Raw genomic sequence first — 262,871 nt, 5'->3', positions numbered from 1 at the left:
TTTTAGCACCTCTTAAGTACCAAGCACTATATTAGGTGCGGGGGATCACTATGTTAAGTGCACATAGTCATAGAGTCCTAGGGTAAGACTGCAATTAATTAAACATATAAATGAATATGGAGATGAGTACAGTGAAGAAAGATGGTTAAAAGACAGGAAGTGATCCTCGAGTCAAGCGCTGAGGATGGACTTAACTAGGCAAGGAGAGGGACAGTCTGAGCAAAGATCTTGTGGCAGGAGGGAGCTTGGAGCAGTCCAGGAATTAGGGACCAAGGCTTCGAGTACAGAGAACAAGGGGAAGGAGTATACAGTGGCCACAGCCAGCAGGGTCTTTTAGATCAGTAGGAAGCTATTGAAAGTAAGCAGGGGAGGGACATGATCTGCATTTTAAAAAATTATTCAGGAAACACCTATTTGAGCCCCCGAGATGTGCTAGGCACCGAGCAGGCACGTTAGTCTGCACAATATGCTTGTGCTTGCCCGAAATGGATTGTTAGGCGGTTGTAGTTCCACTTTGGACCTGAAGGAGAACATTGAAGGTGTGAAGTTCTTTGAATGGGCAGAATGTCCAGTAGTATGTCTTGAAGTTCACTTTGTCTGAAAGGAAAGATGGCCTTGGGTAGTAATTCCTCATTGAAGGCTGCTTGGCCAGTTGGCCAAGGACATGGAAAGAGCAAGACTGAAGAAGTAGTGATAAGGAAGACTTGGGAAGGGATATTCTGGACCTTACAGAATAAATCTTAAGAATGATATGGATGACATGAATGTCTCTGTGGATGAAATTCAGCCTCCTTTCCCAGGCTCAGTGCTTGCTCAGTGGAGTTGTGAATAAAATGGCCACGATAACAGCATTGGAGTTACGCTCGGGATCACCAAGCTGTTGCTGAGTGTTCAGGCTGCCAGCAGCGTGACCAGTCTGGAGTTGGTGATACACCCCATGCTCCAGGAGGATCAGCCAACCGCTTAGAGGCAAGTTGATCCCATTGGTCCTTCCAGATCATGGAGGGATTAGTTATTTGTCCTCTGAAGCACACTTGCTGTAGATTGAGATTTGCTCTCGCTGCTCGCTGTGCTTCTGTTGGCACCACCCTCCGGGGACTTACAGAATCCTTCCTACCCTGTCATTGTGTCTGACGCCACATTGCTTCTGACCAAGAAACTCACTCTGCAATGAAAGAAGCCATACCGTGGGCTAATGCCCATGGAATACATGGGTCTAATTGTATATTCTATCACCACGAAGCACCTGGTCTTATTGAAGCCTTGGTTATGGTGCCTTCTGGGAGATAATAACCCTTTTTGATGCTGCCCTATGGGATACAGTATATGCTTTGACCTAGTGTCCAATATTTGGCAGTCTTTATTCCTATCCCTATATTGCTGTGTAACCACCCCAAAACCTAGTGATTTAAAACAACAACATATACTTTGCTTACAGATCTGTAATGTGATTTGTGCGGGGCTCAATGGGGACAGCTTATCTCTGTTCCACTTTTCACTTGATTCAGTAGGGATAGCTAAAAATTGGGGGGCTGGAATCATCTAATGGCCCTCTCTCTCCTTCACCTGTCTGGTGACTGATGCTGAATCTGTACCAGGACACCTACCCATGGCCTTTCCACAATGCTGTTTGGTTCCTTACAACCTAGGAGCAAGCATCCCAGAAAAGAGAGATTCGGGTGGAAACTGTAATTAATGCCTTTTCTAAACTAAGAATGGAAGTCCGGAATTGCTACTTCCTTAGATATAAGGCTGGTTATATCTAAGGAGACTCCTTTTATGGGAGAAGTGTCCAAGAATTTGGGAATATGTTTTTAAAACTGCCACAGTTCCATAAGCAAAAATTGATGGATTCAGGAACAAAGAAATATGCCTAATGACCCCCACTTAAAAAATATTTAATGGCTTTTCTTTGAGATTCTGGGCTTTGCTGCTTTGTCATCAAAGAAAGGAATTCTTCAAAGGCTTAACAGTAGTTCCATTGATTTGAAGCTGAGACTGCCGTCTAACCGTGTGGCATGTCTTGTGTCACTGGGTAGTCAAGAGAAGGAGAAGAAGGGCAAGGTTACGGCATTGGAGGGAGTAAGTAACCCTGGTGCGCAGAATGGGTTTACTGGCGCACATAGACAGGTAGGTCCGTCACACACCACATACCTTAGAAATGAAGGTATGGGTTGGAGGCTCAGGGAACACGGACGGTCTAGAAAAGAAAGTCATAGTGGAGGGGAAGTCCTCAGGATCAGGGAGGAAATGAGAGCTGACATCTTCATTTGTATTTCCTTTATTGATGCATCATGTTTACTTTTATGTTTTAACTCGTTTTCGTTCTTTACCCCTTTCTCACTATTGTTTACAGGGTGTGCTATTGTTGGTAAATTTCATTATTTAGTCCGTAAGTTGCAGAGGAATGGGCATAAACGTGAGGTGCTAGACTCAGAAGTGGCTGGATGGATATGGTAACTGATGGAACATGGGACTGACTCCCTTGGAGGGTGGCAGAGTTGAGTACATCTTTGATTGTACGAAGGGTAGTCGCAATGTTTCAGTGACAACTGTTTTTGACCTATAAGCATTGAAAGCTGTGGTTATATTGGTGTTGGGCAGCCAAAGGGATGACTTTACATTTGACATTTCTGTGGTTTTATTTTCTGCTGGCCACCATTTGAGTTCTTTTTTCTGTGTCTGAGGAATTCCCCGCTGTGTGTCTTGGTGGTGGTGAGCGCTGCTTACAGAAAGTGAGAAAGACAGTTACCCACTTTCTTTTCTTAAACTTCTTACAGCAAGAATGTGTGCATGTGACCTTGATTAATTAAATTACATCTTGAGTGTTTCTGAGAAACTCTGAACCAGGACCATTCAGCTACACTGCTTCCAAATTCCCAATCTACAGGACCTGTGTGAGACAATAAATGTACCGTTTGAAGTGTCCTGGTGGTGAGGTGATTCATTATGCTGCAATAGACAGCTGAGACATCCTCCCTTCTCCAGGAGGAGGGATGTCAGAGTCCCTTCACAACTCTACAGAGATGTTCTCACCATCAGCCTCATCAATCTCCATGTAATTCTTTGTCTTCTTCTGTGTTAACTGCCAGGAGGCTTCTCCTCGCAGAATTCCTTCATCAACCCCTTGGCATCTCCTGCATAGGAAGATTGGCATCTCTGTTCAAAATGTAAGAAGGCTTGACACCTATTGTATTGTTCTCGGATTTTGAGACCTTTACTTAACGGCCTAGACGACATGCAAACTTTGACATCCTGAAAAGAGATCCACAACATATGAAGTGAAAATGCAGTAAATTAAAAGTAAATAAGAGTTCATAGAAGGTGTCTGCTTCCAAATAAACCACATTTGTCCTTATTAAATTCTGCCCTGGAGATTGGTCAGTTTCCTTATTTGTAAAGTAGAATAACAACACTATTTCATGTGGTTCTTCTCCAGGTGAATGAAATAATCTTAGAACAGTTCTTGGTATGCAGGAAATCTTCAGTATATTTTCGGTACTATTTTTAACCATCTTGGTCAGGAAACATGGCCAAAGTGCTGTAATTTCCTGGGATAGGTTGTCTTCTTAGTTTCATGTAATATAGGCTCTGCCACTTTTTAAAGTTTTCAGATGAGCTTGAAATTTCATTTTTGATCTTGCCTTCTCTCTTTTTCTCCACAGCCTGGAAGAAGATGTATGACCAGGCCTTTTTACAGATTGTCCTCACGCTCAAATACATATTTTCTGGCTCCATGATCAATCCCTTTACTGAACAAAGTGAAGGTAACCAGGTATGTCCTTGCAGACTTGCCATCACCAGGGGCATGGGGGAGACACGGATGTTTTAGCTTGTTTGTTTTGATTGTTTAGAGTAATGGATATGTTTTAAAAATTTGTTTAAAAACACAAAATCCTGTAGAGGCTTGGTTTGCGACTGCTACTGTCTGCTAGTGATTAATGCATCAGTTTGGATACTTTAAAGATCAGTTTTAAAAAGAGTAGAATTTTAAGCCTCATGTTGGTAATGTAGAAGTGCTAAATAAACTTTCGTGCAAGCTGGCCATGCCATCTATCAGATTCATGGAGAAATTGAGAAGCTGCCTCATTTCCTTATAACTCTACTGATTCTCTGCTAAGAAGGGTGTTATGACATATAATAGACTACAAGATTATAATTAAATAAGTATGCATAAGTAAAACAGTATTTATAAGTAAACATAGAGACACAGAATGCTCAAGATGTTTGTCAAAAGTTGTGTGCTATTTTGTCTTATCAACAAATCCTCAGGTTTAAATACAGTCTTAGAAGGTATGGTACTAAGTGACTCATCATTCAACAGTGCGTCTATTTTTTAACACACTGGGAAAAATAGCCTTTAGTTCTTTTTATCTCTTTCTGTCTGTATTTTTACGTGCCAGTATTAGAAATGTAAACGGTCTCTTTTCCATTCCAAAAATGTTTCCACCTTTGTCTATCTTATCCACTGGAGGGCAGTAGAGAACCATTTAGTCCATCACTGATTTTGGACCTTTCTGGCTGTAACCTGACAAATCAGACCTTAAAATGCTTATTTCCTGCTGATAAAATGTCATAATCAAAGACCTTTTCAGGAAACCTATTTGCCATATAAATCTATAATAGATTGTGAAAACAAAATAAAATAAAGCAGAATCTATACATTTATGAACATTTACTAAGTGGGGAAAAAGGATTAAAAGGAAAAAACATTACAAATGTAATGTTTTTGGTGGGACTTTTATATAGGAGCTGAACTGGCTGATGCTTCCTAAGTTCTTGGCCAATAAAGTGCAGTAGGTGTGAATCTTACTCCACAAACTCTGATACATAAAGATATCATATTAGATTATCAAAAGTAAATTAATGATTTGAGCTCCCAGCCAGCCAAAATGATGGAAGTCAACCTCAGTCGTTACGAAGGCCCCCCTGAGCCCCCTAGTCCACTGTAAGGTTACTCACAGATCCCAGGGGTCATACACCGAGGCACCAACAATCCTCAGGGCACACAGTTTGGGGCTGAGATGCCCAGTGTCCTTTGAAAGTGAACAGGCTTCTGGTCTTTCTGTTAGGACTGGGCTTTTTTTTCTATTACAGCTGGAAATCCCAGTATCCAGGGTCCCACCTCCCTAAGATCACCTGCCATCACTGGCTAGGTTCTGTCACCCACCTGCATGCTTTCAACAGTAGTCACAGTCCTTCACTTCTTGCAGAACTCCTGCTGTCACTGACTTCTCTGCCCTACAAAGAGAATTTGCCCCCCCCCCCAACACCCTTTCCCACCTGGATTCATAGCTCAACTTTCTCTAATCAGTGAGCTTGGGCATTCACTAAAAGCAAGACCAGTGGTAGTCTTTTTTTTTTTTTTTTTAAGGCATTTAATTCTTTTTTTAAAGATTTTGCTTATTTATTTTTAGAGATAGGGGATGGGAGGGAGAAAGAAAGGGAGAGAAACATTGATGTGTGAGAGATACATCAGTGGGTTGCCTCTCTCATGCCCCTAACTGGGGACCTGGCCCGTGCAACCCAGGCATGTGCCCTGGGAATTGAACCGGGGACCCTTCAGTTTGCAGGCTGGCAATCTATCCACTGAGCCACGCTAGCCAGGGTAGGGTTGGTCTTTAAAGAGCTTCTACTTAAGGCCCAGCAATACAAACCACTCCTGAGATCAGTGAGCACTATGGACTGGCGCTCATCAGCACAAGGTGGGCAAGGAAGGGAAAGTGCAGCAAAACCAAAATACACTCTAATGTCTCCACCAATTATCCTCCACAGAAGCTGGCGCTGAAGACAATTCTTTTCCTAATAATCTCTCTGCGAAAACCACAGGCATTCTTCATGCCTCTAAGCACCTTCAAAGTGCGTTCAAAATTAGGGTTGTGAGTCTGGAAATCTTCCTTTGCTAATTTGTTGTACTTGAATGCCTGCAGAAGCCTTTGAATGGCAAATGCTGTGGGAGGGGCAGTTTCCATGGTGACTTGTCAATGCACCCTCTTTCTTGTACTCACTCCAGTTAGATCTTCATTGCTGAGCTGCTGTGAATGAGAAGGTAACAACCCAATTGCATCTGGAGGGCAAGAGGAGCTGTGAGGGATGCAGCCTTTCTCAGCGCAGCCACATGTTGAACCCACTGAGTTGTACTATGCTCGCCACGCACCATTTCTTCGTGTTTGCCCTAGCCCCACGGGGGGAAAATGTATTCTCAACACACGCGACAAAGGGCCAATTTCCTCACTATGGGAGGAGAGCTTGTAAATGAATGTGAAAAATACCAAAACACAATAAAAAAAATTGGGCAAAGAACATAAATAGGCAGCTTATAGAAAAAAAATTAATATGCTTGATCTCATTCATAATGAAAGAAATACTTATTTAAATACGATTCCACTTTTTTAAAGTTTGATCATGTGCAGTGCCGAGAGAACCCATGATTTTATGCCCTTAGTGGGAGGGTAAGTTGGCATAATCTTTTTGGAGAGTGAAAACACAAGTAGAACAATATTTATTGAAGCATTGTTGAAGCAAATGATTGGGACAAATTAGTTACTGATACTTCCAGACACAGGTCAATGAGAGACAAAAATGAAGTTGGGTTTTCCTCATATCCAAAGAATTGTATGCTGAAACTGCTAAATACTGTTAAAGAATAATTCTGAAAAAAGGAAAAAGAAGTAAAATCACAACTCTCTTGCAGGTGTGAAATGAACACAAGTAAAAGGTTTTTTGTTTGGCTTGTAATGATGGAAGTAGGCAGATGTCTTAGCTGATTCAAAGGAGAAGTCGAAGCAGCACAAATTCACGTGGAGCAAAGGAACGTGGAAGTGAGTGTGCAAACTGAGCGTGCAAACTGAGCGTGCAAATGGGGGCCAAGCTGGTGTTTCCACTGGGCGGGTGAGGTGGTCTCTCCACCTGACAGAACTGATCTGCATGTGAATTCATAGGAATTATTCTGCACCATTACCGGTTATGGGTGATCTGTCGAGTTATAAAATAGCTCTCACAGAAAAAGGATGCGTGAGGATGCATAAGGATGCAGGGTCGGCTACAGTGCAGAGTTGTGCGTGGACCGAAACAGTTCTCTGTACAAGACCTACATGGTGAGTGCGAGGAGCCCGACAGACTGTAGAATCCGGGGGTCCCAATGACACATAAAAAAGGTCATTCAAGTGAGTGTACATATGTAGATACATATGTTCACAGCACACCGACTGTCCCTTGATGGGGACAGAAGAAATGGGTAATTGTTGCTGGCACTGGGGAGCGGGATCTGAAATGAAAGAGAAACCTACTTTTCATTGTCTGCCTTTGTACACGGCTCGATTTTTTCTTTACTTTTGCCATGAGCATGTATCATTTGTTCAAGAAAAAGGGAATCTGTCGTAAACCTTAGTGTGACAAATAATAAAGTAATGAAATGTATAAATCAAGCGTTGCAGAAAATACAAGGAGAAATAGGTGGAAATGTAGCAGTCATGGCAGGGAGAGCCCCTAACCAAACCTCCTCCTGGTTTTGACAGTTGAGCAGACAAAAAGTAAGGCTGTGAAAAGCAGTTTCCAGCACGATTTGCATATCAAGAGCAGTTTGCGAGCTTCTTTCCAAAAGCGTTTTCATTTCAAACATATGCAAAGTAGACTAGTCTGATGACCTCACATGACCCATTGTCCACCTTCAACAGTTAACAATTCACCACCAACTAATTCCCCACCCCATCCCCTTTTTGATGTTGAAGCAAATCCCGGAAATCATATTATTTAATCTGTATTTCCTCCAATGAGTATCTCTAAAATATAAGGACTGTCTTTGACTCACCTATGCCCCCTTGTTTACCTGTGGCAAGGCCAGACACAGACCCTGTAAGTTCCCGTTCTTGGCCTCATAAATAATCAGCTGAACTGCTTGTTTCTACTGAGCAATCAGGACACGATGGTGGTTAACCTCGTTAACCTTCTGCCAGGACCCTGAGGTTGGGCCTTCCCCCACCCCCAAACCTGAGCCAGCACACAACTACCTAACTTCTTAACAACCTCTCCTAAGAAAAGGTTGGCCTCAGGACTAAACATTCTCTGATCTGCTGTCCTATCAGGTCACCCTTGTTCTTCCTAGTCTCGTTTACTCCTCTCCATAAACAACAATTCTTTTAGCCTAACCCCGGGAACGTATGGTCAGGGCTTCTCCCTCCTGCAGGAATCCTCCTGTGCTTAGTGGCATTGGTGGAATGGTCCCTTTCACCCTCCCCCCTTTGCAATAATCTTTTCAAATCAAGTCTCTCCTTACTAAATCTGGATTTTAAAAAGGTTGACAATTCCAAGACATTTTTATATTATTTTCTTTAGTTTTTTATAATATGAAATGGGATTTGAGAACCATTGCTTAGAGGATGTGAACAACACAATTGCTAGGATAATCTAATACAGTTGGTCTGTGTTCCTCCAGAAGGCAGGTTCTGAGGCGAATCGTGGTGCAGATGGTTGATTTAGGAGGTAATCTCAGGATGCACACGAAAAAGAGCAGGGAGGGCAATACAGGAAGGAAGAAAACCCCATCCAGGATGCATGAATTAGTAGGTTTCCCCTGCAGATAACTGAGGCTCAGTTCCTCTGGGGAGTCTCTGAGGAACAGGTACAATGCTCCTTCGATTTGATCTCTCAAGGAGCAGCAAAGCTGGAAACTACTTCCTCCTGTCCCTCGCTGGTGGAGAATTGTTTCCGAGGGTTTTAAGCCTGAAATCCTGCAGGGCAGCTTCAGGTAGGGAAGCAGGGATGTGTGTGTTCGTGAGATGTGTAGGTTCCCCCGCAGCTGCAGGTAAACTCGGAGAGGGCTGAGGAGGGAGAGAGCCGGGATCCAGCACACGTGCTGCTGCTGAACTTGATACCTACAGAGAGTATTGTTTTTAAAAAAATTCTTGCTAGTGCCAATTGAACACCAAAAGTTGACCACAAAGAATCCTGCATAAATTCCCCCAAACAGAAATTTTAACTAAGATTTGCTGAATACTTACTGTGTGCTAAAGGTTTATATATATTATCTTAATTTAATTCTTAGGGCAATCATCTGAGGTAGGTATTACTATATCTCAATTTCACAAATGAAGAAACTGAGTCTGAGGTTAAATATTCTGCCCAAGGTCAAACAACCAGGAAAAAAAAAAGCTTGGATTTAAATCCCAGCCCCCTGACTCAAGAATACGAGCTGTTAACCACTATGGGGTATGCTTCCCAACAGATTTTGATCATAACGTGGGAGAACTACGAGTTAATAATAACAATGGTGTAAATGATCCAACAGTACCACACTTTTGGGGATTTAAAAAATTTCTCGCTGGGTGGAACCAAGATGGCGGCGTAGGTAGACACACTGCGCCTCCTCGTACAACCAGAACTGACAGAGAATCGAACAGCAAGGGGGACCAACACCAAGGAAATAGAAAATAAACATTCATCCAGACCGATAAACCGGACGAACGGCCGGCAGCGAAGCAGACGGTGCAACCCAGGGCTCCAGCTCGGGGAAATAAAGCCTCAAACCTCTGATTGAAAGCGCCCCTGGGGGTTGGGGCGGCAGCAGGAGAGACTCCCAGCCTCACAGGAGAGGTTGTTGGAGAGACCCACAGGGGCCTAGAGTGTGCACGGGCCCACTTACTCGGGAACCAGCACCAGAGGGGCCCAGTTTGATTGTGGGTAGCGGAGTGAAAGACTGAAATCCGGAGGAGAGTGAGGCGGGCGCCATTGCTCCCACTCGGCCCCTCCCCCACGTACAGCGTCACAGTGCAGCGATCAGCATTACCCCGCCCCGGTGAACACCTAAGGCTCCGCCCCTTAAAGTAACAGAAGCGCCAAGACAAACAAACAAAAAAAGGCCCAAATGACAGAACACTTCAAAGCTCCAGAAAAAATACAACTAAGCGACGAAGAGATAGCCAACCTATCGGATGCACAGTTCAAAGCACTGGTTATCAATATGCTCACAGACTTGGTTGAATCTGTTCGAAAAACAGATGAAAAAATGAAGCCTATGCTAAGAGAAACAAAGGAAAATGTACAGGGAACCAATAGTGATGAGAAGGAAACTGGGACTCAAATCAATGGTGTGGACCAGAAGGAAGAAACAAACATCCAACCAGAAAAGAATGAAGAAACAAGAACTTGGAAAAATGAGGAGAGGCTTAGGAAACTCCAGGACACCTTGAAACATTCCAACATCCGAATTATAGGGGTGCCAGAAGGAGAAGAGGAAGAACAAAAAATTGAAAACTTATTTGAACAAATAAGGGAGAACTTCCCCGATCTGGCAAAGGAAATAGACTTCCGGGAAGTCCAGGAAGCACAGAGAGTCCCAAAGAAGCTGGACCCAAGGAGGAACACACCAAGGCACATCATAATTACCTTACCCAAGATTAAACGCAAGGACTTACATCCAAGATTACTGTATCCAGCAAAGCTATCATTTAGAATGAAAGGGCAGATAAAGTGCTTCTCAGATAAGGTCAAGTTAAAGAAGCTCATCATCACCAAGCCCTTATTATATGAAATGTTAAAGGGAGTTACCTAAGAAAAAGAAAATCAAAAATAGGAACAGTAAAAATGACAGCAAACTCACAGTTATTAACGACCACACATAAAACAAAAACGAGAGCAAACTAGGCAAACAACTAGAACATGAGGGTTGTCAATAAGGGAGTGGGAGGGGGAGAGGGGGATAAAGGTACAGAGAATAAGTAGCATCGATGATAGGTGGAAAATAGACAGGGGAAGGGTAAAAATAGTGTAGGAAATGTAGAAGCCAAAGAACTTATAAGTATGACCCATGGACGTGAACTATGGGGGGGGAATGTGGGAGGGAGGGGGGTGGGCAGGATGGAGTGGAGTGGGGGGGGAATGGGACAACTGTAATAGCATAATCAATAAATATATTAAAAAAAAATAAAAAATTTCTCTACCAAGAAAATGAAAACAATAAGAAAAACCTTATATGGCAACATTTATGAGTTATGATTAAGACTATTATGAAAAGGAATGTCATTATAAATAAGACAGAGTGATATTATATGAATTAAAAATCTTCCCTGGCTGGTGTGGCTCAAATAGATTGAGTGCCAGCCTGTAAACCGAAAGGTCACTGGTTCGATTCCCAGTCAGGGCACATGCCTAGGTTGCAGGCCAGGTCCCCATTTGGGGGCGTGCAAGGGGCAACTGATGGATGCATCTCTCACACATTGATGTATCTCTCACAAATAGATGTTTCTCTCCCTCCTTTCCCCTCTCTCTAAAGATAAATAAATAAAATCTTTAAAAAAATCTTACTCAAAGAAGGGTGGGAAAACAACAAATTAACCTCGGGCAATGGAAATAAGGAATTTATACCAATGCCAGCAGAGAGGATTTCCAAGTCAGATCCAGGTGGACTAACCAGAACTAAATAAGTCGTCCTATGTGGACAACCAAAAACCAGACAAAACATATGAGACAAGACACTCAAGTCATAGGCAACAAAGGACAGTGATCCCTGATGGGAAATGAGGGATGTGAGCCCTGCTTTTGAGAGAGTTTCCAAGCCATGGTACAGGAAGGGGAACCCAGTCAGAGACTGGTAGCCTCCTTGAGTTGAAGAGAAGGAGTTGAAGAGTCTGGAAGAAAAGAAGCTAGAGTTCTGAAGATGGCCTAGCAAAGAGGTGAGACCTGCACACAGAGAGAAACCCAGACACCTGTAGAGGGTTCTCCTTAAGTATTTAGCACGATACTGATGGTCAGTGAATGTATTTGAGGAAACAAACTGAAGTCAGGGAAAGTATCCAAAAAGGTGAGAGGTAACAATACCCAGTGATCACACAGAACCAGGAATGGTGCCTGTTCCCACCAGCCACACTGGGAAACCTGGAGGGTCACAGGGCACTGAGCACAACACACAGAGGAGTCTTGCCATGGTCATGGGAGATAATTAACCCTAAATGAGCACTGGCAAAGTCCCACCTAGTAAATCTCAAAAGCAAGACCCAAAAGGTTCAAACTCTTTCCAAGTAACTTAACAGTGTCGCAGAACAAAGCTCAGGAATATTTATAGGAAGACAAATATCCACACCTAACAAAGTAAATTTTACAATGTGTGCCATCTAACAAAAAAGTGCCAGACAATGCAAAGAAGTAGGAAGATCTCCCTAATGAGGAGACAGATTATTCGGTTGAAGCCTCCTAGGATTGACACAGATATTAGAATTAGCAGGCAAGAATATTAAAACAATTATTATAACTCTAAACATATGTTCAAAAACTTAGAGACATGGAAGATTAAAACCAAAGATTTAAATAAAGCTTTCAGAAATGAAAATTAAAATGTACGTGGACTGTAGGACAACTCAAATAGCCTAATATAAGTATAGTTGGCATTCCCAAAGGAGAGGAGAGCAAGGGAAAGATAGAAAAAAATTTAAATGAATAATGGCTGAAAGTTTCCCAAATTTGATGGAAAAATATAAACCTGTATATCTAAGAAGCTTCACATATACTCAAGCACACACACACCAAATTGAAGAATAATGACACTAAGGTTTATCATAATCAAATTGCTTGAAACAAATGATAAAGAGAAAATCTTAAAAATAGCCAGAGAAAAAAAGGTATGCTACACAGAGGAAAAAGGGTAAGGATGCAAAGGGTTGAAAACAATGCAAGTGAGAAGATAATGGAGCAGTATCTTTAAAGTACTAAAAAGAAAAAAAAAAACCATCAACCTAAAATTTTATACCCAATAAAAATATCTGTCAAAAATGAATGTGTAATAAAGATGTTTTCAGACTTGTAAAAGCTGAAAGAATTAATCAGTACTACATCACACACAATAAATATTAAAGGATGTCCCTAATTGTAAAGGAAAATGACCAGTTGGAAATTTGGGTCTACAGGAAGTGATAAAGACCACTAGAAATGGAATCTTTTAATGCTTAGCTTGTGTACACATCTCTGAACTGACATGGGTGCTCAGGCAATGTCTTATACTTGCAACTTCCCCAGGAGGATTGCCCTTGAAAAATTGAAGCTGTCTTACCCAGAGGTACCTCGGAATTATGCTGCTTTTACTACCCTGGAAACCTGCAGCCAATGACTGACTAAGATAGGGCTACAAAAGCCTTTCCTCTTGGCTCAGGGTGGGAAAAATTCTGTTACAATTTACCTTCCGGAGTTTCCCATTGGATCAGGACAAAGCCAGATTTCACTTGAAGCCACATTCTTGCATAGCTCATTTCCCTTCCCTACTCTGTTTCTCTCACTCCCTGATCAGATTCTCCTAAGAAAGCTCTAAAAATAAATCATATGTCTATGAACCTCTGTCTCAGGCTCTAATTCTGGGAATCCTGACCTAGCAGAGGCACAGAGTATAAAGATATTTATACCTAATATAAATACTGACCAAAAGCCATCCCTATCAGTAGAGCCACACAGTAATCGGGTGAACAATAATCTAGATGACCATCCTGTGGAGGTAAGCTGGGTGTCCTTTTTTTAAGCCCCTCTGTTGCTCACTGAATGGGTTCATGTATAAAGTGGCCGTGACATCAGCAGTGCAGGCCAGGCGTGGACACAAGACTATGGACTTTTTTCACATGAAGATTGATCTGGCTGTTGCCACTGTTGAGTGCACAATATGCCCACAGTGAAGGCCAATGCTTAGCCCCTCATATGGCGTCAAGGGAAAGCTCAGACACCTGGTAGTAAGTCAGTTGTATTGGAGCCCCTCCATCATTCAGTGGACAATAGTTTGTCCTCATTGATTTTTTTCTGAGTGTAGATTATTTTTCTCTGTCCATTAGCTTCTGCCAGCACCATTATCCACGGATTTATGGCATTCCTATTCACCATCAAGTAATCCCACACAACGTTGCTTCCAAACATGGAAGCAATTTTACCATAAATAAACGCAGCAAGAGATCCACCTATTCTTACCATGTGTCCCAAAATTCAGAAGCAGCTCATCTGATAAAATGTTGGAATGGTCTGCTGAAGACTCAGTTACAGCACCAGGTGGGAGAAAATACCTTGCCAAGTTGGAGTATTGTCTTATAGGATGTGATTTGAACCAAAAATCAATAGACATTGCCTTTTCTCACATGGCAAGAGCACACAGATTGAGAACCAAGGAGTGAAAGTAGGAGGGGCTTCTCACAACTGATAACCCACTTGCAAGAGTTTGGCTTCTCATCTTTGTAGCCTTGGCTCCTCTTCTCTAGAAGTCTTAGTTTCCAAGAGTGGATGGCTTCCATCAGGACACACAACAATGGCTCCATTGAACTGGAGGCATTTCTACACAATGGAGACAGACAACACTCTGTCTGGAACGGGGATTCACCGAGACACCGCTGAATGCTTGCATGTTCAAAGGGAAAGGTCTGTGTGGGGGGATGGGTCATAACAACCCCAAAAGGAAGGATTATTAAGGGTTGAAACCCATTAAAAATGAAGGTTGGGATTGCCTCACTGGGCAAAGAACTTTAACCAGCCAAGCTTCTGATCGGAGGCAAGGGTTATGTGACATGGGGAGTAGTGGAAGAAGGATGTGTGAAATGTCAACCATGGCCTTGTGATCAGATAGGAAGTTGAGAACTTCTAATGTTTTTAATTAGTGATGCCCCCCCCCCCCACAGGTAAGTTTTTTTTTTAATTACCATTACCATTTTTTTTTTCGAAAAGAGTTTTGGTGGTGCTTAACTTTATAATTTAATTCAATGACAACCATGCTATGAGGAGACATAGCCAGACCCAATGGTGCTTTGTATCCCTTGGAGGTCCTAGACCTGATGTGGATAACATGATAGATGGGATTTGCTTCCCCTTGTTGAGGATGGGAGGGTGAGAGCATCCTTATTTGTAGGACGTATCGTCTGCCTAATGTTTCTGGTGTGTTTGTTCAGTTTATTGGGAGTGATGCTATCAGCTAGGAATGCCCGAGGCACTCCCCCCTGCCCTATTACTCTTAGCAAGCTTCCACACACATTTCCCCCAACAATACCACCATTGTGGCATATCTGAGCGCCACACATTGTGGGGGGGGAAGGACCTAGGGCTCTGCCTTTGTTATGGTCTGAGGGTAGGGTGTGTAGGGTTTCGTGCGTTCGCTCTTTATTGGCTATTTTAAAGCATAAGAGCAGGAAATAGGGGATGGGAAGGGAGAAGCAGGTTCGTTCATTCAGTCAGTCAGTTATCTAGGTTACCCAGGGTTTTCTGAAAGAGGGGCCTTCGTAGGTGGGGAGGGCCTAATTCCTTTTCTGTTTGTTTTCCTAGCGGGTGTGTCATGTAGCTAGAAATATGCTCACGGATGTCTTTTGAAATGGATGCCTTGGCAATCAAAAGCTTAGTGTCGGGCACTCACACTACAGTTCTGTGTTAGGTAGAAGCACGAAGTGACTTTATGAGAGTTAGGTATGGGCTGGAGGATGAGAACCAACACTGAGTAGAAAAAGGTGTGGACTGTGCTGACCCTGTACTTTATGCCTCACCTGTCCCTTCTGTGATTGCCTGGGGCTTGGCCCCTGCAGGATGCATTTTCCAGACTCTCCTGTCCACTGAGCTCTGGCTGGTTCAGCCAATGGGAGGCACTACTGGGAGGCTGGAGAAAAAGAAAGGAATAAGCCAGGGAACTACTTCCTCCTCGCTTCCTCTCTGCTGGATCTCTGGCAGGGGCTGTTTCCTCCATAGTTTAGCTATGGTACATACGAAGTTTTGTGTATGTGACTTTGTATGTGTGCTAAGCCTTTGAAATGTGTCTTTGAACTGCTACATTTGCTGTATCTGCCAAGAAAAAAATTGGAAGACACCATTAATGATGCAGTCTATTAAAGGTGGTTTTCTCTAAGTGGTGGCATTATTGATGACTTTTTGTTGCCTGGTTTTTTTTAAAAAGAGAAATATATGCTCCTGTCACCTCCATTAATGCTCTTTGATGTATAGTGCAAACTGTCACCTGGTACTTATTTTCATGTGTCCCTAATTGCAGCTAATCAAGCATTTACCTTTGCATTTACAAGCTCTTCCTGCAGATGTGTTTTTAGCCATCCTTAGTAAAGAAACATAATTGCAGTAGAAGCCATAGAAATAAACATAAGCAAAAGTAAGAGATGAGGATCATCATTTATTACCTAAGCATACTTCTTTTTTTTCTAGCCACATAGAGATCAGGAAGAGAAAGCAGCATCTTAAATAGAATTTATGAAGCAGGGAAGCTGTTGGCAGGGAGGCCAAATGAAAACATCATGGCATTTGCATGTAAAGAAACTGTACCAGTACACTAATTTTATTTAATAGTGTACTATTTAATTTGTAAATCCAAAAAACCAAATCAGATGTTTTCATTTCCAAAATGTTTTTATTTCTGTTTTAAAGATAAAAGGGTTACCTTGTCTAGATCAGTCCGGCCTGCCTTTGCCAGAGTGTTATTGGTGGCACACACAGTAATTTTCAGACTTAATTGTGATCGTGGTGACCATCTAGTGCAGCCGTCTTACTTAACAGGGAATTGAGACCAAGTGCCGTGTCAGATGAGTAAGTGGCGGACCTAGCACCACAAACCATCTTCTTGACTCTACCTTCTTTGCTTCCTATAAATATTAGTGGTTCTCAAATGAACAGTGGTTTTTCTTCAAACCACATGTATTACTCCTCAGCAGTCCTACCCTGTGATTCTTTTATGCTCCCCTCCCCCACCGAGAGTCTTCCACTTCTTAAATAAAAATTTAAAATCTCAAATGTACTCTGATGGTGGTCTCCAAATCATAAGACTAAGTAAGCGGCTGTCTCTTATGAACTAATCAATTCCATTTTGCAGATTCTATTCTTTTTGCCCAGAAAAAATAGATGTATAAGATATGGAAATGCGGTGCCTTCTGCATGTCAGTCCTGAACAAACTAGATCACACCTGTATGCTAGGATCTAAAGATAACTTGAAACGCCTGTGCTTAAGAAGCCTTGTTTTTGTTTGCTCCTCTTCATTCCTCTGGTCACTTCCCAAAGATGTGCGGTAGGCCCAGCATGTCCCCAGGCACTGTGACGGCTCCCAGGCACACAGGTCCTCACCCACAGGGAGTTGGTTGTCGGTGCAGAGGTTTTCAAAGTTGAGGTCAAGCAGAAAAAATACTGAAACTCCTACTTGTATTATATTTTTCTATTTTCAGTTTTTATCTTTAACAAAATTATACATGATTGGAGGCAAAGAGTCAAATGGCCCTACAGGGCTTCCTGGGAAAACACCAGCTCCCACTTCTCCATTCCCCCCTTCCCAGAGGCCACCACTTCCACTTCTTCACTTCCGTATCTCTAAATGACATGCTTATATTTCCGTATCTTCTTTTTCAGAGTTAGTTATTGTCTATTGACTTCCTACCTCAGGAAATGAGGACTTAGATGTCTTTTGCCAACCTCTCCATAACAACCTGGTCCTGTCCCCAGCGTGGTCACCCTCAAGAGAGCACGACATCTTGTTAACTATCCTGTAATCCAGTCCCCACCGTGCTTTCTCTTACCTTCTTGTAAGCTTCCTTTCATTCTCGCCTAAATTCCAAACATAGGCAAGAAACGGCAAAACTGTCGTTCTCTGTAGCATTTTTCAGATCTTGCTTTCCAGCCATGTTGTCAGTTTGGCTCAAATAAATTTTTATAAAAATTCTCTACAGGTTTGGACCTTCTTATGTCGATAGATACCCTGTGACTTAACTCACTTCTGACTCTATCTACCTGGAGATAACGTCAGATCCCACAGGTTAAAGGCTCAGTCCCACAAAACAACAATCACAAGTCCAAGTTGTCACCCTTGCTTCCAACAAGCTATAAATTGAAGTTTCCTTCAGCACCCTCCTTGGGTTTGATAAATTTACCAGAGCAGCCCACAGAACTCAGGAAAACAGTTCACTTACTGGTTTCTTATAAAGGATACAACTCAGGAACAGCCAGGTGGAAGAGATGTATAGGACAAGGTGTGGGGGAAGGGGTGTGGAGTTTCCATGCCCTCTCCAGGTACACTGCCTTCCTCGCACCTCCAGGTTGGTGACAACCTGGAAGCTCTCTGAACCCTGTCCTTTTAAAAAAAAAAAAAAGTTTTTTTTTTTTTTTTATTTTTAGAAAAGGGAAAAGGAAGGAGAAAGAGAGGGAGGGAAACATCAATGTGTGGTTGCCTCTCATGTGCCCCCTGCTGGGGACCTGACCCGAAATCCAGGCATGTGCCCTGACTGGAAATTGGACCGACAGCCCTTTGGTTCGCAGGCCAGCACTCATTCCACCGAGCCACACCAGCCAGGGCTGAAACCTGTCCTTTTGAGTGTTTATGGAGGCTTCATTATGTAGGCATGATTGATGAAATCTTTGGCCATTAGTGATGGCCTGTGCCCCAGCCTCTCTCCCCTATCTGGAGGTCAGAGGGTGGGGCTGAAAGTTCCAGCTCTCTAATCACAAGGTTGTTGGTCCCTGGCAACCAGCCCCCATCCGGAGGCTATAGGGGCTTTCCAAAAATCACCCCATTGGCATAAACTCAGGTGTGATTAAAAGAGGCTTGTTGTGGATGAAAGACCTATCCAAGTCAGAAACTGCAGTGCCCCCTAAGTTGGTTATAAGGTAAACAACAGTAAAATTGGAAGTGAAGCTTGACTTCAGTAGATGGCAGTAGTCACAAAGCAGATCTTCGTGGGTTCCTCCCCCCCCCCCCAGTGCTTTAGGTTTAGGTGTAGCACAGAGCCTTAGGGTTTACACACACAGGGTCTGGAGCCCACAGCCTGGAGGGGCCTTAGTCCCTCAGCCAGCATCACACAGGTTGCAGCGGACCGCCTTTAGCAGGGGTGGACCATTCAGACTTCTCCGGGTAGAGTCCTTTCACTCAGAAACTGCAATGCCAACTCCTGTTTTTGAGTGCAAGGGAACCTCGTTATCAGAGTATTTACTCTAGGAACACCCTAAAATAAAGGTCACCCCAGCACGAAACGCTCAGGAACGAACAAATCCTTATAGAGCTGGTCCCCACTGCACACCTCCCTGGGGCTTAACACTGGCATCCGTCTTCCTCCAGCAGTAACATCGGATCTCTTCACTGTGATTGCTATGCCAGCTGGTTGCCAAGGGAAATCGCCAATCTTTAAAAGATGCAGGATTTTACTATGATAATAAAAGGGATGGTGGAGGGCTGATTCAATAATTGCTAGAAAGTCTCCAAGCAATGAAGGTCTGGCGGAGTTTGTTTGGTTACAACTGAGAAAGAGAAAATCAACAAAGATGATGAAATGCTGGAGGCTTCAGAAAGGGATGATCAGAAATTCCAAAAGTTAGGAGAGGTTCCTGGGGAAAAGTGTAAAGCCTTTGACTATTTTGCAAAATTTTCTTTCTTTAAAACCTTGCTGTGGAGGTCAGATGAAAAGTGATATGTCATGTTTTGCTATGCTACAAATTTTTTTTTCCAGAATAAAGCATGCCCAAAACAGGTCTTGATTCACTTTTTTGTTTTAAGTATCAGTCTATAGCAGCAGTTATAATCAAAAGGTAATTAAATATAAAATAAATTTACTATCATAATTTTTAGTTCTTTTAAAGATAAAGTCCCAATTCACACTCCCCCCTAACTCCCACTCTTTACTGTAAAATCTTGCTTCCCATTTAAGTGGATTCACTTAAAGTGACCTTTTTCCAGGACCCATTATCCTTAAAAAGCTTTTTTCTGAAGCATTCCTTAATTCTACCCTATAAGATTTTATAGGACCTCACTAGGGGTGAAAGCATGTAAAAGGTGCTGAGTTTTTGGTTAGTGGAGATTGCAAACCCGGCTCTAGATCAGTGGCCCAGCTCCTTCCCACAAGAGGGTGAGGTTTCCTTAAGACAGCTGCCTCTGCCGGTCCCAGACTTGAGTCATGGACATGCTGGGCTGGCTCACAGAAGCTGCTCGCTGGGCTTCATGAGAAATTCAGCTGCTAAGGTAACTGGCTGTTCTTCCTTCCTTTAACACTGCAGCCACATTTCTTAAAGTGAATCAATTTATAAAGTGAATCAATTCTTCTTTTAAAAATATATATTTTATCAATTATACTACTACAGTTGTCCCATTTTCCTCCCTTTATTCCCCTCTGCCCTGCGTACCCCCTCCCACCCACATACGCCCTCTCACCTGCATTTCCCCCTTTCAGTTCATGTTCATGGGTTATATATATAAGTTCTTTGGCTTCTACATTTCCTATTGTAGTATGTACATTTCTACATACTATTCTTAACCTCCCCCTGTCTATTTTCTACCTACCATTTATGCTACTTATTCTCTGTACCTTTTCCCCCATTCTCCTCCTTCCCCTCCCTGCTAATAACCCTCCATGTGATCTCCATTTCTGTGATTCTGTTCCTGTTCTAGTTGTTTACCTAGTTTCTTTTTCCTTTCTTTCTTTCTTTCTTTTTTTTTTTTTTTTTAGATTTGGTTGTTAATAACTGAGTTTGTTGTCATTTTACTGTTCATATTTTTGATCTTTTTCTTAGATAAGTCCCTTTAATATTTCATATAACAAGGGCTTGATGATGATGAACTCCTTTAACTTGACCTTATCTGGGAAGCACTTTATCTGCCCTTCTGTTCTAAATTATAGCTTTGCTGGATATTGTAATCTTGCATGTAGGCCCTTGCCTTTCATGACTTCGAATATTTCTTTCTAGTCCCTTCTTGCCTGCAAGATTTCTCTTGAGAAATCAGCTGACAGTCTTATGGGAACTCCTTTGTAAGTAACTGTCTCCTTTTCTCTTGCTGCTTTTAAGATTCTCTCCTTATCTTTAATCGTGGGTAATGTAATTATGATGTGCCTTGGTGTATTCTCCTTGGGTCCAACTTCTTTGGGACTCTCTGAGCTTCCTGGACTTCCTGGAAGTCTATTTCCTTTGCCAGATTGGGGAAGTTCTCCTTCATTGTTTTTTCAAATAAGTTTTCAATTTCTTGCTCTTCCTCTTCTCCTTCTGGCACCTATGATTCAGATGTTGGAACTTTTAAAGATGTCCTGGAGGTTCCTAAGCCTCTCCTCATTTTTTTTATTTCTTGTTTTTTCATTCTGTTCTGATTGAATGTTTCTTCTTCCTTCTGCTCCAACTGTTGATTTGAGTCCTGTTTTCCTTCCCATCACTGTTGGTTCCCTGTATATTTTTCTTTATTTCACTTTGCATAGCTTTCACTTCCTCTTCTCTTTTGTGACCATACTCAACCAATTCTGTGAGCATCCTGATTACCAGTGTTTTGAACTGTGCATCTGATAGGTTGGCTATTTCCTTGTTGCTTAGTTGTTGTATTTTTTCCAGAGCTTTGATCTATTCTTTCATTGGGGCCATTTTTTCACTCTCAGTGCACCTGTTATGTAGTAAGGAGTGGAGCCTTAGGTGTTCGCCAGGGTGGGGCAACCCACAGTTGCTGTGTTGTGACACTATATGTGGGGGAGGGGTCTGAGAGGGAACAGTGCCGCCTGCTCTGCTCTCTGATGGTTTTCAGTCATTTCCCCTGCTACCCACAAGCAAACTGGGCCCTTCCTGGGTGGGTGGGCTTGTGTACATTGTAGGACCCTGTGGGTCTCTCCAACAAACCCTCCTGTGAGGCTGGGAGTTTCTCCTGCTGCCACCTCCACCCCTACAGGTGTTTTCAGTCAGAGGTTTTGAGGCTTTATTTCCCTGCGCTGGAACCCTGGGTTGTGCGGTCCATCTTGCTCCCCAGTTGTTCCTCCCGGTTTATCTGCACACAAATGTGGGACTTCCCAGTCCGCCAGCCGCAGCCTTGCTGCACATCCTCTCTGCTCGGCTGCCCATCTCTGCTCCTACTACCGGTTGGGATGAATGTTTCTTCTTTAACTCCTTGGTCACCAGACTTCCATACAGTTCAATTTTCTGTCAGTTCTGGTTTTGTTTTGTTTTTTAAATTTGTTGTTGTCCTTCTTTTGGTTGTGCAAGGAGGCACAATGTGTTTACCTATATCTCCATCTTGGCCAGAAGTTCGAATCAATTCTTAAGAAGTGGGGAAGTTCATAGTAATCACAGTGAAACTCCGCCTTTTATGGGAGGAGGTTGTTGAAGCAAAGAATCCCTCCTTTTTGGGAACAAGGTTAGGACAACCCTTTTCTCTTCATCCCTAATTTATACATATTTAATATATTTATTTTGTAAATTGGGTGGCAAGGGTGGAAGCAGGAGATCAGTTAGGAGGCATTGCAGTAACAGGCAGGAATTGGTAGTCATGTACACCTAGGTGGAAGCAAAGGAAGTGTTAAGATTGATTGTCTTTAGAAGTAGACCCAATGTTTCCCTTGGTGCATTTGATATGTGATATGAAAAAAAGAGGAATAGGTTTGTTGGCTACAGAAAGGGTTGAGTTTCCATCAATGGACATGAGGAAGACTCTCGTTAAGCATGAGAAAATCTGAGTTTAGCTTTGGATGTGTTAAGTTCAAGATGTCTACTCTACATCCCAGGGGATATATCAAATAGGCCATTGAAAATACGAGTTTAGAGATTAGGTGAGAGTTATAGGCTAGAAGTAGAAATTGAATGTCCTCAGCAGATAGACGGTTGTTGGTAGATGAGATCATGAGAGGTGATAGAGAAGAGCCCCAGGACGGAGTCCAGGGGCCCTGACCTGTTAAGGTCTTGGGGAGAATAGGAGGACACAAAAGTGAAGACTGAGAAATAGCTGCAAGAGAGGTGGGAAGGGAACCAGAAGAGCGTGGTGTACGTATATGAAAAAGAAGGTGCATATAAAAGGAGACAATGATCAGCTGTGTCCTAGGCTGCTAAATGATCAAAGATGTGGACTGGGAAGTGGTCATTGGGTTTGGCAACATGGGCCTCACTGGTGACCTTAATGTGAGAAGTTTTGTTACAGGGATGGAGGCAAAAGCCTGATTGGAATACATTTCAGAGAGAACGGGAGGAAAGGAATTGGAGGAAGCATGAATAGACAGTCCTTTTGCTGCAAAGGTAAGTAGAGAATTGGGGCAGAAACTGGAAGGGGAAGTGGAGTCAAAAGAAAGTTTTGTTTTGTTTTTTCAGCATGAGGAAATGACAGCATGTTTGTAACCTGGTAAATAGAAATGATTCATTAAAGTGGGAAGCATTTTTGACGCAGAAGAAAGGAGAGAGAAATGATACAGCTGCATCTCTAAAGCTACAAGAGGGGATGAGACATGTGCAAGTGCAGGGGCTGGCTCTAGACAGGACCGTGGAGGTCCATCCAAAGTAATAGGAGGTGACTGGTTAGCTTCTGTGGCATAAAACACCATCCCAAAACTTAGTGGCTGAGCGGGTCAGCAAGATGGTTGGTTCTTGTCTGGGAAGGCCTGACTGATCTCTCCTGGGCTTGCTGTGGTCAACTGGTAGATTGGCAGGAAGGTGGATGATCGCAGATTATCTGTTTGGCACTCACGTGTCTTTTGTATGCCTGGCAATTGCCTGGCTGTCAAGCGGGGTGCCTCATGTGTTTTCCACATGACCTCTTATCTGCTTAGAGGCTGGCTTGAGCTTGCTCATGTCGTGGTTTCAGATATCCATGCTTAGCAAGAAAAGGCAAGCCCGAATGTGCAAATATTTCTCAGGCCTCCTTTTGCATCACATTTTCTAATGTCTTACTGGCCAAAGCAAGGTATAAGGCCAAGCCCAGATTCAGGAATTAGAGAAATAGATTCTATCTCCTAATGGAGAAAGCTGCATAATTGCATTGCAGTGGGACGTGGGTTCAGGGAGGGGAAGAATTTGTGGCCATCTTTGCAACTTGCTATAGGAGAGAAGGCAGTGAATACGAACAGAGATGCCAACAGGTGGGTAGATGCAATCGTGAGATTCTGGGGAAATTCTCTTATGAGTACTTTAATTTTCTTGAAGGTAAGGTCTCATGTTGAAAGCCCTGACTTACTCATTTACACTGAACAATAAAAATGCCAAGAGAGCTGGGTCTTTATGGCAGCTTCTTAGAGCCCACCTTTAGGAAAAATGTTTCCTGAAAGCCGCCTAACCATGAAGCCTGAGATTCCTACAAAGGGGGCTCATTGGAAAACTGATGGGTGATGTCATGGAGCTTGACAGCAAGATGCACCCATCCTTGAAAAGGACAGTCTTTCCAAGCTGATTAAAATATCCTGTCTGCTAGGCATCCCTTGCTCTGGGTAATGCCACACGGACACTGCTGCACGTGGCCCTTTGACGGTGTTTTCTCTGTGTTTCTACTGCATGTGTTACCAGCAAGGTTGCAGTGGACTCCTGTTCTTCCTGCTGCGCTGCTGGGGGCCACTCTGACTTTTCAAACATATCTCTACCTTTACCTGTTGAATTTTACTAGTTTAACTACCAGTGTTCTAAAAGAGGTATTTACACTTGGGTTTTTCTTTCTTTGAATGTATGGATTTTTTTCAGGCCTTTGTTTCTTCTGGATTTACAGTACTTCCCTATAATTTAATGAAATCTTATTTAGTGACTAGAAGCTTCTATTGCCCTGGTTTTATGATCAATGCATGATTTGTTTCTTTTAGTAAAATTAATTCCTTTCCTCTTTGTTACAAAAGTATTTAATTGGACACTAATACTTTTAGAGGGAGGGAAAGGAGCCAAGGTCAGCTTTATGGACTGATTGATTGTCTCTCTACCTCCAAATTAGTATATTGAAGCCCCAACCACTGCCAATATGATGCTATTCAGAGGTGGGGCCTTTGGGAGGTAATTTGGTTTAGGTGAGGTCATGGGGGTGGGGCTTTATAAGGGGATTAGTGCCTTTATAAAAAAAGACCAGAGATCTTTCCCTCCCCACTCCTACCACCAACCCCCCTTTAGCTAGAAGGTGGCTGTCTACAAACTAGGAAGTGGGCTGTCATAAGACACTGAATCTGCCAGGGCTTTGATCCTGGATTTCCCAGCCATAAGAAATAAATTGTTGTTTAAACCACCCATTCTATGGCATTAGTTATAGCAGGCTGAACTGGTTAAAACAGTCAGCATAACTTTGAGACACCTAAATGTTGCATGACCTGGCTGGGAATAGGCGAGACACAGTTTTGGCTCAGTGTCTCTAAGAGGCACTTGAGATGCACTTTTGGGAGGGCTCGTTTTGCTGATTTTGGTAGCCTTGGTCCTGGATTCTTCAATGAGTAAGACTCCTAGGAGTGCCCCAGGTCTGGGATCTGTTGCCCCTCACAAAGCCCTTCAGAAGGGTTTTTTCTGTTCTCATGGCCACCCCAGAAAAGTAGATCCCCAAGCACTTGAGAGTCACCATCACCCCCAACAAACGCTGTCACAGGTGATGTGAGGCAGAGAAGTGCCTGGGAAGATGAATTTTTCTTTCCTTTTCTCACTGCAGCCCTTTTCTCAGGGTGGATAGGACATGTGCATCATTAACCACTGGTCCTGAGAATCAGTCAACTCTACCTGTCCTTGCAAATGAAGAAAAAGCACTGAAGTAGAGTCAGGCCCCACACAGGCTGTGTGATGCTTAGCAAGTCACTCAACCTACCTGTGCATCCCTTTCCTAATCTCTGAAATGGTGACTGTGCCGCTCTGGTGGGGTTGCTGTAAGGATTAAAAGGGATTAAAGGTGTGAAAGAATTTTCACATGACACACTGACTTCAAGGATATTTTTACTCTTTAAAATGAATCAGGTAGAAGGTAAAGGGACTCCCCTTTTTCTTGAGGCATGAGTCATTCATGTAATATGCATGAGCGGGAGAAGGGTGTAATGGGAAGCTTACTGTCAAGAGGGGAAGATAGATCAGGCAGAGAGATGCAGGTTGTCTGTAAAGACAGGTAGCAGAAGGCAGCAGTTATATTTAGTAAAACTGTAAGCCTAGGGGAGAGCAGTGTGTTATCTGTCAGTGTTTTGAGGCATAACAGCTCAGAGCACTCTTGAGGAGGATTGAGCGTTGAGCTGCATGGGTGACTTGGCCACAGCCAGCCCTGAATAGATTGAAATCTGGGTCTTTACTCTGTGATTTAACCATGATGGATCAATTTATCAGGCATCAGTGAAAAGCTTTACTGATAAAGGATGTGTCGGACTCTCTTCCTGTACTAGAGGATCTTGGGGAGAACAGAATTGTGAGACAACTGGAAATTATTTGCAGTCTAAACCACAGACTGCAAATTCAGCTGCTTACCAGGACCCAGCAGGTGATGTAGCCAAGGAAGCCTGCCAGTTGTAAGAAAAGCCACAGCATAGAAGCAATATAAATGGCATTGACCTTAATGTGAGCATGAGTGTAGGGAGTAAAGATGGAGGCAAGCAGTGTGTGTCCTGTCAAAAGGGGCAGCCTCAACCCAGCTTCCAAGTTGCCTGGTGAGAATGCGTTCCCACATCTTTTGGTGTGGTCAAAAGAACTAAGAAATCCAAATGTTAATATGAAATTTCACAATTTCTGTAAGTTCTCAATTAATTTTTTAAAATTGCAAAAGATGGGCCTGCGGTTTTCTTTCTGTGATCTTTGCAAACACGTGGTGGTGAGTGGAAAGCTGTGGAAGCTCAGAGAAGAAAAGAGAGAGGTTGGGGGTGAGTCTGCATCCTGGGCCTGAAGGATGGGCCCTTGGACTGGCCGGAGGGCAGCCACCCCCCCCACCCCACCCCCGCCCTGCCCCACCACGGTCAGAGGACAGGATGCAGAGGCTCTTCCCCCCTGCACACTTCTATAGCCCAAGGACTGTCTCTGGCTCAGTCAGCTTCCCCCTCTTGACAGATGTTTCCCTTAGGGGACCAGTGGTGGGCTATGGGGAGGAGAGTCTTTCCTTTGTTCAAGTTTTACAGTGTGGAATTCTAAAAGTAATTCAAGGCAAAATTTTCTAACATTTGGAGAGTGTAAAAATAAAAATAAGAGTTTCCCTCCCTTCCCCCTACTCTCCTCCATTTCCATTTCTTTTTTTTTTTTAAATATTTTATTTATTTTTAGACAGAGGGGAAGGGAGGGAGGAAGAGGGGGAGAGAAACATCAATGTTTGGTTGCCTTTCGCATGCCCCATACCTGAGAACCTGGCCCAAAACCCAGGCATGTGCCCCAACTGGGAATTGAACCAGTGACCGTTTGGTTTGTAGGCCAGCGCTCAAACCCTGAGCCATACCAGCCAGGCCATTTCCATTTCTAAGAGGTAATTTCTGATAACATTTTTCTGTGTTATTTCAGAATTTTCTAAGCATATAAAACCATATACGTCATATTTTCCTTCCCCCTGCTCAGCCCCCCCAACCCCCCTGCCACCCCGAAGATAGGGGAAGGACGTGATTGGCCATCAAGCAGAGAGCAGAGACCCACGTTTGCTGCTTTATATCTGCAGTGTCTCCTGCTTAGAAGGCCTTTCTCTTCCTCCTCGTCTTGTGCCAATGCCTCTCATGCCTCGAAAGGCCACACGGTGTAGTGACAAAGAACACAGACCCTGAGTCAGACTCTCTGGCTCCACATCCCGGATCGATCTATTGCCAGCTCTAATTCTAGCTCAGTTACTCAACCTTCTCATGCCATGGCTTTCTCATCTGTCCAAGGGGATTACAAGTAGGATCTGTCCCCAAAAGTTGTTATGGGGAATGAATGCATTCAAGTATATGAAGGGCTTAGGCAGCATTTGGCATAAAGTAAGTGGTATATGTGTTTACCATTATTATTGTTCTCAAAGGTCTAGCCCTTGTTTTCTTTCTGCTAGGAAATTTGCTCAATTATGCCTAATCGCACCACCTAACACTGGGGTACTGCAGACTTGTGGGGGGCAGGCGCCACACCTCTCACTTTTTCATGTCTCTGCAGAGGCCTTGCATGAAGAGAGCCAGGGCAGGAATGCAGGTGCCAGGCCTCCATGTCTGTGGCCTGCTCTGCCCCCTGTGGCAGAGGTCAGTGAGATACAGCAGGGAGCCCGGGACCCAGCTGCTCTTCCCCTCTCGTGCCTCGGGTGAGAGGGAAATCGAGTGCTTCTCTTGCTCTGAAATATTCTTTATATCTCCAGAAGGTGCCTTGCCAAAATTTAGAGCTGTTTTAGAAACTCCACCAGCATCAGAACCCTAAGGGCAGCAATGCTCGGCACTTCTGTCCCCAGAGAGCCTCTGAGCTCATTTCAGTAAAACTTTAATGCCTGGAAGTCAATTAGAGTGGAGAATTCTCCTGTAATCAAAAGAGGCAATGCTTTTATTGGAAAGGTGCAAACTAGGGGGGAAGGATGACAGTGGTATGAGGCGCTGTAAAGCTAATGGCTTGGGCTGGGAAGATTATTTCGACAGAGTCAGGCCATATCTACCGGGCATCAAGGCAAGGGGAGGGGCTGAGGAGTGGGCAGGGTGGGGGAAACAGGCTGTAGGTGGCCTTAATGATCATCCTTAGAGCGAGCTGAAGAGTTCTCAGACAGAGGAGGTTTACCCCTTGACTTTCCTGGACTGCCCGTCAGATGCGTGAAGTGAGGATTACTTCCTATCTCTCATTTTATGGGGGAGGAACTGAAGTTCAGAGAGGTTAATATGGTTCTGGAGTTGAAACCCTAGCTTGTCTACTTCTTTTCAGAAAGCAGACCCGGCTGGAGTGAGGAATGTGAATGTGAACCAAGGGGAAGGCTCTGTTCCTTTAAGCGCGTCATTTAAAATTGGCACCTTCTCATGGCCTGTTAATTCTGAAAAGCTGTTAGAGGAAGTCATGTGAAATTTATTACTTAAACAGATGCAGAGGTTGTATGTGTCTGTTCCAGTTGCTGCTGCATAACAAATCACCCCAAAACTGTCCTCTAACAACCATTTTACCATATTCATAGGTTCTGCAGGTCAGGAATTCAGGCAGGGCAATGAAAAGTATGGCTTTTCTCATCCATGATGTATGGAGCCTCAGCTAGGAAGGACATATATGCAGCAAGGTCACTTAAAAGTTGGGGATTGGCATCTTCTAAGGGTGCACCTGGCTAGATGTCCAGATTGCACATCACATGGCTAAATAGTTGATGTTGCCTGTCAGCTGGGAGCTCAGCTGGGGCTGTTGACCGAAGCACCACATGTGGCCTTTCTGGCACAGCAGTCTCAGGGTATTTGGTGATCTTATGTGTATAAGGAGGCTGACTTTCCCCAGAGTGAGCTTCCCAAGAGAACCAGGCAGACCTTTTTTGACCTAGCATCATTTCCAACTCCCTCTATTGGTTGAAGCAGTCACAGGCCTGTCTAGATTCAAGGGAAGGGACACAGAGCCCCACCTCTCAATAGTGCCAAAGAATATGTAGCCATTGTTTTGAAACACCACTGTATTGTCTCATTCCTAATATTTTAGGAAGTGTAGTTGGGGTCAGCAGGTGCTAGAATCCTGCCCTGGATTCTTTGCCACTAACTAACTGTGTGACCTTGAAGGAGCCATCTAACTCATCCAAATTTCTGTTTTCTCCTTTATAAAATTATTTATTACAAGATAAATAAACCTTTAGGTACATTTTGTCACTTATAAAATATCTTTAATGTAGCTGTCCTATTAAACTCTAAAGAGGTTTATTATAAGGGATTAGAATAGTCCCAAGCTGTTGGCAGAACTCTTGCTGGACAGAAGCTTGGGGACAGCGGAGGGAGAAATGGCGATAGAGCATTGAGAACGATGGTGGGGAGTCGGAGTAGGGTGGACAGAGGTGGGGGGGTGACACCCTGAGGCAGGGAGAGACTGGAAGGTGATCCCAGAGGGCAGTGTGAGCTGCAGGGATGCCACTGCTGCCCACGACAGGAAGAGTACTGTAAGAAGGAATGAAGTAGTCCAGGAACTTGATGATGGAGATGATAGGATACGTACCTGGCTGGGGAGATGGGAAGATGAAATTGGCTAGGCTCAGAATGTGAGAAAGAGAAAACAAGCAGAGGAAGGAAGAGCATTTCTTCCTTCAGTGTCCTGTATGGCTCAGCCCAGGGCTGCATGCATTTTAATGATGGGCAGCAAGGCTGTGGACTTGGAAATAACAGGCCAGCAGGGCTGGCTTCCTATGTGCTTGCAGCTGGGGCATGGTCCTTTGTTAAGAGAACTCCTTTTCAAGGGTAGGCCTGGGGCAAGAGGGCACCTTGGCTTTGCACTTTTAAGGTAAGACTCAGTAAATCTGATCAATTAGCCTTCACTGAAGTGTCAGTGCCCAGACTGAGTTTGATAGTTTTGAAAGGTGGACCATCTTGGGGGTGAAGTTACAGGCCTTCAGATTACATGGACAGATATCTGCTTCCTTCGTGTGAAGCCAACTCTTGGGAGGCAACTTTTGGGTCTCAGAGTGTCTTGGGAAGATCACAACCTTCCTCAATATTTGACCCACATTCCTTGGGGAGCCTCTGAGAGGGTTCAGGCACTGGGAGAGACCCTGTCACTGGAAGAAGCCATAATATGGACTTAAGACATACCTGTGCTGTTAGCCAACCCTGCAAGGTGACAGTGACTCCTGTATAGACAGGACAGGTGTGTGTTTGGAGCGGGGGGGCGGTGGCAGAGAGAGAGATGGGGGAAGGGAGGGAGAGAGAAGAGAAGGAGAGGAGAAGGGAAGAGAGGAGAGGACAAAACAGAAGAGGAGGGAGGAAGGATGGATGAATACCTGTGATGCTAATTTTCTCATCCTCCCGGGAACGCACCCCGCCTCTCTTTTACCATGCATTAGTCACTATGTTCTAATGGGTAGTTTCACATTAAAATTGTTTTGTATGGTGGGGCTGGGAGGGTAGAGCCTCATGTTTCTCAGTTGGATGTGTCTCCTTTCTGTTGGCCCTGCTGTATTTGTGGAGGTGTGGAAGGATGCCTCCTTGACCACCAGGCAGGCAGTGGTCCCGTAGCTGGAAAATGCCACATGGCTCTGTTGATCCCAGCTTCAAGGGACTCAGTGCAAACCTGGAGCGAGAGGCTGAACCACAGTGCAACTATCACAGGGTTGCTAGGACTCCAGTGAGTTTTTCCCCAGAATTGCACGGATTTGGTATTTATATCAATTACTCCTTGTCCTATGTTTGCTCCTCTCCAAACGCTTTAATCCCTGACTCAGGGCCATTGAGTCCGACTGCTTGCCCTTTCCCCAACCCTATGTCCAATCAACACTTGGAGGAGAGTGAGACAAAGGGAGGAGAGATGCTTGCATTTTAACACTGACTAGTAGCCTTGGCTGATTTCCTTTACATCTTCAGCTTGGGTTTCCCCTTCCTTCTGTTGATCACTTCCCCATTCATTAACTCTGGTGGGCTCTTCCATATGTTCAGAACCCCACGAAGAAATCTATGGTAATTTTGACAAATATGGCAGAAGCGGGATCTGTTCAGCTCAGCTCCTCCTTCAACGGGGAACACCCAGCCGAAGTTCATTCCACATTTCTGGAATCACTCCCTTTGACCTGTTTGTATGTCTTATAATCTGACCATTGTGCTTCAACCCAGCCTATTCTCCCCTTCCTTTCTGCTAGCTGTGCCCTCTGACAACCTGCTGGCTCTGTCTGCACTGTCTTCCAGCACCTGTGTGGACAGTGTGGGGGCCAGCCCCCAAGATGGCCCCTAGTGATCCTTGCCTCCTGGTATCATGTCCCTGTGTGGTTCCCTCTCACACTGAATAGAGCTGGCCAGTGCAACCAACGGGATGCTGTGGGAATAACGGAGTGTGACTTCTGAGGTGAGGTAGTAGGGGACATTGTGGCTTTTGCTTTACCCTGGAATCACCTGTCTGGAGTCAGGCATCTGCCATGTTGTGAGGGTACACAAGTCAGCTGTGGAACGGTGCAGGTGGTGAGGGATGGAAGTTTCCCACCAGCAAACAGCCAGAACAGCCTGCCAGCCAGTGAGGGGGGCGCTTGGGAAGGGGATCCTCCAGCCCCAGCCAACATGTTGACCTCAGCCTTGGGAGAGACTGTGAGCCAGAAACACCCAGTGAGTCACTCCTGAATTCCTGACCCACAGAAACTGTGTGGTAATAATAGTTCACTGTTATTTTAAGCTACTAACGTTTGTGATCATTTCTTACATAGCTGTAGATGTCTCAGACAGACTTTTAAGTGACAAGTCTCTTTTGCCTAAAGTTTTCCCCATCGCAGAAACTGGCAACCCCATTTACTCCATGGTTCAGTCCAAAACCCAGGACTCGACCTTGATTCTTGTCTTTCTCTCACACCCCACTTCAGCAAATCCTTTAAGGCAGCTTTTCCTTAAAACTCACAAATCTGTTGGCTCTTCTCCGTCTCCACTGCAACCAAGCCACTGTCACCTCTTGCCTGGACTCCTGACATAGTGTCTTCACTGGTATTTCTATTCCTACACATGTCTCCCACATCATTTCTCATGAAAGATATTTTTTAAAACCCAGGCTATGTTACTGCTCTGTCCAAGCCTTCCAGGGGTTCACGCCACATCTTAAAGCCCCAAATCCTCATGTAGCCTGGAGGTGCCCCACACTCCAGCTGCTGCCCAGCACTCTTTCTTTTCTCCTGCCATGCTCAGCTCTGGCCACGCTGGCTTCCTCACCGCTCCTCCTCGACTGTGCTCCCACCCCAAGGTCTTTGCATTTCCTGTGACCTTCCAGGAATGCTCCGCCTCAGACCTTTGCCCGCCTTGTTGCCACCCTTTGTTGAATGCTCAGCACAAATCACACTTTCTCAGAAAGGCCTTCCTTGACACCTCAGTATGAACACCTCCATTTCACCATCTACTTCCTTGCCTTTACCACTGACATAACATATTGGAGCTAGGGTACTTAGGTTGCAATGAATGGAAACCAACTCTTTCTGCAATTATGGGAAAACAGGGGGAGCTCATGTGATTGAAGGCAATGTTGAAGGGCAGGAAGAGGTAGCTGGTATCCAGCTGACCCAGTGGAGGGGCCTCAGTTGAAGAATGAGTAAACCCAACTTGGGGGTATGCAGTCCAAGAGGGGTCTTAGTGAAGAGGACTGCTGGCCATAAAGCAAGACTCTGGGGTTTCTCCCATGGCCTGGCCGTTGAGCTGTTGAGGAGAGGAGCAGTGGGGGAGGGGGCTTGGAGAAGGAGGGCTGCCATAGAAACCTTCCCAAAGCAGTTGGACTAAAAAGAATTAGAACTGTGATGAGCAGCACTTTATTTTACCCGTTCTCCTGGGAATAAGTCTATGAACTAATCATTATCTTCACCGGAGGCCCATTTAGAAAAAGAACATTTGAGAAAGGGCACAGAACTGAAGGTGTTTGTAATGAGTAAGTTTATCTCTGAGTAATCGGGTTCTAACTTCCTGGTGGGTGAAACCCAACACAAGCAAGATTAAGTAGAAAGGGGTTTTGTTTTTTTAGATAGAGATAAGTCAATCTCTCGTGAAACCACAGGACTGTCACAACGGCCAAAAGACTAGAACCAGAAACTTCCGCGTCCTTAGCAACCTAGAGGGATTATTACTCTGCTTCTCATACCCTCCCCAAGAGGCAGGGGCTATTCTTAACCAGTAGATGAGGAAACAGAGGTACAGGGAGGTTAAGTAACCTTGCCTAGAGTCACATTCTATCTTGCTTCTAGGTTAGGGAGGTCCTCATTTGTTCTGGCACAGTCCGAGCGGGTTTCAGAATTTCCTTGTTCATTCCTTTGCTACTTTCTTTCCCCATTCAAATGAGACTCGAGCTCCTGGCCCAGGGGAGGGCAGGCTGCAGAAGGCCCAGCACTCACTGAACCTCCATTTCACAGGGCACAGTGGCACCCTTCCTCAGGGCCCAGTGTCCTGCACCATCTGCCCGAGGCCTGAATAGTGAAGAACGGCTGGATGGCTCTGGGCAGGGGGACAGGGAGCAAAGAATACCAACTCTGGTGTGGAGGAGGAATTGCCACGCCATCTAATCCAGGAGCTGAAAACCCACGTGCTGCGAGAACCACTCAGGTCCCATAGACAAAATAAGCAGTTCAACAGGAGTGGGAGGGCTGTAGTTAAAGGTCCCGTCTAAAACAGTCCTGCTGCTTCTCAGTTCTGGCTTACTCTGCCATGTCGGACTCATGCCCAACACTGTCAGATTCTGGCTTCTCTTGAACATCCTTCGCTCACCTCCTGCCTGAGATTATTGTGACAGTTAAAGTAGCCCACGTAAAGTGCTGGCAACATGTGTCTGGCATATGGTGGGAGCCCCCAGTATGTGTTGGTTGCTATTATTATTACAACACTTCGCAGATGTGGAAGCCAAGGCCCAGAGTGGGCTCTGCCAAGAGCACAGTGAGTGGTAGATGTCACGTGACAGCCAGGCTCCTGATGCTGGGCAGTGTTTTTGCTTCTTGGTTTCCCTCTCCTGCCCCCACCCCTCTCCAGGGCCATCAACCATTTTCACGGTATAGCAGGACGCATTTTAGGTGTCTTTCAGGCAGTATTTCTGCTGATACCCTACTTTCAGAGAAACCTCCTTAATAAAGGAAACCTTTTTCAAAGTTTGTTCCAGTAGAAGAATCCACAGGGTTCTTTCAACTCTCTTTAGGTTAATAAAGGAGTAGCAGCTTTAAAGGAGCTCCCTGCCTTGCTTTATTCGCTCTGTGGGACTGTGTTACATAAACTCAGACTTTTCCATTTGTCAGGGGCTCACCTACTATTTACCCAGGGCCCATTAAACCATTAAGGAAAAAGGTGCCTTTGTAGGCCAGGACGATTTGTGCACTTTGTTGGGAGCACAGCTAATTTCCTCTTGCTCTGTGAAAAATGCCCTTTACACTCATTAAACGTTCCAGGAATTCTGCATCCCGAGCTTCCAGGTGTTGTTCCAACAGAGTAGGCAGCAGGGCTCCTGCTTCCTCCTGAGCAATTGGCCTGTTGCTCGTCTCAGCTCCAAACAGGGCCTGGTGTCGGCCTCAGCCTGTAGTTTTGTCTTACCCTCGTTCCCGTGGTTCTGAGTTAATGCTCTCTCACTCTGCACTCCCTGTCAGGTTCATCCCACTCCCTGGAAGGTCTGACGCTCAGTGGGGCCACTCCCTGGCCCTTGTGTTTTTTGAACTGGAGTTCTCCCTGTAGACTGCCCCGTTGCTGGCCTCATCCTTTACCTCGCTCAGCAAGGTCACTATGGCGCTTGACCTCAAAAGTCTGCCGTCACTCAGATGGCCCACTGCCCTTTCCGGAGACCGTGGATGAAGCGCACAAAAAGGAGTTGAAGATGGATCCCTAAAGACACCGTCCCCCATAGGGCTAGCCCGGCAGGCACTAGCTTCCCTTGGTTTTCAGGTCCTCTGAGCTGACAGAGCTCTCATTTGTATCAGTGATAACTCTAAGTCATTTTCCAGGTCTGTTTTTTCTGAACTACTTCTTGGAAATGTAGTTAAGGTGCAAGGGGAGACAGTCACACTCTTTGAATCTGTCTATCAGGTTGGGAGTGACATTCCTGGATAATAAGAATTTGCAACTCCAGCCCTGGCCAGGTAGCTCAGTTGGTTAGAGTGTTGTCCCAATACTCCAAGTTTGCAGGCTCGATCCCTGGTCGGGGTACATACAAGAAGCAACCAATGAATGCATAAATAGGTGGAACAACAAATAGATGTTTCTCTCACCCTTCCTCTCCTCTAAAATCGATAAATGAAAAAAATTATTTTAATTAAAAAAAATAAAGAATTTCCAACTCCAGAGACAGCTTGTCATCATGTGGTTGATCAGATTAGAGGTTTTACAGATAAGGAATCTATGGAGGAAAATAAACTGTAACCTCGGAAACGGTAACATACTAATGGCAGATATCTACTTAGCAAGTTAGTTTAACGTGCTTACGCTAGTTTAAAGTTAATCAACACTTTAATCCTACTGAACTAGACCATACAAGGATTTGGGAATGCTTTATCTCCTTGTTATCCAGTATTTTATTTCTAGCCTACTTTTTCACCTCTCAAATTAGGCATTATTGTTATTGTTACTGTTGCTGATTTTAAAGTCAATGTTTGCTTAGCTTTACTCACACATTAACATATTTTTACTCATCATCCTTTCATGTGTCTCAGACTTTCCATCTAGGAACATTTTTCTTCAGCTTGAGGTTATTACTTTTAGAATTTTCTTTAGTGAGAATCTTTGGTGATAAACTCTTCTTAGGTTTTGTCTGAAATTGTCTATATTCCACTGGTTTTTTTAAAAGATAGTTTTGTCAACATAGAATTTTAGACTGACTTTTTTCCCCCTCTCAATACATTGGATACTTTACTCTCTTCCTCTCCGGATTCCTTTATTGCTGTTGAGGTGCCAGCCATCAATTACATCGTCATTCATTGGTACATGATCTGCCTTTTTGCCATGGCAACTTTCAGAATCTATTTGCTTTTGAGGCTCTGAAATTTTTATAATTAAAAAATTTATTTTTATCTTTCTTTGGATTTACAGAGCTTCTTAGACTTGAAGATAGATGTTTTCCTAACAATTCTGGGAATTTCTGCATTATTATAATATATTTTGAATATTGTCTTTCCTTTTTTTCTTTATTATTTCTTTTTGGAACTTCAGTTTAGACTTATCTTAGACATTAATTTATCCCACAAGTCTCTTAACCCCTCTCAGTTATTTTGTGTCATTTTGTGTTTCTGTGCTGCACTCTGGTCTAATTTCATTGTATTTATTATCCAGCTAAAAAATCTGCTCTTCATATGTGTTTAATCTCATGTATTATGTTTCTAGTGGCAGTTGCTAAATATTTTAACTTCCGGATATTCTATTTGTTTCATTTAAAAATTTGCTAAAATCGTTCTTTGCAGTCTCTCATTCCTCATATTTTTAAGCTTTTCTCTTAGCTTTTAAACTTTCTGTCTGATAATTCCAGTACCTGAGATCTTTATGTTGTCTATTGCTTCGGTTTCTCACTCACAGTGACTTATTTCCTTGTATGTTTTGTGATTTTGATTATAAACTGCTAAGTTTTACTAAAGCCTCATTGCTTGGCCCTGGATCAGAGTGGAATTCCTCTGGAAAGAATTTGTGTTTGCTTCTGCCACCCTCCTTGTAGAGGCAGATTTTATTTCTTATTTATCTTACATCATGGGGTAAGGCCTTTGATGCCCCAGCTTTGCACAGTAGACCGCTCTTAAACATCCCACTTTATTTATTTTTAATAGTTAACCTTTAAAAAAAAGATTTTATTTCCTTTTCAGAGGGAGAGGAAGGGAGAGAGAAAGAGAGGGAGAGAAACATCCATGTGCAAGTGAAACGTTGATTGGTTGCCTCTCACCAGCCGGGGACCTGGCCTGCAACCCAGGCATGTGCCTGGGCTGGGAATCGAACCGGTGACCTTTTAGTTCACCGGCCAGCACTCAACCCTCTGAGCCACACCATCCAGGCCTAAACATGCCACTTTAAATGGACCCCAGGCTTTCTGTCTTGCCCCACACCCCATGAAGCCATCCAATGGAACATAAGGTCTCCAAGACTTGGCCTTTAGGTGAAAGCTGCTTCTAACACTCTTTTTCACCCAAGGGTTTCTGGTTTCTTTATCTGTAGGATCCTCAGAGATTTTTAAATGTTTTAATTTTTTATCTTTTAATACAGTATTGTTTCAACTGTAAGAATTACTCAAGATATCTAACTTCCTATACTGATAGAAATGTCACTCCGGGGTCTTCTTTAAGCTATTATATATATATGTAAGGCGAGACTGCGAGCCTCTAATTAGCGGAGTTGTGAAAAAGTTTTTTCTCTTGAGATTGCATTTATTTACACAAAAGCTTCACTGAAAGGAGTGTAGCAATTAAAAGCTATTTCTTGTGACAAAACTGAAGGTTGGGAATTGTCCTTAATCATAAAATTAAATATTAATTTAAATGCATGTTTAGGAAGGGGGACATGGTCTTCAAACTTAGACCTGTGTTATATCTTATAACCCTCCTTTACTATTTCTGTAGTTATGCACATGTCTTTTGATGATGTTTGTTAAACTATCTTGTAGTTAGACAGGTGGACTTCGATGTTTAATGTTTTCTATAATCATGTGACTATAACTCCGCAAGCCTTGCTAATTAATTGTCATATAAACATTACTTGCAAAATCCTGGTCTGTAGCTGTTCTATGTGTCTCTAAATTTCTTTTCTTGTTGATGGTGCCATCAGGCTCTTTTTTGCCTGCCTCTTCTTCCTTTAGCCACAAGATTATTAATAAAATCCCAGACTCTAACAGATTTTGTATTAAATTAAGTGTTAGAAATATTTTTTTGATGTAGCCCATAATGATTTCAGTATGCTTGTATCTGTTCTCCCAACTGAGTGAAGGCAGAAGCTCTTCTCTTTCTCATTTTGGTGTCTCCTTTGGTTCCTTCCCCCAGTAAGTGTTTTATAATTTAGGAGGAACTCAGGGTAAGTGCAGTGAATAAATGGAAACATAGGAAAAAAATCAGTCAAAAACCACATCTTTGAGGAGAGAGCAAATCTGGCGTTGAGGCCATCCGGCTTTCTTTAGGGTGAGAAATACTGAGTGGGGCCCGGCAGCGGCAGAGCTGGTGCTCAGAGCCCCGGAGACCATTACAGGGCCTTCTGCCACTCTGCCCACATTCCAGTTCTCTCTGCCTTAGGCCACCTGGCTGCCAACAGCTCCAGCCCCTGGGGGACCAGAGTATGGGTCAGTGGGACCCAGCCACCCCAGGAGGCTGGGGAGTGAGGTTGGCCCAGTGCTTGTCATCCCTACGTGATGGCTTTGTGGTCCTAGAGAAGCTACCAGCCTGCAATTGCTCCCACCCCCATTCCAGCAGGCCCGCATCTTGTTCCCTCCAATTAACTGTGCATAACAACAAGGAGTGAAACCAAGTGAATTAAGTAATAATTTATCATATTCAGTTCACCATTAACAGCCTTCTAGTGTTTCCTTTGCCCTTTTAAATGAGACTTTGTTCTGATGCTCAGCTCTTTTGTTACTCTGCAAGCTTTTAGTGAGTGCTTTCTCTCCCTCCCCTACCCCTCCTCCTGCTTTCCTTCAGCTTTGAAACACGAGTGTCTTTCTGGAAGCAGCTGAGCCATCTCCCATCTAGCATCTTTCATCCCATTTAATAGGGACCTTGAATGTTAATTTATGAGCATCAACTCCAGGCTGGGTGATGAGAGACACAAGGGAAGAGGATTCAGTCTTTGCCCTGGACCAGCTTTTAATCTAACTGAGGCAATGAGGCTCATCCAATATGAAATGGTCAGAGGAGGGAGGGGGGGCAGTGTTTGTCAGGACCTCCAAAGTAAGACCTTTCTTTGAGAAAAGCCCCCTGAAGGAGGGGGCTTGAACTGAGTCCTGAATGTTGGTATGAACTTGGGGAGGAAGTAGATGAGAGGACAGCCCATGCTGGGGTCTGGCCGGAGCTCGGTGTGAGCCTCCATCTTCATCTTCATCTTCACAGGATGCCGAAATCACAGCCCTTGGACCACCGTGGCAGTAGGCGAGGTGAGGTCAGGGAAGTGAGCCTTAACCAGGCCAGTGACAGTTAGGGGACCCTTTGCCTACCTGCTTGCTGGCTGGTCTCCTTTCTGGGATCACCTGGCCTGTGAGCCTCCCTTTCTCAGCCCCTTGGCTTTTGGACTTTTTCCTTAAAAGGAATCAGGCAGTGGCCCCCATGAAGTTTCAGGTTTCCTGGGTCTATTCACTTTCATGTCGCTGTTCTCCTGGGCTGTGTGTGTGTAAGTGTGACTGTATGTGTGAGTGCGAATGTACACCTGGGCTCTCAGGGACTGGCATCAGACACTTGCGTTTTGCATTTGGGGCAGGGGAGGTAATAACAGAACTGGGGCCGCAGGGGCTATAGCTCTGGGTAACTGAGGCTGTGATACCTTGGGCCCCCCACGGATCGCAGCTCTACCTCTACCAAGGCCTGGTGTGCCCCCTGATGGTGGGGGATGGGCCCGGGGATGGGCCCGGGGATGGGGAGGTGAGGAAGCCTGGGCCTTCAGAGAGGCTGAGGAAGCACCCACATAGGTCCCTTCTCTTGAGCAAAGTCCCTGGGCTCTGGGGGCACATCAAAGGTCCCATGTCAGGGCATGCCCTCAGCCCACTGCTCTGATTCATTCTCAGAAGGAAATGCCATGCTGGGTGCTGCGGGGGAGAGGTCACTGGCTTCCAAGGAGCCAAGGTGCTGGCAGACAAGACTGGCCAGGGCACGTGTAATCTCAAAAACTGAGCCAAGGAGGGAGAGCTTGTGGGGGGACCTAGGTGGCCCATACACGCATGCTCACTTCAGGGTGCCTCTTGACTAAAATGCCTTGAAAATGAGGCTTCAACAACAAAAACATTAACTAAGATTTCTGGTGTCCATTTTAATTTATAAATAAATTAAATTACAAATTGACAATAAAAATAAGACAGTATTACCTTTAATTCCAAATTATGGCAATCCAATGAGGTGGAGACACACTTATTTACTGAAATTTCTTTTGAGGAAAGCATATTATGTGTTTGAAAGAAATACTCAGATGAGCTGCTTGAGAAGGAGGGTAAGTCCCTAGGGCACGCACGTGAAAAAACAGAGGGGCATCTTTGAAACTGTTATGTTCAAGGTGTTGAAAGAAATTTTGCTTATTCCTGAGAAGCAAGATGGTAGGAAATTGAGGCAAATAGAAAACTGGGGGTCCAGTGGGGTTGGGGAAGGCCAAGAGAGATCCATCCCTGAGGGCAGGAGAGTGGGTACAGGTGGCAACAGAGGGACAGCTAACGCCTATGCTACAGATAAAAGGACACGTTCTTTTAATGGTGACAGGTGGCCACAGGGTCAAGGATGCCTGGGGGTTTGGCTGTGCTGTAGCCAGGGGAGGTTTTGTGCTCAGGATTTGAGAGAGAGAACTGAGTTCATCAAGTGCAGGTTCTGGCACGAAGCAGTTAACCTGAGGCCGTGTAGTGTAGTGAGGAGGAACGTCCTCCAGTTGTCCTGTGATACCTAGTCATTCTATTTCTGAATTTGGATCTCAGTTAGCAGACATGTCTCTAGAATCTTCTGTGCACATTGTGAATTCATTTCCAGAAGCATTTACATTTGCTCCCAAAATACCAACACTCACTTTCTACCTAGTAAGTAAAAAGCAGAGGAAAAAAGCTGAAATGGTCAAACAACTGGTCACTCATCTTCAGGGGACGCTAAACCACAGCTCCTGGACCACCTTCAGTGACTAGGGGATGACCATGAGGAGGGCAGAGGCAGAGGACAGGGAGGGGAGTTGAGAAAGGCAGCTTCACAGTCAGGTCAGATGTGTTTCTTCCTGTTGGAACTCCTTTCCTCTGTGTGTTCTCAAGTGGCAGCACAGACAGATACCTGATGTCACAACAGGCCACTGAGGTTTTGTTCAAAGCCTCAAGCTGTTTCTCTTTTACAAGATTGGTGGTGCTGCCCCTTTAAGGCTTTTCCTTGCCTTTTCCTTCCCTTCCTCCCCAATGAGGGCAAACTGAGAAGAATGAAGCCAGGGTAAATTGAGAAAATAGTTGAAGCCTATTAAGTGTGGCTACAAGTTTATTGTGATTCCTAAGTTAATTATATCCTTTTTGACTTCCAGCCAGTCCCTCCACTGAGCTTCCATATAGACTTGGCCACCTATCCCAGCCTCGTGCTGGCTGCATGCCTCTCTGCCTGCCTTGTTCCTTTCCACCATCCCTCCCCCCACCCTCCTGCACAGAGGAGTCAGTAACCCACCGTAGCTACTACTTGTTGAAACTTAAGTGTAGTGGGGCTGTGGTGGGTGTAAAGAATTTGGGGTGTGTATGTATTTGTACCCCCGAGTAGGGTAGGGACATGGTCGCTAGTGGCGGACCATATATGTAAATGCTAACCACCACCACATACACTTATTTTAGCTTGTACTTTACGAAGTGTTGTCCTTGACTGTTTGAATCTCATGACTGTTTTGAACAGTAGGTGTTATCAGTGCCATTTATGGGTTAAGAAGCTGAGGTTCAGAGAACAAGGTAGAATTCAAGGCTTCTAAGTCCTCTGTGTGTGTGTGTAAATGTTTTCCTTCTATATTGTGTTGGTTCCCAAATAATAGTAAACTTGTGCCTTTGTGTAATGTTTAAAAGTATACAGAGGGAAGTTCATGCCTATTGCCTCATTTATTTTAAAAATAATGTGATAGTGCTGTCCTCATTCAGGAGTGCTTTAGGAATTGTTCCTCCCGGTCCATCCCCAGGTTGGTAGCGGGAACTGCCTCACCTCCATTGATTGGTTCAGCTCCTTCCCCAGGAATTTCGTGTCTGAGAATGGAAGGGATCAGCACGTGAACACGGTGGTGGAGAGTGGCCATTTTCTTTCAGGTCAGTGAGGACCAGAGGAAGCTAGTACACAGCATAACAGGGGAGAAAAGGGCTGGGGAATGGCAACAGCAACAACAGACAAGGAGAGACGGGAGTTTTTGAGGTTCCTGACCCTATTCAGTTTTTGGTTCTAGTCCGTGAGGATCTTCAGCCTCTCTTTCTTTAGATTCTGTACCACACCCTGTTTCCTGCCAGTAAAGTCTCTCTTTTTTTGCGAATACTGTATGCTAGGGTTAGGATTTTGATTACTTGCAGCCAAAACAACCCTCGATAATACACAGCAGAAAGTAGAAGCAGAGTGAACTAAATGTTGAATAATATATAGGTTCAAGGAAGGAACTGTGGATGTTAGAGGATGGAGCAGCTTGCACTGTTGTGTTGCAGGAGAACTCATGAGCTGTGCATTGAAGGCTTTGCTCAGTATGTACATGTACGTGCCGCCCTTTGGTAGAACCCTTTGGAGGGAATAGAGGATACACGGGAACCAACTTTTAGGAAGTTCCCGAGTATAGCAGATGCTTTCGGTAACCCTGCCACGTTCCCTCAGCCTATCTCTGATTTCAGCTAAAGTTGTAGTGGGCAGTTCCTTCAAGCTAATAGGGTCTAACCTTGCTTGTCTTGGCTTTTCTGTCTCAGTGCTCTCTCCAAAGCCCTGGCAACTCTCTCAGCCAGTGAGCAAGCAGAGTCCAGAAATTTGGAGATTGAAGGGAAGTTAACCCCTAACTGAGATTTGGAGGATCTGCTTCTGAGATGACTTGTGGATGATAAATTGGTCCTGGCTATTCCAAGAAGTCTCATTTCCTTTCCACATGAAATCTCCATATGACTAGTTGACTATTTTCACAGCATGGTGGCTATCTTCTTCTAGGGTGGCAATTCAAAAGAGTAAGGAAGAAGCCACCTTCCCTGTTATGACTGAGCCTCAGAAGTTACAGATGGTCACTTCTGCAATGTCATGTTGGTTACACCTGTTCAGTTTGGGATGAGACTACATAAGAACCTGAATACCAGAGATAAGGGTCATTGGGCCATCTTGGAGGCTGGGTACCATAATGTTCCTGTGGACAACCCTCAGCTGACAGGGAACGTAAGCCAGAGGATAAATGCCCAGCCTCCTCAATTCTCAAATGCATTCTATGTGGTTTCTTAGAGGCTCCCCAAGGAGGCTGAGTCCAAGTTGGCCATAATAGTAATCATCTTAAGTGCATGCCCTTTCTTGGCTTCTCCTCCTCCTTAGACTTCCATTCCTTTCTCACTCCCAAGCTTTCTTGGGAGTTTCTCACTTGGGAGTGAGTGATTGTCCAATGCTTCTAGAGAAACCCAGATGAAAACACAAAGGTAATATCTAAAATAATTTTGAAATGGTGTGGAGCTGATCATAAAAGTATATGACACAGTGTTCTATTAGAATATTGGTAATTACTTGGGAGCGAGCTAACATGTGGAGGGATGGCATGGCCGGGAAAAGCTTTATGGAAGCAGCAGGAATCAAGGTATTGAGAGACTGGGAAACACAGTGAGAAGATAAGCAAGAGGAGGGCAGCTTTAGCAATGCTCAGAGTGGGCACAGGTCCTGGGCAGGGCAGGGCACAGATAAGAGCTAGATGAGGCTGGGGCAGGGGTGGTCAGTGTGTGGGACAGTCCGCCCGGAAGGGGCTGGAGCAGACTGTCCATTGGGGAGACCACTGTGACAGTGTGGGTAGGAGATGAGAAGGACTTGTTCTAGGTGAGGCTGGCTGGAAATAAAAGATGAGAGCGAAGAACAAGGTCTCGCAAAGGAGGACCTGCTAGGACTCCCTTCCCGGAACCAGACATAGAGGACTGAGGAGCAGGGCTGGCCTTCAGAAAGGACTGTGAGGAGGTTAGCTGTTCTTTTATTCATTCGCAAATAATTATTAAGCACCTATTAAATGATATGTACTGTTATAACGGGGCCACAGCAGCAAACAAGACCCTGAAACCGTGTCCTCACTGAGCATGTTTCCTGTAAGGATCTGCCAAGGAATCTCCCTTACAACTTTGAAGGCAAGTGATTCTTAGGAAGTGGATTCTGTACTTCCTCAGAGCTGTGGCCCTAAAATCAGTCACAGCCAGTTCTGCCACAAAATGTTCTGTTCACTTTGGCTCACAACTGCTGTGACATGCATCGCACCCTCCCCATTACCCAATAACATCTGTTTATTTACACATACGTCTTGTCAATGGGGTATTAGCCGTGGTGCCCATTAGGGAAACAGAGGACTTGATAGTTACACATAAGTAATTAAAAGCTTCAAACAGTGCCAATGTCCATGCCTGTTACTCAATACAAGTTCAAGTTCAAATTCCTTAGTAGTTTTCAAGTAGTATGTAATGCCACACAAAGCATCCCTTCATCATAGCCTCCTCTTCCATGCCCCTCTCCTTGTCCATATTCCATCCTCATGGGGCCACTTGACATTCTCTATACACACCCTGTTCTTCTAGGCCTGTGTGTTCTTGTTCATGCTTTTCCTGGAAAGCCCATCTTTACGTGCTCTGCATATTGAGTTCTTACTCATCCTCTGAACCTTAGCTCGAATCCCATCTCTTCTTGGAAGTCTTCCCAGAGTGAGCAGCTCCCTGTCTTGTGCTGTGAAGGCCTCTGGTCGATTCTTGCTTGCAGCCTTTCGATAGTCTCTTTCATGTTATAGAGTTCTTTGTGTACCTTTGTCACACAATGGGCTGCATGCCTCAAGGGCTCTGGCCTTGGTTCGGTATTTCCAGGTGCTCTGCAATAATGGAGGTTCAATGTCATCTTTGCTAAATAAACGGCTGGGAGGTGTGGCTTCTGTAAAGATGATGCACCTTGCTTGGCCACTGATGTTGAAGCTGGTCAGTGTATCAGGTGGCAGGACTGAGACCGGCAGGGCTTGCCACCTGTTAGCAACTGAGGGAGGTGACAATGCTGTACGACTCCAGGGATGCAAATGTGGGGGCACCCTGACCAGGCTCGTTAGTATTCTCTTATCTTGAGGACTCTGCACAGGCGCTCTGCTCCGTCTGTCAAACGCCAAGTCTGAGGGAAGTCCTGAATGTGAACCCCATACTGCTTGGGTGGCCTGTGCTTGTGCATTGCTCTTTGTCACTTAAGTCCTTACATTCGGAATCATTTGCATTTGCCTCGAAGATGGAAGTAGAAAAGTTCTCTGAAACTTCAGAGTGAGAAGTCTGAATATGACTTAATAGCTTAGGGAAAATAATATTTGCAAAGAGTTTATATTAAAAAGGCTAGGGCCTTTTAAGATAATGGAGCTAGAGGTCTCTTTTACCTCTTCAAACACACATGTTTTTTATCCATGTAAAAAATACTTATTAACTCTGAGTGCTTCTCCTGTTCTTTGGTCTCCTCTTATTCTGAGAATCACCCTGAAATCAGACAAGGGCTTAGAATTTCTGATCACTGGTTTAAAAAGTCAGGTCGTGTGTACACTGTGCCAGGCCTGATACTAACCCCATGTCTGATTTCAGTTTCTCTCTGTGGGAGAAAAACAACTAGGTCTTTCGCTTCTTAAAAAATAACAGGTACTGCCCTGACCGCTGTGGCTCAGTTGGATGAACATCCTCCTGCCCCAAAACAAAAGGTTGCCAGTTCAATTCCCAGTCAGGGCACATGCCTGGGTTTCGGCCTATCCCCTGCCAATGCTTCTCTCCCTCTTTCTTCCTCCCTCCCCCTCTCTCTAAAAATGAATAAATAAAATCTTTTAAAAAATTAACAGATACTTTATCTAGTGTTTGCAAAGTGTTTTTACAGGTATTGTCACATTTGCTTCTTAGGACTAAGGATGTTTGAAAGAATTATCCCATTTTATAGGGAGAAATTAAGGTTCAGTGAAATTGAGTCACCCATTCATTATCATTGCAACTTCTAATAGTGGAGCTGTGACTTCTGCCAGTTTTTTTGACTAGTATTTAGTGTCCCTTCTGGCAGTACTGAAATCTGCCTGTAATTCCAATCCAACTCTCCTTTAAACACCTACTTCCTACCTTCTTCCTTTTTGTAAACACCCACTTGTATCCTTTATCACAGTTGGCTGTCAGCTTGCCTCTGGAAGGTGACTGAAAATAGCTTATGGTGTGACATCTCCCAGAGAGCTTCAAATCCCCCAAGAATTAACAAAACAGAAGCTTATGTGGGGGAGTTCATGTGGAGATGCTTTGGTGGCTCAGGTGTTTTCTTGATGTTCCTTATGACAACCACATAAACAAGCATGTATTTTCCTTGGTCTCAAGCCCCAATGTTGATAGCACAGGAGAAAAGGAAGGAGGAAGAGCTGAGTGGGTGGCTTGTGAACAATTTCGCACTACGGGCCTCAGGAAGTCCTGTGGGGTGAGACCATGGAGTCCCTTTGTTAGGTGGCCTGCAGGCTAGGCTGAACTCAGAAGCACAGCGTGGCTTTCATACACTTTTCTGTATTCTCCTACCACTTGGATGAGGCCAAAGGCGGGGGAGGAAACCAACCTGTTTCTTTATTAATGATGCTTTCTGCAGAGTTAGATTAAGCACTGATTAAAGGCAGATGCTTCCAAAGTATAAATGTAAGTACCATCTCAGTCACTTCTCCGGTTACAGGGTTTCCTACAGGATTCTTTAAAATCACTTTGGCTCTCTTCCCATTTGCCTTCCTCCATGCTCTCCACCCAGCTTCTGAGCCGCGCCTCCCAGAAGGGCTCCGACTGCCAAGAGCAGGCGCTCAGGCTCCGAGAGAGAGACTTGCTCCGAGGACAGAGCCTTAAGAGTAACCACTGGGGCTGCTGTCTGGAGCCATGTTACCAGAAGGCAGGTAAGTCTGGGCTGGGGGCAGCCCTGTTCTTCTGTTCTTTCAAGTCTCAGCTTGCCACTATGGAGCTTCCTCTGTTTTTGTTCATCGGGATGGAGAATAGACCTTCATAACCATTTCCTGTTCCAATCAGAGACGGAGACCAGGTACAAGATGTGTGGCTCAGTGATAGCATCCATCAGGTGGTGGTCCTTCTTTCAAGTGCTCTGAGAGGGGCACAGGGACAGGAGGTGGCCGTCTGGCGTGATAGGGGCTCGCCACGCTGGACTTTGTGTTAGGGATTGGACTTTTTGCGTAAAGATATGCTTAAGTCTTGTTTCCATCTGAGCCTAGGGTGCAGATCCTCCAAATAGTTTCTAAATTCTCTGTAGCCAGTTAACTTAATCAGGAAAATGAATGTATACTTTCTTTTCTGCAGAGCTAGCAAACTAATCTTGGGATTAGTTTTAGACTGAGCTCAATCGTGCTAAAGTCTGTGTTCATTTGCTTTCTGATTTTCTTATGGGATCTAAGCAAGGGGAAGGGGATATTATTTTTTGTAACCTACTGTAATGAACATGGTCACTAACGTTAAGAACTTGCTGTTCAGACCACCCCCCAAAACAGACAAGCAGCCATTGTATAGGGCACATGTACCTTTGGGTTGTCTGACTTGGTTGGGATAGAGGGTGTTGTGGTGGGGCCAGTGGAATGCCTATGGGAATGACATAGGCATTTGTGATTGGGAAGGTGGCAGTGAGGCTAATGTCCTGGGAAGCATGTCACCTACAGTGAGGGTGCTATAGACCCAGGCCAGCTGGAAGCTATGTGTCTTTCTTCTCCTCCTTCCCTTCTCCCACCTGCTTGGGATGTCTTAGCTTTGAGTATGAAGAGCTAAGCAGGCAGATGGATTGCAGGATGGTGTTAACTTGGGTTTGAGGTTCTCCAACACTTAGGTATGTGATCGTAGGTAAGTATCTCAATTTTTCTAAACCCTAATGTTTTCTTCTGTACACTGTGGATGATATAATAATGCCCACTTTGTAGATTTCCTGGGAAATTATGAGAGATAATACATTTAAGGCATTAAACAGAGTGCTTAGCCCATAGCATATAGCTCTTATTAACCTGAGGGTGGACTTTTGGCATTTCTAGTTGTGTGGACCAGGCTCATGTTGAAATGTTCTGGGCGTGCCGTTGCAAACCTTTGGTGGTTTCTCCAGTGACTTCACTTACTAGTCTGGGGACTAACTAGTCAGGTTATCCAGTTTGGCTCCTTCCCAACAGAGAAACCTAGAGAGAAACACTAGTCCAGAAGGTATAAGGTTAAACCTTTGTCTCTTAAGAGAAGGTCACAAATAATTCACCTTAATTCCAGATGAACATTTCCTTTTAGAAATTCCCCAAAGATAATCTTTACCTCATGAGATTGTCCTGAGGATTAAATTGTACCTGGAACAGGGTTGACGCCATTAAATGATACCTATCATAGTAAGAATGTTTGTGATAAAGCCTTAATTGAAAAGTTCATGAGGTAAAAATTGCATATGTATTATAATGATAGCTACATAAATTATGCACAATAAGACGACAGAAAAGATATATACCAAAATGTCAAAACTTGTGCATGTTGCATGGCTTTGGTTTGTGGGTAATCATTTCCTTGTCTTGTTTTCTAAATTTTATTTAATGGGTGATTCTATTAGCCAGAGCCCTGGCAGGAAACAGATGGTACATCAAACTGGGTGTTTCAAGGATGTTTTATTATAGGGGCATCTTACAAAGGTACGGGCAGAACTCAGTAACAGAAACAAGTGGGGGTGCAATTCCCGAGTGTGGGGAGAGTGGGTGCCCTTCTGCCCCACATCTGAAGGGGCAGCAGTAAGGAGGTGCTACAGAACTGGAGAGAGAGCGGCATGGATAGGCCAGGTGACAGCCACTGTGGCCCATGGCTGCCGTCAGTGAGAGAGTTGGGGAGGAGAACCCTGACATCAATCTCCACCATTCTCTGGTCTCTTGCTGGTGCCTTGTATTGGCCAAACCTGACCAGAAGCCAGAGTTCAAGGAGCCCCAGAGAGAGTTCTATCTGTGGACCAACTTCATGGGCACTGAGCAGGGTGCAGAAGGATGAGGAGAGGTCTGGAGGGCAAACTGCAAATGTCCAGCACAGTGAGGTTATGTAACATTTGTAATTGTGGGAAAAGTCATAAATAAGAAGCAAAGGCCCTTTGCTACCCTCAGTGTTTTCACACATGCACACTCCTCCTTCTGTCCTCCTGGCTCAATGACTTTTGATTCTTCATAACCATGACCTCCTCTGGGCTCCCGCAGTACTGAAAGCTTCCCCCTGGTGCAGCCAAACGCATCCTGTGGTTTCATCCTCCATCCTTGACTTACCTGACTCCCCACACCCCTGTAAGACCCTCGAGGGCTGGGGATGGTGTTTTATATCACTTTGCAACTGCAATACCCAGCACATGAGTGAGCTCAGATCTAAATACCTTTATAAAGCTTATAGCCTTGAAGTAAGGCCTGGAGCTACCTAATCTTAACTGAAGGTGAATTTCTGAGGAATTCTGAGTCTCTGCTTAGGGAGGTGAGGCCTTGGTCCTCTTTCTTCGGTGCTGTTTTCTGTCCATTCAGGGAGAGTGGGCCTGTGAGCCGGCTGGGCCAGTCCTCAGAGGAGCATGAGTAGAGTCCTCTCCGCTGGGCGGCGCCCACCTCCTTTGCAAGCCCAGTCCAGCCCATCACGGAGATCTTGCAGAGCCTCCTCCTGGGCCTTCCAGTCCCTGTGACTTGCCATGTCAGATCGCAATTCACGTGTTGCTGACCTCCAGTTTTAGGATGGCAAGTTGAGGTTATGCTTGCTTCCTTTGTGACTCCAGGAGATTTAGAGCCTGTCACTGTACCTGATATTTTTAATCAGATGGTGTTTTGAGCCCTTGAAGCATGTCTATATTGCTTCTGCAATCCTCTGAAAGTAATACATGCATGCCCTGAGTCAAATAGCTCAGGAGGAAGGTATGTTGGAAAGGATATAACACAAAAAATGAAATGTCTCCACTTTTATCTAGATGCTATTTCAGTTTTTCAGTCTTCTAGTCATTGTCTTGCTTACTCTAAATAATTCTCTTAAACTTCTATTTCTTTCTTTTTTTTTTTTTTTCTTTTTTGACCTGGCCCGCAACCCAGGTGTGTGCCCTGACTGGGAATCAAACCTGTGACCCTTTTGTTCACAGTCCGGCTCTCAATCCACTGAGCCACACCAGCCAGGGCAAAACTTCTCTTTCTTGATTTATCAAGTTTAAGCACGAGTAATTGAACTGTCCCTATGTGAGATGAGGAATTTAGCTTACTGACAGTAATTCTGCTGTTCTCATGATTTGCCAATTTTTTGCTGCTTACATTTTTAATTTGGTTCCCACTTGATTCCCTGCACAGTTTTGAGGAATAGACTTACACTTGTATTCCTTGGTCCATAGACCTTCCTTAGAATGTCTCAATTCTCCCAGTGTTTAGGATGAGGAAGTTGGTACCTCTGACCTTCCCTTTATCTTTTCTTTCCAAATCCAGCTTGCAATAAAATTTTATAGCATTTATCACTTTTGAATTCCATTCTATAATTATAATTAATTCTGCTTTATCTATAAGGATGATCATTAAAATTAAAACTAACATATAACTTTTATGATCTAATGATTTTGTAACTACTAGACTCTAAAACCAAGTACAATATTTGGACCCATAGAGAAGGAGATGAACTCTGATGTCACTGACCATCCGTTGCATGAAGAATGTTCTTGGTGTCAAGGTCAAGTGGATTCTTTTTTCCTAGCTTTATATTGTGCCAGCTGCTCAAACCTTTTAGTTGGCTTCATGTAAAACACGACTTTCTGAAGAATGATATGTTTTGATAGAATTTCTAATTACCTTTTTTTAAAAAAAAATTTTGTATTGTTGTTCAATTACAATTGTCCCCATTTTCCCCCCATTACTCTCTCCTGCCCTATCTACCCACCACCTCCCATATTCAGTCCTCCCCTGCTTTGTCTTTGCCCATGGGTCCTTTATATATGTTCCTTGACTTAACCCTTCCCCTTCTTCCTTTTTTACCTAATAAGAAACCAGTTTCTTAAGCATATTCTTTGTTACAGATGGTTTTACTTTATTCATGAAGGATTTCTGTGAGAGCTCTCTGATCTCTGGTTGTAGACAAATCAATTGCTTTTTAAGCCAATTGAAATGCAGTCATCCTGAATTGTATTTTTTTATTGCACTTGGGTTAGGTATACTATGTCTTAGATTCCATGCATATTTCATTTTTTCATTGTTTGGGAGCACATACTCAAATAATGTTTTTGTAAAGAGTCACTAGTGTCTGAAACATTTGCCTTCATACTTGATTATTAGTAAGGCTTGGAAAATAATTGCACTTAGCCAATTTAGCTCTTCAATTTTCCATGCAATGCAATATATTTTCTGTACAGAAATTTTCCAAAATTCAGTATTTTTGGTATGAATTTCACAGTGAAGATTTGAATAATTCCAAACTTTACCAATTATTGTGTGTGCCATATTGATTTTTATTAACTTATTAATTTAATTAATTTTGCATGTGCATCCTTTATTTCCATAGTTCAATTTTCATGAGTCTACTTTTATCAAAAATATTTGATTCTTCTATCAGCCCTGGCTGGTGTCGCTTAGTGGATTGGGTGCTGGACTACAAACCGAAGGGTTGCTGGTTTGATTCCCAGTCAGGGCACAAGCCTGGGTTGTGGGCCAGGTCCCCAATAGGGGGCGTGTGAGAGACAACCACACATTGGTGTTTCTCTCCTTTTCTTTCTCCTTCCTTTCCCCTCTCTTTAAAAATAAATAAATAAAATATTTTAAAAAATATTCGATTCTTCTATCATTTTTTTCAGTTATTAGGAAAATTATACTGCATATGATTTTATTTTGTCAGATTTATTTGAGTTGATATTTTTTATAAAGCCCTCTATTTCCTGGGTCAGTTTTTGCAGTATTCAATGTTACTTTTTTTAAATTAAAATTTTTTTTTGCCTTTTACATATTTTTTAAACTTATTTTATTGTTGTTCAATTACAGTTGTCTGCATTTTCTTCCCCCCAATCCAAACCCACCTCCCTCCCTTGCTTCCACCCTCCCCCTTGGTTTTATCCATGTGTCCTTTATAGTAGTTCCTGAAAACCCTTCTCTCCACTGTCCCCTTCCCCCTCCCCTCTAGCTATTGTTAGATTGTTCTTAACTTCCATGACTCTGGTTATATTTTGTTTGCTTTTTTCTTTTGTTGATTATGTTCCAGTTAAAGGTGAGATCATATGGTATTTGCCCTTCACCACCTGGTTTATTTCACTTAGCATAATGCTCTCCAGTTCCATCCAGGCTGTCACAAAGGGTATGAGCTCCTTCTTTCTCTCTGCTGCATAGAATTCCATTGTGTAAATGTACCATAGTTTTGACCTACTCATTTACTGATGGGCACTTAGGTTGCTTCCAGCACTTGGCTATTGTAAATTGTGCTGCCATGAATATTGGGGTGCATAGGTTCTTTTGAATTGGTGTTTCAGGACTCTTAGGGTATAATCCCAGGAGTGGAATTGATGGGTCAAAGGCAGTTCCATTTTTAGTGTTGTGAGGAAATCCCATACTGTTTTGCACAGTGGCTGCACCACTCTGCATTCCCACCAACAGTGTACGAGGGTTCCCTTTTCTCTGCATCCTCTCAGTGTTACTTTTAAGATGTGGTTCTTTAGTTATTTCATCATGTATGACAAACTTCTCAGGGGATATCAGTTTTATTTTGTGTTATTTATTTCTGTCAAGTCTCTTTCCCTCAAGAACCCAGGAAAAATATCCGTAGGATCAGAATAGCTGGGCCAGCGTGTCCAGTTTTTTCTTGAGCAGTCTCCTTATGGGGCAGCAGCCCTCCACTTGATTCCTTGCTGTAACTTAGCATAAGGTCCAGTTTTTGCATCCAGGCTCTTTCTCAGCTCATTCATTTTTTAAAGTTATTCCATTTTTTAAAATTATTTTATTGTTGTTCAATTACAGTTGTCTACATTTTCTCCCCACCCCTCTACCCCACATTTTAATAGGATCAACTAACATCCATATGCCTTTGACTGCAAAATAGTTCATCCCTATCTTGAATCCCTATCTTTCATGAGCTCTGCAGCCAAATACAGTAGAGTCTCACTATGTGCCAACTTAATTTATACAAATTCAGTATGTATGTTTATGAGAAAGGAATGGAATGGAAGGAAAGAAGAATGGAGGGGACAGGAGGGGACAGAGACTGATTAAGTAGTATGGCCAATTCCATCATGCAGACAAATCTGTAATGATGAGTAGGACAGAATGCAGTAAGTCTACGGTTCACCTGTTTCATTTCAGTTGACATATGGCTCACACACTGTGAACATCACATTGCCCTTAGTGTGTTTAAAGATACTATGTTGCTTTTATTATGTCCCTTAAACACAATCCAGTTCCTTTGGGGATTAACTGAAGAAAGAGTGATTGGTTCTGGCAGTGGAAGAAAAGCTGAATGTATTGAATTTGTTGGCCAATGAGTTTGGATGCCTTTTCAATAGGATGCCTTCCTGAGGGATTGTCAAGAGAAGTTTTGACAGTTTTTTTTTCTTATGTGCTATTTTCAGAGACTGACATCTATAAGCTGTGATTTCTCTGTATTCAAGTATCTCCTGGTTCTCTTCACTTCCAGGTCCCACAGGCAGCTTCAGTTTCATGTATTTTAAATTGAGTTTATTCCCCCAATGCTTCTTCCTTCTCGATCATTTGCTATCTGAGTGAGTAGTACCACTCTTTGACCCAGCCGCCCAAGCCAAAAACCTTAGTTCCTTACAGTCCTCAAATCCTTCCCTTCCCATTGATCACTTGTCAAGGCTATTTCTTAACTGTCAAGTCCATCCACTCCATTAGGTCATCCTCAGTCTCTGTGATTTGCGTAATAGTTTCCAGGCTGATTTCTCTGATTCTAGCCTCCCTACTCCTTCAGCCCCCTGTCCCAAGCCCTATTCATTCTCACCAGTTAGAGGGATATGAAAAAACACAACTTGGTAGTGTTGCTTCTCTGTATCAACAAACAACAACAATAACAACCCACTGTTTAGCAATTCCCCATCACCCTCAGGGTGAAGTCCATGGTCTTTACTAAGATTTTAGGGCCCTGCATGCTCTTGCAATGCTGACTAGAGCCTTTTCTAGCCATTCCACTCCATAAACTCCTTTCCTGGCAAACAGAACTTGTTGATGGACATCATATTCTTTTTCACCCAGGGATCCCTGTGCATGCCACATGCTCCTCCTGCAACACTCTAATGTCTCCTTTTTTCTTGTCTAAGTCTTATATCTCCTTCAGTTCTCAACTGAGACATTAAAGCTTTGGAAGCCATCCCTAATTCCCCGAATTAGATGCCTATCCTATGCAGATGTAGCACCCTCTACTTCTCGCTGTAGTAGCATTTGTCTTACTCTGCTGTAACTTCCTGTCCTTTATCTGTCTTCTCCATCACACCAGGGTGGCATAACTGTAGGACCAAGAGGAGGGACTGTAGGTTTTTTCATCAATGGTGGCTAGCACTATGCCTAGCATAGACATTGAGCACATGGTTGTTGAATGAACAAACCCGTGCTATGTTGAATTCCCCTTCAGAATTCCCTGCAGTGCTTTTTTCCCATCTGGAGTGGTTTGAGAATCAATCCGAGGTTGGCATTCAGCAAATAAGAAAGGAGAGGATGTCTTTCATAGGGAATTAAGGCATTCAGGTTGAACACTATTGCTTTTTCTCAGAGTCTAGTTTTAAGCCTGGGGCTGATGAGAAAGTCCTTGTAGAAGAGGCCAGGACAGCTGTCATCCCATGACAGAGTGATCCTATTAGCTTGGGCAAATCCTTATTGGTTTCTTGGGGTCTCACTTTTACCTGGTCTGGGTCTCAGAAGTAGAGAGCTGGCATAGGATTACAGGTGTTAGTATAAATGTGCATGCCCATGGTGCATTTCATCACATTTTAAGAACTTTGCTGACCAGATGTGAGAAAACACCCATGCACTTAGTTGTGGTTTTACAACCCATAGCTATGGGTCACTTGATTCCCTGTTCCTTCCTCTCCTATTCACACTATGGCCATTGTCTACCTCCTGCAGGCCTCACTTCAGTAGCTGTGCTGATTGGTTCTTATTGTCTTGCTCTATGCTTGGGTGTGAATTTTAGAGACCAGGCTTCTTCTGCCTCTTGTTCTGAATTCAACTTCCCACCCATCCCTAGATCCTCCAGTAATGATGCCCTGCTTTGATCTTGCCTGTCTCCAAAGTTCCCACTATACTGACTGTGATGGTTACTTCTTCTGACCTGTCCCACAGTCAGTAAGCTCCCAGGCCCCCTCACCTCAGTCTCAAGTCTTATAGACCCCATGACATTGTCCTTGGAGAGTGGAATGCAAGGGCAGGTTGTGTGGTCTCTACCTCCCAGAGCTCTCTAAGGATCTGCTACTTGTCTCTGTCCCGAGGGTGAAGATGGATGACTGGTGTTACCCAGTGATCTTCCCAGATGCACGGAACTTCCGCCCCTTCACTCTCAAATCTCTGGCTGAAATCGAGAAGCGGATTGCCATCCAAAAGGAGAAAAAGAAGCTCAAAGACCGGACAGCGGCAGAACCCCAACCTCGACCGCAGCTTGACCTAAAGGCATCCAGGAAGTTACCCAAGCTCTACGGTGACATTCCTCGTGAGCTGATAGCGAAGCCCCTGGAAGACTTGGACCCATTCTACAGAAATCATAAGGTAGTTCCCTGGGGAGGCTGGGGTGTTTTAACTGTGCAGTTGTAACTGGTGTTACGAGGATCTTCAAATGCTGATCTTGGGGTTTGCAGGTGGCAGGCTGTACTTCTCCTTTGCTATTACCCTTTGTCATTGCCTTCATATTCTGCGAACTCCATTCAGTTCTCATTTTCTCTCTGTAATGCATGTCTTGGAGAACAACATGAAGACTAGGAGCAGCAGAAAGATTAAGACAAGAACAGAGACCAAAAAATGGTGTCAGAAGAGGACTGCCTTAGCAGTCAGAAAAGTTGGGTGTAGGCCATTTCAATGGCTGACTTTATGACTTTGGGTAAATAACTTCACTGATCCTAATTTTTCTCATCTGCAAAATGGGAATAGTGCCTGTTTCCCCTGCCCCGCAGCGTAGACATGCTGTGGAAGCACTTTGTGAGCTGTAAAACATTGTTCCCGTGTGAAGGATTAATAGCGCTGTCCAGGATTGTCCAGTTTAGCAACAAGGGTTTACCCTGAAGGCTTTTTAGAGTTTACCACTACAAAAGCTTTGGGCAGTAGGCTTTGTAGGCTATTATTAGTCTTATGAAGGTCAAAACCCTGGAGCAGTGATTTTCAACCTTGGCACACTGGTGCGCTGCAGGAGGCACACTGGTGCACCTGCGAGAATCTTTAAAACATTCAATGCCTGGCTATTTAGTCAGGGGTCTAATCTCTTTTCCTTTACATGGCCAAATAAAAAAAATGACAATAGACAATACAACAATAGCCATTTGTTGTGAATGAATCAAAATTATACCTATTTTTTGTCAGATCAGAAAAAAAATATAATACATTTTTTTGGTGTGCCAAAAAATTTTGGTAATTAGTTTATGTGTGCCGTGAGGTGAAAAAGGTTGAAAATCATTGCCCTAGACCAACACTTGACAAATAATCAGAGCTCAATAACTGAAGACTAAGAATATGGTAAACAAGTGGACACATGCGAATTACATGTAAGCCCCATGCCAGTATGTGATAGGCTTGCTGTTTCATCTGCCTGGATGTAGTTCTTGGAGGAAAATTCTAGTAAAAGCTTGTTAAAGGGGCCTGAGTGAGGAAATGTGAACTCTGTGCTCCTCTGATGGCTGTTTGAAAGCCCAGGGGGACAGTGAGGACAGTTCTCTGCAGACCGTCCCTTTCAGGAAAGGCTCAGAAGACCTTGCCATTACCATCTCATTGTGTGATCCAGCTGAGAATGGAAAGCCCACCTCACCGGACTGAGGCCAGGGAGGAAGGAGGCTGGGGAGTTCAGGGGAAGTCCTAGAAAACATTGGATGCTGAGAACATCCTTTGCTAGCAACCATGAGAAATTCATCTCTCTAGAGAAAAATGGCCTGGTTTGTATGTCCTTGAATTGGGATAGATATAGGGTTACCAAGCAAAATAGGGACCATGTATATAGAAGAAAGTAGAGTATGAAAGGGAAAGATAAGAAAAGGGAAGAGAAATGAAGGAGCATAAACACTCCAATATTTCTCCTTCTCCTCATGCCGCAGATTCCGGGGCCATTTGGAGGCAGAGTTTTGAATGTGAATTAACTGCTGGAGGCCTCCTTCTGCCTCAAGGCTGGATAGGAGACCCATGAGGCAGCCAGCAGCTTGGTATGTTGCAGACAGTCCTGGAGGACGGGCTCTGTTCTCATCTGGATGGATATTCTAGAACTATCTCTTCTCAGCCTGGGTCCTCCCTTCAAATCAGAAGACACAATACTTGTTTAGAGCTCTGCACATCTGTGACCTCACATAACCAGTACTCTCAACAGTCATATGAAGTATGTGTTATAGTTAACATTCTACCTTACAGATGAGGAAACCATAGACTAGATGGGGAAGTGGCTTATGCCAGTCAAACAGACAGTAAGGGGTGGAGCTGGGACTCAAATCCAAGGGCAGGGAACTTTACTACGTAGTCACAGGCCACTTCCTCTCTTTAGGAGCTTTCATTCTGGAGACTTATAGGGAAAGGGGTGGAGATCTGTCAGCAAGCAGGCAGAAGGAGCTGATACCTATCATTATAATCATTAAAACCCTGGCAAATGTAGTTACATACACCATTAGTTGAAATATTTAAAGTAGTCAGAGGAGGCATTAATAAAATATCAAACTTAAAGGGCACAGGAACGGGGCCACGTCACGCCACCTATTAATCTGGGGTGACCCACCTCAAGGATAGGTTTGCTTTCTGCCCCCAAATTACGTCTTGGGCTTCTGAGCTCATTCATAGGTTTTAAAGAACCCTGTAGCCCATTTCATTTTGTAACAGAATCTCTTCTAGTCCACACATTTCCTGCAGCCAGATGGTCAGCAGACAAGTAAGTTGCCCCAGCTAAGTGGAGGAAGGTTGATGGTTAGCGGTAGCTGAAGTTCTGGTACTTGAGCTAAGGCAGCACCCTGCTGTCTTGGGCCTTGGTGACAAGGCCTGTCTTTCCTGTCTGAGAACATGCTGGATTACCTGTCATATAGTACTTTTTGCAAGTCTGAAAGGGACAGTGACACAGGGAGACACAAATGACGCTTGTTCTGTGAAGGCTTTTGTAACCAACAGGCTTAAGGACACATAAAAGAACAGATAGATTACAGTGAAATAGAAAGAGGGAGGTCTGGGTGTGGATGTTGAGTGCAAGGTGTTGTGTGGGGGGGCGGGGGATGCAGCTTTGTTCCCAGAGCCTGGAAAAATGTGCTAGGAGGATATGAGTTCAGTTTTGGTGTAATTCAGTGGGGCCCAACTGGGCATCGTGAAGGGGACAATGCACCATTTGGCAGGTCTGTCCTGGGTTTGGCATCCCTGGACCTACCTGCTAAAGGCCAGCAGAGCCTCCGGTCATTGTGACAACCAAAAACGCCCACATGCCTTTCCAGCTGCCTTCTGTGGAGCTTCCCCTGCCAGGTAAGAACCCCAGGCACATTTGCCTCTATGTCCATGTGGGACTTGGGGAGCGACTCTGAGAACCTGGCCAGCTTTTTTATTGAAGTCCCTCGAGGTGATAATTGATTGGCAGAGTGTCTCACATTGAACTGCTCAAGCCCAATATGGACTCTCTAGGTCCCTGACTATTTGAAGATTCATTACAAAGTTTTCATTAGTAATCAAAATAATCTGCTGAATGTGAGTGTTCCATTCCCCTTCCATTTCTTCCACTTCTTTTCTAATTCTTGTCTCTGTAGATAACATCTTAGAGAGTACAACACGAAGAGCTTTGTTTGCCTCAGTTGCTGCTCTTCACACCTGTTTTCTTTATTTGCAGGGCCATGTGCTCCATCTCTGCGGTCTCCAGAGTATTCCACTAGGTTAATGGGCCACAGCCCAGCATGTATCTCAGGGCTCTGAGTGAGACCCAGGCCACCTGGGGACCCCTGTTGGCTTCCAGAGTCACAGTGTTGGCTGTCACCTCGGGCATCAGAGTGACAGCTCTCCAATCAGAAGCTGTAGTCAAAGCCAATCGTGTAGTAAAGTCCACGATTCCACTGAATTTTCTCTAAATGAACTCATGATAAATATTGTTTTCTCACTGCACGTAATTCCTGTTCTGTTTGGTCTTTTGCAGACATTTATGGTGTTGAACAAAAAGAGAACAATCTACCGCTTCAGTGCCAAGCGAGCCTTGTTCATTTTTGGGCCTTTCAATTCAGTCCGAAGTTTAGCCATTAGAATGTCAGTCCATTCATATCCTTTTATTGCATCTTTTACTAAGTCCAGGTCCTGTGAAAAGTGCATGTGCCCCAGGGTGTTCATACATTTGTTGAGTGGAAGCAACTCATTCTTTCAACCAATAGTGGCCAAGGGCCTACTGCTGCATGACAGGACTGTGCTCGTGCTGGTGTGAACAAGGTGTGGTCCCCCCCTGGGATCCTTGGCCTCAGAGGGAGCTGGGTCAGAGGCAGGCCGATTTCTGTAGTGAGATGGGCGGTTTGGAAGCGGTAGTGTGGAGAGGCACTGCTGTGCTTTGGAGGCATCAAGGATGGCTTCCTGGAGAAAGGAGCATCTCAGATGAGACCTACAGGTTCTAAACCGTCCACGTGTGTACCCTATTTAGCTGATAAATGTGTTATGTTGGACCTACACAATGTTTAGAACTTTTTAGAAGCACTCTCTAATGTTAAAAGTCCAGGTTACCAGCTTCTCTTGAAAAATGGAGCCTCTGTCAAAGCTAGGCCTGCACTCCTCCTACCTGGCAAAGTCGGTATAGTGAGAAAGTACAGCCTCTTTTAGAGGGGACGTGCAAGCTCCGTATCACCACATGTTCACCCCTCGCTGTGACCCAACATCAGCTCGTCTCACCCACTTATGTGACTGGCCAGGCTCTTAAGACTTTGAGTTTGCAACCCCAGTCTTAGGGATAGAGACAGGTAGGAATCACTGAGCATTTCTCATGTGCGCAGGGCTGGAGGAGACACCGGGCAGTTTTAGTCTGGGGAAGGTTGTAAAAGACATGGATTGGTAGACAGAATGAAGTTTTGAAGAGAAAAAGAAGGAATAATTGTTTAGGTTGGGTACCCTAGAAGCAGAGCCTGGAAAGGGGATTTTTATTTCAGTAATTTAATAGAGGAGTGCTCTCTGGAGAAAGGGAAAGGGAGGCAGGATGATGCAAAAGGAGGAGGTAAGCAGGACTGAGTCGCAGCTGAGTTCCTGTCAAGCTGAGCCCACAGGGAGTTCTGGGGCACGAATTATCGCAGAAATGCACAGCCTGGAGGCAGGGGACCAGCTTTTTGTGAGTCTCACTTGGTCAGACTTGTGGAAGGGGGTTGTAGCCCTCCAGGTGAGGAGGCCACCATTCCACCTGAGGGAGGGGCAGCTGCGGGATGTTCTCAGCCAACACTCACAGTTAGAGGACAGGTGCACCTATGCAGAAGGGGACCTGGAGGGTCACCCGTGGCCTCTACTATAATAGCTTATGACACATGCCACCCTGCAGTGTACTGGCCTTAATAGACGTTGGTCACATTGTTCAGCATGTTCATCATCTGCACTGTCATCGTCAACTGCGTGTTCATGGCCACTAGTGGGAAGAAAAACAGTACTATGGATGACAATTATACTTCTGCTACTTATGCTGAGTAAGTGTCTGTCCTGTTTTTAAACAAGCACACCTAAAAAACGTTATACCTTTATGTACATATGTATGTATGGGGAAAGAGAGAGTGTTAGTTTAGATGTATAGAGAAAGCAAAAGTCACCCATAATTTCAGTTCCCCAACACAATGCTGGCAGATTCAATTTATACATATATATATATATATAATTTTTAAAGGCCTTTCAAAATTACACTGGTAATTAGCAGCACACATACAAATTTTATGTCTAGGTTTTAAGTGGTTTTCTTTGTGTTTACATAGTTTTATAGGAATCTTTCTTGATGGCTATATAATATTTTATCAGGTGAATAAACAGTAACTTACTTAACCATTTCTAACATTTTGCCACTATGAATAGCATTGCAATAGGCATCTTTTTGCATAAAGCTACTTTTCAAAAATTATTATTTTCTTAGGATGGAGTCTTAGAAATGTATTTATTAGGCCAAAAGGCACATTTTAATGCTTTAAAAATATATATTGACAAAATATTTTCCAAAAAGTTTGTAACAATTTAATCTGCTATCAGCAGTATATTCTGACAACCAGTTGTGCTATATTCTTGCCATCGTTACATTTTTTCTTCATTAGTTTATGGGGTTAAAAATACTTGCGTTTCCTTAATTCCCAGACAGGCTGGATTTTTTTTGTTGTTTTAGCTTGTGAATTGTGTATTTCCATTTGCCCATGTATCATTTATGTTTTTTTCCTGGTCAGTTTAATTTAGTTCTTTTTATAATTAAAATATTAACTTCTTATCCTCCTTAATTGGCTATTCAGACATACACATTAATTTTTTTAACTTAGAAAGTTCTGTTTCAATTAATATTCTTTTATATGTTGTCCTAGCTTTTCTGATTTAACATATTTACTGCTTTAGTCTTTCAGGAATATATTGAATAATAAATTCAATACATACTGAGTCCATTCATTCTTATCTCACATTCAGCCGTGTGATAGAAACTACCACAGTCAATGTACAGAGCCTTCCAACCGCCCCCCAGAGCTTCCTCCTGCCTCTTCACAGCCAGTCTCCTACCCAGCACTCTCAACGCCAGGCACATACTGATTTGCTTTCTGTCACTCTAGACTAGTTGTGCCTTTCCTAGCATTTCTTGTAAGTGGAATCATATAGTTTGTATGATACCATACTTTTGTGTCTGAATGATTTGTTTTGTAGGTATGTCTTCACTGGGATTTATATATTTGAAGCTTTGATTAAAATATTGGCAAGAGGTTTTATTCTGGATGAGTTTTCTTTTCTTCGAGATCCATGGAACTGGCTGGACTCCATTGTCATTGCAACAGCGTAAGAATGTTCAGATTTCTATACAAGAGATGTAGGGTGGGAAAGAAGCCCCTTGGTTCACATCAGGGCTCTGTGTGAATCCATGTGTGTGGCTAAGTGTGGTCTAGTAATGCCCTGAGCTCTGGGTGCAGTTTTGGTTGGCCCTGGACAGCACCACGCAGGCAATCAGCCAGAGGCCTCCATGCACAAATTTATTTCAAGGCCAATCCTCATGCTCTCATTCCTTCAGCCATTTATTCACCAAACACTGGCCTCTAATGGGCCAGGTTCTGTGTAAGGGGTTGTGATAATGAAAAAACAAACAAACACACCTCATTCTTGCCCTCTTGAAGCTCACAGTCCAGATGGAAAGAGAAATAATTAGTGACCATTACAATCTGGTATGGTAAGTGTTAGGATAGGGGCTATGCATGTATCAGTTTGTCAGGGCAGGTAGGAGGAACCAAGAAGTCTAAAAAATCTTTAGCTACTACGAGGTCACAAACAGTTTCTCTCATGTTGTCTTCTAGAATTGTTATAGTTTTGGCTCTTATGTGGAAGTCCCTGGTCCATTTTGAGTTCATTATTGTGTATCTTGTATATGACATGAGATGAGAATTGAAGTTCTTAAAGGAAAGGACATCAATTTGGCATCTGAATGATGAGACAGAGTTAGCAAAATAAAAAGCAGGAAGAGCAATGGTCTATTGCCAGCAAAGTAATAATAAACCTAACATTAATTAATTTGTCAAGCTAGCCATTAGTTTAAGCACTTGCATATATTGTCCTATTTAATATTCACAAAAGCCCTTTGAAGTAGGTGCTACTCATTTCAAAGTTTTACACTTGACGTTCAACAGTAGGGTGCTATTGGTTATTGAAAGGTGGTATAGTGCAGTGGTGAATAGTGCGTGCCCAGGAGACAAACCGCCTGTGTTTATTCTGGGCTTGGCTATACAGTGGGACCTTAGGGAAGTACACTGGGGCCAGTCAATAAATGTTTCAATTAATTTATTTTAATTTTTTTCAAGATTTTATTTATTTATTTTTAGAGAGAGGGGAAGGGAAGGAGAAAGGGAGGAAAGAAACATCAATGTATAGTTGTCTCTCATGCACCCCCAACTGGTGATGTGGCCTGCAACCCAGGCTTGTGCTCTGACTGGGAATCGAACCTATGACCCTTTGGTTTGCCGGCACTCAATCCACTGAGCCTCACCAGCCAGGGCTGTTTCAATTAATTTATATTACTCATGGATGAAGCTACAACTATTATTCAAGGAGTCCCCACATTTGTCCAAATATGAAGATTAGCTGAGAACAACCTCCTGTGCAATCTATGGTCCATAGCAATAGAGAATGATATTATGGGACCCTGAGATGAAGGTGGGCTTGGGAAGGTGAGGCCCCAGATTTCACCTTTGTAGACACAGGGCCTGGGCTGTGCTTACTAGTGCCTCATGGAGGTGTGCAGTGCAGCCACAGGACTGAGCAAGCCCAGGCTTCTCCTGTGCCTTGTCTCATAGGTTTCTGACAAATACCATGGGCTCCAACAGCAGAAGCGGTCTGTCATCCCTGCGTACTTTCCGAGTGTTGAGAGCTTTGAAAGCAATTTCAGTAATTTCAGGTAAGTCATTCTGACTTTCAACATTGGCTATTAGGCTCTTAGTGTGAGAGAACATTCTTTTATTTATTTAAATTATTTTATTGTTGTTCAAGTACAGTTGTCTGCTTTTACCCCCACCATTCTCCCCCCCCAGCATTCTTTTATATTTAAAATTTCTCCAAATGTCATATAAACCAAAAACAAATAAAGTCTGCTTTTACTTTTTATTTGATTGTTCAACAAATATGTATTATGCAGGCAATATTCTAGCTGCTTGGGGTAATATATTGGTGAGCAAACAGACAAAGATCCCCACCCACAGGAGTTTATATTCTAGGTGGTGGGGTGGGCATACAGACTCTAAACAATAACTATAATAAATAAGTACATTATCTAGCATGTTAGAAAGTGATATGTGCCATGAAAATCAAAAAGGAAAAGTAAGCAGTGTGCGGGCTACCAGCAGTCACAGGGATTATGGGAAACACGTTGCAGTTTTCAATAGAGTGGTCAAGATGGGTGTTGCTGAGGAGGTGAGATGTGAGCAGATATAAAGGCAGTGACAGTTGCAAAGGCAGATCGATGGTAAGGAGTGTTCTGAGGATAGGAATCAGTCCAAAGACTGGGGAAGAGATGAGGTACAAATGAGGCTAGAGCAGACAGAGTGAGAAGCCAGGTGCTGAAGGTGGGTCCACATAGGTAAAGGGAGGCCTATGAGCACTGGGAGGACTAGGGCTTTGCTGTGAGAGAAATGGGAGCCATGTGAGGACTTTGAGCAGAGGAATCGTATGACCTGACTTGGGAGTGAAGGTAGAAGCAAGAAGCCCAGATGTGAGACGTGGTGGTTGCCATGGAAATGTGCCTCTCAGATCTGCTGCTGCAGGAACCACAGTTGACTAATGGTCCCAGCTGCCACCTGTCTGGATTCACCACTGCATTCACGTTCATGCCAAGACCATGCTATCCCTGCATATCAGAGACACTGTTCCTGAAGGATATGGAACTCCCCTATTGGGGGGCTTTGGCTTAGGGACTTCATAGAAACCTGGCTGAGACTGCCACACCAGCACTAGTCGGGAGCTCATCCTGTCCAGTCCTGTTTCCTTCCTGCTCTCCTTTCCCAGGTGTCAGCCCTGTGTCACAGTCTGAGGCTCTCCCTGCCAACTCTACTTCTTCCCCCTTATTCTTCACAGGCAATTCACCCAACCAGTCCTTTGCAATCTGGTCCCATAGTATCCACTTTTCAGAGAACCCAAACTAACACAAAGGGCCACTGCCATAACCCAGGCAAGAGATGGTGGTGCTCCCAGATCAGGCAGTGGTAGAAGAGTTGGTGGACAGTGGCCACATTCTGTGTACATTTGAAGGTAGAAACAATCACATTTCCCGATAGGTTGGTTGTGGCGTGAGCAAAAGAAAAGAGCCAAGGATAGGTCAAGATTTTTGGTCTGAGTGACTGGAAAGATGTCGTTGTCATTGGCTGAGATAGGGAAGGTCTTAGAGGTCAGATTAGGAGTTTGTTTTGGACCTGTTCTGTTTGAGATAGCTGTGAAACGTCCAAATGGAAGTTTTGAGTGGGCAATTGTATATGAGTTGGGAGTTCCAGGGAACAGTCTGAAACAATGAGCCTATAGATGATATTGGGAGTCATGCAATCTGATGAGGTCATCAAGAGAACAAGCATAGATGGAGAAGAGAAGATGACGAAAGTCTGCCAACCGGGGCATGCAACCTTGACAGGGAGGGGAGAAGAGGAGAAACCTGGCAAGGAGATGAACAGGAGCCACAGTAAAGAGGAGGGAAAGCAAAGGTGGTCTCCTGGAAGCCAGGGAACAAAGGCACTCTGTGAATCAGGATGAAGCCGAGGATGGGCGGTGAATCCACATCCTAGTTCATCCAAAATGAAGTGTCATGGCACACTCTTTCCTTTCCTTCATGCTTTCTCTTTCCTTTACAAAACAAAATCTTTATGAAAAGTTCCCTCTCTGGACTCCTTTCCCACCTCTCTTCTTCCCTTACCTTCTAGTCTCTTCTATTACAGGCTTAGCTCTGATACCAAAACTACAGGTAATTTGGGCCCTTTCAAACAGAGCAGTGGGTTATTTTTGTAAACTCCAGACAAGCACCTACACAGTGATAAAGAAACTGGCAGTCAGAGGGCACTTACATAGAATTTGCCTCTCCCCCTCCTTCTCTTCCTCTTTTGCCAGGTGGACCTGGTTTTCCAGGTAGATTTAGGGGGTTCTGCATGACCTGAATCCCTCATACTTTTGCATACACACAGACAGATGCTTTAGCATCTTCTTCATCTTGAACACAGTCTCCCGTTTGACTCATGAGATCCCTGGGTGCTTTTTGGAAGTAAGGGTGTAAGGTACAGTCTTTTATGGGACTGTGTAAAAACTGTTCAGGAATCACAACCATCTTCTTTCATTCAAATTTTGCATTAGAGAAGACTCAAGCCTCAAATGGATTAAACCTGGGCTTGGATGAGGTTGTGGTGATTTCTTGTTTGGCTGCAACTGGGGACATAGTGAATATCCCAGCTTGGCCTCAAGGCTCCTCCCCCGATGGCATCACACTATGTGGGAAGGTCATCCACTGAGGGCTGCCGCCACCTTGTGTTCTCAAGTCCACCACTCGTGGCTTACACCGATCAGTTGCAACTTTGTCAGTGTGGTCCCGCACGTTACCGCTCACCCCTGGGGGTTCATCTCTCACTGGGAGGAGAGCAGAGTCTGTGGCTCAGCAGCGTGCTGCGGCTGGCTTGTTCTAGCTCCTCAGCAGACCGTGCACATCTTTTCCCAACTCTGCATCCAGGGACATCATGCTGGTGGCTTGAAACCAGCTGGGGGAGGGGGAGTATGTGCAGGCAGGTGACGAATCTATGCTACAGAATTCAGCAGACAAGGAACCCTGTAAATGCTCTAAATGAAGAGTTTCCTGAACCTTCACCATCCCCCTCCCCAGGGAGCTGAATTTAAATATTTGCATATATAAGACTATGTTCTTTTTTTTTTTTTGTAACTTTGGCAGCCTAACAGTATGCCATGGACACAGTAGGTATTTAGTAAATATTTCTTGAATGAATGGAAAAAAATCCTATTATAACTGGTGATCTGAGTTTTTCCTAGGACATCCTCATTATCTGAGTCCAGACAAAGCTCCTCCTTCCAGCTTCCTGCCCCACGATTTAGCTACATCTCATGACACTTCATGCACCTTGTAGTAGGTAGTGGCTACAAAATGTTAAATATAACTGTGGCTCCTTTTCTAGGGTGGCTTCACTCTGGCCTTAATGATACATGTGGCCCCCCCACCCCCAGCCGTGGAGGTGCCTGCAAAGCTGTCACAAGTTACTCCTGTATCTGTGTGGCATGTTTCTGCTCCAAGTCTTCTCATTTGCTCTTCAGAGGTACCTTGTGCCAGATACAGGGCAGGTAGAGGAGGCCAAGTCCTAGACACGTGGAACGCTTTGATGACATACGACTTCTAAGGCACAGAGTTGTAACTAGAACTCATGGCATCGGACTCCTAGGCCAGGCCAGTTTCCAATTCCAGCCTGTAATCAGACAGCTTCCAAGGCCGTGGCTGCCCCTTGCTTGTGTCTGGTGTGTGTGTGTGTGTGTGTGTGTGTGAGAGAGAGAGAGAGAGAGAGAGAGAGAGAGAGAGAGAGAGAGAGAGAGAGAGGGAGAGGGCTCCTCTCCACACCTGTCCTCCTCCTCAGGTCTCAAGGTCATTGTGGGGGCCTTGCTACGCTCTGTGAAGAAGCTTGTTGATGTGTTGGTCCTGACTCTCTTTTGCCTCAGCATCTTTGCCCTGGTAGGTCAGCAGCTCTTCATGGGAAATCTGAACCACAAATGTGTCAGCAAGAACTGTAGTAACATCACTGACCCTGAAGGTAAATACCCCACCTTTTATTCCTTAGTTTGTGCAATGTTAACTTTGTTTTATCCCCACTAATACTATCTACTTGTGTGCATTACAGTCTCTTAGGAGCAAGGGATGACCTCTTCCATCCAGGGTTCTCATGGGGGCAGATGCATGTCTTAGAGAAATTGCCTCATTTGGGTTTCTACGGAAAGAGAAAAGCCCAAAGTCACACCCACAAGAACAGTGTCAGCTCCCATCTTTTCCCACAAACAATGGCAGCTCACATCCTTTCTTTTTTATCTGAATTTGTGATTGTTTTCTTCTCAGATCAGTGCTTTGAAAAGGAAGGTTCTGAGTTCAAATTGTGTGGCCACTGGTCGGGAGGGTAAGAAGCTTCTATTCTCCATTTTCCTCTCAAGCAAAGCAACTCTCGACCTTTCAAAGTGGTGTGGCAAAGTTTTCATCTAGTGATTTATGGAAGTCAGTGATAGTAGTTTTCAAACGGTACTGATTATTTCATGTCTAAGCAAGTTTAGATGTACATTATTAAATTAAAAATTATCTCTGTTTAGAGCAGCTTTCTCCCCCCAAGTTATGTTGAATTTGTAACTTATCAGAAACCTGCTGAACATGGAGTAATACTTTGACTCTTATGGAGTGGATATTCAAGACTTTCAAAGGTCAGAGAGGATGTTATGATTGAGAGCCCCAGGAAAGTCTTGTTTCCTGTTCAGTGGCACCACCCTGATGCAAGACTACCTGTGCACGCTGCTTCTGTTTGCTGATCTGTTGACCGCCACTGCCTCTAAGTACATACATAGTTGTATGTGGGTTCATACTCATACACCCCAGCAGCTGGTAGCTCTCTGGCCCTTCTTTCTTCTAGGACATCAGTGGTGAAATTTATTGAGTGTATGTCAAATTAAGATAATAGGCTAAGTGCTTTGCTGAAGTAGACCATGTTCATTCCTCCATAACAAATAGGTATCGAGGGCTGCAGTTGTGCCGAGCTCTGTGTTAGGCCCAAGGAACACACGCGTGAACAAGGGAGTTCTGTCCTCTTGAGATGACGCCTTGCAGTGAAGAGGGATGTAGAGTAAACCCTTGAAAGTGTGAGGAGTATTATAAGGTACTGAGATCCTGAGAGAGATAACAGGGGATGTAACCCTGTTTGTGAAAGCAGGGAAGGCTTTTCTGATGCTACTTGTGGTGACCACAGGCTCAGATTAGGTCAAATCACAAGATGTAATGGGTTTTAATGAAATACAAGGTTTACTGAGCTCACTAGAGACCACTCCACAAATACTGTGCTCACACAGGGCTTCTGGGTGTGCATCAGTGGGCCTTGGAAGAACCAGGGCCAGGGGCGAAAGGGAAGCTGGGCTATAGGGAATGTTATTCTTTCTCTGTTCCTTTGTTTCCCATGTCTAGGAATTGTTCCCCCGAATATGAATGCAAGAACACCAAAACGAATCCTGACTATAACTATACAAATTTTGACAACTTTGGCTGGTCTTTACTTGCCATGTTCCGGCTTATGACCCAAGATTCCTGGGAGAAGCTTTATCGACAGGTTATTTTTTTACTCTCTTTCTCTCTCTTTCCCCTCTTTTTCTCCCTCCCCCCTCACTCTTTCAATATGTCTATCATTTATTTATAACTTACCATCTATTCTTCACCGCTGTCATCTATTCCTCATCCTTAACAGTGGTAATATTCGATTATGCTTTAGAAATTGTATTAGAAGCATCAAAAAAAATATGAACATGTTATATGGAAGAATAGTTCATAAACACCTCTCTTCCTAGAAATTCGACGTCTTTCCAGATTCCTGCCTGCCTGAGGTTCCACCACTAGCACTTCAGTTTTCATGAAGCATTGCTATCACTCTGGTGTTTTTAATTTAAAAATGCAAATACTCCAGAGAAAATTATAGGAAATTCACCGAGACTTTCACGGGAACATATAGATGGTATCTCCTCCCTGAGAGATAGGGTATCAGGAGTCTCTGGGTGACTGGGGGTGCTGTAGATGATGCTGTGGGTAGCTGAGCCAACCACTGCTGGGGAGGACCAATTGGCACCATACAATTTCTGCTTGAAATGATGGTCACCCCTGGTGACCCCTGGTGACAGAAGGCTTCCGATGCCAGTGTGTATGCTCTATCCCTTGCAGACCTTGCGTACCTCGGGGCTCTTCTCAGTCTTCTTCTTTGTGGTGATCATCTTCCTGGGCTCTTTCTACCTCATTAACTTAACCCTGGCTGTTGTCACCATGGCTTATGAGGAACAGAACAGGAATGTAGCTGCTGAGACGGAGGCCAAGGAGAAGATGTTCCAGGAAGCCCAGCAGCTGTTAAAAGAGGAAAAGGAGGTAGGGGCTTCTGGGGTTGGAGAGTGGGCTTTGCTTAGGGGTACTCCAGAAGCCATGGGATCTGAGCTCATAGGGGTACTCCAGAAGCCGTGCTGTATTAGGCCTGGTCATGGCTCCCTACTACTGGTGCTTTTCTGAGAATTTAAACCCCTTGCAGACTGGTTCTGCTGCTATTGTTCACTGAGATGTCTAGGCACAGGGCTATTGGGAACAGGGAACCCTGTTTCGTTGCTCTTTGACCTTCTGAACCTTGAGCCTTCTAGGACAGATTCCAAATTGGCTATGTGGTCAATCATGGTGGCTCAAGACAACAGCCCTGATTATCTCTCCCTTCTTGAAATTCTTGTCAAATATATAGGCCATTCTCATTGTTTTCCTGGTATCTTTACATTTCCCCAGTTCAGTTCTAAGATTTTCAGGGCAGGGATCAGGTTTTATACTGCTTCTCACCTTCCACAGAGTCTTGTTGAGGGAAATCTATTGTATGCACTTAATAACTGCATCACAGGCACAAACATTTATTGAGTGCCCAGTGCATACTGAACACAGTGTGAAGGGTTGGTGACACAGAGCTGTGAAAGAGTTCACCCTGCCTTTGAGGGCTGCAGTTTCCGTGGGCAAACAGGACATGTTCCCAGATATATAATGACAGCGACAGCATATTCTAATTAGGTGATGAGCAGTCTACATGGTATAGTGCTACCGGAAAAGCAGAGAGAAAGCTCAGTAAGGTCGAGGTGATTTGCAGTGTTTCATACGGGGTATAATCTGTTCATTAATTACTTTTGTTCATTTTCTAAGGCTCTGGTTGCCATGGGAATTGACAGAAGTTCACTTAATTCCCTTGAAGCATCATCTTTTTCTCCAAAGAAGAGAAAGCTATTTGGTAGTAAGAGAAGGAAGTCCTTCTTTTTCAGAGAGTCTGGGAAAGAACAGGTTCCAGGATCAGATTCTGACCATGATTCCCAAAAACAGGTAAGTATTGGCCCAGGAATTAATGATAGGTCAAGTCGTCTACCTAGTTGAAAGGATTCATTCATTCATTTATTCATTTATCCACTCATTCATTTGCACATCCTTTCTTTCACCCATGTGTCTATTCAATTACCCATTTATTTACAAACTTCTATTTAAAGTGTTGGCAGTGTTTACTATCTGCTTGGCCCTGGGGTAGGTACTGGGCGTGCATGAGATGTACAAGAGAAACAACTAATGATGAAGACACAGTTAAAAAGAGGCAGTTGCTATTCAGTGTGATGACTGCCATGATGATTGCTCTGGGAGAGCAGCGTTCCCTCTCAAGCAAACCCTGAGACATTGGACTGCAAGTAGATTACTTAGAAAGCGATGCCAGGAAGCACTGAGAGGGGAGGAGAGAAGTGATACCTGGAAGAGAGGGTCGTCATTTGAAGTGTACTATCAAGCCAGTTGCCATTAAAGATACTTGGAGTGGGGGTTCTAGAATATTTGTATGCCAACTTTGGTCCATTGTTGGTTCAAGACTGCTGGCATCAGGAGAGAATAACTTTCCTGTACTTCTGACTTGCTGTGCAGTAGGGCAGAGGGGATTGGGGTCACCAGAGCAAGCCCTCAGGTAAGGCCCAAGGACATATGGGTGGGACCAGCAACAGCATCTTCTTCAGATAACCAACCCGGACTTGGTGGGAGCTGAGGGGAGGGCAGTAGATCAGAAAAGAGTTCCAGAGGAAGCAGTGGCAAAAGGAGGAATTGAACACTACAGGAAGAGTGGACAGCACATGCAAAGGCCAAGGCCTGGAAGCAAAGGAGAACAGGAGCACACGACCCTGCAGAAAACTTGCAAGTGTGTTTATGTGTGTTTGATGAGGTTGGAGGGGTGGGTTACAACAGGCTGTAGTGGTGAGATGGGAGCCCTTCACAAAAGACCCTCAAACCAAGCTAAGGAGTTTACTTTCTTACACCGTGATCAAGGGGTTAAGCAAAAGAGTTATATGACCAGATTTACAGATTTGCATTGAAGAGAGGGGGTTGGAGGAAGGCAAGACTAGAGTCAACCAATGAAGAAGTTGTTGCAGTAATCCAAGTAAGAGGTGACAGTGGCTTAAACTATGGTTAGAGTGGGGAGAATGGAGAGAGGTTAACACATTACAGTAATTTCAGAAGATAAAATTTGGCAGTTGACCAATTGACTAGATATAGAGGGTAGGGATGATGGCCAGTTTATGGCTTTGGTTGACTTGATGGAGGGTAATTGACTGAAACAGGAAAGGAACTTGTTCTGGGGATGTTGAGGATGGCAAGTTCAGTTTTGGACTGTCAATTTTGAGGTGCTTATGGGGCATCCAAGTAGAGATATTGAATAGTCAATTGGATATGCAAAAATGAAGTTACAGGGGGATGTGCAATAGAAAAAATAGCTATTCTTATCATTAAGGTGGGCAATGTTTAAACATGTTTTAATTGAGAAACAAAGGCAGAAACGGGGAAAACGTTGAAGATACAGGCCAGGGAATAAGGGCTAGAGCCAATCCTGAGGTAGGAGGGAGATGAAGTGGGCAGCAGGTACGTGTGCATGCCTGAGGGTGGGGTGAGGGAAGGGGGTTGAGGGGCCTTTGCAGAAGTAGGTGGATGGACCATGTCCACTCCTGGGAGCAGTTTTCTGATGGAGCAGCAGGGTTGGGAGACTTCTTTGCTGTCAGACCACAGCATATTGAAGATATCGCAAATACTTATTTATATTTTGAAGTTTCTCATTGTTCCACAAAGAGAAGAACCCAGACACCTAATATAAAGTGTCTTTCCCTTTTAATTAGAACAGGAAATAGCTATAGCAAGATTATAGGTTGCCTTTAGAATAGCTTATCACAGAGGAGTCATTCCCTCTGGGGCTCTGGTTGGTCAGAACTTTTGGGAAATAAGTCATTATGGACACTCAAGTTTCCTGGATAGCTGAAAGTTTATGTCCTTTAATCGCCAGAGAATTCAGAATTGTAGGTAGGGTAGAGTCAATAAGCTCTTGGGCACAGCCTGAGAGAGTGCTTGAGGTTTAGTACATAAATTTTGTGATATTTATTTTGACTGCTTTTTTTCCCGTTACTAACTGTTTCAACATCTATTTAGGGAGCTGTTCCAGGCACTTTACTCTTTTGCCCCAATTCATCTTTTAAAATTCATCTCCCTCTTGCTAACATTGCTTCCAAATTAGACTTTTGATTGCTTTCATACCCTGAACATTTGTTTTTGTAAAATTTCATTTGCTTTTGTTGACAATGAATAAATCACAGAGAAAGAAAAATTTCTGTAGGTAGGCCTCTAGAAATGTACATATATAAGAAACATGAGTGGTCAAACCATCTTTCTCTCATTTATTAAATATGAAATGGGAAAACTGAACATTTGCCATGCCGTGATGTTGAAATGAGTCACCCTCTATAAAATGTTGAACATCTTTGCTGTGTGTGGCACTGAAACTCAGTAGTTGTGAAGCTTTGAGGAGGGGCAGCTTCTTCCCCAGAAGGTCCACCATGTCCTCTATTGCAGCCACACCTCCTAGAGCAAACCAAACGACTGTCCCAGAACCTGTCCGTGGACCTCTCTGAAGAGCATGGAGACCCCTTTCAAAGGCAGAGGGCGCTAAGTGCTGTCAGCATCCTTACCATCACCATGCAGAGTAAGTTCTGCCGCCCACCCCAAGGGAGAGCCTTACTTCAATGCTGTCCTTCCATTCTCCCTCTCTTCAGCCCCTGCAGAAGCCCTCTGCCACCCGCTGGACTTCTTGCAAAGAGCAATTTCCCATACCTTTTTGGAGCATGTGAGCAAAGTGGTTTGGAAGAAGTGGGTCTTCCACATAGGCCCACCCTGAGCACTTGGGTAGTGTGGGGACTGGTTAGATAGGACCAAGAGCACAGATGGAACCTACTGATTAGGCCAGGCAGTCATAGGAGGTCTCAGTGACAATGTCAGGCAGCCAAAGAAGAGGAGACATAGAAGCTTCCAGTAGGTGGCAGTTGCCTTTGAAGTTGGAGTTAGGAATCTGGCATGGACAGTAGGCCTGTGTAGACAGGCTGGGTCTATCTGACGGACCTGGTTAACAGAAGGTAACAGGGACCCAAATACAGTGTTGGTGTTCAAGGGAAGGACTCAAGTCCCTGCAAGGAGAGTGTCAAATGGGTTGCTTAGCACTTTTGTGTCTATTTCATCACCTCCTTTGGCCTGCCTGAGTCCCTGAAATGGTGCCAGGGAGCTCAGAGGTGCTTTCTGACCTGAACGCAACCAGCTGGTAGAGTGCCATTTGTCTCAGTGCATATAGATGCTCCTGTCTGAATGTCTCTCCTGCCCCTGAGCCCTGATAGCTTCTTGTGCCTCTGTTACAGCTGTCAGCATGGTCTGCCTTGAGTGAACGTAACATGGGCTTGTGTCTGTGTCTCTTCTCATGGGTTCATAGCATAAGTATAAAGACTTGTATACAAGTACTTGACTGTATCACATAGAAGTTGCATGGGGAAAACTTTTCTGGCTGTATAGTCAGTGCCCTTCTTAACTGATCATGTTGTGACACAAGAGACCCTAGGAAAGAGGGAAGAAGGAATGCCCTGAGGCAGAGCGCAGCCAGACTGGTCCAGGGATAATTTCTCAACTGCTCTTTCATTCTCCTTCTCCAGAACAAGAAAAATCCCAGGAGCCTTGCCTCCCATGCGGGGAAAACCTGGCATCCAAATACCTCATATGGGACTGTAGCCCCCAGTGGCTGCGCTTTAAGAACGCCCTGAGAACCGTGATGACCGACCCTTTCACTGAGCTGGCCATCACCGTCTGCATCATAGTCAACACCGTCTTCTTGTCCTTGGAGCATCACAAGATGACCAAGGGTTTTTCTTCTATGTTGAAAACAGGAAATTTGGTAACCTTGGGCTTTTTTTAAAATGTAAAAGATATTTCAAACTTTGAATTCTCTTTGAAAGTCTAAACATTTTCTAAGTGGCCCAACCTATCCTAAGTCTTTGGTCCCCTTAAATGGAGTAGTGGAAAAAGATGACTTTTACGATTTTGTGTTTACCCAGTTCAGTAATTTCTCAGGCACCCTGTGTTGGCCCCTCTATTATATTAAAACATCTTTTTAGTCATCTAGTAATGACTAAAGAGTCATCCAGTGGTAAGCCAGAAGCAAGTAACATCTTAAAATGTCAACTGTTTGAGATAATTAAGAAAACATTACCCATGGTCCCTAGGGATACTGACGGCAAAATTTGTCACAAAATAATGTGATGTGACTGCCATTACTAGGTATTATTCCCCTGGAAAGATGAGTCACGGCCAGGCAGCTCGTGGGAGGTGGGGCGGGGTTGTTACTTTCCAGGAAGGGGGTGTCTGGAGCTGGTAGGGTAGAGTAGGAGCAGGGTTCCAGACTTGGGCCTGCTTCAGTGTTTCTCATTGGATGGATCTAGTCTCAGTTAGTTGGGAAAACTAAGATAAGAGAACAAATTTTTCATAGTTCCTGAAGAAGACATTTTTCTTCCCCAAAGGCAAATTAGTCTCCCAAACATCAGAATAACAAATAATTACCCACTGAATGTTCTACCCTAATTAGTTAATGAGTTAATGGACTAAAAATCTTACCAGAATGTCTAGTCCTTTCTTCTTAAAGCTTTGTTCTATTTTACCAGTTAAAAAAGCAATGAATACTTTTTAAAAAAAATTTAAAAATAAGGGAAAATACAAAGAAAGGAAATACAAAGAAACTCATTTCCTATGGTCCTACTAGCAAAGATAATCATTTTTAGCATTGTTGAATATTTCCAGGCAGGACGGATGGATGCATGCAGGCAGGCATGCATGTATGTATTTCTTAATTTATTTTTTTACACTGATGAGAATCTGCTTTACCTATTGAATCAGGAGTTGGTTCACGGAGCTACTTTATGCATCAAATTTAGGATGGTGTAGAACTGGAGATGGGTAGCTCCCACTCTCAGTCCCACATCCCTCCCAGGAGGACAGGGCCACAGGGAGACTAAATTACAAGACCAGGATGGTTCTCCTTACAGACAGTCCGTGTCTAAGTTCCTTTCCCCATACTGCCTTTGGGAAGAGGTGCCCTCTGGGGTGTGCATGGATCAGAATAGATTCCATGCTGCATGATACACCTAACACACACCGTACCTTCTGATAGCTGAGGTCTTCAGGGCTCTAGTGCATTCAGCTGTCTCCTGCTCAGATATTCCAAAAAATGGGATGATGGTGGTGTTTCACTTGGAAGCAGAATGCTCTACCTTCACAGCCATGCTTCCTGCCTTAACAGAGTCAGCAGACCCATCTTTCAGCACCTCCTGGTGGTTAGAGTTTTTGGATAAGTTCCAGATAATACCCAGAGAACCCAGAGTCACACCCCTGGACAGGGCTTTGAATTTGCAAAGTGGTCTGTCCATCACTTCATCAGCTCATCCAACTGTGGGATATGACAAAAGCCCTCCTCTCAGATTTCCCATTGATGAGGCATCCTAGCTGTAGAGATGAAACTGCATTTTGCAGTCAGAAGCTGGCTAATTAAGTGACTTTCTTCTTCACCCTCTCCAAAGGCAGAAGGAAACACAGGGACATTGTTGATATCCCTGAGGACACAGGCAGCAGCTGCATCCAACTCCTGGAAATCAATGAGACACATGTAGAGCTGAGTACCTAGCCTGTGCTTCCATTCCATGTGCACACTCTCCAGACACACAAAACAAGGGAAGCAGCAGCTCCATCTGTCATGCCCTTTTGGTGCTGATGGAGGGAAGCCTGGGAGCCTCGAGTTCCAAAGAACATATTCAAGTTTCTCTCCTCTGATGGGTGGATGAGGATTGAGCTGGCTTATGGAGTTCTCTGGGAATGGACTTGGAAATGGACTCTCTAGGCTTCACGGTTGCTTGGATCAGGGGAGTGTATTGAGCTCCTATGAGGCTATGAACAGCAATGGAATTGGGTCTCAAAACCAAGTCCCAAAGGCATCAGGGAGACTGTAGGGTTAGACACCTAAAGCCTGAAGGAGACAAGAGGAAGAAAATGTGTCAGAAGGGGACAGGGATCAGTCTGGTAAACTAGAACAGGTGACACTGCCTGCCTTTAGGCACTGGGTGTGGTATTGGTCAAGGGTAGGCAGCAATTTTTATTTTATTTTTAAAATTATTTTATTGTTGTTCAATTACAGTTGTCCGCATTTTCTCCTCCCCCACCCCCCCCACCCAAGCCAAACCCACCTCCCTCCCCTGCTTCCACCCTCCCCCTTGGTTTTGTCCTTGTGTCCTTTATAGTAGTTCCTGAAAACCCTTCTCCCCACTGTCCCCTCCCCGCTCCCCTCTGGCTATTATTAGATTGTTCTTAACTTCAATGTCTCTGGTTATATTTTGTTTGCTTTTTTCTTCTGTTGATTATGTTCCAGTTAAAGGTGAGATCGTATAGTATTTGTCCCTCACCGTCTGGCTTATTTCACTTAGCATAATGCTCTCCAGTTCCATCCATGCTGTCATAAAGGGTATGAGCTCCTTCTTTCTCTCTGCTGCATAGAATTCTATTGTGTAAATGTACCATAGTTTTTGGATCCACTCATTTGCTGATGGGCACTTAGTTTGCTTCCAGTACTTGGCTATTGTAAATTGTGCTGCTATGAACATTGGGGTACATAGGTTCTTTTGAATTGGTGTTTCGGGACTCTTAAGCTATAATCCCAGCAGTGGAATTGCTGGGTCAAAAGAAAGTTCCATTTTTAGTTTTGTGAGGAAATCCCATACTGTTTTCCACAGTGGCTGTACCAGTCTGCATTCCCACCAACAATGTACTAGGGTTCCCTTTTCTCTGCATCCTCTCCAACACTTGTTTGTTGATTTGTTTATGTTGGCCATTCTGACCGGTGTGAGGTGGTATCTCATTGTAGTTTTAATTTGCATCTCTCTGATGGCTAGTGATGCTGAGCATCTTTTCATATGTCTCTGGGCCCTCTGTATGTCCTCCTTGGAGAAGTGTCTGTTCAAGGCCTTTGCCCATTTTTTAATTGGGTTGTTTGGCTTCCTGGAGTGGAGTCGTGTGAGTTCTTTATATAATTTGGAGATCAGACTCTTGTCTGAGATATCATTGGCAAATATGTTTTCCCATACAGTTGGTTCTCTTTTCATTTTAATGCTGTTTTCTTTAGCCCTGCAGAAGCTTTTTATTTTGATGAGGTCCCATTTATTTATTCTTTCCTTTATGTCCCTTGCTTTAGGGGACGTGTCTGTGAGAATGTTGCTGCGTGGAATGTCTGAGATTTTCCTGCCAACGTTTTCCTCTAGGACTTTTATGGTGTTACAACTTATATTTAAATCTTTTATCTATCTTGAATTTATTTTTGTGTATGGTGTAAGTTGGTGATCGAGTTTCATTTTTTTTGTATGTAGCTGTCCAGATCTCCCAACACCATTTGTTGAAGAGGCTATTTTTGCTCCATTTTATGCTCCTGCCCCCTTTTCAAATATTAATTGACTGTAGAGACTTGGGTTTATTTCTGGGCTCTCTGTTCTATTCCATTGGTCTATGTGCCTGTTTTTATGCCAGTACCAGGCTGTTTTGATTACAGTGGCCTTGTAATAGAGTTTGATATCAGGTATTGTGATCCCTCCTGCTTTGTTCTTCTTTCTCAAAATTACTGCAGCTATTTGGTGTTGTTTATGGTTCCATATACATTTCTTAAATGTTTGTTCTATAGCTGTGAAATATGTCATGGGTACTCTAATAGGGATTGCATTGAATGTATAAATCGCTTTGGGTAGTATGGCCATTTTGATGATGTTGATTTTCCAATCCATGAGCATGGTACATGCTTCCATTTGTTTGTGTCTTCCTTAATTTCTTTCTTCAGTGTTGTGTAGTTTTCTGAGTACAGGTCTTTTACCTCCTTGGTTAGGTTTATTCCTAGGTACTTTATTTTTCTTGTTGCTATATCAAATGGGATTTTTTTCCTGATTTCTGTTTCTGATGTTTCATTGTTGGTGTACAAGAATGCCTTTGATTTCTGAGTATTGACTTTGTATCCAGCTGTTTTGCCAAATTCATTTACTAGGTCAAATAGTTTTTTGGTGGAGTCTCTAGGATTTTCTATGTATACTATCATGTCATCTACAATGACAGTTTTGTTTTGTCCTTTCCAATTTGGATGCCTTTTATTTCTTTTTCTTGTCTGATTGCTGTGGCTAGGACATCCAGTACTATGTTGAACAGGAGTGGTGAGAGCGGGCATCCTTGTCTTGTTCCTGACCTTAGTTGGAAAGCTCTAAGTTTTTGTCCATTGAGTATGATGCTGTCTGTAGGTCTCTCATATGTGACCTTTATTATGTTGAGGAATGCCCCCTCTATTCCCACGTTGCTGAGTGTTTTTATCAGAAATGGGTGCTGTACCTTATCAAATGCTTTTTCCACATCTATTGATGTGATCATGAGATTTTTGTCTTTGCTTTTGTTTATGTGGTGTGTTATGTTTATCGATTTGCGAATATTGTACCATCCTTGCATCCCTGGGATGAATCCCACTTGATCATGGTGTATGATCTTTTTAATGTATTGCCGGATGCGGTTTGCCAATATTTTGTTGAGGATTTTAGCATCTATGTTCATCAGCGATATTGGCCTGAAGTTTTCTTTCTTTGTTATGTCTTTATCTGGTTTTGGGATTAGGATGATGTTGGCCTCATAAAAAGAATTTGGGAGTCTTCCATCTTCTTGAATTTTTTGAAATAATCTGTGGAGGATGGGGGTTAGCTCTCCCTTAAATGCTTTGTAGAATTCTTCTGTGAAACCATCTGGTCCAGAGCTTTTGTGTATCAGAAGCTTTTTGATTACTGTTTCAATTTCATCAGGTGTTATTGGTCTGTTCAGGCTTTCTGCTTCTACTTCATTGAGTTTTAGAAGATTATATTTTTCTAGAAATTTGTCCACTTCATCTAGGTTTTCAAATTTCTTGGCATATAGTTCTGCATAGTAATTTATTACAATCCTTTATATTTCTGTGGTATCAGTTGTAATCTCTCCTGTTTCATTTTTGATTGTATTTATTTTGGGTCCTCTCTCTTTGTTTCTTGATGCACCTGCTTAAAGGCTTGTCGATTTTGTTTATCTTTTCAAAGAACCAGCTCCTGAATTCATTGATCCTTAGAATTGTGCTTTTAGTCTCTATGTCATTTAATTCTGCTCTGATCTTGGTTATTTCCTTCCTTGTACTTGCTCTGGGTTTTCTTTGTTGTTGTTCCTCGAGTTCTTGTAGGCATAGGTTTAGGTTGTTTATTCTTTTTAGGTAGGCCTGTATTGCTATGAACTTCCCTCTCAGGACTGCCTTTGCTGTGTCCCATAGGTTTTGAATTGTTGTGAGTTCATTTTCATTTGTTTCCAGAAACCTTTTGATTTCTTCCCTAATCTTATTCTTGACCCACTCATTGTTTAATAGCATGCTATTCAATGTCCATGATTTTGAGTGTTTGAGGTTTTTTCCCTTGAGGTTTGTTTCTAGTTTCAGTCCCTTGTGGTTGGAGAAAATGCTTGGTATGATTTCAATTTTCTTGAACTTGTTGAGGCTTGTTTTGTGTCCTATCATGTGGTCTATCTTTGAAAATGTTCCATGTGCATTTGAAAAGAATGTGTATTTTACTTTTTGGGGTGAAGGGCTCTATATATTTCAGTGAAGTCCATTTCATCTAGAGCATTGTTCAATGCCACAATATCTTTGTTGATATTTTGTTTGGAAGATCTATCCATTTTTGACAGTGGGGTGTGAAAGTCCCCTACTATAATTGTGTTGCTGTCAATATCTTTCTTGAAGTCCTCCTACATTTTCCTTATGTATTTGGGTGCTCCTATGTTGGGTGCATATATATTTACTATGTTTATGTCTTCTTGATGGATTCTTCCCTTGGGAATTATGAAGTGACCTTCTGGGTCTCTTTTTATGGCTCTTTTTTTGAAGTCTATTTAGTCTGATGTGAGTATTGCTACCCTGGCTTTTTTTTCTGTCCATTTGCTTGGAATATTTGTTTCCATCCCTTCGCTTTCAGTCTGTGTAGGTGTTTTGTTCTGAGGTGGGTCTCCTGTAGGCAGCTTATGTGTAGGTCATGTTTTCTTATCCTGTGTCTTTTGTGTCTTTTGTGCTATTCTGTGTCTTTTGATTGGGTTATTTAATCCATTTATGTTTAAGGTTATTATTGATAAGTATTCATTGCCATTTTTTTTGTTCCTGTGTTCCTCTCTCTTTCACTGTTTTTCTTCCTGTTCTCAAAGCAAGCCCTTTAGCATCTCCTGCAGAGCTGGTTTAGAGGAGGTATATTCTTTGAGGCTTCTTTTGTCTGGGAAGCTCCTTATTTGGCCTTCCATTTTAATTGAGAGCCTCGCTGGATAAAGTAGTCTTGGTTGCAGGCTTCTGGTTTTCATTACTTGGAGTATTTCTTGCCATTCCCTTCTGGCTTGGAGCGTTTCCTTTGAGAAGTCAGCTGCTAGTCTTATCAGGGCTCCCTTGTATGTTACTTCCTGTTTTTCCCTTGGCAGCAATTTTTAAAGGGAAATGATCGATATAAGCTTTGAATTTTATTGGCCACTCATGATTTCTTTTTATTTGACTATCCTTTATCCATTTTAACTTATGTCATTTTATTTTAGGAATTTTAAAAAATAAGTCATAAGTAATTGAATTATTTATAAAAACAGATCATCTGTTACTTTTAGTAGGGAGATTTAGTCATTAACGAGTTGTTTTTCTTTTTCCAGAATTGTAGAGGAGAGTCTTTTAACTGACAACATTTTTAAAGGCTTTTACCCTTATTTATTGTATATTACCTTATAATTTTTATACTGTTGTTTTTCTCATCTTTATTGTGTATGTGTGTGATGAAATGTGCTGTTTGCTATGAGGAGATGCTTTGATTTATCTTCTTCAGAGCTATAGAAGATAGATTTGGTTTTGAATTTAGCTACATTTTACAAGTTTCTTAAGTCTGCATTTACCTAATTATCAAAAACAAGACAAAGATTGTTTTTACCCATCAAAAAGACATAATTTAGCACTTTTGGTAACATCCACCTCTCCTTTTAATTCTTTGATATTTTTTTCTGGAGTGAAGAGCCCTGTATTCTGAGTGAGGTTTTAGGATTATATTCCGATTTACCAATCCTCCTTTCAACCATAATCAATCTAAGGTTTATCCTCTAAGTGAGTGCCTCAAGGACACTTTTCTGCCCCTAGTGATGTTTTCCAGTTCTCTACTCTAGGCCCTTTTTTAATTTTTTTCTGATTAAGGTGTTAAGATTGAGCGGTTAGGTGAACCTCTACTGGATTCTGGTTTATGGAGGATATTTATCTTTAATTTTTTAAAACTGTTGTGTAGTTCCCCCTTTTGGAGTTTTTATTGGTATTTTAAAGAATTCAGAAGAATTGATTGACGTTTTCTATCATTCTTCCATCTACCAAGAAGCTAGCTTTGCCTATTTTCAACAGAATGAGAAATACATCCTGAGATGTCTGTGAGCTTGGTAACTTTGGACTGTACATGGTGGAAGGGGGTGAGGTTCCTGCTAGAGCAGTTAAATGTTTATTTTTCAGGAATACATATTATTTCTTTGTAGCTTCTGTAATTCCCTGGGACTATTCTTAAAAGTGTATGCAAGAATAGGAAGCTTCCTTTTCCCACTTTTCTGTGTCTCACTGTAGGTTTTCACTGGCATTTTTATGGCAGAAATGTGCCTAAAAATCATCGCGCTCGATCCCTACCACTACTTTCGCCGAGGCTGGAACATTTTCGACAGCATCATTGCTCTTCTGAGTCTTGTAGATGTGGTAAAGACTCAACAGAAGTTTTTCCAAATCATAAGAGTGGTAAGGCTCTTGCTTTCTTCTTTTGCTGAATAACTTAGCAGTCAAGATTGAAAATAGTCTTCAGTGAGTTCAGTGACTAGTTTGGATTAAACTTGAACTCATCTTGCCTTAATTGGAGAACCCCAAATGCACTCCTCCTCCCACTGGGGTCTTTCACACCCTTTGGAGTCCCAGGGGGTCTTCTCTCAGCTATACCCTAGTCCCCCCTCCACCCTACCAAAATGATGCTTTAGACAACTAGATGCAAAATTGTGTTTTACAGTGTCAGACTCTGCTCTTTGCTCTGTGTGTGACCCTCCCCACTGAGCTCTGAGCCATGCACCCTCCCTTCAGGGCTCATCAAGGGGCTTTGGACTGCAGAGCCCAGGAGGTGGATGGGTGCTGCTGGCAGGTGCTTTCTTACAAGTCCCTCCTTACGCTGCCAGTGCCACATTCCACGTGCCATAACCATGGGAGGCATTCTGGCAACCTTGCAGAGTACCTGGTGTTAGCTGACATAAGGGAAGCTCAGAAAGGAGGAAAGCAGTATCTTCAAGGAGGTTTGCAGTCCAGGGATGATACAAGATGGGTCCAGAAATGACCATAAGGCAAAGTAGAGTGTGACCAAGCCCATGGGAGGTATGGACAGAAAGTTCTAGAGAAACACATCTGAGAAGGAAATAGGGAAACCACAAAAGGTGGCCTTTTGTCCTCTTTCAAAGGTTAATTTGGCATCGATAGGATTTCTAAGCCTATAGAGTAAGTCGAAGTTACCTAAGTAATTGTACATTTTATACTTGGGATATGTTAGAAGAACATACCACTCAAAGTCAGGCATTATTAGGCTGCTCAGCTAAAGTTTTATGGTGCTCAGGTGAGCAAAATTATATTCATTTTTACTATAGTTTAGGCTTATTTCAGCCATGTGCTTAGGCAAGGAACTCTGGCATTGTCTGTTTACAAGACCAGAACCACAGTTTCTCCTAGCTCCACTCTGAGTGGACTGTGGTCGTCTTTCTCCTGGGACATAAGACTTACTTACCTGCAGTATTTCTACCCCCAAAGAGTTGGTACTTAGCAGGATTGTACTTTGGACTTAAACCAAAGTATGAAGTACTTTTACATTGAAAGTGAATATAAGAAATAACCTATGAAACAAATTACTGTGTTTTCTCTAAAGTTATTGTCTCCTAAAATATCTGTAAGGTTTCATGGAGAAAATTTCACTTTGGAAAAAAGTGTGTATTTTAAAAAAAAAATTTTATTGTTATTCAATTACAGTGGTATGCCTTTTAATGTTTTGAGTAGCTAATTGCCTTTTCTCTCCCGGGTATAGAACATCAGATGACACTCCTCCCTGTCATGAAGTTCAGGCGAGATTTGTGATCTCACCTACAAAGTGCAGGAGTTAGCACACTTCTTCTGTAGAAAGCCAGTTGGTAAATATTTTCAGCCTTGCAGTCATGTGGTCTAAACCCATTGAGCTCTGTCACCCTAACACAAATATAGCCATGGACATTTGAGAGTGAATGGGTGTGGCTGAATGCCAATGACACTTTACAAACATGGAAATTTGAACTTCATACAGTTTTTATGTGTAATAAAATATCCTTCTCTTGATTATTTCCCAACAATTTAAAAATGTAAAAATGTTCTTACCTCTCAGATCATGCAAAAATAGGCAATGGGATGGATTTGGCCCTCAGACCTGAGCTTTTGACCTCTGACACATATTTTATATAACAAACATTTATGTTCAACTCCATCATTATAACCTCAAAGTCTTTATCATTTTAAAATAATTAGCACAAAATAATTTCATTTTTAAAACAAAAAGTAGGTGCCGGTGGGTAGTAAGTAGATAGGGATATGGAGTTGGTGACAACTTTTAGTATGGATATGGCTTTGATTGGGAGTATGCCATTTGTTTTGTGGCTGAACAGATAGAATTTGTTCTTAACTGGCTTTTCTTCCGTTTTTGTTCATTGTCTGTTTCTACAGCTGAGGGTTTTCAAGTTAGCCAAATCTTGGCCAACTTTAAATACGCTGATCAAGATAATAGGCCACTCCGTCGGAGCCCTTGGAAACCTGACTATGGTCCTGGCCATCGTGGTCTTTATTTTCTCAGTGGTTGGCATGCAACTGTTTGGCTCTAAATTTGGTTCTGAGAAAAGCAACATAAAATCCTGTGACCCTGACACCTCGTGTTCACGACGCTGGCACATGGGGGATTTCTTCCACTCCTTTCTGGTGGTATTCCGCATCCTCTGTGGGGAATGGATCGAGAACATGTGGGAGTGCATGCAGGAAGCTAACATGTACATGTGCATGGCTGTCTTCCTGTTGATCACGGTGATAGGAAAACTCGTGGTAAGTGTCTTAGGCTTTTGTTTCTAAATACAGGAACTACACAAATGCGTTAGCTTCTTTGGCAACATTTAACTAGTGAAATTTTCATTCCAAATATAGTATTATGATGTTACATAATATTAATAATTTGTGTTTGAATTGGGTTTGAGGAAAGTATGATAAGCATACAACCAAACCTCCTTGTCACATGGTGCTTGTGTTGACTGCTGCCCCAAAAGTATTCTGCTCCAGGTGATTAGTCTAAGATAATCATATTCTCTTTGCCAGTGATTGGCCGAGGTAGGGGTTTGTGACTTAACCTGGTCAATAAGATGTAAAGGAATGTTCACTGAGGAAGGTTTCTTATTCTGAAGAAGAAGGAGAAGGAGAAGAAAGGGACAAGGGAAAAAATGGTCCTTTCACCTCCTCTGGACTGTTTTATGACCATGACTCCGGGTAGAACTGCGAACATTATGCAACTGTATGAAGAACCAGCGTAAGACAAAGCCAGCTCTGAGGAAGGCAGAGTGAAAAGGTGGAACACACCTATCTTCATGTCATAACTAGTTCCCTGCTTTATTCTCAGACTTCTGCTTATATTACTTTTCCTTATCATGTAAGCTACCTTGAGTTTGTTACTTGAAGCTGGGAACATAGACATTTGTGGAGAGCCTAATTATGTGTCCACCAGTGAGGGTGTGAAGAGACAGGAGACACACAAGGATACCTGAGCACAAAGTTCTTCAGAACCGAGTTGGGGCTATGGTGCCAGCAAAATTAGGTATCTGCAATGGTTGTTTCATCCTAAGACTCTAATGAGAGGTGTAGAGAGACAGTAAGTGATAGAAAAGTTCAGAAGAGCAGAATACCACTAGTGGGAGTGGGAAACGATCATTAAGAAAGGATTTGGGTAAGATATTATACTTGAGAATGGCACTTAAGAGGCAAGGAGGACTTAGCAGATAGAGGAAAGCTTGAGCAGAGATCTGGAGTTGGGAATTCCCATGGTGAAGCTGAAGAAGATTGACTATAGACCCATTCACACCCACAAGACTCTTCTCCCTGAAGGCTATATATTTTTGAGCTGCTGAGAGCCACAAACAAAGGAGTTTGAGGAGGTAAAGATGAATTAGGGGTGTGACCTTTAACTGGAACATAATCAACAGAAGAAAAAAGCAAACAAAATATAACCAGAGACACTGAAGTTAAGAACAATCTAACAATAGCCAGAGGGGAGGGGGAAGGGGACAGTGGGGAGAAGGGTTTCCAGGAACTACTATAAAGGACACATGGACAAACCCAAGGGGGAGGGTGGAAGCAGGGGAGGGAGGTGGGTTTGGCTGGTCTGGGGAGAAAATGGAGACAACTGTAATTGAACAACAATAAAATAATTTTAAAATTGAAAAAAAAAAAGAATTAGGGGTATGAAAATGTAAGCAAAAGTCCTAAGTAGGGAACCGTGGAGATGATCTGAATTTAAAGTGATATATGCTTCAACAGAAGAGTTATAGATTTGATCCAAACCCCTCTGGCTCAGTGCCAGTACCTCATTGCATTTTGGGCAATGGGACCTATTGAGCCTGCACAAAGTACACCATCTCTCAAATTCTGCAAGTAGGAGAGGACCCACAGCAGTCTTAGATATCAGACCCCCATCCCTGTGGGCAATTCCAACAAAAGTCCAAGTTCATGATTCTGGCTGATTCACAAGGAATATACACACTTGATTATGCCACATGGTCAATACACTTTGTCAGTGCCACATGGTCACACCGTTTGGCTTTACCCTGGCTGGAGTCTGCAGTATGTGTTGTTTTTATGTAGACAAGCTAAATTTGGCTGTTTGTACTCGTTAACATCAGTTTTTCTTTTGTCTTATCTTACTATCTCTATTACTCCTCAATCTCCTCTCTTACTTATTTTATAGATGAAATTTCTTGGGAGACAGAAGGACATAGGGCTCTCATTTGACTTGGGAAAAATTTCTTCTGGAAACCTATTGCATCCTTTCCTTGGTTAAATTTTCCATTCTCCTTGTGCTCCCATCCCAACCCCTCCCCAGGTACTCAACCTCTTTATTGCCTTGCTGCTCAATTCCTTCAGCAATGAGGAGAGAAATGGAAACTTGGAAGGAGAGTCCAGGAAAACCAAAGTCCAGTTAGCTCTGGATCGTTTCCACTGGGCTTTTTGTTTTATGATACGTACTCTGGACCAATTTTGTCGCAAGCGGTGCAGGAGGCAAAACTTACCAAAGCAAAAAGAGGTGACAGAAGGCTCTTCTGCAGGGAACAAAGACATCATTCCCCTGGTCACAGAGGTGAAAAAAGGCCCAGAGACCTGGGAGGAGTTCAGTGTACTAACTTCTGCACCAAAGCCCTTGAATGTTGAGCATGCTCAGACTCGGTTGGCACCACTTGCAGAGGAAGAAGATGACGATGAATTTCTTGAGGCAGATAATGCACAGCCTGTCACACAACCTGAGGCTGGAAAAGAGGTAGGAAGGCTCGCATGTGGACTTAATGGTTGTACAGAGCTGGAGTTGCCATGGGACACTGGTTGCACTAGGCAGGGACAGTGACAGCACAATATGTGGCGGCTGCCCCTCAACACCATGCGCACACCCTAGGGCTTATTCGAATCATGGTCCTGCACAAGTGGCATAGGTGGGAGGGCTCAGAGGAGTCCAGAGGGGAGCGAGATCATAGAGGGCTGGGGAAACCTGGGAATCAAGTGCCTCTGGTTACACCCTAAAAGAATTTGGATTGGATGAAAGGCAAGGAAAGAGAATGTGGAAAGTGAAGTGGATGGCATAGAAAAAAAGGCCAGCAGTAGGAACACAGTCACTCTCTGCAGGGATCAGTGGTGGGGTTCATGGGTTAGCAGTGGTGGGAGATGAGGGCTGTCAGTTCCTATCACACATGCTGGACTTTGTTGTTGCCCCACAGGTAGGCCTCAGGTGTTCTCTTCTGGGTTTTTCCCCCTCCATGTTTTTTCTCTTTCCCTTTCAGTTTTGGAGGTTTCTTTGGAGATATCCTCAAGCTCAGAGATCCCTTCCTCAACTGTGTCCAGTGTACTAATAAGCCCGTGAATGACATTCCTCCCTTCTGTTAGTGTTTTTCACTCTAGCATTTCTGTTTTTTCTTTCTTTCTTAGAATTTCCATCTCTCTGATTAAATTGCCTATGGGTTCTTGCATGCTGTCTACTTTATCCGTTAGAGCCTTTAGCATTTTAATCATGTTGTTTTAAATTCCTGGTCTGATTAATTCAAACATCTTTGCCATATTGAGTCTGGTTCAGATGCCTGCTTTGTCTCTTCACACTATATTTTTTGCCTTTTAGAATGCCTTGTAATTTTTCCTTCATAGCTGGACATGATGTGCTGCTGGGTAGATGGAACTGCTGTAAATAGGTCTTTAGTTATGAGTTAGCAAGGTGCGGGTGAGCAGAAGAGTTTTATTGGAGAGGGGAAGAGAAAGGGAAAAACTCACAAATATGTGGAAATTAAATGAAAAATTCTTAAATAACCCACAAGTCAAAGAAGAAATCACGAAACTTTAAAATACTTAAAGATAAATGGAAATGAAAATATGCCAAAATTTGTTGGATGCAGTTGGATTCTCTCCCTCCTCTTCTCCCTCTCCTTCCATCACGATTAGGTCTCAGTCTTCAGTGAGCCTGTGCCTCTGGACTCCGAACTTCATGGTGCTTCTCAGTCCCCCTCCCCTTAGGTGGGGCAGAATGGCTAGAGTGAGCTGGAGTTGGGTATTGCCCTCCTTCCACATAGAAATCTAGAACTGGCTGGAATTGGGTATTTCCCTTCCCCCAGGTCAGTAAGGACCTGATAAAACCCCAGCAGGTGAGGCTCTGGTTACCTAGTTTCTCTTGAGGGCAGGTCTTGTTAGTAAGAACAGGATATTGTCATATATTTCAAAACCATTTCTACCCTCCCCCTGCCAAAAGCATGAGGGGATTTTTCTCCAGTATTGACTGGGAGAACCTGGCAGAGCTCCAAGAGGTAAAACTCCTACACAAATGGGTCTCCCTGAAGCCTTCCCCACACTTAACCTCCAGCAATTTGTCCATTGTAGTTCAGGTTTCTCCACCCTGGCACTGGTTCCTGTGGAGGGTTTTGCTCCTGGTTTTCTGCTCTGGTAAGTTGTGATTCTCTATATTTGCCTGTCTATCTCTTCACTTTGCGGGGGAGCACTTGCCTTGGACTTCACTTCTATCATGGATCTAAAAAGAGCTGTTTATTTTCCAGCTTTGTCCAGTTTTTTGCTTGTTAGGATGGAGTGGAAACCTCCAGGTGTCTGACCTGTCAGACTAGAAACTGGAAGTCTCTGCGGGAAGTTTCGCATTTATAAATTCAATCTCTTTGCTTGCTATAGGGCTATTCAGATTTTCTGTTTCTTCTGGGGTCTGTTGTGGTAGAGTTTTTGTATTTCTAGAAATCTGTCTGTTTCACTGAAGTTATCTCATTTGTTGATACACAGTTATTCATAGTATTGCCTTATAATCCTTTTGATTTCTGTAAGGTTGATAGTAATATCCCATCTTTATTCCTAATTTTAGTAATTTGAATCTTGTCACATTTTTCTTTTGGTCATTCTTGTTAATGTTTTGTCAATTTTGTTGACCTTTTAAAATAATCAACTTTTGGTTTTGTTGATTTTTAACAAAAAATTCATTTTATTTTATTCATTTTTACTCAACTACCTATTCTTTATTTCTGCTTGCTTTTAGGTTAGTTTCCCCTTTCTTTTTCAGCATCTTAAGGCAGAAGTTTAGGTTATTGATTTAAGATGTTTTCTTTTTTTAAAAAATTATAGGTGTTTATAAATTTTACCTCTAAACACTGCTTTAGCTGCACCCAACAAATTTGGGCATATTTTTATTTCCATTTATCTTAAAGTCTTTTAAAATATTTTTTCATTTTTTTCTTGGATTTGTTGGTTATTTAGGAACTTTTTTGTTTAATTTCCATATATTTGTGAATTCTTCAAATGTCTTTATTATTAATTTCTAATTTTCATTATAATCAGAGAACATACTCTGTATAATTTCAGTCCCTTTAAATCTATTGGGGCTTGTTCCGTGGCCTAGCATACTGTCTGGCCTGAAAGTGTTTCATGTGCGCTTGAGAAGAACGTGTATTTTGCTCTCTGGGTTTGAGGGTTCTATAGATGTCTTGTAGGTGCAACCGATTTATGCTGTTGCTCAGGTCTTTTATTTTGTTGTTGTTATACTCATTTTTGAACATGGATTATTGAGGTCTCCGACTATTTTTGTTGAATTATCTCTCTCCCCCTTCAGTCTGTCAGTCTTTGCTTCATATATTTTGTGGCTCTTATGTTAGATGTGTATATCTTTATAAATGTTGTATCTTCCTGATATATTGATGCTTTTATCAATATAAGATATCCCTCCTGATCTCTAGGAATATTTTTTTGTTTTAAAGTCATTTTGTCTAATACTAATGTAGTCACTTTAGCTTTCTTATGGTTTCTGCTTACACAATATGTTATTTCATCCATTTACTTTCAAACTATGTGTATTTAAAATGTGTCTTCTGTAGACAGTACATAACTGAGTCTTGTTTTTTTTTTTTTTTTTTTTTTTTTTTTTTTTATCCAGTCCAGCAGTTTCTGCCTTTTGGTTAGATTGTTTAACTCATTCACATTTATTATTATTATTATTATTATTATTATTATTATTATTATTGATCTAGCTTATTTACTTCTAATATTTTACTTTCTGTTTTTTATATTTCTCATGTTTTTATGTGTCTCATGCTGGCCTGTCGTTTAGTATGCTGTCTTTAATGAAGGCAACATATTTTTTAATTGCTTACCATCAAAATCTCCATTGTTTTCAGGAGTATCCTTAGGCTTGAACTTCCTTGCACTGTATTTAAAATAAAGTCAGTTCTTTTATAGAGAGCTTCAGAGCTCTTGTTTTTTGGGTTGCCTTCCACCCTGGGCAAACAAAGTCTTTTGGCCACTACTCCAGGTACTCACAGGGGTAGTAGCCTCCCATCTTCTCAGCTTCCCTTTCTGCTTGGAACCTCTCCCCTCCAAGCTAGCTGTAGTGAGCGTGGTCAGGGCCTCAGTGTTCTCAGACTGTTGAACCTGGAATAGAGCCTCTGTCCGATGAGTAGGGGCTGGATTGAAAAAAGGAGCCCAATATCTCGACTCCATTCACCAGGGATTTAGCCTCTTCAACTCAGTGTTAGAGTGGATAAGAACAGCTGGTGACCTGCACCTCCTGGTGAAATACATATCCCTTGATTTGGAACTGAGAGTAGAGGGAGCCCTGTCTTCTCGGTCACATCTGTCTAGGTGGAGACTCCATCAAACTGAGTGGGCAAGGGGCTTGGGAGGGAGAGTGCAGGACGTGGCTCCAGTGCCGTGGGTTCCTGTTGTTACTACTGGATTTTGTTACTTTTCTTAAATAAACGTTTCTTCATTTGCTGGTGCCCTTAGGACAGTTTCCAGAGATTTTAAATGATTTTTTAAAAAATATTTTTCACCACTTATGCTTATTTTCTTGGGGAGCAAGTCTACAGAGCTCCTTACACTGACGTCCAAGAAGTAAAACTCTTAGTATCTTTTTATTAAATCCTAAACTTATAAATTTTACAGATACTTTCAGATTATTATATAACTTTCATTTATTTCTTGAGTAAATTCACCTCCCAGTAGTTAATTGGGGGGGAGGGGCACAGCTACTACTTATTTTATGTTTGTCTCATCATATATTTTGGAGTATTAGTTTGAAAACTCATCTTTGGTGGAAAGATCTGTCACTCTCTTTGCAGTCTAGGTTCTTTGATGCCTTCAAGGAACGCTTCTTAGTCATCCATTTCAGAATCAAGTCTCGTATCACCAATTTGAGATTATTATCAAATAGTGATACTAAGCATATTGCAGATCCAGTCACTGAACCAGTGGGTACCTTTGCTCAGGTTTTATTTCTGAGGCTGTTTTCCTCTCCCTCCCTAGGTGCACAGCTTTGTATAATCATAATTCCACGTATCGGCCACAGCTTATGTTGGCTTTCTCTCTTAAGGGCAAGAACCTCAACCCAACCCACAGTTTCAAGCTTCAGACATAGCTGTGGTTCCCCTCCTCACACGGAGCACCTTTAGCCACCATTACCTACTATATACTTTCAATTGTTACTACTTTATATTTCTGTTCTGTGTCTGGTCCATAGACATATTTACCTGTTATTATGTGCATGTTTATGTATGCATCTGTGTGTGTTATTGTGTGTGTTAAGAAGGGAGACGTGTTCTTACATCATGGCTTTATACTGTCAGGACCACACGGACCCTCACGTAGATTTTGGGATGAAACCCTCACCTAAGGTGTGACCTCACGCATCCATTTTTGGATATCCCTGCAAATCATCAGACAAAATTTATTTTTATTTGTTCATATTTAAATTTATTTTTATGTAGTGATACATTTTCATATTTTTGTTATGCCTTTTATTTTTCTATTTTGTTAAGCCAACGCCTTGTACACCAAAGGATAAAAAATTATTTTCCAAATTTTTCTTCTGACATTTCTACTCATCTATTTTTATATCAAATTATGAACTTTATTTTTACTATATTCTGGTATTTTATTAATTTTTCATAGGTAGCTAATTATACCAGTACCATTTTTTAAACAATTTATTTTTTAGCTACTGAATTGAAAGGACACAATATATATTACCTCTGAAATTTTTTGGTGAATTTTGTACCAGAACCATATTATTTTGCTTACATGACTTCTGAATAAATTTTGTTACCTGTTTTCCATAGTAGTTTCTCCAGATTTGTTTTATGTTGAGTTTTCCAAGAGCAGTTTCAAAAACTAGGAAGAAAAAGAGTATTAATATCAAAAATTTTTTGACAGACAGAAAACCAAAGAGAATTCAAACTTGTTTCCTCTCAAGTGAGGTTTCCAGGAGGAATATTAATTCTCACCTGCACTTCTTTGTGTCAGGTCTATGCGCTCCATCAGGAGGCCAAGTCCACCGGCCCAAGAGTTCAAAGTGTGGAAATTGAGGTGTTTTCTGAAGATGCTGCTTATCTGTCAGCACAGATGCCACGAAAGGTAATTTTCCCAGGGTGTTTCCAGGAGGAACATGTGGCATGATCGTCCATGTACCTTTTCCAAGACAGGCACTATGGAAAATATCCAGATCAGTGCAGAGAAAACTCCTGGAGTTACATCTTAAGTAAAGGTCTATACCAAAGTTTCCCAACCTCTCCACAGTAACATTTGGGGCAGGGTAATTCTTTGTTGTGATGGGTTGTTCTGCGTATTTCAGGATGTTTAGCAGCATCCTTGGCCTCTACCACTAGATTCCAGTAGCATCCCCCAGTTTGTGAAATTCATAAATGTCTTTAGACATTGCCAAAATATCTCCAGGAGGGAAAAATCATGGAGAACCATTGTCGACTTATTATTCCAGAAGTTGAAATAATTGAATATTGAATACTATAGTCTCAGTAAAGGAGCCTTCTTCTAGTCACCTGGTTTCCCTATTTGGGGTTAGGGAGCTGATGAGGGCTATGATTTGAAGGGAGGAAAAGGTCAAGATACTATGTCTTTATACTCTTTCACTTTCCTCCACCAAGGGAGAGCAATTAGAGAATTTTCTCCTGAAGTCAGGGCTTGGCAGAGCATTTCCAAGGACCCAACAAAAGGGATACTTTCTTGTTACCCCTTATACCTAGAAGCCTCTGCCTAGTTAGTCTCATACCTAAAAAGTCACACTTTTTTGAGGTATGAGGTACTAACGCAGCGAGAGGGTGTTGATGAATGGCTCTCCCTTTCCTTTGTTCCGATGTGCAGAAGTCCGACTCTGTCAGTGTGCTCTCAGAGTGTAGCACCGTTGATCTGCAGGGTCCCTTTAGGTGGGCACCTAAAAGCGCTCCCCACAAGGAACCAGACAGATGTTTTCCCAAAGGTAAGTGGCTGTATTCCTGCGTCCACTTCAAAGAGTATTTGGATAGGATTCTGTTATCTTTGAAGCTCTGTGGTTTTGATATGTACCTTCTTTCTACTTCTACTGGAGACAAAATTGAAGAGAGGTCACTCATAGATTTTGGGGTCATTTATTAGGTCCAGACAAAGGGGATTTCAGGATATTCTTGATTTGGGTAGGCTCAGCTTTCAGAGACCAAAAACCAGGGTAGAAACTCAAGTAAACTGACACGGATCCTGGCCAGCAGGATCCTGTGTTGTGGCTGCAATAGACAAATACACACGGACTATTGAGTCCTGTGGGGGAAAAGGGATGGTGCAGCCACTCTCCCAAGGGGAGAGGGCCCCAACCCCTGCCTTGACAGGCTTTTACTGCTTTTCTGGGCACGTTACATTGAGGATGGTCCTCATTTACTAGGCACAGGTTCTCTTTAGGTGGTTACGGAAAACAAAGGAGAGGGTGTTGCTAATTACATAAAAGAGGAAGGATATTTGCAAATGTAAAGGGAAAAGTGGTTAAACTGGTTACACTCATCCTTGGAAGGTTTAGCATAGATTTTAGGAAGTTACTTTAAAGATATGCAGTAAACCTTTGCTGCCTCAATTCAGGGTGATGGAGTTTTAGCAAGAGCAAGTCTCATAGCAGTCTAGGTACAATGCAGGCCTGATTCCCCATGGGAGAACCTATCCGTGGGTATGGGTCCTACCTCCCCGAACCTCGGTCCCCACTGGCTTTTCCGAGTTGGGGCTAGGCCACATTTCCCACACTTGGAACGGTTCCCCATAGTAAACTTCCCTAGAAAGCCCACTGAGCCAATATGCCTGCCGCTTTGTATAGTCCCTAGTACATCAATTGTCAGGATATGTTAATACTTGAATAATTGACCAATAGAACTGTACTATAAATTTATGGCTGACTAGAACCCCTGCCAGGCCTTCAACTCATCCCTCAAAATTCTTCTCTGGAAGCAGGATAGCATTGTGGTTAAGATCTTTGTCTCTGGAGCCAGACTTCCTGAGCTCAAATTCTGTCCTCTCCACTTACTAGCTTGTGACTTTAATTTCAGTAGTCTCTCTATGCCTCATTTATAAAATGGGTGTAATAATAGTACCTGCTGCAAAGTGTTGTTGTGGATAAGAAATGAATGAATGGAAATCACTTAGAAGAGTGTCTGGCGCATAATAAGCCATCAGTAAATACAGCACTTCCTGATTCCTTGAGGGATGTAGTGGTGCCTTCTGATATGCCTTCATTATTTCCTGTACTCACTGAGGCGAGTTTATTTGTGTCTGTTTCCCCCATGAGGTTCTTAAAAACAAAAGCAGTAACTTAATCAGTATTATATCTCTAGTGTGAGAATAGAACCTGGCCCAGATTATGGGCTCAACAAATGTTGCTAAGTACATAAGTAAGTAACTTAACAAATGAATAACTGAATCTAAAAATTTAAAAATTCTCCATAAGTTTGAGACTAGACCAGGTTCAGAAAGAACATGAAGAATGAGTTTTAAACTCATTCCAGGTTGTTTGACAATACTGCAGCTGCCCATGGGGTCAGAGGTCAGGCTAGGGATAGATTACTATCCTCTTGACTTACATTTAGACTTGAGGTGTGCACAGGATGTCAGCAGTGGAGATGAAGGCAAAAGTGGGGGGAGGAGGGTCCTAGGAGAAGGGAGAAGTAGGATAAGAGAAACAGACTTTTGGGAAACTTAATTTATTGATGTTCTGAAAGATGGAAGGAGGTAAGGGGCAGACTGAGACCTCACAGTGATTTAGGAAGATGATGAGAAAAGGAGTGGAATACTGTAATCACCATGAAGTAAGCATCCACAGAACTTAGGAGGAGAGTTGGTGAAAAGGGCGATGTGATTCATGCGGAAGGCTTGTGTGTGCTGGGACCAAATGCTCAGCTATTTGTAAGTATCTTGACAATTGATTAAATTCTTCCATGGGTGGTTGACAAAGTCTGTGTCCATCCCTACCTCGTTCCCTTCAGTCCTTGGGACACTGTTTACTATTGCTAAACACAACACTGCATGACAACCAACCACAAAATCTCAGTAGCATACAATAGTAAATACGAATCATTATCTTCAAATCATTAGGCCGGTTTTCTCTACTGATCTTGGCTGGCTTTATTCATGTGAGTGATACAGACTGGGAGTCAGCTGATCTGGCATGGGTTTAACTGTGCAGCTCGGCTCAGTGTAACATGTTTTTCCACCTCCTGGAACCAGCGAGCTAGTCTGAATACACCTTTATAGAAGCTGCAGGAGAGCAAGTGGAAACATGCAAGGCCTCTTGGGGTTTTGGTTCCAAAGGGGCTCACTCTGCTCTATTGGCCATGTCAAGTCATATTGCTGGGCCCAGATCCAAAGGTTTGGAAAAAGACCCCACCTCTTTAGTGGGAGAAATTGCAAAATCCCGTGTCAAGGGGCATGTTTACACGGCGGGTGAAGAGTTGGGCTATTAATGTAACTTACTACAGACACTAAGACTGTGCTACTGCTCCCTCCTCACAGGCCTGAGTTGCTGCTTCCTGTGCTGTGCTGTGAACAAGAGAAAGTCCCTTGGGACCATTTGGTGGAACCTACGGAAAACCTGCTACCAGATTGTGAAACACAGCTGGTTTGAGAGCTTTATTATCTTCGTGATTCTGCTGAGCAGTGGAGCATTGGTAAATTATCATGTCTTGTGGGGACACTGGGAAGCAAGGCAGCTGCGGGAGCTGCATTGTGACTTCACCCCTGAAGGGGCTGTGAACATAGGGAGAATAGGCAGGAGTGGGATCTTTACTTTGGAGTCATGCTTCCAGGGGAAAGCCCCGAGCCAAAGGTGCTTTACCTGGGAAGGATGCTGGGTAGGGAAGGGTGACCCAAACCAGCATCCTAAAATGCCTCCTGAAGCTGGCCTTTGACCCCAGGTCTGTCTATTAGTCTTGGAGGATTTCTAGACATATTCGCAGTGTCCTACCTGTTTCTTCCTTTAGATAGCAGTGTTCCTACCCTCTCTTCTCCTGAAGACCATACAGCCACTTTCTAAAAGGTAAAATGTTAGGAGAAGGCTGCAGGGACCAGATCAGGATGTAATAAATTGTCTTGGTGTTTTCCATCACTTAATCCCTTAAGAGGAGAGACAGAAAGATGCTGCTTTATGACAGATCCTTCCAAATCAAGGTGTGGTATGCCCCATTGAGGTTTGGAAAGAACTAAATCCATCAGCCTCCATGGCCACTTAGTCATAAACTCCTTCCTGCTCTCTCTCCTCAACTTTTGGTCCGTCCTGCCTCCTCTTCACCTGCCCCTTTGCTCTTATTCTCTCTCCCTCTCTCCCTTCCTCCCTTCCCTCCCTCCCCTTCTATCTTGTGTCTCCCCTTAAAGTGACCGTAATATAGAACTAAATTTTCTTACTGTTTGTTATGTCAGGTGAATGGAGCCCTGGGTTCCTCCTTTCTGGTTTAGAGTCAGAACATTTCTTAGTAATCTGCTAGCAAATAGAAGGGGACTAGGAAATATCTCACTTCTTTACCCCTGACTTTCTGGTTAGTGCTTTACACCTATGCCATCTCTGGGTAAAAGGAGATGAGCACATACTGGGGCCCTTGAGAGCCTATGACCAACAGACATCCTCATTTATATACTTACCATGATGTCAATTGTTCCTCACACCAAAAAGCAACTCTCTCTAAAACTGTCCAAGAGAACGTCCATGATTAATTTTTATTGCTAATCCTTGGCCTTTGGTTCCCTGTTGTCTTTTGGTGATTACAGTTTCACTGGCTGTCTACTCTTATTTGAGTGGTAGGGGTTTTTCATTTACTCTACAAGTGGTACTTGGCATCTAGCAAGCCCTGTGCTAGTTAGTGGGAAAGCAGTGGTGGTGTCCAAAGGCCACAGACATATACCCTGTGGCCCCATCTGAGAAAACTTAGAGAAGTAGCAGAGGGCACAGAATCCTCCTAGTTCTCATCTGCCTTCAGCTGAGGCAAGTGTAGGCTGGGCAGAGGGAGACTGAACACACAATGCAGAGAGTTCCAGAGGAGGGACCCAGGCCCTGTTTCACTACGCACATTTGTAGAGAAATAGAGAAAAGAAACATCTCATTGACTGCCATTGCCTATGGTGTATGGCCCAGCAGCCTTAGTTGTCATGTGGAAGCTTGTCAAAAATGCAGTCTTGAGCCCACACACTAGATCAGAACCTTGATGATTTGGTGCTCATTAGAGTTTGAGAAGCCCTGGTCTGGGAAACTGTGTAATAATGAGAGCTTCCTGGATTAGTACATGGCCCCATTATAATGTGGGAGCCTCCAAAGAGCAGTTGCTAATATCAGCTTGCTCTTCCATTGAGCTAACTCAGACCTGCTGAGCCAGCTTGTTGCTAAGTTTCCAAAATGAGAGAGAAAATGAGCTTCTAGTGCCATTCAGGTTTGTTTCTCTTCCAGAGGCAAACACATGGACAAGTCCCTTACTTCTAGGAACTTGGAGTCTAGTAGGAAGGGACAGATGGAGTCCAGGCAACTATACACCAGGACCATAGTGATACACTCAGAGAAGCAGTAGGGGACATGGGTCCATGTGAGGTGGTAGCTAACCCAGTCTTGGTGGAAGGAGGAGAGTTTCCTATAGAAAAGACAGCTAATCTGAGATCTAAGGGCTGACAAGGAGCCAGCAGGGCAGAGACAGAAGCAGAGATGGAAGGCCTTCTCTAGCCAAGCCCACTTGGGGACTGGAAGTGACACTTACTCTTTTGCATTGTTTTCCCCCAGGCCCATGGCACGGTTGGTTTACCTCAGTCCCCAACAGCAGGGCCGATTTCTCTCTTGCCTTCGGTGTCTTGGCAGGTTTAGTTCAAGGCCCTTCTCTCCTTTCTCTCATCCTCAGTAATACTGTAAAGGCCAAAAGAACAGTGTATATCCTGGTTCTGTAGACCCTGAAGAATCACACATATATTTTGGGTGAAGGAAAAGTTTGTATGCAGCGTGAAAAAGGGTCTCTCTAAAAGCTGGGATGTCTCATTTTCATAGTCATGCTTAATGAATGTTTACTGTTCAAAGCAGTTTACACTGGGAATTCTAGCCCATAGCTTCTCAAACTTCTCCATGTCATGGTGCAGGTACAACATGGTCACATGTGTAAGGAACACTGGGGCAAAGAGGTAAGGCTGTTTGTGGTAGGACATGATGGGCCTCAGGGTGGGCCGTATCCAGAATGTGGGCTGAGGTGTTTAAATGTGACGTTATAATCAACATACGGCCACTGAATAGAGCCACTAAGGTAACTAGGGGGATAAAAGATGGTGTGTATGCCACTGGGTGGTTCTAGAAAAGTTGGCAGGATATTGCTGGCAAGAGCTGAAAGGATTAGGAACACCAGGAGGTGGCGGGGTGGCTGGTTAGGGAGGTGTTCTTATGCTCCAGGGGCCAGTGACGAGAGCCTGGGGACATAGTGGCACCAGGAGTCTAGAAGTAAGATTTTTCTTCTTCCAGTTTTATGAAGGAATTGATTCCACTGGAAAATTCAGCCTAATACCTGTTGAGCAAAACTTTATTATCAAGAGAGATACTAATTTATTCAAATAAGGATGGAAAAGAAAAAAAAAATAAAGTCAGCAAGGAGACCTATGCAAATATTCGCCTATGGCTATAACAGACCTATGGCTATGTCTTATCATTTCAGATATTCGAAGATATTAACCTTCCTAATCTACCCAAAATCGAAACATTACTTAATTGTACTGACAATATTTTCACGTACATTTTTATCCTGGAGATGGGTCTGAAATGGGTGGCCTTTGGCTTTGGGAAGTATTTCACTAGTGCCTGGTGCTGCCTCGATTTCATCATTGTGATTGTAAGTTAACCACCTGTGCCCACGCAGGCAGGGGTGGGGGTTGCGGGTGGGGGAGGGTATCCGATGGGAGCTGCTTTTTCTGTGTGCCTCTCCAAAATAGTTTTCTTCTCAGTACATGTAAATCACTGTCACTTACCTATCAGCAGTCCTGCCTTTCCTGGGTCCCACTCCTCATATCCTGTGCTTCATATGTGTGTCACCCCAACCCTTCCCACGATGGCACTTGCCCACTTCTCTCCGTGATCACTGCTGACGTCTGATGTGGATCCAGACTAACTTTGAGTAGCCTTGATTTTCCCTTTCCTTTCAGCTTTCCATTTCTTTTCAGGACTTCCTTTTCAAAGCAGGTCAGCATCCAACAGATGGGGCTGGCCTCGACTTTGAATACCAAGCAGCATAAGAGGATTGTTCACATATGTTCTTTCACTTAATCTGCACAACAGTGTTCTGAGTTAGGCAGAGTTATACATCACTTACCACATTACAGACAAGGAGCCCTGAAGCTCACTCTACCATCACCTTGTTTCAGGTGAAACTGGAACTCACACCTTGGTCTATAGGACGCTAAGGCTGATAATAGTAGTAGATCACACTTTTTGAGTGCTTTCTCTGTGCCAGGTACTCTGCCATATGCTTCATCTGCAGTCTGTCTTTTAGTTATCACAGCCACTCAGTGTAGCAGGGGTACTATTGTTTTTCCCATATACATAGGAAGAAATTGCGTTATAGAGAGGCTAAGAAATATGTTCAAGATTGCCTGGGTAGAAGCGGTGAAGGTGAGACTCAAACCTAGTAAGTCTCACTCCTAAGCCCTTGATGATTTTAATATCTGTATCCCTTTGACCATGATTGAATTAGTTAGACTTTTGTCCATGGCACTTAAAGAAGTAGAGCCCCGGCCTCGACAGTGCGGCTCAGTTGTTTGGGCATCATCCCGCAAAGCAAAAGGTCGCAGGTTCGATCCCTGGTCAGGGCACATGCCTAGGTTGTGGGTTCAATCCCCGGTTGGGGCATGTCTGAGAGGTAACCAATTGATGTTTCTCTCTCACATCAATATTTTCTCTCTCTTTCTTTCTCTCTGTTCCTCTCTCTCTAAATCCACTAAACATATCCTTGGGTGAGGATTTTAAGCATTATCAAAGAGGTAGATATGATAACTGCGTAAGTATAAGCCATACAGTCAGCACACCCCACTGGAGAACCACAATTTTGTTGGTGGACACAAGTAGGTCATGTAGTTCAGCCACTAGTGTCACAGGACCTCTGACGGGAACGTCCACATGTCTGTCATGTAGCTCTCTGCCAGCGTCCAGAGTACACAGCACTCTGCATGCATTATTTCGTCAGATGGTAGTGAAGAGTCCATAAGACAGTGGGCAGGTTATTTGTATCTCCGTTCCAGGGACCTGGGCTTTGCTGGCCTAAACTCAGAAGATGGCTTGGCTGCTAGCTTGGCTGCGCTCTTTCTGTATAACCTTAAGCAAAGTGCCGAAAGTTTTGACATCAGTTTTCATGTGGTAAAAATGAGTGTGGGCTCTAAATCGCCCCAATTTGGCCAGATGCAAAATGGGAAACCAGTCTAATGATAACCATTTAAAATATCAAAGCAGTAATCCAATATCACAGTATCAAAAATAGGGCACCAGGCTCAGAAGGTTTTACAGACAAGTCTTAGCAAGGAGCAGTGCTGTAGACGGAATGTTTGTGTCTACATTCCTCCCGCACCATTCATATGTGGAAATCTAATCCCCATTGTGTTGGTATTTGGAGCCCTCATGAATGGCGTTAGGGATTTTATAAAAGAGACCCTATAGCATGTCCTCACCCTTCTACTGTGTGAAGACACAACAAGAGGACACCTGCCTAGGGACCAGGCAGTTGGCCCTCAACCAGACACTGACTCTGCCAGTGCTCCAATCTTGGATTTTCCAGCCTCTAGACTGTGAGAAATCCATGTCTGTTATTTATAAGCCCCCCAGTCTAAGTAAGGCATTCTGTTAGAGCAGCCTGAACCAAGGTACACAGGTAAACCCAACCTTACTCAAATTGTTACAAAACATAGAAAAAGAAGGGTGGCTTGGAAACTTCTTTAATGATAACAAGTGAATGGGATAGAAAATGAGTAGAATAAGAAAGGGAATAATCTTATAATTATATATCTTTATAAATCCCAGAGAAAGCACTCAGTAAGTGTGGCCCACCATTGCTATCATTAGCTGTAGCAGCATCGCACAGACCAAGGTGTGACTCCCAATTCCTCCTGAAACAAGTTGCTAACCCTCTGAGACTCAGGTCTCCTTGTCTGTAATGTGGTAGGTGACATATAATGCTGCTTAATTCAGAACACTGTTGTGCAAATTAAATGAGAGAATGTGAGTGAATAATCCTTTTATGTTGCTTGTGAGTCAGGATAATATAAAATGATCTTTATACTTTTTGGAGAAGAAAAATGAGAAATACACACACACACACACACACACACACACACACACACACAATTAGGTAGACCAGAGGTTCCAGGTGAAAAGGTGTCCCTCTAGGTCCCACGTGAAAATGTATATGTGTGTGTGTGTGTGTGTGTATTCAACTATATCAAAATGAAACATTTTTGTTTTTCTATTTAACAATACTATAATTATCATTAAAGACAGGCCAGAGCCTGGAGACAGTATTTGCCATATATATAACAGGTAATTACTACCCACGGTGTATAGGAACTCCCCACAGTTCAATAAGAACAACAATAACAAGGCAGCCCAGCATAAGAATGGGAGAAGCGCGCACACAGGCAATGTACAGAATTGGAACTTTTGGAACTTGAATCACTAATAAATGTATGAAGAAATACACACTAGTTATGTCATCAGTAAGCACATAAGCACGTAGTAAAATGAGAGACTTCTTTTTATTGGTCAGATTGACAAAGATTTTCAAATTGGATAATAGCTAATACTGAGAAGGTTATAAGAAAATGGAATCTAATCACTGCTAACAATTTCATTGGTTGCAGTCATCTTGGGGGGAAGTTTTGCTGTTTTGTAATTAAATTACAAGTGAGCCCAATTTGAAGTCGAGAAATACTACTTCTAGTTATACAACTAAGGAGAACTCTTGTGTGTGTACCCAGGGGAAATGCACACATTTGCCCATTTTGCACGGAAATAACCTATTCACTAAGGAGGAATGGATTCATAAAATCTTCCACAAAATTTGAAAGGACTAATCTTTAAGAATACATATCAACATGATTAATTTCAACAACATAGTGCAGAGGGATAAATGCAAGTTAGGTAGAAAAAAAATAAGATAAAACTAGAAGCCGACTTCCCACCCTGAAGAATGCTGTAGAATGGTAAAGAGCATGCTGCTCTGCGTGCGTGTCTCACCGATGCCTCCCAGTTGGGTAGAGCAGAGGTTCCGGGCGAAAAGGTGTCCCCTGGGAGCACTGCTTCCCTGGCAGTGGTAACTGTCCTTTGGCAAAGCCAAAGAGCTGTTGAGTTTTGCCACCCTTTCTCTCTGCCTAGGAACAAGGTGCAGTATTTGTGGAAAAGCTGCTTAAATAACTCCCCCAACAGGCAATGCTATTACAAACAAAAGAACAAACAACAAGCCCACTTAATTTAAAAAAAAAAAAAAAAAACCAAAACCCATAAAATCGATGGTGATTTTCTAACAATTGATTACAGATTTTAAAATCTGGCTACTCTGTCACATTCACTCACTTAATGTCTCTCAATTTGCAAATATTTTACCACTACAATGAGATTGGTAGGATTAGTGGGGTGTGTTTTTAGATAATAGTGAACTTTGACATCAGCTTGTCAGGAGTATGGTAATCCACTTCCTGATCCCTGAGCAACTCCCCTTCCAAGTGCAGCCTCGGAGGCTCTGCATAATCAACAGGGACGGCTGCGGATCTGTCAAGAGTTGTCTTCAACTTGAACTCAGCATATTTATTAAGTTGTAATTTAGGGTATTCACAGAACTTTCCTATCCTTAGTCTTGAACCATTGGGAGAGAAAATTGGATTTAATTTCCTAAAGAGGAGCTATTTGAGTGAGGGGATATATTACCAAACAAGTAATTTATTATTTCTTTGTAATTTAATTTTGGTATTATTTCAAACTTACAGAAAAGCTGTAAGAAATAGTGTAAAAAATCCCTTATACTCTTTCCCCAGATTCACCAATGGTTAACATTTCACCCCATCTGCTTTGTCATTTTTTTTTTCCTGAACTTTGAGATCAAGTTGGAGGCATCATACCATTTTACCCTCGGTATTTTAGTGTTTCTTTCTATGAACAAAGATATTGTCCCACATAGTCTCAGTGCAGTTATGAAAGTGAGGACGTCTAACTTTCATAACATGATCCAATGCTAAAACCCTCATGCATTTGCAAATTTTGCCAGTTGTTACAACAAAGTCCTTTATAGTTAATTCTCTCTACCCACCCATCTCCATCTCCCCTAACCAACACCCCCCCCCATCCATTCTCCAGGGCAGGACCCTACAGGACATGTCATCGACATGTCTCTTTGGTTTCCTGCAATTCACAGCAATTTCTCAGCTTTCTTTGTCTCTCATTAAACAAGTAATGTAAATGCATGGTTCTCACCTGCATGGACTGTGACTTTGCCAGAGGAGGAGAAAAAGAGCCTCTTCCAGCAGATTCTGGGTCCAGATAATACACCTCACCTCTCAGCCCCACATTCATTTCGCTGGGCACCCAGTCAGGTACACTCCCTGGGGCTTCTCTTCCCACCAGGTGTCTGTGACCAGTCTCATCAACTTAAAGCAATTGAAACCCTTCCGGATTCTGCGAGCACTGAGGCCCCTGCGCGCACTGTCCCAGTTTGAAGGAATGAAGGTATGTTCTTCAGGTGGATGGGAGCAACATTCTTCAGCTGGCAGGGAGAGGTGGAGCTTTCCTCCCTGGGCTGGGTGGGCTTCCCTTAAATTGCCAAGCTTTTCCTGGATTCCTTCCTAGCCAGCCCACTGCTTAGAATTCAAGAAATGGAGAAAAGCGTAAGATAAAGTCTCCATCCTAAAAGAGCTTCTATGACAGCAACCTGGGCTATGGCTTCCCTTTGATCCTAATGCAGGTGTCCCATGGGTCTTCAACACCATCATCAGAAGACACTTCTCAAGTGATCCTCAGTGGGAACAGAGAGGACCTGTGGAGCTGAGAGCAGGGCTTGTCCTGGGTGGGGGGGGGGGCGGAAAGAAGGAGCTCTAAGAGACACAGCCCCACACATCAGGCCTCTCTGGGACAATCAAGAGCTTGATGAGTCTCTCACAACTGTTATGTTCTCCATCTGTTTTGTTTCCTGAAGGTGGTGGTTAACGCTCTCATAGGTGCCATACCTGCCATTCTGAATGTTTTGCTTGTCTGCCTCATTTTCTGGCTCATATTTTGTATCCTGGGAGTGAACTTGCTTTCTGGGAAATTTGAACGATGCTTTAATAAAACAGATAACATGTCCCTATTAATAAGTCAGAAGGATATAATTTATGTAAACCAAAGTCAATGTAAAAGTAGACATCTCACCTGGACCAACCTGAAAGTCAACTTTGACAATGTGGGAATGGCTTACCTCGCCCTGCTGCAAGTGGTAAGTGCTGTCAGCATGTTTTTCACTCTTAGAAGAATCATAAATTATTTCTCAACTAAGGAAAGCACAGTGACTCCCTTGAGATAATGGAATCAAATCCCAAATCTTCATGCGGAAGACAGTGCCCTCTGGACTTGCCTTCCTCTAAGCATCTCCAACTTTATTGTCTACTGAGCCTCAGCCTTCAAGTGATGCCCCCATAAGGGTCTGCCCATCTTACCCTGCCGTGTATGATGCCTAGTTCTTCAGAGCTCCAATCAGAGAGGAGAGGAGCCTCAGAGGCCAAACCGCACCATTAGTAACAGTACCCCGTTGAAGTCAGCCCCAGGTCAAACCCCAGTTGCCAGGTCTGGCACAGAGAATGCAGACAGAAGTGGCATCAGGAAAGAGCCTCCAGTAGGCTCTTTCCAGCAGTTGGTTCACAGTTTCTCTGGCAATTTTTAACGCAGAGATTTCTTTTTGTTTTTAAACTTTTTATTTTGTGCAATTTCAAAAGAAAAATAATTCAAGACACTCATCCTTAAATTCCCTTCTACTGTTCTTTTATCTGGGCATTCTGTCCTGGAAGGGCAGGACATCATCTTACATACCTCTTCCTACTGGCCTGACTTGCTCTTGCACCTGCCTGCTGGTGCCAAGTCTATAATCGTGTTCATGTTCATCTACTTTTTGTTGCAGGCAACATTTAAGGGCTGGACAGATATTATGCACGCAGCTGTCGATGTGGGAAAGGTGAGCTTGTGTTCCGCCATGCTCTAGAGTGCTAGGGTCAAATCAAGGATGTTTTGACTACATCCTAGCATAGTGCGAAGTCCAGTCCCCTTTCTCCATAGTGGCCAAGGAGAAACCACTCACATAGAAGAGGGAGCCAGAGACAACAACAGAACCAAAGGATGCCTTGACTTTTTTCTCTCACCTTTTCTCCACATGGGTGGGTAGACAGAAGCCATTTTTCAAAGGGCACTTGCCCTTGACCATGGGAAAACCTTAGAATTGGCTTCAGGCTTCCCGGAAACTAAATGGGTTTCTGGCAATTATCAACTGTTGAATTCTAGTTAAATAAAAAGTGATTGTGGATTCCCAAAGTTAGAAGAATACTCAGTGATGTAGTTTATTGCCATTTCCCAATGGGAAGATTGAGTAATAGACAGGAAGAGTGTTACCCAAAGCCATGCTGTGAGCAAATCGTTGAATCAGGAGTGGAATCAGCATTGTTTACTTTTTCCTGTCATCACACTTGTATGTGTTGCTCTGTTGGAGAGTCCTCAGAGTTGATGTCCTGCACATGGTAGGTATTTGATACATGTGAGCTGGTGGTAGCGGGAACGCTGCTACGAATAGTGTTATAGGAGTAGTAGAGGCAATTTATAACGAAGGAAATATTTTAAAATACTAATGCACTCATTTTTAAAATCTGAATATATGACCTTCACCCTGTTTTACCTTGAGCATCCCTCTGCCTTGAAGCGGAGCTGGGGGATGGGGGGGAAATCTTAGGCCCGATGCAGGATAGAAGAGGCTTGTGGTTTGCATATGTGGGTGGGAGTGTGTGGAGGGGGCACCTGTCCTGATGCTGGTCTTGGCACATTGTAGCTGGTGTATGCTGGCTTCTAGTATAATGGCCCTTGTCTGTGTAGTCACAGAGCATACTGCTGGTCTCAAATATTGAAGTTGTAAGTGGTTAAACCATGGACATTTCTCCTCCCTCAACTTCTTCTGGACTCAGACACTGACCCACTGCCATATTCTACACGTGGTCTTCTGGCCCAGCGATCTACTCCATTCCTTGCTATGAAGCCTACCATGGCAAGCCAATGGCTATCAACCCCGTGTCCAAAGCACAGGAGAATTGAAAAAAGATTGAGAGAAATAAAAAAGATTCTTTATGCTGGGGGAGCTTGGTTATAGTCCATTTGTGTCCATTCTGGAGCTTGATCATTCATTTATCCATTCATTCATTCATTCACATAAGGAATGCTACCTGTCACAAGGTATGCTAGGCACCAGGAATTCAAGAGTGACAGACACAAGCATAAAGTAAATACAGTGTGGGCCCTGTATGAAGGATGTAATTGTTCAACGAGAGCTGGTAGTCAGTCACCTCTTCATAAGGTAACTGTGCCCCTCCCCAGGCTTCCTCCCTTTGTATGGTACCCCGGGCTAGGGGAAACTGAGGGGCCCCCTGCAGGCGTCATGGCAGCTTGGAGGCTGAGGGTTAGTACTGCTGCTGAGAAAGACCTGGTCTCCTAGATAAGGCAGCTAATATGGCTTATACTTCTGTCCAGTAATTGTTTTCTTCTCTCATTTAAAAAATTCCTAGGAAGGCGAACAGCCAGGGTTCGAGAAGAACATACTCATGTACCTATACTTTGTAGTCTTTATCATCTTTGGCTCATTCTTCACTCTGAATCTCTTTATTGGCATTATAATTGATAACTTCAACCAACAGCAGAAAAAGATAAGTATCGGGGTTGTCCTGATTCGGTGTGTTACTCTCTCCTCCAAAGCCCTTGAGTGAAACATAATTCTGGTCTAGATTGTTGTGCAAAGTAGCCTTTATCATCAGCATGGGAACAAAGAGGGAGCCACCTGGAGAAGATTCTTTTTTCTATTTATTACTTTTTTATTGTTTATTCTATTACAGTTGTTTTATTTTTTTCCCTTTTGCCCCCTTCCACCCAGGCCACCGCTCTCACCTACAGTTAATCCCCTCTCTGTTGTCCATGTCCATGAGTCATTCATACATGTTCTTTGACTAGTCCCTCCCGCCTTCCCTCCTGCCCTCCTACTTGAAGATGTAGCTTAAAAGGGACTAAAAATAGCTGTGTTTTACTAAACCATTGTTTTTTCTCTCCATTCTACCCTTCAACTCGTAGGATATTGTTGAACCCTAGTAAAAAAGCAATTACCAGGATTAGTATTTATGACATTACAGTCATATTTTAACAAACTTTCAAGTGTAACTGTTATCCAGGATAAAAAGAATAAATTTTCCTCTTCAGTAAACTTGTGTCCTGGCTCCCAACACTCAACTCTCAGCAGATTTATTGAAATAACTTAGAAAGAAGATAGTTCGGGAAGACACAGATATTTTTGGGGGTGATTTTCCCCCATGTATTGTAATAAACAGATTTATCCCCTGATTTTGTCATTCATAGGTCATGTAGAAAATAAAGGAATATAAAAAGAAAATTTAAATCACCCATAAGGTGACCACCAAATGATAACTATTTTGGATTAAGGCTCATCATTTTGGCACAAACCCTTCTAGTTACTTAAATATGTAGTCCTTTTACACAGTTGAGATTGCACAATATTTTTAATTTTATAGCTTCTCCTCCTTCCCATCAGTTATGAGCCTGTGTCATGAAATCATCTTTGTTGTAAGAATTTTCAGGGCTGAAGTACATCCCATATTATGGATAGATCATAATTTATCCTAATCATTCTCCCTCCCCCCCCTTTTTTTTTGGATGTTTAGGTCATTTCTAGATTTCTTGTTCTTCTAAAACTACTACAAACATGCTTGAACTTCTCTCTGTGTATCTCTGATTATGTCCTTAAGGTGTTAAAGATGTCGTCAAACAACCTTTCAGAAATAGTGCGGGGCAACCTTTTTGTAAGATATGAAAATGCCTCTTTGTTCTTTTTTCATCATTCTGATTTTTATAATTTTTTCTAGCTTATGGGTAACAGTGTTATCTCATTATTTTATATTCATTTATTTGGTCATTTGTGAGGTTATCCAGGGTTTCACAGGAAGGTGGCCATAGGTATTTCTCTCCAAAGAATTATGTTTTAGCCCTTATCTCTTTTTAAAATTGAGATTGTCATCTTTTCTTATGTTTTTATATAGTAAGTCCAGTTTGTGACTTGCTTCTTGTATTTTTGTAGTGACGTTTTTAACTTACAGACCTTTAGCATTTTCATGGAGTCAAACTCCCAGTCTTGACCTTTTTGACTCTCATGCATTTATGAATTCTAAAACCAGGTAAGTAAGTATTCACCTTTGGTTTTCCAATTTTTTATAGTTTTGTTTTTTTTTTTAGTTTTCTGTTGAACTCTTTTAACCCATCTGAATGTATCTTGAAACTGACGAACCCTCCTAGTATCTACAGGGCGAACCACTCGCTGTCCTTCCGCGACTACATCACTGCCATTACAGTCACGCCCCGTTACACCTTGGCTTCAGAACTTGTCAAACCCCGTACTCATCGCATTTTGACAAGAAAAAAGGTTTCAGCCCTTGGTGCTTGCTTGAGATGGGACTCACTGCACTTGCTAGAACTTGTATGAGTCACGCCGCCACCCTGCCAGAGAAAACACTAGGTGTCGGTTTTGGCACTCATCACGAGTTCCGAAAGGAAATAATGACAAGTAACGAGGTACCAGTGTACGCAGGAGTGTGCCGTGTGCAGTCACCTCTGTAATATGCAGCTTGATTGCAATCAATACCTGCAATTCGGATGTCTGGCCTTGGGATTTGAGATGTCAGCTGACATTTAAAATCACTGTTTTGATCAGTCCATAGCAATTTTGTTTTGTCTTACTTTTTACTACAGAAAATTTTAAACATGCAAAAGAGTATATACTAAAACGAACCCAAAATACCCATCACCCATCACAACATTTATTGATTTAAGAACATCCTTATGCTATCTATGACTTCACCCAATCCTGCCACCAGATTTTTAAAAATAGAACAAATCAAACAATCTAACAACAGCCAGAGGGGAGAGGGGAAGGGACAGTGGGGAGAAGGGTTTTCAGGAACTACTATAAAGGACATATGGACAAAACCAAGGGGGAGGGTGGGAGCAGGGGAGGGAGGGAGGTTTGGCTGGGGTGGGGTAGAAGGGTGTGGAGAAATGCAGACAACTGTAATTGAATGACAATAAAATAATTTTAGAAAAATAAATAAAAATAAAAATAGAACAAATCACAGACATCATATCATTGTGTCTACCAGGCATCCTGAAACAACCTAGTTAACTTCCAGGGCTCTATTTTTTTTTTTTTCAATTTTTTTTTTGTTTACTGTGGCACAATACACTTAACACCAAATTTACCACCTTAGTGTCCAGCCCAGGGGTATTCAGTACATTCACGATGTGCAGCCAGCACCACCATCCGTCTCTGTAGCTCTTTTCGCCTTGTAAGACTGCAGCGCTACATGCACTAAACAATAACTCCCGTTCTCCCTCCCCCCACTCCTTGGCAACCACCCTTCTACTGTCTGTCGCTATGAATTTGACTACTCTAAGTGTCTCATCTAAGTGGAATCATACAGTATTTGTCTTTTGTGACTGGCTTATTTCATTTGGCATAATGTCCTCCAGTTCATTTTCTTTGATTGTCTTATTTGTTCATTTGTTGCTTTCTGTTGTATATTCACATATGGTTCTTGACTTTTTCCATCTGACTCATTTCTCTTAGAATGATATTCTCAAGATCCATCCATCTTGTCACAAATGGCTGTATTTCATCTTTTTGTATGGCTGGGTAGTAATCCATTATATATGTGTGTAATATCTTTATCCGATCATCCACTGAAAGAGTATACACTGGTGCAGCCACTATGGAAACAGTATGGAGGCTCCTCACAACTTTCAGAACAGAGCTACCATATGACCCAGCAGTCCCTCTTCTGAGTATCTATCAGATAATTTGAAAATGTTTATTCCTAGAGAGGTGTGCACCCCTATGTTCACTGCAGCACTATTCACAGTGGCCAAGACATGGGAACAACCTCGGTGTCCTTCAACGATGCGCTAAATTTTTATGAAGTCCAGTTTGTCTATTTTTTCTTCTGCCTTTGGTGTCATACCCAAGAAATTATTGCCAAATCCAATGTCATGAAGCTTTTATCTTGTTTTTTTTTTCTTAGAGTTTTGTTGCTTTTGATTTTATATTTATGTCTTTGATCCATTTTGATATATGGAGTTAGGTAAGGATTTGCCTTTATTCTTTTACATGTGAGTATCCAGTTTTCCCAGCACTAGATTTCCCAGTCTTTGAAAAGACTGTCCTAGGCTGTATGTTTTGGCCCATACTGGTGGTGTAAATTCAAACCCCACACCCTCATCCAGGCAGGCCTGGATTCACAAATCATCAGGAAAGACTGTGTTTTTACCCATAGAACAGACTGAGATGGTTTCCTAGTTGTCTTTCGTTGCCACCAAATTCTGTTTTCTTCACCTTTTCGTAGGCAGCACTTGGAGAGTCCCAGATTCATGCAGGGACCTTGGCATAAGCACCCTGCCTTTTCTTCCCAAGACCATTTGTAGTTATTAAAGCCCAAGATTCTAGTTCTTACAAAGATTAGCAAATGCTCTTGTACAGACTGTGGCTTTAGAATTAATTTACTGCTCTGTCTTCCTGATCTCTCTTGATGTTCAGACCCCGCGAGATGTTCCTTACTGTTGTGCAAGTTCAGCTAGACACTTTAAAGGAATTCCGTTCTGTTCTCTCCAGGATTTCTAGATATTGTGCTTCCCCCCAAATTCCAGTAATGAAAATCCTAGTTCATTTTTCTATTCTTTCTTGCTCAGTAGTGAAAACATTTAAAGCTATTTTTTTGAGAATGGCTCTGGACAGATTCTGTGAAATTTTAGTAGTGACCTACATGCTCATTTACTTAAAAGAATTTTAATTGGGACTTCGTGGGATTTTTTCTTTACATTTTTAAATAGTTTTGTTGCATTGTGGTTTGATTTATGCAACCTGAAATATATCCAGTTTTGTAAAGATTCTGTAGGTGTTTGCAAAGAATTTGTAATCTTTGTTTATATTCTAAAAGTGAAGTATAACGGATAGCAGTAAACTTGCTCCCTTATTCCTCAACTTAAATCCTGTTCTCTTTCAGCCCTCCCCTAGGGCCCAGCCTCTTTTGCCTGCCATTGGAATTTTAGGAATTATTGGTAGAAGTACAATATAACTTTAAATCTATTTCTGGCAATTCAGAACTTGTTTTAAAAAAATCTGTTAATAATTGGCTTTCCTCTTCTTCATATACTTAGGTGGCCAAGACATTTTTTTGACAGATGAACAGAAGAAATACTACAATGCAATGAAAAAACTAGGATCCAAAAAACCTCAAAAGCCTATTCCAAGGCCTCTGGTGAGAACAACTGACTTTAAGTATATAGATCCATTACGTGGTTATGAGGAACTCAGATGTCTACACTACTGCTCTTCTTTAATTTTTAAAATTTACAGACATTATCTAAGAACTCAATGAAGACCCAGGTGTACTGATCTATGGCTCAAGTCCTTAGGAAAATTAGACTCTCGTATTCAATAGTAAGAGTCTGAGCAAAACTTTAATGTGCTTTTCAGTGAGCACACAGTAGGTGCTTAGTATATACTCATTGCAATGACAGGAACTTGGCAGACTGTTTTCATCCTGACCAGTTTAAAATGTATTTATATTATCATTTGTCAACGTTTTCTGCTGCGAAGATGAGGTCATGCATACTCACCTCCACTTCATACGTGTTTATGATAAACTTACTTAAAAAAAAAGACTTTATTTATTTATTTTTAAAAGTAGGAGAAGGTCGAGGGAGAAAGAAAGGGAGAGAAACATCAATGTGTGGTTGCCTCTTGTGCACCCCCTACTGGGGACCTGGCCCGCAACCCAGGCATGTGCCCTGACTGGGAAGTGAACTGGAGACTCTTTGGTTTGTAGGCCGGCACTCAATCCACTAAGCTGACCAGCCAGGGCTGATAAACTTCCTATGTCGGGCACTGGCACACTTTTTCTGTAAAAGGCCAGGCAGTAAGTATTGCAGGCCACACGGTCTCCACTGCTGCTACCGCTCCACTCGGCCTTGCAGCACAGAGCAGCCACGCACGGTAGAGAACGAACGTGCACGGCTGTGCGCCAGTGCAGCCCGATGGAAAGACCCGAGAGTTTAGATTTCATACACTTTCCGTATGTCAAAGCTTTATTCTTCTTTTGGGTTTTTTCCCAAACATTTGAAAATGTAAAACCCATTCTGAGCCCCCGGGCTCTACAAAAATGGGTGGTAGGCCAGATTTGGCCTCCGGGCTGTAGTTTGCTGACCCTGCTTTCTGTGAACCCTGCTTTCCCAGGTGTGAGAGGGCTGTTCTGTGCTTACAGCCTAATTGGAGAGCTGGGGTTCCAGAGCATTAGATTATAAAGTAATAAAATAAGCACTGTTGGTAGCTCTGACAAGTGAGTTGGAAAACTTTCTAGGTGGCAGGGTTGGGGCGGGGGTGTCCCTGATGGCTGAAAAGCCTGGGAAAGCAGTGTGGAAGGGGGGCTTGAAAACTGAAGCATGTGGAGGATTTTGAAATTTTCATTTGAACTAAGACCCGAAATTACCAAAAGCGTGTTAAATGTACTGCTATTCCCAGCACTCAGAATAGAGCCTGGCATCTCTGTTTGTTGGCTGAATGAGAGAATGTTTTAGGGCATTTGCAGAGTCCATCCCATGAGGACGAAGTGTTTGTGTTACACTAAAAAGGTCTGTAAATCTCAGGGGCAAGTGTCTAGGGTTTGTACAGTAAAGGATTTTGACTACGGAGTTAATGATAAAATTATATTTGGGGATGTTTAATCTGTCAATAGTGGGTGGCACTTCAATTTATTTAAGTCAAATCTAGTTTGTAAGTACCAATCACTTTTTAGGACTAATTTCACTTTGAAATTCTTATCCGAACTTATACCAACACAAAAGACAAAGAGAATTTTTATTTGCATGTGTATGCTCTGCCGCCACTAACTCAACACCAGTTGATCCCAGATTTGGAATTAACTCAGACTCATAGGACACAATATGTCTCCCCACATTTAGCAGTTTATTTCATGAAGGATGTGAACCCAGCAGTGCATCACACAGCCAAACAGAAGTTTCAGTGGCACGGATGCAGCTTCTAGGCCTCTCCACTGCACTGGGCATGTGAGGCTGCAAAAGATGAACTCAGAGTGGATGTGGACTACTTTACAGGGGGAAAGCAGCCACCCTCCATTCTTTAACTGTCTTTTATAGTATGTTTGTCATGTGGCTCATCTGGGAGTAGGTGCCAGGCCACAGCCCTCCCTGCATAGCTGTAGGTCACCAGTCAAGGCTTCACAGTGAGTGATTCCCAAGGACAGCCAAGGACAATCTCACCAATGAGCACTGCATATTTATCTTAATTTCTGCATCCCGGAGAGCAGGGTTGCGTGAGATAAATCTAGTACATCCCAGATGTCCCTGAACTGGATCTAAGACTTAGCATCAGCTGTTAGCCCTTTGCTCTCAACTTTACCTTGCCACACAATCGTTTTTAATCTCGAAAATCTAAATATTGTCTTCTGACCTTTGGAACATATGAATAGCAACTGCATAGGGGTGGGGGGTGAACACGACTGTTTGCACCTGGGTCGTGATGGATTTCATTTCCAGCAGTAGAGCAAGGGAATCATTTCTGGTTCTTCCAGAAGCAACCTCCACATGGTGGCTTTGCTATGGAGTTTGAAAGCCATACAAAGAATGATTTTTGACTCTCTACCACTTCAGGTAACTTTAAATCTACTCCATTGATCCAAATATTAGGGTTCAACTGTAAGGCCAATGCCTTCCCTCACTCATGTTTATTCTCACTCCTCATTCTGCATCCCTGGGGAGCACCCTTAAAAGTATTATTTCTCCAGCTCCTATCTGACTTCCTGGATGCATTCTCACATAGGAAGTGCACTTGACTTTCAAGTTTCTTCTCCAGACTCCTTGATAAAAAGCTTTAGGGTTCCCGGTGCAAAGTTTGAAAGACACCAACTTAAACGTAGTATCCCTCCAATGCCATCCCTACCCTCCTCCTCCTTATTGTCTTCACCCTTCCTGCTAATATCATTCCCTCTCTTGGTTTTAATTCAATCAACATTAATACCCATAAACTTCGCATCTGCATCCCACCACTCTACCTGAGCTCCAAACCCCTACCTCTACTAGCTCGTGGCCCTCGGATGCCCACTGGGGCTTCAAACTCAACGTGCTCAAAACATACCACCCCCTTCCAGAATTCCTTATCCTCTGTTCTGTGGCTGGTTAAACGGCTCCAGCAACCAGAAAGGATAGTTTCAGCTATCCTTCAAACTTTCTCAGGCTCCATTAGGTCTTCAACCAAAATGCTTCTATCTTTCTCCACTGTTACCACCACACACCAGCAGCATCTTTTGCCTGGATTACCATAACAGATGCCCGGGGTTCTAAAGATGAATTCTTAGGTGTCTATGAGATCTCTAGATAGAGTGTCTGTATACTTTGATTAAATGATTATAATATAATAAATATAATATAATATATATAATATAAACAATATATTGTGAAACAACCAAGGCATAGCCAAAAATGACATATCAGTGTCTTGAGTTTGTGTTTAAGAACAATTTTTCCACTAAGTAAAAAACAAAGTGGTGCTTCATAGTAGTTGGATTAAAGAAAATAGTGGAATAATTAGTCATTCCACTGCACATGGCAGATTAGGGTGCAGGCTTGAGTTTATACAGAGCAGTTAGCACGAGCTCATTTTGTGAGCGTGTGGCTTTCTGTGTACAAACCAATATGCAAGTTCACCATCAGTAATAACATGAAATCATCAGCTTTTCTCTTTCCTTTTTTAGTAATCATTGGATCAGAATCCCATTTATCTAGCCTTATGTCCAAGTAAGCAAGAATTAGAAAATTGTTTTAGTTTAAGGTTTGATTATTCTGAACTGACAAATGGAGACTTGGAGATGATAATTCCATTTTGTCCAACATAATTATGTGAGTAGGTATTCTCTGCATTAATATCATTGAAGTTCATAACACAGAAACAGATAAAACATAGAGACCAAAGTTTATCTTTTTATTGTTAAATCCAACACGAGCTGTTTTATTTTAGCAAAACATCATCCATCACATCAGTTATATTGTTACTATGAATTTCTTATCTGAACTTTTTGTTTTAAAATAAAATTAAAGCTATAAGCCTACCACTTAAAAAACAGTTATTTAATTAAATTTAAATGAAAATAGGTGTACAAGAATTTTTTGCCCTTTATAAAGAGCCTGTGCATTTTTTCAAAAACACTGCTTTCATTGTAGGGGAATAAATTCTGTTTTATGTGTGCTTTTTTTTTAAATGTGATTTCATCCTTAAAACTCAAAGTGATTTGTGATTCCCTTTCTTTTTTTTCTCTCAGAACAAATGCCAGGGTCTCGTGTTTGACCTGGTCACAAGCCAGGTCTTCGACGTCATCATCATCATCCTCATTCTCCTCAACATGGTTAGCATGATGGCTGAAACGTACGAGCAGCCTGACGCGGAGAAATTGACTAAGCAGCCTGACAGGAAGAAAGTCATCCTCGAGTATCTCAACCTAGCCTTCGTGGCCATCTTTACCATTGAGTGTCTCATCAAAATCTTTGCTTTGAGGCAATACTACTTCTCCAACGGCTGGAATTTATTCGATTGCGTGATCGTGGTTCTTTCTGTTGTGAGTAAGTAAAACGATGAGCCAGAGGGGTTTTAATCTGAGAGCCAGAAGTAAACTTGTAAATCTTATTATCCACAAAGCAATAAATTAGGCTTAATGTGGTTTCTGAAAACATAGGTGTGCTCATGCCGTTCTTTCCTGGGAAGTTGCTAGGAGACACAGAGTAATTTCCATCCCTTTACTGTCTACACAATCGAAGTGGAGAGTTGAATAATAGTATGGGTCATTTATTCAATGGAGATAGACAAAATTACGGTGACTTAAAAATTTCTATGGGGATACCTGATCTCTCCAGGTAATTGATTTGAAGTTCTGCCTTTCCTATGCAACTGTAAGCCCTGATGAACATTTTATAATTTTAAGGATTTGACATTTAGTTTCCATGTTTTTCGTTAGTTCAAAATCCATGTGGATGTCAGATCACAATTATTATGCCCTTGTGACATTGTCAGGCCTTCCCTCACCCCCCATATGAGACCTCTATAACCCATCCTGGATTGGGGTTCCAGAAGGCCGAGCAGTACTTTCTCTACTCCGTATCCCGTGCTAACTTAAACCAGGGTGCGAACTGTGCTTGTCTCAGCTGCTTGGACCCCACTCCCCAGCCAGCCCCGCTCTACCGTCAGTGTAGAATTTCCCTAACCATGGGCAGGATTAACTATCAGGCTTGTGAAAGAAGAACGGAGGGGGCGGGGAAAGAGGGTTATTGCCATATTCTTTATTCTTCATGGCTAAACCATTGTGTGTACTGTTTTTTTGAAGTCTTCTTTTAACTAAACCAATAATTTGACTTTTTATAATTGTGTAAAACTGCCCAGGGGCCCCTCTAGTAGTTCAAAAAGCAGTGAAGAGGCTTTCTTCAGGTGGAAGCTTTGTGCTAGTTCAGAAAGGATGCCTTAAACAGATATGTTGGATCAAAATATTTTGGTTCCTATCACTACAGCAGCAATGAAGTTTTTCAGGGAGCATGAAGATGGCACAGTTCAGAGGCTGTTCTGGTTTCTAGGCCAGGAAGTTTATGTAGATAAAGTTTACGTAGATCCTTCCATGTGCTTCCAGTTAAACAGACCTTTACTCTTTATCAGTCAATTCAAATTCTGGTGAAACTGACAGGAGCAACTGAGCTAGAGAATGGGGGCAGCCCTCTGAGAGCTTATAGAGGCTCCTCCAGTGTGCAGAGAGCAGCTCATTCATTCCACTGTTCATTGCACTCCATCTAGGCAGTGCCAGGCATTGTACAGTCGGGGGAGCTATCTCTGACTTCTGTCCTTTGAACACATGTTAGGCAGTCGCAGTCACACTGCATAGCACTGGATAGCATTTTGCTCCAGTGGCTGAGCGAATATGCACATTGAGCCAAATCCTGCTCACCGATGTGTTCGGCATTTTACATGCCTTTGCCAGCAGGTCTGCCGTTCGACACTTAGCGCCTGCACTTTCCCAAGCTCTTTCCTAAGCTTTTAGAGAAATATAAAATGAGTGAGTCAAAGTGACTCTCTGTCTAGGAGTTAACAATCCAGTTGAGGTATTAAGACATACTCGACTTAAAAATTTTTTTTAATTTTTATTTATTGATTTTAGAAAGAGAGGAAGGAGGAGAGAGAAAAGACAGACAGACAGACAGAGATTTTTTATTTCACTCATTTATGCCTTCATTTGTTGCTCCCTGTATGTGCCCTGCAAACCTGCAGCCTCGGTGTATCGGGACGGTGCTCTGACTACCTGTGCTACCTGTCCAGTGCTAGACTTACTCACTTAGAAAGTCAGGAAAAGATAGGAAAGTCCATTGAACACCGAATTACATGGTACACAGACGAGCTGAGCTCAGCGATGGGAGAGATTACTGTGGACTTGATTACTCAAAGAACTATTCGTGGAGGAGGTTGGCCTTAAAGAATGACGTCCTCCAGTTGTTGCTGAATTGGGACTTAATCAATTCCACATGTCACCAGGGTTGGCTGCCCAATTAACATGTGAATTAAACTTCTTTGGCACAATTGGGCAGTCACTGAAGTGTGCCGTCAGTTAATTCTCTTTAGTCGTTAGGTGATGGCAGATAGTGTTGGCTGCCCGTCACTCTTAAAGACCTTAGAGCAGCGGTCCCCAACCTTTTTGGCACCCAGGACAGGTTTTGTGAAAGACAGTTTTTCCATGGACTGGGGTTGGGGGTGGAGACAGGGTAAGCAGCTTAGGCTGTAATTCGAGCCAGTCCAGGGATGGGGAGGAGGGAGTTTGGGGACCCCTGCCTTAGAGGACTGCCAGAGCAAGGCCATGTCTACCCAAGGCAAGCTTGTTACAACCTTTCTATATTATTAATATTTGGGCCAAAATGTGATTTGTTTTAAATCTTTGTTTCACTTGCCTGCAGAGTGGGCAATGAGAGAACAGGGTGACAGTTTAGGCCAGATATTAGGCAGTTTGCAGAAACCTCTGTTTGAGATGCCATTTCTGGGGTGTCTACAACAACAGAGAAAGTATCTCCAGTTTAGTTCCCTTAAACTTTTTGACTTTGCACTTCAGGAGTCCTTGGAATTAACATGTTAGCAAATATGAGAGATCCATGGAAGCCGTAGCCCAGACACGAGCATCCTAACACCACCATCTTCCTCCAGCCTTGGCCTCACCCGAGGCAGGCTGTGTTCAAATTCCTGTATACAAATGAGAACCTGTCCCTTTGAGGAACTTTAAGGTTAGGGGTTCCACAATTTCCACTGACAGCTCAGGCTCAAGCCAACCTTCGTTTTAAGAAATTTCCCTTTGCACTCTAATCTAAGATGCTCCATCTGTAGTTCATCTGTTTTATCTTCCATACCTTCAATAAATGTGGAACACTCGTATATTGTTACCCCATGCATGACTTTAAATGCCCAGCATAGGTAATGTGCTTCAAGTGCATGAGGTAACTCACAAAATAGCCTTTCACAAGCTGCGTTTTCTTTTTCTTTCCTTGGGTCTTTACTATTTTAGATACCTTATCCCATCTAAAACTGTATGGCCCTTGGAAATTATTTCCCAAGTTAATGCACAAATAGGTATTTGCCCTTACATGGGTAAAGAAAATTCTTAATTTTGTGCATAAAGTAAAAGGTATTGATAAAAGTTGGTCCCACTAAGATTCTGAGGCTAGAGAGCCAGCCTGGGTCTGAGCCCGGTGTGCCTGCTGGAAATTCATTGTCTCTTCTCCTGCTCCTAAGGTGCAATGATTTCTGCCATAGAACACCAGAAGAACATTCCTTTCCCTCCGACACTCTTCCGAATCGTTCGCTTGGCTCGGATCGGCAGAATCCTGAGGCTTGTTCGGGCAGCACGAGGAATCAGGACTCTTCTTTTTGCTTTGATGATGTCCCTTCCCTCTTTGTTCAACATCGGTCTTCTACTCTTTCTGGTTATGTTTATTTATGCCATTTTCGGTATGAACTTATTTTGCAAAGTAAAGCCAAGCGCTGGAATTGATGACATATTCAACTTTGAGACTTTTGTAGGCAGCCTGCTCTGTCTCTTCCAGATAACCACCTCTGCAGGCTGGGATGCCCTCCTCCACCCCATGCTGCAATCGGAAGATTCGTGTAAGTCTGACAAAAAGAACTGTTACCTCTCTACCATAGCCATAACCTACTTTGTCAGCTACATCATCATCTCCTTTCTCATTGTGGTCAACATGTATATTGCTGTGATTTTAGAAAACTTCAATATAGCCACCGAAGAAAGTGAGGACCCTTTGGGTGAAGATGACTTTGAAATGTTCTATGAAGTCTGGGAAAAGTTCGACCCGGGAGCAACACAGTTTATCGAATATTCTGTCCTTTCGGACTTTGCCGATGCCCTTCCCGAGCCTTTGCGGGTGGCAAAGCCGAATAAGTGTCAATTTCTAGTAATGGACTTGCCCATGGTGAGCGGGGATCGCCTTCACTGTCTGGATATTCTCTTCGCTTTCACCACTAGGGTGCTCGGTGACTCCAACGGGCTGGACAGCATGAAAGCAATGATGGAGGAGAAGTTCATGGAAGCCAACCCCTTCAAGAAGTTATACGAACCCATAGTCACCACCACCAAAAGGAAGGAAGAGGAGCGGTGCGCTGCTGTTATTCAAAAGGCCTTTCGGAAGTACATGGTGAAGGCAAGCAAGTGCTCCTCGGCCGGCAGGCCTCGCGCACCACTCCAGACCCTCCGCACAGGGGACTTGTCGGGCTGCGGGGTGGCTGAGGGCAAGGTCCACTATGACTGAGTCCCTCACTGTCACCCGCACCTCACAGCCTCGCCTCCAGCCTCTGAGCTCCAGGGACACACAGCACGGTGTGTGAACGAACAGTGGACTCACTGAATTAGCCATTCCGTTTGGGTTGGTTTTTTTTTCTGGCTAAAAGAAGTGATGTTTCGAGGTTCACTTCAAATGGTTTTTACAGTGCCATATGACAAGGCTGCCTGGCTGTGCCCACTGGTACTGGTTTAATAAGAAAGCAGATGCTAGGAAGGGCTGTAGAGGAACACTAACGTTAGGGTTGGAACAGTTCAAATTATTTCAAAACAGAATAAGAACCAAAAAAACACTTTAAAATTTTAAATTGTTTTTCCATATGTTTTGAGGTACATTATCCAGTACCTTGGTTTAGTGTTCCCCCCCGCCAGTGTGTGGGTTATCACACACAGCTCTTTTGCGTGCTAAGTAAAAACTCAAACCCTGCCAGTAAATAAATAGCTCATTGCAGATATTTTTGCCAACATTAAGTATTTGGGATTTATTTCAAACCTGAAAGCATGATCTTGACTTGGCAGTTACCACCCTATCTTTCACCAGCTACAATCTCTGTTACGTATATTTGGATAAATAAATAAATAAGGAAATAAATTAAAAAATGAGGCTTTGATTTTGCATTTTGTTCAGATAGTACACCAAGAAGCCTCTTGCTCCGAGGTTGGGTACAGAGTGGGTTAAGTGTGGTGCTTTGCTTGGAATTAAAGGTGGAAGCAGGGGTGCACTGATCAGTGTTTACAGGTGGCTCTTCAGAAACGAGAGAGAGAGAGAGAGAGAGAGAGAGAGAGAGAGAGAGAGAGAGCGAGCGCCGGGATTTGTAGCATTTACTGGTCGATGTCGTGAATCTTCCATCACGGCTGATTTCAAGCTACCAACATGATGTTTCTGAACACGGAGTTGGGAAGAAAGGTTCGCCATCAGGTTTTGTGGGCTGGCTCGAGCTAGCTCCAGCCCACCACTGGCCAGAACCAATAAGAAAGTCTCACCTGGCTCTGGTTAAAAATCTGTGGTGGGCACCTTCAATGGAGAGAGCACCCTCTTAGCAGTGCCTGCAGCCAGGGCGGGGGCACCGCAGGACATAGTGTGACCGGGGCATCTCAGCCATTTGATGAGAGGTATGCTTAGTTCTGGCTGGATGTCTGCGTGAAACGCAGCCCAGAGAGCAACCCAGGCCTGTGAAGAAGGCCTGGCCCCAGCGGTAGCCTAGGACCTCCCTAAGAACTGGACATGCGCAGAGGCCAAACAAGACATTAGGCTGGCATCCCCCAAAGAGACTGGACTGGGGGCAAAGAACCCATGTTGTGATCATCTAAGTGTGGAAACCGCTGCAGAAAAAGCCCCAGAATCCTGTGCCTCAGACAGACTGGGGGAGCTGATGTTTCTATCAGAAGCCTGGAGTCCAAGGGCTGAGCCTCTGACTGCTCCTGACCATCCAGCGGAGGGAAGGCCAGTGCCGGACACGGCGGCGCCCTGAGGAGCGATTATTTTCAGTGTGTACAAGATCTAACCATGACTCAACGTGTTCATTGTCCAGGGCCTGAGTTTCCGGAGGTTTATAGGCAGCTTTGTGCTCCGGAGCATTGGCAAAAGTAATAATATCATTATCTAATCATCGTCAACATCTAATTTTTACTTAGTGGTTGCTGTGTTCAGGCACCAGCTGAGCATTTGCAGTGAATAATCCCATCTGTACCTCTCAGCTTCCCAGTGAATGCACCGTCACTCGCCTGGTGGAGCCCCAGCCTTTGTGCCATGCTGGGGAGGTGGGGGAGTGGATGTCCCAGGGGCAGTAAATCTTTGAGACACAGCCATAGGGGCTCCTGCACAGGGCTGCAAGGGCATGTACCAGTTCTCATGTCATGGCCAGTTCTGCTTGAGCTATGTCTTCCATAAAAGATACCCCTTATGATGACCTCTGGATGTTTTATAGATCCCTACCAAGTTTTCTGAAAAAGATGGCTGGCTATCGTTCCAGTAGGGATACCTCCTGAGTGAAGGTAGGGGAGGGTCTGGGAGGATATGGTTTTGCCCTTTCCAGATTACAGTTTAGGGGCTTAGATGTGACCTGTTATGTGCCGAAGCTTTGGCCCTTCCCACAGACACCTGTCCCCCGCCCCCCGGCCCTCGGGGATCCCCCTTTCCCGGGGCTGGCTGGACTCCTGGAGCCAGCTACTGGGGAGAGCACAGGGTCTGTTTGGCTTTTGCAAGAGGCTGAGCCACACTTCGTCCACTAGATGGCAGCAAATGCCTGACATGTTTTTTTTCTGATGGCTACACAGCCTTTGTGTGGGAGCCTGGCCTTCAAAGCCAGAGGGATAAGGAGAGCCAAGGCAGGAAGCGATGAGTTATCCAAACCCTGGATGGGTGCTATAAAGCTCATACTTCCCAGAGACTGCTGTCACTGTGTGAGGACCCAGGACACCCCAGAGAGGCAAAGCAGCTGGTCTGAGCTCTGTCCTGCTGGGGCCGTGCCCAAACAGCCTCACGGCACCTGTGGTCAGCCCCCTTCTCCTCTGAGTCTTCTCCTCTCCGGGCAAATCAGCCCCTGCTCAGTTCAATCAGCAGATATGCCCTGGGGGCCAGTGTGGTACTGCCATGTGAAAACTGGCCTTTAACCTCAGGAGCACATACACTACTGCGAGAATCAGACAAGCGTTCGTGGGACGAAAATACCAAGGACAGACCTCTGCTCTGAGAGTGTGAATGGAGGCAGGCTCCCAGGACGCCTTCACCAGAGAGAGGGGACATCCGAGAGGAGCATGGCAGATGTGCAGGCTGTGATGGGGAGGTGGTTCGGGAGGGTGTCTGAAGTGGAGGAGACAGCTCAGGCAGCACCATGGAGTGAAAGGAGTGTAGAAAGGGAAGGACGTATGAGCTACCCAGGTGACTGGGTGTGGAGTATAGACAGCAGACCGGCAGCAGCTGCGTCTTAGCCAGGGACTGCTTTTTGGAGAGCCTGAAAAGCCAGATGAGGAATTATAACCCATTTAGGTAATAGGGAGCCATGGGTAGTGTTTGGGCAGTGGAGGAAAAATAACCAGATAGAGTATGCAGGGTAGAATCAAGGAGAAAGAGACCAGACCCCTGGTCCTGGTGGGGAAGGGGCGCTGAGTGAGGAAGGAGGCAGGAGCAATGCTCTGTGACTAGGGTGCTTGTGCCCTATGACAGGCCCTGGGGGAGGAGTCTAGGGGGACCTTAGGATGTCTGGTCAGGGTGACAAGATAGAGGGCAAGACAGTTACCAAGTTCATGAGAATAAGGACAGGGCTTCTTCCTTTCCCTTTTCTCTCTTCCTTCCTTCCCTCCCTCCCTCCCTCCCTTCCTTCCTTCCTGTTTATTTTCATGGCTAAGGGAAAACATAATTTAAAACTTAATTCAGTTTTGAACACTTTGAGGCTTTAATGTATCAGGTCCACATGACAATGTCCAACCAGGCCTGGAACTTGAGGACAAGGCATGGACAGGAGTCCTCAGCACGGGGGTGACACTTGAACCCCCAGCAGCAGATGAAATCATGAGGGAGCAGGCATAGCCAGATCTAGAAGGGGGCAGAGGACTCGCCCTGGGGATGCACTCTGGGAGAATAAAGACAAGGAGTGAGGCAGTTCAGGGCAGGGTCTGGGGACACCGATGATGGAAAACACCGCACCGTGGGTTATGGGCACGGAGCAGGTTTCACGAGAAATTCACAGCCACCGTGGTGAGATTCACGGTCCCACCACTTCGTCCTCGCACCAAGAAGCGTGCCAGGAGCCAGGCGTGGTTGTGTTCCGACTCCCCACTCCTCTGCCCTTTGACTGAGCCAGCATGGGGGCTTGTCGTACAAACAAGCCGGGCTCAGGAGGCAGCCGTTCAGTTTCTGTTCCGGGAGCTGTCTTGGAATGTCAGCTACCAGCGCCCAGTGAACTTGAAAGCCTCTACAGCTTCCCTTGCTCAGGGAGGGGGAGCCGCTGGTCCCAGATAGCTTGTTGCCTGGCAACCCCAATAGAACCTCCAGGGTCATTCAGTGGGCAATCCCGTCTCTCTCGCTGCACAAGGAGTAATCAAAGAGGCGGTGAGAAAACAAGTGCTCGCATTTATTGAGCACTTACTCTGGGCTCGGTGGCCACTTCACCGGTATTATCTCCTTTCATCTTTACAACAGCTCTGTTAAAGATAAATTATGTTTAATCTTCATTATTCTGATGAGAAAACTGAGGCATGTAGCGGGAACAGGCTTGTCCCAGGCCACATAGCCAATAAATGGTCCCGACAAGACTGGAACTCCAGTCACCTAGCTCCAGAGCTCCAGCTCAAAAGCACTGCACCACGCTGCCCACAGGCTAAAAGGGACAGCGAGATTGAAGTTGAAGGGAGGGTACAAGTTTTCCCGGTAATCTCTGCAAAGCTTCACCATCCATTTCTTCTCCTTGAATGCATGTCTTCAGAGTTCTCACCGTGTGGAGACATCCTCTGCTGGAGGAGATGCTGTGCCCTGCCTCCAAATTTAACATCCTCCGGGCTGTCAACGTACTCAATTCCCTAATATTTTGATGTCGTTTCTATCCTTTTATCATCCTTCCCTCCTTCTCCAGGCAAACTGGTTCATCTTTCTCCTCCAGCACCTGGTGCGCAGAGGGCTGGAGGGGTTACCCCTCCTTTCGGACCACATCCATCTACTGATGTAGACTTCAAGTGTGCGAGTGTGACAGGAGCGATGCCAAGGGGTATCATGGGGGTGCTGATTTAGTTTTCCTTAATCTCCATCAGTCCCCCAACCCAGGCCACCCTGAACGGGCACACACTGTAACCAAAACCTTACGTCTGCTGCGCCCCTTGCAGCCCCAGGTCCCCTTCCTCCTGGGCATCCTCTGGGCTCTTTCTATATTTTAAAACCACTTCTGGAGCCAAATCACACTGATGGCTCCTACTCTGCTTTTGTCCAACTTTATTGAGGTATAAATGACAAATACAAATTTTATTTGCCATCTGTTTATTTTTACTTTTGTTGCCTTTGCTTTTGGTGTCATTGCCAAGGCCGATGTCAAAGCTTTCCCCCGATGTTTTCTTTTCAGAGTTTTATGGTTTCCAGTCTTATGTTCAAGTCCGTAATCTATCTTGAGTCACTTGTTTGTATATGGTGTGCAGTAAGGTTCTAACATCATTCTTTTGCATGTGGACATTCCATTTTCCCCCAAACAATTTATTGACGTGACTACATTCTCTCCATTGTGTATTCTTGGCGCCCTTGTCAGAGCAACTGACTGAAAATGTATGGGTTTATTTCTGGACTCTAGATTCTCTTCTATTGGTCTATGTGGCTGTTTTTATGTCAGTACCATACTGTTTTAATTACTATAAATTTGTAATATAATTTGAAATTGGGAAGTGTTATGCCTCCAACTTGTTCTTCTTTCTCAAGATTGCTTTGGCTATTTGGAGTCTCTTGTGGTTTCATACAAATTTTAAATGACTCTAATCTAATTCTTTATGTTTCTGTGAAAACAATGCCGTTGGAATTTTGATAGGGATTTCATTGAATCTGTAGATTGCTTTGGGTAGTGTGGACATTTTCATGATATTAATTCTTCCAATCTGAAAACACAGGATATTTGTTTATCTAGTTGTGTTTTCTTCTATTTATTTCATCAATGTCTAATACTTTTTCAGTATTCATTTCTTTCATCTCCTTGGTTAGATTTATTCTTAAGTATTTCTTAATATTATAAATGGAATTTTCTTAATTTCCTTTCTGGGGAGTTTGTCATTAGTGGATGGGAACACAACAGATTTTAGTATGTTAACTTTGTATCTTGCAACTTTGCTGAATTCATTTGTTAGTTCTAACAGTTTCTTGGTGATGTATTTAGGATTTTCTATGTGTAAGATCATGTCATCTGCAAAGAGAGGCAATTTAACTTCTTCCTTTCTGATTTTGATGACATTTATTTATTTATTTACTTATTAGAATTTTTAAAATTATATTTTATCATTATGCTATTACAGTTGTCCTGATTTTTCTTCTTTTGCCACCTTCCACGCAGCAACCCCCACTCCCTCAGGCAATCCCCTGACCATTGTTTATGTCCATGGGTCACGCATATAGGTTCTTTGGCTCCTCCATTTCCTATGCTGTACTTTACATCCCCATGGCCATTCTGTATCTAACTATTTGTACTTCTTAATCTCCTCACCTCTTCACCCCTTCCCCCCATACCCCCTCCCATCTGGCAATCTTCTGGTAACTAAGTTCTTTTCTCTTGCTTTTGAGATTCTCTCTTTATCTTTAACCTTTGGCCTTTTAAAAATGTGTTTTTGAGTGGGCCTCTTTGCATCCATCATAATTGGGACTCTCCTTCACCACATTAGGGAAGTTTTCTTTCACTATTTTTTCAGATAGATTTCCAATTTCTTGCTCTGTCTCTTCTCCTTCTGGCACTCCTATGAGGTGAATGAATGTTGGACCTTTTAAAGTTATCCCAGAGGCTGTTTATATTATCCTCATTTTTTTGGATTATTTTTTTCTTCTTGTTCTGTGTGGTTGTTTTTTGCTTCCTTATGTTCCAAATCATTGACTTGATTCTTGGCTTCATCCATTCTACTGTTGTTTCCCTGTAAATTGTTCTTTATTTCAATTAGTGTATTCATTTCTGACTGGTTCTTTTTTATGCTGCCAAGGTCCTCACTAAGTTCTTTGAGCATCCTTATAAACAGTATTTTGAACTATACATCTTATAGATTGCTTATCTCCACTTTGTTTAGCTCTTTTTCTGAAGTTTTGATCTGTTTTTTTCATTTGGGCCATGTTTCTTTGTCTCCTCATTTTGGCAGCCCCCCTGTGTTTGTTTCTATGTATTAGGTAGAGCTGCTTTGACTCTGTGTATTGGTAGTGTGGCCTAATGTAGTAGGTGTCCTGTAGGGTCCAGTGGCACAACTTCCCATATCACCCAAGCTGGGTACTTGAGATGAGCCCTTTGCATGGGCTGAGTACATCCCCCTCTTGTAGTGGAGCCTTGGTTGCTGTTGGCAGGTCAATGGGAGGGATTTACCCAGGCCAGTCAGCAGCAAGGACTGGCTGTGACCACTGATCACCAACCTCCACCCTCCATGGAGGATCAGCTGTGCAGGGCAGTGGTCTGCAGCTGTCCACTGGGTACATTGGCACTGGGGTTTCCCCAAGTGGTGCAGGCCAAGGTCAGCCCCCACCTGTGTTTTGCCCAGGGCATGCTGCCTGACCTACGATGCAATCTGAGATGGCTGCTACTTGTGCTACTTGGAGATTCCCAGGTGAAGCCAAGTTGTGACTCTAATATGGCTGCTTCCAGGGCTCACTGAAGCCAGCTGTTGCTTGTTTGATAGGATTTAACAGCCAAGACCAGCCATTCTTATGAAAAAGTAGCTTGGGTGAGCTCCAAAATTGAGTGGGGTAGAGCCTCTGTGGATCTCCAACGTGGGTCACACAGTGTTAGCCAGGTTGATGGAGTCTCAGATATAGAACCAGCTTACTGGCTCTATGGGGGGAGGACTCAGCAAAGGGGCAATGGCCTCTGCTCGTTCCGTGCCAGACACTCCAGTCTCTCCCTGTATACCACTGGTGCCCTTCAGGCTGCCACCCCAGTGCTGGAGCTCAAAGGGAGCAAGTCTGAGTAGGTGAGTCCATGGGTGGTGTTAGGGTGGCCAGTGATGCGGTCTGTGAAAGAATTCACAAAGAGAAGAAAACATAGAGAATAAAATTTTTGTTCACTTTCCAGGAAAGGAGAGGGGCATGGTGTGGAGAGATACACCAGCTGACTTTTATTTATTTTTCTTGCCTAATTGCTCTGGATAGAACTTCCAATACTGAATAGAAGTGCTGAGAGTGGGAAACCTTGACTTGTTTCTGATCTTAGAGGAAATGCTTTCAGCTTTTTACCATTGAGTATGATGTTAACTGTAGGCTTGTCATATAAGGCCTCTATGTTCTTGAGGTACATTCCTTCTATACCTGATTTTTGAGAGTTTTTATCATGACAGGGTGTTGAATTTTTCAAATGTTTTTCTGCAGCTGTTGAAATGATTATAGGATTTTTATCCTTCATTTTGTTAATGAGCTATATGAAATTTATTGATTTACATATGTTGAACCATTCTTGCATCCCAAAGGTAAGTCCCACTTGATCATTGTGTATGATCCTTTTAGTGTGCTGTTGAATTTGGTTTGCTAATACTTTGTTTAAGATATTTGCATCAAAGATATTTGCCTGTAATTTTATTTTCTTGAAGTGTCCTTGTCTGGTTTTGGTATCAGAGTAGTGCTGACTTTGTAGAAGGAATTTAGAAGTGTTCCCACCTCTTCAGATTTTTGGAAGAGTTTGAGAAGGATTGACATTAATTCTTTGTTAAATGTTTGATACAATTCACCAGATCCTGGGCTTTCATTTGTTGGAAAGTTTTTGATTGCTGGTCCAATCTCCCTATTATTTAATAGTCTGATCAGATTTTCTATTTCTTTATGATTTGGTCTCCTTTGTAGGTTGCATATTTCTAGGAATTTATCCATTTCTCTTAAGCTCTCCAATTTGTTGATGTGTAATTGTTCACAGTAGTCAGTCTCTTAGGTCGATTTGTATTTCTGTGATATATCTTATGGTGTCTCCTCTTTCATTTCATTGAGGTCCTCTCCCTTTTTTCTTAGTTAATCCAGGTAACAGTTTGTCAATTTTGTTTATCTTTTCACAAACCAACTCTTAATTTTGGTGATTTTTTCTATTACCTTTTTAGTGCTTTTTCTTTATTTTTCTGCTCTAGTCTTTATTTCCTTCCTTTTGCTAACTGTGGGCTTAGTTATTCTTTTTCCAGTTCTTTGAGGTGTAATATTAGGTTGTTTACTTGAAATCTTTTTTTATTAATGGAGGCATTTATTTCTTCAATCCTTTCTATAGGAACTACTTTTGCAGCATCTCATAAATTTTGGTAGGTTGTGCCTCCATTTTTTACTGTCTCAAGTTAAATTTCTATTTCCATTTTGATTTCTTACTTGATCCACTGATTGTTTGGGAGTGTATTGTTTAACTTCCAGACATATCATGAGCTTTCTAATTTTTCTCCTTTTACTGAGTTCCAGTTTCCAGCCATTATGGTTTGAAAGATATTTGAAATGATTTCAATCTTCTTAAATTTGTTAAGTTTATCACTATATAGTGGCCTTCTTTGTCTCTTGTAATCAATTTTGATGAAAGTCTATTTTATTGGTATAAGTATAACCACACCTGTTCTATTTTGGTTACTATTTGCATAGAATACCTTTTTACATCCCTTTACTTTCAGCCAGTGTGTGATCTTAAAGTGAGTCTCTTATAGGCAGCATATTTTTGGATGTTGTCTGAATCCATTCATCCACTCTATGTCTTTCGATTAGAGAATTTAATGAACTAATGCAATTACACTTAAAGTAATTGTTGACAGGTAAAGATTTGCCACTGCCACTTTGTTGATTGGCTTTTGACGGTTCTGTAGTTCCTTTCCTCAGTTCTCTCTCTCTCTTGCTTTCTTCCTTTGTGGTTTACTTCCGGTTGTGCTATGCTTTAATTCCTTTTCTTACATATTTTCTGTATCTACTAGAGGGGTTTTTCTGGTGCTTCCTCTGAGGCTTACATAACACATTTTATACTTGTAACAGTCTATTTTAAACTGGTAGCAACTTACTTTCAATCACATAAAAAAACCTCTACAATTTCATTTTTCCTCCCTCTACATTTTATGACATTGATGTCACACTTTATGTCTTTTTATATTGTGCATCCATTAACAAATTTTTGTAGCTATAGTTATTTTTAACAACGCTGACTTTTAACTTTTATACTAGAGATAAAAGTTTTTTACACACCACCGTTACAGCGTTAGAGTATTCTGAGTTTGACTATATATTTACCAGTGAGTTTTAGACTTTCATATTTTCATGTTGGATCTTAGCACCCTTTCATTTCACCCTGAAGAACTAGCTTACTTTAGCATTTCTTATAGGCAGCTCTAGTGGTAATAAACTCCTTTAGCTTTTGTTTATTTGGGAATGTCTTGATCTCTCTCATGTCTACAGACCAGTTTGCTGGGCATAGTATTCCTGGGCTTCAAAATTAAAACATTTCCTCTTAAAAGACACTATTAAGAAAAGGAAAAGGAGGCCACAGCCTGGGAGAAAATATTTTCAAAACATGTATCAGAAAAAGGACCTTTATCTAGAATATACAAAGGGTTCTTCCAGCTCAATAACAAGAAGGAAAACAATCTAATAAAAAGTTTGAAATAGTAAAAGGTTTGAATAGATGGAAAGAACAAGTACATGACAAGATGCTCAGCATCACTAGTCATTAGGCAAATGCAAATGAAAGCCTTAATGAGATACCACTACATGCCTATTAGTATGCCATACCATCCCCTCTCCCCCCCCCAAAAAAAATGGGGAAAAAGAGAAAAGAAAAAGACTAACCACACCAAGTTTGGGTGAGAATGTGGAGCAACTGGAACAGTCAGATACTGCTAGTTTGAGTGTAAAATGGCGCAGCTAATTTGGAAAATAGTTTCGTTATTTTTTATGAAGTTAAACACATATCTATAACACAACCCAATCATTCCACTCCTGGGCATTTAACAAATAGAAATGAAAGCATGTGCCCAGACAAAGTCTTTCCACCAATATGAAGAGCAGCTTTATTTTTAATAGCCAAAACTGCAAACAAAAATATCTAGTAACAGGTGAATAAGTAAATTGTGCTTCTCCATCCAACGCTATGCCACTCTGTACAAAGGAATGGACTCCTGATATGTGCCGTGACATAAATTATTCTTCAAAAAATTCTGCTAAGTGAAAGGGACGAAATAAAAACAAGCGCCTACCGCATGATTCCATTTACATAAACCGCTGTAAAGTGTACACTAAACTATAGTGACAGGAAGGAAATCAGTGGTAACCTGGGGTTAAAGAAGAGAATAAAGGGACATGAGAAAACTCTGGGGGATGATGAATATGTTCACTGTTTTGATTGCGCTGGTAGTTTTTTTTTTTTACACGTGAATAATACATATCAAAAAATTTCAAATTGAGTACTTTAAATATGTGCATCTCATGGTATGTCAGTTAGCCTTCAATACACGTATTTTTTTAAAAAGCCCAGTTCTGGAGTTTTTCTTAAATGCAAGTGTCAAGACTCTGGATCGCTTACTATAGCATGGAAGTCTGAAGGGAGAGGCTGCTGCTCTTCCAGGAATGGCAACTAAGCCAAGGTGCCTGCCCACCTTCCTGGGGAGACACCTCACACAAAGGGGATACCCCAAGGTGTGGCTGCCTCGATGTTTGGAAAGAAGCCCTTGGAATGAGAATTGGAATAAATCTTTGAGCTTTGACATCCTCCCTCTTTAAAGGATGACAAAGCTCAAAAATTTCCAGACATCCTCTTGCCTAGCCCCTCATGCAGAAAAGAAACCAGACGCCCAGAGATTGGCAGTGGTGGAAACAAGCTCTGCGGATGAGGGTAGGACAGGCTTAGGGACTACACAGCGAGTGACCATGGTCAGCGGAGGGGAGGGGTGCTGTGAGAAAAGACTGACTTCTCCGCCCTGCCTTTCCTACCCCTGCAGGAGTCACTCATTGCACAGGCAGGGCTGCTTGAGGGCAGTCACAGTGGGGGGTGGGTAGGGGGGGTAGTGGCCTTAGCCCCTGTGCCCCCAACCTCCCAGAATTAGTGAGACCCAGCTGGCCGCCGAACACTGTGTATCCCGGCCTGTGTTCCTTCCTGGTGCCTCGCTTCTGTTCTCCCTCCCAGGGGAGGGCTCCATCCTGCAGCTTGGAGGATGGGCTTTCTGCACCCCAGACGCTGCCCCAAGAGGCAGTAAATGCCAGGCACTTTCCTTCTCCCTACAGACCTTGTGAGCTCATTCTGGTAAAAGTTTAATGCCTAAAAGTCAATTACACTTAAGGATGCTCTGATGAGCCCCACAACGGCCTTTTCTCAGGGTCGTTCGGGCCTGCAGCTGCTTCCCGCTCCCTCTGCACGAGGCTGAGAAAACCTCCCTGCCCTTCCTCACAGCGTGGCAGGGGCCGGATCCCTGCATTGCCACCGAAGCACTCTGGGACCTTGAGAAAGGCCCATCCCCTCTGTGGGCCTGACTTTGACCTTCATCACAAGGAAGGGCTGCCTCCAACGACACTGTGGGCTTGTTTATCCTTACAGCCTCTCACCTCTGGGGGAGCAGAGCAGGAATACATCAGGTTGGAGGGAGGTCTGTAGGGAATGGTCAGGAGCAGAAATGGCAAAAAAAAAAAACCCCAAAACAAAAAAACCTAACCCCAACAAAACAGAGTTGTTGTAAAAGGGGGAGAAATTTCAGGTGGTTTTTAGTTCACTGAGCAGGTAAACACATTGTAATGGACATGCAAAGAGTTATACAAGACACATTCCAGGTTACAGGGACCAGGCCGCCTTTCCTGTAGGGCATCCATCTCCACCCACAATCCTGCCCGGGTCACAGTTGGCTTCAGGCATGGGCTAGGGGCTGGGGCAGGCCCCAGGGAGGGAGAGAACGAAGAGTTTTCCCAGGCGGGCTGGTGATGAACAGCTTACTTCCCGTCCATCTCTTCACTGCTTCCCCCTCAGGCTCTGCCAGCACTCGGGCTGGTTTTTGCACATTTACGGTGGTTCCTGCCCTCACATCCTCTTCTCTCCAGTTCCCTCCACTGCAATGTCCTCCCCTTCTTGTCACCCCCCCCCCCCCAAAGCAGCTCTGGAAGCTTCTCTGCTTACCTTCACTCCGAGATGAGGTAGAGGATTCCCGCCCTCCCTCAGTCCCCATGTATCCGATCCCCACACAGGGGCCTGCTTGGACACAGCGTGGAGGCGGCTCCGTCTAGGAACATGGGCTTTGTCTGCTGTCCCACGATCTGCACCCTGCCCGCATCCTGCCACTGGGGCCCACACACCGTGACACCATGGGTAAAATGCTGCTGGCCCTGAGAGATTCACTCCAAATCCAAAAGAAGGGGGCTCTTTTGACCCAGGGGAGCCCTTCCCCATGGGACACAGGAGCCCGTTTCTGTCCCTGGTGGGGGCTGCTTCAGAAATGTGGAGCAGTGTGTGAACCCGGGGGCCTGTCTTTCTAGGCACCACTCCCTCACTGAACTCTCCTTGGGCTAGCCTTCTCTGCTCTGGTTCAAATCATTTCCTTTGCTGTCTATTCTGACTAGCGTTGGTATTCAAAATATTTAACCTGGTAAATCTTGGGCACCTACCAAACAGAACGGATGCCACTGAGGACTGGAAAGGGTCCTTGGAAGTGGCCAAAGGGGATGTAGTAGGGGGGGATTAGAGGTATGGTCAGCCTGACCCTTTAGTTGTTGGATCACAGGACATATTGGGGGTGGGGGTCACAGGGGAGGAGCCCGGGGCAGCTTGGGCAGCCAGAGAACATTAGCAGGTACTGGTGAGAACCCATTGACCCATACCCTCACCGCAGATCCCTTCTCTTCTTTGACTGGTGTCCGGAGAGCCAGAGCCTTCCAGGCTGCCTCAGTTGGACCCACTTGCTGCCTGACCTCCAGCTGGGTTTATCAATGGGAGGCACCAGCCAGAGATTGAAGGGAAGGAAGAAGCAGCAGTCAGGGTACTATGCCTGCTTCTTGCTGGCCCAGGGCTGATGCCCCAGCCGCTATCATGCACGCCTTTGCTGGAGATCCAGCTCTCCTTGGGCTCCAGGAACACAAGCTTCTCCCGGCCCCTTCTGGTCTAGAGATGGGAATGCGCCTGCCATTGCGGGTCTCTGAGTGCCTCCAGAATAGCCTCAGTCATCTTTGCTTTCTGGTATTCATTCCCTTGAGCTGTCCCCTCCTATATTGTACCAGGTTTGTTTTGTAGGACCGATAGCATGCAGCAGACGTGACGGTGTGTCACTATTGGGATTGGGTTATTGAAGACTGCAGCTTCTGCCTTGAGTTCCTTCTGCCTTGCTTTCTCCTGGTCACTCACTCTGGGGGGAGGCAGGCTGCTGGGTCGTGAGCAGCCCTGTGGAGAGGTCCACCGGGTGGGTGAAACGTCAGAGGCTGTAATAAGGAGCAAGCCTGGCCAGCAATCCCCGGAATGAGTTGGGAGGTAGCTCTGCAGTCCCAGGCAAGTCTTGAAAGGACTGCAGCCACTCGCTTGGGGGCAACCTCGTGAAAGACAATTCCCAGCCCTGCAGCGAAGCCACCCCCAGATTCTTATCCCTCAGAAACTATGTGAAACTAAATGTCGGTTGGCTGTAACCTGTCACTTAGCAGTAGATAACAGTCATGTCATTGTCATTCGCATTTCCCGAACCATCTGAGGTGGATTCTGCTCTCTGACTAACAGGGAGGGGTGCAAGGCAGCATCCGCTTAGCAAGTGGCATGAAGAAAGTTTAATATCGTACCAGTGCTGTGCTGGCTGTGGTGATACTGGCATGTTCCCTCTGAGTCTTTTCTGACCTGTCCATCAGCTGAAGGTCTGGGGTCTGGGGTAGGTCTGCTGTTCTGAGTGAGGGCCTTGGGCAGGACAAGCCTAGGGGTTGAGGGGGAAATAGGAGAAGGGGGAGGAGAGAGGGGGAGAGGAGAAGAGAAGTGAGGGGGGGGGTTGCCCGATGGGGAGCTAATTGGCAAAACAGAAGATTCAGGCCCAAGTTAGCCTACCAGAAACCAGGAGAGGTGTCTTCCGGGTCTCCACCTGCCCACCAAATGGGATCAAGGTGAGAGGCAGCGAGCATGCAGTACCCAGGGGAGCCCCTGGACCCATAGTTTTACGCGGTTAATTGAGCATGATTTCTAGGCGAGTTTTCCTTGAGGCGCCAAATCCTGCTGGTGCCCGGCTCCCAGCCTCGGCGGGCAATTCCGTCTCCGTGGGCCAGCATGCCAGCAGTCCCTGGGCCCCACAGAGAGCCCCAGCCTAGAGGGGACAGCTCTACTCCGAGGGCAGGACACTTTCCTCCCCGCAGTGGGCCAGCAGCCTCACATTACTGCACAGGGGGCCTCTTTGTACAGCCCGGTGACCTCGGGGTACCCTCTGTGAGTCATTTCCTGTTATTCTGCTCAGAGAAATCCTGCCATTCTTTAGAGCAAGATGTGACATTTTTGCAGGACTACTTTCTGAGGCCTTTTGGCCAAGGAAAAAAAGCAGGGATCCTTTCTTTTATATTTACAAAGCCGTTAATTGGACTTTTTATAAAATTAGACTTCATTATAAGCTCAGTTGGAGTGGGAGTGCAGCCTTATTTAATTCAAAACACCAGTTTTAAAGGATTCTTTTTAATAACCAAGTGTTCAGTGGCAAGAAGACTGGTAACGTAGGCTCTGCCCGCTTGCTGCTGAAAGCCAGTGGAGTTAACTCCATAGTGTGCGATGGTCCAGAGCCACGCCCTGAGCACCAGCCCCCGCCCCGCCCCTGCAACTCCTGCTTCTGTCTCCAGGCGCCCATCCGCCATTGGGGAGAAGCATCAGGGAGGAATCCTCCCAGTCTGACCTCCACTCCAGACCTAGCCCAGGAATCTACCAGACCAACCATGGGGCTCACCACTCTCCCTGACACTGGGTTGCCAGCCACTGAGCTTTCGAAGGGAGTTTATCTCCACCCCACCCAACCCATGGAGCTGCAGGAAATCATGCTCCCAACTGTCCATCACTGGACCCTGGGACCAGTTGCTTAAGTCATTTGATCCCTCTCAATTCAGGGCACACGGAGCTTGTAGCGCAGGTTTCTCAAACTTGAATGTACAGGCACACTACTCAGAGAGGTTGCTAAACTGCAGGCTCTTACTGGGTCACTCTGGGTGAGTCCCGAGATTCTGCATTTCTGAGAGGGTCTGGTGCTCACCCCTCCTCTAACAGGCGGGAAGGCTGAGCCCAGAGGGGGAGAATGATTTTTTCAAGATACTCAATCAGGCTGCAGGAAGTGTCTCAGGTGAGCTCATGGGTCTCCTGTCACCTGGCCTCACTTATGCAGGGCCCACAGCTCTTTAGGCAAGTGCTTCTGAAACTTGAACATGCATCTGAATCACCTGGGACCTTGCAGATGGGTCAGTAGGGCTGCAGTGGGGCTGAGAACTTTCATGTCTAGCTAGCTTTTCATCCCAGGTGATGCCCATGCTGTTGGCTCTTGGAGGCATTTTAGTAGTGAGCCCTGGACACGTACCCAACGCACCATAGTTTACGAGGTGCTGTCACACGCATTAGCTCCCCTGAGACTCACAGCAGCCACAGGGCAGAGACGAGCCAAAGGTATTTATTCTCTGATTTTATAGGTGCTTCCCTACCTGAGGCCAGCCCAGAGATGTATTGAGGATGCTGATTCAAAGAGTTGAGGGCAAGGCTAGACTCACCTCCAGATTTCTGATGGTTGCCTTGGCTGGTGTGGCTCAGAGAATTGAGTGCTGGCCTGAGAACCGAAGGGTCGCAGGTTCAATTCCTACCCCGTTAGGGAACATGCCTGGGTTGCAGTCTAGGCCCCCAGTAGGGGCCGCACAAGAGGCAACCACACATTGATGTTTCTCTCCCTCTCCCCCTCGCTTCTCCTCTAAAAATAAATAAATTTTTTTAAAAAAAGATTTCTGATGGTCAAGCCACTTACAGCTTATTCTCTATGAAAATGCCGCTCTGACCTGTCCTTGGCTACTGGACCAAAGTCAGGCCAAGGCAAAGTTGGGGGCAGAGGTGGTGAGAGGCTCACCCATATCCACTCTCTTCCTTCTTTAATATAAGAAATTTGATTTTATTAGAAGCATCAAAGTGCCCACTTAAAAAGAAAATACAGTTTCAATCCACTCTTGAAGCAAAGAGACGACTTGTGGTTAAGTTCTGGCCAGTGAGCTAAAAGTCGACATCGCTGGATGAGGCTTCTAGAAAAGCTCTCTAAAGGAGGGGACCAAATCGGCTGATAAATGTGTTTTTATCTGTTACCACTTCCTTCTTCCTGCCTGGAATACAGATGTAATGCTGGTCCTCCAACAGCCATGTTGTGACAACGAGACATGCTCAAGAATGGAAGCCAGTCTCTAAGGAGGGCAGAGTGGAAAGATGGAAAGAGTGCGAGATCACAGACTTGCTGCACTAGCTCTGAACCTCCTGCTTCTGCACGTCACATCATGTTAGCAAAGAAGAGATCCGCCTGCTCTTCAAGCCACTCTTCAGCGAGCCTGTTTCAAGCCATTGTGGGGAATTTCCAGCTGATACAATGGTTCTGTCACCAGCCTCAAAGGGCGATACAATGTATTCCATTGCCAGAATCATCCAGAGTACTTGTGAAAAATGCAGATTCTTGGAATTCACTCAAGATTTACCAAAAGAAAAGAAGAAGAAAGAAGTAGGGGTCTGGACTACTGAGGGAGATCTGAGATGGTTTGCCCTGTTCCAGTCTTCTGACCAGTGAGAGGGGCCGTGGGCCAGGACACACCCCTCTTTGCACCCACAGCAATTTCTTAGCAGACATAGCTCCCACCCATCTGCCAGCTGTCCTTCAGGTCAGCTCTGGCACTGCCATTTTTACGAGCCACAGGCACAGACAGGTTGTTCTAGAATTACATGTGCCACGTGCATGAGCCTTCACATCCCCAGCCGTGAGCTTGTTGAGGGAGAGGCCATCCGAGGGCCCTCCGCTGGAATGCCAGCTCCATGCACAACTCCTGGTACAGAGAGACACCGTCCCAGTGGGTGCACAGCCCCAGCCTCGCTGTCCAGCATCTGCCTTCATCCTTCACCCCAGGGTTGGTTCAGGGGTCAGGAGGGTACCATTTCTGGCCAGAGAGAGCGGGCATCTGATGGCCCACCTCTACAGCCTCTCCCTCAAGACAACAGATGCCTAACCAGTCCCCCACCTAGTTCCAATCTTCTGCTAATTATCAAAACAATATTGTCTCATTGTAGAAAACCTGGGAAGCACAGGAAATAAACTGCATTATTAAAAGTATATTTTCAAAAACCTCCTCTTCCAATTTCAACTTCATTCATTCATTCATTCAATTCTTCAGCAAGTACTTGAGCTAACAGTTCTCTCCTAAAATAAGCATGAGAGAGGGAGAAAATAAAGGTCCCAGAGCAATTCTCACTCCGAGTGGAACTACACGTTGATTTCAATTAAATATATATTGTATTGAAATGCTCCTCGGGCTCGTCTTTCATCTTGGATTGAAATGTCCATTAACAGCCATTCCGTATTTCCTTTGTCCATTTAGACGAAATTGTATTCTGAGCGCCTGATTCTCCTGGGCCTGGCGCAGCTCTTAGCAAACACCCTGCCCTCACTCAGCCATCTCTGAGCTTTTCCTTCAGCCCAGGCCTAACAGGTTTGAGATCCCAAATGCTTTCTCTTCTTATAAAAATCCCCTTGCCTGATTTCTACTGAATCCATATCAGGTCATGTATTTTCCTTCAACCAGCACTCTGAAAAATGGAAGGTGTTGCTGAGCGTGGCACCTTCAGATCTCACTGCCAATGCTGAATTAGGCATCTTTTCTTCAACCTGTTTTTTTCTCTTACTTTGAAATTATGAAAACGGGTATCAGTTATGACTCTAAAACAATTGTCATTTAAATGAAGGAAATCTATCTGAAAGAGAATGCGAGCAATAGTGCATGTCTTCTGCCAGCCCCACCCCCATCCGATCCTTTTGAAATGAGGAGCTTGAAGGAGAGAATAAAATCCTATCTTCTTTAGTATTCAAATGCATGTGACTCTAAGTTCTGTTCTCCGTAAGCGTGTCTTTCTTTCCTCGGGCCACCTGCTCACGCAAATTTCAAGAATCCCAATGATATTCACTGTGCATGGTCCATCCATGGCCTGGTAAGCCGGAACATCATGGGGAAAAGTCTTGGTATGAATCCATTTCCTGCCAGATGATTCTTGGTCCCCTAAGCAGAATGCCCATCTCTCATTCCAGTGAAACTTCCTGTATCAGGAGTTTGGGGTGAAAGGTGGTTCATGAATCTCACGCCTACAGAGCTCCAGGCCTCCCCAACGAATACCCTGTTGCAGCTTCCCACCGAGCAGTGGGCAATCCGGGTCCTGAAAGGTCTCAGGTACATCCCCTTAGCAGCTAGGTCTCATCCCCTCAGGTCCTGGCTAAGCTCTTGGATTTAGTCTTGGCTCTAGCACTTATTAGCTCTAATGGGATCACCTCTCTGATCTCCAGGTTGATTATCTGTAAAGGTGGCACAGAAAGCAGAGGAAGAGTGGTGGCCATTCTCAGTCGCGGCTCCTGGGGCTGCAGGGACCCCTTCTGCCCTGCCTGAGTCAGCAGTGCCCATTGCTAAGACTGGGACTCTGCAGGGGAAGCTGATCTCAAGGCCTCCGCGGGCTGAGATGCAGGGTGGGAGGGGCCCGAAGAGGCCATGACCCCGTGTTCCTCCCAGCACAGTGGGGCCCTGCAGCACCCGTGTTCCCTGCACATATCAAGAACCATTGGATTCAGAGTCCCAGGGTGGGGCCCAGGAATCTGAGTTAACAAGTTCACCAGGGGATTCTAAGGCACGCTGCTCTAAACCATTGGATCTCAACTTCTCCCAACCCCCACCCCAGCCATTTTTGCACCAAGGAACTCTAAGGCCCAGACACAACACCACTCTTCTCCACGGCTCCAGTTTCCCTCTCAAGACTCTGCATCAGTAGCTCCCCTTGCCGTTGGCTTCCAGAACACCAGCCCCAACATAACCTCTGGCTCTGAGTGATTTCCCTCTTTCCCACTGCCCACTTTCCGGGCTTTCTCTTAATCCCCTGATGTCATGGTTGTGCAGAAAGACTAGTGTAATTCAAGTCCAGCCCCACGATGGCTCTGTGATCCAGGCATGTGACTCAATGCATTTGAGACTCACTCAATGGGTCATCTCCCATTTCACAGAGGACTAGAGGGACCAAGGGAGATGACCGCATCTGTCCCTCAGGCTGCTGAGGGAGTGAGACAAGGCCCTGGCACATGCTGGCAGGCCCTGTGCTCAGCGAATGGAGGTGAGCACCTTGCTAAGGCATCAGCCGTCAGGAGGTGGAGGGGGAGAAACAGAGTCCAGCCCCTGACGGTACTTCCAGGGGGAGAGAAGGGGATGGTGGCACTGGAGGAAGATTTGCGAAGCGAATTACCCTTCGGGTCCTAGAGCTCAGCTCCCCATCTCTCCCCCACCTTCACTGAGCGGATTTCTGCTTATAAACCAGATGGGTACATCTCTCCAGATGGATGGTGGTGTCTTTTATGTGTCACTGCTCCAGCCCTGAGGCCCCGAAGACAGTCCCAGGCCCCAGACTTGGATGATTAAGTAGGCAGTAGGCAGGTTGGGGAGGAGGGTGCTGCCAGCCTTGTCCCCAGTTACACGGGGCTCCTGGCGGTAGAGACGCCCTGTTTACAGACCCACACTTCCATGACAGTTCCACGTTCATCCCCCAGCTCTTCCTGCAACACGGGCCTCTGGCACAGCTCTGAAAGCTGCGATGAGAAAGGAGGCCATTCTGCCCAGAGAAAACTTCCCCGGAGTGGATCAATCCTTCCTGTTTCTTGCTCCAAGTCCCACTGCTGCTGGGCTGTGCTGCACTGTAATTGTCCATTTGAGGTCTGTCCTCCTCACCCCTCCTTCAGGGTTAAGGACTGTGCCTCAGTGATCTTGGTATTCCTAGGCCCTGACACAGAGGGCATGCCCCATTCGTGGCCCAAGTTCTTAAAGCTACCTTTGGTTTGGGGGTGAGGGGATGGTAGACTAGGACACCTGAAACAGTCTTTTTTCCAAAGGCTCTGAGCCCAAGAGGAGCCGCCTACATTGCAGGGCAGGTTGGATCTGGGGATCTGACCACAGGCAGCGTGTGCCCACAGCCGTCCCCATGGGAACCGTGGCAGGCAGAGCTTCAGCTCAGAATGAGCAGCCTACCTCAGACCGGAACCCAGCGGGGGCTGACGTGGGCACAGGGCTGGTTCGGGTCACACACAGCCTCCGCCTCAGGGGCCCAAGAGGGTCTGCAGCTGCAGGGGCCGACTGGGTGGGCAGGTTACCATGGAAACTGAGCTCCTTGCCTTCCCTGGTGCTCAGTGTTCTGACAGGGAGGTCAGACTCCGCAGGGCACCCTTGCCCCTGGGGCCCTCCTTGCCCTCTCAGCTTGCATCCGGGCCACCTGATGGGCACAGAAATGGATGACAGGCTCAGAGGGGCAGGGAAAGCAGAGGGACCAAGGAATTGGCAATGATTCTCTTCCTTCTGCCTCATTTGCCATGGTTTCTGGGGGGTACTTCTGGTGTCAAGAGCCTTGGAGGAAGAGACCTGGGGTTCTCATCCTTGTCCTCATATGTCATAGCTGGTGTCACTGGTGAAGACTCTCAACGTCGCTAAACCTCACCGTTTCCCCACATAGAAAATACGGACCCTGTACATTATCCACCAGACAGGTTTTGGGTGTCATCATTCAAAGGGAAAGTGAAAGCTATAAAGCCCATATACTTATAAGGAATTGTTACTCTAGCAAACTGAAGGCATCATCTGTATTCCAAAGAATTCCATAAATCCAGGCACGACAACCCACTGATGGATTAAAAGGAACAATTGCTTTTTTCCTTCAATAAGTCTTAGCTCAGTACCTTTCTATCTGGACAGGCATGATGTCCGGGGCTGGAGACCCGAGAAGAAGTCACAGACCCTGCCCTAGAGAGACTGCGGCCTCAGAAAAGGGCTCTTTGTTGACCTCCTGGGTTCTCTAGTAGGTCCCACTTTTCTCGAGGAGCACGACCACAACTTCTTAGAGAGATGAACACAAGACGTGCATCTACCAACCACAGAAGGAAGGTCGTAACTTACTGGGGAAGAACTTGAATGGGTGTTTTCCCTCGTGACAGGAAGCTTCCTGGGATGAAGCATGAAGAGGAGGTTGAGTCAAAGGGGGTGAAAATTGGTCTGTGTCATAAAATTTGGAGCAAAAGAAATCTTTGGGAAATATGTTGCTTCGTGGGAAAAACTGTTTCCCTGTGCTATACTAACTGTGTCCCGCGCACCCAATTCCAACATGTGTGCAGGCTGGGGAGAGGGCGAGCCCTCATATCCAATCAGCAGTTCTCTGACACTTGCTGATTCTGTAAGCCAAGGGCTCAGACCCACAAGATTGTCCTCTATTTCAGATGCCACTCGCAAGCCCAGGTCGTGACCCATGCTGACCAACTGGCTATAAATGAGAGGTTTGATTAATTTGCTACAGTGGCTCACAGAACTCGGGGAACCCATTTACTCTCTGGATTATGGGTTTATTAGAGAAGGACATAACCCAGGAATAGTCAAATGGAAGAGATGTGGAAGGCAGGGTGTGGGGAAATGGTGCTGAGCTCCCTCCAGGCCCTCTCCAAGCACACCATCTCCCCAAATCTCCACACGTTCAGCTACCTGGAAGCCCCCCAAGCTGGTCCTTTTGGCGTTTTATGGAGGTTTTATTACATCAGCATGGTTGATTAAATCATTGGCCATCAGGAATTGATCCAAATTCCAGCACCACTGCCCCCCACCCTGCCCCAACACCCCAACTCCCCAGAGGTGGCAGGGGTGGAGGTAACAGGAAGTTCCAACCCTCTAATCACATGGCTGGTTCTCTTGGCAACCAGCCTCCACCCTCAGGTGTGGTCCAAAAGCCGCCTCATTCGCATAACAAGAGACACTTTTATTTTGTTCGTCACAAGAAATGTCAAGGGTTTTAGGAGCTCTGTGCCAGGTACAAGGACAAGGAACATTAGTTCGTTCTTTAACTGCTAATTTCCTACCTCCCTTCTAGAATGTAAGCTCCAGGAGAACAGAACTTTATCTTTTTTTTCTGTAACCTCAGCGCTCAGCAGAGACACCTAGCAGGTTCGTAGTAAACATGAGTTAAATGAATATATGGTAGAGAAGATAAGACATCCAACTAATGACTTGGACAGCTGCTTTATATCCTCCGTATCACAAGCTCTTCATTCCCTTTACTTTTCCTACCGTGAATGGTTGCACAGCAAAATCCTGCCATGGTGCCTTAAGGGAGACCCCGGAAGTCCTGTCCTGTAGAAAGTGCGCTACGTTACCATGTGGCTGGTGAAGTGATGTGGGGGGGTAGGGGCAGGTGGGGGGTGGTGAGCAGCTGTCAGGGATGAGAGCAGACCGCTGATGGCTGGCTGTCCAAATCTGCATTACTCTGGGATCTGTCATCACAAGACACAGGCTCATGATCATTCTCAGAATTATTTGTTCGGTATCTGTCTCTCCGACTAGCATGTGGGCGCTTGGCACACAGATGGGGTTCAATAAATACAGGGCGGGGCAAAGCAGATTTACAATTGTGAGTATGCAAAACACAGTTTATTCTTGTGTTATTATTTATTAATTATCGTATTATTTTCCACTCGAGGAACTGTAAACCCACTTTTGCCCCACCCTGTATGTGTGGAGTGAACGACAAAATTAATTCATATGGGGCTATAACACAAGTATCTACCACAGTTTGGAGGATCAGGGAAAGTATTCTCAAGGGAGTGATGTTTAGTCCGAAGAAAGGAAGGGTGACTGGAAATTTAGTGAAAGGGCAGAGAGGGAACGGCGCATAAGAGAACAAGAAAGAACAACGCCTTCAAGGTCTGCACGTGGGAGGATAAGGTGGCATCTGAAGGTAGCGCAGCAGCGTCAGCGTCACCGGGTCTCAGAAATGGGGCAGGGGGGGGGGGCGGGGGGGCGGGGGGGGGGCGGGGGGGCAGTCCCCACTCAGCCGAGACTTCGTAGAGAGCTCACCAGCTGCTCCTGGGATCAGGGCCTTCGCTGTAACAGCAATGGGCGGCCGGTCAGCATAGGTGACTTCTGATCAGATACATGTCTGTCATAGGAGCCCTGTAGTCGCTGTGTGCAGACTGTACTGGAAGAAGCGCTGCGCTCCGTCCCCACCCCCCCCCACCTCACCCCCATGGAGCTTTCCTGAGGCCCACACCCTCTCTTCTGCACTCTGCCTGGGAGCAGGTGTGCTGGCCCGCCTATGCTCAGCGGCCCTTCCGAAGTGGTGGTCCCTACAGAGAGAGGCCAGCACATCCTAAGAACCGAGTACTGACCTGAAGAAGCGGCTTTTTGTTTGATTTGGGAGGTTTTGAACAAATAAGTCATCCTGCAATAAAGCATCCAGCCAGCTTTCTGCACGATAAACTCCGCCTCCTGCCAGCCCAGAGTGAACCAGAGGGCCAGGCCACCGAGGTGTGGGGACTGGTCTCGACCGACCAACCATCTGCATCACTCCCCGTGCCCCCCATCCCCCACCCCCAGGCCCCCCTGGCCACAAGGACAGGTTGTTTTCTCCTGCTCTTTTCTTCAATCACATCTGAGGTTTTAGCACTTTTTTTTAGTAATTTCGTTTCATAAGACCCGGCCTATTACTGAGTATGGAAAGTACTCTGATGTGCTTTCAATTAAATTTTTCCAAAAGTCAAAAGATAAAAAATTTAAGTTTTGGTTGCGAAGGGGAAGAAAACCATTTGAACAAACATGAGGACCCAGATACCCAGAAGGCCCCCTGAGAATGGGTCAATGGGAGGAGCTGCCTGTCCGGCTGTCCAAGGCAGCCTTGCACCAGGCGGGGGCCAGTCTGCTAGGGACGCGGGAGGCATCGTTATCTATCTAAGTGCAGCTTCTTTGCTTCCTCAGGTTTCAGCATTTCCCATGAGGCCATTTAAAATCACATTTGTTGCCTTACCATCTAATCACACATAAGCTTCTCCCCTGCAACCCCCTCCCTGCCTCCATCCAGGGAGTGCACTTTCTGGAGCTCCCGCAGCCAGGGTGGGACTCCTGACAGGAAATGGGAATGGCACCCCTGGGAGCAGGAACCCTAGCGGGCCCATGACTGTGAACAGCAGCGACGTTCCCATCCCATCAGCCAGGCCGCACCACCTTCCCTGAGGAGGACAAGCAAGTGTAAGTCTTTGCAAAGAATAGGGTGTCTCAGACCAGCTTCCCCTACCACAGCCACTCACTAGCTCTCAGCAGAACAGACGTCAGACGGAGTTTCTTCTTCCTGCCATGCTTGAGTATTAAGCTGACCATATGTTCCAGGAGCTCATGGTTTCGGGTGGAGGAGAGCTGGGATAGAAGAGAGCGTCTCTCACCGAGAAGACAAGCAAGGCTGAGCGGCAAAGGTTTGGCTGTGGGACTTGGGGGCCAGTCTCTGGCTAGTGGTAGAAAGATCTATGCTGGGGGTTATATGGGGAGAATTACCAGTTTTATCTATAAGCCAAAAAGGAAGCGTGTTTTATAGGCTGTTGGGATACATGACCTTCCCCAAACACCCATAGTTCTTAGAAAACAATTCCTTAGTCTATCCATATAGAAGACTCCACTGTTTCCCTTCCTCTGAAGGATAAGGGGTGGGGGCAGAAATTATAGCTAAATCCAAATACTATCAATTTCTACTTGCCATATCAATGTCAAATGACCCTCCTCAAAGATTCTCATTGATATGGAGAGATGTTCTATTAGCAGGTGTGATTTCAGAAGTTTTACCAAAGATGCGGTAACAGAGGCCAAATATCCCAGGAGTATTGATGAAAATGTTCGAGCTAAATCAAAAGGGACATAGAAAGCAAAGAGTCCATGGTCTTTGGGCCAGAGGTGATGCACTCCTTCAGAGAGAAGTTTTGCTTCACACCCAAGGCAACAAGTACCCTTGTTGGAGAAGTGTGGCGAGATCGAAAGCAGCGGTTTCCACTCTTGCTCACACATCAGAATAAACTGGAGAACTTTTTATACATACAGATTCCTGGACCTCACACTAGGCCCACTGAATCTGGGTGTCTAGGAGTGACAACCAGGAACCTGTATTTTTTTTTCAACGCTCTCCAGAAAACTCAGATGGGCTACAAGGTCGGGGAATCCCTGTTTTAAAATTGTGGTGAAGAAAGACAACCCCGGGTGGTCAGGGGCGGTGTCCAGCTGCAGTGGAGCGAGCATGCATGTCCGGAGGTGACAACAGGCAGGACCAAAGCCACCTGTGCCTTGTTTACGGCCCCAAATCCGCAATCCAGAAGAACGACTCGGAAATGTCTGTGATTCTGGCTCTGTTTGGCCTTTTTCTCCCCCACAGTTCAAGTGCATTTAGTGTAAGTTTGATTCTTGGTCACAATTTCCTTTTTAAGATTGGCTGATTTGATTGGTGCCGGAAAAAGAGAGAAATGCCTGCTATGATTTAAAAATGTAGTTTGAGCCAGCTTTACTGGACTTGCAAAATGAAGCAGGTGGAAGCAACCACATGTATGTATTTTGAATAACAGAAGCCGAAAGGTTGGGCTTTCTACCACATGGTGTGGGAAAAAGGTGGAAGTGACACAGGAAAATGAATTGCTTTTAGTCTGATGGAAAAATTTCTCTTGAAATGGCATAGAGTTGGCTTGAAATGCTAGTAAGATTGTGCAGTGGTCTTAAAAAGTCATTTACTGGTTCCCTGTTCTTCCACTTAGCACTCAGGTAATGGTGGGAGTAATGAAAATAATAATAACATTTAAAGCGACATCGGCATTTTTCACGGGCACATGAAAGGGCACACGTCTGCGAGAATGGTTTTGAGAAAATCACCTTCAGAAGGGAATGGAAGAGGAAGCTGAGAATGGTCTGTAATGGTGAATGGTAGCTAAAGAGTCTTCCACAGTGGTCGGTGGCCCTGGGCAGGGGCACAGTCATGCATTCCGTGGTGTCAGAGCCCAATCAGGTCAAGAAGACTTGTGAGATCTCATGAGACCTCAGCTTCCTTCCTGAGCAGCAGGCCCACGCTTCTCATTCGCTCCCCCTCTCAGCCCGTGGACGACTGGTCCCAGGGTCCCACATCCACACCAACACCGTGCACTCGGAGCCCATGCCTTCCTTCTGAGCCCTCGGGGGCTGCCGTGCCCTTTCCCATATATTCCTCATCCACGGGATTGCCCTTTTTGCAGACTGACTTCCTGCCCAGGTCCCACCTGTCCTCCAAAGCCCTGGCTAGACCTCATTGTCCCACAAGGCCTACTGCCCTCTCTCCCTCCCCCTGTTCTGCCTCACCTCTCCATTCATGTGTATTTGTGCAGCACGTGTCTCCTGTCAGAGTAGGGCCTCTATTTGTCTCCCCACCAGAGTGTGTTCATGTCTCCTTGGTTTTTATACTCCCATCAAAATATTACTAGTACGTGCTTCCTGAATAAACATTATGGCTTGGTGTCCTGGGTCCTATGGGAAGAAGATGTAAATGTGACAGCACCCTCTCTCAGCCCCCTCGTCTTCAAGCAAACGTGTTCTCTCCCTTGGCTGCTGCCATCAGTTCTGAGAGGCTTAGAACCTTTGTCCTACGGAGGCTGTCACTCTGGTCCACCTTGCTCATTAGACCCCACAGGCTCTCTTCTCACCTCACTGGTCATCATCGTGCTTTTCCCTGGCTCTCCAAAGAGCTCTGGAGCTATATTTCAGGATCTTGTTCAGAAGAGCAGGAAGTGACCACAGCCAGGTGTAGAGGACAGGGGCCAAGACTGCCCCTTGTAGACTGTGCTCCTGTGCCCCTGTGGAGGGGCCTGTAGACCGGCCCAGATCTTGGTGAGCATCCAGCTGTGCTATTTACTAGCATGTTAAGCAATTCTCCCCCTCCCTATAATACCTGTTTCACAAGGTGACTGTGAAGTTTAAACAGGAGGATGTAAAGGGCTCAGCACAATGTGTTAGCTCCTGTTCCTATTATTATTTAGTCCGATGCCCTTATTTTATAGATGAAGAGACTGAGACCTGCAGTTTTAGTTTCAGTGACTTATTCAAGGTCACATAGTTGGCTGCTGGCAAAAGGTCCCCTGCCCACAATTTGAGTCATTCCCCCAGTACCACATGACACTGACTGGCTACAACATGACCGGAGGGGACGGGGTCCCTGTTGGAGATGTTTTGTTGACACTCTGTAGAGAGGGACCCAAAGCAAATGCATCAGCAGGTGTGAGCTTGACATTGCATTAAACATAGTCCTAGGGCAGAAGAGAAGGAGTGAATCATGATATGATGATGATGATGATGATTTTGAAATGCTCCTGGAGTTGGCCAGCAGGACAATTCAGGGATGTGTTAGGGAGAGGAGAGTTGAGGAAGGCCTTTAGCAGTGGGTGGGGTAGATAGATGGAGAAGAGAGGGAGGCCACTTCGCACTGGGCACAGTGATACAGGCAAAGGTTTAGAGACACCTAGAAAAAGCTGCCTCTGATGACAGAAGTCAGAACAGTGGTGACCCCCATGGGGGTTGGGGAGGAAGTTAGCCACTGGGAAGGGACCTGGGGGAAAATCCTGAGGTGCAGGGAATGTTTAATATTTTGGTCTTCATGGTAGTTACACAGGTATTTGCATATGTTAAAAATATCAAAGTATAAATTTATGCAAATACCTGTGTATTGTATACATTTTGTGTGTATGTATTATCCCTCTATTTTCAAGAAATCACCAGTCATCCCATTCCCCAAGAATAATCAGTGCTAATATTTTCATTCCTCACCTTCTGGGCAGAAGAGATAAGAATAATGCCTTAGGTCTCCGATAAACTACAACCTAGATGAGCCAGCCTCAAGGTTCAGTGTCTTAGCTGTAGAGATGGGCTAATAGTAGAGACAGTGCAGAACATCCTAGTTAGCCCACTGGTTCGGTGCTCATTCTGCTAAGTCTATTCCAGTCTTAGTTTTGTGGGCAATCAGTATGAGGGCAGGAGAAAGGGAATCCTGGGGAAACTGAAAGCATTGGTGCTGGAGGAGGGAAAGCACTGGAACACCTGGGCTGTTGCCCCAGCTGTCTGCCTCTTCTACCTGGAGGCCTTGGGCAAGACCCATGATCCACCTGGATCTCAGATTCTTCACCTGTGGACTGGAGATAGCTGTGCTTCAGGGAAGACTGTATGGTCTGATGTGGAATCAGACTGCATAGCACTTCTGGGTTAACAACTTAATCATCATGTTCCCTTAGGGAATGATACTAACAGCAAAATTAATATAATGCTTCCTATGCACTGGTGATGGTTTTAAGCACTATACGTAAGTGTTATTCTAAGTATTCCTCATTTCATTCTCACAACTGTTTTATAGATGAGAACAGAGAAGTTAAGTAAACTTTCCAATGTCCCACAGCTAGTAATTTGTAGAATGCGGATTGAAACTCGGACGGTCTAGCTCCAGAATCCAAGATCTTAACCAATGAACCATGCTACCTGTCTACATATTGGTTTCTTAACCGGTGGGAACCATTGATTGTATTCGGGGAAAGATGGGATAAGTGTCAGAATGAATAAGAAAGGTATAGAGGTCTCACATAGTAGAGGCAATCTCACAATGCATTTTGAAAGATCTGAAACACTGAGCATAAGCTACATTGTTTTTTTAAAATGTGACGATTTCACCAAGGCGCCATTTTTACCTAAGGACAGTATTCCACACTACACACTGCCAGATACGGGGGTGGAGGGGCGGGGGGCTGGGGGGGGGGCTCAGATCTGTGCACAGGATAAATTTGTTCCTGCCCTCACAGGCCTTATAGTCTAGTGGGGCAGACAGGCATTAAACAAACAGACAAATAAATAGGATTATAAACTGTGATGTATGTTGAGAAAGAAAAAGGGTCTTTGGGAAACCATCTTGGAGGCACCTAATTTAGAAAGACAAGATTAAGAAAGTCCTCTCGGAGGAAGGGACGTGTCAACTGTGGCCTACAAGGTGATACTATTTTTGTCAGCATTTGCCATTTGGCAGCAGAATTTGAGGACCAAATCACAGTGTGATATGTGGACAAAAGACAGATTCTTTCAACCTCAGGAGCCGTGCGGCAGCCCCGGATTTTCCTAGTACCCTTTGCTTCCCTGGTATAAACTGATGGGCTGCATTATATTGCTTGGCATTTACATAATATTCACAGTGCTGTTGCCTTAGAACCTTGTCCAAAATTCTTTTCTATCTGTCAGAATTTGCATATTTTCCTTGAGAAACTTAAAAAAGAAAAAGAGGGGCTATTGTTCATGAGAAACCTATTTGGCTCTAAAATAATGAAGTGTAAGAAGAATAGTAACAGCTGTAGAATGGCCATATGGAAAAGGGCCCCATAGAGGTGCCCCTGCTTTTAGGAGGTGTTCAACCAAGGTCAAACACAGAGAGAGAGCCCTGGTGGGAGCCTTCGTCCTGGGTGTGAGTCCGCTTTAGGGTGTGGGTCTGCTTTAGGATGCTTTAGGGTCCCAGAGCCCAGGGTGCACTGTGCGTCTCCAAGCCCCGAGTATGGGACATTCATATTGTGATGCAGACAGTGATTGGGAACACTCTATAAACACCTTCGTCCAGGAAGACTACCAGCTTCCCTCGTCTATGTTGGCCCCTGGCTCCTTCAATACGTTGAGGCATTTGTCTTTACTGCTAAACACTCCATGGTCAGAATCACATAATTTAGTTCTTATTTTTCTCATTATTTCCTGGTAGTAAGGTAGTAAGTTCCTGAGAAGGCTCAAAGGTCTCCCAATCAAGAAATATGGCTTCCTGTCAAGATGGAAGGGCCTCAGTCTAGCCTAGACTAACTCCCTCGTTGTGTAGATGATGTAACTAAAATCCAGAAAAAGGGGATACCCAAAGACTGAATATGGTTTATCACAGATTTAGGGCTGATGGTGTTAATGCACAGTAGGCCTTCAGCAATGACTGAAAATAAAAGCGTTATTGAGTAGTTGACCAAACAAGGAAGAGCTGCATTCTCTAGGCTCACCCTGCAACCACCAGCAGCTCAGCTGGGCACTTCCAGGATGCAGCATTTTCAAGGGAGAAGCCCTTGAACCTTAAAGACAGAGGCCATGCTCTCATTTGATCCTGTAGCCCAGAGAACACAAATCTCTTCCTTCTCGTTTCCTAGGGAGTCAAGAACCAAAATACCTATGAAGGCCAACCCTCTTAGTCTTCAATCCTCTTATTGCATCCAAAAGGCAACTGTCCAATCATGTTAGAGAGAAATCCTTGTGTCAGGTGCACAATCAAACCCAGTCTTGATGTTTGCTATTGCAGAGTCAGCCTGACTTCAGGAAACCTACTTAGCCCTTAATTAGACAAACCCCTCACAAGAGCAGACGCAGAAGGGAGTCAAAACTGTAGCATCACGTCCAGACTCCCAAGGAACCAGAAATTACAAATGTTACCTCAGAGTACTTTCTCATCTTCCTGTTGGCTAACTGCTTCTCAGAGACAAAAACCCAACAGCTTAACGCCAGAAAACAAGTCAACAGAAGGTCCAGGGTTGAGCCAGGTTTCCTCACTCCCAAATCATAGTTCTTTTCATTGCATTGCAATGACTCTCTCTTGGTAAATGTCACCACATTCTCCTTCAGCATCTTCTCCCCCATTTCAGCCTTCTCTCCTCCATGTACAGCTCTGGACTCCTCTTTCTACTCCAGATAAACACCATCATGCTCAGCATCTTGGGGAAGTGGGGACCATCTTTTTCATGCTAGGGTCAAATTGGGCACATTGACAACAGAAACTCTGGGCTAAACATTGATAATTACAGGTCACATCCATGATGCTCCTTCTAAAATAGCCCGTCTCTGAGAGGGCCACCATCATTCATACACTTATTCCTTTTCTCGGCAAATATTTATTGAACACTCACATGTGTCACATTGTCCTAGGTGCTAAGGATACCACAGGGAAAAAGATGGATGTAGTTCCTGGCATCAGGGAGCTTATTTCTAGCACAGGAGCAGCCACTGAAGAGATAATTGCTTAAATAAATGGCCACCACAGAAGTACAGGCTGCTGTGCAAGTGAGTTACAAAGAAAACTAATCCATTCAGGAAATGTTGCTCTGAAGAAGGGATATTTAAAGTAAGCTGAAGGAAAAATAGAAGCCAGTCAAAGAAAGAGATGGGAAAAGTATTATTGAGCAAAAAATGCATTTGTGAATTTACCAAAGTGGAAAGGAACTTGGTGGATTTGAGTTATTGAAGGCAGATGAGGGTGACTGCTGGGAGCAAAACAGGGAAAGAGTGATGTAGGAGGAGGTGATGGGCAGAGACCAGATCATGCCATGCCTCGTGTGCCATGTGAATGAATTTAGACATTGTCTGAAGAGCTTGGGAAGCCTTTGAAAGGTATAATCAGAGGAGCAATATGATCAGATTTACATTTTTAAAAGATCACGTTGGTTGCTGTGTATGTAGACAACCAAAGAGCATGTTGGTTGTTGTGTACATATGCAAGAGACCAGTCAACAAGCAAACATAGAAGCCAGCCAGATAAGAGAGGGCTGTGGCTTGGTGGTTGGAGCACAAGAGTAAGGGAGAGAGAATCTATGGGTTTATCATGTGAGCAACTAGGTGCTTGATGGTGCAATTTAACAAAATAGGGAACAAGGGGAAAGCTAATTTAGGTAGAGAAGATATCAAAAAAGAATAAGGAAGTAGGCCAGATTGGCACAGAAGAGAGGTTTGAGTGGAAGTTAAAACCATGAGAGAAGATTGGATTTCCACAAGAGGGGACGTAGAAGAGGGTTAGGACAGAACTCCAAGAAGCACCAATATTTAATGGCCAGACCCCCCAAAAAAGCCTGCAATGAAGTTTTAGATGGAACAAAGAGAGAGGATTTCAATAAAATATTAGTCCACTATGTCAAACCCTGCTGTTAAGTAAGTCCAGATTTAAAAATTCATCTGTATTTGGCACCCTAGAGGTCATTTACAACATCATAAAATCTTTAGCAAAAGGGGCTGGGGGGAGATATGTCAGAGTATGTTAAGGAGTTGAGACATGTATTAAAGGATACATTTGTCATGCATGTTCTTTGTGATATTATGTCATCTAGTTAAGTCTGATGCTAGGGGAACCAAGTATCTCTAAAAAACCTTAATTACATTATGAAATTGCTTAAATTCTACTGTCTACCAGGACTCTACTAATGGCAAAGAATGGACTCTATGGTGATTTCAATATTCTCATTGAATCAAGCTTGCACTTAATCCTTACAAAATCTTGGGCTTACACAAATATACCTGAGCATGTTAAGCCACAGTTTTAAAAATTATAACTCACAGTGCTTGCCAGGCCCCCTCCCCCAAGGATTCTGGAGATGTGTCAATGATATATTTTGATAGGGTCCTGTTGAATAGGACAGGAATTCTGTTGGAGGAGGCTGTGAGAAATAAAGGAAAGAAAGTAGATTCTATATGTTTTAAATAACTCTTATTAACAGCATGAATCCCATTCAAATTTTTAAAACTATTATAATTCATATTACCTCGTTAAATAAGCACTTTTATTTCAAGCTGCTGAACCATATTCAAAAGTATTCACACAATGGGGGATGGAGAAAGAAAGTGGAAACATTATGAGCTTTTTGTGCTGTGTTTAATTGTAAATGATCTCACATGTTTATTTAGTTTATACGCTGAGAGTTAGTGATGTGGAATTGAAATAGACTAAGTGGCTACTGGCTATTAAATCGCATGCATAATGGGAAATATTAAAGTCTATATTGTGCATTTGTACAGCACTTAGCTTACAAAATGCTTTTATGTACATTATTTGATTCTCCCAACAACAGTGTCAGATTAGCAGGGCTGATGTTATCATCTCCAGTTTACAAATCATAGGACTGAGGACCAGATAATTCAAAAACCTTGTTACTGTCAGATTTCAAGCTTCCTGTCACCAAGTCCGGTACTACTTTGATAAAACCAAACTACCTCTCTGGGGTTTTTTGAATAATTATAACTCAAAGTCTCTATATCTGACTCAATCAACCACCCTGAGTTTCTGGGTTCACAACATTCCCAGATCATGTGGTGAGGAGCTTGCTTTCTTCTTCGTGATAAAAATATTTTCCCTCATTATGATCTCATTTTCAGTGGGTTCAGAGAGATAGCGGGAAAGTAAAGACCTTTTATAAAGAAATATCTTCCTCCTCTTTGACTTCATTTGGACCTCCATTCTGATGGGCAGAGATGTTTTGATTACATGCATTTTAGGCATGTTTCCAAACTTCCAGATCCTTTTCTTTCTTGAATTACTTCTTTATTCTACTTTAGCCCCTACAGAAAGTTCGTTGTTTTCAGCACTTCAGCCTGGCACATTCATTCAGCACCACAACCAGATCAACTCCTCTCCTACCTTTTGCGACAGCATGGATGAAACTGGAGACTATTATGCTAAGTGAAATAAGCCAGTTGGCAAAAGACAAATACCATATGACCTCACTTGTAACTGGAATCTAATGAACAAAATAAACTAATGAGAAAAATGGAACCAGAGACATGGAAACCTGGAACAGACTAATAGCTGTAGGAGGGGAGGGGGGAGTGGGGAATGGTGGAAGAAAGGGGAAGGGACTAGTCAAAGAACATGTACGGATGATGCGTGGGCATAGACAATGGAGAGGGGATTGACTGTGGACTAGAGGGGGGCAAAAGGGAAAAAATGGGATAACTGTAATAGAATAAACAAGCAAGCAAACAAACAAAAACACTTTTCCCATTCAGCTCTCATCCATTCCCTGCAGCTTTTGTTCAGCACCTCGGACAGCTCAAGGCCATCCCAGACACAGCCTGGCTCTTTCAGAACCACAGAGAGAGCACGCACTTTCCTCCACAGTGTAGATACCTTGTACTCCATCCCTGGACAACGGGTTAGCTAGCTTTTATCTCTGGATCATTCAGAGGTAAAATATGTTTGGCAAGGATTCCCCTATTTCCATTCCTTTAGCACCAAAGGCAAATCAAGACTATTCAACTTCAAAGATGGCTCAGCGATATTTTTCTGGTGCTACAGATAGCTAAGGCTCAATTTCTGACTACTGGGCAGGGTTAGTGTGGTCTCATTTTCATCACCACAAACAGCACATTATACTTTCCCAGTGGCATAGCTACTTCAAATTCCATCTCTTCCCCGGGCAACTTACTCACGTGTCCAGTGCCCTGTTGCTCCAGGACAATGAACAGCTCAGTTTTACATATTATCACTGGCTATCTATAATTCTAAGTCTTGACTAGTCTTTTTTTTAAGTATATTTTATTGATTATGCTATCACAGTTTTCCCAATTTGTCCTCCTTTATCCCCCCTCTGCCCTGCACCCACCAATACTCCAGCATCCTCCCCTTAGTTCATGTCCATGGGTTGTACATATAAGTTCTTTGAATTTTTTGTTTCCTATACCATTTTTGACATTTCCTGTCTATTTTATGCCTACCAATTATGCTTCTTCTTCCCTGTACCATTTCCCCACTATTCCTCCCCTCCCCCTCCCCACTGAAAACCCTCCATGTGATGTCCATTTCTCTGATTCTGTTTCTGTTCTAGTTGTTTTTGTTGTTTTTCTTTTTTTTTTTTAGGTTCATTTGTTGATAGTTTTGAGCTTGTTGTCATTTTACTGTTCATAGTTTTTGATCTTCTTTAATTTCTTAGATAAGTCCCCTTAACATTTCATATAATAAGGGCTTGGTGATGATGAACTCCTTTAAGTTGACCTTATCTGGGAAGCACTTTATCTGCCCTTCCATTCTAAATGAAAGCTTTGCTGGATAGAGTCATCTTGGATGTAGGTCCTTGCCTTTCATGACTTCAAATACTTCTTTCCAGCCCCTTCTTGCCTGCAAGGTTTCTTTTGAGAAATCAGCTGACAGTCTTATGGGAACTCCTTTGTAGGTAACTCTCTCCTTTTCTCTGGCTGCTTTTAAGATTCTCTCTTTATCTTTAATCTTGGGTAACTTAATGATGATGTGCCTTGGTGTGTTCCTCTTTGGGTCAAACTTCTTTGGGACTCTCTGGGCTTCCTGGACTTCCTAGACATCTATTTCCTTTGCAGATTGGAGAAGTTTTCCTTCATTATTTGTTCAAATAAGTTTTCAATTTCTTGCTGTTGTTTTTCTACTTTTGGCACTCCTATAATTTGGATATTGGAACGTTTCAGGTTGTCCCAGAGATTCCTCAGTCTCTCTTCATTTTGGGGGATTCTTGTTTCTTCATTCTGTTCCAGTTGGATGTTTATTTCTTCCTTTTTTTCCAAGTCATTCCTTTGATTCCTGGTTTCTTCCTGTCACTGTTGGTTCCCTGAATATTTTGCTTTATTTCATTTGTTTTTTTCATTTTTCAACCAAGCTTAATCAGTTCTATGAGCATTTTGATTACCAGGGCTTTAAACTCTCTATCAGATAGGTTGGCTATCTCCTCATCACTTAGCTCTCTTTCTGGAGTTTTGATATGTTCTTTCATTTGGGCCCTATTTCTTTGTCTCAGTGCACCTGTTAAGTTGTAAGGGATCGGGCCTTAGTTATTCACCAGGGCAGGGCAACCCTCCTTGCTGCATTGCTGCTTGTGGGGGAGGGGCCACAGAGAGAACAATGCAGCTCACCTGCTCAGCTCTAGCCCCACTTTTCAATGAACTCTCATGTGAGACTGGGAGTTTCTCCTGCTGCAGCAACCCCCACTGTAGCCCACAGTCAGCTCTGAGTCTCAGTTTCCCATTCAGTCAACCCTACCCGTGGGGTCCACCACCTTGCCATGGGTTCTCTCTGTCCACCCATCTTACCAGTCTGGTTGGTCTGGTTGACTGTTTCTTTAATTCCTTTGTTGTCTGAGTTCCACACAGTTTGATTTTAGATTGGTTATTATTCACTGTTTAGTTGTGCAAGGAAGTGAAGGGTTTCTACCTATGCCTCCATCTTGACTGAACCTACATCTTGACTAGTCTTATCACATCTCCAGAACAGGGACATTTAATTCCATTAGCATGGAGAGCCCATCAGTAACCCCAGTTCTAATGCTAGTTTGTTTGCTCATGCCATGAATTAGATAGTCTAGCCATACTCTCCTTTTACCCTGCAGAGCAACATTTATCCAAATCAGGGTGGACTTGGGAACCCTAAGCCTTAAACTTCTATTGAACAAAAGGTGCTTTTTTTTCTTTAGTAACATAGGATATGGTCAGTTTCTACCCATCCTGGTATCATAGTTGAAGTATTTGTGCTTTCTTTCTCCTGTTTCCTCCAAACCCTGTCCTCATGGCAGGTTAAAAGCTCTAGCAATATTCTATAAATATCTGATACATACACATACAGAATCCCTTGAGTTTATTCCACAAGTGTATGTGTCTCACCTAGCATGTGCCAAACACTGTTTTCATGTTAAGAGTTCAACAGTTAACCAGACAGACAAAATCCATAATTTTAGGCAGCAAAAATTCTAGTTGAAGCAGATAGTAAACAAAATGCTAATATTAGTTAGTTGAAAGAGCTATGAGGAAAAAAAGAAAGATAAAGGGATAGAGAATGGCCAAGGGCTGTTGTTTGGGAAAGGATGGTCAGGGGAGGTTTCTCTAACAAGTTGATATTTGAATGAGCCATATGGTTATAAATGGGAAGGGAATACCAGGCAGCGATAACAACTTCAAGAAGCTTGAGGCAAGAGTGTGTTTGGTGTGTCCAAGAGACAGCAAGGTGGTCTCTCTGGGACTGGGTCCCAGTGAGCAAGACAGAGAATGAGATGAGATGAGCTTAAAGATGAAATTTATGGGAACATGCTTCAAGGCACGTTTTTAAAGGATCATTCTTGCTGCTTTAAAAAGTATAGACTGCAAGGATTTGAGAGAATGGTACCCATGAGACACACTCAGAACATATATGAATTACATCCAGGCCAAGAGATGGTGGCGCATTGTTCAATGGTGGTGGCAGTGGCTGTGATGATAAGCAGACAGCTAGACTTTAGAAACTAGGTCATTAGAATTTTCTGAGGGACCCAATATGAGAGTTAAGAGGGAGAAGTGATGGCTAATTCCAAACTTTCAAGATCTGAGGCCTGAATTACTGGAAGGATGAAGTTTTGATTTATTGAAATGAAGATGACTAAGGGAAGAGTACATCTGGGTTAAAGAAATTAATAGGCTTTATAGATCTACCAGACATCCATTTGAGGGATAATGAGTAGACAGTTGACTATAAGAATTTAGAATGTAGTTGAAAGGCCTAGGTTGCAGGTATAAATTTAAATTTGCATTTCAAATGTGACTCCAGACTACTCATGTTGTCATCATAACTTCAGTCTTTTTCTCCTCTGGAAAGTGTCTGCCTGGAATGCTGGCCAGAAAGTTGGCTGCGACCCAGAGCTACTTTTAAGCTCCCAAAAGTTATGAGTTTATAGCCTGTTTACTGCTGTACCCACAGTCTAACACAATGTCTGGAATAAGGGAAGAAGCTTGTTGTAGACAGAGGCATAAAGGAGGATCCCTAAATTTCCAGCTTAGAAAATGATTATTCAATTTACTGAAACAAGGAACATATGGGAGGAGAAGTTGGGGGCAGTGGAGAAGATGGAGTGATCATGGGAGACAATGATTTTGAGGTATCTATGGAGCATTCAAGAGGACATGTACAAAGGCATTGGATTAATGGGTCTGGAACTCAGAGGAAAGGCCCAGATTTAGGATCACCTGAATGAAAATGATCATTTTGGTTGTCTATAAATAGATGAGAGCAATTGTGAAAAGCATGAGAAGACATCATCCAACATGGGAAGGGGGCTGACACTTGCATCTATTAATCAGGCTCTAGAAACACAATAATTACCTGTTTGCCCACATCATATCTGCCACATTAGTGGGGAAAGTGTTCTCTTGGATTCTGAGTCTCAGTGAGCTATATATTTCAAGACAAGGAAGCTGTTCTCTGAGGCCTCTTGAAACCTCACTAAATCTGATTGTATTCAGTTCAGTCCCTGCTTCTCTCGAGCCCCAGAGTCCTGCCATGCTGCCCCCATCAGTAGGTTCCAGAACTGCTTCAGCCAGCCAGACCCATCTGAGAAATGGGAGAGCACTAGGTATGGAATGAAAAGATTCAGAGACAAGCTTGTGTAGAACAATTATATCTTTATAGCCTACAGTAAGCACAGACACTAAGGGTTCTTAGTTTTCTTATATGTAAGAAAATACCTTCTACCCACTCTACAGCATTTATGTGGGGATTAAAAGATTTGGTTATGCCTAATGTTGCTGTTGCTGTGGATCGATGAATTAAGTAGTTCTTCTCATGGGGCTCAGCCATCTTTGTGATCAACTCAGACTTACTGTATGATTAGAGAAACATTTTTCCTAGTAAGAACAACATAAGCTGGAAGAAAGGATCCTCTGCCCTGCTAATATGGTCTAATATCCCATTCCAATGTGTGTAGGGGTGGGGGGGAGAGGGTATGTTCCCTACTCCACCAGGTAGCAGTTCTCCATGCACCAGCTGTGTGTCCTACAATGCAATTCAATTCTGACACTACCTACCTGGAGATAGCGTCAAACCCCACAGATTAAGGGCTCAATCCCACAAGACTGTGCCCCTCTCCATACACACACTTCAGACACCAATCGCAAGCATAGGTTGTTACCTACTGGCTATAAGATCAAAGGCTTCCATGACCCCCTCCTTGTGTTCAATTAATTTTCCAGAGGGACTCACAGAACTCAGAGAAACATTTTACTTGCCATATTACTGGTTTATTAGGACAGGATATAACAGTCAGGTGGAAGAGATGCATAGCACAGGGTATGAGGAGAGGGTGTGGGGCTTCTTTGCCCTCTCCAGGGTACCACTCTCCCCAAATCCCACATGTTTACCAATGCAAAAGCTCTTCGAGCTCTGCCCTCGTGGGTGTTTATGGAGGTTTTTTCATATAGGCATGAATTGTTGGTCATTCGTGAATGAGCTCAATCTCCAGCCCCTCTCCCCTTCCTTAAGGTCAGCATGTGGTACTGAAAGTTCCAACTCTCTAATCACATGGTTGGCTCCACTGGCAACCAGCCCCCACTCTACAGTGAGTCCCAAAAGCCACCTCATAAACATAACAAAAGATGCATTTATGGCTGTCATTACTTAGAAAATTCCAAGGGTTTTAGGAGCTCTGTGCCAGAAACAGGGGACTGAAGAACAAATATTTCTCATTAGAAATTACAGTATCACACCTGTGCTGCCCACTGTAATCTCAGGGAGACCTTCACTTCCACCCTTATTCACATCCAGCTCCATTTAACAGCCCTGAGTCTGCTGGCCCTCCTGGATTATAGGTCCTGACTAAGGACCAATCAAAGCTATTTCCATCACCAGTGAAATTACAATTGTGGAACACCTGGTGTCTTTTCAATCACCTTAAGTTGGTTTAATCATTTCTTAGAAACTACTTATTTACCAGAGTTCAGTAATCCATGTTAAGATGTCTAGATGGCCCATCAAGAGGAGATACAGTAGGTTTTTTTTATATCCCAGAATCCCTAGATACAGGGTAAATACCTACAGAAACTTGATCCTCAGAAGAACCAAATTCCACTCTTTGTTTCCATCCCATGAGTATAAGGTCCCTTAAGTTGTGGACCAGCAGTTGCCCTAACTCTGACAACATGAGGAAGGAGGCCTTAAGGAGTGCCCGAACAAAACCTCTGAAGAGTCATAGTTTCTTGGGATGACCACTCAACAAAAACACCCCACCACTTGGTGCTAGATCTCTTCTTCTCTAACACACCCAACATTAACTTCTGACCCGTCTCCAGAATCCAGTAAGAGTTTCACCAAAGCTCTAAAACTGTGGGAGTAGGTCATCAGATCCTTCCCTGATCCCATACCCCTGACCTGCACTCTTTCTCATGTCCACAGTTGCAGATGCTTCTGGTGCCTCTCAAAGGTAGAACACCTTCAGCAGCTTCAGCCATGAGCTTGTACAAAATGCAGCCTCCTGGGCCTTACCTCAGGCTTGTTGAATTAGAATCGTAACAGGTGGAGTCTTGGAATCTGCATCTTCAAACTCACTCCTTAGAGCCTGTGGTTACTGCAGAGAGCCAAGAGAACATATGCTTGTTGTAAAAGCTTTAGGTCTAGCATCTCTAAAGCACATAGGGGAAATGCCCCACAGGTACTTCTCTACACACCTGTGACCAAGCCATCCGGTTTACTCCCAGACAAGTCCTGGGGATGGCAGACTTCCTGAGAACATTATAGTCCACAGAAAACCTAGAGTCATTGGAGTGCCTTCCAGGTTTTGTGTGGACCATGGTGGGCCAGAGTCCCAGAGATCTGGCTGCATTAGAAACCATGCATTAGGCCCTGGCTGGTGTGACTCAGTGGACTGAGTGCTGGCCTGCCAGCCAAAGGGTTGCCAGTCAGGGCACGTGCCTGGGTTGCAGGTCAGGTCCCCAGCAGGGGGAACATAAGAGGCAACCACACATAGATGTTTCTCTCCCCCTCTTTCTCCCTCCTTTCCCTTCTCTCTAAAATTAAATAAATAAAATCTTCAAAAAAAAAAAAAAAAAAGAAAGACAGAAAAGAAAAGAAACCATGTGTTAGGTCAGGATTTCGCAAACTCTTGGGGCCAGAGAACAATTTTAAAGTCATCATGACCTACCAAGTCATCAGCAAGCTCTCAGGAGATGTTGCTGCATTTAGATTAACATAAACAGTAAACATTGGCTCATGAATCAATCACCTAAAGAAACAATCAAAATCTATTCATATGATTTAAAAAAAAAACTTTACATTAGAAGAAAAGACAACCAATTAGAAAAATTAAAGAATTTATTTTATTTAGGACAAAAATTGACAAGTGGGCTGCAAGCTGGAGAGCAGGAGGCAGATAGCACAGTGTCTGCTGGCAAGTGCAGCCGTGTGCACCACGAGCCGGACATTCTCCTTTACTTGCCTGCCATGTCCAGAAATGACTGACACTCCTTAAAAACACTCCTTTACAGAATAAAAAGAACAGTGAAACAAGTTAGTGTCTTTCATACTTTTTGACAAATGCATTTCAAGGGGGAAGTTTGGCCAGCATTGTTTATCCCTCAGACTTCCTATTTACAGTGCACTAAAATTCAGCAGAAGGCATTGGGGGAAATGCAGGGTTAGATAAATCTTCTCTGAAGGAACCCCTGTGATTGATCATGCAATGTGAGTGATGGGAGCTGCTGTGAGAAGAATATCTACAGGCTTGGGTCTGGCTCAGGGGAGCTGGAACCAGAGAGGAATCCCACTACAGAGGAGAAAGCACTGGCCCTGTAGCTAATCTCTGCCCATCACTGAGTTTAGTATTAGGGTTGCTTAATCTTCCTCCAGAGAGTCCTGCAGGCTCTGGATGATATAGGCTCCTTAGAGGAGCAATAAAGAAAGGCCCTCTCTTGCCTGACATTAAGAGGGGCAAGGGAACCAAATAGCCCTATTGACTCATCTGGAGAGGGCTGAATGTCCACCAAATAGGGAGGCTGACTTATCAGGAACAGCTAGTTGGCTGGAGGGAATACACCCACAAACACTCAGGTGGACTATTTCAAAGCCAAGGCTGAGCTTAGGAATGAAGCAGAATAGAAATATCTTGAATTGGCTCCTCCCCAGCCATCAATCCATGAAGTGAATCCCAAGCCCAGACTAATTCCCAGACTAATTCCATATAATACATGGGTGCAACATGGCTGCTTCCCAGGAAGCATGCTGCCCCCACTGCATTTAAATTGACTGAGAAATAAGGATTCCAAATTAGGGCTACAAGCAGCTGCATACAGCCCAGGGATGGAGCAGTCACTATCTGCATTTTGCCCATATCTCCCAGGGGTCCAGGGTCACCTGCAGACACTTCCCACATCTCTCTCTGCCTCGGGCTTTCTCTGGTTACTTCTGTAAATTCTAGAGAGTTAACATCTCTGGAATGACCCTCAACCAATGAGAGTGGGACTAGTGGATTAAACCTCAATATCCTTATCTTTCAGTGAAATTGCTCTAAGATCTGGTTGCCCACAGGGATAATCTGATCATAGAGACAGTACTGGCTTCCTTCTTTCTATGTTACATTTTCACTCTTCTCAGAGTTTCTTGGAAGTCGCTCTCAAATAGACTACTTGCATTCAAATGTTTATCTCAGACTACCATGGAAAAATCACTGGGTGATAGACAGGAAAAGGGAGACCACTTTGATCAAGGGGCCACAAGTCCACTACTCTCTCCTGACTGGAAAATCTTAGAAGAAGGACTAGGCCCTTGTACCTACATGACATCACTACAGATTTCCCCCTGTGAGCACGTTCTCCCTCCTCAACCCTGACAACAACTCTGTCCTTGGCCTGGCAGAATTATTGTGGACACGTGGCATCAAACCTGCTTTGATCTCAAACTTCAGGTCTAGCAGCTATAATTCTGGCTTCATCCTGTGCTCAGTTCTCAACATTGTGGTCAGTTCAGTGTCACTGAGAGAGTCCTTGCCTTGTTCTTCTGTAACCGAGTCCTGGGTCTCAAATAAGGTTCTAACATGTAAGTAGTTCTTCTCCTCCAGACAAAGAAGAGAAAGCTAACCTCATTCTTGTTATTCAAAAGGGAAGAATTAAAGACATTGATTGGGTTCAATAGAGTCAACAGTGTTTGAGCAACCACTTCATAAAAACATCATGTTAACCAGGATATGGGCGCATAGCACATAGAACTTCTAAGATAGAAGGGGGCAGAAGACAGATGTTGAATCCTGTCATACAGATTAACATTGAAAGGTTCCCTAAGAGACAGATCAAGTACAAATGGGCAGAAGGCAGAGAAATGGGAATGAGGCAGAGAAAGTTTCCAGGAGAAAGTCATGAAGGGCATTAAGGAAGGGTGGTATCAGAGGGGTGAAGGCTCCTCCCAGGACCCTGGAGAACTGGTAACAGCCAGCAGGGTCTTCATCATTGGAGTATTGGATTCAAGGGCTGCTTCTGCCACCATCTGCTTGACTTTGGGGTATGCCCGCCTAAAAATGTCACTAGACCAAATAATCTCATTGGTTTCTTATATTCCTATGATTAAATTTGTGTTTTTGCTGCATTTTTCCAAACAAAATTTCCTTTGGTTTTTCAGTGTCTGAATTTTGTAGTTAGCACTATTCATTGAACAAGTATCTAAATGCCGAGCACTATGCTATGGCCTGCAGAATAAATTCCAAACAGGATAGAGGTGTTCCTGGTCCTCACGGAGCTTACAGGCTAGTGAGAGAAATAGAAAAGCAAACTGCAATTACATATCAGAGGTTCATAGAGAAAAGGCAATGAGTTATGGGACCATGAAATGAGAATCTTAACACAGACTTCATGTAGCATCAGAAAAGGAGGAGTTACCTCAAATTCAAGAGTTAAAAAATGATAGGGGGTTTGTCAGGCTAAACAAGGTGGGGGGATAATTTCAGGCAAAGGAAAGGAATATGTAAAGGCCTTATGATTAAAAAAAATAATGGGTCAGATTCAAGGAGAACCTAATGAAAATAGTGTGGGCAGCAACAACAGTGCTGGAGAGGTAAGCACACAGTCTGGGTTCTCTTGAGTGCTGTGGGGAACTTTAGAAGGATTTTAAATAAGAACAATATAACCAGATTTGAATTTTAGAAAAACATTTGGTTACGATTGGAGAATAGCTTAGAAAGGACTACAGGGGAAGCAAAAAGACACACAAGAGGACATTGGGATGACCGTGGCTGGACTACTAGTATGATAAAGAGGTTTAAGATACATGGAGATAAGACACTAAGGAGGGAGAATCAACAATACCAGATGTCTCATTGGATGTGGGAATGAAGGAAAAGAGACAGAACAACAATATCCAGGTAGAGGGTAAGCACAGAAATAGGCTACTTTGGGTCATTCACAGAGGGAGAAAGCCTTAGAGAGAAACCAGTATTAGAAAGGGGTGGAGAGATGATAATGAGTTTAGTTTGGGGCATGTTGAATTTGAGGTGCCCATTAGACATTCGAGTGGAGATGACAAATGGTCTTAACCCCAAGGACATAATGAGAGCTGGAGATAAAGACTCAGGATACATATGAGATAAAGACTCTGCATGTACATGAGGATTGAAGCCATGGGAATGGATGAGGTGCTCTCAGAAGGTTGTATCAGACAAACCTGGGATTGAGTATTTGACCTGCCACTTATGAGTAATGTGATCTTGATAAAGTTAACTTTGCCACTATGGCTTCTCATTTATATATTAGAGATAATACCTTATAGAATAATACAGTGTGGTACATGTGATAATGCATGAAAATTGCTTAATACATGGTGAGATCTCTGTGCTAGCTATTATCAGTGCTGTTGGTGTTATTACTATTGTCATTATTCAAAAATTCAAAATACATAACATAAAACCCTAAGATTCATAACCATGTATGGGGGAAATGAGGAAGAAAAGGTTAAGGAGGAGCACACAGAACATTAAGCAAACCAAGAGAGTGTGTCACAGCAGTTGTTTCAAGAAGCAGAATTGGTCAAAACAGCCAATGGGATCAAGATAAGAACTGACAGATATCTCTCCCTGAATTTATCCATAGAAGGTCTCTGATGTTTTTGCAAGGAGCTTTTAAGGTTGAAAAAGACTTGAGAATTTCTGAATTCTGATAGGAAGGAGCCAGTCGACAAGTGGGGACAGAGAAGTGAGGTGGTGAAGGAATAAGATCCAAAACAGAAAGAAAAGATTGGCCTTAGCCTGGATGAGGGGTGATACTCTCCTAGTTGTGACAGGAGGGAAGGAAGCAAGGAAGGTGTGGATGCAGGTAAGTAGGAGGTTTGGGGTGTAAATGTGCAGGAGTTCTGTTTTCTTCATGAAGTAGAGAACATGGTCATTGTCTTACCATGAGGAGAAATAGGAAGTAACCAGAAAAGATGAACGGGATTTGAAATATCAGACTAGAAGAAATTGCTGTCTAAGGAAACCATATGATTCCCAAGCAGCATGATGTTCTCCATCACCCCAGAAACCTGAATTAGACTCATGTAGATTGACGCAGGCTTGGTATTTAGGATAAGGACAAGGGAGTGGGGAAAATGGTGGACCATAAGATCTAATCTGGACATGGAAAAGTCTTCAGCCACGGACAAAGAAAAAGTAGCCTAGAGTCCCAAATGGAGTTCAGGGAGGGGGAGAAACATTGAAAAGGTCAATACATAAAAGATGGTCAGAAAGTTGGATGAGACTGAAGATAAAGAGGATCATGAACCAAAGTCTTTGGTGAATATGAGAGAGTGCCTGTTGCTCAGTGGTCATAGAAATGAGGAGAGAGGGCTAAATCTGGTGGTGGTGGGTTGCAAAATGATGAAGGAGCAGTGACTTAGAAGCTTATGGAGAGCATAGACATGACCCTGTAGTACCTGGAGTAGGGTGTAGTGAACAGCCTCCCCTGAGTGGTGCAGGGGTTCTGCATCCCCAGGGAAAGCTTAGTGTAAGTCAAGGACTAGGAAAATTTGGTAGGGGAGATGTTCTAGCAAGAAAGTTGGGGAAAATGTGAGGAAGAGGGCCAGTGGGTAGGCTGTTACCTCTCTGTGGTTATGTCCACTCTCATAAGAGTATAAATTCTTCCTAAAGAAGAATGAGAAGATGGAATTGCCCTTTGGGTCCCTGGAAACTACCAACTTCCGTCGATTCACTCCAGAGTCCCTGGTGGAGATTGAAAAGAGAATTGCTGCCCAGCAGGCAGCCAAGAAAGCCAAAGGTAAGCAGAGTGCGAAGAAGCAGAAGGATGAAGAGAAGACTCGGCCCCAGCTAGACTTGAAATCCTGCAACCAGCTGCCCAAGTTCTATGGCGAGCTCCCTGCAGAACTGGTTGGGGAGCCCCTGGAGGATCTGGACCCCTTCTACAGTACACACCGGGTAAGGGCTATACCAGGTAAGGACTGCTGGCTGGGGTGGCTGTTCTCAGCTCTGGGAGAGGTAGCCCTTGTCCCCACCCCTCCCAGGGAGTCCTCCTGCACCTTGGGTGGTGTGGCTGTCAGATAGACTCAGTCAATGAGAAACATATTTAACTTACCTCTTCGACATTCTCTTTGAATCTTTATGGTATTTATGGGAGAGGCTAATTGAACCCCAATCCTCAAAAGCAGTGAGAACTATTGTGTAGTTTTCAAGGGAAGCTGGCTGTTCTTTTGGATGAGTTGTGACCAAGGATCTCCAGAGGTGTTTGTTTTCTTGGCAAGTGGGGAACAGGGATCTTGGTGGGGGAGAGGGGTGTAGAGTAGGTAAAGGGAACAGAAATGAGGATGATTTAAACTAGTGATGATCTCAGAACCCCTGGGCTTCTCCAAACTCTTTTATTTAGTTCAGCAGGTCAAAACTATTAGATGATAATACTTAGATGTCATTTGTCGTTTTCACTCACACTCTTTGTGAACATACAACAGTAAGCATAGAGGAATTGATGGAGATGACATCATTAGTCTAACAGCTACTGAGATTACGCTTGTATATTCCTGTGTTTTAAAATTTCCTACATTTTAATTTTCTAATATTATATATACACAAACATGTATTTATATGCACACATACACATACATACAGTATAAGCAAAAAGGTATAAACATTACCAAAAACTCTTTGGGGTCCTCAGTAATTTTTGATAGTATGAAAGTTAGTCTCAAAATCAAAAAGTTTGAGAACCACCAGTTTGAACAAGAGCTGTTTCATGACAATTATCCAGTTTGCATTGCACTTTAGGTACCCTCCACAGCTTAAGAAAATGGTGTGTGCATCTTTTGGAGTTAGGAGGGGCAGGAATCAGCCATCTCCAATATGGTTGGTAGAGAAAATAAAGGCATTAGAATGCCTTCCTCCCTCCTCTAATCTGCCAAGAGCCCTCACCCTCCGAGATGCTCAGAGGAGGGCTTAAAAGGGAAAACATGGGAGGTGAAGAACAGAAGGAACATCGCAGGACCAGGGATGATCCACTGATTAGAAAAGAAATTAAATGCCGCCAGAGCGCCATCCTCCAGTCCTGGGCATGATGCTTCTTAGCTACTCCATGGTCGGCCACCTGTCCACTGGGCATGTGTGGTGGGCTCATTGTGATGCACAGCCAGCCATTGGGCCTGAGGTCTTGCTGTGAGGGTAGAGATAGGGCTGTTAGTCCCTGACCCTCCCTAACTCTCTGCTTCTCCATTTGGCTCTTATTGACCAGTGGTTCCCACAACCCTCTTGCTCATGACCCTGAGATGATGCCACTCATGCTCAAAAACATGGTTGTTGCGCCCTGACTGGTGTGGCTCAGTGATTGAGTGCTGGCCTGTGAATCAAGGGGTCGTCGGTTCAATTCCTGGTCTAGGGTGTGTGCCTGGGTTGCAGGTCAGGTCCACACGCAAGAGACAATGACCCATTGATGTTTCTCTCCCTCTCTGTCTCTCTCCCTTCCCTTCTCTAAAAATTAGATTAAATTAAATCTTAAAAAATAAAATCATGGTTGTGTGAGGATGCGTGTTTCTCACTAGAGGTCCCCTTTCTCTTTTGTTTTGTTTTAGACATTCATAGTGCTGAACAAAAAGAGGACCATTTCCCGGTTTAGTGCCACTCGGGCCCTGGGCCTATTCAGTCCTTTCAACCGGATCAGACGAACAGCCATCAAAGTGTCTGTCCACTCATATCCTTTGTATGATTGATTCTTCCATATGTTAGAGTCAGGCCTTGCCCACTGTGTCCAGTACCTTCTTCAGAGGTTACCAATAGAGTCTCCCTCCAATTGAACTCTTTTTTCAGTCATTAAATTGAAAAAGGTGTTAGTGGCTTTAATGTATCCAACACCTGAAGGCAGTCCCAAAACAGAAGAGGTCTTCACGTGACACAGAGATGGGGTTGAGATCACCTAGACTACTACGGACACACCTATGGATGCACGTGTTCAGAAATGTTTTCTTTGTGAGGGGATATTTGCTGATATTCCAGGCACCTTCTCACCATATGTGGTCTGCTCTTCTCACAACATAAAGGTAACTAACGGGGACCCAAGCCTTCTTTCGGTTAATGAAATAGGCATAGTATCTCTGTGCCCTGGCTATGCTGGGGAGAAGCTACTTATTGGGCAAAAGAGCAGCATCTCCCAGAGGGCCAAGAGAACAGACCATAATAAGCACAGGGTAGATTGTTTCAGTGGGACCCCATAACCGGTGGGGTTACCGGTTACTGAGTTATCCCCAAACTACCAGCAGGTTAAAAATGTCAATAGCCTGAGGTTCATGCCATTGGGTAGTGTAATGATTAGAGATACATTGGTCAAATATCTTTTTTATATTAATTGCTTAATTGCTTTAGGTAGCTTCAGAAGCTGGCTTCGGTTTGGGGATTTTACTTGTGGGGGTGGGGGGCGGGGCATTGTTTTCTCCAAGGCCAGCCAAACTAGTACAAAGAAGAGACTTTGGCTTGGTTTCCAAGGATTTTCCCTGGTGACTGTCCAAGTTGGAAGTTCCTAATGACAAATTCAGCTCTGGCTTCCAGGAGGTTGATTTGCAAGAACAGCTTTGCCTCAGATGCCTGGCAGATGGTAGTCTCTTCTTCTTAGGGGGCTCCTAGTAAAAGGAACTCTGCCTGCACCCTTGCTCATCATCGCTGGATTGCTGGACAGCTCCCAGGGAGCTGGTAGCCCTGCCAGGGTCGCTCTTCCAACACAAAACTGCTGCCTCAGGAAGTTGTGTTGACATTTCCTTTTCCTTACTTTATGGCTAACCAGTGGAAAGTATATTTTCTTAATTGAATCTTGGGATTCTTGATTCTATAGAAGATTTTAGTGGTAATAGCAGGCTCCCATTTGCTAAATACCTCCTAAGTGTCAACACTTTCATAGGTACAGAAACTACACTTTACAGATAATAAAACTGACACTCAGAAGCATTAACTAAAGTGTCCAAGGTCACCCACTGGTTAAAATATCCAGCCTGCATCCTGCTTAGAGCAGAATCAGCGACAAGGAAGAAGGCAGTTGATGAAAATGAATTGGGGTAACTAACTCTCTCAGCATGTCATCTCTCCTTAGATTTTTAAATATGTGTGCAATTACAAACAATTAAAAATAAAGAAAAACAGCAAATATTCAAACTTCTCTCCATGCAGCCTAGTTGATTACATAGAGATAAGTCAGAAACAGCTCCTTAGAAATAAAATCCCTTTAAAGGACCAAGTGACCAGTGAACAGTCTTTTTATCTTAAGATTTTATGAGTAAATAATTGTGTAGTGGACTTACAGCAGGACAGAAAAGGCTGTTGAAGGTCTCTTTGTCACAGGCTTATCAAAATTTACATTTATATATTTAAATCTCATGAACTTGGTAGATCTAGCCCCAAAAGATACTCTTTAAAGTATGAGATTCTCAGTGTCCTAGTATTACTATTTCATTGAAATTATAATTCTAATAAAACTTACTATGTGCATAAGTAACATTATATATAATATATCATATTACTTTTATATGTTTGTGGAATTGAAAATATTATTTTAAGTTAATCCTTGGGTTAACATCCCCCTGCCATGTGAACACAATTTCTTACTTTAATTGCAGGTCAACAGAAAAATGTGGATTAATTAGTAGAATTTCCCTTTTTAAAATAGATTTGTTCCTAAGTAACTATAAACCAGGGTACATTAAAGGCATTTACAAAAACTAAAATAGATTTAAATGTTTCTGCTCAAGTTGAAATTATGAAAGATGAGTGGTTCACTCTCTGTAGGTCAAGCTCGTCTGCAGGCTTTATTTTTCTTCAGAAAGTAATTGTTCAGGATCCAGCGAGTCCTGAGAAAAATGTCCAACAGGAGAAAATTATGACTGGATTTCGTCCCATATATTTACCCCCTTCCATTTGCCTTCCTGTTCCGTGTCCTTCCACTTCTGGTAAATCCCTTGCACAACCTCTCCTCTCAGGCTCTCCCTTCTGGCTATTCAGAGTTCTCACCTAATCCTATTTGGAATTTTCACCTTGAACCAGCATTTCGCTTCCTGGTCCTGCCTCCACCATTTCTGGCCAGAAGTCCACTTGCTCGGTGTAACTGACCTCAGCTACGTTAGGAAAGCAATCTGCCTAAACTAATTCCCATGAAAGCCTGCAGCCCTCCCTTTACTTCTAACTTTCTGGGTGTATTCTCTCTGTCTTTCAGGGAAAAAGGGACATTTATAGATGATATTTCAGACCATATTGTGTAGTGAGATGAAGTCCTCGGGGCGGAAGGACGTTTTGGAGGAAGGACTCTGTTTCCTTTCACCAAGGTTCTGTTATCAAAGGACCTGAGTTCACACCCCAGCATCGTGGTTGGCTAGCTGTGTGACCAGGGAAACATTACTCAAGCTTTGTCAGCCTGTGTTCTTAGGCCCAAAATATGGATAATAATATCCACCTGTAGGGTAATTGTATTAGAAATAACGTGGACACAGTATGCCGCCCAGGGTAGGCACTCAGTGAATGTTACTGGTTATTAAGTGACAAGACTATAATGCTGATCCCAGTTAAGAGTTATGAAATTAATCATCCGGCATCAAGGTGATCACAGATGCCACCAGGGAAGTGTGGTGACTCTGAGCTTTTCCTTAACATGGCCTCTCAGGTGGTTCAGTACATTTATTACAGCCACGATTGTGGTCAACTGTGTGTGCATGACCCAAAACGACATTCCAGAAAAACTCGAGTGAGTACATTTGCTGTCATTCAGAGCCTTCCCTTCTCGTCCTCTTCTTCTCTTCCTCCGCTTGGCAGTGTTCTTTCCTTTTTTTATTCTGCAGGGTCTCATTTGGGTAATGTGGAATCCTATTGGGATTTTTTGTTTGTTTGTTTGTTTAGATTTAGAGAGGGTAAGGGAGAAAGAGAAGGAGAGAAACATCAATGTGTGGTTGCCTCTCGCACACCCCCCACTGGGGACCTGGCCCACGACACAGGCATGTGCCCTACACTGGGAGTTGAACCAGCGACCCTTTGATTCACAGGCTGGCACTCAACCACTGAGCCACACCAGTCAGGGCTGGAATCCTATTGTTTATCTGACTTTGTAATGGTCATATGCCTTCTCTATAGAATTTGTTTCACAGACACACATAGGATTCGGCCTTAAAGAGCTACAGATTAGTGGTTCTCAACTTTGGCGGTGCACTGGCATCTCCTGGGGAGGTTTTAAAAATAATGATGCTGGGGCCTCAGTCCCAGAGGGTCCAGTTTCCATGGTCTGGGCAGGTGAGTTCCTGTCACGTATGCACCCATTCACTTGCTAGTTGCACCCATGAAGGAACTTCAGGGAAGGGAGGCAGGAATAAAATTGAGGCAGAATAAAAAACAAATGGTTCTGGAACACATGGTTCTCCACCCAACGAGGGTAAAGCTTTCTCTTTTCCAACTTTAAATTTCTTTTGCTGACTATAACATTAAAACATTCACAATAAGAAATATGTTCTTTTTCTATTAATAAAGGTGGAAAATCATGTGATCATCTTAACTGATGCTGAAGTTTGATATCTGCTTATGATTTAAAACTCTTAGAAAAGTAGGACTAGAAGGGAATTACTATACTTTCATAAAAGGTAACCACTTTAAAAAAAGTAGCAAACAGCATAATTTTGGTATATTAAAATTAAGAATTTCTGCCCATCAGAAGACAACTTTTTCAGAGTGAAAAAGCAGACCTATCGAGCAGAAGACATCTGCAACATGTAAACCTAAACAGTGCTTATGTCCAGAATAATGAGCCTATACAGATACACTAGAAATATGTCAGAGCAACCTATTTCGTATTATTGAATTTATTGGGGTGTTGTTGGTTAACAAAACCATATAGATTTCAAGTGTACAACTCAAAAATCACCTTCTGCATCATGTGCCCATCACCCAAAGTAAAGTCTCTTTCTCTCCCCATTTATCCCCCCATTGTCCTCTTCTACCTCCCCTCACCCCTTTTCCCTCTGGCTCTCACTTTAATTCCTTCATCTTTTTTTACCCAGTCCCTTAACCCTACCCCCCTCTGACAACTGTCAATCTGTTCTATGTATTTATGCACCTATTTTGTTTGTTAAATTATTTTGTTCATTAGATTCTACATATAGTGAGATCGTATGGTATTTGTCTTTCTCTGACTGGCTTAATTCACTTAGCATAATGTTCTCCAGGTCCATCCATGCTGTTGCAAAAGGTAAGATTTTCTTTTTTTTACAGCCAAATAGTATTCCATTGTGTAAATGTACCACAGCCTTTTTATCCACTCATTTATTGATGGACACTTGGGCTGCTTCCACATCTTGGATATTGTGAATAACACTGCAATGAACTTAGTGGGGCCTATATTCCTTCAAATTAGCATTTCGGGTTTCTTCAGATATATTCCCAGAAGTGAAATCTCTGGGTCAAAAGGCAGTTCCATTTTTTAATTTTCTAAGGAAACTCCACCCCGTTTTCCACAGTGGCTGTGCCAGTCTGCATTCCCCCAGCAGTGCCTGAGGGTTCCCCTTTCTCCGTATCCTTGCGATCAAAGCAACCAATTTTAAAATGAGCAAAAATTTAAATAATTGCTTCTCAAGAGTAGAAATCCAAATGATCAATAAACATATGAAAATATTCTTAACCTTCTTAATTAAGGAAATGTGAACTAAAATCACACTGAAAGATTGTTTATTATTTGCTCATTGGATGAGGAAATTTTAAACTATGACAATCTAAGGGTCAAGAAATACACGAAGCAACGGAAACTCATGTTCTGCTGGTGGGAAGGCAGATTTGTACGGCCTTTTCGGAAAGAAGTGGATGTAATCAAGCAAAGGTGAACACACACACACACACACACACACACACACACACACTGTCATCTTCTAATTATATTATTAAGAACATACACTCAATGGAAATACATACTTATGGGCCCCAGGGTACAGCTACAAGAAAGCTTATGCACATTGGCCATAAAAGCCAAAAATTGGAAACAACCTAACGTTCGTAAATTATTGAATACATTAAATATCACCATTACGGTCTTAAAATAGAATAATGTACAGCAATGAAAATGAATAAGCTATAGCTCCACCCAACGAGGGTGAGTCTTAGGACTATAATATTGAACAAAATAAGCCAGATACAAAAGATTACATAAATATGACTCCATTTAGACACAATATTTTTTAAAAAGCAAACTTTACTATTTTGTTTAAGGATACATATTTAGGAGGTGAAAATATAAATTAAAAGGCACAAAAAATAGCAAAAATTAGGGCAGTGGTAACCTCTAGGCAGAGAAGGGAGGACATAATTGGGAAGAGGCTTGCAGGATGCTCATCATGTTCATTTTGGACATGAGTAGTTTGTCACAGAGCTGCTATGGACTGAATTATGTCTCCCCACCAAGCCCTAGCCCCCCATGTGACTGTATTGGAGAAGAAACCTTGAACGAGGTAATTCAGGTTAAATGAGGGCAAAGGGCAGAGCTGTGACCCAGTAGAACTGGTACCCTTATGAAAAGAGAAATGAACACCAGCGCTGCCTCTGCCGTGTGAGGACACAGCAAGAAATAGGACCTCAGCCAGCTGGGAAGAAGGCCCTTCCTAGCACCTGGCCCTGCTGGCACCCTGGTCTCTAACTTCCAGCCTTCAGAACTGGAGGCTGGAAAAAAATTAATTTTTGTTGTTTAACCACTCCATCTACGGCACTCTGTGATGGCAGACCCAAGCTGACTCATGCAGCTAATTTCTACAACTAATGTATATTTCATGTGCATGTTCCTCATGCACATTACGTATCATAATAAAAAGCTTAAAAGCAAAATAATTTTAAAAATAAATGGCCATTACATAAAATGCAGAATACTGAAAACCATAAACCCGAGGCCCTGAAAATGTTGACATGATACAAACAGCAAAAATCAGGAGTGGAAAGAGGAAAGAACGTGGGAGAAGAGTATGCTCACTTACTGCTGCTTCTCTACTAGCAAGACATTAAAGAGTATTCTTTAAAGGTGACAAATCAAGGAATGGAAGATAATTATGTTTAAAAATACAAAGGTAAGCATGAAAAACACATTACTCAATATGCATACAATCAGATGACGGACAAAGCAGAGGGGAAAGGAAAGAGAATTACTACATGGAAATAAGATATTGTTTAGAGATAGCATACCAAGGGCAGTGCGTTACATAGCTTTAATTGTAATTATAAATTTATGCTTACAAAGGCAACCACTAGAACTAAAATAAAACCTGTACTAAATTTGGAATCGTGCACAAAAAATAAAGCCAATCAAACATACCTGATAGTGAAATATTTGAAGAAGCCATGAAATATATAACATAATATAATATAAGTACATTAAAATCAAACAAATCTGTCATGTTAATAAATATAAATAGGTTTGAAGCATCTGTTCAAAAAATTCATATATATAAAACAATGGAATACCCAACTTCAATAAAAAATATACTGCTCAAGACGATACAGAAAGGTCAGAATTAAAGAATGAGCTCAGATACAAGCAAAGGCAAACAAAAGAGAGCAGGAGGCATGATCTTTATATCAGAGAAGGTGGAATTTAGGCCAAAAAATATTAAACAGAACAAAAATGACACAGTGGAATGCCAAGTAATTTACTATAGCAACGCACATCTTTGTAACAAATAATGTGGCGACAATGCCCATCAATCAAAACTGTAAGTGTATAAGGGTAGACAAAACATTGTAAGGATAGGAAAGTTTAATTAATGTACTTCAGCCTATCACAGATCAAATGTATAAAAAATATGTGTGACCTTAGTAATGGAATTAATAAGTTAGATCTGATTAACATGTTAAACTCTATTCTCTGAAAAGTAAATATACTACCTTCTCAAGTGATCATACAAATTGACCAAATATTAAACCACAACAAAACCTCAATAAGCTCCAAAAAGTAGAAATAATAAAGAAAACATTCTTTGACCACACTGCAATAAAATTAGAAAATAATAACAACATCAGAAAAAGAGAGGCCTTTCCATTTGACTTTTTAAAAAAAGAATACCTCTATTATAGAGCATAAACAATATCCATTATAGTTAATATTCATACCAATTTTAATGATATAGGAAAATACACTTTTTATAATGTCAGATAAAATGGAGTACAAAAAAACCCTCTCTCTTAGAGAACTCTTAGATGAGAGAAAAAGTAGAAACTAAAATTATAGAATTTCTAGGGAAGAAACACAAAAACCACTTTAATCTGAACCCGTACAGTGTGGTCAAAGCTCAGAAAGCATTTTATAGCAATGAAGCACAGAATACTCATATCGGTACAAATTGAAAAGAATTCTTTAATACCTAACATAATGCTACACAAAGAACAATAAGCTAAATGAAAGGAAAACAGAAAGAAATCAATAATTGAAGACAAATTAGTTAGGGAAAAAAAAACAGTGGAACTAATAAACCCAAAAGCTATTGTAAGAAATACTCCCAAACCTTTATGCTGAAAAATGGCAAAACGTTATTGAGAGAAAACTTAAAGTATCTAAATAAATGTAAGCATAGCTCATGTTAGTGCTGCCCAAATTAATTTGCAGATTCAAGGAAATCCCAAGAAAAATCCCAGCAGCAGATATTTTGTAGAAATTGACTGAATAGATTTTACTTACATGGATGAAGCAAAATTTATTTACCTAACATTCTATCGATAGGTACTTATGTTGATTTTAGTCAACATAATTCTGATATTTTGCCATCTCAGTTCTTCGGGTAGTAAGCTTACACACGTATCTTTGTACACATGACACGGGTGAGTGCGAGGGGTGAATTCCTAGACATGGCAACGCTGGATCAAAGGGATGCACTGTTTCAATTTTTGAGATACGGCCAAATTGTTTTCCAAAGGTGTACCAATTTCCATTCCCACTAATTATTAAATTCACTCTTTGTCAGATTTTGTATTAACTAAGTAGTTGACACAGTTTTCTTTATAAGCACACTTTGAAAAAATGTGAAAGATAAAAATCTGCCTATCTGGTCCTAGTTCCAGAAATTTGGGTGACAGATAGATATTGCATGATGTTCCGTATCCTCAGCCTCACGAAAATGACCAGCCTCCAGATGCTGTTTTTGAAATGCAAAACTGATAACAGCTCTTGCTGATGCACTGTGTTGCTGGGAGCCCAAAGGAAAAAGTACATGTCCTCGGGAGAGACTGGGGCTACGAGATCACGCTGTGTATTTTTGAGCAGAAATTAAACCGTAGCCAGTGAGGAATCAGAAGCTGATCCTATCGCCACATTCCTGATACAGTCTTTTGGACACAAGTGGTTCCCATCCCTTATCTCTGCTCCCTGACATTAAACCTCCCTGAAATGTTAGCTTTGCACTGTTACCTGCTGGTAAAGGCAGCTCCCTACCCCCTGGACTGCCTGCCTGCCTATCAGTCTGCTTGTGGGAAGATTTTATATATTTATATGATATAATAAATGTATTTATATTCTATTTTTTAATCCCTTCTTATGCTCAGAAAGAAACTGGAGATTTACTGGGGCCAAAGTGAGGAAGAATACATTATATTAGGCCCCAGGAGGAGATGTGAAGTACCGGGGGTCACATAATAAAGTATTGACAGTGGCCACAGCAGACCTTTCCCCACACCCTTAGCTCACACAGTTATTGAAGGGGCCCTCTGAGGTTTCTAGGACACTCATCACTAACCATACTGAGAAGCTGGAGAAACATTTGACAAACCACAGCAATCTGGCTGCAGGGAAAAGCACAATGAAAGAATTGCTTTGTCACCTGGAAAAGAACAGGTGACATGAAGCTGAGCTGTCGCAGCTGGGGAAGGGGCACCTGGCATTGCAGGCATAATGCGGTGTTTAGTGTCTTTGCGAAGTTATGGGAGCGACACCACGTTGTGTGCATGCTTTGGCGGGTGCGTTTTAAAAAATCGATATGGTTTTTTTGTGTTTGTCTAAATGGCTACATCTAGACTTACTTCATTCACTTATTTTTACTGCTATTCTATAAAAACAGTCTCCTGTATTTTCTTCTAAAAGCCATAATACAGGGTGGGGCAAAAGTAGGTTTACAGTTGTTCCTATGGAAAATAATGCAATAGTTAATCAATAATAATACAAAAATAAACTCCAAGTTTTGAGTCCTCACAACTAAAAATCTACTTTTGCCCCGCCCTGAATTTCGTCCTCTGATTAGATATTTCGCCCTTCTAGAGTTGTAGGCACCTGTGTGCGTGAAATAGGCTTCTAATATTTTTCCATTCAGATTATCCCAGCAGCGCTTTTCACAGGTCCTCATTTCCCAAGTGAATCCCTCTGCTACCTCGGTCATGCATCAGATTCCCACACACACTCAAGTCTGTTCCCCCCACTGAGGTATTTGTCACTCCCCACGCTTTTATGGTAAGATGTGACCTGGTTGGTGGTAGCAGCCCTTCCTTTTGTCTTCTTGAAAATTATCTTGGTTCTTCCTGCTTCTTTACTTCATATCAATTTAAGAGTCAGATTGTTAAGCTCTTTTCATACAACTTTATTGAAAGCTTGATTGTAAATACATTGAATTTATTTATTGCCCCAGGAGAAATTGCCCCATGTATAATATTGAGCCTTCCATACATCAGCATGGTATGTATTCCAATTTATATAGGCCTTCTTCTATATTCTTTCATAACATTTTATAATGTCTTTTAAAAAGATTTTATTTATTTTCAGAAAGAGGGGAAGAAGGGGAAAAAGAGAGGGAAAATACATTAATTGGTTGCCCCCAACCAGGGACCTGGCCTGCAACTCAGGCATGTGCCCTGACAGGGAATCAAACCAGCCACCTTTTGGTTCACAGGCCGGCGCTCAATCCACTGAGCCACACCAGCTGGGACTGTAATGTCTTGTGTGAAGTTCCTACATTTCTTATCTTACATTACCACTTTAGTTGTCCTTTTGAATATTTATATTTATTGCTAAAGTCTATTAATGTTTTTAACTTCTATGTATTAGTTTTGCATCCAGCAACCTTTCTGAGCCCTTTAACAAGTTGAACATTCCTCTATAGATTCTCGGTTTTCTGTTTAAACAACTATATCGTCTGTCAATGATGATGAACGTGTTCCTCTCTTTATGACTCTCGTGCCCCTTGTTTATTTCTCCTGTCTTACCGAACTGGCCAGGACCTTCAGCACAATGCCGAAGCTGTAAGAGTGAGCAGTTTTCTTCTCTTGTGTTTATAGAGTACAGTTCTATTTCACCCATGATGGGAGTCTCATGATTACCCTCCATCAAGTTATGAAAATTTCTTTCCACTCCTTGTTTGTTAAGAGTTTCATAATTAATGGGTGCTAGTTTTTATAGACATTTCTGTATTTATTAAGATTATCATGTACTCTTTCATCTGTTAATATAGTAGGTTACATTAATAAATTTGCTAATCTGTTTTTAATGATTCTAACTTGATCATTGCTTAATTCAGTTTGCCAATATTTCAACTGATCTATCCTAGTAAGTGAGGCTGACATAATCTTCTCTCATAAACTGGCCCTTTGGGTTGCTTTTCCAGCTCTTCCCTCCATGTTGTCCCTGGGAATGCAGACTCTTCTCCCTCTGCTTTGCAGAGCACTTCAGCTCCCTCCGTCCCCTGCAAGTTTCTCAATCAGTGATCTAAGCAGGGATCTCTGTTGGTCACTAGAAGTCTTGCAATAGCCTCTAAATCATTTCAGATTCAGAAGAAGTAGTTATGCAATCATTTACTCACTGATAATGTAAAAATCTGAAATGTAAGATTAATCATAATTTTTATAGACTTTCTCACTTTTTATGTTCTTAAAAGCCGTGTATTCAAGAACTTACAGTTTGTACTGGTTAACGTGGTGTAGTTTATTTTAAATAATGTATTTTCTTGTCACCTGACAGGGATCGCTTACATTCATTAAACCTGCATTGTCACTGTTGCTGTTGCATTGCAGAATAGCACAAGTCATAAAGCGAATCAGCATTTCAGAAGTGGTTTGCAGACCATAGCAGTAGTGACAAAAGTAGGAAAACAAACCCTACAACATGACCTAAGGCCACAAATATAAGTAACAAATGGACTCCGTTATAAATGTGAAGCGTGGTCTATATGTCATGCGACAGACAGACAATGGATGTGGATAATCTCACAAAGGCAGATAAAAAGTAATTGAGAAAACAGAAAGCATGACAATGAAAAATGATAATCAAAGTGTATTGAATGAATGACCCTTCTGTCCTAGTACCCGGTTTATTAGCCGTTAACACTTTGATCAAATAATAATATAAAGCTATCAAAACTTCCACATTATTTTCCAATAAAACTTACCAACCTCACTCTTAAATCAATTGACTTTCTCTAGTACAAACAAAAAATAAGGCTTTCCAGTACCCAATTGTCAAAATTTGATGCTAACGGCTAGAAAACAAGAAAACTACAGTCATCCTTTTAGCAAAAACAAGTAAATTATATTCTTGCTGGTAAAATATGAAGCCAGCTTCAAAATCAATAGCAAATATTATAGTTGGAAAGAAAGCAGAAAACAACTGGTACAGAACTTTTTCTTATAATATGATTGGCATTTCAAATCAATGACTATTATGTATGTAAACAACCAGACATTTCACTTTATAATTTAACAAAACTATGCATAAATCAAATGGAAGTATATATTCACCGTATATATGAGAAAGCAGTGCTCGATGATTTTTTGTCTTATTTATCATAAAGCTAATTTTAAAAGAGATTTCTGAATTAATGATTAATTTGTAAGCTATGAAATAGGCTTTAAAAGGTATGTTGTACATGACTGTTCACAGCAGCATTATTTATAATAGCCAAAAGGAGGAGACAATGCCAATGTCCATCAACAGATGAACGAATAAACAAAGTGTGGTATGGCCGTACACAATGGACTATTAGTCAGCCTTAAAAAGAAATGAGATTCTGCTACATGCTACAACATGGATGAACCTTTAAAACATACTAAGTAAAATAAGCCAGACCCAAAATACAAAAATTGTATGATCCTACTTATAGGAAATCCCTAGAACAGGCAAACTGATGGAGACAGAAAGTAGAACGGAGGTTGCCAGGGAGGAGGGGAGGGAGGAACAGGGGGTTGTTTCAGGAGTAGAGTTTCAATTCAGGATGAGGAAAAAACTCTAGAGATGGCTGGTGGGGATGGCTGCACCACACTGGGAATGTACTCAGTGTCACTGAATTGTATACTTTAAAATGGTCACAGGAGGACATTTTTTGTTACGCATATTCTGCCACAATCGGAAAAAAAAAAAAAAGGATTCATTGAATTGGTATTGAAGAAGCTCCAGCCACAAGGTCAGCAAGGAAAGGCATCAGTGTACAAATGAACGGTGTTGCCGATGTGGTCTGTGCCTTGTTTGTGGAAAACAGGCGCCCATCGCGTGCCTCAGGACCTGGACTTGCTCTTGAGGGACAGAGTGGCAACTGTGACTACAAACTGACTGTGGTCACTTAGGGCAGAAGTGAAAAGTGAGTACAAGATGCTGCTTTCCCACATTGAATTGCTCTGGCTGGCAAAAACAAAAAACAAAACAGAACAAAGAAGGTTTACGGTGTTTTAAAATAAGAAATGAAATCTTTTAAAATTACCATTTCTGTCAGATTGCGTGCTGTGTCTCAGTAATACATTTGGGATTTTGAATAGTATGGATCTTCAGGGCCCAAATATCAGGATCTTTAAATGATCAAACCTTGGAATTTCTTAAAACTGAACAATGGTTGAGAGTTGGCCAATGGCCACAATGCCTGAGAGTTTGACTTTTTCCCAACACCTGATGATTTTCTTCACTCAACAGAAAAAAAGAACACTTAGGATATATCTTTTGCGCATTACAAATCACATCCAAATGCTGCAAATGAACACGAAGAAATTATCTTACAAGTCAAATGCCACCAGAGACAGAGGATGCTGTCCCCCAAGCTGAGACCTCCCACCTTCCAGCTCTCAGGGTACTAAGCTGGGACCCTCGTCCTCTGAAGCCCACTGAAAGTCGTCTTTAGAAGGAACTCTCTCCATAATTTCTGGGTCTGCATTTGATCTGAAAAGCCAGAACTGTCCATCAAAGCTTCACAACAACCTATATAATTCTGGGTTAAGATTTTCTGATTTAGAAAACACAAAAGTGGGGGTAGGGAGAACCAACAAGATATGAAAGTGGATCTCACAAGCAGCTATGATTTCAAACACTATTTTTCCTCTCACTTTTTAATTTGATTTTTACTTTTATTTACGATATACAGGTTTGTGGTTTAAAAGTCAGAGTTCTATGAAGAGCCTAACAGAAACAATTTCATGCTTCTCATCTTCTCACCTCTAATTCCATGTTTCCAAAGGCAAACACTCTCATCTTTTTTACCTCTTTCTTCTTCTACTTCCTTATCTCTAATAATATACTTATACCACTTTTGTTTCCATTTTAGATATTATCCATTGACTTTCTGTTATGGAAAAGAAAAAAGAATAAGGCCTGTATACACAGACTCATTTCCTCTCACACTCATCTTCCCATTAGTTCCATCACAAATTTTAGTTAGCTAACCAGACAATACATAGTTGTCTGATTGCACACGCAATTATAGAATAGTGTTGCTAAGCAAATTCTATTCACAGCTGAGTCATGCAGTGTATTTTGATTACATTGCCTTTTGCACAATGTTTTTGCTTTCTCTGGAGTTAATAAGGATTTTATTTCTTCAGTTGCTTACTAATTTGTTCCCAAACCCTTCTTCAGATGTTTGATTATTGCTTCAATTTATTCAAATGCATCAGGTTAACCACCAGTTTCAAATTTTCTTGGGGATATCACTCTTCGACTCCCCCATCTCCTGCCTCAATCTGGCCTAGATGTTCTCTAGGCCTGATGCACATCTCTTTTCTGGAATTTTTTTCTTCTCCATCCTCTTTTGGGTTCCATTTGTCTTTCCCCTGTATCCCATATCTTCCTCTTTACTGGTTACTTCCTTGTTTTGGTGGAGCACATTCTCTAGTAACCTTCTCAAAAGGGTAGATAGGAAGTAAATTTTCTGAGACTTTGCATATCTATACTTGTCTTCATTCTTAACAGTTTAGGTGTAGAAGAAATTCTTCACTAGAAATCATTTTCCTAAAAATTTTAAAGGCATTGTTCCATTGTCTTATAACTTCCAAGGCTACTATTGGGACATCTGCTGATATTTTGATTCTCATTCCTTTGTACATGACCTGTGATTGTCACTCCTTCAAAAAGAGTTAGGCTTCCGTCTTTGCGCAAATGCTCTGAAAGTCTGTGATGTTATGCCTTGACATGACACTTCTCATTAATTTTCTTGAATACTTGTATGTGTTTATAACTGAATACTTAGACTCTTCAGTTTGGCAAAATTTTCTGGAATTATTTCTTTGGTAATTTTTTCTATCTCTTTCTAGATCTCCTATTACTCAGACACTCTAACTATTGGTCTAATTCTCTAATTTTTATACTTTTTATCACCTCTTATCCATTTCCTTTTGTTCCACTTTCTGTGAGATTTCCTCAATTTTATCTTCAGCCCTCCTCTGAATATTTTACTTTTGCTACCATGTTTTTATTTTCAAAAGTTCTGTTTCTTCTTGGAATATTCTGAATTATACCCTTCTGTTCTTATTTTATGTATTCAGTTTCTTCTCATCTCTTAACTCTAAAAATATTAATGATAGGGTTTTTCCCTAACTTCTTTTCTGCTCCCTGCATTGTCTCTTTTTCTTTTCCTAGTTGGTTTCTTTATCTTTGGTATTAGAAGCATCTTTCAAATTCCTGATGCTTGTTGCAGGCTGTCTATATTAAAATCGTAGTGCCTTGGGCTATTGCCCTGAGTGCCAGGCTTCTGAGAACTTCCTGAGGGAAAGAAGCAGGTGGGTGGGAGGTTTGTCTGCCTTTTAGCATGTCAGTTTTTCCTGTTTCTGTATGCAGTGTTCTCCCTCTCATTCACCTCTTGAAGAGATGAAAAACCAATCCATTTCCGGAGCCAGTTCCTCATGGAATGGGTGGTGTAGAGGAGGATCTTAAAAGCTCAGCTGCTTCTCGTGAAGACCTTCAAACTATTTCAGTCCCTCTTGCCATCCTCCCCACAAGTCCCACAGAGGTACTTAGCATCTCTTAGTCCTAAGTGGCTCTGCAGCATGGATCGGCTTGCTTCTGGGGACTCCCCACTGCCAGCTAAAGCTTCTGCTTTCTTGGGTCTGCTCTGTCAGTGGTCACTCAACTGTCTTCACTCTCATTTCCAAAATGATGTTTTGTTCTCTACTGTCTTTGTCCTAGAGGGTTTATGCATTAAAAAAAATCTTTTTACTGTCATTTAAGAATTTCAGAAAGGAGAGGTAGATACATATGGTATGTTCAAACTGCCACATTTAATCAAAAGTCTTCCCATTTCTAAGACCCGTGTTTATGTTTATAATTTATAACTTAAAAATTCATAACTTAGACTTTGTATCCAAAGTTGTGTGATTTATGTGGGCATCTGGAGCCCTTTGGTCAGTTGTTCTAAGAGGGTAGTTTTCCCACTGGCAGCATTAGCATCAGCTGGGAACTTGTTAAAAAGACAAATTCTTGGGCCCAACCCCAGATTTACTGATTTAGAAATGCTGCGGGGGAAAGCCTAGAAATCCATGTTTGAACAAGCCCTCCAGGTGGTTCAGATGCTTGCTAGAATTTGAGAACCACGACTGCAGGTGAGGTAGGGATTCTGAGCATTTGAGAAACACTGCCCTCCTCTCAACCTGAGCTCCAGACCTGTTCCTTCAGATTGAAGCCAAATGCCCAGCAGATTAAAACAGCAGTTTGAGATGTCATCCTCTAACAGGGTCCATCCTCCTGAGCAAATGCTCTTTCTTCCATGACACCTAGCAGTTTCCTGCCTTATATGGCTCTTTGACAGGTATTCCTGATACTCGGCATGGTGTGAGAAGAAAAGGCAGTTGAAATAGAAAAGTCTGGAGTGGAGAAATGCTGCAGGGCCTAGTCTCTCTTCCGTGTCTTCAGTCATCAACAGGTTGGAAGAGGAGCCTCCAGCTCAAACTCAGGGCATCCCTGGGAACCTCAGGCAGCAGGACAATCCTCATTCTGAACTTCAGGGTGGTTCTTCACCTGCCATGCCCTCTGCCTACCCTCAGAGCAGCCAAGGCTGCCAATCATCTCAACTGCACACATCCCACAATACCCAGCCCCACTCCGCCCACTCCTCAGAGTTCCTCAGTCTGAGTCTGGTCTCCTCACCTGCCTTCTTCCTGGTCCCCACCTTGGGGATGATCTTCACGTGTTTTCCTTTGGAACAATCCCAGCAGCTCTCCCTCTAAACTCCTTCAAGGGCACAGTTAATTCTCCTTCCCCACCCTCCCTCCCAGGTATGTCTTCACTGTCATTTACACCTTTGAAGCCTTGATAAAGATACTGGCAAGAGGATTTTTTCTAAATGAGTTCACTTACCTGCGAGATCCTTGGAACTGGCTGGATTTTAGCGTCATTATGCTGGCGTGAGTATTTCTCCCTGCTGATTTGTATGTGTGTGTGCATGGGGCCTGTGGGTGTGCACATGCTCACCCAGGACTTCCTTACTTCCACACAGCTTCCTCATCTGAAAATGCATGGCTTTCCCAGTCACTTTCCAGGGTTCGTCCCACATCCTCAGGGAGAGGTCAGAGGCCTCAAATCTGAGCTGATAACTAACATGTCAAAGTAGATCCGACAAGGCACAGCCTTGCACCCAGCTGACATGAAGATCTTTCCCTGAAGAATGGTGTCTGCAGAGACTGGTTGGCCAAGCCCACATGCTTGAATACCCATCCATACATGTAGCACAGGGGGCCTCTAGCCCACAAGGCATCTTCTCAAAGGGGCCATTCGGAAAGATATTGGGACAATTCAATCTGTGTTAGTGTCAGTCTATAAATGGAAGTGCCATTAGATTCTCTATCTATTCTGGGTCCTTCCTAGTCTCATGTCACCTCAAATTATCCTTATCTATGCTGCATGCATTTCTGGGACCCTTTCCTTGCAGAGATGCTGACTGACTTCTGGTCCTACAGATACATCGGCACAACAACAGATCTCCAAGGGTTCTCGGGCCTGCGGACGTTCAGAGTTCTTAGAGCTTTAAAAACAGTTTCCGTGATCCCAGGTGAGCTACTTTAACCAGCACATTTACTCATAGAGCATGTGTTGGTGTCCACAGCCTAATGTGCCCCTTTGACTTTTCACAAGAGCCTTATAAAGTTCGAGGGCATGGACTCTTGCCCCCAGTTATGAGCAAAAGAAACTGAGGTCCAGAGAGTAGAAAACACAATCAGAAGTCCGCATCACTAGTTAGAGGCAAAGCATGACCTGGAAACCTAACGTCTTTGATTCCTCCACGAATGCTCTGTCCACAGTACCTTGTGGTCTCACCATTGATAACTGACAAGAAGAAGGTCATGTCCTCGATTTACGTTCTTATTGTGGAAGTCAGCCAAGCCTCCATCTAGTCAGACTTGCATTTATACCTTAAACCAAAGGTGTAAACTTGGAAATAGGAAAGAAGGGAGAAGGTATCCCAGGGCTCAGGTCAGTGTCTTCACCATTTCCATAGATTGGAAAGCTTGAGCCTCAGCTCCTTTAGACAGAGGAGAAAAGAATCAGGGAACCCTTGATTACAGAGAATTCAGAAACAAAAGTAATTCACCAGAACTCATCTCATTGGGCCTCCATGATATGTGATGTCACCAGTAGCCCAGAGGAGACTTCCTGGTCTTTCCCAACTTCCCCACACTCCACCCCACCCCACGCCATCCCCAGGCTTTAGTTAGGGGCTACCCACTTGCTACGGAGATACCCCTCAATTGTCACACAACTCCACCACACGCCAACTCCGAGCACAGGGACCAACACAGGTAGTGTGGTGCTCGAGGGGTCATTTTTTGACCAAAAGGAAAAGGCAAAGATCAGTCCCAGACTGCTTCCCCAGTCAGGGGCCTTCCTGCTACCCTTGCAGCTGCTCTCCCAAAGAAGGTGATTTCCTTTGCCAGAGCAGCAAATCATCCTTCCTTAAACAAGCAGGGGCCTTGTCTTTGCTGCCAGCTGGGCTTGGCTCTGATGTAGCCTCCTCTCAGGTTCTCTGTTTCCAAGTGTCTCTCATAGTTTTACACTATTGCTGTGCTCATGTCTCTGTGCTTTTGTGTCTACATCTCTCTTTTCTGTCTCATTCTACTTTCCTTGCATCTCTCTCTCTCTCTCTCTCTCTCTCTCACACACACACACACACACACACACACACACACACACACACACTGAGATTCATGTGCCCCCAGCCTCAAGCTTCTCCCAGAACTGAGCTGAGTACGGAAAGACAAATGCCAAAGGACTGGAATGATTTAGTAGCCTCTTGATTAGCACAGTGCCTGGAACACAGCAGGTACTCGACAATTCTTTTTTAAATCGAATTGCTATTGTCAGGAACATATTAGCATTAAGATGATGAGAAATGCAGTGCAAATCTCAGCAACCTCCTCTTTGCAATGGGGCAAGCATCTTTACTGGGTTCATACAAGGAACTAGGCTTAGAACTACTCTAGAGTTTGTAAAATGCCTCACACCTGTATGTGGTGAGAGGGTAGGATGGCTAAGAGGCAAGCGTGCCAGGCGTATGTGTGGGCTATGTGTGGTGCCTTATCCATGTGGGAGTATTGCTGTCATCTTCCCATAGGGCTGAAGGTCATTGTTGGGGCCCTGATCCACTCAGTGAAGAAGCTGGCTGATGTGACCATCCTCACCGTCTTCTGTCTGAGTGTCTTTGCTCTGGTGGGCCTGCAACTCTTCAAGGGTAACCTCAAGAACAAATGTGTCAAGAATTGCACAGCTCTCAATGAGACAGCCAATTACTCCTCTTATAAAACGCACGAGTGGAATTTCTGCCATAAGGATGAAGGTCTGGTTGGCAAGGGGTGTGGAGCCCCTGTGTACCCACATAGACATATATTTTGATTCCTCTTTCCTGTTTAAGGCTTTTCCTGAATTGCACTTTACTTTTGGACCTCCCATTTTTGTTATCAAATGTCCCTTTTAGAAAGAAATGAGCTATAAATCCAGAGGCAAGTCATTTTGCCCGTGCTGGGAGAGGCTTGGAGCCGAAGTCACGGCTCAGCTTTTCTCTTCTCAGGTAGAACTTTTTCTGTTCTGAGTGTCCTGTGTATGCCCACTGAGTTCACACAGCCGAGGTAACTCACCTCGCTGGGGCAGAAGACTTAAAAGGTGCTGCCTTCACCACCCAAGGCTTGAGTTCAGAGCCACATGCAGAGCTTCCATTTCTTCCTTTCTTTTGCAGACTTCTACATCAATAAGCCAGGCACTTCTGACCGCTTACTCTGTGGCAATGGATCTGATTCAGGGTGAGTGTCCAACCCATGATATAGTGCCAATGCCCAGCAGTCCTTTCTCCTTCTTGTCATCAACATTTCCTGGGCAGAGACTAAGCTGTCAGTCCTGAAAAAAAAATGTAGAAATGCATAAGCTGTGGCTTCTGCCAGCCCAGGCCTTTGGGGATGGAGTGTATGAGTTAGCTTCTGCTTTGTAACAAATAGCCCCTAGCTTTTGTGGCTTAAAACACCAGCCATTTATTTAGCTCAAGATTCTACACATCAGCACATTGGGCCGAGGTCAGTGTGGTGTTCTTCTGGCATTGACTGGGTTCACTCATGCATCCTCAGGGGCAGATTAGCTGGAGGCTGGCTGATCTAGGATGGCCTTGTGGTCTCTCATTCCCCAGCAGGCTAGCCTGGGCTTGTTCCCATGGCAGAGTCAGGGTTCCAAGAGAAAGACTGAAAGTGTGCAAGGTCTCTTGAGGCTTAGAACTGGCACAAGGTAACTCTACTGCATTCTATTGACCAAAGCAAGTCCCAGGTCAGTCCAGATTCAAGGGGTGGAAAAACAGACCTCACCTTTTGATAGAAGGAGCTGCAACATCATATCACCAAGGGGTGAGGATACAGGGAGGGGAATAATTGTGGCCATTTTTGCAAGCAATCTACCCTAGGAAGGAACTAACATTTGTTAAATATGTTTTGTGTCAAATGCTCCACATTCAATCATCACAACTCCATCCCATGGGTTTCATTATCCTCATATAACAGAGGAAAAAGCACAGGCATCAGGTTTTATAATTTCAAATTCTCACAGAGTCCAGACGCATAACAAATGACAGGAGCAGGCTGGGTGGGAGCCATGGCAATGAGAGTGCATGCCCCATCGAAAGGGAGCATCCGCTGTCCAGCCTTTTGTTGCCATGTGGAAGTGTGGGTCCACTGCTTCCAACTCTCCCAACTTTTAAAAGAGAAATAGGAAATTTTGATTTGTATGTGAAATCTCCCAACCATTAATATTGGCTACCAATTCTGTAAAATGTCTATATTCTGTGAACCAAACAAAATATTTCTGCAAGCCAAATGCAGCCTGCAAGCTGCCAGTTTGTGAGCTCTGAGACATATACATCAAGATGCTCCACTGTGGAGGGCCAGTGCTGTGCTAGAGGCTCTGAGGGCTGGGGCAGCACAGAGAGGCGATGATCCGAGGCTGGGGAGGAGGTCAGGGAGGGTTTCCTGGAGGTGGTGGTTGAGGTGAGAGTTGAGGGCCAGGCAGTATGTCTCCAGGCTGGGTGAACAAGGGATGGTTTGGATGGAGGTCATTCCAGGTGGCAGAACAGAGACCAGCAAGGAGGTAGGGGGCCCCTCAGGGATGCCTGCTGCTTTGACCACTGGAGCAGATGTGAGCAGAGAGAGCAACAGATCAGAAAGGCTTACCACTCCCACGTCCAAGGCTGGGGGCCTGGAAGACCCCCACTCCTGAGTAGCTGACAGCCCCAAATGGAGCTGGTAGAGCTCTGCCTTAACCAGCTCACTAGAGAAGCAATCTCAGACAGAGCTGAGGGGTGGGGACAAACAGGAGAATTTGATCGACATAGGCTTCATGGCTTCTTTTCTTCACAAGTTCATTTGGCATTTGGTTCTTTCACTCAGGGAGAGGATTGTTCCAATGTCAGCTTTCATTTTCCCTTGACTTAAATTTAGACCAAAGGCCCATCAATGACCCTTTCCCATCTGGATAATGGCACTTCTCATGGCAATGGCTCCAGAGTGCCCCAAGCACAACTGATAGTAAATTTGTGGGGTCCATCCATGAGCACCTTGTCAAGCTCCAAGAGAGGCCAGACCTCCTGCTGGGGAGGTCCTGGCCAGGTATGGAAGGAGCGGATAGGGCTGGGATGGCGAGTAGAGGCCATCTCAGGACAATGGGCAGAGTAAGCCCTGAATGGCATGCTGTGACCACCAAACCTTGAAGCTATGCTGGGCTTCAGAGAAGCAGAGCCCTGAGCAAAAGTCCACACTGACCAGTGGCACTGTGGTAGGAAAGCCTGGGGTGTTGAGGTGGAGAACACACACTAGGAAATACTTGATGATTTTCAGCATCCCATCACATGCATTGTCTCTGTTCATCCTTCTGGTAACTTCCAATTAAAAGCAGCAGGAATTTAAATTTGCATTTTATATTCCGTAGTTACTATGCTGAAGGCAGCATGCAAAAGGCCTTGCACCGTGGTCTCATGTAATTTTCAGAGCAATTAGCTGTTGATGTGTAGCAGCCACACAGTGTTCTATGGCAGACTTAGAGATAAGGCTGCCTTCAGTGTTCACCAGCGAACCTGCAAGTGATGGGTTGACTAGCTCCTTGGGAGAGCAAACAAGATTTGCTCTTGGTTTAAATGTGGGTCTACAATGTCTGAAAACCAAGGTTGAAAATAGAATTGGGATTGATTATTACCAAGTTGCCAGGACTCTAGTCAAAGGTATGGGTTCTAGGAGTGAGTGTTCACATCGACATCTGAAACAAGGAGAGCCCCAGAGGCTGGTGTTAGTGGGGGGAATCCTAGAGGAGTAGAATCCAGAATACAAACACAGCATCACTGCATCCTTGACCAGGTCATCCCACGGAGGTGGATGAGAGCACTCCACATGCCCCGTGCTTAGAAGTACATTTCTCGACATCAGCTTACCCGCTTATTGAGAGAGAGGAATCCAACACTCCCACCCCAATGCTCACCAAGCAATCGTCTCCAATTTGACCTTCCTTCATTGGTCAGTCTTCATAGGCTTCTGGACAGTTATATTTCTCCTTTTAAATAAATACATTGCATCTGTGTGGGTTTAGGAACTGACTTTTCTCTGAACCTCAGCTTCCACATCTGTATAAAGGATGTGGAGACAATTAGAGCATTTGCAAAGCATTGAGGTGAGAGAGGGGAACGCAGTAAGTGCTCAGTCAATGGAAAATGTTTTCATTGTTATCTATAATTGGTCGCTGAACTTGGCTAATGTGAGTCCTCCTTTGATAGACAATTCTGCAGGTGATCCAATGGACTCAGGTTTTAAGTCTGGGCTATTTGTACTGACTCTCCCTCCTCTGGTATGAACTTGCAAAGAGCTTGTAGCCTTGTGGGGTCATGTCTGAGCTGATCTTCCCCAGGCCACTCCCTTCTGTGTGAAACTCTGAAGTGACAATATTATCATCCCCATTTTATGGGCAAGAGAAACTGAGACATTAAGAAACTAAGTGTCCAAGGTCATCCAGCTCATAAGAGGAAGTCCAGGCTTTGAACTCTAATCTTTCCACAGCCCTGGGCTGCCTTGCCCCCAGTAAGCAAGATGCTGTGTAATTGATGACTTTCTCTCTTCTTGCTGCAGCCACTGTCCTGAAGGTTATTTCTGCATGAAGACATCTGACAACCCCGATTTTAACTACACCAGCTTTGATTCCTTCGCTTGGGCTTTCCTCTCACTGTTCCGCCTCATGACGCAGGATTCCTGGGAACGCCTCTACCAGCAGGTATTGATCTGCATGTCCCCATACACACTTGGCTGAAGGCTAAGGGGTGGGCTTCAACATCGCTACATTTTTCCTGGAGGAACCTGACAATGTCAGGGGCCCATCTACTCTGAGTACATGTCTCTTTTCTTTCTCTTGAATCTGCAGACCCTGAGGGCTTCTGGGAAAATCTATATGATCTTTTTTGTGCTTGTCATCTTCCTGGGATCTTTCTACCTGGTCAACTTGATTTTGGCTGTGGTCACCATGGCCTATGAGGAGCAGAACCAGGCAACCATTGATGAAATTGAAGCCAAGGAGAGGAAGTTTCAGGAAGCCCTCGAGATGCTCCGGAAGGAGGAGGAGGTCTGTGAGGAGTGAAAACTTTGTGAAGCCTGTTGCAGGCTATACATTCTTGGGAAGAGCTCTGGACCAGTCACTTAGATTAAGGCTGTCATTCTCTGGAAGTTTAGGAAGGTTTATCTTACCTCAGAGACCATCTTAAGTCAGGTTTTCTCAACAACAACAACAACAAAAAAAAGATAAGAACCCAAGTGAAGATGTTAGGCAAGTGATTTATTGAGGGATGCTCCCAGAAGAAGGAGAGTGAAGGAAGCAGGATGGGGTAGAGGAAGAATTAAATGAGAACGTGGCCTCAGCCAGAGACAACATTCAGTGTGATCCCTTGGGAACTCTGGGTGTGACTAGTACCACAGAGTTAGCCCATCTAACTTGAGGCAAAAGGGCTGGCCTTTTGTACCCCCGTTCCTGCCCCAGCCAAATGCACGGTCAAAGCAAACATTGCAGAATGCTTCAGCTGCGAGCCATTAGCAGCTAACATTCAAGCCACTGGGGATGGGTGTACTGACCCAGTAAAAGGGACCTGGGCAGGTCATCAACAGGTTCTCCTCCACAGTGTGAATGAGGGAGGTGACATAGAGGTAGCTCTTCCCACCACGTCTCAATCCCATTTCCACCCAGGTCCTAATCTTGGCCTCCTCTGTTCCAGATGCCCTCGCCTCTGGGACACCCTGTGCTGGAGGACACATTTATGCTAAGTTCATCCAGATACTATTGGCTACAGCCGCTGTTCTCTCTCCTCAGGTGTTGGCAACAATGGGGATTGACACAGCTTCTCTCCACTCCCACATTGGATCACCTTTAGCTTCTAAAAGTGCCAATGAAAAAAGGCACAGAATGAAGTCAAGGGTGTCAGAGGGCTCTGCAGATGACAACAAATCACTCCAATCTGAGCCTTACAACCAACGCAGGATGGTAAGGGGCTCAGGTTTGTGCTGTAAAGATTACCCACCTTTGCAGCTATTGTGGACAGTAGGTTGAAGTGGGAAGGGGTTTGCAGCTGGGAGGTAGCTGGAGGCACAGATATTAGGAGGCTGTTTTAGTAATTCAGACCCCCCCCAAAGTTGTGACCTATACTAAGACAGCATCATTATGGATGGGACAAGGAGGTGGATTATAAAGACTTTTATGGATAGGCATGGAATCAACAAGACTGGGACTGTAGAATGTGGAAAAGGGAGTCCCAAATGACTCCCAGGTTTCAAGACTGGGCAATTAGATGGGTGGTGATTCTAAGATAGGAGCACTACAGGAAGAAGCCAGGTGTGTAGGAGAGGCAGTGAGCCCATATTTGGCATGACTTTGAGGTGTCTGTGTACCCGTGGACATCAAGGGTTAGCTTCCTTCTGACACACTGATCTGTGATTCTGGAACAGGGAGGGCAGTTCTTGTCTGTGGTGCTGAAATCATTTGCCCACTTCTTTCTGACTTCGTGCCTCAGCCCCTGCAGCTCAAATTCCCACTTATTGTTAGCACAGAAGACCCTAACACCCATCTCAGTGATACGGTCCAGCCTAGGAATAACCTTAGTGCCTCACTTCAGATCCTGTAGCAATTCTGCCTCCGCATAACCTCTACTTCCCACGCTAAGATTCACTGTACTCACCAAGTCCCTCCAGCCTCCTCCTCCCTTCAAAGTCATGTGTACCCCACATATTGCCCTTTCTACAGGCCTGAGAGATAATAATCCCTTTGTAGAACAATAGTTTCCACTCTAAAAGTATGGGAAATATTATTAAAATGGCTATTTTTCAGGCCTTCTGGCCCTCCCTCCCTTCTCTATCTTCTTTCCTGTGCTCATCTGAAGAATATTCTACATTTTGGAATACTGTCTCTCCAACCCTCAAACCTATGTGTGCATATAAGTACACAGACATGCTCACATGCACACTGGCCTCAGAGACACCCACACTTCAGCATCTATCAGAGTTTGTGCCCTTCTTTTCCTTGCTCCGCCTCTTGAGCAACACCCAGCATGCACAGGGCACAGTTCAGAAGATGTTTCAAAGGGGATTTGACTAGGGCTTTGACAATCATAGAATAGGATGAATCACAGCTTCCATGGCAATGTCAATGACACTCTGAATTGAGCTTTAATTTCCTCCATTCACTCAGCCCCACATAAATCAGCACCTGGATGTCCAATAACTGTTTGGTGTATGTGGTTGTCTCTCCAGCTAGACTCACCTTCAACAGAAAAAAAAGAGGAACTCTGTTGTTAATTCAACAATACTAGATGCTTGATATAGAGATAACTAAAACATGGTCCCTCTCTCAAGGACTTCCCATTCGGATGGAAGAAGCAAACATAAAAACAGCCATGTGTTTTGTACTATATTAGGGACACAGACATGGTGTTTGGGAAATAGAAGAGGAAACATGACTCTTAGGGGTGTGGGTGTGTATCAGGAAAAGCTTCACTGGAGGAGGGAATAATGGAAGTGAATAGTAAATAGTGAGTAGGGAGTCCTCCAGTTATTGAGGACTGGGAGGGTTTGGGAGGCATGTTTTCCAGGCACAAAGAAGATCATGTATGAACAAAGACAGAGAGGCACCATTTGGGTAGTTTTTAAATGTTAATTGATTAATTGAAGTCCATTCAAGAAGGCATCCCCTTCCTCTTTTCCCAGGTATATTCTTGTGGTAAAGAGACCACAGGCAGTTTTTATATAAAGCCATCTTCTTATCATCAGAAATGAGAGAATAGTTGGGGGGTAGTTAGGAGAGACACAGCCAGGGTTTTGGGCAACCCAGAGGACATGAGTTAGCCCACTTAAATGATGTATTTTAAGGCAAGTCCAATACTTAGGTTCAGAAATCATTGCCTACAATAGGTTAATTCTGAAATATTTAACTGGTGGCTAAAGAGACACTGCCTGTCTCATGTGACCAAAATTTTCCTCCTAATTTCTTCCCTGATTTGCCTATTGCCCCAGTACAAATAACTCACTTGTCCAATCTTTAATAAAGATTTACTGACTCTGCACCTTTGCTTCAAAGGTAGGAAGGATTTGTGGGGTTTTATGAGTTCCATGGTCCTTGGACATCTATACTAGGCAAAAGAGTACTCTTGTTTATAATTTCAGGATGGCAATGATGGCTGCTGAACAGCGTTGGGCTCAAAATACCCAAAAAGGAAGCTTCAGTTCTGTGGGATAAAAGGATAAGTAGGAAGAACTCAAACTGACAAGGTGTTCGAACTTCAGTAGTTTAGTAAATAAAAGGGATTGTCAGTGTAAAAACAGTCCAAACCTATAGAGAATTTTTCTGAGTTTATTTGAGCCAAATTGATGACAATTGCTGGAAATCAAAGTCTCAATGGATTGAGAAAATGCCCCATGAAAAATGGCAGTTTTACCACATTTTATACATCAGAATCAAAGTGGGAGATGTAAGGGGGTTATATGGGTGAGAGATTAGAGAGGCAGGAGGAAGCAAAGTGGGGACATCGCTGAGATTGGATAAAAAGTAAAATTCACATTGGTGGATATAGGATAGCTAACAATGAACATTTATAGCACATAGAGATGGTAAGTGGAAGAACAAGATACAATGAGGGATTCTATGATCTTGTGCTCTGGTGGGAGACTGTGCCCTGAGGGGTTTGGGAAAAGGGGATTACTGGAACATGAACATTCGTAGATGCAAAAAGACAATGAACAAGCTTAGTTAAAGGACAGATTGACTTTTGTCAAGGAAACTAGCAGCCTAGGACATGACTACCCACCATCACTCACCTTTAGTTGGGAAGTTTGAACTTCAGACCATCTTTTGTGTTTGTAAGGCCCACCATGCAGGCCTCCCCTGAGCTTGTCAGGTTTAGTATGTGGCCCCTTTTTTGTCCACAGAATTAAGGAAGGGGGAAATTTTCAACAGCATGATCAGAGTTTGGGAGGCAGTCAATGTTTAGGTTTTAGAAATACTTTATATGACCTGCTCCTGGGTGGGAGTGCCAGCCATAATTGATAACTCATTAGAGTCAGGTTCCCATAGTGGTCGTCAGAACTAGCTGACCCAGCCGACTGACTCCAGGGCCTCTGGGACTATGAATTCTCTCCTTTTCTCTTAAAGCCACACAGTTTTCTCAGAGGAGGATTTTGACGGGAAATGTTTATTGATTTGGAGGAATGTCATTATTCTTCCAGGAAAATAGGCCGTAACTCTCCCTTCAATCTCCCCATTGTTGATGGTTCAAAGTTTGCCTCAAGGGATCCTGGAAGCTCATTACAGTACAAAGCCCTTGTCTCCTCCTTTGCAGCACAAACTCTCACACCCATGCAGGCTGAATCTAATGAATTGTAGAACCTAATTTTCAGGCAATAAAGTGCACTCAGTCATTCAACAACCATTTACCAAGCATGTTCCAGAACTGATGTGCATAATAGAGTCTCCTTAGGTCACAGTTTTGTTGGGTGGAGCAGCCCAGTGGCCAAAGGATGACAAATAGCTGACACATCCCATTGAACCACAAGGTTGTCCTCTAACATGTCCTTGGCCATGAGGACCTATTTGCTGATCTTAACCACCCTGTAATTTCTCATCCGTCTTGGCTTTTCCCCAGGTTGTGTCAAGAATATTTTTTCCCCTATTCCCTTCCCCATTCTCTCTATTCTACCCCTATTCTCTTGGTTTACTGAGAATATTCCTTAGATCTGTGTCCTTCATTTGCTGCTAGAAGGTCATGAGAATAAAGGCAGGGAAATGGGAGTGAGTGGACGGAAGTGCTGAGCTCCGGATTTTCTTGCAGGATGAGCTTCCAGCCTCCCTTTTTCCTGTCCTCTGGGGCAATGCCCAGTCTTTTCTAGGTCTCACCTCCAGGCGACGCCGGGCCAGCCACGGCAGTGTGTTTCATTTCCGGGCCCCTGCCCAAGAGGGTTCATTCCCTGATGGGGTCACCGATGATTCGGTCTTTCTTGGAGACCATGATAGCCGTCGAGACTCCCTGCTGCTGGGTGGGAGTACCCGCCACCCAGGCCCTCCCTCTAGGAGCCCTCTGCCTCAACCTGCCCACCCTGGACCAGGGAATGGAGAAGATGGGCACCCCACACTGCCCACTGGTGAGCGTGGGCCTGGAGTCACAGAAGTCTTGGTGAGTTTATGAATGTTCTAGACTGTTTGGGAATGCCCTCCAGCTAGGGGCCTTGGGCCAGGAAGTCCAGAGTATCACCCGTGGAAGGACCCTTTGGATATCATTCTGCCCAGCACCTCCATCTACCCCCATTTTTACCAACAGGGCAAGTGAGACCCAGCGACAGACTGAGTTTACCTGGGTCCAACAGGTTTTCTGGTTTACTCTATACACTGAAACAGATTCTTTTCCAGTTGATCCCATAGGTTCTTCAGTGTTTCTCTGTCCCTGCTCACTGCCACTGCTTTAGGGATAGATCTGCTTGCTCTCTGGATGAGTATGAGAAAAATGGAAGGTTTTCTTCCTACCCGTGGCTCTGTGCAAGCTACCCTGGGCTTGGCAAATGGGACCCAGAGAAATCCTGGGAGGTGCCATGGACTGAACTCAGCAGAAGCAACATATCCCTTGCTTTCTTCAGAGCTCATAACTTCACAAAATGCACAATGAAAGCAACAGTGACTAACTGGCCAGCACTCTTAATAGAATAATCACAGAGTGTAATGCCGAACAAGGGACTCCTCATTGGATTGAGAGCCATGGCATAACGTGAGCTCTCTGTCCAGTTGCGGTAATGATGCTGGGAGTGTATTTCAGTTGCCCTCTCTGGCTAGCCACAGACATAGAGCAGTTTGCAAACAGACTTGGGAACAGACCATTATAGGGCTCCCCTGACTTGGATGAGTCTTGCAGAGTTAGCTCAGCTCCATTTCTGATGGGATGCCAGCAAGAAAAAGATGAACCACTCCAACGGGCAACTGGAGAGAGTTTAGTGGAGTACTTACAGAGGGTGGGTGGGGCTCTGGGGGCTAAGAAGGGACAGTGAAGCCCCTAGAGACCAGCATGGTGGGAAGCTGTGTGTGCCCAGGCTGGAGGGGTGAGGGAAAGGACCAGGACCAGGACCTGGCAAGAGCAGCCACTGTGTGTGCAAGGTGGCCTAATAGAACTTGTCATCTCAGGTGGAAAACTGCAGCCAGAACCCAGCCACAGGCCAGCAGAGGAGAAACAGGGGTTATATACTGGACTCCTCTCTCCTTCCAGCCTCCGAAGTCCTATTTTCACCTCCCATTCACCAAACCCAACCAGAGCAGAGAGTGAGGGCGATGCAGTTTGTACAAGTCACTCTCCCTGGGTACAGAGCTGGGCAGAGAAGGGAGAGTAGGTCTCCAAGGACCAACATAGTCCTAAAGTCAAAGCTAGTCTACAGAGCCCCCTCAGAGGTGATTTAACATTCTAGAAAATGCCTCATTCAAGAAACCTTATTATTGATCCCTACATTACCACTTTCCTAGATATTGCTACATCAATGCATTTTCATTAAATTATTTGGCCTGTGCAAGATTAAGTCTTTAAGCCCTTCTGTGTCACACAAACCTGGGTTTTAATTCCTTAAACTCTTCAAGCCTGTGTGTCTCCCCTTGTAAAGAGACTTATAAATAGCTAAAGGGTTAAATGGAAGAATACAGTGCCTACATTTTTAAAAGATTTTATTTATTTATTTTTAGACAGAGGGAAAAGGGGGAGAAAGAGAGGAAGTGAAATGTCACTGTGTGGTTGCCTCTTGTGCACCCCCCACTGGGGACCTGGCCCACAACCCAGGCATGTGCTTTGACTGGGAATTGAACCAGTCACCCTTTGGTTCACAGGCCAGTGCCCAGTCCACTGAGCCACACCAGCCAGAGCTAAAGTACTTACATTTATATATACATATAAATGTATATGTCTGACAAATAACAACTAATATTTTTGGTTGAGTCCCCATGGTTAGAAACTTTCTAAACATGCTTTATATTTATTAAGCACCTGATGCATACCTGTGAGCTTCACCTATGGTAGGGGCTCAATAAATCCTTCTTAAATTTGGATTCTGAATGTCTTGTGTGGTGCTGAACCAGCTGCTGTGGGACTCGGACTCCCCATGTCCAGGGTGTGCATGTGGATAGAGTTAGGGGCCTGGTCCAGAACGCAGACAGAACTTCCGATTGAAGGCCCAAAGAGGGAAGCATCGAAAGGATTGTGTCAGTCAGTCAAAACACGCAAATGTTCCCTGAGAAAGAAAGAGATGATGTGGAATTAGAACCCAGGTTGTATGTTGGGGAGGGAAGTGGGCCAATTAAAAAGGAGGTCCAGAAAGTCTACCGAGGAGTAGGAAGGGTGCATAAATGTCCTATGCACAGGCCAGAGGATGTCTCATAATGACTGCCTGGCCCGCTGCTCCTTCTCCCTTTGGCAGAAACCTCAGAGACCCTTGAGGTAGCCCGCCCCCACCCTGGTGCCCAGGTCTCTGTCCTAGGGCAGGAGTTTGCAGAGCCTCAGGGCAGCCCTGATTACTCTATTAGCTGCAGACCTGGGCTCTGATTGTACCCCAGCTCTGTGTCCTGGTCTTCATGCTTGAGCTCTTACCCCAAGTTCAAAAGCAGCCCACATTCTGCTAAGCATGGCTGCTGAGGATCACAGCTTCACTGAGCAAATGGCAACTACAAGAGACTGGCCAACGAGAGGCAACCACTCTTTACCGCTGAAAACTTCAGGTTAGGGGAGTGTCCTGACTCTGTTTGTGTTCTAGCAGGCATTGGAAGCAGGACAAAAGAAGGCTTTCTTATCAGCAGAATACTTGAATGAACCCTTCCGAGCCCAAAGGGCAATGAGTGTGGTCAGTGTCATGACCTCCGTCCTTGAGGGTAAGTGCTACTCAGTGGAAGGTCACTGTCCTGAGTCCCCATGTGAGCAGCAGAGGGGATGCCCCAAACCCACATCAAAGGGCGCCCATCTCTGTGTCCTGGGATCCTGTCCTTATTTTGTGCCTTTGGCCCCAACACCCTTAATCGATGTGGGTTTTGTTTTTTTAATGTGGATAATCTTTCAAAAACAATAGACTCCAATGGCTGAAATGCCCAAATGCCTCTCTTGTTCACGTGTACCCACAAAACTAGGTTTTAAAAAGGGTTCTGGCAGGCACCAGAGAACATCAAGCTACCTCTCAGGTATGCAAGAAATTTCAGTCTTTAATTTTCACACATGGCAAAATTATCCTAATGTTTTCCTGGCTGAAACTTTTATGGTTCTAACTTAATTTCTGTCTCAAACCCAATTATGCTGATCTTTGGAAAACCATTTAAATAAATTAGTCAATTTCACTAAATTCTTGTCAATTCAGGGTTTCATCCTTTGAGTGGGAATCCACTCAGTGTCCTCAGGGATGCATCTAAGTTCCAATTGCTTACACCAAACCAAGGGACTGGCTCTGGGTCAAGGCCACCTGACACTCAAGTTCCCAAAGAGCAGGGCTACAGCCTCCTTCCCCTGAGGGCAAGGCCTGTCTTCTGATCCAGCCTCTGTCTTGCCTTAGGCTATGGAAAGTATGGCCTTCATTATATCCAGTTATCAGTCTCCCCTAGACTCATTTAAAATGCCCTGCACTGGAGAAGGGATCTTGCATGTAGGTGTGCTCCTGGGAAGAAGTCTGGTGTGCTCTCCTCCCAGCTCTGGGCTTTATCCTCACTCCAGGGGAGTGCACAGTAGACAATATGAACCAAAAAAACGTGTGAGGGATCTGCAAACAGAACCAACATGTGCCCTACCTTTTAGGTGAAGCCAGAGGTGTGGCAGGCTTTGGAGAGAGACCCCCATGCCCAGCATGGGAGAGAAATTGTCGAGTAGAATGAGTCGGTAACGTATCTGGGTAGAGAAGGCCTGTGGCAGCCTAGAGGGTGCCCTGGGGCCCCAGGATGACAGTGTCGGGATGATGACCTCATCCCCACTGGAAGCAATGGAAGGAAGCAAGTGAGAGCCACATAAAGAACCTAGAGATGCAAAGAGGGAGAAGCCATCTCCGTGGCCCTCGCATTAGAAACCAGGTTGGGAGCCATGGCAACTCAAGTAAAATGCACTTGGCAATGACTAAGGACCAGCTCAGCCCACCACCTAGAGCACCCCCAGAACTCAGACACAACCTCAGACAGTGAAGTAGTAGCAGACATTGAACTGACTGAAACAAACTCCCCAGGATGGCTCGTTGAAGTGTAAAATGAATGCAATTATGATGTGGGGGGGAACCCTAAGTTACATCTCTTGCATACCTGAGCTTGTCTTCAGAGAAATATGTACACATTCCAGTAATAACAATGTGTACAGGCTCTCATGTTATTTCTACTCTTTGGTAATTATTTAATAATTGCTTCTCATTGTAATAGTGCCTGCACACCATTTTTTGTGGCTTCAAAGAATTTCACCCTGCTGTTATACCCATGGTTTTTTGTTAGCCAGGTGGGTTCCTGGGAGGGTTTTGGGGTTTTTTTGCTATTAGTCATCAAACAGCAAACATTAAATACAAACAGCTTGCTTTTTCATTTATCCCCCAGAAATATCAAGCTTCCTCCTTCCCTCTTTTTTAATGTATTCACTCATCAACAAAAGTTTGTTGAGCACCTGCTATGTGGCTGGCATTGTTCCAGGTGCTGAGGATTCAGTGGTGAACAAGACAGAAGCCTGCCCTGGAGAATCTACATCTTAGGGGCCAGGGAGTACAGATAATAAGCACAAACAGATATTCAGGGAGTGATAAGAAGTAAAAGGAAAAATTAAGTAAGGAGGGAGATGGAGAGTGAGGGCTAACAGAGGGGGCTGTTTTAGATGGGAGGGTTAGAGAAGGATCTTTTCCTGAAGGAGACCAGAAATCTAAATGGAGTAGGAAAATCAGCCTTGTGAGGACCTGGGGGAGAGAGTTCCAGACAGATGAACAGCAAATGCAATGCATTTTGCAGCAATGAGACGAGAATGAACAAAATGTATGTCCCAAACACATCCCAGTTTAGGTAAGAATGAAGGCAGTTTCGATTGGATGAGGGCAGTAGAGATCACAGGCCCTAGAGGCTGGGCGTCTGGGTTTGCACCCTGGCTCTGCCACTGACAGTGAGCTGTGCAATCTCAGGGCTCCAGCAACTGCTCTGTGCCTCAGTCTTCTCCTCTGTAAAGCAGTGAAAATATACGGTAGGTTATAAATTCCACGGGGGCAGACATGTATGTGTTTGATTCACAGCTGGAACACCAGTACCTAGAAGAGAAGTGCATGGCACATAGTAGGTACTCAACAAACAGTTGTTGAATGAATGGTAAATGAGTGTGATGTACAAATGTGATAAAAGGGTGGGGAATGATGCTAATTTGTAATGACCAGAACTAATGAACAGGCATTGTCAGGTGTCCTGAGACAGGACTGATTTCCCCTCAAGGAAGACGCTGTAAGAGTACACGGGGAAAGGCAGGAGAAACAGTGACATTTTTACGAGAATTATGGGTAGAGGTGACCTTAGATTAGGTCAAAGGGGTCAAAGGTTTTGGGGCATAGGGCAGATGAGCTGTAATCTGCTCTGGTTGAACATTATATCCTCTATACCCATGGCATCCACGGAGGACACTTGATGTGACAGGATTTACAAAGGCCACCATACTGGGGGTGACTGTGCTTGAGAAAGTTTGGCCCAAGCCAATGAGCACGTGGCAGTTCCCTGCAGCCGGGGCACATGGACCATCTAAGCTGGGCGTGCAGACTAAGGCTTGACAGTTGTCCAACCCAGAGACCAGAAGCAGGAGCACAGCCCCGTCTCCGCCCTTGTGCTGAGTGGGAGAGAAGGACAGGGAACAAGGTACCACTGGGGTGCTGAGTGTCTTGAAGGAAAAGTGCAGGGTGCTAAGTAACATATGGTGAGTTTAGCCAGGGTTTAAGGATGTATTCCAGACAGAAATAAGAGCAAAATCCCTGAAGCAGAAGAGAGCCTGACGCTTAAAGAAATGAAAAAGCCTGCTGGAGCTGGAGCATAGACAGCCAGGAGGGGAGGGGGTCGAAATAAGGCTAGTAAGATGGACTGGGGCCAGACCCACAGAACTTCCTAGACCATATTAAAGATTTTGGACTTCATCCTAAGAGCAGCAAGGTGCCACTAAAGGATTGGAGGCAGAGGAGCTACATTTGCATTTTATAAAGGTTACTCTGGATACATGTAGAGAATGGAATTAAGAGGGGAAAGGTGTTGGCAGGGGAACCAGTTAGGAGGAAACCGGCGGAAAGGTGGCAGCGCCTGGACTCCAGGGTGGTGGCAGTGGGGATGACAGGAAATGCAAGGGTCCGAGTGCTCTCTCGGGGCAGAATATTCAAGATTTGGTGGTTCACATGGTTCTGGCATAGCAACTGAAAGGATGCTGGTGCAGTGACATACAGGGAACGCTGTGGGGGAGCCAGGGTGTTTGCCGGGGAAAGATGAGCAGGGAAGATCCTGAGCTGAGTCTGGGACATATTGGGTTTCAGGACCCCCTGAGACATCCAGGAAGGGGTGCCCAGTAGGAAGTTGGTTTTACAGTAAATGGGTCTAGAGCTCAGAAGTTAAGAGTGACCTAGAGATGGATCATTGAAAGCCGTGTGAATATAGACAGTGACTTTGAAATGGTGGATAGATGACGTTGAGGGAATCAAGTAAGATGAGAAGAAGGCCTGGGACAGAGTTCTAAGAAACAACATTTAATGATTGGACAGAAGAAATGGAGTGAACAGACAAGGGTAAGAAGGGATGCCCAGAAATAGAAGACCGAGAAGAATACTTCACAGAGCCAAGGGTCTAAATTCCTTCAAGAACAGAAAGGTCAAAAGAGGCAATGCTATAGAAACATCAAGTAAGATCAAGCCTGAAAAAAGCCCAGGGCTCTAGTCGTGAGGATGAGTTTGGTGATTGAGCAAGCAAGGGTCGGTGGAGTAGGGGAGTACGCAGAGCCCCAGTGGAGGGGATTGAAGAATAAATGAGAGGTAAGGATGTGGAGATATTATATACAGACACTTTCTCAAGATGTTTTTCTGTGAAGAGGAGGAGATAGTAAAATAATATTATGGTGTAAGTAAAGTTAAAGGAAGTTTTTTTTTTGGTTTTCATATGCGGCTTTTTTAAAAGGACATTTCCATGCTAATGGGGAGGATCTGTGAGAATGGGAGAGATGGAACATAAAGAAAAGAGGGAATGTTCCGTAGGTCCTTGAAGTTGCTAGCAGGAGAGAATGCACAAATGGAGACACTGGCCATTAACAGGAGGGGGACACCTCTTTAATCATAACCGAAGGAAAGGGGAAAAGTTCTCTCCAGAAGAGTTTTTTGCAGAAGACTTTTTGGGAGAGGATCCATGATTATGTTGAAAGCTAGCAAGTGCATGATTCTTTTAGCCTCTGTATCTCCCCAGACAATCAACATCAGCAAAGTGAGGGCTGTTTACAAGGCTGAGTCTCTGCCTGTCCTGCCTCACAGATAGGTTGCTTCCTGCCACAATGGAGTCTCTGCAAGATTCCTCACTCAGCACTACTTCCTGTGCTTCTTCTTAGCGCCAGGCAGAGGCGTGCAGAGGGGACGATGGAGGTGGGAGGAGAGGAGGAAGTCAGAATAGCAGTCTGGAATGCTGAAAGAGTGGACTGAAATAGAGAAGCATGGCAGGATTTCTGGGCAGCAACCAGCTGGGGCTCATGAATCCGTAGTGTGACCAGTCAGCATAGTTGTGTACTTTTTCCAACCAAGTTCAGCTGGTTGGGTGCAGGTGCAGAGAAGTCTACGCATTGGGTTTATTCCGGGTTGGGGTTCTGGCAGGCAAGTGCCATGGAGGGGAAGAGAGGCAAGGGAACTGAGGGTGTCTGCAAAGGGACAGATGGAGGGATGGACATGATCTCTAAGTTCAGAAGTAAAGATATACCATGGGTGATAAGCAGTCAAAAAGTGTCGGATCCGTGGTTTGAACCACCGAATGGGGACAGAGACTGGATTGGAGTTGCTGGACTGAAGGAAATTCAGAAAGCAGGAAATAGTCATCAGAGAAAGGGAGGGCTGACGTGGACAGGGGAGGTGGTGGTTATTCATAATGACAAGACCTAGGGGGTGGCCACGGGACACGGGTCTGAGGTGATGCATGGCTGACAGCTGTCATTGACTTCACCTGTGATGCAGAGCTCGAGGAATCTGAACAGAGGTGCCCGCCCTGCTTGATCAGCTTGGCTCAGAAGTATCTGATCTGGGAGTGCTGCCCCAAGTGGGTGAAGCTCAAGACACTTCTGTTCAAGATTGTGACGGACCCCTTTGCGGAGCTCACCATCACCTTGTGCATCGTGGTGAACACAGTCTTCATGGCCATGGAGCACCACGGCATGAGCCCCACCTTCGAAACCATGTTCCAGATAGGCAACATTGTGAGTGCCTGGCAGCCACTGCCCGTGCCACCGTGGCTGAGAGCTCGGGGTTGGGTGGCAGCTCGCCCTCACTGGTCGGAGTGTTGGTCTAGCTAGCGGACAGCAGTGTGGGGGAAGTGTGGACACTGAGTGCGGAAAGTCAAGTCCAGAGGACCAGGCCGAATGGGTGGGAATCGCTTTGGGATGAATGAGCACAGGGAAGTGGAGCGAGAAGGCCCTGACCTGGGGGCAGCGAGGTCCCCCTTTACAGACTCAGGACAGCCCCTTGAACTCACCCGATTTCAGATGTGTCTACCTTGAAGTAAGCATAAATGTCACTTTCCTACATAAAGACCATTATGGACATACCTGTGTCCTTCCAGAAAAGGAGAAGTAGAAAGAAAAGGGAGAGCTTAGTTCCAAGAAGTCAGCATAGACCACAGAGGACTTTGTGGAAAAGACCTTTGGATCCACACCTTCATTTTGCAGTTGGAGAAGTTGAAGCACACAAGAGAAAGTCTTTACCACGGTGACGGGGCGCCCTTTTTAGAAAGGAAGGAAAGGCGGGCATTGTTTTGGTGCCTGCCATGAGTCAGGTACTTTATAAGTGTCATCTCAGAGTCACTGTGCTGAGGCTGTCATCACCCTCACAGCCCAAAAGTGAGCACTGAGACTCAGAGAGGTTAAATGTCCTGCCCAGGGTGGCAAAGCTGGGGAAGGTGGAGCAAGAGTGAACCCAGGTTCCTCTAGGGCACAGGACCTTAACCCCATCCCCCACCACAGCACACTGACTTGCCTGCAGAGGGAGCTCCTCAGATGCTCTTTGAATGACACAGCTGCAGTCCACGGCATCAGCCACGTCCCTTGACCTCTCAACCCTGTCCTTTCCCAGGCTTGCAACAGGCTTTGATGAGAACAAATGAGAAAAGCCCCTGACCCTGGCTCCGCTTTCTTCTTACTTGTCTCCTTCCCAGCTGCTTGTTTTGTGACTGGACCCTGGCCCTGACCTCTTTTAATGTCAGAATTCTGTCTTGGGACCATTAGAATCTTAGAGACAATGCATCATTTTTGTGCTTGCTGATAGCTATTATTTATTAGTGAATTACTCCCTGCCAGCACCTTTGTTGAGACGTGCAAGTGCGTTATCAAATTTTTATGTCCATTATACGGATGAGGAAATTGGACTCTAGAGAGGGTACATACAGTGCTTGTCCAGGTATACACAAGCGAGGAAATGACTGAGCGGGGACTTTTATCTGGGTCTGTGTGGCCCCATAATCCATGCTTTTAAACTACTGAACCAGATTGACTTCTCATTTACATAATTATGTAGCAATTATTATCCTCATGATTATCCACTTACTCCCCTTCTGTCACCATTCCTATGGAAACACCGAAGCATGGGTTCTGACGCATACGCCCTCAGCACTGGTCCAGAGAGTACTCTCTGCTGCCACATTGAGTGTTCCCATCCCCAGCCCTTCAGGAGCCTCCAGATAATATAGAAACTGGCTAAGAACAATGTAAAAGGATTTGCTAACTTATAAAAAAGAGATTTCTCTGCTGTCCTATTTGTCATTGTGCCCCCCTTCATCCCGTGGACCCTTGCTGAGGTGAATCCTTGTTTCCATCTGCAGGTCTTTACCGTGTTTTTTACTGCTGAAATGGTCTTCAAAATCATCGCCTTTGACCCCTACAATTACTTCCAGAAGAGGTGGAACATTTTCGACTGCATCATCGTCACCGTGAGCCTGGTGGAGCTGGGCACGGCCAAGAAGGGCAGCATGGCAGTGCTGCGGTCCTTCCGCCTGGTAATGTTGTCTCTCGGTGGCTTGGGAAAACTACCCCCCCATCCGGGAGGCTCACCACTGAGCATAGACACTGTCCTTTGGGAACCCCACCAGTCAGCTCCCTCTTCCTTTCCTGTCTCTGTGGGAAGCAGGCAGGGCATAGCTCCTGGAAGCTAGAGACTTGGTACTTTTCACTTACTCAAAGTGGGGGTGTTCCTTCTTCTCTCTGGGCCTTGGTACCCTCATCTGCACTAAGAGACTTCCCAGCACCTTTCTGTTCTCTTAGAGAATAACAGTAACAACGGTAATTATAGCAGCTTCTGTTTCTTGAACACTGACAATGTGTTAGGCACAGTGCTAATCACTTGACATAACATACCTTGTTTTATACTTGCAATAACCCTCAGAGAGAGTTGCTTTGCCCGCGGATAGATGAGGATGACTAAGACAATAGTTAAACAATGACCCAAAGACTCCCAGCTGCTGAGCGAGCAGCAGACCTGTTTTTCAAAGCCAGGATGCTTGACTCCCAGGTCCCAGCTCCTGCCGCCTCACAGCTCATCCTCTGATCCCCTAGTGCCCCAAATCACAGCCCCCATGGCCCACACACCTCAAAACTGCCACCAGCTAGCCTCATGGCCTGGCTCTTCCCCAAACTGAGCTCTACAGGAGTTCTCTGTTCAAGTCGCTGGTGTCCCATTGTCCACAGGCCACCCACTCTTATAAGAGCCACATCTGTCAGACTTGTCAGCTTGCCAGGAGAGTCTGGGGTCACTGGTGGTCTCCCAATTTCCCAGGCCATTGGAAGAAGCTTTCTGGGGGTCTTTTAGGCTTCCTCTCCCACCATCTTCACTTCCCTCATTATCTGGCTTAGATGTCATGGTCCATTAATATTATCATGCCCCCCAAAATAAACTCAACCACCTTTTTCCCCTGCCCCTTCACATTTCGTGTTTGGCAAAAGCCTATCCTGGAGTTAAAGCCCAGGGTTTGACTCTGCCGTGCCCACACCTGAGCCGTGGGCATCGCTGCGGAAAATTCACATAGCCCGATCACCAGCTCCATGTTTCTTATTAGTGGGCTTTACTGTCTACAGGCGTTTTGGATTTCAGGAACGAGCAGACCGTGCAGAGTTTCCATACCCCAACCCCCCGCCCCCATACATGCAGTGTCCTCTGTTATCATCGTCTTACCTTAGTAGGGTACATTTCTTCCAAGTAACTCTCCATGGTTCCCCAAGGCTCTGAGAGCAGAATCCACAGTCCTTGTCACGGCCTACAGCAGCAGTCCCCAACCTTTTTGGCACCAGGGACTGATTTTGGGGAAGACAATTTTTCCATGGATGGGGGACAGGAGGTCAGGGGATGGATGGTATGGGAATGATTCAAGTGCATTACATTCAAGCTCACCTCCTGCTGGGTGGCCATTCATGGCCCAGGGGTTGGGGACCCCTGGTCTACAGACTTCTGCCTCACCAGGGCCTGTCTACCTATCCAGTCTCCTGTTGTTCATTTCGCTGCAGCCAGAGAGGCCTCCCTTCTCCTCCTCACACGGAATAGAACTGTTCCTGCTGCTGAGCCTTTGCACATTTATTCCCCGAGTCTTTACTTAGCACATTCATTCTCCTCTTTCCTGGCTTAACACACACATCACCTACTCAGAGGTGTCCTCCGCAACCGCATTATCTAAAGTTGGGTCCCCTCATCAAATTAACCTGTTTCTTTTTAATTTTCACACTTTACAATCATCCTCGTAGTCCCTGAGACAAAAACCAGAGTTTTCTTTTTTATCATTCTATCCCAAGGACCTAGCACAAGGCCCAGCACATAGTAGGAACTCAATAAGCACCTGTTAATTGAAGGAAGAATAGAAAAACGGAAGGAAAGAAGGAAGAAATGACAATTGCATCATCATTGCTTTTTCTTCCTTCTCAAAAGAGACAGCGGTGTCCAACCTTTTGGCGTCTCTGCGCCACACTGGAAGAAGAGGAGTTGTCTTAGGCCACACGTTAAATACATCATGGCACGTAATCACAAGAAAATCTCATAACATTTTAAGTAAATTTACAATTTGGGGTTGGGCCGCATTCACAGCAGTCCAGAGCTGCATGTGGCCAGGTTGGACACCCCTGATAGAGTCTTCTTCCATTAATGTGTCTACTGGTTTTTCCTCGCAGCATACCTCACCGTCTTAATTACTGCCATTGCCTTGACTATGTGTCTGTAGGGCAAGCCGTCCACCTTGTTTGACTTCTTCAGGAACATCATGGCCCCTGAACTTCCATATTCATTTTAGAAGCAGCTTGCCCAGTTACATACCCACAAAACTTGTTTTGGTTTTTCTGTTGGGGTTATAATACTCTGCTGTTGAATCTGGGGAGGAATGTAAGCTTTATATTATATCGTCTTCTGATCTGTGACAGTAGCACACTCTCCATTTATTTTCATCTTTCCATAGTTTTATAATTTCTGCATAAAGCTTTATAATTTCCTCCCTAAAGGACTTTTCTCCATACCTTTTGTTAGGTTTATTCCCAGGTGTAGTCCCTAGTTCACTATACTAGTCTAAATGAAATTCCTTTTTAAGATTTCCTCTTTTTTTTTTTGTTGCTAGCATTTTGCTACTTAATATTTTTGTACCCAGAAATCTCTCTAACAATTTATCTACCTAATGTTTTAAATTTTTTAACACAATCATATCATGGAAATAATGAGTTTTGTCTCTTCTTTTATAATCCTTATACCATTGGCTCCTGCCATCACCTCCTCGTGCTGATTAGAAAGGACATTCAGTACCCTATTGGCATGAAGCACTCATGGCTGACATCCTTGCTGTTTTCCTGATCTCAGAGGGAATGCTTCCAATATTTCCTTTTTTAAAAAAATTTTATTGTATTTTTTCCGCTTTCAATATTTCCCTAAGTCTGATACTTGTGACCCATTTTTTGAAAGATTAAAAAAACTTTATCAGTTTAGGAATGTTTTTGTTAGAAATATTTATCAAGAATGGATGTTTAATTTTATCAGGCAATTTTTCTGCATGCACTAAGATAATCACAAGATTTTCTCTCTTAATGTATTAGAGTAGTACATTATGTTAATCAATTTTCTAATGTGAAATCAACTTTGTGCTCCTGGGATAAGCCCAACTTGATCATGATACAAACTTTATACATTAGAAGACCCAGCTTTCTAAGAGTCTGCTGAAAATGTTTGCATCCATATTGATGAGTAATATGTGGCCTGGAATTATCTTTACTTGCATTGTCCTTTGCCAGGTTTTAGCATGCTAATTGCCAGGTTATGCTAATCTTTATAAAAAGAGGTGAAAAAATATTCCTCTTCTTCTACACCCAAACTTTGGGTAAGTTTGGAATCATTTGCTCCCAATAGGTTTGGTAAATTCACCAATGAAGCCATCTGGAGGTTAAGACTTTTCATTACTGATTTAATTTTCTTAATGGCTGTGGAACTAGTCAGGTTTTCTGTTTCTCAAAGTGGTTTTGGTTAAGTTATACTTTTCTAAAATTTTCCTTATCTAAATTTTCAAGTGTTTTGGCATAAAGTTGTGTGCGCTATGCCGTTACCTTTTGGGTCTCTATGCCCCATACTTGCACTACCTTCTCCTCTTTTTAAAAAATCGTGGTTTGTGCTTTCTCTCATCTTTTTTTTATTAGCCTTGGAAAAAATCATCAATTTAATCAGTCTTTTCAAAGAACCAACTTTTACCTTGTTGATCCTACTTCATTGATATTTTCTGTTTCAATTAACCCTGTATCTTGTCTTAATTACATCCTCCGTTCTACATATTTTATTCTTTTCTAACTTCTTAAGATGGAATTTTCAAACTAATAAATTCATTTAAGAGTTCAGTTTCCTTCTAAGAACCATTTTAATGTGTAGAATTTTTTTATTGTTTGGTTCTAAGTAGTTTTTAATTTTAAATTTGATTTATTCTGCCCTGGCTGCTGTGGCTCAGAGGAGTGAGTGCCAGCCTGTGAACCTAAAGGTCACCAGTTGGATTCCCGGTCAGGGCACATGCCTGCCTGGGTCTCGAACCAGGTCCCCAGTTGGGGGCGTGTGAGAGGCAACCATCCGATTGATGTTTCTCTTGCACATCCATGTTTCTCTCCCTCTCTTTCTCCCTCCCTTCCCCTCTCTCTAAAAATAAATAGATGGAATATTTCATAAATAAATAAATAAATAAATATTTTTATTTACTCTTTGACTCAAAGGTTAATTAGAAGCATGGTTCTCAATGTCAAAACATATGTGGTATTTCTAGTTATCTTTATGCCATTGAGCTCTATAATTGTCTTATAGTCTAAGAACATATACTGTATGATTTTAATGCTTTAAAATGTATTAATAATTTCCTTTTGGTTCAGTACATTGAAAACGTTCCTTACACACTTGAAAAGAATGGGTGTCCTGCAGTTGTAGGGAGCAATACGCTGCGTAACCCACAGAGTACAGACAGTTCATGGTAGGTCCCAGTATTCGATATGCCTGCTTATTTTTGTCTGCTTGTTCTAGTAATTACTGAGAGAGCGGTGTGCAAAAATATCTCCCACTGTGATTATGGCGAGGCCTGTTTCTCCTTGTGGTTCTATCTTGAGGCTGTGTCATTAAATGCATACATATTTCAAGTTGTTATATTCCCAGCAAAATGAAACTTTTATCATTAAGGGTCGACCTTCTTTACCCCTAGAAATTCTTTTTGCCTTAAAAATCTCCTTGCCTGATGTTAATTCAGTAATTTTGTGGGGGAGTGGTTTAGAATTTGCCTCATATCTTTTGCCATCCTCTTTCTTCTAGCCTTTGTGCATCCTTAGAATTTTTATATGTCTCTTGCAAATAGCATAGTCTGATGTTAGATTCTTATTCAGTTCTGACAATCCAATCTTTATCTTTTAACCAAAGCACATTGTCCACTTATTCTGTAAATACTGATGGGTCTGGATATGTGTCTGTCATTATATTTTGGGTTTTCTATTTGCTTTACTTCTCAAGTGTGTTTGTCTCCTCCCTCTCATCTCCCCCACCCCTTCTTGATTTATTTTGGGTTGTTTGTTTTTCCTTGTTCTATTTTCCCCTTTAATGGTTTGGAAACTCAATACTCTGTTTTTATTTGAGTGGTTACCTTAGTAATTCCAGCATGCATGGTTAACTTAATCAAAGTAAAAGCTAAAATCTTTACCTTCCTCCAAGACAAATTCTCATTTGTTACCCTTTCCCATCTCACAGTTCTGTTAGGTGTTTTCATTTTATTTTGTTTTTCAAAATCTGTGACTTAACCAACAACACACAATTCTAGCTGTTGTATAAACAGTCCCGGAAACTCGGTATCTTAACCCAATAAAGGTTTATTTCTCACCCGTGTCATAGCCATGGTGTCAGCCAGGCCTGCAGAGCCTTCAGAGCTTGCCTCCTGCTTGTGGAAAATGAGAAGCCAAGGCTCATTTTACAGTTTTAAACAGTCAAAGACTTTTCAGTCAGACTCGCGGTGTCTTCCGCGAGCCCCTCCTTTAAAGCTTAGCTTCAGGTCGCTGTGGGTGCAGCATGCCCACCGTGCTTTCTCTGACCGAGTTCTCAGCTCGGCTGTATTTCTTCGCTTTCTTGTCCCCATGCCTTCCTCTCTCAACTGAATGGTGGCCACACCTTGAACATAATCTTTGCTAAGAGTCACTTCATATCATTGAAAAATTTAAACGGGTCTTCAGCACTTAGAGACTTAATCCCAGTGCTTATTGATTGGGATACAAAGCAGTATACTTTTTCCCTCTAAACAGAAAATTTTATATTAATTTTGAGATTAGCCAGAGAGATGGTTAATTAAATATGAAGGAATATTCTGCAGCTATTAAAAGCAGTAGTTTATAAACTTTCCATGATAATATTAAGTAATACTTTTGATGTAATGCTAAGCTGGGCAAAGACTACGGAGAGCAACTGGATGGTGGTAGAGGTGAAGGTCATGGGGAATATGGATGCTGGTGGGGCTGCTTTCCTGAACCACTCATTCTGGGTATCCGAGGGAGCCAGCCAGGTGGTTGGTATCAGGAGATGGGGGTACATTACAGCCCAGCAGCAGACACCCGTAAATATGTGTTGACTGACTGGCTAACAGTAGGGGCCCCCAAGCCCAGATATCTCTGGAATAGCAAGTGGAGAGATCCTGTTTCCCTGCCCTTTATAAAGACAACAAAGGAATTAATAGAGGATGACTCAATTCATGTCCTATAATGAGAATTATACATAACTTGCTTACAGTTTGGTATAAGCTTAATTATGGATGACAAACTGCTACCTAAGGGGGTTCTAACACAGTTGACCCTTGGATTTGAACTGCATGGGTCCACTTATATGAAGGAATTCTTTTTCTTGAGAAAAAAAATCCTTCATATATTTGTTGTTCCACTTATTTATGCATTCATTGGTTGCTTCTTGTATGTGCCCTGATTGGGGATCAAACCTGCACCCTTAGCGTATTGAGACAATGCTCTAATCAACTGAGCTACCCAGCCAGGTCCAAAGGTTTTTTCAATAAATACTGTAAATGTATTTTCTCTTATGACTTCCTTAATGACATTTTCTTTTGTCTAGCTGACTTGATTGTAAGAATGCAGTATATAATAATACATGTAACATATAAAATATGTGTTAATTGACTGGTTTTATGTTATCAGTAAGGCTTCTAGTCAACAGTAGTCTGTTAATAGTTAAGTTTTGGGAGAGACAAAAGATATGCATGGATTTTTGACTGCATGGGAGGCCCCCGTGCTCCCACGTAACCCCCATGTTGTTCAAGGGTCAACTATATTAATTTCTAAACTCTCCACCCCACCCACACCCCAACTAACTAAGGAGCCAATGAAAACCATTAGCCAGGTGCAATTAAGGCAAGAGCTGGTGCCTGGTATTTGTGCCCAGGTGCCAATGAGCACGCCCTAGTGTCTCTCCCTGTCCCGAGTCAGGCCCCACAGATTCTGTGCTGTGGTGGGTGGCTGTCACCCTGTGTCAGGGACCTACTCCAGCCTCTGCTTTTGCTCTTGTCCAGAGTTTACTGTGAGAATGGCTGCTAAGTTTCCATCTAGTTACTAATACTCAGTTTCTGTAAGCATTTGTCAGCTGCCTCTATATCCAGTCCACAGAACTGGTGTTTCAAGTTCTGTTCCCAGTGTGAGGAGAATAACCTCCAGATGAGGTCTCAGGTAAACATGAACCTCCCCCCAGACCCCTCCCCCATCATGTAGAAAAGTGATGTGGAGCTTCCCGCATGAGATGATTAAACCTCCTCGCTTGGGACTCAGTCACTGCTGCGTGGGTGACGAAACTTGCTGCCCTGCTCCATTCAGCACTGCATCCTGACACCTGAGCCAGAGCCTGGCTCTTGGTAGGTGCTCCAGAAATACCCCATGAGTGCTGAGCCCAGATATTCCTTTCTAACAGAGAATGCACAGTGCTTTTGCTCTCTTGTGGGACTTAGCACATTTGCGAAGATTTCAGGGGTCTTTGCCTTTTCTTCGTTAACTAAACCATTCGTTCCATGAGGGCAGAAACCTCTTTCTACACACCTGTCAGGCTAGCACAGTACCACGCACATGCGTGGTTGACGTTCAGTAAGGTGGGCAGTTTGGTTGGTCAATGAAATGAAGATATGGCCTATTTAATGCTGGGTCCATGAAACTATAGATACTTGCAGTATTGTAGCTGGTGGGTACAACAAACATCCATGGCCCAAGGTGAGTGATGCCCTAAGATAGTTAGCCAATACCTCTCTAGTGCAATGATGGGTCATACCCTACCCGCAGGAGGCTAGCCTCCCTTTAGGTCAAAAGTGGGCCGTTCTCACTTACATGTGAGCGCCATCAAACCCTACCCCACCCCCATAGAATAAGCTCACATCAGGGGGCCAGAGGCTACAGAAGAGTACCTATGGCAAGACCACCCCCCAGTATAAGACCCCTGACTTGGCCATAGTCAATGAAGCATATTGAACAGGGACTAGAGAGGACTGATAATATTTTTGAGTAACTGATGACATAGGAAGAAAGGTCTCTGAAAGCAGCTTCCTGGGAGCACTCATCTTAATGGAATGAGCTGCCTTGTGTATTCCCCAGGCCTTTGGTTTCTGGCCAAGATTTGAGATGAAAGGTGATGGGAACAGCCTCTAAGACCTGACACAGTCTCTGTTTCTCTGCAGCTGCGGGTCCTTAAGCTGGCCAAGTCCTGGCCAACCTTAAACACCCTCATCAAGATCATCGGAAACTCAGTGGGGGCACTGGGGAACCTCACCATCATCCTGGCCATCATCATCTTTATCTTCGCTCTGGTTGGCATGCAGCTCCTTGGGGAAAACTACAGCAAAAATCGACAGTGCATCACTCAGCCAGGGGACGAGCGGCCTCGCTGGCACATGGAGGACTTCTTCCACTCTTTCCTCATCATCTTCCGGATTCTCTGTGGGGAGTGGATTGAGAACATGTGGGTCTGCATGGAAGTTGGCCAGAAATCCATATGCCTCATCCTCTTCTTGACAGTGATGGTGCTGGGGAACCTGGTGGTGAGTGCAGCGCCCTCCCTGGGACGGTCTTGTGGGCAACGGTGGAGACTTGCACGTTATTCTGAAAAGCTTTGTCTTTGCCCATTTTTATGCCCACATTGAACCTCCCGGATTGAAAGACATTCAAAGTTTTCAAAGTCATTTCTAAGTCACATTAGAAGAACTGTCCCTTGCCCTGGCTGGTGTGGCTTAGCTGGTTGGAGCGTCATCCCATATACTGAAAGGTTGCAGATTTGATTCCCGGTCAGGGTTTGATTGCTGGTCAGGGCACATACCCAGGTTGTGGGTTTGACCCCCAGTTGGGGTGCATGCAAAGAGGCAACCAATCAATGTTTCTCTCTCCCTCTCTCTCTTTCCCTTCCCCTCGCTCTCTAAAAGCAATGAAAAAAAAAAATGTCCTCAGGTGAGGATTAAAAAAAATTGTCCCTTGAGAGGCTGCCTGACTTGTGGGAATGAGAACATAGGACGGAAAAGAAAGACCTGGCTCTATTGCTAGGAAAGATGGCTGACCCAGCACAGGAGACAATCTCCCCGTGCTCTAATTTCCTTAAAATCAAGAAAATAGTGCTCGCTCATGGGCTTACTGGGAGAATTAAATTACAGAAGATGACATATGCAAATTGCTTAGTGCAGTGTCTGGGCTATGGCAGGAACTCAATAAATGATAGCTGTTAGTTGTTAAAGGAAAAATTTCCTTCCCTGCTCCAGGGAGTTTCAGAAAATATTGTTCTCCAGGGGAGTAAAAGCTGGCTGGTTTCTCCAAGCTGCACAGGTCCAAGCTAGGAGCAGGGTGCAGTCACGAGGGGACATGAGGAATTAGGGATGCTGGATCATGGGAAACAGCCAATGCCATGGTGGCAATGACACAGTCCACTCCCAGGTTTGGGGGGAGCCTCTCTGGAGACCTCCCTGCCTTCAGTGGGCCCCTGCACCCTGCCTCCATCCCAGCCTGGCTCCTCACCCTCAGCCTATCTCTGCCCATGCTAGTTCTGGGTGCCCTGGCTGGCTGGAGGGGGAACATGGACTTCCAGGGGCCCCTTTCTTCTTGCTGTGGAAGTCAATCAACTTAGATTCTTTCCCACAAGGGTTTTGCAGACAGGAGAAAGCTAAACCAAGAAAATGGAGGAAACAACAAATCCAGACTCTTCACAGTCTTTCCCACCCAGGTCCCTGAGGCAGAGATGGCTTCTGCCCACGTTCCCAAGTGGGCGGCTGGCTGAACCTCCTTTCTTCCAGGCTGACTTCCATCCCTGCAGAGCCACAGGCCCAAACTCACAGGCAGGAGGGTTGCCTCTCTGAGCACTTTACATCCCTCGTGTCATTTCCTCTTTACAGCCTCTCTGAGAGGTAGGGAGTCCCCACTCCTTGGGTACAGGTGAAGAGCGTGAAGTCAGAAGCAGTGAGGGGATGTGCCTAGGATTCCAGAGTGAGGACTAGAGCCCAGGGCTTTGGCAGATGAAGGTGGTCCCAGGGCAGGCCCGTGCCTGCTCCTCTCTGTTGTCCCTCATCGCCCCTCGGCTAAGCAGGGGCGACCCTCCTCTGCAGTGGGGAGCATGCTTACCAGCCTTATCCACACAAGCAGGTCACTTATGACATTCCCAAGGCTTTCCTCTGAGATGGCCCTTCCCCTGAGAGAGAAAGCATCCCAGGGATTCAGGGAGAGGCCTAAGTGTGTGTATCCTGCCATCCAGCTGCCCACTTGTGGGGCCATGGAGGGGCTCAGCTCATTGATTGAGCGACCTTCCCTTCTACTTCTCCCCAGGTGCTCAACCTGTTCATCGCCCTGCTGCTGAACTCTTTCAGCGCTGACAACCTCACAGCCCCAGAGGAGGATGGGGAGATGAACAACCTGCAGGTGGCCCTGGCACGGATCCAGGCATTTGGCCATCGAACCATGAAGGCCCTTCGCGGCTTCTTGTGCAGGCCCTGCCTGCTGCGCCGGACCAAACCAGAGCCCCAGATGGTGGTGAAGATCCCACTGTCCAGCTCCAAAGCCGAGAACCACATTGCTGTCGATGCAGCCACAGGGAGCCCCGGAGGACTTTCAGGTTCCAGAGACCCTAGGGACAGCCACAGTGACTTCATCACTAATCCTAACATATGGGTGTCTGTGCCCATTGCTGAGGGTGAATCTGACCTTGATGACTTGGAGGAGGAGGAAGAGGAGGAGGAGGAGGAGGAGGAGGATGCTCAGAGCTCCCAGCAGGAAGTACTTCCCCAGGAGCTGGTGAGAGTTCTCCCATTGGACAACCACAGGAAGCAGGGAGAGGTCTTAGGAAGGGAGCAACAGGGGCAGAGGGGAAATTATAATACAAAGATTTTTCAACATTAGGGCTGGCACAGCCCTGAAGAGCTCCAGGCAAGCCAGGCAAAAGAGCCCTTGACGTAAGAAAGTTCAAGACATGCCAAACTCTCTGGAGGGAGTGGCATTTGAGCACCTGGAAGAAAGGTCAGGATTCCCCAGAGAAGCAGGGAGCAGGGGCATCCCTGAGCCCCAGACCTTGCTTGGGGCTGCCTTTCACCCAGCTGCCCCATTCCCTCTGCCAAACCCAGGCTCCGTGCGTGGGCTGCTAATGAGACTCCTCTAAGAACAGGATGCTGCCCAAGAGCAAGTCTCCTCCAATCTTCACAGGAAGCCTGAGGAGTCCTGATCATATATGTGACTCATTTACCCAGCTCTTCTCAACAAGGGATGTTACAGGGAAATGGCACTTGTTCCTTTTGGCACCAAAGCATTTAAAGCACATTGTCACCTTTTGGATTATTTTTTCTTTAAATACTTTGCACAGTTCCCTACTACTTTAAGCTGATGTAGCAGCCCTCGTTAACCTCTTCCCAATGACTGGGGGCACGCTCTTCTGCACAATGTGGGAAGGCAGGGATCCCTGTGGGGCCCAGGGACAGGCAGGGCTGCTGGCCACCCACTAAATGGCCTTGGACAGCTGTGCTTTGAGTCTGTGGCTCTTCTATAGCCTTCTTCCCCTGCAGCTGTCACTTCTGTTGTGTTCCAGCAGCTGCTATCAGCTGCTATATTTTGCATGCTTTTGTCTGGGTAACAGCCAAGGGCAGGGCGTCACCGTCCCCAGAGTAAAGGACATGAACTGTGCCATGGCTGTCTCCACTCGGAGCATTTTTCGTTACTTTGGGGTCCTTGGGGGACTCCAGATGGCCAAGTTCACTACCGATCTGACTTTTGGACAATTAATAATGGTCATGGCTAATATCGATGGAGCCAAGCACTTTCTTCAAAGTGTTTTATAAGCAGGAACATATTTAGTCATCAAAATAACTAAATAGCCGTGGCTGGTGTGGCTCAGTGGGCTGAGCACGGGCCTGCGAACCAAAGGGTTGCCAGTTCGATTCCCAGTCAGGGCACATGTCTGGGTTGTGAGCCAGGTCCCCAGTAGGGGGCGTGTGAGTGGCAACCCCACATTGATGTTTCTCTCCCTCTCTTTCTCCTTCCCTTCCCCTCTGTCCAAAATAAATAAATAAAATCTTTTAAAAAATAAATAATATAACCAAATAAAGTAGACCTTGCCTTCTCAATTTTGCAGTTAGGAAAAGTGAAGATCGGAGAAGTTAAATAACTTGTCTAAGGTCACACAGCTCATAAGTAATCAAGCCAAGATTTAAACAGATCAGGCGATAGGGTCTCCACGCTGGGTGGGTAGATGGATAGATTTCAGTTGGGATCCTCTCTCACTAGCAGGAGCAGCAACAGCAACTCGGGAGGTCTGAGGACCACTTGGCACCCAGGCGCCCAGGATCTAGATCATCCTCTGAGGACCTGGCTCCATACCTGGGTGAGAAGTGGAAAAAGGAGGCAGCTGCTCAGGACCCTGCAGAGGTAGGTATGTGAGCTTCCCGAAGAGGTAAGGTGTTGCAGCCTGCACTCAACCCCCTAACCTCATATCACATCCTGGGAATTTTTCAAGTCCCTCCTAGACCCTGGGCTACACAACATGATTTCATGGGAAGAGCGAGGCTCCACAAGGGAGCGGAGGTGGAGGGCGGGGGTGGAAGACCAGTTCCTCAACCTCTCTGAGCCTCTGTGTCTTCATCTGCAAAACCGAATGGTAACCATGGTAGGATTCTTTTGATGTTTAAATGAGATGCTCCTTGTCAAGTGTTTAGCTGTTCCCTGAAATGGAGTAAGTGCCCAGAAAGTGACAGCCGAGAGACAAGGAGACAAAAGACAAATGCACAGAGGAAGTTAGGTAGAGCCAGCAGATAAAAGCCAGAGTTGTTCGTGGGTGAAGCTATCTTCCCGCTGACTCCCCACCTCCACTTTCTTTTGTCCACACCAGTTTCTCTAGCCAAACCCATTCCGCTGCTCTGGATAGGCCGACTGTGGGGAGCGGTCTGCTGACAGCCTCCCCCAGCCTGAGCAGGAAGAGGAGCCGGGGTTTAGGAATGTCTTGTAAGAGGTGAAAATAAACTTGGTGGTTTCAGTGAAACTCTTTGAAGCAAACAAGCTCCAGGGAAAGAGGTGTCTGTAGAGATTTGGCATCTTGAATACCCCTGTGTTAAAAATCAGGGATTTCACTTGACACCTAGCTGCTGAGTGCTGACGCTATGACAGGCACCGGGCTAGGCAAAGATAAGGAAGACATCGTTCATCCCCAAAGTTATCAAGTCCTTCAGCTTGAGGAATGTCAGCTACTGGCCTTGTGCCCCTGGGCGAGGCTGACCACAGCAGCGGAAGATAAGAGGGTGGGCTGTCTTGGGATCTGGGGTCCCTGGAGGAACACAAGCCCCTCAGTTCCAGCTGGGCAAGGGTTGCCACCTTCTATACGTGGACATCCTATTTCCTACTAAGCCTGCTAAGGCCTCCCCTGGCTGGTTTCTCTACTGGCTGTTTTCAGTACACAACTGGTGGGTGTTGGTTTTGTATTGTTTTTGTTTTGTGCTCAACTCCGGCCAGGCAGGGAGGGGCCTGATGGTGACTGATGGGGACACACCCCACCATTTGGGTCCATTAGCAGAGCTATTTGGGTTTACTAACTGGAGAGCAGCTTCAGCTCCTAATTGAATTCACCGAGAGACATTACGGGGCTAGAGCTGCCGGAGGGCTGCCGCGCCCCTGCGGCATTGCTCCGTGGTTAAATATTCAAGCCCAGTGAATGCTCAGAGTCTTTATGAGTGTAATTACGGTGTCTCGGGCCACCGCCAGCACTCCATCAGAGGCCTGGAGGTTTAAAGCTTCCCATCGCTAACAGAAGGCATCACTGTTGGGGCCTCAGCTGGCGAGGTAGCAAACACACAAGGGACACCATGGTGGGGCCAGCCCTGAGGGGCATCCCCTGCCTCTCAGAGCTCTTGGCCGGGGGACCCACAGGGCAGATTCCCCGGGCCCCTCAGAGAGCTGAGTTCATGGCCCTAGACTTGTGCCCTGCAGGAAGCGGGAGACAGAAGCCCCTCAGAAGGCAGCACCGTGGACTTCCTGGACCCTGAGGAGATCCTGAAGAAGATCCCTGAGCTGGCAGATGACCTTGAAGAGCCAGACAACTGCTTCACTGAAGGTAAAGTGTCAGACACAGGCCTCCTCAGACTGACATTAATTAGGGCCAGAATCCATCTCAATGGTCATCTGGGCGCCTCTGTGTGCAGGGCCCGGGCCGGGGTCCACAGGAGGCAGGGTCCCTTGCTGCCTCACTCCTAGGCTTGAAGGATGGGCATCAGGCACACAGATCACAACTCGCAGCAGCCTACAGGCGGGGTCTGCATCTCATGCCGAGTCAGACAGGGCTAAGGGGTGCCAGGCCTGCCTCATCACCCTGGAAAGCACCGCACTCAGTTATAAATCAGCCCTCTTGAGGATGAGAAGGGAAAGGGAGTCACTACCATAAATGCTCTTGATCTGGGACATGAAGAACCCAGAGGAGGGCCAATCCTTTGTGTACCGTTTGAAGGCAGAGACGGCATCTTACACTCCTTTTTCCTCAATGTCTAGAACAAGGAGACACATTATGTTCTCAACAGATATTTGTGCAATAAATGAATATGCATACTATGAAATTATAGCCTCAATAATAAAAACATTAAAATTAAAAAAAAAAAAAGAAAACTCTTCCAGTTCCCAGCTCGACATGACCCTGGTCTAGGCTGCACCCAAGTCCCATCCCAGCCAGGTGGGGGCCCCTCAGATCAGCACAGGCTCAGGTCATAGCCCCTCAGACTCCACTGGGTCCAGGCCACACAGCTTGTCAGGCTTTGGGAGACAGGCAGCCATAAGCACAAGGACCACAGGCATCATCTGTGAGAAGGAAGAAGGTCAGGGAGGAGATAAGAGTGGGCAAGACCAATGGTAGGAAGCAACATCTGAGGGCAGGACTGAGAGATGCCTGTAAGGCACCCCACTTCTCTCATATCCAGGGAAAGAATTGTTTCCAAAGGGGGTGGTGAGACCAGCAGGCTGGTCTCCCTGCAAGGCTGGAATAAAAATACTCCTCCTTTCCCAGTGGGACATCACTCACCATCAGTCACCTCCCCTCACAGGCTGCATTCGCCGCTGTCCCTGCTGCAAAGTGAATACCACAAAGTTCCCATGGGATGTGGGCTGGCAGGTGCGCAAGACCTGCTACCGCATCGTGGAGCACAGCTGGTTCGAGAGCTTCATCATCTTCATGATCCTGCTCAGCAGCGGGTCTCTGGTAAGGGAAGGCAGTGTCCCTGCCCCCATGCCTCCAGATGGGTCTCCATAACCCAAAAGCCCTGGAGCTGATGGGGTCCATTGACTCGTGGGGTGCAGGTCCCGTCCTGTGGCTGGATGGAGACCTGCAGCCCAGCATGTAGGCTCCTCTCAGCAGCAGGGCGTGGTAGGTGCTTGAGGCGCCCATGGAGTGACCTGCTACTCCTGGCTGCAAGGGTTCCAAGCAGTGAGAGTGTGCCTCCCACTTTATAGGTGGGGACACTGGCACTCAAAGGGCTTAAGGGACTTGTCCAAGGTTACCCAGCTTGTCAGTAACAAAACCTAACTTTGCCCTCATTTGATCCCAAAGCCCCTGACTTGCCACCTTCTGATGCCCAAACACACTGGCCTTTTCTGAAGGACTAGTACAAAGAGCATCATCCTTCCTCGTCTTGTCAAGCCACTTGTAAATATTACTCTCATGTGTTCAAAGCTGTTCTCAAAATGTGATCGCCTGGGGAGCTTGTTAAAGTGAAGGTCCTGATTCAGTAGATCTGGGGCTGGGGCCTGAGAATCTGCATTTCTGGGCAGCTCCCAGGTGAGGCTAAGGCTGTGCTGGTCCATACTTTGAATAACTAAGCCTTGCAGGAAAAGAGAGTCTGAGTTAGGAGATGCTTCCCAAGACCCTTGCTGAATCCCCAGCTTTGTAGGACAGGGAAGAATGCTTCTCTCTCTACCCTGGCTTAACGTCACTATACAATCTCAACTAATCTTCCCAAAGGACCAAGGTAGATGCCAACACAAGAAGAGACTCATCATCCCCATTTGTCCACATTTTATGGATGAGGAAGTCACAGCCCCAAAACATGAAGGGCCCTGCTCAGGGTCCCAGCTAGTTAGTTGAAGGGGGAACTAGAACCCCACTCTCCTGGCTCACGGCTCCAAGTGTTTTCACTTGTCTTGCTCCTTATGTGCCATTCACCCCCTGAAAACAGTCTGCTGACTGTCTGGGCACCCACTGAAATGCCAGATTTCCCAGGAAGGGTGCCCAAACTGCTTAGCATCTGGCCTCAGCCTCAGGGAGGAGCAACGGCAGATAAGAAGGCATGATGTGAGAGATGGGAGGGAAATGAGACCTGCGAGCAGAGAGAAGAGGGCTTCCTGGAGTAGGGTTGGTCCACCATCTTGGAAGAGGGTGTGGCAGGGTCTTAAGGTGCCCATTGTCCTGGCACAAGGCAGTGATTGTCCCCCTGGAATAGCGGTCTCAGCCCAGAGCTGGGTACAGAGGCCACATGGCAGGGCAAGGGGACGCTGGGCAGTGCTTTCTCCGCACCGACCCTTCCCTCCGTTCTGTCCTCCCTGATGAAAATAATAACCATATTTGCTGTTGCCTAGGTGCTTTTATCACTACCTCTTTGGCTCATGTCTTTCCTATTAGCCTTCTCTCCTGGTCTGTCTCCACTCTCCCTCGCTCCTTCCCTCTCTCTACTCTCTTCTCTACACACCCCAGCTACCCCAGCTGCTCCCGCCTAGCATGGAGCTCCTCCTCAGCTCCTTCCCCAAGGGACGGAACAGGCTGGCACCAAATTTAATCTTCCTTATGCTTTTACTTTGAGTACTTTTGAAAAAATAACATGAGTTTTCATCTGACAAAGTAAAGTGCAAAAAAAAAAATACAACCCACTTGGAAATTATGGGAAGATGCAAAGAAAAAATATCACCCATTTTCCTATCACTCAAAGAGAATCTCACTTTGAAAACATTTGGTGCCCTTCCTTCCCATCTTTCTTAGGCATGTAATGCATATACATTTCAAAACTGAAACCACACTTATGCATTCTGTAATTTCTCAGCCCATATGCCCCTCCTATCTCCTGGACTGGTGGCCAGGTCGTCCATGCCAGAAACGTGTCATTATCAACCGAAGTCATCTCTATGATCACTTCTAATGAGCACTGAAGAGTCTATGGAATTATACCTTTGAAGACTTTTCCTATCTTAGGTCTGGTTAGAAGCAGAGCCAGAAGCAAGGACTCTGGTACAGTTTGTTGGGGGGGCCCACTAAGGGGGAGCTGGGAGAGAAACAGGAGAGAACAGGGAAACAAGCTAGGAAAAGAGGAGGGTTTCCATGAAGCCCAGACTCAGCCTGATCCCATGGGAGCTCCCAAGCATAAAGGGCACCACCGAGGTGGCCCACTTGAGGCCTTTTAAATCCACAGTCAGTCACTGGCTTTGCACTGCCCACCACCAGTCCCCCTCCTCCCACCCTGGGGGCATGCATCCTCCTGAGGTGGAGGCTATTTTCTTTATCCCAGGGACATCTCTAGTAAAGGGGGACATCCAGGAGCTATTAGCAGCCAACATTCACAGCAGGTGATGGATGGGACCACTGGCCCCTTGAACTGGATCTGGATGGGGCACCAGGACATAGAGTGTCCTTTAATTAAATTCTTTAAGGCAGAATTCCTAGGTTCCTACAACCTTTGAGACATGGTACCAAGCTGGCTTTCTAAAAGACTGAACTGACTTTCATTTCCCACAGGCCTTGTAGGAGAATAGCTAGCCTCTCCCCCACAGCCACATACAACCAGCCCTGGGGTTCCTTGTTCTTTTTTATCTCCCCCAATCTGATCAAAGAAAAATGGCATCTTCTTTCCACTTATATTTCCTTGATTACCAGTGAGGTCCAACATTCTTTTTTAGAGGTTCATTGGCCATTCTTCCTGTCATTTCTGTGAACCACCATGAATACCCTTTGATGCTTTTATTTTTAAGTCACAGTAAGCATCCCTTTGGTTCACTTCCAAAATCCAATTCAAGAAGTTTTCCTTTCCCACTTGCCTTCAGCTCCCCTGCAAAGTATGAGCAGGCCCACATGTCCCTGCTGGCTCAGGAAGGCCTGGTTCATGTCTCACAGTGTCTCCTCCACTACCCCAGATCAGAGAACACAAAACAACATGGGCAAGCTGGTCACTGGAACTGTCTCAGGGCCTGAGGGCAGGCCTGGCAGGGTCCTTCCCCACCACTGGGCCTGGGTGCTGTGATTCCAGGCAGCCTGCCATTCTGTTCCCTTCCTTCCAGATCTTTGAAGACTATTACCTTGACCAGAAGCCCATGGTGAAGGCCTTGCTGGAATATGCCGACAGGATGTTTACCTTTATCTTTGTGTTTGAGATGCTGCTCAAGTGGGTGGCCTATGGCTTCAAAAACTATTTCACCAACGCCTGGTGCTGGCTCGACTTCCTCATTGTGAACGTGAGTAGTTAGTGGGCACACATGGGGTCTGGGGGGCCTTACCTCTGACAAATGGCTGTTGTGGCCCAAGAAAAGCCTTGAGCACCTAGCAAGGGGTCTAAGAATAGCCCTGCACCCCTGTAAATGGTAAGATCCAGGCAGTACATGGTTTGGGCGCCACGGTGACCCTCGGGTGAGTCCTCTGTTCCTAGGCCTCCAACCAGAAAGACCACTTACTGTCCTTTGTGTTTTACATTTAAAGCAAGATGACACATGAGGCACTCAAAGGTCTTGTGACCCTGCATGCATGGACAGGGCTCTGGACTTAGGGAGCTGAGGACAGCACAGCACAGAGAGTCTGTCCACCTGCTGGCTCAGCCCTCGGCCCTGGCTACACTCTGGAATCACCTGGGCATCTCTTAAAAATACAATGAACAAACACTACAATTCCCAAAGCTTCTAATCTCTCTGGTCCTGGGGTACAGACGGGGTTGGGGCAGCGGGCATCAATATTTCGTAAAACTTTTGGATATGTCCAATGTGCAGCCAGTATCGAGAACCACTGAGCTAACTAACACCACTGGCCTTTCCCTAGAGGCACTACACGGGAAAGAGGGTCTCTTGTAGATGAGCTGAAGCTCGTATGTCAGACTCGCACTAACCTGTGGCCACTAATCCCCACATGAGGGAATTTCCCAAGTGCCTCCTGTACATTAGACTTGTGTTTTTTCATCCTCCGTAAAGTCTCCCAAGAGACTGCCTACCCACCGAAAGCTGGGACTGATCTCTCCCTTATCTTAACCAGTACAATTCTCCATCTCCATCCAGGCCTTTGCCCTCTTGGCTCTGAAAGATGGCTGCCTGTGTTATTTGTTCACTGGTGCATAGCTGAGGGGCCCTGCGGGAAGGGAGAGACACGTGTGGTGTTTGTCTCTGCCTCCCCCACTTCAATAGCCACCAGCACCAAGTTCTGCTCATCAGAGGTGTCAGGAAATGTGTCTGTATTTGGTGCCTGCCTCCTGAAGCTGGATAGAGTCCAGGACAGAACATTCTGTCCACCTCCCGTGTTGGCAGGTCCTCCATAGCAGGTCTGGGCGCTCAGTTCTCTTCTTTCCTGATACCAATGCGCTAGCGGCATCGTGACACTCCGCCACAGCGACTGGCTGTGAGGCCTGACGTCTGAAGCACAGGTGCTGATTTTGTGCATGTAACACAATTATTCATAGATGAATGACAAATGTTTTATTTTAGCTACCCAGCCCTTTTAGAGGCACAGTCACTCCAACCTAAGAAGGGCTCCCTAGCGTCAGTCTTGATTGCTTTAAATGTGATCATCTGACCATCCATCCTTTTTTCCATACTTCCCTCCTTCCATCTGTCCAACCACTCATCCTTTCTGTTTTCTTCCTTCAAAACATCCACTCATCCTAACTTCTTCCATTTATTCTCTTCACCAGTTCTCTCCTTCCATCCATCCATTCTCAAAATTCTTTCTTCTTCTACTCTGCCCATCCATTCCTCTTAACCTTCCTTCCATCCATCTACCCACTGGTCTTCAGTCCTTCTGTCTTCCCATCTTTTGATCCATCCTTCTGTCTAATTATTCAATCACCTAACCTTCTTTTTACTCATTCATGCCCCTCCTATCCCAGCATCCTTCTATCCATCCATTCTTCCATCTTTCTATTCTTCACTTAGCCAATCTATTGATCCTTTTTTCCACCCATCTGTCCATTTATCCCTCACTCATCCATCCATTTATCCATCCATCCACCCATTAATGCATCCAGTCAACCTTCCATCCATTTGCCAGTCTCTCTTATTTATCTATTCTATCCAACTCTCCACCTTTCCATTCATCCATGAGTTATTTTACCCAGTCATCATCCTTCCTCCATCCATCCATCCATCCATCCATCCATCCACTACTCCATATTATTTTTCTTCTTCTTTGCTTTCTTTCTTCCATCCTTCCTTTCAACTATCTATACTATTCATCTTTGTGTCCTTTAATCCATTTTTTTATACAATCATCCTCAACTTTCCATCCAGCTGTTCTTCTTCCTTCCTGCCATTCATCCCAACATGCTTCTATCTTTTCTTCAATTCATCAAAAGTTTATTTATAACTATTGAATATAGGATTGACTTGTGAATTGCTGTTGGATAGATAAAAGCCAATAAATTAAAAAACCCTATCTCCAGGAGATTATGCTTCAATATTCCAGCAGATAAGACACACAGAGAGAAACAAACATGTTATAAGGGGGTACATCATGAGCACTGTTGGAAATAATTAGTATTTTATGGACACAGAGACATGAGCCTGCTTTCACCCAGGGCAGTGTGTGGTTAAGGAGTCTTCATTTAAGAGGTGGCATTAAGTAGAGGGCTTAAAATGAAAAGAAGCACTGAGATGCCAAGAGGACTATGGGGGAGGCAATCTTAGTTTAAAATGACCTGAGCAAAGGCACAGACACAGGTGTGTTTGGGGAACAATTTTATTTGGGTAGAAAATATGGGTGAAATATGATTGGAAAAGTGGGCTGTGGCTGTCATACTGGCTAAGGAGTATGGAGTTTATTGTAAGCACCAGTGCAGATTCAGAGCCAGAGAGAGACATGATCATAATCAGATTTGCAGTAGAGAAAGGACGAGATGGGTGCAATACTGGAGCCCAGGGACCAGGGAATCTATGACGCCTGAGTAGTGGGAATGGAGCTGCGCTTGGGGGACGGGCTCTGATGGAGAGCCCCCAGCCCCTGGTTGCCCCAGCTGCAGATGGTGCACATGAGTCACCCTTCCTAGGGTGCTGATCAAAATACTAAATAGGGCCCAGTGTGGAGCTGGCCTCAAACCTCCCTGCCCTCTGTCAGCCATGCAGTTGGGTGCCACCTGCTGGTGTCTAGAGCCTCACATGGATGGAGGAAGGGGTTCCTTTTCATGCCAGTTCTTTAGCCTGGTGGAATATGCCACCCAAGCATAGGCATCTTTTGAAGCACTAGAACTCAAGTATAAACCCCTCCCCTTCTGAAGTTCCAATGTACATCCCCACCTGGCTGCCAGGATTGGCTAAGCCTGAGTTCAGCCCACTGGTCATGGTAGACTGGGGTCTCCTAGCATTGGTTCACAGTCTCCAGCATGCTCAAGCCTATGCATATGGTATGTCTCCAGCACTTTCAAAGTTCCTGGAAGGTGTCACCACTTTTCCATGTCAGTTGTTGTCCTTTGCAATCCTTTGAAAAGTGAACAGACCAACAGAGACTCAGAAGTCAGCCATTATGTCTCAGTTGTCTCCCAAAGTTGGATCTCAGAGACACATGCCAATTACTCTGACCAAAGAACAGACCCATAGGGCCCCGGAGTTCTCTTAGTCTGACTCTCTCATTTTACAAAGGTGAGAGTTCAACCTGGCCTAACAAGGCACTGACCCAAGGTCAAAAAAAAAAATCAGGGGTCAAGGGAGAACTAGATCCTACTCAGACCAGGACACTTTCCACCTTGCTTTTCTGAGCGAATGTAATTGGAACTAACCTTATATTCCCAACATAAACTTTGACATAACCCTTATGAAGAAACATCACCACTCCAGATCTCTGAAAGTCAAAGTTTCAAGGATGTCTGGGCCCAACTGGTGCCCCTAGAAGGGGATGGGAAGGTGGATTCGATACTCTGGAACCCTGGCCACCTACATACCATGGGCTGGCAATGTGGGAGACTGGGCTTTTCTCTCCTAGAGTTTCAGGTACATAATGAATGAAGTCTTTGCTAACAGGAAAGGGATTGGACCCTCTCTAGAACTCTCACTGGGATCCAGAATAATGCAGGAGTCAGGATGATGGCTTAGACAGAGTAGGGGCGGGAAGGATTTCCTGCACCCTTCCACCAGGACCACCCCTTTGGAGTCCTGGAGTGACGCTTTTGCCCTCTGCTTGCCCTCAGATCTCTCTGACAAGTCTCATAGCGAAGATCCTGAAGTATTCTGATATGGCGCCCATCAAAGCCCTTCGGACCCTCCGTGCCCTGCGGCCGCTGCGGGCTCTATCTCGATTTGAAGGCATGCGGGTAAGACCTATCTCCAAATTGCTCTGGTCTGTAACATTTGGTAGCCCTCCCCACTTTATGCCCTCCATACCCCTGACCGTGAGCTCCAGGCCCTGTCCCCACAGGTCAGCTCCAGGTGCTCCCTTCTGCTTGGACCCTGGTATACTGCAGTGTCCTGACCCTCCTGGTTCCCCTCAGGTCCCTTTGTGAGCCTCTCTTTCCTTCTCACCTCCAACATCACATCTGCAGGGACTCAGCCCTCTCTTCTACTCTTAACGATTTGCTTCATGGCTCCACGGGTGTCCCTTACCCCCTCCCTCCCCCCCCCACCAGGATGACCTCATAGCCAAAATCTTTGGAACATCCAGCTCTTCCTCTTTTCGTGACAAATGAGCCTTTTCTCTGACACTCCATTGGAATGTAGTGATATCATCAGCTCAGCACCTCAGCCACCACCTACCAGAGCACACCTCTCCAACCTACCACAGTCAGGGGTCTTATGGATTTTTACCTTTCGTCCATCCTTTTCTTTACATGTCTCTCCCAGCTATCGCCTTGCCCTCACTGTCTCCCTCAAGGTGAAATGTTCACAAACCCAGCCCTTGCCCTGGGGTGGGGGACAAGGGACTGATAATCCCACCCCTTCCTCATAATTACTAAAGTCTCCTGGTACAGAAAGTGGGGTTTTGGCCTTCTTCCATCACTGACTCAAAGAAGACATCAGATCTTCAAAAACAAAAGTGGGCTTTTAAAATGAACTTGTACCTTTACAAACACTAGGCGCTTATGACTGAAATAGTTTGATATTCATTTTATTTTATCTCCAGATTGCTAATTTACAAATAGGCAAGTTTGTGAATATGGATTTAGATTGTCACTGATTTTTTTAAAAGATTTGATTTATTTTACTTTTAGACAGAGGGGAAGGGAAGAAGAAAGAGAGGGAGAGAAACATCAACATGTGGTTGCCTCTTACGTGCCCCCTACTGGGGACCTGGCCCGCAACCCAGGCATGTGCCTTGACTGGGAATCAAACTGGGGACCCTTTGGTTCACACCCATGCTCAATCCACTGAGCCACACCAGCCAGGGCAGATTGTCACTGATTCTTAACCAAAACATACTGTACATCATGTCCGTGTGTTGTATTTAAGGCAAATAAAGCAAGTTGCTAGAAGTCCGTATGTGCTAGCACAACGTATACCCCACACCCCTAAATGAGCATGTGTGTACTTGTAAACTCACCCACTTCCTCAGTCTCGAGGGAAGACCCTGAAAGTTGCCCTGAAGGAAGCTTAGAGAAGGTTTAAACCCACCTTCAGCCTTTCAGCGTCTCTCAGTCTTCTGAGTCTGCATTCACCCACTTCTCTGGCTTCCAAAGGCCACTGGCTCATGCAGCAGCCTGAGTGAGTGTAGGAAGCAGTTGGATCCAGCCAAGAGGGGTGGAGCATTGGTGGGGTTCCAGGTCCTTCTGCATTTCCCCCCAGGTGGTGGTGGATGCCCTGGTGGGCGCCATCCCGTCCATCATGAACGTGCTGCTCGTCTGCCTCATCTTCTGGCTCATCTTCAGCATCATGGGCATGAACTTCTTTTCAGGGACGTTTTGGAGGTGCATCAACACCACCGATCCAGGCTTTTCTCTTGCGTCTTCTTCTTATGTGAATAACGAATCTGAATGTAGACTTCAAAACTACACTGGCAAGTTGTATTGGGTCAACATGAAGGTCAACTTTGATAATGTTGCAATGGGTTACCTCGCACTTCTGCAGGTGGTGAGTCCTTTAGCTGCTCTGTAACATGGAGGGACTAGGGTCTTTCAGAAGATGTTATGTAGGGAGTAGCATTCTGTCTGAGCATGAGGCCAGAGGGCCTTACCAATGAGTATGACCTCCCACTGGTGCAATTTGACCAATGTAGACTAGAATAAAGGAATGAGCCTGCCATGGGATTGAGTCAGGTAATGAGATACGATTCACTACTTGCACAAAATAGATATAGTAGAGCCATATGTTCAGTCTTCTGCAAATTACCCCCAGAGGGTAATAAATTATGTTCCAGGTTGTAGTGATAGATAATGCTGGTGATGATGACAGTCAACCGCATTCATATTTTCATTCATTCATTCATTCTGCATCCCTTGCCTTAATCCACTTACTCATTCAGTGCTCCATCCATTCAAGTGTTAATGTAACTGCTTACACATTTGTCATGCAGTTACCCACAAGTCCCTGCATTCCACTATTTGTTCATACATTCATTTGACACACAATCCCTAAGTAGCTATGGTGTGCAAGCATTGTGCTCTGCCCTGGGAGATACAGAGACATGTCAGAACTGGCTCCAGGGGAGCCAATGCTCAGTGAGAAAAGCAAATAAGTAAATCAAAACAGAGCCCAGTGTAGATGGATGGACAGGGACTGAGTGACCTCTGCTCCTTGTTTCCAGGCAACCTTTAAAGGCTGGATGGACATTATGTATGCTGCTGTCGATGCCCAAGGGGTGAGTCTCAGCCCACCGTTTCTACTGGCTTCCCTTCCAGGTGTCCTGCCCACATCAGTCCAATTGAATTGGAGTGAAGGTGGCCTTGTTACCACCCAGCAGCCCGGCACTGTCCCTCTCTGGAGCAGTGGCCAACTGGCTCGCTGTTGGCTATTTAAGCTGATCCTAGCCTGCTCTCCTTCCATGCACCCTCCTCAGGCTTCTGAAGCTCTTCCTCTGCTCCAAGAAAGTACTAGATAAAGAACTGTGGCTGAGGGCACTCCCTGGGCAGGGGTGGGGGCTGGAACAAAGGGATGAGGTGGAATTTCAAGTGCCATCATGGCAGTCAGGTGGCGGAGAACGAGGCAAGACCCATGCCTGCTCATTACCTCGGTGGCTGACACTGCACATGCCCTGCCGTCTTCTCATCCACCTCTGCGTTCACTCACCATCCTCTGAGACTCGGCTTTCTTCCATGCTTCAGAGCTGGCTCAGCAGCCCCTCCCCCAAGGGTGAGGGGTTTCCTGTCCCCAAGGGCAACCCTCACAGATAAGTTTTGGGAGGCTGTGGATAAATGCTCCAGTTTCCCTGTCCCTCGGAGGTGTGCTCTACACGGTTCCTTAGACGGCCCCCGCAGGATGGAGCCCCAGTTGCCCACAGTGATGCTTTCCTCCTGTTCCTGCTTACCCTCCCCTCCCTCACTCATGCTTCCAAGGATCGCCTCCCAAACAAACCACCTGCACCCAGGTCTGTGTCTCAAGGTTGGCTTTGAGGGTAAACAAAAACTAAGACACCCCTCCTGCCTGTGCCCCACCTTATCTGCTCACAGGTGAACTTGCAGCCCAAGTGGGAGAGCAACAAGTACATGTACTTGTACTTCGTCGTCTTCATCATTTTCGGCGGCTTCTTCACACTCAATCTCTTCGTTGGGGTCATAATTGACAACTTTAATCAACAGAAAAAAAAGATAAGTGGGGTTCGGATGTTTCTGTAGTATCCCCTGGCCTCATGACTAAAGCCAACACCATTCGCAGCCCTTCATGACTGACCGGGAGGCCAGTTTTGACCTTTAACACCAACATCAGCCCTTGCCCTCTGGTTTCAGTCCTCGCCTGTGTTGCTATCTGGGCTGCTGCTAAAAGAGTTGCATTTCTCTGTATCATCATTGCCAAGCCAACCTTGCCTGGGACCCCCATCTTCTCTCCCAGAGTGCCATGGTCCTCCTAGCTGGAACCAGCTGTGTTGGGTGTGTCCCAGGTGGCCCCTTGGGGAAATCAACAAGGAAAGAAAGGGCTCCAACACTGCCTCTGTCTGGAGTCCTGGCATCCCGAGCACTGAGTCAGGCGGCCTCAGGAAGGGCCAGAACGCCCATATTGGCAGAATCCCAACCTGTCTCTATGGGCGCTGACTCCGGTGAATGGGAACCCACTCCCAGACAACCTCTCATGCTTTTATTAAACGTATAAAATGTATTCATGCTATTCTTTCATGTAATACCCTCCAGACCCCTGAGGTAGATAGGGCACCATTTAGATTTGTGCAAACCAAGGTCCAGAGAAAAGGGGAGAGGGGGTCACGTGGAGAAATCATGGCACAGATTGGAGAGCACAGAATTGGTTTTGACATCCTCCAAGCCTGGGTCTGCATCCCCAGCTCAACTACTTGCTGGATGGCTGACACTGGTAATTTTTTAAACCTCCCTGAGCCTTGGTTTCCTCATCCTTTCAATGGGGTTAATGATACCTACTCGCATGATTTTGGGGAGAGGCAAATAAAATTCTGTACAAAAAGCACCCCATTTAGCACTGAGTACACAATGGGCAGTAGAGGAAAAGTGTCACTGTTACAATTTAGAATATGTATCTATTGAGGCAGGCATCCCACCCACAGGAAGTCCTTGGCAGGGGTTCTGAGGATGAGAAGGGGCAAGACAGGTCTGTGGGAGCCCTAGAGGGACTCAGCAAGATAGCTGTGAAGTGCTGCTCAGTGTCCTCAGTGCCTCAGGCACTTTGCAATCGTCTGTACAATGCTTTCTCCTTACAGCCTCGGAATCTAGCCCAGGCACAGAGATGGCATGTCAGAGAATAGAGTGAGGTCAGCCAGCGGTCAAGCTGGGGCAAGAAACTCTATTTGCTGACTCCTTGTCCAGATGTCTCCATGTGGCCCCACCCAGGACACACCAGTCCTCCCAGGAAGTCCTCTGTGTCCACAGAGTTTCCAATCTCTTCCCAAACCCCACAGATCTCAGCCCCTTTCCCCAGCATTTGCAGGGACTAAAGTATACAAACATGCTCTTAAAATGGGAGGCTTTAAAATTACGTCAGACCATGAATGGGGAGGAGTTGAAGGAAGGAGGTTCAAAGAGTCCTGAGAGAAAACTAACAGCCACCTCTAAGGGAGGCAGGAATCTTCCATGGTGGGATTCCCAGCGCTGTGACAGCAGAGGGAAGTGCAGCTGGCAGGGCCTTCAGAGAACCAACCAAGGGTTCTCCAAGGACCCTTGGATAAGGCAGTAACTGTCCTCAATTCCTCCTCTCCAGGAAGGGAGTGGGGGCTTGGGTCCCAGGGTCTTTGTTCCTGAAGGCCCTGAGGGAAGCCCTGGCCCCTGGCAGGGAGTAGGATTCTAGAAACCAGTGGATTTGACTGGCATGAGCAGGCTGGATTCAAGGCTCAGGTTTTAACCAACCTGTACCTTCTCCTTGGGTCCTGTTTCCAAACACTCCCCACCTTCATCCATGCAGCATCTCTGGGTTCCTGGAGACAATAAACAGGCTTTGCTCCAGAGACCCAGGCAGTGAGTTAGAGCTGAGGCTCAGTCCCATCGGCTCTGTTCCTGGTTGTGGCACCTGGGCAGCACACAGCTTAACCTCGGTGTGTCTTTCTGCAGAAAGGAGAGGAAATTGAGAAGTCTTTCCCCTCCAGCATAATTTTGGTATCCCTGGGGGTTCCTGTTGGTTTAATAACAGTGTTGTGTGTTATCCTCTCCTGTACTTAGGGGGCCAGGACATCTTCATGACGGAGGAACAGAAGAAATACTACAACGCCATGAAGAAGCTGGGCTCCAAGAAGCCCCAGAAGCCCATCCCTCGGCCCCTGGTGAGCCCCAGAGCTTCCCTCTAGCAGAGCGTGTCTGTGAATCCAACCTGATGGCCTGTGTTTGTACTGAGTAGGGTCCTGGGCAGTGCCCTCTGTGGAGGAGGGGGTTTGGGTTGAGTTTAGGGATGAAGGTAATGAGCGTTCCCGGGTCCACGGAATGAGAAATCTAAAAGGAGCAACTCTGGTCTTATGGCATGAACACATCTGCCGCAGTCACTCTACATAGAACTACTTAGGGAAGTACAGTTTTCAGGTTCAAGCACAGGACTGAGAGTAGACTAGGTCAAGTGATAGTAAGGGTGATTAGAGCCCAGAGATGAAACATTTATGTGATGATGCATTATATCTCTATTGTAATGGATCTCTAGCCTTACCCTACATTTCAGCTAGACAGAGAGGAAATGGCCCAAACCCAACTCCCCCCTGGACCCTGGGCTGGTGAAGATCATGATCAGGTGGCACAACAAAAACCAAAAATTATCCCACTCTGGTGTTTAAAGATTGACCAGAATGTAGGGCCGTACTCCACTTTGATTTCTTTATTCACAAAGACCCTAATAGTCAGGCCCTTTTATTCTCGCATGCAGTGCAGCATCTGAAGCATACATGAAATCTCTCATCTAAGTTCTTCTCAGGCCTCAGCCGAAAGATGCACCAGGCCCCTGGCTGGCCCCTGATGGAGACTGAGGAACGGGCTTGGGAGTGGAGATGTTGCTGTGTTGGAAATGTACAGCTGCATCTCTTCAAAGACTTTCTGAGCCATCTACTCCAGTGAATAGAATTGGCATCTTGTCCCTTTATAAAACCTTTCTGTGGTGACAATGCAACATTTGTGAAGAAAACTACAGGCACTTCCCGTGGCACGATCCCAGTAGCCCTTCCCCACACAAGGGCAGAGCCTGAGGACCTTCAACAAAGAGACAGGCCTTTCCCTAAATGAATTAGAAAGACATACATTAGGATGTCTAAATCAAGGCATGGGATTTGCGTAAATTACTAAAATATTCATGAGCACAGAGTCTTTAAAAACATTTATGGAGGATAAGAGTGTTGTGACCTTTGACACACTTTACTTGGAAACAGTGTTCATAAATTTATTAGTATTCTCCATTCTGATAAGAAATGTTACAATGGGGAATGATGGGATGTTCAGACCATTGTAGAGGCAGAAGTTTCCTCCCAAATCCCCCATAAGATCACTATAACTGGGCTTGGATGAGCCTGAGGGACAGTGCTTAGAGTTCATTGAGTACCCCTGTCAACCAGTTCAGTGGACAGGAACAGGCTCAAAATTAGAATATATAGGTGAAAGGCTGAGCCCAGCCAATCAGAGTCAAGGCAGGCCCGCAGGAGGAAAATCCTCAGACTGACTGAGAAACAAGCAACTGGACTTTACTGGAGACTGGACTGATGTTGGATCCACATTTGACCGAGACACCAAGGAGTTCCATGGTAGGGACCACCCCTGGCAAAATCATGATGGTTTCTAGAACCTTCCCCTACAAAATACTCAGTTTCTCTATAACATCTCAGCCTCTCCCCTCTCGTCAACCAATCTCACAGGCCACTGTAGCTTCCTCCTCTGAAAGAGGACAATTTCCTTCGGACAGGGTGGGCTGCATTCCAAAAAGGGACTGTGGAGAGAACACTATCTTAATACAAAGGTAGGAACCTAATGCTGGAACTCCAGGCACTACAATAGGGGTGGAAGGTGATGGTTGGGCAGGAAGACCTGCAACAAAATTACCATTTTTCCTAATTAAGACACAACCAAGATTGTCCAAGGTTGACAGTGGGGGAAGGTTCTTCACATGGATAAGGGAAGTGAGACCATAGCCCAGCTGCGTTCCTGAGATTCACCATCCCTTAGGATGGGGCAGGGGGTGGAGAGGGGGGAGGGGATCACTAATTAACTATCAATACTATAGTAGCTTTAGTGTAGGAGCATGGGTCTCTCCTTAGTATTCTCACCCAAGAATGACAAGTACTCTTTCCTTGGCTCCCCTCAGCATAACTGAGGCAAAGCTGGGACATTCAAACAAGACTTTGCAGGGCCCCAGCAGCAAGTGCATATGACTGCCCTCCATCCAAGGCCCAGAGGCCTTGGCCCATCCCAGCTCCTGGCCGGCATCCATATGGCAGGCAACATCTTGGCATCCACCACCCAGTGGCACAGGCCTGGTCACCTGTCCTCCTCAAAGTCCAGAACCAGGAGAGGAACCCAAACCAAAAGAGAAATTCCCTCTGCCATGTAAGACCCACCTTCCTAGGTCCAGCTTCCTTGGCACCAGATGATTGGCATTAGAATACTCACCTTCTTCCCGTAGGAGTCCCCACATGTCAAGCTGGTCAGGTAAGCAGAGCATTGGCGTCACCATTCCACCCCACAGCTGCATGGGTGCTGGGCCGTAGCACAGCCAACCTGGGTGGCGTATGGACCTCCCCCCCACACACATGCATGCCACTCACCATCTCTGGTGAAGCCCAGGTTCTAAACCTTATGCTTCAACCATAACAAAGATGAAGGCTTCCATGAGACTGAGAGATTTTATTCTATAACATTCTTTGCTAGGGAAATCACTAAAAGCAGGTTTCACATACTCCACTTTATAGGAAAATAATAGGCTCTATAATATCACACCATCAGTCACCCACTTCATCATCTCTGAGAGCACTGAGGGTTGCAAAGGTGTGATCCCTGCCCACAGACGAAGCCAAAAGCAGCCAGCAAGCTGCTGCATTCCCCAGCACCTGAATATCCAGAGCAAACTCGATGCCTGGAACTTAGCAACGTTCTCGCCTGTTCTGTTTAATTAGAAGTCATGTGGCCATGAATGGGCTGTTTTTTCCCGACACTTTCAGTGATGAAATGGGAGCTGTTGTTGGCTCAGCAATACCCCTCCCACTCCAGAAAATATCTGAGCCAGCAGTATGCTGGACTCAGGCCTGCTTGGGTCTGATTCTTTGCTCTAACCTAATAGGGTAGCAACTCATCCCCACCCCGAAGTAGAAAGTAGGAAGCAGCCTCTGTCACAGCCCTTCTTGTCTCTACTTGCTTTGCAGCTCCTGGGAGCTCCCTGGTGAGACTCCTAACAGCTTCCTCTCTTCCTCCCTCAGAGCCACTCATGCAGAGCCCTGTACATAGTACACATGTATTAAGTGCCTGTTGTGCAGAATCAAATTTAACCAAACCCTAGTGGAGTGGCTTTATGATTTTATTGAAGGTCTTGGTAACAGAGTTATCTTTTCTGTCATCCATCCATTCATCTATGTATGAACATCTATCATGTACCAGGTAATATGCAGATACTGGGAACAGAGCAGTAAGTGAGAAAGACAAAGTTCCTGCCCTCACAGAGAATGCAGTCCAGTGACTCAGGAGCATAATCAGCCAAAACCACACACATAATAATTCACAGGCTTAAGAGATTGCCAGGGGAGAAAGAATGGGGTAAAAAGCAAAGGGTACCTAGGACTGAGACTTGAGGAACTCTCACACCTAAAGGTTGGGTAAAGAAGACTCAAATAGAACAGCCAGAAGGTCAAGAAATGAACCAGGAAGATAAGGCATGATGAAAAGCAAGAAAGGGTTGGTAAGCAACGCCAAACAAGTGTCCTCAGAGTTAGCATTACAGGGGTCATTGGTGATTAGCAGGAACCATTTCAGTGGCAGGATGGGGACAAGAACTATGTTGGAGTGGATTGAGGAGTGAATGAGAAACAGTAATTGCACACAACTCTTTCAAGAAATTTTGCTGTGAAAATGGAGAGAGAATAGAGTGAGGTTCAGGGAGCTTTTTCTTTAAATTAGAAAAAACTAGGTCATCAGATATTTAGCTAAGGAACCAAGACATAATAGCCAAGAGTGGTCAAGTGTGGCCAAGAGTTTCACTCATCAGTAGTGAAGCAGAGGGACCAGGAGGTTGGTAAATGGCAGCAATTATGACAAGACGAAGGTGAGCTAGCTAGATGACCGGAGCTTTAAGGAGGAAGGACTTTGCAAGACACAGGAGGAGCAAATGTCTGGAAGTGACAGTGGGGACAAGAAGGATCTCAGGCCTGCCTCCTAGCCCTGGAGTACATGGGGTGGGGAAAAATAAGCAGCCACTGAACAGGAGGAGATGTTTGCAGATCAAGGCAGGTGAGCTCCACGGGGCTTAGGAGAAGGGTTCAGGAGAAGGTCAGGGGTGGAGAATGGAATTCAGATCAAGCAGTCCCGAAACAGTATGATGTTAACAGCACAGGAAAGACTGGAGGGCCACAGTAGGAGCTTTTTTAAAAAATCCAAATATAGATGATTCTTTGTTATCCAGGACATTCTGCCTCTTTCCAAGAATGCAGTCAAGACCTGACCCCATGCATTTGCTTAGACATCTGCACAGCCCCAGGGATAAAGAGAACATTTGCAGGAATAAGTTGCACCATCACGCTAACTTTACCTTTGAATCAATAATTTTGCAAGCAGTTCCTGAACCCTTGCTCTATGCAAGGCACTGAAGGAACACAAAGTTAAATACGATATGGCCTCTGTATTAAGCTCATTGTCTAGCAGAGAAGAAGAGAAGCATACATGAAATGCTAGAACTGAAGACTGACTGTAAAGGATGTGGGAACACAAAGAAGAGGCGGGGCAATGTGGTATAATATGATTAAGGAAAACTCTCTGGAGGAAGTAGGGCTTAAGAGAGATGGATCACTCAAGACTATTGGGATTTAGGTAGCCAAGAGACAGGCTGGAAGGGCATGGCAAATAGAGGGAAGAGCATGGTCAAGGACAAAGTGCTTGGTGACTTCATGGGGCCAGGAGAGGCAATGAGGACTTGAGTTGAGGCAATGAGGTAGAATTAACTGAGAGTGAGATTTTGGACAGGACTTGGCTTCTGTTTGGACATGGAGTATGAGGGAGACAAAAGAGACAGACTTCAAAAACCCATCTATGGAAAACACAGCCTCTCCAGATGCCTGGTTTATGTTGGCCAAAAGACCCTGACATATTATCTCTTGATTTTTCAGAATAAGTACCAGGGCTTTGTCTTTGACATCGTGACCAAACAAACTTTTGACATCATCATCATGGTCCTCATCTGCCTCAACATGGTCACCATGATGGTGGAGACGGATGACCAGAGTGAGGAAAAGACAAAAGTCCTTAACAGAATCAACCAGTTCTTTGTGGCCGTCTTCACGGGCGAGTGTGTCATGAAGATGTTCGCCCTGAGGCAGTACTTCTTCACCAATGGCTGGAATGTGTTTGACTTCATTGTTGTCATCCTCTCCATTGGGAGTAAGTGGGCATCACATACGGCGGGGAAGCCCAGCCTCTGCTTGGGGTTGTTTTAGCCGTAACCCCTGGGACAACCAACACAATTTTTAAACACATTATATGTTAGAGGAGCCCAGTATTCGCTGCCTTCCAAGGGCAGCAGACTTAAAATGGCCCTGGGCCTCTCGGGCAAATGGAGAGGTTCCATGGGCCTGCTCCATGCTGTGTCTTCAGGAGCCTACTGTGACACAGCCATCGCCAGAACTTTGGGGGCTGAGAGGGAACTATTGTTCCTACAAAGAGACAGAGTTTCCAGGGGGCCTTATTTTTATGATCTTCAAATCAGTGAGTGGGTGGTGTGATGTGAAGTGAGTCATAAAATACTTTTTGGAAAAGGAGGTGGGTTGCCAACAGAGTGAGGAGAGTCAAGGAGATTTTTCAAAGGAGATTCTTAAGTCAAGGGTCTGGAATTAAATCTCTATATAACTCTCCACTTAAAGAATATGAGTGATAGAAAAGTCAAGGGATCAATGTGAAGAGATCAATGCTATTATGGTCTAGTCTGGGTGTTGTTGAATGACAGGCACAGTATTCTGGGGCCAAAGGTGTTCAGAGAAAATGAATAGAATCAGAGGCTGAAGTGGTAAATGGAGCCACCATAATTGACTGCTTGCTGAGTTCTGAGCACTAGGCTGGGCTCTATGAATCTTCACAGTAGCCCAGTGAAAGGAATATTATTATCTTCATTTTATACATTGAACACTGAGCCCCAAAGATTAAGAAAGTTATGCAAAGTCATACAGTTTGTAAAATGGTGGAGCTGAATTTAGACCAGGCTGATGTTCTAATGAACTAGCAGTTTCTCACCAACAACCAAGAGACTATCCCTGGCCTTTGTGTGCTTTAGCCCTATAAGTTTGGCCCTATAAAGGCCAAATCCCAGCACACCAACTTTATTTTGCATTATGAATATATTCTGACCTATTATATCATGACCTGTTTACTTTTCATGTGAGGGCATAGTTGTAGATTTAATTTTCCATTGATTTACAATCAAAGGCTAATAGCATCTAACTGCAACTTGGCAGCACTTAACCAGTCTCCCTGCCCTGGTGCTGAAATACAGCTTTGGGTTGTGTTTGGTTGTTTAGGTGGGAGGGGAGTTTAATGTATTTTTGTTTTTCATTTTGTTTTATTTTCTTGTTGCTATTAGGTTTTGTGGGAGGTTTGTTTTGTTTTGTTTGTTTGTTTGTCTTCCAAAGTGACAGACTCTAAAGTCCATTTTGATTTTATGTTAGAGAAGTCAGCTTGCTTATGTGACTTTCCAAATCAGTATTGCAGAAATAAAATATACTTAAAGTACTCAATTCTATAATGTGGGTGGACACTTTAACTACCAGTTCCTATGACCTGCATGGCAACACCCGTCACTGGGCAGAAATCACTCAGAGAGACAGTTAGAAAAGAAGTGAAAGACAGATTTTACCTGTCCATCCTCCTGCTCTCCCTCCCTCTTCCTTTCTTCCTTCCCACCAGCAAGACATGTATTGAGTATCTAAATGTTACAGGTATGAACACTCATTCTCCCTAAAAGTAAGGTAGACCAGTTGGCTGGCAGAATCTTAGGAAATTATACAGACATATAATGTACCCCATGCTATGGAAAAATGTCCCAGTTAAAGTGGATTTTAGGAGAGGGGCTTTCAATAAGACTTTATAATAAAAATAATAATTATTTTCCAAGTCTCTTCCCATTTCCTTCCTCCTTCTAACATATATTGTGACTACCCATGTTCATGTGATAAAAGGCAAGTAGGAGAAGAGGGAACCCTGGCAAGGAGAGAGAGCTTGCTACCACACACCTCACCATTTGTCCTAAGAGATTTTGAATCATGTCTTACCTAACGGCCTTACACAATCTTTGGTAGTCCCCATAGGCCCCACAGTTCCCCAAAACCAAGCTTTACAAATCTTTAAGTTAGTTACCAGATAGGAAGACATATGCATTCTTCAATCTTCCAACCTTGTTCCTAGTTGGGGTGGGGGGCTATAACTGACCTTAAACGAGCCCATCTCCAGACCCTAACAGGGAGTTCAAACTCAGCTGGAAATGAAAGAAACAAATAAAAACCATTATGCAGACAGCTGGTCATTCAAAGCCATTCTGCTATAGCTGTCAGCAAGTTGCCAAACTCCTCAGGCCCCCTTATAATTAATTCCAGGCTCTGTACAATTATCCACAGGACCATGTGCCAGAAACTTAGTCAGTCTTCTCAGTAGGAGATAGGGAGATGAATCACAGGGGGGTCCTGGCCTTCACAGAGAACAGGACCAGGGTAGAGGAAAAGGCATGACCCAAAGGCTAAATTCTCAGGGAAGAGCAGAGTCTGTGTCATAAACAGAAACAGACAGAGGACTGTGTACATGTGGAATATGGTGCAATCACTTCCAGCTGACCTATGCTACAGAAGATAGGGTTTTGACCATGGAGGTTGACTAAGAAATATTCTGGGTAGAGGGAAAAACAAGAACATGGTAGGAAAGGTGAGACTTACTTGAGAGAGAGAAAAGATTTATGCAATGAACACCTACTGAGCCCCTACTCTATGCCAACTCCTGTGCCAGGCTTGGAGGGCTCAGAGTCCTTAAATACAGCTGCTCATGTGGAGGCATCTGGAGCCAAGATAAGGGAGTGTGATCACAGCCAACTCTGTCAGGGCTCATGGTTGGGAGTACTAATTAGATCATTTCCTCTCTCTTTGAAAGGCCTGGTGTTTTCTGCAATTCTTACGTCACTTGAAAATTACTTCTCCCCAACGCTCTTCCGAGTCATCCGCCTGGCCCGAATCGGTCGCATCCTCAGGCTGATCCGAGCAGCCAAGGGGATCCGCACGCTGCTCTTTGCCCTCATGATGTCCCTGCCTGCCCTCTTCAACATCGGGCTGCTGCTCTTCCTCGTCATGTTCATCTACTCCATCTTCGGCATGGCCACCTTCCCCCATGTCAAGTGGGAAGCTGGCATCGACGATATGTTCAACTTCCAGACCTTCGCCAACAGCATGCTGTGCCTCTTCCAGATCACCACGTCGGCTGGCTGGGACGGTCTGCTCAGCCCCATCCTCAACACGGGCCCCCCTTACTGCGACCCCAATCTGCCCAACAGCAATGGCTCCCGGGGGAACTGTGGGAGCCCAGCCGTGGGCATCATCTTCTTCACCACCTACATCATCATCTCCTTCCTCATCGTGGTCAACATGTACATAGCAGTGATTCTGGAGAACTTCAATGTGGCCACAGAGGAGAGCACCGAGCCCCTGAGCGAGGATGACTTTGATATGTTCTATGAGACTTGGGAGAAGTTTGACCCCGAGGCCACCCAGTTTATAACCTTTTCTGCCCTCTCAGACTTTGCAGACACACTCTCTGGCCCCTTGCGAATCCCCAAACCCAATCAGAATATATTAATCCGGATGGACCTGCCACTGGTCCCGGGAGATAAGATCCACTGTTTGGACATCCTTTTTGCCTTCACCAAAAATGTTCTGGGAGAATCTGGGGAGTTGGATTCTCTGAAGGCAAATATGGAGGAGAAGTTTATGGCAACTAATCTTTCAAAAGCATCTTATGAACCAATAGCCACCACCCTCCGGTGGAAGCAAGAAGACATTTCAGCCACTGTCATTCAAAAGGCCTATCGTAGCTATGTGCTGCATCGCTCTAGGACATTCTCCAAACCCCCAGGTGTGCCTAGGGCTGAGGAGGAGTCTGTGTCACTCACAGATGATGCATTCATGGAAAATGAGAAGAGTGTGTTCCCAGACAAATCTCAAACTGCATCTGCCACATCTTTCCCACCATCCTATGACAGTGTCACTAGAGGCCTCAGTGATCACGTCAACATGAGCACATCTAGCTCAATACAAAATGAAGGTGAAGCCACCAGTAAGGAAGCCACTACCTCTGCACCCTAGTGAGGACACTTCAGCATGGACGTGTCCAGTTCTATGTGTCCTTCTGCTCTGTGATAACTCTTTCCCACAACAAGTGACACCCAGCTTCCACCTCACCAATGCATGTCACTGATCACAATGTCAGAGCTGGGCAAGGAAACGCAGTTGGTACCCACCTTTGGAGAAGCTCATGTTTACTAACAAGAGTCAGAAGCCAGAAATCACATCTCCACTGTGACTCTTCTTTTGAATATCAATATCAGATGATGTGTTCCTTTACTTTCCAGAAATTGTCTCTGGTCCTTTCATTTCGATCGTGACCAGAGCTTCCATTTATCAAGCAAACTTCTCAGGACCAGAACTTCCAAAGACCTACAGCAAGGATGTTGCTGAAGGTTCAAGGTAGTCCGCTGTGAAACACCACATAGAGATTGCCAATGTTATTTAGGATTTTGCATGGCTGCATGTTGAGAACTGCAGACAACTGCCCCAGCCCAGGGTAACTCCTGTGGTCTATGTCATCAAAGTTCTTTGAGATAGCCATTAAAATAATTAATATTTTTAAAGGTATGTCTAGACCAATGTTATATCTTAAAGCATCATTTTTTTAAAGTATATGATACTGGTGTGTCATGAATCACTTCTTCACTTCCAGGGTTTCTGATATTCTGCAGTTTGAGCTTGAAAGGAGCACTGTCCTGAGTGCTGACTCTAGTCCTGACTCTTCCACTGACTGACTTCCTGGCTGGCCTGGGCCAACCTCTCTCACCTCTGCACCTTAATTTCCCCACTTGTAAAATTGGTGGGAGGGGGGACAGAATGAACACTCTCTCTGCCCCCCGTGCATTTCACGTTGTAGAATGCAGTGGTGCCTGTCGGTTTAGAGGAGGAGAACACTCTTCTGAAGCTGCAACCGCCAGACCTCTCTGCTGTATAGCTAAAGAGGCAGCGTTTGGATATATTTTAGAGCCTGTCCCACCACATCTCACAGTCAGACTTTAAGGAGGAAGGTTTTCACCTTCCACTTGGGCCAGGACTTCATAATTAGTATAATCAAAAGAAAAGATATATTTTGAGAAAGATGATCTGGGAGATAAAAGATATAGCCAATATTTTCTTTAGTTCAACCTACCAATGTTATTAAGTACCTATCATATGATAGGCACTGGCCTAAGCACAAGAGATACTGGGAGTTAAGCCCCAAAAGAGTCATCAAATTTATGCAGCAAATGGAGTAAAAGTTCTCAGAGAGAATATTCAGGCCACGGGGACGTGGCAGGTCTTAAGATGAAGGAGAGCAAGGAGTTTGTATGGCCATGTAGAACGTAAAGTGTCTTAGAGACAGCCTGGCTCTTCTATTAATTCTTAGGACATGTCCTACAGTAATGATAAGGATCAAGTCAATTCTTTGATATATATTTGATCACTTCATAAGATTTCCCATTTATACAATTACAAAACTAGAGCTGGTCCACCTCATGTGGGCCACCTTACATCTGCTGATGCAACCTATATGGTCCACCTTACATGTGCAAAACTTTGAGAGTCTAACCACTATGAAGTGTGGGCAAAGGCAGAACAACAGGAACTGCAGTCCACTGCTGGGCTGCACGCATTGGCACGGCCACCTTGGAAAGCAGTATACCTTTCCTGGGGTTCTCGAAGACACATATGCCCATGACTCTGCTTTTCCACGTTTAGGTACGAAACCAAGAGAAATCCAAACACACATGATCTAGAAGACATGTACAAGGTTTCCTATCAACCTTGTTCATAACGAGCCTAAATTAGAAACAACCTAATATCCATCAGCAGCAGGATACAATTGGTAAATCCAATTGTGGTACATTCTTTAATGTAATTTTATGCAGTAATGAGAATGGATAGATGGAGCCTTATAGAAGTGTATAGATGATTCTTAGACACATAACATTGAGTGAAAGAATCCAGACCCAAGACTATACATACTACATGATTTCATGAGGTTCAAAGACAGACAAAATTAACTATATTGTTTAAAGATGCATAAAGAAAAGTAGGGACTGGTTACCAGGAAAGTCAGGGAACAAGTTACCACTAGGGGGAAAGAGGCGTGTATGCCTGGGTCTTCGGCAATGTTCTGATTCCTCACTTCAGTGGTTCTCTTTATGAATGTTGCCTTTACAGCTATGGGGTGAGCTAAGCATATATGTCTAGTGTGCTTTTCTGTGTGCATGTCTCACAATTTAAAAAAATTAATGGCTTAGCTTAGATTCTCCTCCCTCTTCATAGAAGAAGTTGCTATCTGCAGTCTGACTTGTGGCATTTCTGTCTTGGACTTGGATCTCTGAGCTGAGTTGGAAAAGGAGGAGAAGTTCAACAAAGAGTAACAGAAAAGGAAACTCTAGAGAAAGGAATAGCAACTGCAATAGACACAGAAGATGTGCGAGTGGGTGAAGAGCTTGAGGAAATTTAACCAAATGATTTTGAAGCGAGCATGGCAGGGAGTGGGGAGTGAGCAGAATATGATCACAGTGGGGACAAATTTTGCATCCCTCTGAATTTTTGTGGATGGTGTCACAAGTGATATTAAAACACCAAACAACCTGCCTAGAACAGGGCACCAACCAAGACTGACTCTATTGCTAAAGCAGGCTTCTGGAGACCCCCTGGATGCACCAGGTACCAACTCTTAAGCTGTTGGACCCTGGGGAAATCTGAAGGGAAGTCCCAAAGGAGGAACCAGGGCAGCGGGGCGGGGCGGGGAACACTGGGGTCAGCAGCTATCTACAGTTCAGTACAAAAACATTCCAATACACTGGGTACTCGCTCCGGTTGCCAGTGATAGAAATCCAACCCAAATTAGAGTATAGGAAAGAGAAAGGAAAATATTTCCATCTGCTAAACAGGAAGCCCAGAGATGCAGCTGGATTCAGGAGCTCAAATGGTGTTATCGAGATACCGTCTCTCCTCCTCTTGGCTCTGCTTTCTTCTGTAAGTTCTCAGACAATCTCTCCCCATTTGGTGGCAAGATCACTCTGGAAGACCTTTACCTCTGTAACCTCTGAAGAAAAACTTGACTCCTTCCCAATAATTCTAGCAAAAACTCCCAGTGAGGCATGTTACTGGCCCAGGTCATATCACATTCCTTTCCCTAAGCAAACACTATGCCCAGAACATACCGTACATTGACCATTTCTGGATCGTGTGCTCACCCTGGGAGCCAGGAGCTGAAAGCAGTTCCTAAATAAAAGAATTTGGTATCCTAAGAAGAGGGAATGGCTGATGAGTAGGCTAAACCAATAGCTGCCCACTCCATTCCACCTCTTAGCTGCTCCATAGCAACATGCATTCTGTTTTCTAGACATGCAATGTCCAAGAACCTTCCCGACGTAATGTTGCCATCCCACATGAAACTGCACTCCCCTTTCCCCAGAGGAGATAATCCAGAGCCCTGCCCAACTCTTAACATCCAGCTCCAAGCCAAGAATGTTTGAATCAGCAAATTCTGTCAACTCTACTTTCAAAATAAATCCAGACTTTGGCCACTTCTCACCACCTTGACCACCATCAACTTTATCAAAGTCACCATCATCTACTTCAATAGTTCCTCTTCATTTTCCCATTTTGACCTTTGTCCCCAACGGTCTGTTTTTCTCCAACAGGAGCCAGAGCTCAAAATCCACCCGTGGCCCAATGGTACTGTGAGTAGAAGTTGTTATGATGGTTTTACGTAATCCGGCCCTCACCCTTCTCTGACCTCATCTCCCTCTACCCCTTCTCTGTGCTTCGGCCATACTGTCCTCCTCACCGTTCTTACACATGCAAGGCATGTTCTTGCCTCAGCTGCCATATCCACACGGCTCACTCGCACCCTTTCTTTAGTTCTTCCCTGACCAATCTGTCTGATTAACGGCCATATCCATAGCACTTAGCACCCTCCGGGGTAGCTCCTCGTGGCTCAGTACCCAAAGGCTACACAACAGATACCATAAACATGTGAGCTTCAGTAAAGATGCCTATTTAGAAAAGGACAGAGCGCACTCACAAGTACCAATTCACGGTGTCCCTGGAGCATGAACTGCCTGTCCTGACAGTGAAGGGGTATCCTGCTCCTGGGAGAATTCCTCACCCACTGTCCCACTTTCTCATGAGAAAGGAGCACTGGGAAGAGAGTCCTTCTGAAGGATGGACAGCTTATTGCACTGCCTGTTGGCATCACCAGAAATTGTCTTCAGGTGTGAGCACTCGTGGGCCATTATTAGTCGGGACTGATGTTTCTCTGGCAATACAACTCCCTTACAATACTGGTATGATTTCTGTCTCTTGCATTTTACCAACTTGTTAGATCTTGTTGGATTATGACCCTTCAATCTAGACTTGGGACTGGATATTACTGCCCTTTAACAATAGAAGTATTGCCCTTCCTTACCCCTCAGCCAAATTGCCTGCATCCTGGCCTCAGCCAGCCACTGTACCTAGATATGGTTGAAAAGCAGTTAGCTTAGGCATGCAGGCACAACTCACCTGCCCCTGTATCTGTGTGTCTGCCCTCGCCCAGCCATGTACGTTGGAGTGTGTCTCCTTTGCCCTACAGGAAGTATAGAGACAGGATCCTTTGGGGCAGGGGGAAGGAGAGGGGAGGATGTCAGGTTTCCCACAGCTCGCATGCTCACCTCCATCTCTATGTTTCCAATCATTGGCAAGTGCTTACCGATGAGCTATTTAGGAGGGAAACAAAATCACGATTTGTAGCATTTTCTGATTTAGCTGATGTTAATGCTCCCACCATAGCTCATGTCAGGCTAGCAGTGTGCCATTCCCTGAAGGCAGGATTGGAAGAGATGGGCACCGTCGACTTGAGCCAGTAAGAGCTGGCTTCAGCCCACTATTGTTTCCAGCCTCCCTGCCTTTTCTGTGCCGATATTAGCTTGGAATGAAAATTTATTTTTCCACTTTCCAAGGCACAAGACTCTAAGATCTCAGCCAGAAAAGGCCTCCCTTTCTGCTTTCATATGGGCCAGCTTGGGAAAAGTGAGTCTTTCTTCATGTGCCTTTACTAAACCTGCAGGAAGTAGCCCACACCTTTCCAAATCCTAGCGATTTTTCTGTGGAGGTCCTTAAACTGCTACAGGCAGGTAGTCTCAGGCTCCAGACCCAAAAGGCCACGGCTAAAAGCACACCAGACATTTCCAGATTCAGACCTGGGGCCAGCAGACTCTTGGTGTCCCACCCCAACTCACCTTGGCCACTACCACACTCTGAGGTCCCTTAATAATGACACCCAACTCCAGATATCAATTTCTATGTCTGCCAGAGTCGCATGATTACAAGAACCAGAAACCAGTTTCAGCATAAAAGGAATTTACTGGAAGGCTGTGGGGAAGCTGAGAATGGAACCAAATGCTGAACAATCAGCAAGGACAGCAGCCAAAGCTGGGTGGGTATCTGGGCAGGCAGCACCAATAGAAAAAATCTCTTCATGAGTCCAGAACCAATCAGTTCCAGCTTTGTTCCCCTCTAGTGTCCAGTCAGGATTCAAATTCCAAAGAGAGAACATCTGATTGCCCCAGTTCCAGCAAGAGAAGGAAGGGCATTTTGACTGACAGCACCAACAAGACTGTAGTCAATTACCTCCTCCTACCACTGCTCCCAAAAAAGTTAAGGCATTGTTACTAAAAAGAAGTGGGGTGAGCAGGCAAAATGCTGGATAAGTATTACAAGTTATGAGTTGGATTTGTGCTTTGTAAAGCTCCCTCTGGCCATAGTGAGGAATTAACAAGAGGCTAATGTTGAGACAGAGAGATGAGGGAGACGGTTGTGCTACACAGGGACCTGAACTGTGTATTTTTAAGTCTCTCGATCACATTGACTAAAAGTTACTCACTAAGCCTGCTCAGATCGAACCCCCACAACAGGGACTAGGGGCCCAGCTTCCATGGTTGTCTCTGGTGACTGGTCCAAATCCTTTTCCTCCAGATAAAGCTCTCCCTAGGATCTGGCCAGGTAGCTCAGTTGGCTGGAGTGTCCTCCGGATATGGCAAGGTTACAGGTTCGATCCCCCGTCAGGGTACATACAAGAATCAAGTAATGAATGCATGGATAGGTGGAAAAACAGATTGATGTTTTTCTCTCTTCCTCTCCTTCCCTTCCTCTCTCTCTCTCTAAAAATCAGTAAATAAAATTTAAATGCTTCCTAGGACCCAAGTATCTGCAATGCACTGTCTCTGGAAAATTACTCATACATTCCCTCAAGTGGAAATTCGTTTGAAATGTGCTTTCCTGAGAAGTCCCAGATGAATCATCATCTAAGTGAGTTCAGGGAGGGAAAGGCAGGGTTTGCCTGTGGGCATCAAATCCATAGCAAGAAAGTTCATGTCAACTGTTGACCCTTTTAAACACCAGGTGTGACCATCGAACCAACGCCACCACCAAAACTCAGCCGATATGATTTGGTGCACAAAGATAACAAATTCTAAAGGGGCATGTGTGAAGAGAGCTTGTTTTTTTGTTTTTTTTGTGTGTGTGTGTGGGGGGGGGGGGGGGTTCTGACCAGAACTGAGTTAATTGACTATTAAAAATGTGGCTGCTCCTGCTTCCAGATTTAATTATGTTATAAAGCAATATAAAGGCACATGGGTGTGTGCCTGCTGAATGATGATGCTTCTTGTAGTTGGAACAGGGAGCCCCAGACCCACTTGGAAGCTGAAAATGTCTGTGAATGATCCACATGGAAACACTCAACTCACAGTCGCAGCAATACGGTGCTCTGGACCAAGCTCTGGATGGGAGGGTAGAAGGTCCCAGTGTGATTTCGGGCCTTCTGTCAGTCCCATGTCACACCTTCTCTGAACAACTTTCCTTGTCTATATAATGGGAAGAAAGGTTCTAGCCCTGTCGAACCTGGAGGAAGTTTGATGGAGATACAAGTGTTCTCTCTGCCCACTTAAGTAGGGAGAAAGATAAAAGGAGAGACAATTTGAGACCCATCATGTCGCACCGTGTAGGGTGGTTTACACTGTGCTTCAGGTGCAAAGGAGCGTCGAACCACATGCAGGGCCTCCCCTGGACATGGCCAGCACTTTGACTGGTGGTCAGGATGGAGGGCACCTCCCCCAAAACCCTGCAAGAGGGGAGGCCATGCATGGACCCTACTCTTCCGACTCCGTAGCACATACTTCTGGTGTCCCACACCGCATTCCTTGCCTCGTCTGACCTGGAATACAACTCTGCCGCTTTCCTGTCTTAGGGCTTTCTCCGAAGACGCTGGGCTTTTCTCCACACAGGCACAGCAGCCCAGAAGTCCCAGCAGAAGGGGAGATGTGGACACCCTGGAGGACAACCCTCAACCAATGGGGGACAGGAGTTGGGAGATAAATACACACCCTAGCCTCCCATGCCTTGGGGGAACAATTCTGAGCCAAGGCCCTCAGAGAATCCCTACACTGTCTGACTCCTGGTGGTAGGGCCAGTTTTTCACAAACTTGAGAGTAAATGCCCCTTAACTTTTGTGTCCTAGGTGACTCAGCTCATCCTACACCCAGTTGCCCACAGTACTAACCAGCTTTTTTCTTTTCTTTCTTTCTTTCTTTTTTTTTTTTTAGTTTCTTCCTTCCTTAGCTAACTCTCCCTGCTTCTTCCTTCACTTTTGCCTTCCAAATCCTTGCCTCAGCTCCTGCTTTGGGGGAACACAAATTAAGACAAAGTCCCAGATATCCTTCTGCTCAGAATGAAGAAGCTGTTTTCCTATGCGGTCCACATGCCCATCGTCCCAGCTGGAGACTTGCTATACACTTGCTCCTGGATAAAGGTCTGCAGGAAGGGATCACTTCCCCTGATGTGAGGTGTGCAAAGGGTCCCACCCAGGAGTGATATTGTCATCTCCCCCTTCTAGCTCCCTACCCATCACCCACCTGCTTCTCACTGATGCAGCAGGTGAGACTCCTCCCCTTCACCCTCTCAAATTACTATGGGAGATTTGCTTTTCTTGGAAGCTGCTTTGGGACCAAGTGGACTCTTGCCTCCCCTTCAAAACTATCCTGTGATGAGTAAAACATTAATTACAAGCTTCTCACTGCATCTTGTAAGCTGACAAGATTCTTGACAAGTCCACAACCACCAATGGCCCCATTTTCATCATTTTATTGTGTTGGGCTACCTCGGAATGTCTCAGCTTGCAACAAGAAGCTCCATATTGAGACTGTACCCAGAAGTTGTCACAGTGCCTTTTTCTGGCACAAGGGATCATGCTAAGTGGTCATCAGTTAACAACTAGCTTGATTTGTGCCACTCGGAGCAGCAGAGGACTATGGGAGAAACTTCCTGGCTTCCCCCTTGTTGTTCACCCCATTAAAGAAGTCAGTGATCATCCAAGTCTCTCCCCTGAACACCAATTAATAGGGGTCAAACCAGTGGTTTCGTTCCAGTGGCATTGTACGTGTGGACCGTGACGTCCACCTAACCCACCCACTATCCATTTGGACAGAGCCTGCACCCTGTTTTACAAAGTTCTAAATCTCTCTGGTTAGGGATCTCCTTGAGGATGATAGCGAGCACTTCTAGGTGTCTTTATCCTGCCAGATGAAACACTTCCTACAGCCACCAGTTTTCCAAATCCCTCCCTAGATCGGTCCCAGAGAGAATCTACAGACCAACACAAATTTCCCCCACAACATCCTGCCACCATGGGGGGAGGACCCCTGCGTCCATCCTGGTCCTCCAAGAGTTGATGTCAAGTCAGAATTAGATGCCCAAGGGACTGACTGGTGGGAACATCCATGAGGAATAAAAGGGAGGGAGCAGGAGTCAGCAGGAGGAGCCTCAGACTGCAGAGCAGCTGTGAGAAAGGCTCAGAATAAAGACTGCCCAGTGGAGGACTCTTTGTTGGGCAAGAACAGCCCGACTCTAGTCCCCCCACCATCTTCCATCACTGATGGGAGCAGCTTCTACGTGAACATTGCCCTAGAGCCTCCTGGTGCCACAGCTGGAGCCCACCAGAGCAGATATTCAGCAACACCGTATTGATTATACAGTATATTGTACACTGTTTATTGTCTGAGAATCCTTCACCATCTCGCACCACAGAAGTTGTTTTCTAGTTGAAAATCTAGCAGCACCTCCTCCCCTGAGTGCCCACAGGCATGGTGGACTGCCCTCAATACTGTGGAGCCGTGCTCCTGAAGACCCCCATTCAAGAAGCTCCCACACAATAATTTTGACCTTTGCCAAATCGGTACTGGAGGAGAAGGCTTGCCTCCTTCCCTCTAACAGGGACCGTGCTTTCCCCTCCAGGACCGTCTACCAGAGCGTGGATGAGAGTAGGCCAAGTGAGCTGGGCACAAAATAAATGTAGGGGAGAACTCATTCTCAAGTGTTGGTCTTACATTTGCATAAACCTGAGAGTGAGTGCCTTCTTAAATTTTGCACCCTGGTCACCTTGGCTGGTGTAGCTCAGTGGATTAAGCACGGGCCTCCAAACCAAATGGTTGCTGGTTCAATTCCCAGTCAGGGCACATGCTTAGGTTGCAGGCCAGGTCCCCAGTAGGGGATGTGTGAGGGGCAACCACACATTGATGTTTCTCTCCCTCTCTTTCTCCTTCCCTTCCCCTCTCTCTAAAATAAATAAATAAATTCTTAAAAAAAAAAAAAAGAAAAGAAAGAAAGAAAATTTTGCACCCTGGCATATTTTTTGACTCATCTTAGTTCTGGCCATGAGGATTACTGCTTTTAATCCACCGGTCGAACTCTGGGGTATCATCAGCCATAAGAGTATGAGGTTATTCTTCACCATTCATTAATGCCAAGGTCTCTGGATCACTGGCCCCAGCCCTATGCCTATCCTCCATCACAGAGTGATTCATCCAGGACACAGGTTTCTCCAATCCAATGATCATATCTTCCACCCTACATTCATTACCCATCCAGGTATCCTGGACCTTGTCATCACTATTATCCACACCAATCTGGTAATTGTGCCAACTCTCCAGTACACTTAACTTGTGATCGCCACCTAAATAATTCTCCAAATGCTGCAGGTCCTCTATCCTTTGACTTCCCATCACTCCCACTCTCCCCTTACCCACTTTGATGTCATGGTCTCTCTTTATAATCATTTGCTTGCATCTCATATGTCTGGTAAAGCCTTGACCTACTCCAATTAAACCCAAATGTCTATCTTCTCTGCTCCTGCTCCCAACAGTCACCAGGCTCATTCCAATTTCATGACTACAAACCTCATTGTTTTATTATGAAATTTATTGGGGTGACATTGGTTAATAATCGTGACCCCATATCTCAGATGATCACTAAATACTGTCCAATAATCCTACTTCATTTCTTTAGAAAGTTCATTTTCCTACCCACCAAAATGATACATTCATGCCTCTTTCTCTCTTGTCAAATCTCCAAACCTCCCAGCCCCAGCCTTCTTCGCCTCCCCCTTCATTCTCAGTCTACGCTCCTAGCTCTTACTTTCTTCTCTATTCGATGGTGCAACCTCATTGTTGCCATTCACCATCCCTCCAATTTTGTTCACAATAGAAGTTGTAACACTTCTGAATGAAATCTTGGGTTGTGCAATAACTTTTTTGATTACTCTTACGTAGTAAGAAGTCCATTGATCACTTTAAGTCTCAAAACACAGTTGATTTGGCACTTAGAATGGCAGTCCTATGTAGAACGTCAGTCCTAGCCAAAGCTTCCAACTGCATTAAGTGGTCTGATGCCTCCCCTCCCTCAAGTCGAGGCCTGCCGCAGTGGGCTGCCAGCTCCTGGGAAGAGGGCATCGATTGCTTTCTCATTCACTTGCCTTCTCCCTCTCTCCTAGATGCTGTCTCTTACTCATGCAGAGTTCGGGGGTTGGAGAACAAAGGAAACTGGAAAATTCTACTGCTCTCTGAGCCAGGCCAACATTTAAATATGACTCTCTGGGAGCTTTCATGAGTTCATCTAAAAGCCTTCACTCCTGGAGGTCTCTCATCTGCAGTTCCTGTACTTGGAGTAACATGCTGTCCTCCAGCTCATCTGCCCACTCACTTCCTTCCACAGCCCTGAGAAACCCTGAGGTGGTACACCTCCAGGTTCTGTCTTCTGAGGGCCCTGAGAGATGATTCCCTTTCTCCCTCCCTCTCTATCTCTTCCCCCATCTATCTCTATCTCTATCTCTATCTCTATCTCTATCTCTATCATCCGTCTCAGAACCCAATCTGATGCAGGACACTCACAGATCCTTCATTGCCTTGACAAATTCTGGGACCCGTGACTGTCAGTCTCTCTATCAGCAGCCAGGCAGCCCATCTTTAACTGTTCAATGTCCCAGCCAGGAGTCACACACCAGCCACTACATCTCTCATCCATGGAGGGGGTCCCCAAGTTCAAGATTCAGATAAAAGACAGGCACCCACCCACAACACTTCCCCAGTGGAGATGGGGATGGGCCTCTGTACACCGTCTCAGTACCTTCCAGCAGCACCTCCCATCAAAGAGTCATCTTCAAAATTCCTTCCCCCTTTGCTCTGACAGGCGCACTCCTTCTCCCTCGGTGTGGGTGGAGTAAGAGTCATACAACTATTTATTCAAAAATGTGCTTCTTGGTCTAGCACCTCACTTTAGGATGTCAGATCTATTATATTTTGGTGTCTCAATCAACACTTATAATTTAACATCCTGTTATACTTCACTGAAAGAATGAAGTTATCAGACAATTTCCCACTGGCACAATAGACAAGTCTGTGTGCTTCTGCGAGCGTGTTATCTGCATTTCCTCCTCTTAAAATGGAAAAAGGGTTTCTGCTACGATCAAGTCAGTCTCTGCCCCAGGTCACATGGGTCCTCACCACCCTATAGGCATCCCTTCTCCTTCATCATCAATGCCATCACTCCCATCAGCCTTCAAATATGTTGTCTACTCCCCATTTTAAAACACACACACTCCCTTCTCCCTCCTCTCCTCACCCGCCACCCCGTCTCCCTACACGCCTTCACGGCAAAGCTTGACTGAAGTGTTGTCTGGGCTCTCTCCATTCACTTAACTCTTGTTTGTTTATTTGTTTGGTTGGTTCAGAAGGAATTTCTTTGTTTTTAATATTTATTCTAACTTTAAAGTATAGAGAAAAGGACGGAGAACAATTTCACAAACAAACCCCCATTTACACACTTCTCTGAGGAACAAATGTCAGCCCTTGAGTAAGTGGTGAAGTGCAGGGCTCTGGAGCCACCCTGCCTGGATTCGAGGCCAGACTCTGTGGGGCCTTGGGTGACTTACCTAATCTGTCTACGTCTCACCTTCCCCATCTGCAAAAAGGGCTGATTGTACCTATATCATAGCATTGTTACGAGTGAAGAGGAACTGAATCAAAGGCTGCGATCTATGCCGAGAGTATTGTAACTGGTTCGCAAATGTCAGACATCACATGTGCTTCGGGTCTCTTCCTTTCTTCGTGAAGAAATTCACAACACTAAAGATGAGTTGGGGTGCCCTTTGCACCCCTTCCCAATCCCATTCTCTTTCCTCGCTCCCAGAGGCAATCATTGTCACAAATTGAGAGCACATATACTCTTGCTGGGGTTTTATATTTATTTTAGATAAATTTATTTTATGAATAATATGGTATCATGGGTATTTTGTATAATTTTGTAAACAGCATATTATTTCATGTATTTTTCCACATCTTTTCCATTGAACATTATTTTTGAACTCATCATTCATTTTTATTGTTAATTATTTTCATCTTATGAATATACCACAATTTAATAAACCGTTTCCAATTGGTGAACATGAACGCTGTTTCAAATTTTTATATTAAAAACAGTGCTGCCCAGAACAATCTTGTATACACTTTCTCGTGCATATATGTGAGTTTCTTTAATGTACATGCTCTTAAGACTTGTATATACTCCAAAGTGCTCCAACCAAATTATACCAGAAGGGTAGAAGGTTCACCCACATCACCATCCACACTTAGGTGCTGTCAGAAATTTCATGTTTATTAATATAATGAAAAGGTAAATCATTGACAGCTTAATTGTACTTTTGTGATTCCTCTTTTTCCTATCACTTAGAATTTTTATTTTGTACTTATTGCTCTTTTAGATTTTAAATTTTTACTTGTTTTTTATTTTTATTTTTTATTATTGTTTAAGCTGTTACAGTTGATCCACTTTTATTGCCTTTCCTGCCCCACTAGCCCCACCCAGGCCCCACCCTAAACCAATCCCCACACTGTTGTTCACGTCCATGGGTCCTGCATAAATGTTCTTTGGCTCTTTTAGATTTTTAGACATAGATTATATGCGTCTATCACTTCTATGAATACATGAAATAGAGTGTGTGAGCAAAACTAATAATTAAGGTAAAACTTCACAGAGTCTGACTCTTCTGAATCACTTTAAAAAAACACTTTTTATTGTGAGATAATTATAGCTTCGCATGCAATTGTAAGAAACCACTCCGAGAAATCCTGTATGCCCTTCCTCCGGTCTCCCCCGATGGAAATACTTTTCATACCTATAATACAGTGCCACGACCAGGAGCTTTACACTGATACAATCCCCGCTCTTACTCAGAGCTCTCCAGGTTTTCACGCACTCTCGTGTGTGTATTTTGTCCTGTGCAGCTTTCTGACTTACGGTGATTTGTATGATGACCGCGGGAAAGGCACAGGACATTTTCACGGCCAGGACCCCTTTCCTTGAGCGGGCATGGTCATCACCCCCTCACTCCACCCCTAAGCCCTGGCAGCCACTGGTCTGCTCTCTGGCCCTCCATCTCTCTTATTTTGTCATTCCAATAAGGTTATAGAAATAGAATCATGCAGTATGTAATCTTTGATTGATATGTAACTGGTTTTCTTCACTCCGTGTAATTCTCTTGAGATCCATCCGAGTCCTTATGTATATCAACAGTTCATTCTTTTTTATCGCTGAGTAGCTTTCCATGGTACGGGTGCATCACAACTGTTTAACCACTTACTCACTGAAGGACGTCTGCGTGGTTTTCAGTCTTCAGCTATTAAAGAACACTTGCTATGAACATTTACGTGCAGGTTTTTGTATGAATGTGAGCTTTCATTTCTATGGAATAAGTGTTCTAGAATGCCACCATAGATTAAATGCTTGTGACCCCCCCACACAAGGTTCATATGTGGAAATCTAACTCCCAGCATGATGGTATTTGGAGGTGGGGCCTTTGGGAGGAGATTAGGGCAGAGGCCTCAAGGATGGGATTAGCACCCTTATTACAGAGACACCAGAGACCTGCCTCCCCGCTGCTCTTTTATGGGGATACAGTGGAAAGACAGGCATCTGTGAACCTGGAAGCCGGTCCTCACCTGACCGTACTTTCATCGCTCTTGATCTCGGCTTTCCTAGCCTCCAAAATGATGAGAAAGAAATGGCTATCGATTATAAGCCACCCAGCCTACAATACCCTGTTATAGCAACCCAGACAAACTGACACAAACACCATTGCTGGCCCATGTGGAAAGGGCGTGGTCACCTTTATGAGAAATTGTAAACTATTTTCCGGCATGGCTCCACCATTTTACACTCCCACCAGCAATGCACGGGCAATTCAGTTTCCCCACTATCTCGTAAGCATTTGGTGATACCACTTTTTTTTATTGTAGCCATTCTAATAGATGTATAATGATATCTCATTATGATCTTAATTTACAATTCCCTAACAATTAATGATGCCGAACATCTTTTCATGCCCTTATTTGCCATCTGTAAATCCTACTTCAGTGAAACGTCTGCTCATGTCTTTCGTCCATTTTTTTAAATTTGATTGTTTGGGTGTTGGACTTCCAAGAGACTGCTCCAAAAAATGAAGGCGGAACCTGCAGACCTCTTAAGGTTCAGCCTCAGACATTACCCAGCATCCCCTCTGCTACAGTCTGTTGGTCAAAGCAAGTCACAGGACAACCCAGTTGGCTTCTGCTCTCCAAATCTCATGCCAACACATCTCATTGTTGGCACTGAAATTCAAACCTAGAATTCTATCAGCAAAGGAGTCTTGGAAGTCTAGCTGCTGACCTTTTGGCCTGGGCACAGAAATGTGCGCTAGAAGGCTGTTCCGGTGGAAGCTGAGTGCCCAACCCACTCTGTCCATCACGGCAGAGATGGGATGTGTCAGAAGCACCAACAGCTCTATTTCCCTCCTTGCTGTGGTGATGGAGGGTCGTTCCCTACTGGTCACCCCCAGAGGCCTGGGTAAGAGAAGGCATTCCTATTGGATATTTATCTGCCTGGGAGAGGCATCCCAGCTGGGGCCCCAGGATTATAGGGAAAGGTCTTTCAGCTGAAGGCTGGACCCTGGGGATGGGTGAGAGCAATTTATAATAGTAGGGGCTTCTGAAAGCACAAAAAAAGCCAAACCAGTGTTCACCTTTAAAGTTCGTTGAAAAGGCTCATTGATAAGAGCGTGACCCTGGTGTCATCCCAAGGTGAAGCCAAGCTCCCTAGGAAATGTGACCAATCTGGTCCCAACACTTTTTCCCCAGAATGAGAGCCAGAGGGATCCAGCTCTTCGCAGCCTCCAGAAACGGTAAGGCTGCCTGCATTCAACAGAGGGGGCCCGGGGAGCTCTGCACTCCCACAGTGCACATCTGGGGGGACAGGTCCCCAGATCCTCCCCCTGGGGCCCCAGCAATAGCCACTGCCACTTGCAGGCTCTGGGCAGATCACTCCTTGTCCCGGGCTGTCTCCCACAATCAGAGGGAGTGAGGGGCCGGAGTGGCTGCCGGTCTCAGCTCCGGCAGCCCAGGAGCTCGGAGCTGGTGAGAGTGGGAGGCGGCTCTTCAGTTCTCCAGTCACTGTTTCCTGGAGAAGCCTGCACTCCAGCCCCTGCCTCTTCTCTCTTCAGGAGCTGATACACTTGCAGACAAGAGGCAGCTTTTGTCAGCCGCTGCCAGTTCTGAGCATTTTCTGGCCCGAAGCACTGACTCCCAGCACAAAAACCGATTTCCCTACAAAGTCTTCTAAATTCTCCCATCAGGTCTGGCACCCTTGTTCATCCACTTCTCTCGGGAGCGTGCAGCTGTTGTGGCATAGGCGGTTTGCCAGGCAGGGCCACTCAGGACCCCTGTGCGCGCTTGGATGCAGAGACAAGGGAGGCAGCCCTGGGCAAAGACGCTTCTCAGGTGCCTGCAGAGCTGTAGGCTTCCTTCCTTCCTTACTGCACATTCTTGCAGAATGTTAGACAAGGATTTCGTCATCCCAAGGCTTTTCTCTTAGAGATGGGGAAACTGAGACCTGGAGGAATCTGGCAGGCAATCTGCTCAGCACTAGAGTTGGAGTTTACTGCAGCTGCTGACCCTACATCCAGTCTTCTTCCTTACCTGTGAGGTTTCCATTTTGAGGAAGCCGTGGGTGCTGCGGAGGGGCAGGAGCCGGGGCAGCTCAGAGGATTGGGTCCCCGGCCCCCTCCCCTTAGCTCTACTGCAGCAGCTTTGGGGAGGAAATGTCGGACCAGAAAAACAAAACAGAAGAGAACCAAAAAATAAAGTGTCTTCTGTTTGAAAGTCCATGACCCCTGTTTCTGGGCAACCAGAGCCTCCAGTTTGAGCTCCTGCACAGAGCGTGGAGATGGAGTACCTGACGCCCAGGGACCGTTCCAAGTCTCCGGGACTCAGAATGGCGGATCTGCCCCCCGGTTCCCTGAGAACCACACTTAGCTCCTGCTTCTCTTCCACTCACACCCACACACACCCGCACGCCCACACATCCCTGAAGGAAGTGCCACTCCTGCCTTCCTTTTCATTGGTAAAAATTTTATGTATTTATATTTTAATTTATATTCAGGAAAATTCATCCCTTTTGCTGTGCATTTCTAGCGGGTTTGACAAATGCAGAGTCATGTAACCACCATCACAGGCCAGAGAGAGAACAGTCCCATCACCCTACACTGTCCCCTGCCTCACCCCCCCCCTTTGTGGTCAGCCCCACACCTCCCTCCATGCCCAGCCCCTGATCTGTTTCCTGTCCCTTTAATTTTGCCTTCTCCAGAATGTCATATAAATGGAATTATAGAGTATGTGTAATCTTCGAGGCTGGCTCCTTTCGCTTAACATGACACACTTGAGATTTATCCAGCTTGTGTTTTATCAATAAAAATGCTTCTTAGAGGTATAACAATAAAACTGTGGTGGGAACTCAGTGCCCATCTGGCAGGGGTCTCCAGCTCCGAGCACGGCTCGCCAGCTCCCCGAGAACCAGCATAGTCCTTCCCACCAGTCTCAATCCCATTCCTGACCCTGACCTGTTCGCTCATCACAACCCATAGCCTGCCCAGCCCTCCCAGCCCTC

At 44.5% G+C, this 262,871-nt stretch overlaps 2 protein-coding genes across 2 annotated transcripts; both read left to right on the top strand.

Annotated features, from left to right (window-relative positions):
• The first annotated feature begins 46,590 nt into the window (after nt 1–46,590).
• On the top strand, nt 46,591–121,881 carry SCN11A (sodium voltage-gated channel alpha subunit 11). The gene is made up of 28 exons (XM_045200083.3): nt 46,591–46,666; nt 46,773–46,911; nt 55,440–55,713; nt 59,291–59,409; nt 60,687–60,800; nt 61,999–62,127; nt 63,630–63,730; nt 67,437–67,610; nt 67,910–67,967; nt 69,014–69,155; nt 69,758–69,955; nt 70,757–70,930; nt 73,475–73,604; nt 74,596–74,834; nt 82,632–82,796; nt 84,777–85,145; nt 87,187–87,618; nt 93,123–93,233; nt 93,978–94,092; nt 96,636–96,790; nt 99,791–99,964; nt 104,731–104,832; nt 105,299–105,577; nt 106,256–106,309; nt 107,898–108,035; nt 112,593–112,697; nt 116,772–117,069; nt 120,260–121,881. Exons 2-28 carry the CDS (start codon nt 46,895–46,897, stop codon nt 121,288–121,290), a joined length of 5,397 nt encoding a protein of 1,798 aa, XP_045056018.2. The 5' UTR covers nt 46,591–46,666; nt 46,773–46,894; the 3' UTR covers nt 121,291–121,881.
• Nucleotides 121,882–146,291: 24,410 nt separating this feature from the next.
• Nucleotides 146,292–246,124, top strand: SCN10A (sodium voltage-gated channel alpha subunit 10). Its single transcript, XM_071222117.1, has 28 exons — nt 146,292–146,417; nt 167,607–167,891; nt 169,529–169,656; nt 172,594–172,674; nt 186,384–186,512; nt 187,065–187,156; nt 188,717–188,938; nt 189,335–189,398; nt 192,744–192,885; nt 193,033–193,230; nt 193,969–194,139; nt 198,020–198,313; nt 200,919–201,030; nt 206,322–206,560; nt 208,177–208,350; nt 216,535–216,894; nt 218,657–219,121; nt 220,601–220,741; nt 222,293–222,416; nt 223,393–223,547; nt 226,607–226,780; nt 230,701–230,823; nt 232,289–232,573; nt 233,247–233,300; nt 234,109–234,246; nt 236,271–236,375; nt 241,389–241,659; nt 244,405–246,124. Exons 2-28 carry the CDS (start codon nt 167,619–167,621, stop codon nt 245,607–245,609), a joined length of 5,919 nt encoding a protein of 1,972 aa, XP_071078218.1. The 5' UTR covers nt 146,292–146,417; nt 167,607–167,618; the 3' UTR covers nt 245,610–246,124.
• Nucleotides 246,125–262,871: the final 16,747 nt, after the last annotated feature.

The sequence above is a fragment of the Desmodus rotundus genome, chromosome 8 (assembly GCF_022682495.2).
Source record: "Desmodus rotundus isolate HL8 chromosome 8, HLdesRot8A.1, whole genome shotgun sequence".
Classification (NCBI taxonomy): domain Eukaryota; kingdom Metazoa; phylum Chordata; class Mammalia; order Chiroptera; family Phyllostomidae; genus Desmodus; species Desmodus rotundus.
The sequence above is the reverse complement of the archived record's forward strand: the minus strand, read 5'-3'. Positions and strand labels throughout refer to the sequence as shown.

What these genes read in the sequence shown, in the direction of transcription:
- SCN10A (XM_071222117.1), top strand. Translation starts at nt 167,619, where the DNA reads ATGGAATTGCCCTTTGGGTCCCTGGAAACTACCAACTTCCGTCGATTC. An exon ending in TTTAGCGTCATTATGCTGGC is followed by an intron (nt 186,513 to 187,064) that starts GTGAGTATTTCT and finishes CTGGTCCTACAG; the next exon opens with ATACATCGGCACAACAACAG. An exon ending in ACCTCGCACTTCTGCAGGTG is followed by an intron (nt 232,574 to 233,246) that starts GTGAGTCCTTTA and finishes CCTTGTTTCCAG; the next exon opens with GCAACCTTTAAAGGCTGGAT.
- SCN11A (XM_045200083.3), top strand. An exon ending in ACCATGATTCCCAAAAACAG is followed by an intron (nt 70,931 to 73,474) that starts GTAAGTATTGGC and finishes CCTCTATTGCAG; the next exon opens with CCACACCTCCTAGAGCAAAC. An exon ending in TGTTGAAAACAGGAAATTTG is followed by an intron (nt 74,835 to 82,631) that starts GTAACCTTGGGC and finishes GTCTCACTGTAG; the next exon opens with GTTTTCACTGGCATTTTTAT.